Source organism: Netta rufina (assembly GCF_964035555.1).
Source record: "Netta rufina genome assembly, chromosome: 11".
Lineage (NCBI taxonomy): Eukaryota > Metazoa > Chordata > Aves > Anseriformes > Anatidae > Netta > Netta rufina.
The window spans coordinates 3,770,997-4,059,354 of record NC_140134.1 but is presented as its reverse complement, the minus strand read 5'-3'; the positions used below and the strand labels follow the sequence as shown (position 1 = coordinate 4,059,354).

At 35.2% G+C, this 288,358-nt stretch overlaps 1 protein-coding gene across 1 annotated transcript; it reads right to left on the bottom strand.

Annotated features, from left to right (window-relative positions):
- Nucleotides 1-105,513: 105,513 nt before the first annotated feature.
- Nucleotides 105,514-269,506, bottom strand: UNC13C (unc-13 homolog C). Its single transcript, XM_084293339.1, has 31 exons — nucleotides 266,390-269,506; nucleotides 250,107-250,129; nucleotides 249,501-249,565; nucleotides 231,477-231,555; nucleotides 222,120-222,191; nucleotides 215,592-215,811; nucleotides 209,476-209,703; nucleotides 203,119-203,260; nucleotides 192,478-192,647; nucleotides 190,902-191,017; nucleotides 189,946-190,109; nucleotides 182,669-182,819; nucleotides 179,139-179,207; nucleotides 177,677-177,766; nucleotides 176,948-177,076; nucleotides 169,396-169,529; nucleotides 161,058-161,143; nucleotides 148,891-149,017; nucleotides 147,857-147,953; nucleotides 147,285-147,428; nucleotides 146,235-146,312; nucleotides 145,209-145,286; nucleotides 137,013-137,101; nucleotides 134,680-134,829; nucleotides 132,869-132,992; nucleotides 130,106-130,162; nucleotides 129,021-129,101; nucleotides 125,934-126,081; nucleotides 110,804-110,896; nucleotides 109,719-109,878; nucleotides 105,514-106,902 (listed from the first exon to the last, which is right to left on the bottom strand). The coding sequence occupies exons 1-31, from the start codon at nucleotides 269,355-269,357 to the stop codon at nucleotides 106,617-106,619; spliced, it is 6,618 nt and encodes a 2,205-aa protein (XP_084149465.1). The 5' UTR covers nucleotides 269,358-269,506; the 3' UTR covers nucleotides 105,514-106,616.
- Between the last annotated feature and the right edge of the window lie 18,852 nt (nucleotides 269,507-288,358).

Here is a 288,358-nt window from a genome sequence, read left to right as displayed (position 1 = left end):
GAAATTACAGAAGTCCAATTTTGAGTCTGGATTGTGTTTAGCTTCAGAGAACGTAGAAACAAAATCAAGCTCTTCCTTAGCTGGTAGCAGTGTAGGTGTTAGGATTATTCCTGCCAATATTTGGGCTAAAGTCACGTCCATATTCAGTAGTGAATAAGATGCAATTCACATCCTTTGCTGCTGCAAGGCATGCTGGCCATTTGTTCGTTGGATTTTAATAGCCATGGTGTCCCTGTTGTACTCCTTGGTCAGGCTGCTGATCAAAGCTTGCTGTGCTAAGTGTATGGCAAGAAGCTTTTCTTTCTCCCTACGCTTCTCCAATCTCCAGATCAGTCACCAACAGTTTCCTTTGTTCTTCTTGATTTCATCTTTCTTGTATTAGCTACCCTGCTCTTTCCAGTCTGGGCATCTCCCCTTCTATTTAGCCAACTTTATCATATTCGTTCCCTTTCAGGATGATACCATATTCACCTGTTAGCTGGCTCACTACTGGCGTATTTCGTTGGTTGATTTAGGGAGATAACAGAGGAAAGCGAGCTCATTTGAGCAGATGGGAATGTCATATGAGTACTATTGTTTAGACAAAAATAAACTCTTAAACTGTGGCTTGTAATTATTTCAGTTGCATTTGTTGTATTTCTGTATTGTATGTGTATATACACTTATATAAGTTTGAATTTATTTATTTATTTGATTTATATCCCCCTGAGTAAAAATGTGCTTAAAGCTCTGAAGACTGCAGACTGTCCACTGTATCAGACTTGCTGTTATGATTAGGTAAGGGTCACAGCTTCATTCTTGTGGGGGACATTTGTGCAACCTTCTGTGCTCCTGTAGGGTCCTGGTCACAGATCTGAGACCCCACATGTTCAGAGGAGAGCTAATGGATCAGGATGTAGATCGTTTTAAATAAGCTACAAAATGCCAATTCTTTTTAACTTAGTAAAACTTAAAAAGTTTTACTGTTGGCCATTATGGTGGGGGAAAGGATCTCAGAAAATAACTAAATATGTAAGTATATATGACCATGTAAAGGAAAAAAACAAAATTATATGAAATACTTGTGATTGCACAAAACTGCAAGGTAAAAGCTAGGGGAAATATATATTTTTTTCCTTTTAGTCTTTCAGATATTTCTTAAGATACAGCAAAATTGGAGTTAAAAACTAACGCTTGGATATGTGAATTAGATGTGTGTATCTCATTAGCATCAAGACTAAATGCTTGGCTTCTCAAGTCCTATTTAGCATGTTAATTAAACTTATCTAGTACTTGGTAACAGTAACTTCTGCATGATGCACAACTCAATTCCGTGAGTGTCCCTGCAATGTTACAGAACAGTGCCCTAAATAAAAACACTTCCAGCAATTGCCTGCTATGTAATTGGGTTAAATTATGAAGCCACTAAGGAGAGTACAAGCAGCTGTAACTTGAGCCTTTTTAAATCTCAATTATTAAATATTTTTATGGGGTGCATCTACAAACAAATAGATCCGTGGGGAGGCTTTGGATGAAATTGTATAGTTGTGTGTAATGCCCAAATGTAATTCTTGGCAAGGCCATTTGTCACTGTGTGCATTGGGACCTCTTTCTGGCACGCTGCCCTGCTCTGGGTGCTCAGTGCTGGTGGAAAGTCATCTCCCGTGTCCCTGCTGGGAAACACGGTCCACGTGCAAAGCATGGGCCAGGGGAAGCAGAAACAGCTCTGTTGTATACTTAGCAGCTGCACTGAAGTTGTGCATCTCTGTGCTCATCCCATAACAACGGAGAGATCACCAAAGAAGCATATAAAAAATAAATCTGCAGTTCCATTAGAATACTAGATATTCCACTGCTTATTGGGAAGGAAAGTATTAATTTCATTTCCAAATGGGTTTGTGTCTCTTTTCTAACACATGGCTTAATCCTGATGAACTTCTCTACTTGGAACCCAGCTAACAGTAATTTGGAGGCTGCTGCCTGATGACCCGTTTTGGAACACCTCTTGTGACCAGGGACTTGGCTGGCAATATTAATCGGCTGCAGTGGAGAAATTGACTTTGAGCGGTTCACTTGGTAAATTACAGGCTCTGCTCCTAATTACGGACACACGCTTCTGGGAACATAATCATACAATTCCTGAAGGTATATCTGGGTTGTTGTGCCCAGATTTTAAAAGCTAGAGGGTAAGATATTGGGTTTTCTTTAACATTAACGTATAAAGTGGAAGCCTGGGGCCACATGGCTCAATACACGCTGTGCTAACAAAATAATGAAAGCCTGCTCTAAAGTAAAGCAGAAAAATCTGCCTTTCCTATAAACATCAACCTGAGCATCAGAGCAGTTGTTTAATTCTTGAACCTTACTCCTGTCACACAGCAAGAGCCCCTGGAGGATATCTCCCCTGCAGCAGACAGTAATCACTGAAGACAGCTACTCCCCTGAAATAACCTGGGGAAGGCTCCCATTGCCAAGAAGCAGGAATGAAACGCGGACAGGAGACTGAACTCTCTCAGTGCCTCATTCGTGTGATGGACAATCTCCCGCTTAATGAATATTTCAGATCAAAACATGCCATTTTCTATAGTAGGTTTTGGGAGAAATATCACTCACTTTTCCAGTGTAATGCAGTGAGCAAGCCGGCTCTGCACCAGCAGCACTGCAGCCATGTCACTGTAACCTGGCTTTATTTTGCCTTTGGAGCTGAATCCTCTTAGAGTTGCAATCAGGGAGGCAGTCTGTGCTTCAGCCCCCTCTCCAGAGGACACGTCACGTCACTGCTGTGTCCTCACACATGAGCTAACAATTTGCTTCTCATTCCTCTCTTCCTGACATGATTTCGTACAGTGGAACAGTGAGGACCATTCTGTATTTTCTCAGTGTATTCAGTGTATGTGAGCTGGCTTTATGCAGCAGAGTGTTATTTCCCCTCTGATTTAATCTAAGGAGAGAAGCCCTCACTGGACATGGCTTCTATTTGTGCTGCCAGTGGCTGTGTGAGGACAGCCAGCCACACCAGGAACAGTGTTGCTGGTCTCATAACCCACTCTTACATGGTTGTATGTCTGCTCAAAAGACAATGACTAGTCAGATTGCAGATTCTCTGCCAGAGGTCAGCGATACCCTAGTGTATATGTGGCATGGGCATTTTTAGATGTCTATGCTCAGAGCAGTTTGCAGGACCCAGCTGGCGATGAGATCTGCTGGGACAATCCATTCTCTTGCCTTTAAGATTTTTTTGTTTGTTCTCCTTATCATATCAGTAGTAGCAGTGGAGAGAACCCATGGATTTCCAGAGACCCAGGGTTGCAGGGGGTATGTAGCATTCTGTATAAAAGTAGAAAAATCAAAGTTTTTGCTCTCGAGAGAAAATGCCATTGGATATTAGGAAAAAAAATATGGCTAAAATACCAGTGGAATATTGCTTCTGTTGGTGTTGAAAGCCTGTGTGTCGATAACCACAGCATTTCTTTTAAGCTTGCCTGCAAAGCCAGAGTCTGCAGGTATTCTTGTGAGGTTAGAAACAGATTCACTGCTCTTGGAGCACCGCCGCTTGGATTGCTGTCTCCATTTTGCTGTGTGGCTTGTCGAGGTGTCTTCGTTTACTTTGTGCATACACCTGATGAGCTAGCAGATGCTTGCTGTGCTCTTCCTGAGTCATGAAATTCTAGTGAAATGCTTTGGTTGTGTTTCTAGAACTTTCCTTTATTGTAGCCTATTGTAGCATGACCATCCCATGTTTGTTGATTACACACGTAGACACCTGCATAAATCTACATACCCATTTGCTGTGCTTCTGACACAGGGCATGGCTAGCACAATAAACCAGATTTTGTAGCCTTAAAGCTAACTGTTGTTGTGATGTTTCCCCTTGTTCAGCAGTATACTTTAAAAGGGTTTTCATGCCTCTGGATCATACGGTACAAAGGAAGGAAAATGACAACGTTATTAATATTTTTCTTTTTTTTTTTTTCTTTTTTTTTTTCTTTTGTTAATCCCCCCCTTTATTTTTTTATTTTTATTTATTTTATTTTTTTTTTTTTTTAGGTTTTACACATTCAGAAGCAAAGTAACTCCTATCACAGTCATCAAGTCATCAACCCATTTTTCTGGCAAAATTTACTGTGATATATCACTGCAGTGGAGCTCAATTCAATATAAGGACTGAAGTTAGGTAAGCTTTACTTTTGAACTGCATAGAATTTGATGTACTGCTTGTAAATCCCTTAAAATATATTGAATTAACTTCTCATTAATTTTTATATATATATATAAAATTATTGTAATGGACCTAATGGAAAATTATTCACACCTGTGTTTTCATTATGTGGAAAAGTAAGCCAAGGTGTAAGTTTTGTCATACTATATCTGAATTACTCCATGCATTACCACCTCCAAGTTTATGGCAGGGCTTTTATGGCCAAAGTGGCTGCAGCTTTCAACGTTTAACATGCAAGCATCTGGGTGCCAGGGAAGGAAAAAGCTTTGCATGATTTGGTGTGGTGGGGTTTAATCTTTCTGACTTTCTGACAAGTGCAAATTGACTTTGTAATGGTATTTCTTCTTGCTGAAAGTAATAACAATTAAACCAATTGTGGAATTCCTGTAAAAACTGCTGGCAGACTTTTCTTGAGAATACAATACGTATTTTCTATCTTCATTCAATTTCATCACCTAAGTAGCAAATCATTTAAAACTGCATATTATCATTCCAAGTTTGACTCCATTGCTTTTATTTTTAAAGGATCCTATTTCTATTTAACTTATTTCTTATTTCATCTTACAGGACTTACAGTGTTACCTCAAAGATTAGGAGAATATTTTACTTTAAAAGTCGAGTTTGTTTATACATTAAGCTACTTCAATCTACTTTCTGGAGATGTAATATGAGAGGAAAACCTGCAGAGGGCACTATATTGTCTTAGATGAATTTGAAAGATTTCAGAACCAATGTGGATGTAGGCTTTCCTAGATTTCTGTAGCTTGGTAAAATTATAATCAGAAAATGTGTTCATATAGCTAGCTTTCTGGTAGCGATAAGTGGAGTTACTGATTGGTCATCAAGACAAATATCTCTATTTCTTATGTCTTTGAGGTGAAGGGATACAAAATGGAGATGACAATTCTTGTTCTCTGCTTGCTTGCTTCACCAATAATTGTCTGAACATTTCAGCTGTTTAAATGATTGGAAAATTAATGTAGCTTAATAAGGTAGAATCTGAAAATGCCAAGTGTCAGTACAGGAGATCTGAAAAACACTGTTACAAAGTGTGCAAAATTAATTCTCATCAAATAAAGGGAAGGCTCATATTTCAGATATGAGCTCTCCCTCCCCATCAGGAGAATGGTACAGTACAGTTATTCTGGCTGAAATGATTCATGAATGGAAATTTCTGTTGATTTTGTTATTCCAGAGATTAATAGTTGCTCAACTCTATTTATACGGCAAAACATTTTTGGTGGATATTGGAAAGTGATAAAAAATATTGTGTCCCACTGTGTGCTTGCAAAGTGGATTTAACTTAAAATTCAGTGGATTTAAAATATGTACAGCAAGTTACGGCATACCTTTTCCAGTTGTCTTGATATTTTTGTTTAGAGTGAGGGTTTCTGTGAGCCAGCTGGTGCCTCGGCATTGCCACAGTCTGCCTTGTTTTTCTTCTGCAGAATTTTAATAACATTTGCTTTCTAGTTTCATTTCTACTCGTGCTTTGATTTGTCTGAAACAGTCACGTCTTTTAGCTGCTATTACATAGTGAAACTGGTTTTAGTCACTTCAGAACCACTATTTACAAATGTTGCTTGTTGGTTTTTTTTTTTTTTTTTTTTTCTTTTTTAAATTCAGAGAGCTGAAACAGACCTCAAGATCAGCTCTGGTTGCAAGGTGATGCTTTATAGAGAATGGTGAACAATAACAAACTCGCACGGCTTGCAAAGTGCTTGGCTAAAAAAAATACGGGTAGCAATTGCCTAGATTTTTTACCTTGGGTCTCCTAGCTTTTCCTATTTTGAATGTTCTTCTAGCTCTGTAATTGAGGGATTTTGCGAGATTGTGAGTGGTGTTGAGATAGGCATTCGAGAGGCCACTGAGGATTTCCACTGCAGTTTAGCAGTTTTTTCTGCCTGCAAAATCCAGCAGGTGCTGTAGAGGAAGGAGGGAGGGTGGGGGAAAACAGACAGACTGAGAAGAGCTGAGTAATCTTGACTCTGATCTTGCTTTAAAGGGGTTGCAAATGATCTTTACCCTTCAGGCTTTTGGCCAAACTTTCATCATTCACTTCCAAGCCCCAGCCTGAGCAACCTCCTGGTGTGCAGGAGAGAAGCTGATACTACCCGTGTGATCAGACCCCCCTGCAACTCAGCACTGAAAAAATACTCCTGTCCTTCTGCACTTCTGTCAAGGGGACTTGAGACAGGCCAACAGATTCCTGTTTTTTAATAAAGTCAAATTATTCAGACATCAAGGGAAAATATTTGGCAGAGGGATAGCTTCTGTTCAAGTCCTGTAAGGTTCACTGGGCTGGCAACTTGCTGGGGAAGGGGGAGTGTGTTTTTCTGACAGGACCCGCAAGCTACCATCTGTAAATTACCTCTTAAAAATGTTAATCATTGTATGGCAGAGATATGGAAGCTCCTTCTAGTGGGAGATTTTCACAGAGGAACAGGATAACTTGATGCCCTTTCTGTGGTTCTGTTCTCTGCTTCCTTGTCACTGGAAGTTGTATTGGGACTTTTGTGGTTTCCCTGCTACTGCATGGCTAGACCTTTCAGATCATGGGGCAGCTGTCATAAAAAGAAAATTTGAAAAATTGGAAAATGTGATGGAAAATGATCTGTTCATCTTGATCTGTAGATTTAAACTAGAGGAAGGTGAGCTGCAAAGCCATGGAAAAAGCAAGAAGTCCTTTTTTGCATTGTGGCAAGAAAGAGCATGCAAAAAATCCTGCATTTGTTTGTTACTGCCAGTGGAGCCCGTTTCCTTGATGCTTATCTCATGTCCTGGAGTTCCTGCTAGGCATTGTGAGGGGGAAGTTAGCAACAGCTCTGCAGAATGGCCTCTAAGTTAAACTCTGCACAGCTTTGTATTTCTGCTACAAAAGAGCACATTTAATTCACATCCTGTGGAAGGCAACAAAATACTGAAGAACTTGGAGAAGATAGATTTGTTCAGATTGTTGAGAAGATGACTCAGGACTTTTAATAGCCCTTTTCTGAAAGCACCTACTGACTATTGCCTGAAAGTAATTATTCCTTGCGAGATGAATGGCAATATCGTGTATTTGCTTCTGCCTTGTGTTACATCTGACGAGCACAACACCCTGATACAAGGGTGAGTTGGGAGCTGAAAAAAATCTATCAGATAGCTGCTCTGGTTTGCTATCCTAGCTGATGGAGGCAACACAGATATTAAAGGTTAAATTAACGGGATGATCTGTACCACCCTTAGCACTTTCACGTCAAGGTTCAGATGTGGTCCTATTTTTGAACATTCTTTCCCTAGAACTAGGATTTCTGGTTGCACACTATGGTTAAAGTGGAGCTACATGGACAAAGGTTAAGATAATCAAATTCACTCAAAAAAAAGTACTTGCATTTCTTCTAAAACTGCTCCTGCAAAATTTCTAAATAAACTTTCCAACACTGAAAGAACAGGGATATAGGTAGCCTGTGCCAGTGCCCCAGATCTGTCAGCACTTGTGGACTCCAGTAAAGCTCAGCACAAGCCTCTGCCTGCACGCCTCTTCCCTGGGCTTGTACTCCAGGTCGATGGCTGTCAGTGGCTGCACGGCGTGCAGTACTCTTAGCACAACGTAGATACAGGGAAGGACAGAGCTATTTGCCATAGCTTTTTCTATAAAGAAGTGATATATAAAAATACTATAACTTGCTAATGAGCAGCAGCCTCTGGCATGCACCACGGTGGCATATAAATGAAGTCCACAATGCTGTGGATTGGATTACAGTAGAGCAGGAACTCTGCGACCAAATGAAACCGTCCAGAAAGACCACATGTAGTGTATATAATCCCTTTGATCAGAACTAGGGCATGTCACCATCAAAACCACGTCTTAACTGTAATAAAACATGCACAGGGTCTGTAATAATTACAGATACTGGATTGCTGATCTTGTCTGAAACACCAAAGTCCATTAAGCCAGAACACTCCCATCTGTTTCCGTGGTGTTTCTGTTTGGCACCTAATACCTGATATGGAAATGGTATGGGAATTAGGAAGCAAGACTATTTCCCCTTCCTTTATTACTATTATTATTATTATTATTATTATTATTTATTTTTAACCTCTAAAAAACAACCCTGAAACTTTTAAAGCTATATTGTATCTTGAAGACCATTTCTGTTACACATTTATAAACCTCTGTAAATAGGACTCTCTAATGAACTAGCTGGCAGAGCCATAATCGTATTACTGCAAACAGAACCTGCTAATAAGTAGGAGCAGAGCTACTCTGCATCTATCTTTATGTAGACATTGAGGTGAAAAACAGTTGTCGTCCGTTTGGGTGTATTGATTTATGTAGCTGACTACAGGGCAATTTGAAGAAGATTAGAGAGAGGCAAACGTGTTTGTCTCTCTTCTGTGCTGATTCATGTGGGAAACTGCCTCAGCAAACAGTAATTATTGTTTCATTGAAAAAGCTTTTAATTTAGTAAATTTCACCTAGTGACAAAGTAATGTGACTATTTGAAATAGCAAACGGTACAGAAACCTGCTGGGAATATCGATAGCATAGCACCAAATTAGAAGTGTATGCAGTAGTCTGTCAGCTTCTGTTCTGCTAACTGACGTATAGAGAAATGCAGAGAAGCCAAGTGTGCATATTCTTTAAGATTAGTTTTCTGAATTCTGTTTTTATCTTCTTCTGGTTGCCTTTAATCCAGCTAAATGTGTAAACGAGAATCCCATTTTCTTCTAGGAACAGGAAAAAAAAACTTCCCTTTTTAGAATGTTGCATTAAATATATAAATATACATATATGTATGTATATGTACTTATATTTGTCCCTGAGATGTGGATCATTCAGTCTTGTCTGAGGCCCTAATTACAAATTTAAAATCTTTAACTTGAAGTGTGTACTTCTGACTAACTCCTTGTGTGTTTGCTTGTTCTGTCTGATGACTGATAAGCACATCTACAGAGCGTATAAAGAACCTGTATTTATTCAATATGTTTTGATAGTTCAGTCAGGACTGATTCAACAGAAACATTAACAATGTATTTTAGTGAATATTTTCAAATCAATACCATGACAGCTTCCAATCCTTCCATGGATTCTGTGACTTGGAAAGTACTTTATAAAACACCATGTGGAGGCTGGAGATGGTCCTGGGCACCCTGTTCGAGGGGCTCTGCTGGAGCAGGGGCGTTGGACCAGGTGACCTTCAGAGGTCCCTTCCAGTTTAACAATTCTGTGGTGTGCTGTCCCAAATCCTATGCTAGGGAGATGCCAGCTCTTTTGAGAAGGCTAATGTCTGATACTTTATTCAGTATAACTCTCTATTAATTAGCTAATTAGTAATTTGCTCCATACTTTAGCACTAAAGGAATGCATTCAGGGTTGTAGTTTGCTTTAACACTTCTGTTGTGCATCAAAGAAGTGAAAATAAATGAAAGCTTTTTGGTTAGTATGTGTTGCCTGCTGGTATTAGTAAGAAATCTTTCTGCTGTAGAGTGAGTGTGACTTCATGTGGTGGAGGACTGACACTCACTCATATAAAAGCCACACAAAATGTTAGACTCTTTGCTTACCTTTCTTCTCCCTCTCCTTTCTGTGGCTGCATTTTAAGATTGAAGTTGGTTTTGAGGTCTGTGTATTCATCAGTTGGATTTCTACACTGAACCCAGCATTATTCAAGACTGACAGCTTTCATTTGTGTCTCTGGTAGCCCTGTTCCTTTCTTTCCTGGAAAGATTAAGAACACAGCAGAGATTCAGATTCAGTTGGAAAGTTTTCTGAAACCATACAGGTTTGATCTGAAGCTTGTACCACTATGTTACTGAAGAAAAAATAAAGGAGGTGGGAAATTTTCATGGAGAAAGAGTAGGGCAAATATTAAAACCTGGAGTTTTGTGTACAGTAAGATCATCTGACTAAATAACCTTCTGAGATTTTTTTCTTAGTGTTTCTACTACAACATTAGAAGGAAGTTCAGGGGCTTCACTACACATTCTTTGAAGTTCCTGACATTTTCTCAGGTGTGCCTCTATTTTGGCAATTCAATGCTTAGAAAAATCAATAAATACTTTTTCTTTTTTTTTTCTTTTTTTTTTCCTTTTTTTTTTTTTCCTCTAGTATTTGCTTATCTGCTTCTTAGTTCAGCTTGTATCCAGAATAGGGAAGATAACACCATGCAATCAATCATTTCTCAGCAGACATCAGCAATTTCTCTACAGCCTAGCACTTCTCTAACCCAGTGCTTAGGATGCTCAGTTTTGCTTTGCTTTAAGTGTGCATTTAAGAAAAGATCCATATAAAACATAATATAAGCACAGAAAGTAGGCATACCAAACACCTAAATAAGCCTTTATTTTTGTTCACTGACTGGTAAGCTACAATTTCTCCCCATGTAACATTTTTCAGGGACAATTTTTGGCTCAGCTGAAGTTTTCTCTCATTTTTATGTCATAGCGTTACTTCTAACCTTTGGTTACCTCTAAATAATGTCTTCATTCCCCTGTAACTGGAATGGATTGAAGTAACGAGTCATGGCAGAAGGGACTCCAAACTGGTGCTGGAATTCATTTGGCTTGTGAAAAATGGGGATTTGGCCAGTGGGGCAGTAATTATAACATCTCCTTGTGTTTTCAATAGCTGTGGACAGACATTTTTTATACTGCCTGGAAGGCAGTCAGTCAGCGAATTGGTCTTCTCAGAAAAATGACAGAGCATTGCAACTAAATATTGACTAATAAGTCATTTTTGTTAGGTGCTTTGTTTCCAGCTGGCCATTGTATGCATGGAAGTGAGATAGTTTGGTTGGCTAACCAACCTCAGTGACAAAGTGTTTTGCACTGACTTTGCTAATAACAGTTTGTTAGAGCCTGCTTATGCTATGGCAGTCCAACAATTTTACTAAAGGGCAACGATGGAGACAAACCAGTTTATGAAAATTTTCATCTGGTCTTTTATCATTTCAGCATGTTGTAATGTGTTTGTTAGCATTTTATTATATATTGAAGTCTTAAACCTTGATCTCTTTCTAGATCTCTCTCTCCATCCTTCTCTCTTTTCCAATGTTTATGTTGTAAAGGCAAGGAAATATTTATAATTTCCCTCCAAAACATTTTTTGGAAGTTGTCCTTTATTCTGTAGCTATTTTAAGTTCCAATGAAAATAAATCTTCTACTCTGGAAAGGTATCGTATCACAAATACTCTTAGTTCACACTCCAGGGAGTTCCTAATGCTCAGTGACAATACAAATGGCACCCATTAGTTTGCAGTTTTGCCAAATTACTTCAGTTACAAATAATGAGACTTTAAGGAATCCTGTGGGATTCGGTAACCCAAGCAACTGCAACCAGATAGGAATTGAAAATTATTTTTCTGGTGAGGCAAAAGATAAAAAGTACATGGAATCAAAGAGTGTGATATATGTTTTGGTTTTGGATTAATTGAGTGATAGATGAAAGACCTTTTATTTCACCCCAAACACTCCAAATTTAAGTTCGGAAACAATAGTATACAGTATTTTTCAAGCTTATGACTGTCTCTAGTAGGGCTAAAATGTAGCTAGTGACAGTTATAAATAATGCAGGCTGTATTAATGCCATGTGCTGTGGTATGATTTGTGTTTTAAGACAACCAAACTCAGCTTTGTCAGGGGAGTGATTTTGAGTGAAAGGTTCCAGCAAGCCATAACCTCTTAATATTAATTTTCTGACATTATTCTTGTCTGACCATAAAGATCCAGCTCTGACAATTGTAAGCTGATATAAAAACTCACTTGGGGAAAAGTCTGTGTTTGTGACAGGTCCCTGGTCAATATTTTAGTGCCTTTCTTTTTTTTTTTTTTTTTCTGGATGCTCACAGCAGCTGCTGTGGCTGCAGTTCAGAGCCCTAGTTTTCTACTCCCAAAGAGCAGTAATAGGAGACAGGGTGGGTGCTCACAGCAAGTGCCAACTAGCAGAGTGGCTCCAGGCCAGAGTAGCCTTAACAAATCCAATACTCTACTGTGACCTGCTGCAGCACTGAGTTCTCCTTCAGTAATTTTCATTGCTTTCTGACTTCCATCAATACCACCTTTCAGCTGCAAGGCCAATTCCTTTATGTATACCCTATTGGTCTGACTGACATCTTCCATCTAACGTGTTTTCTGTCTGCAAACAGTTTTTACCAGTTTGTAACTGACACGCTGAAAGGGCTATATTATGGGGAGTGAGAGGCTCAGGAAGAAAGGGCTTTGTGAGGACCAAATAATAATAAGCAGCCATAGCAGTGATGCACTTTTTCCTTTCCTGCATTTACTTACAAATACATGTTCAATTGATAATTCCCTGATGTAAGTTTTGGTCTGATGGGGCTCCAGGACAGACAGATCTTTGAAGGGGACGTGCCCAAACAGGCTCCTAACTGAGATGCCCAGAATGCCCCCAAAAGCTTTTACGCATTTTTTTTGTCACTTCTAAAATATTTTATTAGAGTGAAACTCAAAGATTTAATGTTTAAAACAAAAAATCCCAAATGCACAGAGAAGGAGGAACAAGAATTAGAGAATTTGCACATGATTCTCCTGGGATGATTTTTTTTTCCTTTTTAAAAGGTTACAGAGGGTAAAAATCCGGAGAGGACTACATGGTTGTATGGCTTGCAGAAAGTACTTTTTCTGAGTCTCAACATCTCTAAAGATTTTTTTAAAAGATTTTTACATATGTGTATGCTTATCTTCTGATGTACACTCTATGTTGTACATTTGTAGTTGTCCCTGTTTGTATGACATATTAGCTCTTCATCTTCCACTGAAGCTCTGCTATACTACTGAAATGATGTAACCATAAAGAACTGCAACAGACCAAAGCTTAAAAAGTGTTGGAACACTTCTGGAGGTTTCTTCCATTTCTGATAAGGAATGAATTGAATGTTTGGACTGCAGAGCTTGTATGTAGCTGTCTCTTTTTACTGTAAATTCTTGATTGATTTTTATCTGAGAGAAGTTGAAAAATAAAACTCTTGAATATGGATGATATGAAGATAAAGGGCTTGAATTCAGATTCTGATATAAAGTACAGAGAAAGTATTTCAATTTTATTTTCCTTATTTTTTTTTTCATAATTCAGTAGCTTTTAAAATCAGAATTTAAATGATATTTAATTAGGCTTCTCTCTCTTACAGTACTAACAAAACAGGAGAAAAGCCTACTTTTATGTTGAAGCAAAAGTGCTTGCAAATAAACTGGTGTTTAATCAAGTGATCTGGGTTAGACCTCAGTCCTCTCTCTTTGTTGGTACTTCTGATGTTGTGGATGAATTTGTAGCACGTATTTCTGAGATGATAATGAGACTCAACTCATAGAAGCATTGGGAAAATACCGAGCTTTGTAAACTGATTTCTCATCATCAGATGAAAAACTAGCTAAGCGAAAATTTATGCCACAAAACTTCAAGTGGCTGCATTAAGAGAATGTTTAAAATGTATCTGCAATTAAGCTAGGAGATGTTTTCATGAAACTGCTATTAGGTAATTGATGGCTCTTTCAAGAGAGGTAAGATGACAGCACAGCTGCTCTATAAATCACGAAAATTAATGTTTGTCCTGCACTTTTCTAATAGCACTGTTCTTGATTAAATCTTCTGTTCTCTGCTCTTGCTCCTAGAGAAATCTTGGTGCTGATGTCAGTGAGACTGTCAGCATCTCATTCACAGAACAAACAACCTGGCTGCTCTCAAAGGATTTGCAGTTCTTACAATGAAAATAGCCCTTTCAACATAAATCAATATCCCAAAGTCATAGAAAGTCTGTAGCCAGGCAAATAAATAGTTGCACTAGAATATTCTTAGGCTCACTTTATACATTTTGTGCAATCACCGATGTGCTAAAAACATTGACTAGGTCAGAAATAAATGAGATACTAAGTGGATCAATCAAAGCAGTTATCTAATTAGGTTGGGTATAAAAACATGTTTTACAACTTCTTACCTACTGGAGTACGAACGGCTGATAAGCCAGGGAGAGTTTTGCTCAGGAGGAGTACTGGTGCAAGGCCCTCCTTCCGTGGATAAACCTTCCTTGGAAAGAGACTGCTCAGTTGTGTGGCTGATAAACAAACCTGATACACAAAGGGCAGGCTGTGCAAACTGGGATCGTTTCATTTCATCAAATATGGGTGTTTGTGTAGGAACAGAGGACCTTTAGGTATCTTTGGTTTGTTTGTTTTCCCCATTTCTGAAATTTGATGATATTTTACCCTTGTTATACATGTCAGTATGATTTAACGTAAGTTCGTGTCTCATAAAAAAGCATGCGTTAATGTTAACTGTGCTTTGGGAAAGAAAGTGAATTAGGTCTACAGAGCTTCTTTCCAAACTGAATTTTTCTGTAACAAAAACCCATAGATGTCCAAAGGGTTTTCCAGCTGGAATTTAACAGGAACTGAATATTATTATGGCCTGCATTTTGCAGGGGTTGTTCAAATATTTTTCAGTTCTGATTTCCCACAAGATGTGCAGGAAGCCTGAGTATCAGTGGTGAGTGTTGACAAGCAGTACAGCAAGGCTTACACTGAACCTGGAGAACATGGCAAAAACAAGTGTCTGTGTTTGTCATGAACAGGACAACAACAAAAAACAGTGAAATGGGGGGTGGGAGAGGGTGTGGGGGGTCATTGTCAAATGTACACTTTATCTAATTGTAAATGAATTTGGAAATCTTTTTGTTATACATTTTAGATGCTCTTTTTTTTACTCAGACAGCCCGCCCCCAAGACGATGATTAGCTCTGTGAGGTGCAGCAGCCTTTCTGAATACTCTCTTCTGAATGCACTGCATCCTGATTCACAGGGAGCTTCTTAATTTTTTATAGCTTTTCAAAATCTACTGTCACAAGACAGTAATGAAAATAATGAAACATCTTTATGGGGAAAAAGTGCTATTTTCTTTCTGATTTTTTCCCCTGCTCACTTTCTCTACTTTCCTCTCCCTTTCTCTCCTCTCAGTTGTTTCTCCCTGACATCTTACTGGGAAAGATTCTCTTTTCCACGATAGGAAATATTTGGAAGGCATTATACGAAACATCAGCACTTCCAGTTTTCTCTGGTTGCATTTGACAGTGGTTAATGGAGTCCTGACAGAAGCTAATTAAGTTGTAAACAGTCTTCTAGCTGTAAATACATCTAGTGGGGAAATGAGCAGTATTATTGATAGGACTCCTTCCCTTGATTGCTTATATTGGAGCTTTGGGCTTTAATGTTATGCAAAGCAATGGGAGATACAGGCATTATTAAAGACACCTGCATGTTCAGCATGCTATTCATTGCCTCTTTTGAATTTATGTTTCAATTAAAATAAATAAATAAAAAAAAGGTGGATCCCTGCTGCCTGCTCTTGTTGCAGCCTCCAGGGGACCCCTGGGGAAGCTCTGCTCAGGGTGGCACTTGCAGGCTGCCACTTGTTGGGGACAGCAGGGAGGCAGGGCAGCGGGCAGGGAGCCAGCAAAGTTCAGTCAGGAATTGCTGACTCACCTGACTTGTCCTTGCAGAATTTTGCTCATTTGGCATTTCTCTCATGGAAAATTTCTGTCTGTTGAGGAACAGCGCCACATCTGAACTGGCTGGATTTGTCAGCTCCCTTTCCATGCTCCTTGAGGAGGGCTTGCAGGTCTGGAGCAGGGGTTGCAGAGCCAGAGCAAGCTGCTTCAGCAGAGCAATGCAGTGGGCTTGGACACAGACTGCTCAGCACAGGGCACCTGGTACCCTCCACTGAGATCCTGGGGGTCTGCTGGGGGAACTGGTGTAGCTGAAACAGTTCCTGAAATAACCATGAAATCCAGTCAGTTCTTAGCTAGACTGGAATATTTTACTCTAAAGATGCCTGAATTAAATGGACAGATTTCAAAACAGCAAACACAAAAAATCACCCCAAACTTTATGCTGCAGTTTAACAGTATCCTGTGAGATATTTGGGTGTGTGCATTGACAGGCCCTAAAATGCCCGTGTTGGTTTTGTCTTGCAAGTACCCAAGAAGAATGGTATTTACTGTTTCTCTCTATGACATTGTGCCACCGTTGCCCCTTTTTTTAAGCAGAGTTTTTTTTTGTATTTACCTATTTATTTATAGCACATCTTGTTATAGCAGCTGTATTTCTACCTTTACTTTGCCATTTAAGCACAGAATTTCAATTACACCCTTGTCACCTCTGAAGTATTGAAACCATTTACAGTATTGTTGACATGTCAGTTATAACGCCTTCCTCTGTGCTCTTCAGAGAGATGGCCAAAGGGGACTGTATGTGATGAAGATCAATTTAATTATTATTATTTTTTTTAATGTTTGCCTTTAATATAGTCAAATAAATGGAATTTTAAAATAAACTTAGCTGTTTGAATCCAAGGGAAAATATAAAGCAAGCATGAGGACAGAATATAACAAATCTTCATACTCTTGTTATTGTTGTTGACTTTGTCTCTCTCTCCTCTGTTTAACAAGAGCTTTGCATATTTATGTGAAGAAACTTCTTGACAATATATTGGTTTCTGCAAACTCTCTCCTCATTTCTCTGCAGTTTGTGCTCCAACCACAACAGGCTGTACAAACCACAGCCATGGTTTGCTCACCTGTATGGCCCCAGCAGACACAGAGCGTAGCAGCAGCATTGGATTTCCTGCACGTGCACAGCTCTGCTGTGCCACGTGTGCGTGGCAGGTTCCTGGGCCAGGCTGCATTTTAGAGGGCACAGGGAGGAATCCGGACATGCAATTTGGAGATGCAGTTCTGAAGTTTATAGTTTAAGACTTTTCTCCAAGAAAAGATTTTCTGCTCCAGTGTACATGAGGTTTGCTTTATACGTTGGTCATGTCTTAATTGGTCATGTCTGAATCACTGGAGAGGAAATCTGCAATATTTGCTTTCATATATGGTGCAACTGTGTTAGCGCCTGAACTAACAGAAAATGAAATCTTCCAGCTTTAGTAGTAAAATGGAGATTTGGAGAATACTTGGTGCTAATACAAGTAGTATTACAGTAGAATGAGGCATTTGCTTTCTTCCAAATAATAGCAGAAAGTCAAATGAACAGTGATTGCCAATAGACATATTTTTCCTGAATGATCAAAGATAACTTCCAGTAACTTCACACAAATAGCTAACAGAAAACAAGGAAAGAACAGAAAATAAAGTTGCCAGACTTTATGTCCCTTTGGGATCAAGGGTCATTGAGTCATGCAGAGATATTGAAGCAACAGAAAGTAGAAGTTCTCTAGAAGCAAAATAAAAACACAGCTCTTTCCTTTCCTCCCATTCACAAGGTCAACACATGCTCTCCTCTGCTACTTAGCTGTAATTTCTCCCTAAGAGCTGCTCTGTCAGGTAGAGCGGAACTGAGCAGTGTTTGAAAATGTTTGCATTTGCCCTGAATAAATGTAACATTGGCATAGTGGAATGCTACTTGTAACTGAGACTGGGGACTGCATTGCTATCCATGCAGTAATGTCCCTTATGAAACTTGTGTTAGCTCCTGTGTAACTATGCGGCCCGTCCGGGAATGTGTGTCCTCTTTCCTTTCCATCACGGGCTGTTTTCCCAGGGCCGTGCAGCTCTGGCCTCTCCCTGTGCTGCAGCAATGAAAGATGCACACAGTAAGGGTAGCATTTCTACTGCCTTCTTAGCAGGGAGACAGAGCTTCTTCACAAGGTGATTTGGGAATACAAGGGCTGGAGAGCCAGAAGTAATCCTTTCGAGGTGCAGGGGATGACAGAGCTGCATTCCTGGTGCGGCACTTGGATCTGCTTGGGCAGCTGCAGCTGGGTGGTGAGGGAAAGGCTGCCCATGCTATGCTGGGCAGCTGGGCATGCAGAGACAGTCACAGCCCCCTGGAAGCCTGCAGCAGGAAAGCAGACCACGGGCAGTGCCATGGCTGAGAGAGGGGACACCTCTCTAGGAGCTGTTTATGGGCCTGAGGAGTTTGCTGAAAATCACGATGAGCTGAAAAGTGTTGTATTAGAAAGTGAAGAGCAGTAGAAAGAAGCACTGTGCAAGGACACAGTAGGAAGGGAAAACAAAATTTGTTCTGAAGTCATTTAATTTTAATCTGTCCATCCCAGCAGGTCTACTTTTTCTTGCTTTAAAAGGTTACCTTGGTCTAGCTTTCCATATGCTTCATTTTAATGAAACCTGGCTTTACAGATTGGAAACCTTTGGTGCCTTTTGGCTTTGAAGTAGTGAAGCAGCTCCACTTTGAGCTGCTGGCTAGTTCAGGTCTTATAACACATGGCCATCAGGAGAGAAGAATAGATGTCCAGAAATGTAGAAATGTGCTTTTGAAAAAGGAATGATAAAGAAGAAATGCAGCCTCCAGTAAAAGCTCCAAACAGCCAAAATACCCAACATACCCAACACCACTCTTTTTGTCACTGCGTTCAAGAAGATCGCTGCATAGTCACGGTTTGAGTGGCTCTTCTGGCACATGCACTATTGCTTCAGCCTAGGAAAAATAAAGTAGCACCGTGCAGGATATCTCAGCAGGGAAAAATCATAGAAACAGAGCAGAGCTTTGGCATATGTAATTTCCTTTTTTAATTCTCTCTCTCAGTTTATGTTTCGTTCTCCCATTGTAGATTCTTCATTTCCATCTTATATTTGTGGATCACATTGCTAAATATGCAAGGGTATGAATCCAAATTAAGAGGTACTGTTAGCAGAAAATAAATTGTTTTGTTCAAGCTATGGCCATGCTTCTCAGGACATTGTCAATGTCACAGGATTTGGGTTGATGCTAGGATTACTTGGCTGTTTTTTTTTTTTTTTTTTCATGTTCTCATTCCATTTCATGAGAAATTTAAATGTCTTTCAAAATAGTTATCTTCACAGCTGTGTAGATTTAAATGAGAACTGATAAGAACAGCAAGTGTTGGGGGAAATGATGGCATCAAGATTCACCAAATACTTAAATTTTACTTCTCCGCACCCACATTTTAAATTTACAACCTCCTTCCCTTGGATAACAAGCATTAACTTTTTTCTTTTTCTTCTTCTTATTATTTTTTTTTGTATTCTTTTTCTTTCTTCTGGTTAACACCAAACTGAAATTATCTGCTTCATATCAGAATTGTTTTGACTAAATATATTACTCATGACATATATTTAACCTCTTGGTGTGGTATGAAAAAGCATGCCAATGACTTTCTTAATACCTACTTTCTTTTGTTTGAGTGCCTATCAGAGCCTTTAGCTTTGCTTTGCATTTGAATAAATGTTGTAAAAGTGGGAAGAATGTTGATGAGATTGAACGTTTTAGCTTCAGGGTTTGACACTCTAAATCTGGCTAAAATCTAAACTCTTTAATGTTTCTTTATCTGTACTGACAAAAAAAAAGTAGCGTAGGCTGAAATTCTAAATGCTCACTGAAGTGCAGTGGCACATAGTGATTTCCTTGCTTTAGCTATGATTCTTCGTGTTTCCCTGGCTGTTCAACTAAAATAATTTTTGTCTCTCCTATAGCACAGGCTAGTGATTGAGAACTTTTTGGAGAAACTGCACAATATTGCAGGAGGTTATTCAGATCCTATCTTTACTATGAATTTTGTAAGTCCTACTATTACTGTTAATGACAGGTTTGGGGAATGCTGGCAGCTGCTTTGTAGTTTTTCCTTCTAGCAAGACCTGCAGTGTCAGGCACCACATGCCACTATCCTCATCACAGGGGCTCGCTGCTGCAAAGCTGTTCATATCACGTTTTCCTCCTGAGTTCCCGTTCTAACAAGGAAAGTAGCAAGTGCCAGATTTCTTTATTGTAAACTAAGGATTTCCGATTTGACAAGCGGAGATAAAAGTCAAACAATTTTTAGGCAGCAAGGGAAATCAGTACCCTGCTTGTTTGACATTACTGAGGCACTTTGCTGGTGGTGTTTCTGAATATTAACTAACCTAATGTAAAAGGTTTGGTGTCAATCTAGAGAAGCAGTTGTTTCTTTAGAACTGGGTCTTGGGCCAGTCATGGGAGTGTCTGACCCACCTGGAGAATGGGGGAAACAGTGTTATTATGCAGGACTTTTAAAAATGGAAGTTGTCACATGAACCTCTGGTGCTTTGTGGCAACAAATTTGAAGAAATTTATAGTAAAGCAAGTCCTTATACAAACTGAAAGTGCTAGCAGAACTTAATTACGGGCAGAGGCCAGCAGGAAGAGAGCTGAGTGTCAGATGAATAGCTCCCCTAAAGGTTTTAATTTTTAATTATAGATTACAGGAAGATTTTGCTGAGTTCCCTAAGATCAATACGGAGTACAGATCATTCATTCTCACTGCAGTGCACTAGTGGCATAGTTATAAATATTCAAAAAGAAAATGGAAGTAATGTAAACAGGTCCCTGTTCTGAAGACAATTACATTGACGTACAATACCGTTACGCGCTGTGACATACTGCAGCCTGCTCAAAGGCAGTGGCCATGTTCCAAAGGTCTAGGAGTCCACAAGAGAAAAACTATGTAATTAGTGACTGCATATATTCATCATGCCTGATTTTTCCCCAAAGATTCCTGCTGGTGGATTTTTCCCCAGCAGGTGAGCAGGCTGCATTGTCGTACAGTAACGTTTTTCAGAAAGCAGTGTCTGGCACAGCCCTGCAAGCACTGCTCACTTCAGTGCATGAGCATCACACTTTTTTTTTTCCTGAAGTATGGCATTTTATTGTTTTGCTTAATTTTTCCTCAAATTGAGTTGCTAAATTACTGACCTTTACCCACTTGGAGACTGTTATTCTGAGATTATTAGATTAATAATTACTGTATTCAATTATTATGTTTAATATAGTCAGCCAGTAGCTATGCTATTCCCTAAAATAGATTAAAATAAGATTCAAATTTAATTCAACAAACTTTTGATTATTTTTCTGTTGCTGAATAATGCTGAAAAACGTATGGTTATTTCAGTTTCATATTTATGTAGTATTGATTTTTTTAAAATTTATTTTTTTTTGATGAGCAAGGTAGAGTTATCTCTATTGAAAATTTTCTAAGATAAAATGACTCTAATCAAGGCACCCTGGTAAGCTGTCTGCATGGCTGATGTAAGCATGGCTGCTTAACACTTACAAGATTTGATCCTAACTTGTGCTGCTGCAAACTAGCTCACTTTGCTGTTCACAGAGATTGTGGCTTGATGACTGTTTTATGAGGGCCAAAGGGCTGGAAGGTTACACCGAAAGAAATGAGGAATATGTGGTGCAGGAGCTGTTTGCTGCAGATGCCAGAGTTAATTAAGGGGCTTCACTGAGCCTGGTTGTGGATGCTTCTAATGCACTGTGCAATTGATTAGTTGTAATTATGTTTATGAGTTAGATTAACAAGACTACACTGATGTTCTGTTAGTTACCCATCATTATTTCAGTCCTGCTGGTCAGTGTAACAGAAATATTCTCTCTTATTCTGGTTTGTGTGGCAGAATGCAATGCCAGAGACAGACAAACTGCTGACTGAGGTGGGCTCTACCTTTTAAGAGTATTTCAGTTGAAAAAAAATTACCTGTAAATTTTGCAGAAGAAAATAGCTTTTGGAGACAAAGTCTTAGACTGAAACCCTTCAAACATACCAAATGTCTTACGCGTTGATGGGGGAATGGGGATGGATGGTATTGTCTTCAGCTTGTGGAGTTGGCAGAGAACAGGACATGAAATCACACGAGCAGCACACGCGGAACAACTGATGTTCCTGGCAGGTAATTAATTCTCTCAGGTGTACTTTTTTTTTTTTTTTTTTTTTTTTTTTGAACCACCCAAAAGATCTCCTATTAAAGGAGGGAAAATCCAATAGAAATCCAATGAAAGACAACAGCATTGTCCTTTTCAATGTGGCAGCCCATAGAGATTTTTTGAGTAATATTCCGTGTGTTTTCCCATGTTGCAACTTTAGGTGACAAAAATATGAGAACTTTTTATATTTTTACACTCATTGCCAATGTGGAGAGCTGTGAAGAGGAGGATTTGCTCTGCAAAAATGGTTAAAGTCAGCTATTTTGACAGGTTTCCTGATGTTCTAATTTAGTTGTTAATATTCTCTGATGTCCAGAATCCTTCATTTTTCAGCAATAGGGATGAAAACTTTATGCAGTAATTCTGCCTTAGCAGGACACACTGTTTGTGAGATCTTTCCTTCTTGCCTGCGGTTATGAGAAGTAGGGATCTGTGCTGTTACAACTCTGCATGCATTGTTCTTCACTTGATATTGCTGTCTGCGAGCCACAAAGGTGGGGGACTGTGTGACATATTTATCCCAAGTAGAAAGTGCAGTCGCAAGAAATCCCACTTGCAAGAAATCTCAAAGTTATTTCAGTGCTGGATGTCATAGGGAAACGTTCTTTGAGGTTATTGGTACAGGGGAAGAAATGAGGTTAAAAGCTGAAAAGCTGAGGTGCAAATAGTGGATGCAGCAGACAGAAGTGTCCTGGTCATCAGCCAAAGCAGCAGACTGCAGCAGATGCAGACTGGCACTTCAAGGGGAACAGGTTATTCTCTAGCATTAGACAGCCCCAAATTGCATATTCAAGAAGGAATATAAAAATAATTATTTAAGGATTTTTCTTTGTGTATGTCTGAGAAAATAGTACGTCAATGAGAACACTTTAAAAACTAATGTGTGACTTTTGCAATGACTCCTGAGTTGTGTATTCCAAACGTTGACTCTGTGAGTGTGTGTGCACTTCCCTGGCTGCTGGGAGGGCTGCATGGACCCCTGCTGTAATCCCTGTGTGCAATCCTTCTGGAGTTCCCAACCTCTGGTTAAATGGCTTTGCTAGAGCACCCTGGCATTAACTGTGACAGGGAGCTACTTGTTAAAGTGGTAGTGCTTTTGACTCCAGTGCCCCGTATGAATGGACTTTGTCTTCTTGTTTCGACTTGTACTTTGTATGCATACCATTGCACAATATATATTATCCCAAATATTTTAGAAATTAATGTACCATATCAATATTTCAAAGAGCTCTGAAGACTTTGAATGTCACAGTGAGAGGAGGCATAGTTCAAAAATTAAAGCTTAAAAGGATGCAGTTGAAAGAAGTTTGGGCTGTCTGCCCAATTTGGACACAGATGTGCTGTATGACCTTCGTGTAGGACACCTCAAGCTCAGTCTTTCTTGTTTTGTGAGTAGGTCTGAAGACTGCAGCGGAGACTACACGCTGCACAAAGCAGTATTCTTAAATGTTAAGGCTGTTACAGCAAGGTGGGCTGTTACTGCTCTGTGGAAGAGGTGACTTCCAGACTGCAGCAGAAGTGTTATGAAAGTAGAGGGTTTTGCATCAAATCACAGCAACTCCAAATTTACACTCTGCAAATTAAAATCTTACAATGAAACCCAGCAACATGTAAGGATTATCCAGGCCCTGACCAGAGGTCAAAGCAGAAATCCATGGGAATTCCTGGAGTTCTCATTCTTCTCTAATAATAATATTTGTTACTAAAAACCAAGAAGAAGAACAAGACTCTCTACAAGTCTATTGGCAGCATCTTGGAAAAGAACTGGACACAGTCCTCTCTCCCTCTGCTTTGGAACCCATCTTCTCAAATCTTTCTTCCTATGCCTTCCTGCTTTGGGAAATAAACTTCAGAGGCTTTGTTTTCTTACGGCTTCTTTCACCAGCAATTTGGAGTCATACTTCCCTTACTAGGAGCATATTTAACCCATTGCTTTAATAGAAATAATCTGAGTGTGACTGAGAGCAGCTTTTGCTTTCATTGCCACTCTGTGGACCATTCTGTAGTGAGAAAGCAGTGCTGGTTATGCATCTGCACAAGTTATGGCTTTTCCAGTAGAGAGGGGTGCAAAGCAGAGACACCAGGGAAAGAAAAGGAGGTAAGAATTTTGTACAAAGCTTTTTTTTTTTTTTTTTTTTTTTTTTTTTATATATATATATAGGAACATATGGAACATATTTCAAAGTCAAAGGGGAATTTAAGTTGTTGGAGAATAATTACAAAAATTGGAGCTGGGCCAACATGCAAAGTCTGGTGTTCCTGGCTCTTACAGATGGCTCCATGAAATCTTAATGATGAGAAAATGTCAAGGCCTCAGGCTTTACTCTGTGGGCAGAATGTAATCTCTTGTATGTATTCCCTGAGGTCTTTTGGGGCTGCTTACTCAGTCCCTGACAAATCGAACCTTTACTATAAATTACTAGCATAAACCCACGTAACACTTCTGGTTTTGTGGAAGGTCTCCCTTTCAGATTGATTCACTATTACAGGACCTTAAATCAGAGATTTCAAAAACTTGTACACAAAATAAGGACACCTGAATTTAAAAGTGTTCTGAAGTTGAAGAAAAACAGGAGTTGCATTCATTATAAAATAAACTTGGAACAGTTTCACAGTTTAAGAAGCTTAAACCTTGGTGGTTTCTAGAGAGAACTTGGATCTGTAAACTGGCCCCTTGCTATGCCTGTTAATCAGCTGAGTAGGGAAGCCAAACCTGACTTTCCCAGTTTTCTTTCTTCCTGGTCTTCTACCAACAGACTTGATATGCAATATCACTGTAAAAAAAAGAGTGATCCTCCAATAGACTGTGGTCTTAAAGGCAAAAACTTGACGAATGCTAAAGGCAATCTTTAAAGAAGTTCAGAGTGTATAGATTTTTAGTTAGGTCAGGGATTTGGAGATGTAAAATTAAACTACAGAAGTCCTCAAACATTTGCGGTAACTTTTTTCAAGATTAATCTGTCCGTTACAGCTTTGTCCAGAGCTGTCAAAGAAAATGTTATAGATCTTATTTACTTTTTGTAACTCTTTTCCAGTAAGTATGCCAAGTGTGATAACTATATCATATAATCAGTCCTGAAGAGTGCATGTAAATTTAAATAACAGTAATAGGGGTTAGGATCTGGTGGATGTGGTTTGAACTGTTCAGTACATACTGCCAAAGAATCAGGACAATTTCACAAGCAAATTCTGGTCTATTATCTGCTTACATTCTGCAGTCATAATGTTATTGGAAAAAATGTTATATTCTATTTGAAGGACTGTGACCCAATTAATGAGTCTTTCCTGATGTAGCACCGATTTCCAACCTTTTTCCACTGGAGAACAACTGATTTTTTTAAAGTGAAGGTTGGTTTCTTGTATTGCAAGTTTAAACCTACTGAGAATGGGCTTCTGGCTCTTAGTTACATTTTTTATAAATACTGCTGATTCTCTGCCAAGAGTCCACAGACCATAAGGTTAAAACTTCTAGTTTACACAAACAGGATGTTTTTACCTCTGTTGGATGGATGCCATCTTTGGTTGGCTGTATATGGATGTTTAACAGCCATTTGTGTGAGTGTGTGCAGTATTAATGGATGCAGAAAAGAATGTGGGAATCAGTAAGTAAATCCTCGTGCAATTTTTTAAAGTCAAACCTGTTAGCTTCCTCTTCCCTACATCATCTCTGTCCACCCAGTGCAACCTATGGTACGTATTTCTGACTTCTGCTTCCACAGACTTTTCCAAATGGTAAATGGTTAGAAAATTATGTCTCCTTCATGCTGCAAATGTTGAATAAGCTTTTCACTAAAAACTATAATTGTGTAGTATAGTTATAGTAGGTATGTATTTAGATGGTTGAGTTTGCAAAGATGAGTTTTATAGCTGCTGTGTAGAAAGACTTGCAAATAACTTTATTCCTCTGCTTTCAAGCTCTGATTCAGAAATATTCCATCATTACTTTATATTCTGCTGCAGCTGGTAACAAAACAGACAGTGCTTGCAGTGGAAAACACTGGTTAATATTGAAGTTTTTGGTGTTGAACTTTTTAAGTAACGCATTTCTAATTGCAAACTACAGCTTCAAGATCATTTTCTTACTGAAAATCCTGCTGCAACAACTGAAGAGGCAGTGATTTTTGCTAATTTCTCCATGCAATTCAGGTTCTATGTGAAAAGTAGGGGATGTTTTAAACATATGAGTGTACGCTGATAGTGGTTAATGAACAGAAAGATTTAAATGTTATAGAAGAGTCTTGAACTTTTATCTGGCCATATAAAACAAGGTCAGAAAGATACAATAGAAAGAGTGTAGTAGGGCTAAATAAAAGAAAAGATGGATGAACTGTGTGGGTCTGTGTACAGAAGGTGTTTATATAAGCTATAATTTGGAAGCTGCAAGTGCAGCACTAGTTCTTGATTAACAAAAAGAAGGTGTATAATTTAATTGGAAAGTTTTACTGAGTTAGTTTGCACAGCAAAAACAAAGAGTATACATGAGAGAAGAGAATACAACCAAAATACTACTGACAAAATTGTCACTTGTCTGCCCTGGCAGGGAACATTGGCGAGAATGTGAGACAGAAAGGTCAAAGAAAGAATAATTGGAAATGGTTATTTATAGCCTCTTATGTATACCTCCTAGGCATTTCAGCATATAAAAATGCAGACTAAATCAAGAGAAGTTGATGCAGGTAAGAAAGGTCAGGGAGACAGTCATTGCTGAATGACATTAACTATATTTTTGTGGAATTGTTGGGGTAGGAAAACCATTTCTGTATGTGAAGAAAATGGCTGTAGGAAACATACCAGGTTTTCAGTTAAAACATTATTATACTTTTAATAATCTTAGTTTTGGCCCCGACGTTAGTTGCTTTGGACATATAGGAGTTGTAGGTCCACACCCTGTTTGCAGAGCAGAACTACTCAAAACACCCCAGCTCCCCAAATGAGGTTGTTGATGAAAATACAGAACTGCAAAGTTCTGAAGAAATCTCTATTCTGTGCTTCGGATTAAGGACATGGAACCTACAATAATTGTAAATGAAAGGTCTCCATTGAAGGCATTACTAGAAGTTATATGTTAATGATCAGAGAAAATCCAAATTTCAGTTGTTCTCGGAGGCCAAGACAGTTGAATTATGAATGTCAGTAAAACCTGGGCTAAGGTGATCAGACCTGCAGAGATCCAGCACAGCCCCTCCAGGGGAAAGGCTGCTGCCCTGGGTTGCTCTGGGCCACTGGGCAGTGCAGTTATTGCGGCCAGGTGGGTGAGCTGAAACAGGTTCTGGACTGCAGAAGGTTGTGTAGGCATGCTTGAATCAGATCTTCGTTCTTCATTACTGCTGTGATTCCACATCATTTTGGTTGTTCCTCAGTCACTGAACTTTAAAATAACATTGCTTTGCTCAGCTCTTCTGACTAATGAGCTGGTCTGTCTGTAGGAGGTACCGAACTCATTGCTATTCATTGCAACAAAAAGCTTATTTAAGCTCTTCCCACCTGCCCCCATGATACTACAGAGTAGGGCAGTCTTAAAAGTAGAATTAGAGTCCTCGTGCTGAACGTTTCTGTTAGAGCTTTTAGCACCATTAAACACTCAGTGCCAGGTACACTTTGAAAGGTGTAGCACTGTACCTGTTGTGGGCTTTTGATCTCCTAATTACCTGCGAGCAATTTGGGTCCAAGACCTCAGGTCTGAATTTTCTCCTTTCAATTTATCTCTCAGAGTTTAAGAACACTATTAAGAGGTGAACTTGAAATTCTCACTAAAACTTAGAAATAACAGCTGAATGCATTTAGTCTTTTCATGATTGTTCGTAAGGATCTATGTTTGCACCCACACTGCCTGCCTGTCACCACATTACTGACAGAGACTTGAAAAAGAAGCAGTGAAGGGACAAATGTTTGTTCTTTAGTTATTGATTTTGTTGGCATGAGGTTTGAAGAGTCAATGAACAGAACTGTTGAACTGAAATAAATACCTGTTCATTTCATTGATAATACGGCAAATAAGGAGATTTTGTATTGCACATAGAATGCGCACAATCTTTGAACACTCCCCAGACCCAGATTTCTTAGGGGTTTAAGTTTCGTGGGGGCTTTCTATCTGCCTCTCTCTGTCCAGCATCCAGCAGTCCAGGATAACTGCAGTTGCAGCTGAGTTTGCCTATTCAAACATTTGTGTCCTTTTCATGATAATCTTTTCAGGTGGATTGCCTTTTCATATCTTTTAATTTATGGGAGAAGAATAGATCAGTTCATACATTTGTCTTTATATATTTTGTCTTTAACAGACAAAACTAAAAGACTAATTTTGTTAATACAATATTTTCAGGTATACTTCACAATTTGATAGAATATAATAATAGTAATTATTTTTTTTGCTGACAATTAATTTAAAAAATCCAAGATTTTTCTGTCTGGGTATTGCTGTGCACATAAAATCTATTTTATAAACTTAGCAAATCTGTGAATTCAAACGGTCTTTGAATTTGCTTCCACCTGTTTTCATTGGTTGGAGTATGTTATATATTTCTTAATTGGCAGACCTAACCTGTGAGCTGTCATCTTTTGGTCTTTTTTTTTTTATATTATTATTATTATTATTAATAATAATAATAATAATAAAAATAATAATAATTTATTATGTATCCCAAATCACCACACTGTAATTATATTGAATTCTGTCTTTAATAATATTTGGTTTATTTAAAAAGACAAGTCTGAAGTGATAATACCCTGGAGCAAATTCAGATTGGTTTAGCTAATTGACTTCAATGGAGTTGGATTAGCAGCAGATAGAAGGAACTTTTTATTTCATCTACGCCCCTGGCATTACCTTCCATTTATGGAGACATCAAGCAAACTAGAAGTCAAACACACAGTTGATGGTATTTGGTTTATCTGGAGTTTTCAAAATGACATTGGTGGTCTTTCCATCCTCCTAGTCCAGGAATCCTGTGCCTGTAACTAGTGAACCAGAATTTTCTGCTGCATGAAATGTTACCAAGTTGTTGATTCACCAAAACCAATTCAGTATAATTTCTGCTTGTTTTGCTATGATTGGCAAATATGGACATGGATTTTTACACATATCTTGATATCTGACTGCTGTAATAGTTCTCCCCTGGGAATCATGAATAACAATAATGAGAACCTTTGTGTATTTCAAGCGAGAAAAATACATGATGTGTATGCTTTTTGGACTGTTTTCTTCTACAACAACACTCACAAAGTATAAATAGTGTGACATGATGTAGAAAGTGTGGCAAAGGCAGTCTGTGAAATGTGCTGCTTTATACAAAGTTCCTTGCCAAGGCTGCAGTACTACTGAAATAGGTGTTATTTATGTTTCATATTTGGATGTTAGGTTTTCATAGTGAGATTCTGTACAAAAAGCACTTTTCTCCTCTAAATAGATGTTGATTTTTGTACTTTTAAAATGTTTCATTGCATTAACTTTTCTTTCTGTGTTGGAAATGATTGAATAAAATTGTTTTGGTGGAGCAAATGATTTTAAGATACATAAACTGTACTAAAATTACATTGAATTCAAGCTCCATCTGTTGAAACATTGAGAGTTTAGGATATTAGGTGAAGTTGGAATATTTAGGAGGAAAACTGAGGTCCATGTGGGAACCTTGAACACTAGCAGAGAACTTTGACTTACAGACAGGCAACCAAGAGAGAAGGGGCTGGAGGACACAGAATGCTGCAGTGTTTGCCTATATATATATTTAATTTATATGGGTTGAGATACACAAATCTAAATGTCTTCTGGCAAATTGAATTAAATATGAGAATCATCTCAAAAATAAGTGGCAGAAACATCCCAAGGGAAAGATCAGTAGAAAAGATCAGAAAGATCATAGATATTGAACTATGTGATCTTTCCAAAAGTATCTTGCACAGGCTCATAAGAGCTAATGAGGATGCAGGAAAGCATAACTGCAAACAACTGTCATTTCTGTGTGTTAGCACTGTGATCATTTTGAGTGTCTAATTCACACTATGAAAAAGTTGAATTATGGCCTACGAACTTTGAGACGTGTCTTCTAGATAAGAAAGTTGTTTCCTTTGCAGAACCACATGGTATTATTTTTTATCCACTTATGAAGGAAAATATTTTTGATGTCACATTAGCTATGTTCAACACAGATCCAGTTCATTGTTTTGTGTGCTTTTTGATGTGTGAAAATGTTTGTCCTTATGGTATATTCTGTGCATCTCCAAATTTCTTCTTCTGTCTGCTGACCTCCCAACCTTGTAAATGAATCTGTCAGGTAAAACAGCACCAGATGCTTTCCAGAGATTCAGATACTTTTCTCTTGTAGTGTTATACTTACCATTTCGGTAATGAAAAAAAAAAAAAAAAAAAAGGTCATGATTTTCCTTCTGTAAATCCAGGTTTTAATGTTCCTTTCCTCACGCATTTCAACTTAATCTGTAATCTTTTGTTATTTTAGTGCTCCCATATTATTTTTTGCTATTAGGTTTGGCCACTTAGTTGGCCTTCTCCGAGGTTACTATTGCTATTCTGTATTTACCGAATTTCTGCTTTCCCTTATGGGGTTGGCTTACGCACAAATAATGACCTGCATGCTTGAGGGCTTGCTGAATTAATTATACCACATAAATAAGTTTGATCAATACATATCTGTCATAAGACTCTTGATGCTTTGGAGAGCATTAAAAATCTTTTCTCACTCTCCATTGTTGAATAAAACTCCCATCTCTCTCTTCAGTTTAACCTTTAATGTCAGAAGCGAATTAATTGGATAACTGAACTCCATGAAAACAGGGTATATTTTGAGATTGGATGACACTGGCTATGAACATCAAATATTAAATAGGTTCTGAAAAGCACTGAAACAAAGGCAGGAAAGGCCATAATTCATTCTGCTTCAGAGACAATATTTTGGCTCTTGTTTTTCTAAAACTTTGGAGATCTATTGAATTACCAGGATTTAGATAATGAAACAAATGGAAAATTGTCAAATAAGTGAGAGGTATTTTCACTCTCATTCATTGGTATGTGATAACTGATGCAGTTAAAAGGAGAAATCAGCGTTCATCAGCTGAACATCATGTCATATATTGTGTCCTCCTCTACAAATGAAAAACCCAATGGCAGGAAAGTCTCTTCCCTGTTGGGAGCTAAATTTAAATAAGCAAAACAAATTGTTATGGAAGATGTTGTGGTCATGTCAATGTTTGAATATTTAAGGTATTCACAGAAAAGCTATGACAAAACTATAGATTTTCTCTGTTGAAAAATGTCATCATGCTAAAGGAAAAACAATTTGTGGAATGATTGTTGCTGTTAGTGCTTTTTATTAAGGATGGACCTTATTTTTTTCAATTTCTCACCAAGGTGAGAAATTGAAAGAGAGCAGAAAAAAAAAAAGTAATAGCTACATTCAAACTAAATTGTATCTTCATAATGGTTGTAGAATATACAGTCTGCTGGGATTGTCTTTCACTTTTTTCAACACATTTTTAAAGCCTGATTTTTTTTTTTTTCAGTGTAAATCAAAGTTTCTCTATTGCTATGTTCCTGACAGCATCACAGTAGAAAGGTATGTTCCCTCAGTTAGTAAAATAGCCTAATTCATGAGTAATTCTCTTTAATTTAGAATTCTGCCATTTATAGATATTGAAAACCTAAAATGTTTTATATCTTTGTATACAGAAGCAATCAAATTATAAGTAGCTTTTGAGTCCCATAACTCTGCTATAGGCAAAGATATCAGGATACAAGGGTCACCATGCATTTGAGGTAAGTGAAACTTTTTAACAATTTATAATAGGAATTGGAAAATGTTTATTTTTCCTCAATGAAAATTGTTTTGGCAGAAATGATCTCTGGCCTCTTCCTACTTTTTTATTGCTATATGTTTATGCAGCATTAAATCATGTGAATCCTTCAGGGATATCACCACACAGTCTCCTGACTGTGCATGGGCCAGTGCTCTCCATTCCTGTGAGACTGGGAGGTAAAAACACCCACCCTTTGTAGCACTCCTGTGCTCAAAGGGAAAAGCACCACTTGTTGCTTTTTAGTGGAACATGCATGAAGGTTGGTTGGCCACCCAGCCCAGAGTTTATTCTTTGCCAGAAGCAGCAGAAGATGTGGTTTGTGGAGACATCAACAAACTTATTAATATGGAGAGAGAGAGAACCAAAAGCAACAAGGTTGAGAGAATAATGGATATTATGAAATGTGATTCTTGTCAAAACTGATTTAGGGAAAGCAGACAATAATTGAAATAAATGAATACTCTCCATTGCACATCCCCCTTCCACTCCCACCAGCACTAAAGAGACATATGAATGTGCTTTCTGCTTTTTTTAATGTTGGCTCTTTGTCAAGGTTACCTATACTTGACCTTCTGATACTGTGCTATAAAATGCCTTTGATGTTGTGTCTGGAATGCAAGGCACAGACTTCTCTTAGAAACACAAATCCTACTGGAAGCAGTTGCATGTATTTCAATAAATGCAATCATTTGAGTTACTTAGAGTTCATGTGACAGAAATAAGAAATAAATTTATGCAGGAAGCAAACACAGACTGTCTATAGAAAGTGGAAAGCTGGTATCTGTAGCTGGATAGCTATGTATAGATGAGTACCTTTTTTCTTGCATAACTTTTAAGTGGGTTTGTTTTTCATAAAGCATTTCTTCTGATGTCAGCTCATTAATATTGCGAGACTTGGCTTAGAAATGTCTGACAAAACCAGGAGATTGCAACCGCTGTCATCTGAGGAGCTATCCCTTCAGGCTAGTTAAGGAGATCCTTTTGTGCTGCAGGGAGAGTAAGCACAGGTGGGACTGAGCTTCCCATTATGTTGCCTATCTGGAGGAGGATACCCTTGATAGAGGTGAAGTCAGTGTTACAGGAAGCCACCTTCTTCCCCTGGAGTGAGAGAAGTGGCTCTGTGATGGTTTTCAGTGTATGTGTCCAGAATTTCTGAGCACTGGTTTGAATAGCTAGGGAACCTGGAGGTGTCACAGCTAAATTTCAAAAGAGAAACTTCCTAGAGTGTTCCAGAAAAAAGGCTGTAAATGTTCATCTACCAAAATGCCCCAGCTTCTCAACAGTGGGTTCTGACTCAGCAACACAGAATTCCACAGAGCCAGTTACTGAAGTGTGTTTCAAAAGGTGGAGCCTTGGAGATTGGAGTCTATCATTTCGATGCAAAAATAAGGGAATTATATATCTTCTGAAATACCTTAGAAACACGGAGGGTTAGTTTTGACATCTATTACTGGCAGGGCACTGGGACATACTAGGTGTTACCAATTCTTAGCATGCTTAAGAAGTTGGGCCAGTACTGAAGACTTCAGTTAACAGTATAAAGATGGCATATAATAAGATCTTTTGCATTAAAAAAGGTATTTCAGATGAATCATATTGTGAACATTGTAGAGCAAATGCAATAACAAATCATTCAGATTTCAAATGTTATAAATGAACTAAAAAAGAATCTAGCAAAATAACATATTGCTATTGAAAAAGTATGGAATTCTGCAGTTTGAGAATAAATGCTTACAAAAAGGAGCTGTTTTCAAGATGGCCATGTTGTTATAAACCAAAATTTTTGTGCTTTTTCAGTGTATACAACTGATATTCTCTTTCTATGTGTTCCTTTGTGTTAATAAATAAATAAATAAATAACCCTTAATTTTTCCTTCTTTCTAACCTCCTCCACACTTGAATCATGTAAAATTTCCATTGGTGAATTTTCCAATCATATTTACTCTACCTTTCTGTCTTGTCTTGTGTGTGAGTCTGTTAGTTAGTTTGTTGATGTTAGTTAGTTTTTTGCTTTTCAACACGTCAAGGGCAAAAATCTGACTATGGGTCCTCCTGTTTCACGCAGTGCCGCTGTGACTCCTGGGTGTGCAGGGTCCCCTGGCAGGGACCAGGACAGAGAGCAGGGCAGGCCGAGGCTGGGGTGTGCATCCAGTGCAGAAGCAATCCTGGCAGTACTGTGCAATTCCCCTACCTTGAGAAAAGCTGGTTTGCTTTGTTTTCTGTTCCTCCAGGAACAGAATGTTAAGATGAATGTATGGGCATTCATTTGGTGATAACATATGGAAAAGCATACTTGTAGCTGGAAAGTGGTCCTTGCAACTGGGCTCCTTTGAATATGGAGCACAGCTTGCTGGTGCTTCCCCTCATTTTTTCATGATACCATTTTTGTCTTTGTGTATCCAAAATCGACTTCTTCCTGTATGTCCCTACTATACTCTGAACTTCTCCCCCCAACCCATTATCATGTAAGTTGTCTTATACAACTCTCTACACCTTATAAATAAAAGCTGTAATGCTGCCTCCGTAATTTCTCTGCATTGTAACACCATGCTCCTTATTTCCCTTACTTCTGCATTGCCATGTCCTGACCCAGGCTGACCCAGGAGATGTGCCCTCTTCAGGCTAATCCTTTCTGCAATAATCCCCTAACTCACAGCGCTAAGGGCCTTGGTGCTTTTGGGTTCTCTGTCTGGGCTTCCCAAACTTTGTCTCAGCTGTGCCAACTCTAAGCTATGCAGTGCTGCAGAAATGCTAAACAGCTAACAGGTCCTCAGCCTCTCCTTCCTACACAGTGTGATTGCCAGCCAGCAATGTACATGGGATCCCCACGCTGCGGCTGGTGGAGAGAGCAAAGGAGACCTTCCTGGGAGGCTGGAGCTCAATGAGTGCTGTGGAAGGTGAGGGACTGAAGGTGAAGTCTGGTGACTGTTCTGCATCTTATTTCTCCCGGGAACACTTCCTTCTTTGCTGACTATCTCTCATGCTCTGTAAGTCCCACCCTGCAGCCCAGCAGGGCTCCTTCCCTTGGACAGGGGCTGTTCAGTAGCGCTTGGCCTCTCGGGAGGCCCGTGTGGCTTAGGAGCTGCACCTTGGCTACTGTCATGTTGCACCTCATCCCCAGCACGTCACCCAGGGAGGTGACGTCCTTCACGCTTGGTGGTGATACCTGGTTTAGGTACATCATTATTTCTAAGTCACTTTGGCAGGAAAGTTTATTTACATTTCGTAATTATGTTAAAGTCTCATTACTGCAGACACCTGGTACTTGCTGTCACATTTAAGGTTGCAAAACAGTTCCCATAGCAACAGCTGCCTGCACACCGTCATTTTGCAGTGTTTCCCTATTGGCTAAAAAATCCACAATTGCTTTCTGTCCAAGGTTTAATTTTCCCATCAATCAATTCTGAATTAATTAGAGGTACAAGAATATATTATTTCTTATTTGACAAAAACTATCTTACCATTTTCTTTTAGACAAAGCTATTGCAAGATTAGGCAGGCTGAACACTACTAGTATTTTAATCAATATAAATCCCATTTAAAACATTTGAAGGATTTAAATTGTGGCCATGTCTAAAGACCCAAAATGCGTTATGAATCAAGAGATATTTAAATTTCTTTTACCACTATATAAGAAATGAATATTAATCTGGAAATGCATCTCAGATCTACTGACAGTTCTCAGATCTCTTGGCAGTTTCCTGTGCAGCACCTTTGTGTTCACAGCAGCTGCGGCAGAATTACAGGTCTTCCATTGTACTTTCTGGTGCCCAGCAGTCTTGTGCACAGTGTTTCGAATACACAGCTTTCTGCTTGAACCAAATGCCATCCTATCCAACAGATTAGAGCCCACATGTATTTTTTTTTAAATACAGTGCAAGTTAATCACACTTTTATGTCTTGAGAGATCAGAAGAAAATAAGGACATTATGCTTAAATTACTTTTATTCCCTGTGTAAAGGTGTCACAATAATCTTCAGTAATCTGAGGATACCAGTTTTATTCATGAAATAAAATATTTTTCTATTCAAACTAAATATATGTATATCTTTTATAGTAAAACACTTTGTATGATGGAATGAGTGTATGGAAATTACTTAGGCTTAAGTAGAAAATTAAACAAATCAAATTACATACTGAAAATATGTCACAATAAAAACAATGCAGTAAGGTTGAATACTAAAGCTGGTACTATTGGTGTAATTTCACCTTATTTTTCTCATTCAGCATTAATATTTAATAACACTGTAATTTAAATGTATTCAATATAATAGACTGTAGAACTTGGGCTGTGAGTCTGAGATGAGTTCAGTGTACTTTAAAGCTGTTACAATAACAGATTTTTTCAGCAGCAAATATATTTTCTAACATACCTGTGCTCCAGGAAAAAGTTTTGCTCCTGAGGGAATTGAACACATTGACTTTTAAAAAGACAAGTGGTCCCAATCTTATTTGAATAAATATCTCATCAACTTGCCATTAATAAGTTGTAATGGAATTAACCAATGGTATATTTTGGACAGTTAGTTTACAAAGGAAATACCTATTTTCCCATTTGTGTTAAGGAATGTATTTTCTAAAGTATCTGAAACATATAATTAGTTTAATTAAAATTTAATTCTTTTAAAAAATCTGAACTGTACCCCTTTGAATTGGTAGTTCAGCAGCAGATTAGCAGAAAAAGACAGATTAAAATTTACTTATTCACCCTTTGCAGCCTCTTCCAATATATTCAGACCTTCTGGGTTTTTATCACATTTTTGTTGACATGTTAACGTATAATGTGAAAGTGTGGAAAGACTGTAAGAAAATGTGGGAGGAGAAAAATCACAGACATCTTAAATAACATTCAGAGTAAGTGAAATGGATGTATGGATTTTTTGCTGCTTATGTCCAGATACTAGTTTTAGAGGATATTAATTCTAAGCATCCACTGAATGTGTCTCTCAAGTCAGCCTGGTTTTCATTTTTCCATTATAGCTGAGTTCCTGGACTGTTCTATAACAGCGTCATTATTTTTACAGTCTGACACTGCAAATTATGTAGCAATATTAAACTATCTTGTGGTGTTTGAGTAACACAAGCAAGTCAGTAAAGCAGATGAAAGTTGAGGTTTACAAAGACAGCTCTAGCTAGAAAAGCAAAATGGGAACAATTTGTTTTTCATATTCAACAGCAAGCAGAGTATTCCTATGACTATGGAAATCCAGGATGCCATTGTTAATGACAGAGTACCTCAAATTAAATAGCAAGCATTCACTTTTTCCTGGAAAAGAAGTAATTCTCCTGGCTGTGGAGGCAGGTTCTGCAGTTTCCTTTAATATTTTATCATTGCCACGTTTTTGTGTAACGTGTTTCCAAACACTTCTTATGAGATTATGATAATGAATAATAGACACAATGAACGTCTATTAGTGTCTGGGGCTTGAACATGTTTGAGGTTTGTTGTAGCAATACCATCTTCTGACAAAGACTTTTGAGGAATGAGAATTTACATCTTACAACATTGTTTGTTTTTAAATAATATTTCGCATATAGTTAAACAAAACAAAACAAAGCACATCCTTTTGAATTAAAAGCCTGTCAAGCATGCCAAGCTGAGAGTGGACCTCTGGGTGAATATATTATTTGCTATCTACATATAGCTCATACAAACTCTCAACTCAATCCAGCCCTTGTCTGGTGCTAATGACCAGGATAACTGCTGGAGATAGACATATGGAGTCTTTCCCTTTGGGAGGGATGTGTGGCAGGGGCATACTTGGTACCACCAGCTTCAAATACCACCTTCTTTTTTGTTCTTGATAGACTGGGTTTTGCTTTATTTTGATTTTGAGTGCCTGTCATAGTATGGGAGGAGATGTTCTGAAGCTGCTTATATATTGTTTATTTTTGCTGGCAAAGGTCTTTGAAAGAGGGATCTTTGAAAGATAGTATATATGTGAAACAGCCTCGTTCTAATTTACACCAAGACTGGACAAAAGCCAAAGTGGGCTTCTCCAGAAATGAGACGAGTTGGCAACAGCTGTAATAATATTATCTCCAAATCTCTTAGGTCTTCTGATGAGGACCTTGCCTCAGGCTGCTGAGGTGAGTGATTGAATTACAGTGGATTACATTCTGTTGTTGAGTGTGATTTATATCCACAAAAGGAAAACAAACAAACAAACAAACAAACAAAAAAACAGTAGAAGAATAGTAAAAAAGTTTTTATCTTATTAAAAAAGTTGACTCAATGTGCAGAGCACTTCTTTTTTTTTTTTTTTTTTTTGCAGTGGAAGTCACTATGGCAATTGACAAAGTATTATTTTAATTTCACAGTGTTCTATAGGCTGCTTTGGATTAGTACTTTTATCTCTGTGAAAAACAGCGTAGAATCTGGGGCAGTGTTTGGAAACATATCCTTGAATGGAAGTTATCTGAAGAAAGAAGGTAGACCACTTGCTCAATAACTAATGTTAGTGCTAGAATTTACTGTTGGGTTTTATGCTAGCAGGACATGATGTAGGCTGTGCTGTTTAACAAAAAATCCATACTGTGTTGGAGTACTGAACCAAATATCTGTCTGTCTGCTCCTGTTGCTTAAACGTAGCCTTACCAGGCATTAGCCATGAATCTAGGAGCATGTTGAATTTACTGCAGGTGGGAATATAGAAAAATATATTTTCTAGCTTAAAAGTGATTTGGATATCTACTGATTTTCTCTGCTCTTTTTTTTGTGATAAGGGGCTTCCTCTTTCTGGGTACTTTACTACACAGTGTTTGACTTATTAAATAAAAATGTAATAAATATTCATAAAAGTGTACATTTCTTATATCATTGATTTCCTTTCAACAGTTTATAGAAAGTTTCTTTAACATACAATAAGAACAACTTGAAAGATTTACCATGTCAAATATATCTTTTTAGAAACTCAGAACTGTTAATTTCCTTTCCAATTTTTAAATTCTCATAAATTTACAATGACTTAATGATGAAAACCATCCCTTCCTTGTAGTGACAAAGCCTCCATATTCATCTATAACCTCAAGAATATGTAGACTGTGTAATATTTCATGGCAAATGGATTAAAATATATCTTAACAAAAGTATTTAATTAAGTTTCAAAAATTATAAGCAAAGGAGTGTTTACAGCCTTGTTTCTTCCAGTGTCATTAACCTTATACAATGGCATCCTGTCATATTTCAAAGCTGAACTTGCACAATTTCACCTTCTGTCTAGTATTTTTATTCACAATGCAGTCAGCTCTCTGTGCAGTCATATATCTTATTCATGTAGTTGTTCACTGATGCAATGATCAAGTCTCTTGTCAATCTGCTTTTCATTAAGTTGAATAGCTTGAGTTCCTTCATCCTTATTTTTTTTTTTTTTTTCTTCAGTTCTGGGTTATTTTTGTGATCCTCTTTCCAGTTTCTGAGTGGTTATAGGACCATGAATAGCAGGGTCTGATAGTTATGTCAGTGCACTCCTCAGTGGCAAAGCTTTTCTTACAGTCACGTAATATTCTACTGTTCCATATATCCCTTTTCTCAGCATAGCACCAGGGACACACTGAAGCATGAGTTTTCAGTGATCTTTAAGGTCATTCTCATTCTGAGCAACTGTTGTCAAAGGAGATCCCTTATTGATTTATTTTTTTTCCACATGTACCACTTTGCACCTGTGGTATTAAGATTCCTTTGATTAGATTGTGACCACCCAGTTAACTCTAACGATGCAACGACTTCTGTCATAAATAAATGTTAAGCATTTTAAAAATTATTCCTGTGTAGATTTACCAGTCAGTTGTCTGCTCTTACCCATATGCTGGCAGATCTCTTAAGTAAGTTTTAGAAATATTTAATTGACTCTTTGCAATCCCTCACATGCAAATTTTTCGTTCTAAATTAAGTACCTTGAAGACACCAGAGTGGACTGTACTGACACAGCTGTCTCTATCAAACTGCTATGTATCTTTCTAAAAAAGCTGACAGGCTGGGAAAACATCAATTATTTCAGTTTGGCTGCAGACTGGCACCGATGAGCTTTGTCGCCAGCTACAAGATCACTGCTCTGGGCTTCGCATAAGGCTGACCAGTTTTTGATCTAGTTTCCCTGCCACCACTTTTACCAGTTGTAAACACTCCAAATACATGCAAATTCCATGCTTGAGAATTTCATTTGATTTTTTTTTTTTTTGTTAAAAAATTGTTGTCAGTTGATCAGCTAATTATCTGGACCTGTTGATTTGAAATTGTTACATTTCTTCAGATGCTGCTTTGCATCTTGTTTTATTACAGGTTGTGCAGTTCTGCTTTGGTCACAGTCAGGTAGGAGGAATATGCGTTTTAGTGCTATCTTTTAAATTTTAAGTAGAGAAAAAAAGAATTAAGAAGCTTGTATTTTATGAATTGGTATTTGATTTTCCTATCTGTATAAAGTAGAGAGTATATGTCTTGCTGACAAATTGTTTTTTAGAAATTGTTTTTAAGAGCTTGTTCCTAATGTCTATGACCCCACAGGCTATTTCATTGATTCCTTCAGTGTCTGTGATCAGTCATTTGCATTATAGATCTTATTAAATGGCTATTAACTTTTCGCTTTGTGTTTTTCTTTTTCTGCTAGCATGTTTTATAGATGAATAAAATGGAAGTCCATTTCTTTTCCCCCCGTTTTTAAATCTAGCATGTTTTTCGGGTTTGTTAAAGTGTGGGAAGCTGGCATCCAGTAGGATTTTTGCTAGGGTTTTCATTTTGAAATATAATACTCTAAGCAGTGATATTGCTTTTTCTATTACAGCCATACAGGATGTGAAAGAAGGAAGAGTTTCAGGAGATGCATAATTTATAACCCCTTTTCTTTTATTTATTTATTAAAACAAACAAACAAACAAAAAAAAACACAAACATATTTTTCCCCCTAGAGAGAGAACTTAAAAAGTACATTGGATAAAGCAACAAATAAAAATAAGAAGAGGTATGAAACCAGGAAGAAGAAACTTCTATATGAAAGTCTCTGAAAAATGGGATGATTATACAAGAGAAGTTTTATTCAGCATGAAAAGATTAAATCCAGGAATGACATTTTTCTTTTTAAATTTTAACTTCCTCCCACTAAGCACAGAGTCATGCAAATGAGGGAAAGGTGCAGTAATTGAGTCCTTTGAAAGTGAAACATCACTTAGAATCAGGAGGGAATTCAATGAACTATTTAATTTAGAATCTCTTTCAAGCGTATTAAATAGGGTTTCTCGTTTCTGAACTTGCACTGGAAAAAGTTCTAGCTGATGTTAAAATATTTGTTCTATTTAAGAGTATTGTGTTTCAGTTTAGAGGTAGGAAAGGCAATGTCATCAGATTGAGAGCTGACCAGAGTGGATATATTACATGGATTGCTGTCTTGTGTTTTCAGATCTGTGGTGAGCAGGACTTGCTAATTATGTCTGCTGACTTAGATTGGAAGGAAACTTTGATTTGAAGAGATTTAGTGCTTTTTACCAGAATTACTGGCTGAAGTTTTGCAAAAGGAAACTTAGTTTGAATTATAATTATGATTATGTGCTATCAGCAAACTCTCATTGCATATCTGTGGCACAGATGGCAATGCAAGGAACTTATGAGCATGAGGCAGGACCATAAGTAATGTATTAGTCAGACTGAAAGCTCAGTCTGTTGTTTCCAAGAGTAACCAGTTGCTGTTAATTAGGCTTCTGGAAAACAAATTGTTCTTCCTGGGCTGTCAGTTCTGTATGGAGTATTATGTGTAATAGCATCTAACTGACCCATTTCCTGTAAACGTATCTGATTGTTCTTTTTGGCCTTATGTTTCTAGAATGTACCTGGCTTTGTTTAAACTGGCCTACAGTTAAACTGTGAGCTATAAATGTCTGCACTGTATATAACTGTGCACAGTACTACCTGCCTTCTAGCTTGCATTGGCAAGTCATTCCCTGTAAATCTTCTTAGTGCAATGTGTGCAGCTTTCTCTGCACCAGAATGGCTGTTTTTACAATTCCACTCCATTCCTCCTTCCCGTCATTCTGGTCCTATTATTTTTATTTTTATTTATTAATTTCCCCCCCCCCCCCTTTTAACATTGGTTTCCTTTTCTGTGCATTAATTTGGATGACATTTCTCATGTTCTTCCCTTTCAAAGAATAGCACTGTTATAGGAATCCTCCTGATGTTTACTGCACTGAACTGCAATGCAAAGCAGCAGTATTCTCCTCATAAATTATACTATAGGAGAAACTATGAAGAATTATGAGAATAGGAAAATAAAAATGTTAGTGACTAAATTACCTTCTAACTTTACTCTTATGTTGTGTAAAGCTGGATACTTGTTTCTATTTTTTTTTTCTCTGATTTTGGAAACAAGTCACATGCAAAAAACATCTCCAAATTACTAAGTAGTGCAACTGTTTAAAATGTGACAGCAGCACTGCTCAGTCTGCTATCACGAATAGCTGTTTTTGTGTCTCATTGCTGTGGGTTGCCATTTCAAAATATGTTTCCAGAGGCTCAAAGGAATGCAATCCCCTGTGCTAGAAGCCTTCCAGATGTAACATTCTGCAATAACCTCATGCAGTTCAGTAACAGACTGACATGTTTGCAATGGGCTCAGGGAAGGAAATATTTTTCTTTGAAAACTGGGCAACCTCTTCTTCTTGTGGCCCTGTGTGAGCCACAAGTTGGAGCCTGCAGAGGTGCTTTCCAACCTCAACCATTCTGTGGTTCTGTGAAAACTAGTATAGGGTAGCTGGAACAAAGAGAATTTGGGCTGTTTGAAGTAGGTATTATCTCTGAGAAATTAAAGCATAAGGAATGCCATCTGGCCCATGAAAATATGCCACTGCAATGATTACTGTATTAAAGAAAGCAGTCTCCTAGCATTTAGCAGGGTAATGAATATCATTGCTATCACTTGAAACAAGATGGCAAAACTGAGAATTTGTTAGAGCGAAAAAATTCTCCATTGTTTGAGGAACAAAATTGTTCTAAGTCATTTACGTGGCCTCTGGTCACCAATTAGATAAATTCCTCAGCTGATCCAAGTCCCCTTAGCAATGTAAAGCTGGTGCTGAATTAGCTTTACAGCTTCTCTTCTAGTGGAAATGCATATCTGCCACTGCACATGTAGAGCATCCTACAGATTTTCACTGTTCCATTCTTTAAGTAGCTGGTGCTTCTCTTGGCACTTAAAGAACCCGGTATTCATCCTGGGAGATATCAATATCTTGCCTGTGACAGCAATGCATATATCTCAAGCTGTACAAAATGAATTTGTGTCATGTCACCTGTAGAACCTGATAACCACACTGATCATTTTCAGCCATGGGAAAGCTTTTGTGTTTGATTTGAGCAAGGAATGCCTGGATAGTCTGGAAGTGATTAGGAAGTGGTTGTCATTTTACAGTGCAAGGCTGGTAGCTTTTTAATAGCCTGGTGAATGTGTGTCTGCATCTTTCAGAAAAAATGGAATGAGCTTTAACTGAAAGATACACACTACTTAATTCTGCTAGTCCTGCCTGGATGGTGGTGCATCTGCAGCCAGAAAAGAGTATTACTGAATCTTACCATGCCATTTACATTGCTGACAAACTCATATTGCAGCTGTACATATAGAAACTATGGGAAGCAAATAAACCATTTCTCAGTTATTAATTTAATAGTAGACTTTGGGCAAATGAGTGAACTTCCTGTTTCCAAATATGGCCTTCATGTTTAGGTCCTCTGTACTTTATAGGTATTTAATAATATCTGTTTTCTTATCCTGAATTCAAGAGGATTGAACACCTGCTTTTTCTATCAACTACTACTTAAAAGCATACTCTAGATTTCTAGAAACAAACAAACTGAAAAATCAATTTAAGAAATCTGAAGCATTTATGAAATATGGTTTTTAATTTCCTGGACTTTAGCATCCCCATGGTACAATGACTGTCTCAGCTGGATGTTGAGGAAGTTTGTCAACTTAGTGGCAAACTGGAAGGAAGTCACTAGTACTGTTCTTGGATTGCACTATAAAAACTGAGGAGAAGAAAAGTCCATGGTCATTCCCTTTTCCTAGCAGAGCTTTCTCCTTGATGCTCTGTCAGGGGGAAGACTGAATTTCTGTTACCCTTCAATGGACTTGCCTCTAAATCTCACAGATATTGGGGTCCATGTAGAAACTCTGAATCTCCATGCAGTTATGTGCTCCTGGTAACTGTGCAAACCTTGTCAGCACAGCCTTCAGGGATCTGTACTTTCCACCAAGAGATGTGGTATAAAAAATAAAGGTATGCCTGTGAAGGCATACCTTTCACATACCTTTATACCATACTTCTCCATCCTGGTGCACAGCCATCATCATGTCTGCAGTAATTGAGGAAGATGCTTTAGTAGGGTGACTTTTACTCAACTATACATAACTGGGACTATCTATGGGGAACCTTCGTATGTCCATATCTGCCCCCTGCAAGATGGTTGTGATGCTGGTCATGTAGTGTCTACTCTAGGTACAAAAGAGTCCCAGTGTGAACTTGCTGGACTGGTTGTTAAATACATTAAACTCTTCTAAATGGAATCCTTGCATTGAATAGTAAAATTCTGTGTTTATATTTATCTTTGCAGTGTCTAATTAACTCTCTGTGAGATTGGTCATTCATGCCGCAGGTTTCCAGGAGCTATGAACCAATTCTTAATTCTCTGTTAAATGCAGGGAGTTCTCATTTTAGAAGTTTTCTTTTGTATGTTGAAATTTAAATAATTTGAACTTCAAACAGGCATTTAATTTTACATATTTTTTTCCCCTGGCTTTGATAAAATAGTGAGCCCGCACAAAAGGTAAAATTGTTCAGCTGACTAGCTTGAACAAACCTGTTCTTGAATAAAACTTTCTCTTTGCTCACCAGTTAAAGCTTTGTGGAGTTTTTTAGACAGGTATGAAAGGCACCTTGTCTGCACATCGCAGAAGCTCACAATCGTTTTCTGGAAACTGCGGATGGAGGCAGATTGTTGTGCTATACTGGACAACTTCCAACACATTTTCTCCTGTGCTGCAGGTAGCAGTGGCCCATTCTTTGCCAACATTTATATGGAGTTATTTTAATTTATATGAAGCTCTGCTTATAAAATAAATAAATAAATAATAGGTTTTCAAATGCTTCATTGGTTAGTCTCATATCTCAGAAATATTACATTTCAGTAACCTACTTACTCAAGTTTTCACAATAATTATAAAGTTTTCTAACAATAATAATTTCTGATTGGCAACTTTGAATTTTGTTGGCTAAAGTAGCCTAAACATCAAAGTTCTGAACTTTAGAAGATATAGTAGGAAACTACATAAGGAAAATTTCCCATGTCTAAAATAAGATTAAAATAGAAAATGTAAAATAAACCTAAAATAAACCTAAAAATGTTAAGCTACTGATGTATTTTACTCATTTTAATTGGAAGAAGGAAATGTTACTTTGATAAATAGAAAAAACTTAAATTTAAAAGTAAAGGTAGTTATCTTCTTTTATATTAGCTGTTTGACTCTATGGGCTATTGTTTGGAAAAGTCACAGTGATAATATTGTGAAATATATTGAGAACAGTTTTACAAACTTTGGCCTGCATGTACAGTATCGGATACCTTTATGTTTAATATATCTGTCCCTTGGGTTTATACAAAACAAAAATATTCCTACCTTTGCAGGTAACTGGGACAGTTCCTTGCAAAATTCCTTGTTTAGTCATCATCAGTGGGGTTGTTTATTAATTTTGTACTAAACTTCATGAACTTATCTCTACTGAGAACACATCTCGTATTGTAACTGGGCTGCAAGTGGAAAGATTGCATGCTTGCTCTGGCTTACACATGCTGGGGTAAATGAGCTGCAGTGGGGTGGTGGAGCTGAATCCACTAAGGTAGGCTATAATTGGAGATACAGAGCAGATAATTAGAGACATGATAATTATGGATATGAAAACCCCTCCAGCAGAGGGACACAATTATATGGTTGTGCTGTTGGCTTCTCAGTCAGGAAGCTGACAGCTCTCCTCTGCTTGTTGAAGAGGACTGTAGTTTAATGACATGAGATTTCATAAAGCCAAAAAAAGCCTATTTTCTGTCATAGAATAGAATACTATGACTCCAATTCTGGGAAAAACAATGCTGAATTTCATGTATATATATTTATCAAAATCTAACACCATCTATTCCAGCTGAGTTAGGCACATACCTGGAATAGCAGCAGCAAATCTACTGATATTACAGCAGTTATTCATTTTTTATGTTTCCATGATACTAGAGTTATTTCAGGGACAATATAATGTGGAAACACAGACAGTGTAAATGGCCCAAGGTCATAATGGTGGTACCAGTTAGATAAAACATTTTTTTTTGTATCGCATTTTATAGGCATTTCATATGCCCCCAAACAGCTTCACTCATGAATAGTATTTTTTTTTTTTTTTTTTTTTAATAACCTGTGGGCCTCTGTGAAAAGCAATGACAACACTGTGATTGTTTTGCAAGCATGTTTCTAGGGTAAAGTACAATGACACAGTCATACAGCATTTTTGCAACACAGAAACTGCAAGACTATATTCTGACTCACTTGCAGAGTTTCTTTTTCCCCAAATAATTGAATGCATGAAATAGCAACACCACCATTTTTGAAAGATTATTTCTGGTTTGGATGAACAAATATATATATATATATATATATATTAACTCAAAGGTAGTGACTAATTTTAAAAGTTATGATGGGTCATATTTTCTCCATCTGTGATTATCAGAGTGTAGAAAAGTCACTCTGAGTTTAGGCAGGAAATTTTGTATCCACTTGTAAAAGTAAAAACCCAAACAAATCAAAAAACAAACAAACAAACAAAACCACAACAAAACAGAACAAAAGAAAGTGTAGACTAAGAACATCCTCATGCAGGAAATCTGTTCAGAAGAGTTCTGTGTGTTGCAAGGTACAGTGCTGAACAAATGATACCACTGCAACTGAAGTAAATTTTCAAGAAATGTTGCAAATGACGGAACCTATTGAACATGGTGTTTTGCTTAAATTGCAAGTCAAGCTTGTCTGCAAATACTAAAAAAGGCCTGAATTAGAAAGATGGCTTTAAGGAGCAACTGCGGTAGTCAGTTATGAGACAGTGTGGGGAGATAAAGATCTACAACACAGTAGACTTGCAGGCCATTTTAATGCTTTAGAGATATATTTTCTTCTTCTTTTACACATCTTTCTCATCCCAAATCTCACTCATGAAGGTCATTTGCTACGTGATTTTCTTCATTTCTTCCTGGGATGAATCTCTAAACATTTACTTGGATGATAAGTTATGTATGCATATTTAGATGTTAGAGAAAAGATAGACTGAAATGTCTTTACAGTGAGATTCTTTGCAGTTGTAAGGTAAACTTTGTCTCCATTTTGCAGACAAAATTCAAGGAGGTTGTTTGGTCCAGAAGGTTTAGATCTGTACAGAACTCAAAATTATTTGTGTGTAAATAATGGGCTGACTGTGGTGTATCCATTATTGTATGAATAATTTATATAGACCTGGAGACCTGCTGTATGCTTTAATGTCTTTAAGGCAAATGCGCTTGTTTTACAAACAGACAGTTAAAAATCCAATACTGGACAGTTAAAAATCTGTTTTACTTTCTGGTTTAAATTACCCTGTAAGGTGATTAAGTCAAAGCTATGGCCCTTGACTTCACTGTCTTGACGCAAAGGTTGCATTTCATTTCTGCAGCTTTATTGCCTTGACAGTTTGCCTGGCAATTGTAACTTTATAGTGCTGGAGACTAAACCAGGTTACTGATCAGACATAATAAGATAGAAACAGGTTTTCACTCTGTGTGGCACTAGGTCTGTGAGCTGTTGAGAATAACAAGCGCTAATTATTTAGATTATAATACAATAGTGTCTCCATACTAATGACAACCCCAGGGAACTCTCATGGGTTAGTTTGACTCCAAAGCAGCATGGTTCTTACAAACAAGAGTGATTCAAACTTGTTTTGCCTGTCTTACAGTGCTCATTGCTATTGGGAAACCATGTTTTGCCTATTAGTAAAGCAAACAAACCTGGTGGTGGTATAAGGAAGGCAGACCAAGGCATTGGCCAACCCACATGCATTTTTCATCCTGAAGTGGTATGCAGGCACTGGGATCTAAAATACAGACCTTAAACCTGGTGCAGCCTATCTTTGAATGACAATGCAGTGGGCTGTGCTAATTTTATATGACATTGACATCCCCAAGTGCAACCTTTTGAAGTAACTACTCTTTTCCAGAATATTAAAACCACTAAATAAGTGTCAAATAGCATCATTCAGCGTATGAAGAATAGTTAAGGAAGTAGATCCTCATTCACACAACTTTGATTTTTAGATCGTTAGATATAAAACTCATGAATCTTTACCAAACTACTTCATTCACTGAAATCCATAATTGATTTTTTTCACCATGAGACTTGTGCTGAACAAATCAATTTTTAGCATCTGTCTGAAAGCAGAGGCCATAAATCACCTATTTTACTATAAACTCTTGGGATTTCAGTAGCAGATTTTCAAAGCCTGTTGGGCTAAATTTACATGAGGTGTATATTTACTTGTTCTGCTCTAAAATATTCTTTAGTACAATATATATGTGCAAGTAAGAGAGGTTTTACTTGGTCTGTTATTTCATTTTGGTTCAAGACATTTATTGGCTTTGATTAAAATGAAAACAATGGAAAATACATTGAGCTTAATATTTGGTTTAGATTTTTTATTTTTATTTTTTATTTTAAACAGTGTTCTGTAAAGATCTTAATGAAATTTAATGTTTACCATGACTTTGTTTAATCAGTTACTAATTTTGTATTTCATTCACTCCTAAATACCTTGCTTGGAGTCAAAGCCCTACTATTTTAGATGCTATAGAAATGTGAAAGAAGAAGACAATCTGTTTTTACCATCTGCTACTTGTTCTTGCAAATTTGCACTTATATGGCCCATTTTACGCAGCATATGCAGTTTCTGTTATATTAAAAGCAATGTTTGCCATATATTAACTGAGTACATATGAAAGTCCTTGCCTGAAGTTTCAGTGCCAATTAAATGGCAGAGGAGCTCAGTAGAAACTTGCGTGAATGTGTTGGTGTCTGTAAGAAAGAGCTGTAAGTTAAAACACATTTTGGGAAGGAGCAAAAGAAAAATGACAAAGTGTCTGAATATATGCTGGCTTCACATACAGATGGTTGGTTTCTTAATTCCTTTTCAAGGTCATGAACTATAAAGAACAGATTGTACAAGAACTACCTAGTACAGAATTACCTAGTCCCTCTTAGCTGGCTTCCCATAGTTGTTGTGGCACATGGTCTTTCTATACCTGTTCTGTCACTGACTCATTGAGCAACCTTCAGTAGCACTCTTGGAGTTGTGTTTCAAGATATCTGCTAGCACTGCACACCTTTGCCTTGTTTTTTTTTTCTAAATTGAGACAGCAGTATCTTAACTTGATGTAGCATCTGTCAATGAAACAGAAGATTTAAGAGTTTGTGTAATTGAGAAAGATGCATGTTGCCCATGTGCTGGAACTGGGGAGGAGAGATTTCCCTGTCCTCTAGCTCAGCTTCTGTATCTATAAATTAGAGATTATATTTAACTGTCCTTTGTGCAAGATTTGTAATTTCTCAGCTGATGCAATTCTCTAGGATTATCTTCTTTCATTTTAGAGGTTGTTATTTTATCCATAGTTCTAATTAAACAAAGTTTTAATTTCTAGTCAATACACACCAAATCCTTAAAAAGTATGGATATCAAAAGTTGATCATAGAAATAATTGAAGATTTGAAGACTGAGACCTTAGGAGAGTCCCACTCAATGAGTAATAACTGAAGCATTTTAGTGCTTATAGTGTGTGTGCGTTTATTTGGGAAAATAGTTTTTAATGAAAATGACAATTATTTAACATTTTGTTTTCTGAGATTAAGGTTAATAATAGGAAAAACATGTTTTCTGAGTAGAGGATATAACCTATAATTTCAAGGACTATACTGGTTATAGAGAAGTACCTTAAACTGCTTAGAATAGACAACATCAGCTAAAAAGCAGTGCTTTTCTAAAGTATTAAGCACAATTGCTATTTAATACAAACCCTGTATGCACCAGAAAGTGGTTAATGAATGAATCTGACTACAGCTACTAGATACTAGCTAGTGGGTTAGGACCAGGTTTAAAAGTGGAAGAAATTATTTGTAGCTGGATAGAAAGCAACCCGTCAGCAACCCTTGTGTATGTCAAGATGTAAATGTGCCTAAATCCCTTTTGGATGAAGATTTACTCTGTTTCCTTTAAAGCCTTTTTATTTCATATGTGCTTGTCTCTTTTCTGTTCCTCTGTGTGCAGTACTGGTGCTTTCCAGTAAACAAGATGTGAATTCAGTCTCCTATTACAAAATGGCTTCACTGTCCGTATGAATAGCAGTAGCATAAATATTTTGAGGAGGCTTTCAAATTGAGAGTGTGTTCACTCGTATTACAAGTTAATATTTGAGAAGTGCTATATGTTTATTTAGAAAAAAAAATGGAAGAACCGCTGATCGGCAGGACAAGCATTGTGAGTGTTTTCCTCCTGATACCAAACAAATAAACAAAACCAACCAAACAAAAGAATTACCACCACCACCAAAAAAAAGCTACCAAGAAATGTTGTTTCCATAGTCTGTCAAGATGAGAAATGAAATTGAAACTTGCTTGGAAACCACAAAGAAGCACTTGGAGATAAAATCTGATGAAAATCCATCAGAGTGGCAGAGAGTGATTGTATTTCAGGGCAGTTCACCTGTCTGAGATGGAAGGGCTCTGAAGCTGCAGACAGTGACAAAATGCTTGGTTTATTATTTGAATATTTTTGTCAAAGCTAAAGCTTGACAAATTTAAAATATCCTCCTGAAAGATATACCATGACAAGAAACTTTAAATGGGAAACAGTGTAATTTCGCGAGTAGTGTCATTTATAACATTGCTGCTTCCAGAAATCTCTGTTTGGGTATCTCAAAATATGTGTGGATTTTACTTCCACATAGCAGTGGTTACCTTGATCAACTGTTATTGTATCTAAACTTTTATTCTGAATGTGAGAATTTTGTTTGTTTTTAACAGAAAGTATAATCTGGTCTAAATGGAAGGTTAATTGTAGAGTTGTATTCAGTTTGATAGCCACACAGGTACAAAAGATGACAGACTTCTTATACTTCCCAGAGGCTATTCTTTTCTGCATCTCATTTAGAAAATATTCATCCCAACCAGCATGTAGTAAGAAAATCTGAAATTTTGGAGAAAACCAAAGTTTGGACAACCCTAACCAATCACAGTTCTCTTTTATGAGCAGAAGGTGTTCAAATAAATGTGTTTTTCTTGGTAATATTGGTCACTAGAGATGCATTGCACTGTCATTTTCATTTATTTCAATGCCCCTCCCATGTGTTTGCACAGTTGCATTATGTTCCTTATTGCATCTGCAGTTGTGCATAGTGAAAATTATTACTGAAAAGGTATTGATGCACCACGTTTGCTCAGAGATCATGTGATTCCAACAGAGAAGCTGGCAACCTTTTCAGCTGGCGATCTACACAGAGCAAGAACAGGGTAAGCCAAGGAAAGGAAAACACTAAAGGAAGAGTCTTAGAATGTTAACTGTTGGTAAAACCAGAGCTGTGCATGAAAGCAGGTGAAGCAATGGACCGCACTTCAAGAGAAAAGGAAATGGAGAGAGGCTATAGACTCAGCAGTGAAGCTGCTACTATGGCAGGACCCTGCAGAGCTTTCTGTCCATATATCTGAAATCCTGTGCAGAAAATTCAAATGAAGATATTCTCTGCTTAGCTGACTTGCAAAAACCCTTTTACAGCAGTAAAGAGCTGGTTAGATAGACTGTACTTCATTGTTTTTTAACAGCTCTGCCATTAGCAAAGGTGTTAGCATGTGAGTATTCATGTTTTGCTAGTGCTGACTGATACATTATCAATTTGATTAAGCTTTTCTTCCTGTGTCTGTTTTCTAGGTATAGTCAGGATATTGTTTGCTTCAAAGTGCATTATTTAATTTCACTTGTATTTACTTAACATTGTGTTAAAATTTTGTGTAGTTGATCTGTTTTTACATTTTTAACAGTATTTTATTTTTATAGTGGAATATTTGGAACCATTAGAAACATTCTCTTTTGCATATCTGATAGCAGGAGGACCAGCATCTATTTTTGGTTCTCTCTGCTTTTATTTGCAAATTAACACAAAACTCCAGGTGCTGACATGGAAGAAATGCAAGCCAACATTATGGTTTTGCATGACTGTACATAGCTTTATGTGAATTATCTTAGACATTCTCTGGAGTCATGGAATTGCTGCTGGCAAGGAATGTGATAAAAAAAACATTTTATTTTTTATGCCATGATCAAGAGATCTTCATGAAATGATTGCAAAATGTATAAGAAACCCTAGCTATCTTCATCTGATAGGTGCAATAAAATGCTCAGACATAAAAACTGTTTGGCTTCCTTGAAATACCACAAAAGCTTCTGACTCAGTAGCTTAACCTTCTGAACTTGCTGCTGCCCAGAAGAAAGTTGAACTGGAGTCTATGAGTGGTATTTTGTCAACAGTCTTAATGTGATCTAGCAAATGATACAGCAACATTCAGAAAAGAATGTCCGTCAGAGTTTTGCAATCTTTTTCTTAGTCTTGACATGGATTTTGGTCTTCTAGTTTTGGAGAAAACTGACATTTAGATGCAGTATGTGCTACATTTTCAACAGTTTCTACAAAGCTTGGAGGTGTGATGGTTAACTAAACAAAGAGATTGTCTCTTTTCTGTTATTATATTACCATTTGTGAATTTTACATGTTGGAATTTCATGGGACATGAAATGTCACATGAGTGAACCTGAAATTAGAGTGAATGATATAAAATTCTGAATTAGAGTGAATGATATAAAATGACCATTGGTAAAAAAAACTGCATTGACAGATCCTGATTGGGCATATTTGCTCCAGAGGGATCATGCTAAATCAGCTGATGTAACAGGAATAAATTGCAATTTTAATACACTGCTTGTGCAAAATTCAAGGAAGTTACTAATTGTATTTCTCATTGAATACTTCTTTTTCCATTGCGCTTCCTCCTTTACCACTTGCCTTCTACCTCTAGATATTAACATTTTCAAGTTAAGTAATAAAGTAGCAATTAAAATTCAGGACGCAATAAAGCTAGAACAGAAGTGTGTGTTACTGCCCTGTGTAGTTACAGTAATTCAGATTCTTTTGTCAAATCAGGGTTCTCAAGACTTCCCCCCCCCCAGTTCTTTAAAGCTGTTAAATGCTATGAAAGCCAACAATTGATTCCACCTGTTTCTCTCCTACAGGGTGGAAAGAGCATTGAAGCATAGGTGAAAACAATCTGTTTCAACTAATGTTTAAAGCTCCAGTAAATGTGAACTTTTCACCACAAGCCCTCTAAAGATCTGTAACCATGTATTAGTGTGCTCTTACTCAACTTATTCAAGAAATAGCTGCTTGTTTTATTACACACAGATAAATATACACACACTTGCTCATGCAGCTATATCCAGGTGAATGAGTCAAGAATACTAAACCTGAAAGAAGCTGCACATTCTGTAATTTTAATGCAAGTTTCCTCAGGCTTTGCTAATGTTTCTTTTATGCATCCATCAATCCATCCATCTTATCCATCAATGGATATCTTTAAATATTTGTGTTGCAGAGTCCCTTGATAATTATTTTTTCCCCACCCAAGAACAACAAATTGTGTCCAGAATATTTGCAATCAATTCTTTGAAAGCAAGTATTTGAATACTTTAAGATAAAAAGAATTGATGAATTTGCTGTATTCTTGCAGAGAAAATCTCAACTAGCTGAAAAACTTATTCATGATTCGTTGAGCTCTAATGTAAACACACTTTTACAATAAAAAGGATTTATATTGATTAGAATAGAAATTTTGATGAAGTTAAAGCCACACTCAGATTGAAACCCTAAGTATCTGTGATGGACTAGTAAAGGTACATTTAAAAATCTGAGTAGTATTAATATTTAAATATTAAAAAATTGTGTTTATCACACCAGATATCTTTTATTGTAGTTTCAGAATTTCTGTAGAGGTTGTGGGTTTCAAGTATAATCATGGCCTTTAAGAATAATATTCTTAATTTGTGTTTTCTTGGAAAAACTAATATTATAAAAAAAAAAATAGAAAAAGAAATTTAAGGTGTGTCCTGAGGCTCTTTTTCATATTCAGGAGAGTTTCTGATAAGACATCCCTAGATTTGTTATGTCCGTTTTGTATAAAATGTTTGCTGTAATAGAAGTAGCACTAGATTAGATATGCTACTTTGGTTTTACAACACACATGCATTTGAAAATAGCCTTTGATTTGAACTTTGAAAGCTACAAAGAGTATCTAATTTACCTCATTTAAATATATATTTTTTTAATTTCTGGTTTTGCACCCATGCTTTCAGAGGCTTGTCCTTTCCAAAACAAAACAAAACAAAACAAAAACAAACAAACAAAAAAACACTGTTAGGGCCAAATTCTGCATTCACATGTGTCAGTTGAACCACAGAGTTCAGGGCAGGGGCATTACTTTAATCAAGGACACAGTCTGACATCACTTTCTGAGGCCAACCACCTATGAAGACAACACTAGAGTTACTGACACCTGAAAGGTTTAAAACCATTTTTCTTACTCTATTTAATATAACAGTTCCTAGTACTTAGATACTTGAAATACCATCTCTCCCACCAGCATTTGTGTATACAAGTGATCAGGTATAAATAGTTTTTAGTATATTTTCTGTAATTATATCTAATAGATAATGAGCAGTTACAAATTGATCAGGACATCAAATTTTAGTAGCAGACATGCCATATGGCATCAGAGCCATAATTGTTAGGATGTAAGAATTTCTTGAGAAAATAGAAGTTGCTCCCAATCCTATAAATTCTACATGAATGTTCTTTAGGATTTACTTTATTTTAGAAGCAATCCTCTTTCTCTTCTCTGTTCCCAAACATTTTTCAATCTGTCTGAAAAATGTCTGAGATTGTTACTTTTCTCTGCAGGCCTCCAAATTGCCTGATGGGTTTAAGATTGATTTCTGTACCACAGGTGCATTTTGTCATTTATGAACTTTGCCAGCATTTTCAAAAATGAATGCCTAAAAGTCAAGCACTTTTAGTATCCAGGTGGAACTAGTTTGAGTTTCAGATGAGCTGGAATTTCCCAGAATAGCTACATACCCTTTCAAATTAAATTTTATATTAAGTGAAAAATTGAAGATGTTTATTTTCAGTTATCCAGTTAAAAAAATAAAATAAAATAAATATATATATATGTATTTGAAGGGTTAAATTTTTGCAGCATTAGGCAAAAAATGTCTGCCAAAATATTGCCTACCTGGCTACAATTTGGACAGTTTAGAACAGCTGTATTCCAAACTGGTTGCAAGGAACTAACATATGAATTTCAATTAACTTACTCCTTTCTATATTTTTGGGCGATACTCTGTTTTGTTTAGGTCCAGGTTTAAAATTTGGTTGGTATTAGCTTTTAAAATAACTCTTCTCAAAACACAGTAAGTAGCTACCAAAGAACAAGGAATTTGAGACACGAGCTTCAGGTCAAAGCAATGGAGGAGTTACAAAGTCTCACTTGATGACTAAATGCTGGAAGAATTAATCATGTGTCTATCTTGCCTAGTACTGAACTGTGATTAACAGCGGCTGAGCTACATGTCTGAGATCCTGAAATGTTCTTAATTTCCTGATGCCACCCCAAAATACAATAAAAAATGTTTCTTTTCTAGCTTCCGTAGCCCTTTACATCTCTTGAACTGTTTTTGTCTAGAATTCACAGTTTCTAATTGACTAAAAGTAGTTTGTGATTAATTTAACAAACTATTGACCAGTTGTCTCATGTACTAGTTTTTACTACAGTTCTGGTGTGCTACTTCTGCATTCAAATCACACAGATAATGGTGCTGTTTGTTTCATTAAACAAAAGATATATAAACACATACAAGTGCAAACATAATTCGCACAGTAATTCAAGATACATTATGTCACAAAACATGTTAATTTTATGTTATAAAATTTTATTTGCTAAATGAAAGATAAATTGCAATAATGTGAAAGGATGCTGAAAATTATTTTTGATTTAGAGCCAAGTCTGGGACTTCCCTGTGTAACACGGTAGATTTCCATGATAACTACATTAAAATATAAGAGGTAAATGGTTGTGCCATGCTGTGTGAAATCAGTAAGTATTATGATGGTAATCTATCCACCAATTTTATTTTTATAACCTGATACATTTTATTTTAGGTTTCTAGATTTGGAAGTAGTAACATCGATTTTTAAAAAGTTGTTGTTATTATTATTATTTAATTTCTAAAGTATATGATACCTAGACCTAGATCAGGAAAAAAATAATAATTAAAAACAACAACAAGATATGTTGTATGTTGTGAATTTGGCTTCACAGTAAGTAGTTAATTGAATGCTTGCATCTTTGCAAAAGCCCTGGCCATAACAGAAAATTGAAAAGCTTCATATTTGCCTTTTTGATAATAAAGTAAAAAAAAAGGCAGAAGATTTTTTATCTTGCAGAACAATATTTTGTCATTGGTAATCCAACATACTTTGCTTTTCTAATTATTTTTTGTCATTCTCATTTTGACTATAGACTAAGTAATGTAAATTTTTAGAACATAGCATTACTGATATCCATTACCTTGTAAGGCATGAGTAACATAGGGAGGTTCTTCAAGCTATAAAATGTCATCTGTGTCCTTATGCTCTTGTAGCTGCATTCAATGGCACAGAATTTTCCTTCATTATTTTCCTCAAAAGGTAAAACCTCCTACTTTTTTTTTCAATATTTCAGGTAGTGGCTGTATATCTTCTATAGTCTGTAGCAGAAATTAGGTTAGTACTGGTTGGTTTTAGCTTTCTTTCTCGTGTATTTCCCTAAGCTCAGTGTTTAGACTTGGTAATGGTGTTTCAGTCTGCTTCTCTGGGATGCTTAGTACCTTCCTCTACCTTAGGTGCTCAACTTGTGTAAGATCAAGCCCAGGATAAGCACATGAGCTGGGTTTTCCATACAGTCAGATCCCAAAGTTCATCTTGGGAACTGATGATTTACTGCTTTGAGAACACTAGTCTGGAGAGTTGTGTGTCTGCAGTAAATACGGAGTGCAGAACTTGTTAATCAATGAGTATAACCTATTATTTCCTTAAATGAGAAGGATTCTGTGTTTAACAGTTCCCACAAGAATTTTAGGGCAACACTGTCCAGTATCAAAAATTTGTATGCTGGTCAGACTTGATATTAGACCAGAAGTACTCTTTTCTATGATGATTGGGAATCCACAGTTAGGAGACAGAAAGTTGTACTCCTGCTTGTGATGTAAGTTTTTAACCTGGTTTAGGCATGGAGAAGGGAAGTTTTTTTCTTCAAAATGTAAATGCTCAGTTCAAAAGGTAAGTCTGCTCATTTTCTAACTCAAGTATTGCTTTAATGTTAATAAAGTAATGAAAAGGTAATGTTAACATTGATTAAACTGTTGATCATGCCAGCTTGACCACTGGAGCTCTGCGCATCAGAACATGCATTACTGCTTGTCATTCTTTTAAGTTGTTACTCTTTAGACTGAATGATTTTAGAAGAAATATATTCTTCTTCCTCAGTTTTAACCTTAACCTTACATACGAAAAAGAATGCAGACTCAAACTTTTAAAGCACTTATAAAAAGTCTCCTTTTAACTAATTTTACAGTATTAATGACTGAAAAGACTAGATAGTTTTCTCCTGGAAACCATTCATTTAAGAGTATGCCAGCTGCTCTCTAATCATTTTACAATCTGTTTTGCAATATATAGGACACTGAGATTTAAAATAATCTACTTTAGGACACTGAGATTTAATATAATCTAATTTACTGAATATTTCAGCATTTGGAAAGGATTTTCAGACTTTTCTGGGAGTTGTCTAAAATATTTAGCAGTTCCTAAATTGCAGAGTTTTTTTTTTTTTTTTTGTAATTTTGAAAAACAAGAGGAGATGTGAAAATACATTTTTTATTGTTGTTGATAAAGGGACTAAGCTTTTATTCTTCTTATTATTATATTATAATAATTCCCTTATTATTTATATTAAGGGATTAAGCTTTTATTCAAATTCTGTAAATGAAAAGAAATTGTGTCTATAGTTCTACAATATGTGTCATGGAATGATAAAAAGCTAGTTCATGTTTGCATCGTAAAAATGCTTCGTAATTTTTTGATGCAAAATAATAGTGAAGAACATGAAACTCTTCACTGATATTATAAACTCTCATAAAAGGTTTATAATTTTCTTCATCAATCGAATGCAGATAAAGTACAAGGTATATCCTTAATTATGTTATGGTATTTTTCAATAAAATTCCTCACTTTCAAGAAACTAACGTGTAAGGAAGAAATATTCTGTGATTAATTCTGACTCTGTTAAACATAACAGTACATCTGGAGGCTATCTTTAAAAACTCTTGAGTTATGCCATACTTAATGAAATTCTGATTAACAAATTTGCAACGGAAGTTAGAACAAAAAAAAATACTGATGTTGAAAGGGATTGCAGCAACATTTAGTGAAAAGTAGTGATGTGTTGTTCTGAAATATATTTATATATATATATTTGGTTTATTCTGGAATACATTTTATACAGAGTTTTATAATAAAGTATAATATTTTAGAATGACTCTATTCCAACCTTTAAGTATAAGTGTTGGTTCTTTGGCTCTGATTTGTCATCCCAACTCTGGAGGTTAGGTATAAAGGTATCATGATTGAATAAACAGATCACACTTAAAATTATGCAAATATGTATAACTGCTCTATTGATGTAAAAAAATGAGAAATGATGTTTAATATTTAAAAAGCACTGGAGCCATGTCTGGTAGGTTAATCCTCTGCCTCGGTATAGTACATACATAACTCAGCATTTCAAGAAGCAAAATTATTATTTTATTTCCCACCTATATAATGTAGATACAGATAATGTAATGGAAATTCTCTAATTCTAGTCTTCACCATTAAAACAAGAACATGCCCATCAAGTACCGTACAAGTACCGATTCAATCTGGAAAATTCTTATCTTCCTCTCGAGCACAGTTGTTCCTTATCAGACACTTTTAATACATTCTAGTGAGAAGTAATCAGTGTGGCAGTGTTCAAAAAGTTGTGGTGGTGATATGATCTCATTGCTAAGAAGCTTCACTATTATAAAACAAACAAACAAACAAAAACCACAATAAAACTCATTCTTCTCACCTGAATATTTCCTTATCTAAAGCCTACTGTGTGTATCTTGGTTAATTTCCTCAGATTATTTAAACTTTGTCTTCTACCTTACTATGTATCCTAAGTATTAATGATCATTATCTTTTTGGCTAAAACATATAGAGTATTTATTGCTTAATTTCAGCTTTTTAGGCCCTTCAGTATTAGTATATTTACATATAGAAAATATTATGCTGGAACATATGTGGCAAACAATATATAGAATAAAATCAATGTGCGTTTGCCTCTCTGTACATAATAGCAATTTAATTTCAGCCAGCTTCTACCTTGCCAATGCCAATGTCACTATTTGTATCCAAGCCTGGAGCTGTGTTATTAATGGTACGATATTAAAAATAAAAGAAAATACAAGAAATGAAGTCAGGTTTGTTACTTTGTTTTGGACAGAGCCTTTCTCTGCCTTTTATATGTCTTCACGTGTAAAAGAAATAATTTTTAGTTTCTCCTAATTGCAAAGAAATGACCTATAGTTGTATTCAATACTAGGAATATGTAGCATACAGCAAAAATAATGATATTTATTTGTAGCATCTCTGAGTGAATTGAGAACATACTTATGATGCAGATGTGAAATCTGTTGTATCTCTGAAATGAATTCAGAACATATTTATGATGCATATGTAAAACTTCCTGGTGATGAATGTTAATACTGCAGATTAAGACCCCAAATCAGTAAATGGAATATTTTCTTGTACATATAACTCTGGATTTCACGTCTAAGTATGCATCTGAAGAATGTAAATTGATTGCAATGTATAGGTAGACTTTCGGTTAATGTCTTTTTTTCTTTTCAATTTAAAAAATTTTTTTTTTTTTTTTTTTTTTTTAGTGTGTAAGCATGATAGTGTCCAGATGTATGGGACATACAATTCAGGTGAGTATTCTGTTTATAGTTTCCAGTCAACTGTTAGAAATATGTTTGTGCTGATGTCTGATCCTTGATTATTTCTAAATATTTGACCAGAAATAGTCTTTGCAGTGTCTTGTGAAGTGTCTTTCAGCTGTCTGGATTACAGCATAATCGTCATATTGCTCATTGTCTCTTGGGTCAATGTTCAGGCCTCTGAACTTAACCTGTGGAAGAAATGCTGAAGTTGTTTCTAAGAATATAATTTGAGGTAAAACTCTTTCTCTATTTCCATTGAAGTGGATTAGTTACAAACTTTTGCAGACCCGAGAACTACAAAAATTTCAGTGTATTTTCACAGGACAGATTAACAGCAAAAAAGATTATGTGTCTTTCATCTTAAGATAAATACATATTTCTGAAGTACTTTAAAATTTAAAACTGCATTAGAAGCTTTTATTTGTAGGTTATCTCTGATTCAATCTGTCTTAATAGATTTATGTGCACAGTGTAAATTGATTCCTACTGAAAAGAAAGACTAGGAATAGAAAACACATTTTTATACTGATACTCAGTGTAATGGCCAGGAGAATGACTGTTTCATGGGTGACATGCTCTGTTGTATTTTCAGACCCTAAAAAGCAGAAGTGAAAGATGTTGCTAGTCTATCCTTAAATATATTGAAATCCTTGAGGACTGCTTTTGGAAATGGATGATTATGTTTAACTTGTTTTCCACTGATCAGAGGAAACTGAAAATTCAAACTATTATTTGATTTCCATGTTTTTTTTTTTTTTTTTTTTTTTTTTAAATACGCAAATAGTGGGTTTTTATTGTTTTTATAACTAAAGCATTTAAACGCAAGAGTATAGTCTCCCTACATGCTACATGGCATCCCAAAGAGGTGGAAAAGATAGATTCTCAAATGATGTGTTATGGCAGAGCATAGTTGTAGGCAGCAGTTCAGATGAGGCTCTATTTCATTTAAAATATAAATGTAATAAAGGCTTGGGCAGCAGTAGGAAATTGTTATTGATTTCCATGCATGACACACCGCTGGCTTCTGACAAAAAGCTGATTACAGACACCTTCTGTTCAAGAAAGTATCCAAATATTCTGCCTGGGGCAGCCTCATAGATGGTGCTCAGCTGTCAGAGCCTTTGTGTGAGTACCCAGACGAGGCTAATGAATGGTGCACAGGCTGCCACGTCTTGGACAGACTGTGCATTAACTGGAAGCGCTGCAATGGTTTGCAGTTATGGGGTTGTTTTTCTTTGTATTTGTCAGTTGCTTGGGAAGTAATTGGCAACAAGAACTGGTAGGAAATGTTCTGATAAAATAAAATATCCAACAGATCAAGAAAGTTAGGCAGTTCCTCCAGTGGATGAGACTGGTGGGTCAGTTCCATTTATGGACCATGGAAGATCCAGGTCACAGAACACAGGGGTTTCTCATGACAAGTTTGCTCCAGAGGTGTGGACCCTGAATGTACTGAATCCTGTCCTCAGGGAATGAAGGGATCAAGGGGGCTACATCCTGAATCCGGCTGTCATTTGGAGTGAAATTGCATTAAGGTAGGGCTGTGAGGTTCCTGACTGCTTGCCATCCTAGAGTTCAGCTTGTGTGGAACATGGTTTCTCTGTTGAGAGATATGTGTGAGAGGAGCCCTCCTGTGATTCTCTGGTGATTCTCCAGTCCTATAAGCATCATTGTTGAGTTGACTTGACATGGCCCCAAGACCTTTTGTTTTCAGAATACTGTACTTCAGTGTACTCAGGCAAAATTTTCTCAGAATTCCTGATTCACAGAAAGTTAAAAGAGAGACTGAAGCCAAATCAGAATTAAATTGATGTTTTTAAGTAACTCATATACTGCCTTTACAGCCAGGTTTACTGACCACAGGGAAATTTCAGCTCCTAGAATTTTGTAATTTCATGAAAAGACATTTATAATACTTGTAGCATGATGTACAGTTGAAAAACTCAAAAAAAAAAAAAAAAAACAAGAAAAAAGAAAAAAGACTTTTCATCATTTATATTGTCTACCAGATAAGTTTTGTTTTAATTGATTGAGGTGTCACCAGGTGAGCTATTCTGGCAATTTTCTCTGTCCTTACTTATTAGTATTTGATAGTATTTGATGATCTATAAATGCAAGACAAATACTAAAGTCAATTTTCACAATGCATTAGGGTAATTATTGTATCGCGTTATTAGTCTAAAACTCAATTGGCTGAATAAGTAACAGAAAGACTGCCACGTATAGTAGTATAGTATGGAAGAGAACTGTACATTACTTATAAAATCACTGCTAAAGAGGATACATATATATATATATATATATTAACTTGTAACTTACTTTTGTTCAAAGGTGAACTTGGAGTTCTGAAATATATTTAGTAAGCTTCTGTATTTGAAACATTTCAGTGACTCTAATAGCTGCTTTAGATTGAGCTGCTTTTGGTAGTCACAGATATGGCTGGTTGGGATGTTTCATCTGGCTTAGTCTGGGAAATAAAAAATGTCAAAGTTATGTAAGAAAGCTCAGCAGGAGACTGTTAGATCCAGCAAGTGGTATTAAAATGTTATGGCTATGGTTCCAAATGACAAGGGAATGGCCTTGAACAAAGAAATCCGGACAAAACAGGAAAACCTTTCTAAAAAGGCTAATTATTTTATATATATACATAATATGTTATCTCCTGTGATAATTATATATATATATTCAAAAATTAAAAAAAAGAAAAAGAAAAAGAAAGAAAGAAGAGCCAACTCAAACTGTTATAACTGGTGTCAAGAGATGATACAGCTCTTGGTTGGTGGTATTTCTCATGGCAGGGACAAAAGAAGTGATTTCAGTCTCTGTGAAGCTGAGGGCAGAATACAATAGATGAGAAAAAAATTCTGCTAACTTCATTTACACTTGTAGTTTGACCCAGAAGGATTTCAGTACTTTGCTGAATGTGTTCATCCTTTTGTAAAACTGTAACAGAAATCAGAAGAAGTCTGGTGAGTCAAATTTTGTAGCTGTAGACTTGCACATCTATATTTATTCCAGTAAATGTACCCATTTATATTACTTTCAGGATGGTAGAAAAGCCGTTTTAATTTCATATTAGTTTTCCTCTCTAGAGAGAAAGAGATATAAAGCAACACTTTCTCTAAAAGGTAAGATGAAGTATCTTTTATTTAAAACAACACTAACACTTTAAAATAAAGCGATTCTTTGTTCTGTGGAACACATATAGCAATGAGAAGGATGCATCTTCTCTTTTGTAAACATATAGTTATCTATTCATTTGGTTAAAGAACATAGGCATAGAACATAGAATCTGAAAGGACTTATTTTCTATAGGAATGAAGTCAAAACAATTTATTTGTAATTCATGACAGTAAATAAAAACTCATGATAAAGTATACTTTGTAGAGGGTTTCTCACATTTTATTTTGATAGTATTCTTTTTCTGTTGCTCTCTCTTATGGAAGCTATTTGATTTTTTTATTTTTTTTTAATTAATTAATATTTATTTTTAGACTCATAATTGGTATCATGTTTCTGTTAGAAAAATGGGAGGAACTGAGCCTGCCTGGAGAGGAGGCTGTGGTGAGTGTAGTGGCAGCAGGTGGGAAGGCTCCAGCAGGGAGAAGCCAGCCTGGCCTTGGAGGGGGTGGAAGGAACCTCCTAGGGACCGGAGGAGGGCAGATTTGGCAGTGTCTCAGAACAGGAATGTCTACAGGACTCTGTGTGGTTCCTGGATACCACATTACTGTCCTCTCTTTTCCTCCCTTACAGCAGAGGAAACTTTTCCATCTTCAATAAGAAGGATGCAGCAAATTTAACATCTGTAACATAATCCTACTTTAAACTCTCTGGGAAAGCTTGAAATGTTTGGGGTTTTATAGTGCTGAAAGCAATTCTATGCTGAGAAAGCTCATTGCTTTCCTGTACTAACCTGTTTGTGTCTGATGTATTTTGCTGTGTGTTTGTATTGTAATTCCTTTAATGGAAAGGATGTATTTTTATTATTATAAATGCTAGCATTTATTTCTTAGATCCATGAACATAGCTAGATATACGAGGAGGGAGGAAATGATTTTTAAACATTCCAAAAACATCTCCTCCATCTCCTCCATTTCTGCTGTGGTTGGAAAATCCTAGATTTTTGAACATTAATTACTTCTAATGTTTTAAGTAATGGAGAAACAAGTGTTTTAAAGAAAATTAATCTCCCATCTGCAGAGCAGGACAGATGTTGAGTCATGGTTAAATAGGTGTAAGCTGCAAATCAGCATTAATCTTAAGCAGTATTGTTGGTGACATTGAAGGCTATTTTTTTTTTTTTTTTTTTTAATTTTAATTTACTTGTAACCAATGTTAAACACTAGGATATTTTTTTTTTTCCACCAAGAAAATGGTCATTGCTGGTAGAAATAGCTGGATTATTTTGAAAGCTGATCTCACTACCTCTAGCAATGCATGCATATTTAAACAAAATTAACGAACTTTCAAGGGGTTTCCTGAGCATAAAACAAGTAGGATCTTTATTTGTTTGTTTATTTTTCCCTGTTGATTTCTTTTCCACAGGCATAACACAGGGCTATTAGTACATTATCAGCATGTGATATGACTCTCATTACCTCAGAACTTTATGCAGCAGCCTAAGGTGTCCCTGGTATCCTTCACTTTGCCTTTAGCTCCCTCCCATGTCACTTTACACATCTGACCGGGCATGGGACAGAATATTTGCTGTGGCAGATATAGAGCTGTGCACATGCTGTGTGACCAGCTGGCTGCACTTGCTTTTCACCATACTCACCTCTACTTGCCTTTCCGACCGTGGGCAACTGGCCTAGGTCTCTCTTGGTCACTGCTTCTTATAAATCTCTAAAAAGGTCATGCCTTTGAAATACTCACTGCTCTGTCAGTTTTGCTTGGAATTGGCCATAAGTTTAAAAACAAACAAATGTGATGCAGGATATTTGCAGGTTAATAGAGGTTAATGGCTTAATTCTCTCTTTTAAGGAAATCAAGATGGCGTAGGCAACTGATTGCAGGACTATGCTGTAGTTCTTAAAAAATGAGGCACTTGTATTTAGGATAATTGCTGTTCAGTGCAAGTTAAAAAAAAATCTCATTTTTTACATAATGTGTGCTGGAATTAGAGCTCATACTGAATAGACTAGATCTTTCTGGTTTCTGTTAATCTCTAGCTGGTGTATTTGAAGCTCCATAAAAAGAAACTGCAAAGTAATTGAGCCTAAAGTAATGCATTAATAACTAATCTCCTAGAATTCCTCAGCTGGAAAGAAGTAAAATATTTTATTTATTATTTATTTCAGGATGGTTTGGTTATGGCCTGCAAGTGAGAATTATAGAAAAAGACTACAGGGGAGTACAGAAATTTTAAATAAGAATAACTAGTAAGGTGATTATATAGAACAGTACCTAAATCCTTTCCAAAACTGCAAAGAAAAATTTTTGTTGTGAAGCCTGAATTCTTTGTTTATTAACTATTTACTCATTTTTAGAGAAGAATGATTTTATCCCAGAGTCTTGACACAATATTCTAATCAAAAAATGTACTCATTATTTCTCTGAGGAATTAGTTAGCTTATGGAAATTTGAGCATGTATAATGTGTTCTAATATGCTGAATATACTTTTTCTGAGCTCTTTGATGAGCTACAGTAGAGGTGTCACATTAGTAGGAAAAACATGAATACAGAAAAGAAAGTCTTTGTACTGTGAGAAAAGATACTACTGTGTTTGGGGTTAACCAAGCAGGATATTGTACATTCTGTTTTCTGAGTGGTGTTAAAAATGGAAAAAACCCACAGTATGAATTCAGCGTACCGTACATAAACATGGTAATAGTGATAAATTAACTCTAGTATGATATATTCTTAATTACATAATAATCACACAAGTATCACAAAATGCATAATTATATTCTATCACATTATATAACAATATATAATACATTACACAATTAAATGAACTGACAGTTATTATTTACAAGATATAGTTATTATTGTAATATCTGCTAAAATGTTAAAGCTGTGGTTCTAATAGCATTCCCAGTTTTTAGTAAGACAATATGAGTACTAACTGAGGGGGAAGTCCTCAAATGTGCAGGGCAATTTGTTTCAGAAACTGTAGAAAGCTAATGGAGCAGCCATTTTATGTTAGAGTTGGATTAATAGGGGGAAACTAAGAAGCTAAGTTAAAAGCACCAGGTGAAATAAATAAGACAAATTTTTTTTTTTTTTTTTTTTTTTTTTTTTTTTGAGGAAAAGGAGATATTGGAACAGCAAATTTATACTTTTCAGAAAAACAGACTTCCATAAATTCAGGGAACAGGATTTCCTGTGAAGATAGGCTAAGTGATGAGTGCAGCTTTTGAGGGAGACTGAGAATTTGCTTTTGTGCATGTAATTATATACAACATGGAGGTAAAACAGCAATGATAGAAACAAACCATAGTGGCTGTATTGGAAACTTTTCACTGACTTCAAGATCAAATAGAAATCATACAGAACGAGGAAAAAGAACATGTAGCTATGTCAGAATGCAAAGGAAAAGAACAGATCTGTAGGGATCAAATTGGTCGGGAATTTTAATTATCAAGAGGCACAAAAAATAAGTAATGGGGCTAGAACACAGGGGAAACAACAGAGATGTATTACCACTACTAAACAGAAGAAGCATAAATACTCTGGTACAGAGAAGGATAAAATGTCCAATAGTTTTCTGCAAAATTTGTTCAATAAGTTTCTGCAGAAATGCTCAGTGTCTCAGTGCTTGTAAAAAAAATAATTAAAAAAACTAACAAGGAAAAGAAGGTTAGGTCAATTTACATAAAACAAATGTGTTGGCATACTTCAGGGATAAATGTCAAAGCTGGCAGTATCTGACTGAAGTCACCTTACAATACTTGGCAAAAAGTAGCTAAAGTCCTTTTGGAACTCTGTATGGTTATCTTACTGAATGAATGCGGACAGATGCTCTGCAGAAGTGTTAGTACAACTGTGCTAGTTGATCTAGCCTGTTCATACTAGAGAGCAATCTCTTCCCCTTCCTCTGAGGGAGGTCCTAATTCAGTGATTTTTCATAGCAGAGGTTCTGATCCAATCTACAAAGATAGAGGCCAAATACACAGTTCCAGTCTTTAGACTTCACCCTTGTTTCAAGATGGTTTAGGGAGTTTTGATTAAGACCTAAATCTGCTTATGAGAGACAGCTGGTTGATTTGCAACTTGTCTGCCAGATGCACTTGTCTGCCCTCATACTTCTAGGTAATGATGTTTGTTATGTCCCCTTCCGGAAATGTACTTTGATTTTTTTTTTTTTTTTTTTTGATAGTACAGCCATTAGGTACTGTTCCTTCTCCCTCTCTGTTTAAGAAGCTGAAATATTTCTTCTAGTAATCAGCAACATCACAAATGCATTAAGAATTTTTTTTACATTAAGAAGAAAAGTAAAATAAAATCTCCAAGTTCATAATAAGGACAATGGGAGGCATCTTTGGGCATTCCTGAAGATGAGTAAATTCAGTGGCTCCTGAAGCAATAACAAAAATGTACCAACTACAACTAGAATTGATTTGTGTGGCTGAGGCCACAGTGTCCTTCTACACAGGAAAGGCGAAGACAAATTGAAGATTCAATGTAAAGCTGAAGAGTGAGAAGGAAAACAGAACATAGCTCAGCATTGACTTTAAGGTATATATCTGGAATTAGAAAAAAGAAGGAGAATCAAAAGAACAAAGGTACTGAGAGAGAAAGCGGCAGGAGCTGGAGAAAGGGTGGCACAACTAAACATATACCAAGCACCTGCTGATGTCTGATATTGTAAATTGAGTGCACCAATAATTTCTAATTGCATCACAGCAGAACTCGATCTTAGTAAAACTGAAGCACAGAATCACTGAATTGTCTAGGTTGGAAGAGACCTCAAGATCATTGAATCCATCCTCTGACCTAACACTAACAAGTCCTCCACTAAACCATATCGCTAAGTTCAACATCCAAACATCTAAACAGTTCTTTCTGCACCCTGGGATTCATGTCAACAGTAATTTGTTCTACTCCTTACGCAAAAGAAGAGAAGCAAGGTGCATCTTCAGCCCTAATTCCCATGTGTGCTTGTGCTCTGAGTGAAGTATTTCTTCCCCACATCACATCTAATCTAAATCTCCCCTCTATTTGTTCAAAACCATTATCCCTTGTTCCATGGCTACACTCCCTGATAGAGTCCCTCTCCGGCTCTCTTTTAGGCCACTTTTATGGGTTGGGTTAGGTGGCAAAAATGCAGGACCTAGCAAATCACAGTCTTATCTACCTTGGACCACATGTTCCATATGTTCTTTTCCTACTCAGGCTCTAGCCTCTGATCAGTGTAACACGGAGTCATAGAAACATTAAGGTTGGAAAAGACCTCCAGGATCATCTGGTCCAACCATCACCCTGCTTCCAATGTCACCCACTAAACCATGTCCCTATGCACCAAGTCCAACCTTGCCTTGAACACCCTCAGGGATGGTGATGCCACCACTTCCCTGGGCAACCCGTTCCAATGCCTGTCTGCTCCTTCTGAGAAGAAAAGTCTCCTACTTGTTTGAATTGTTGCAGAGCAGTGCTTACACTGAGTCAAGGACTTGTCAGCTTCCCACTCTGTCCTTTTTTTTTTTTTTTTTTTTCTTGCTAAGTTTCTATCCTTCTCCTCAGGATAGAAAGTCATAAAAGACCTACACGAGGAGAGGGATGTAAAGGGCCAGGAAGATACAGATATACTTCTGTAGCCAGAAAGAGCTTATTAGCTGACTAGTTCTGCATGCCACTATGCTGTTAACACATACTGCTACCATAACCACAAGTATAAAAGTACACTGTCATCGATCTCTGTAGCATAGCAGCAGGAAAAAACTTCAAAACTATGTAAGGTAATTTCCAAAGGGTAAAATATAAATCTTATAACTGGTGAAAACAAAGAAACAACAACAAAGGGCTGAGAATCAAGTCTTGAATGCATCTTTTAAAGACTTTTATTAATTCTTTGTGAAAAAGCAGAAAGAACCTATCCATATTTAATTGGAAAGCATATGAAGCACCACAAACTTTTTCCAACATGTTCCTTGTGCTGCCACAAGAAAATCTTCAGACAGCCTCATCTCTTAAATCTAGTCAGGAACAACACTTTTATTTTTAAGATATTAAAGTCTGAAAGTAAAGGCCCTATTTCTTGGCACATCTCGCTTGCAATTCATACTTAAATGATAGCGGTCCTAAATATGACTAATGAAAAACCAACAGGTGGGGAAATAGTGAAAATTATTATTTTCTTTTCCATTTTGTTTTGAGGTGTTTCTGAAATCTGTGTTCTTTATTTAGATTTAAGGACTCCAGCAAAGGATATTTCCTAGGCGTTTTATTATGCTCATATTCTGCTTTTGTCTCAACTAAAGTCAAAGAGTCAGAAATGTTATATACCATTATTATTAAATGTATTTAGGTTTAGAAATAGTGATTAAGGCTTGTGTCACTTAATGCTAAGTCTCTGGAAATGTGCTGCATATGTTTGAGTTCAGCTTAGTGGAATGTTCTCTGACAATAGTATGAGTTACGCTCTCACATTATGTCCTATCATAAGGCCATACTCTTTCCTGTAGATTAATGTCTAGGTGATGAAACCTTAAGAGCACTGTGCTATCTGTCTGAATATCTCACTGTGTTATGTTTACTGCTTAAAAAGCTTGTTGCATAATGACTGACTTTACTGTACTGTTTGAAGTAATCATGTTACAATACAGTGTATGCTCTCAAGAGTGCAGTTTAAATTTCTACTTTATTGGACAGTATGTAGTCTGGCATAATTGTAAATAGAGTAGAAGAGAATGGCTGTGTCCTGAGGTTGCCCCAGTACACAGTGCAGAGATGAACACAGTAAGTAGAGCTGCTGGAAAATGTTTGAAAATTTGTAAGATTTTCTACATTTTTCTGATTCCCTATTAAAAGACACGATTTTGAGATATCCACTAAAACTCAGCCTGTAGGTACAATCCAGTCATCACTGAGGTTTGTCTTTTCTTCTTGTCTCAGTGAAAAGCTTTCCTTCTGCCTTCTCCCTGATCCACGCTCCTTGCTGTTGTTAAAAAGAAAATGAATTTGAGATGTTTATACACATTTTGTTGAAAAGCTTTTGCTTTGGGCTAATTTTTTTCCACTTGGCAGCCAGCTTTTGTCCCGGAATCTCTCTGATAGTTGCTATACTATTTGGCAGCTTGTGGCATTGCAAGGTGTAATGACTGGCTTCAGATTTTCTGTTTCCTTCCAGCACTGTAATATATGGTGGTAGAAATGCTGTGTATGAACCCCTTTTTCTTTACAGAGGGGATGACAGGTTACCATTCATCACATACACTTGTAAACATTTCAACTAGATGTAACCAGAAGAGTGGTGCAATTATTCCTAGTAACTTTCTCTCCAGTATAATTTTTTGACATCATAGGCAAGCCAGCATGAATGTACTTTCATTCTTCATCTGAGGAAAAGCTGATGCAGTTCTGTTAGGACTGTCATCATGACCAATTCCATTTGCAGTCAGTCTAATCTCTCCTTTTTCTTTTATTTCTTAGTGTGCTATTACCAATATTCTTTCAGTGCTGCACATAGCATGAAATCTGTTATGCTTGTAAAATGTGTTAAGTTTCTGTACCTTGAATTTGCACTTATTAAAGTGAATTTGAGCCATTGCATTCCAAATTTTTTATATTTCTATTTGACAAAATATGTGTGGAATTTTCCCCTGACACTGTGACTGTTGTGAACTGGGGTCTTTGAAAAATATTTTCATGCTGAGGAACCAGATGGACAGGCAGCCGATCAGAATACCTCCTTGTTTAAAATGATATGAACTTATTTCCTGTTAATTGAATTCATGAGGTCAGTGAGAACTTGTTTTTAAGAATAATTTTGTCCTTTTCATTCTTATACTCACTTACTATGACTTTAATAACAACATAATCATTCCTTGCTAGTAACTTCAGAGATTTAAATGTTGAAATTAATATTTGTGATGACACAGCAAGTCTTTGTGGAATTCATAGTCTTTCCAAAAATTCAGGTCATTATATAAAGTCACAGAATAAATGAGCATTTTTTAAGAATTTGACTTTTTTTTCTCTGGTGTTATTTAATGCAAAATAAACAAGTAGCATAACTGCCATCCTTAAACCAAAACCCAATTCCTCTTTTCCCTGCTTCAGCAATCCCAAAGTAGGAAGTATGGTACAATTTAGGACTCGAAGTTTGGTTGGCATTTATTCCCATGAACGGGAATTTGGAAAAATGAGTGGGATGATTATAGTTTTTTTTTTTTCTCTTTGCATTTTGTACAGAATGTTGTTTTTTGTCTCCCCTCTGTTGCACCTTATTTTGTATTTACCTTGTATCTTACTCTTGACAAGGGTTTTGGCATTATATGTGCTTAAATAATGATATTTGCCCCCAGAAGACCGTTGTTCTGAGGACAGACTGAAAAAGCAAAAGAAAACCCAGCCCCAAACCTTTTTTAAAGAAACAACTTTTGAGGAATGGTATAAATTATGTTGAGATCTTGAAAATGCTACATGATACTGTAGGAACTTGAACAAATGTCTATGTATAAGAGCTTTTTCTTTTCTTTTTAATATACTGTTTTCTTTTGAGGCAGCTTACCAAATGGAGAATTATGTAGTAATCCAGTGCACTTTTAAGAATAGTTCTTAGTTTTAAGGGTTCGCTTTCAATAAGAGTTGTTATATTCCTCTTAGAAATTACTACAGTTGCCGAAGGAGTATGTCAGAAGTTTTCCACACAGGCAATGTTTCTGCAATGTTTCTAAAATGAACCTGTGAGAATTAAGTGTTGTTCACCTGTTGTCAATGAGCCTCAGGGTCATTCGGGCAGTGCACATGTGTGGCTGGGAAGAAACCCTACAATTCAGAAAGAAAAATAAACTCATTAAAATTATCTGCTTTAAAGTATCCAGACTTTGCTGGAAAACAAGGTGTGGGTAAGATGACTCCATACAGGTCACCTGATGGGATTTCAAGGAAATTAAATCTTAGAGGAATTTGATCCAATCCTCCAATGTGAAAAAGACTGTGTAAAAAGAATGTGTGCATCCAGACCCTTTGGCTCCTCCAGGTACTTACTGCTCTTCTGTGCATTTGCCTTGTTTTTAAAAAATGGCATATCGCATGCTACAAGCCTTCCCTATGGCAGGTGACAATAACTCAAAATGAACCCAAACCTGATTGTAGATTAGTAAACTTGTGATATGATTTGCATTTTGCATGTAGTCTATGCATTTTCTCAGTTGCTTCATTGTACGCGCCTTCTAATGTATCATTTTCTGGTGAAAAATAATCTACGATAGGGAGTTATTTTCACATGGTGGCTATCCTTACAGGTGCCTAAATGGTCCATAGTATTTTTTAAACTTTTAAGTTTCCAGGTGCCAAAAAAGCTTTTGTTTTTAAAAACTGTGCTTTCTAATTCTAAAATATAAACAACATAATTTTGCAAGTTATATGAATAAATCAGTTATTTGATAATATGCATACATAGATTCTTCACAAAAACCTTTCTGCATGATTAAGAGTTTTTGTTTTCAGTGTTTTCCATCTTCTCCACCTTTCCTCTTTCATAAACTAAGCTTTTACCGTAGCATTGTGTTATCTTTCCTTGCTCTACTTTCCATACTTAAAAACAAAACAAAGAAACAAATGAGTAGAGGACTCCCTCATCTAAAGGAGGGGGAGTGAGAGAGCAGTTGTGGGGTTTAGCTGCCCAGCACGGTAAAACCACCACATGTTGCTAAACAGAAACGATGGTTTCCTTGTGATGGGGGAACATAGGAATCAGAACAAGAAGACAGTTTCTACTGGAAACAAGATTTATTGTTTTAGGTTAAAGAAATATAAATGTTTGTCTTTATGATGTTCATGCAGCATAATTACACCACACCAAAGCAGTAAAGAGCATTATCAAGCTTGCTACAGTTTGAGTGTTAACAACAAACAAACAAAAGATCATAATCCTCCCCCAGTGCAGAGCTATCTTGACTTTTTTCTTTTGGCTTCTAGCCCTGAAGTTGTGATAGGTATGTGCAGCTGCAACAGGGACCATGGATGGCCTAATTATTGTTCACTATAATGCTCACTGCACTAACTGGAAAACTAGCTGGAAACACCAGTGCACATTGACTGGGGAAAGGTATCAGGGTGAGCTCAGTGCTGCCAGTCAGAAGCTGTTGTGGGGAGTCCCACTGAGGGGTGCTTGGGTGAGCTGAGGGGGCAGTGAGGTGAAGAGTGCTGAGGTGAGAGGAGTCCTGCTGGGGTGGTGGTGGGGTGAAGGGTGCTGAGGTGAAGTGAGGGGAGTCGTGCTGAAGGGCAGTGGGGCGAGGTGCATTGAGGTGAGGGGAGCCTGGCAGCAAGGTGAGAGGTGACCAGGTGAGAATGGGAGGAGGGCTGGGGGGAGTCCTCTCATGCCAGACAATGCCTGCTGGAAGAAGGTTCTAGAGTTAGCAGGGTGTGGTTGTGGGGTGGAAGCTGGGGTGGGTGGCCGAGAAGGGTGGCTCTTTGGAGTTGTAGGTCAGTCCTTGCATTGGTTTTCAGTAAAACTTTGAGTTTTCTTCACTTAAAGATGGAAAAAATTGTACACTTTCTCAGGAACTTGATGCAGGCCCACCACCAAAAATAGCCTGGCTTGCAGTGTCCCATAAAAAAATTTGTCCAGGAAAACTAGTGGTGGATGGCACCTACCCTGAGAGAGGGGAAAGGATGTCTGGGGAGGAACTGCCAGCCAGAAAATGGTAAGCAGCTGAGGAAAATGGTGGAGAGGAAAAGATGGTCATCTGTTCTGTGACTTTTAGACTCTGGTAAGCCAAAAATACTTTTTTTTTTTTTTTTTTTTTTTTTTTTTTTTTTTTTTTAATCCCTTTCCCTTTCTTTCCCACTTCCTCTCTTAATGAAGAGGATAGCTCTGGGGGGGGGGGGGGAATTTTAGGCGGAAACTTTTTTTTGTTCCCTCTGAATTGTGTCCTCTGTGATTTAGTTTTTTGATTCTTGGAGAGGCAATTCCAAAAAATCCATTTATGTGCGGCTCTAATTGGTAGCTTTAAATGTTCTTTTATTAGTTGGTGTCTGTCAGTGCAGTCAGGAGGCATTCTGAGCTTTGTGAAGGAAAAAATGCACTTACAAATGCATCCGATTCAAATCAGTAGTTAGGCTGTCAAGTGTCTGGCAAGATATAGATGAGTTACCTTGCAAGCATTAACATCATATGAATGATAGTTTACAATGTCATTCTTAAAGGAGTTTGGGACCTCAGCAAGCTGCCTGAGTATAAGGATAAAAAATGTGATACAAAAATATCTTACATTCAGAGCAATCCACTTCCAAAAAAAAAAAAAAGATAATTAAGGCTAAGACACAAAACATGCACACAAATGCTGCAGCTATGTTTAAGCAGTGATAAGTAGTGACGATATTTTGGTGCTTGGATAGTTATGATCACAGTGCAGCCATTATCTGGTAAGTAAAGTTGCAACTTTGAGATCAACACATTAAGTTCACTTTTGAGATGTATATTATGCATCTTAAAGCAAGGCTATACTTCCACTTCTCAGAAATCTTACTTCAGCATTTCTTGATTTTGTTGTAAGAAATCACTCTTTAGAGTAGAAGTGAATAGCTTGAACTTGTCTGGTAGATTTCACATATTTTAATATAAATAAAATGAACATTAAATATTTTGTATTCTTACATTAAGTATAAGCATCTGTCCTGTATTTTTACGTAGTCACTTGATTTGTTTCATCTTTTGTATAATTAAAAATCCGGTGATATAATATATATACCTTATGCCCAATTGGTTCGGTTACTTTTTGAGGCTAAGCTTAATTAGTTTGTCAACAAAATCATATGAAAAGGGAATGAATGGTAACTTTAATTATGACTTACAGCTTAATTTTGTGCCATCTTCTAGCTTCCTTTTATCAAAATTTGGGCTGCTTAATATAAAGCTCTCCAGAGGCAGCATTACTTTCTAACATCCAGTTTTAGAACTGAGCTATCATTTTATAACTATGGGCTAACAGGAAAGCACGATTCCCCTAGAGGCTGTTGCAAGCAACTGGGTAAGAAAAAAGAAATATTTCAGGAAACAGATTATCCCTGACAAATATATACAGCTGTCTAATAGAGCAACCTCCTCAGACCCTGTCCATGTCACAGGATTTTTCAGGTCTCTATAATCTTCTTACTTTTACAGAAGCCTGTTTTGTATCCATTAGTATGCATGTGTATATTCTAATAGACTACAAAAGTGCTGTGTGACCTACTTACTGAGAACCTGGTTTTACATCCCATTAGTGTGCATGTATTTTTACAGTAATAGACTTCTAAAAACACCACATGACCCATTTATTCTGCTTCATCAGTAACTCTCTGTGTATGTGTATGTGTATGTATATATGTATGTTCTTTTTCATTGTTTATGAAAAACTTCCAATGCTGAACAAGAGCTCTGTGCTGTTTGGACTGCTTAGATGCTAATATGATATTTATTCTGTATAAAATAATTCATGACACTTAAAGGCATTTGCAATGAAAGAAAACAGAATGTAGACAAGCAACCTGTATTGAGAGGCAGATTAATATTGCAATGTAAGCTGGCCTGTTTTTTAAAGATATCTTTCTCATTTTACTGATTTCCTGTTGAACTTGCTCACACCTTAATTGATTCATTTTTTTCTGAGATTTACTCAGTGTGTTCAGCATGAAAGAAGTTCTTATAACAGAAGACAGTTTTTTTTTTTTTTTAATTTTCTTTTTAGTGTAATCCCTGAATGTTGTAAAGGACCACGTGTTTTGTTTGAAAGCTGCCATCTGCCTGTGTTGTTTGGTATGCTTTATATTTCAAGCTGATCTTAATTTTATAGATCTCAATCAAAACTCTTCATTGGTCTAAAAGGCTGAGGGGTCCCTGTAGATTCTAATAGAAAATGTTTATAGTTGTGGTCGTCTTTGTCACCCATTTTCTGTACTTCCTATTGCTCAATTTTATTCTTTTTGAGGACAGGGATATGGAAAGTTAATAGCATTTAAGATGCATGTCAACCATGGACCATGTAATAATGTTTTAGTCTCTGTTCTTTTCTCAGTACTGCCTAAGATTCAATTTGCTTTTTTGACTGCCATTGAACAGTAATCTGGCAGCTACAAGAAATCACCTACAGTTACCCCAGATCTGAAATCCAGATGAAGGAACTCAGCTCATTGTATATACAAAGTGATCACTTCCCTTTATATTATTTATATTCAGCCTGATCTGTTAGGGTGTGGGTACTTTGGCAGATGCTTAATCCTTTTGTCCTATACATTTTCAAGGGGATAGTTTTGTGGTACAGTGTCATTCTTGGGGAGTTTAGATGATCTGTGCATTAGCCCCTCTATTTTTGAGCATATGCTGAAATGTATATCTTGCATCAAAAACATATGTGGTAGTGGTTTTATAATATCATTCTTCTTGTAGCACCCATACTGGTAAGGAAACTATTCCCGGTGTGTAGGAGACTTCTTTGAAAACTTCAGAGCCCTTTAGGTTCCTATCTGCATCTCAGGTAGTTGCTTGTTTTAAGTGGCACAGCTGTGCCACTTAAACCTGCACAATGGTCTGACCCTGGAGTGATTTACTTTCTGTCCTTCCCTATGTGTATCTTGTAGTCAGTCACTAGTTTATACCAGACTGCAGCTTGGAGAGCTGGTCTCAGGAGGTGTTGAAACAGATATTCTAGTACCAAGAGTAAATAGGCATAGCAGAGGAGAAGAGGATAGAGTGGTCTAGTCCAAGGGATTTATTTTTTGGGAAAAAAAGTGAATACCAGTAGGAGAGGTTATTACATTTCCCTAGGACCATTAATGTGTCATTTGGTGTGATGTGAACCTGCTTAATTAATTGTATTTAATTTGGGGGATTTTATGCTTCTGAGGAAGAAGCAATTGCATGGGGGTGTTCCACACAAGCAAGTTGATTTATTTTGTACCTCATCTGCACATAGATGCTTCCCTTTCCATTATATTGTTACTTATAATTTACATTGTGCCTAGGTTCATTAATTTCAGTACTGGGATTTCTTAGCGTAACAGGAAAAGTTGATCTATTGAGTATGATCTCATAAGATCAATGTTGTAGTTAACTTGATGCATATGCTGATATTTGATATTTGATCAAATAACTGATATTTGATCTTTAGGTAATCATGCACGAGTAGGGAATGGCACCATATGAAATAGGTTTTTCTACCTATATGTGACCTGCAAGATAACTTTTGTAGATGGCCATCCTGCTTTTCCTGTTTTGACTTTTTCATGTGGAAACTCAGAGTTTGAAGAAATCAAAATAATTCATGTCATTTGGAAGCTTTACATTAAAGTCTTGATGAAGTTCACGTAAGGTGAGTTTTTTTTGGAAAAAGGAAATTGCTAGGAGTTACTGCTTTCCAAAATCCTATTTAGTCTTGCAAAACATGGTGCATTTTCCCTCATGATAATTAATTTGAAGTAGGTATCAATGTTATGTCTGAAACGAATGGACATGTAACCTGGAAAGATACAAGATTGATTTTTAATTTAACAAGGTACATTCAAAAAGGTGGTCAGTCCACTCAATAAATATCACATGAGATAGGTGTAAACGTTAACGTTGGTTCACTTACATGTGTTTTGAACTCCAAACAATAGCTTCTTAGAGTTGTAATGAAGACATGCTCAAAAAGTGAGAGAAGTCTAAAACCAAAATGTATTCAATATACATCGCTGTGCTACATAAGTGTATTTTTATTGCATATTTTTATTTTATATTAGGCAAAGTCCAGCAGTGGTGTGTGGGTGTCTTACTGTATTGAACTTTTCACCGCCATAAAACTCAGTTATCCAGACTGCTCAATGGAAAGTGGAAGTAAACATGGACATATTTATCTAAATATTCTGTATTCCTCTTGAACGTCAGTGATTGCTGCTGTTCAAATATTGTTTCAAAAATACCTTGTAGAACTGTTGTCTTTGATTTTTGCCTAACTGAAGGCTAGAGAAATAAACTATCAAGGCAGTTGACAGCAAGGTCGTGTCTGAACTTAATAAGTAGAGTGTATCGGAAAAAGGACAGTAATTGTACTCCCCTGCAGTTGTTGTTTTTAATAGTTGCTTGTTTTAAATTTTTGTGTGTTTATCTGACTTTTGCTCCCTTCTCTGGAATGAATGTTGTGCCCATTCCTGACTGCGGGTCAGGTAAGTAGGCATGGCTTGAATGGAACTTACTGAAAGTTGTGAACAGACTGATTTTTGTTATATTTTCAACTTTATGAAATGGTTAAAAATAAAAGGAGTAAATTCAGAATATGTTAAACCACTCACTTATGGTTAAAATTACAAGGGCTTATGAATGCTTCTGTGTTGAACTCAGTTTTGGGGGACAGCTATATTTTATGCAAGATTAATAAACTGAAGAAGGGAAACAGCTCTTGACACATAGAAACATGACTACTCAGAGATTACTCATTTAGCTACTCCACAGTAACACAAATACGTGTATAACGTCAATTGTCAACTGCTGCTATTTTTGTAGTCTTTATTACCTGTGTTGAAGCCTTGGGACTTTAGCTGGAGAATCCAGGGTACCTCTAAGCGTGAATGGTCTACTGCTTTGATTTGCTCATAAATTTTAGTATTATGTGTATTAAACTTACGTGTTTTATTTTCTGAAGTGGTTCCATCTATGATGTGGGTTTTAACTAAGTGACATATCCTTCCCAACCTGCCAAAATATTAGACTCTAATTACAGTTTATGATGCTTAGGATGAAACAGTGAAATTGTTGCAGATTGTGATTACAGAAGGGTTTAGAGCCATAAAATGCATACAGATATTGCATATGGGGAAAAATAGACTTAAGCTGTGTTGATAACTGTGTGTAGGTTTCAGCAGAATTTAAGATTTCTTTTTGCACTGAATGCATGAATTTTCCATGGCTATTTTTAATGATCCCCTGGGCCCAAATTGTGTATTGCATAACTCCATTTAGTGTCACAGAAAATTACTTACTGCTTTTATAATATAAATCACAAAACAACATTGTGTTTTGTTTAAAAATAATAGTTGATCTTTAAAGACTTTTTGACAAATAGCAAAATACGACTAAAAAGAAGGACTTGAAAGCTTAATTGTTGCAGTTTGTATTGGTAATTACAGCAGTGAGTATCTGACTATCTCCTAGAACTCTCATGGGATTTTATCTTTTGAGTAAGAAACAATAAAAATAACATTTGTATTGAAATAATTTGCAATTGTAGGAAAAAAATGTTGACTTAAATGATCAGAATAGTTTATTTTAGAGAGACTGTCAGAGAGGACTATAGTAAGGGGAAAAAATGAATGCTGAAAGGAGCCTTAGAAATAAATCAAATTTATGTGAGGCTCAAATTAAAAGGCAAAGCAATGGCATATTTATCTCTTCATTCTGTTTTCTCCATTTTATGGTTTGCTCAGTTAGCTTTTTATTTAGTAGTAATGAGAAGTAACAAGTCTTTTTCTGTTCTCAGTGTGCTTTCATGTGCCTATAACTCACATAGGTGGTTTGTGAGATTGATCTTTCTTAAATAATTGTTCTACTGTACTGTAACAGTGGTAGAGTTACTAACTTCAATTGACATGAAAAACTCAACTAATGCATAGCAGTTGTCAGAAGTAGTGTCACCGCAGTTGTTTGATATTTTTTTTGTAAACTTTTGTGAAGGTAATTCTGTATAGCTCTGCATCTTAAATCTGTAGATTTAAGCAGATCTTGAGGTTCTATGGCTAACCAAACAAGTAGTGTTGAGAAGAGGAATCATGGTTGGAAATTGTATTAAGTATGCAAGTTCTTCAGAAGGCAAATGTTAAAAGTACCACAAAGTGTGAAGCCTAATATTTTCTGAATAAGAAACCAAAGGGTGTGCCCATGTCAGTGGTTTGGATTGGACTAGTTATGCTTAGGAAAGTAATCCCCTGATTGTTCCCATCTACCCTCCTTTTGCATGATCATGAGGTGGTCCTGGTGCTTGCGGCTTTCACCATTTTGGGTGGTGGTACATAGTACAAAACTACAAAATAAATTCCTGTGATGTATAGATCTTGGAATTTAAGTGTCTCTGGATTCACTCTGCGGATCATCTTCTATTAGTCCTGATTGAGTAGACATGGCTAAAGTTGGGGCTGTGGTTTTGTTGGAACTGGTATAAAGTGGAAATCACCATGTGGCATGAGTGGTATTACCATCCAAGATGCTATTCCACAAACAAAATAACCTTTGTGAAGAATGTTATTAAGGTACCATGGCATATTTCACAGGAGTAGGAAATACTATAGCTTTCTGCCTGTTAAAATGCTAGCCTCATCAGGTTTTGAGGAAGGAGAAGGACATAACACTGAGAAATTGTGTGGAAGAATAAATTGTATTTAGGCTACTTTGTTCTCTCCATGTAGCACATATACTGCCTGTATGGCTCTAACTATATCTGGAGGAAACCACTTAAGATGTTTGCATTTGTCTCTTTTTTTGTATTGTTTTTGTGTTGATTTGTACCATCTACTTATTTATGAACATTCTGTTCATTTTGTGATAAAGCTGAATAGTATTACAGTAAGTCTGTATAGATTATAATGGCTTGCTTAATGAAACTTAATTTTTGTTCAGGGCTCTGCCACTTTATATTTTTAGACAGTAAACACAGTAGATTTTCTTCCTTAAAATGATAATGCTGTGTAATCTGGAGACTTCTAAAGGGATTGTCATTAATATTTTAAACACTTGAGATTATTACCCTGTCTACAACAAAGCATTAATTGTGTTTACAAAACTATTGTATTTTATGAAAAAGCAAGCTAATATTACAAATTTTGGCTGAAAGGAACCATTATTACTTGCTCAGTTGGTGAACATCAAGAACTAGAATTTAGTGATTTGTTTTGCGGCTGAGCTAAACTAATTTCATTCTTTGAATCTTCATCCCATTTGAGTTCAAATGATCTCTTAATTTATAGTAGTAAATGTTTCTGTAATTTTTGGAGAATATCCAATTATTTGGCTGTTGACATTGCTCCATCTGAGAGCAGGTTAGAGAATTTTTAGGAATCTATTGCTAATTAATTCATCTGGTACTAAGATTAAGCTAAATGGCCCAGTAGTTACTGAAAAACAATCTTTTTGAAGTGAAGGAGGAGGGCACTTCAGAATTTAAAACTATTTTAAGAGAAGTGTTCTGAATACTGCATACTATAACATAGTTTTGCAAATAAGAACTGTCATTTATTCCAGCAGCAGTGATAGCCTTTTAGTGTTTTGTCTCATTGTTTACTCAAAATACAGAAGAGTGTAAAGTATTTTGGATATATCATTTAAAATTCCCCCATCTGTGAGTGCACTAAAACAGTCTTGTTCTCCATCTGTCCCTTGTTTCTGTCATATGGTTGAATCAGTGACACGTATGGTTGTTTTTACTTTGGAACAGTCTGAGGCAGAAACTGAGTGAACACTGCTAAGTGAACTATGTTTAAACATAGCACCACTATTTTTAATAAAATATATTCCCAATTTTAGTACTAAGGATTTAGATTTAAATAGTTCTGAGTCAAATCCTGAATATAAAGTAAGATATTTTTTAAGGGCTTTTTAAAAATTATTTAATATATCCTATTAAAAAGACATTGCATCGTGTTTTATTTATGTCTCTAGAAGTGCTTTGAATCTAAAGTTGCTGCACAGGTATTGGGGATTTCAGCTAATCACTTTAGCAAAGGGAGGGGGTGATGTGTTCTATGGCAAAGCAAGAAAAAATAGTGCAGTTTAAGATGTAACTTTTTTAAACGTTAACATGGTTTCTCAGTAGACAACTAATCTTTGTATGTGAAGGGAAGGAACTTGCTCTAACACATATCTAGTAAAATCTACAAACTTTGGGTAACTTATTCACAAGGATTTCTGTGTGTTTGTCCTTATTTTAATTTGTGTTTCTTCAGAAACATGAGATGACTGACTCCTTGGCTCATGTAGCATTCATGTTAATGTTCTATCTTTATGTAAATCCCATGGCTGAGATTAGAAACTTGGATTCTCGTTTTATTTAAGTGATGTTACTGATTTTTAGTGCAGGTTTAACTATCAATGGAATGACAAGGAAGATCATTTTTCCTGCACTCCTCTCTAATGTTTTTTGCATGTATTTTTTTCTCCTTTGGAAATATGTTTTCCCTGTCAAATCTTTAAAAATGTATAGGTCAGGAGACTGTTACTCATCCTAATGCCATCCTATTTACCTGTTAGCTCCATAATAAAAGATACTCCTCATTAACACCTGAGGAAATAAGGTTGTGCTGTGCTGAAAAATGCAGTAAAAACATAAATATATACATTAATTGCTTTTCATGGACTACATTTAGTCTCCAGATTATTTTGAACAACTAAACATAACAATTGCATTTAAAATTTGAAATCCAGTTAATGAAGATATAAAAAGATAGTGTCTTAGGTTGTTCCTCCTGTGGGAATGGGCTTGGTCTGTAAATATTTGAGTACAATTCTTGGTGTAATTTCTGCTTTGATGCATCTGTGTGAAAAATATTTTAATGCTTTTTACAATTTTGAAATGAGCATATTATATACTGATTGATGTTATCAGATTAGCAAAGTCTAGAAGCTTTTTTTTTTTTTTCATTTGGGCTCAAATCTTTGGTTAATTGTTTCATGACAAGGATTGCTGTTATTAGTGTAGAGCTCCTGTCTGATGCTTTCCTTTTGCAGAGAAGCAGCAGGTTTTCACAATGTGGCCAGCATTGTTCCTCAACTCTGCTTCTACCTCTGTGGTTGCCTCTTTTCACCTCTTCTCTTGTATTCCTGCTGAGGCTTCAGTTCAGCTACTGGCTGGTGATCTTTGCTATAAATATAAACACCTTCTTTTGACAAGCTCACAATAAATGAGAGAAATAGTAATTTTACACAAGTCTGGAATTCTAACTTGATTGTTGAAAATTAAGGGCTTAGAAACACAAAATTCCACTTCTAAAAATACATCTGAAGAGCTGCTCAATACAAGATTTGCAAAAGTATTCTTATTTTGCTAATCACTGGTAAGGAACTGCTGGTACTTCTGTGTTGTGGATAAACATTTAGAGAGGTTGTCATTGCTGTTATATGTTATATTTGTAGGAAGTCTAGCACAACAAAACCCCAGACTTGTCCTGTAGGTGCTGTCTCTGTAAATGTTCAATAACAGGGCTGTGGTAGGTGTCAGCAGATGGTACTACTACATGCACTACACAAGCAGTGCTCTTATCCTATGAGCATATGTTCAGTCTTGGGAAGACATGCTGTGTTGCTCTTAGCTTTGGTTATGCAAGTCTCAGTACAGTGACAGGTCTTCTGGAGAAGGCATATGAGAGCAGCAGGAGACTTTGCTGCCTATCCTGGTTTCTGATTAAATTTAATTTTTGAGGCAGAGCTGCTTTTTGAGAACTGCCCACTGTTATTAAGTATGTTATTGAAGAAAGAGATTGCCTACAGGCATTTCAATCATCATTTCTGTCCCAAACCCTGAACGGAGGATCTGTATAAATAGAACAAGTTATGTTTAAATTATACACAGACTTGACGTCTGTAGTTTCTCATCCATTAACAACTATCATGCAAGGCTCCACACATCTTCCATCATTTGGAAGATGTGTGGAAGAGTAGCACCAGAGCGGATGCTGCTGTGGGAAGAAAGGGAGACAAGGAGGGAAAAAAAAAAAGTATTTTACAGTATCATATACACCGTGTATGGCTTTTCTTTCAAATGATCTATTTAACAAATTCCATGGATTTTTTTTTTTTAAGGGAGAAAGCAAAGGAAAAAATAACTGTTTTCTGGCAAGTAAATTTAAGTCCATAATTGGCTGTGAATATAGAAGAGCTTTGGTAATACAGGCAAATACATTTCTTGATTAAGAGGTATAGATATTAGAGAAGGAAGAAATATCACATGTTCTTTCACTTTGGGGGGCTTGCTAGGTAAAGCAATGCTCACAAACAGAAGGCATTCTTGGAACTGAAAGTCTGAGACTGTATCAGCAAATCAGCCTTGGGAAGAAAGGAAGGTAGTACACAGTCCTGAGACAAGTATTGGCCATGTTGAATAGTTACAAGTTGATATGTGAATCATTTGACAAATTCTTTCTGAATACAAAATACTCCAATGTGAATGCTTTCCCAAATTTAATTCAGCTTTTCTGTTTTTGTGTGTGTGTGTGTGTGTTTTTTTTTTTTTTTTTTTTCAAATGGCTCAGCAGTGTTAATTGGCTCTCCACCTTTCAAAAATCTATACATCTCACTTTTTGTTGTTCTGATAAATGGCATCTATAGCTTCAAAATCAAAACAGGGTTTAAGTGGCAAAGACTTCTGCATAGAAGACCAGACTGAAAGGGTTGAAGATGGATTCTGCAGTGACTCTTCATGTCTTCAGTTCAGTTTATTCTCCTTTGAAATTTTACTTGGTCTCCTGTGATCTGGAGATCATTGTAGTACCCAAATACTAGGCAAATGAGCACATAACCAGCTCAGCCTATCCACTGGTATCACTACTAGCATTGTAATGTAGACTCAGATACTCTTCGTTACAGTTTTTTTTGGTTATTGTCATATGCTTTAAAGGTAGTTTGTCACTGTTGTGTTTGTCTTCACCATATTTTCTGCATTTTGTGACTATGACACATAAAATACACATGAAGTGGTTCCATTTTGGCCTGCTTTCTTTACTTGTACATCATGGCCCAGAAGAGCTGCTTGTAACTTTTCTTGCTTGTTACATATCTTCAGCTTTACACAGAATATAAAATGTGTGTTGCTATTAGTTATTTGCTAAATGTTGCCGATAAAGGGAAAGTCTTTAATTGCAGTAAGTTGTTTCCATAGTCTGGGAGCCTGTACAGGAAGTTTCTAGTCTTTGTTGTAGAATTGAATTTGTTCTTTATTGCTTTAAAAGTAAGAAATCAATGAGGTATTGTCTGAGCTAGTCAGAAATGATTTCTTCAGCAAGTTTTTCCCAGTTTTCTAGGAATTACATTTGTGTGATGATGTGGCCAATTGATTCATGGTGCTGTACAGTTTTTAGGTGTATTAAAAAAAAAATAAATTTTTGCTAGTTGGCATAAAGTTATGAGTACAGCAACAATTAAATCCCTCTCTGGTGAAGTGCTGCTACCCAGTGCATTGTAAGAGTGTTCTTAATAGGATATTGGAAAATTGCAAGGCAATTCAGAGAGGATAAAGAGAGATGAACAAGAATGTCTGGAAATGGAAATAGAAAGAACAGGGTTTCAAACACCACCTTCTGTGGTTAAAGTATACAAATATGCCTCAAAATACAGGTGCCACCAGATGTTTCAGGAACCATTTGTGTGATATGCAGGTAATGCAAATCTAACATGAAGAAAGAGGAAATAAAGTTGTGCTGCTTTTGATGTACACATGTTTTGAGGATATATTCTGTGCTGAAATAGCTTGCATATCATCATTTGCTTTATATTTCAACTCGTGTTTATATCAATATACTCACATGCTCCAAAACTTATTTTTGTAATGGCCAGTCAGCAAGAGAGCTAAACCATGTGTCTCAGGAATTGCTCGTCAACTGCATAATGAAGATGAATGGCATCTGAAGTTTTGTGATCTGATTATGCAAAAATAGCTTTTTATGGCAGCAATGATTTCACTTTTACAGTCTGTAGAAAGCCATGCACCATGCATTTTATTAATCACACAAAGTAAGATCTAAGGGAGGTGGGTGGGGGAGAAAAGGTGCTGGGTATTCTGGGTCTCTTCCAAGCAGGTGGCTAGCCTGGTGCTAAAAATTTCATTCATTTTGGGTAGACTTAATGGTAGAAAGAGTATCAAATGACAGTGAAATTCTCAAATGACAGTGAGCTTAATTAAGAGTTGATTCTGCTGCTGTGATTTGAAGAACACCTAAGACAATATTGAATGGCAAATATTTGCCAGGATTGGCTAGATCATAAAATGGATGATGGAAATGCCAAGTAGGACTGTCTTGAACTCCTGATCCCTTGTCTTTCCTGTGAGATATAATTATAAAGAAAACTTGTGGATGACATCTTTGATATACTCTTGCATCCAAATGAATTCAGAATTTGTCTTGGTAGGCAAGCATAAACAAACATAAGGTTCGGGAATGTTTCTACTAGAAGCCAATTATGAAGGTGGTGTTTTATTTTTTTGAATTGGAAAACACACAATAAAACTTCTGTCATAAGTTCCCATTGTCCTTAACATCTAGAAAGATTATAATGAGACATTTCAAAAGGCACAGGATGGCTCTTGCTGTGTTGCTAGGCCCTTTGTTTAAATTAGGAGAATCACAAATTTCACGAGCCTTGCAGGTGTCTTTTTCTCAGGAGATTTTCAGATTTATGCAGTTAAACCTTCTGAAAGGTTGTTATTACAGCACATTGAGCCTATGGAGGATAAGGATTGTATGCTGTTACAGCAGCAAATGACAAGTCATTTGTCTGTTCAATAAATGGTTGGAACTGATTTTTTTGGGTGCAAAGTAGTGAGTTCTGTATCAGAAAGGAAGAGGAAACAGAATGAAATGGTATGAGTATGTGACTTCCATTCATCTTCAGACTTTCTGTGAGCACTGGGGCAATTAGAACCCAAAGAATGGTGATGAAAACAGAATGCATTATCATGCAGCATCATAAAACTCCAAACATACAATGTGATTTTTTTCCACTTGTATCCCAGAAGATAGCTCGTGTTTGCTTTGTGTTGTGATGCAATCCCTGCAGTATTTTCTGGGCTTTACTTTTTTCACTAGCACTGCATCTAGTCTCATCACTGATATCCAACTCAGTCATCTCTGCATTACCGTACTGTGTATAACTCTGTACAGTATTTCTGTTGTGTTGCAGGAAAAATGTGACCTAATTTCCCAGAATTTATTTCTATCTATTAATTTCTAATTTCTACCCTGTCTGAGGGTAGAAAGTTAAAATAATGACTGTGCATTCACTTTAAGGCAATTGTTTGAACCTAGAAGTATTTTGCAGCATTCAGGGCTGCTCTGTAGTGATGTGGTAGGGACCAGTTATTAAAGGATAAGACTGGACTGAAAGGGCTTGTGGTGTACGAGAATCACTTATTGGAAAGAAGACACCCATACTTTCTGTCTTTATTCACCCAATCCATCTTTTTCATAAATGGGAATTCATAAAGCAGCATTAACAGTGAAGCATTTGTAACATAAAGCTGTGGTATCAGAATGTGCATTGATCTCAGGGCTGGGATTCAGTGTGTTTCCTAATGGGAAAATTCATCCTAAGAGAGTCGGTATTTGAAGTACTAAGGTCAGATAACAAAGCTGATGATGATAGTAGCAGTGACAATAAAACTGAACTCAAAACAAAGCCAGTAGAAGTAAAGAAAGTGGGTTGTTGTTTTTCTAAATTTACTATGTTCTCCTTCCTGTCTTCCTTTGGTGTGTAGGACAGCATATTCACGGTGTGCTAACAACGCACTGAGAGATTCAAGGAGAGCTACCTGGAGAATGTCTTAGCATTAATTCACTAAAACAAAGAGCATGGGTTTCAAACCTATGTGAGGTTTTTGTCTTTTTGTGGTTTAATTCCTTCATCTCAGGTCTCTATTATGTTTATAACTTTTGTTGTAAGGAAAATATGACACTGGCTTCTGCCAGTATTTAGATTACAGCATGGATTCATCAAGCTTCAGCAGTGTTGTGGATGTGTGGTTTTGGTTCAGCCTACTTAGTTGTTTCTTGGAGAATGCATTGGCTTTCCAAGGTTATGGTGGGTGGAAGTACCACTGGGAAATTCAATAAGGAAGCCACGTCTCTTTGCAAATGTGTAATATGAAAATTCCATTTGCTCAGTGTAGGGTAAGAAGTGTTTGTTCAAAATGATATAATTAAGAAATGTCTTTGACAAGCTGACAGTTACACAGTTATCCATACCAGTGCAGAGTGAAAAGTAGGTGTAAAAAACTGTTGAAGATTCTCTTATAGTTCTTAGTATTGGTGCTAGAGTTCAGAACTGGGAAGAATTAGGCCTTTTAAAGTGATGGATGTTTAAAAGCTGTTTGGCGGTGTGTCAGCAGACAGGAGAGAGCAATTTGTAATAACAGAGACCATAATCTCATTCCAGAGAGAGCGTCTGAATGAAAGGGTTGCGTGGCTGTTTGTTTTTTTTTTTTCCTCCATGTGTCCCAAAACTCAGTGCAAGACACTGATCCACCTTTTGTTATAAACATTTCTTTATAAACGGCTGCCCTTCCCTCTAAGGGTTCCACTATGCAGAACTTTATGGAAGTGCTAAAAGCACAAAGAAGTAGTGCAAAGTCAGCCTCGTGTATTTTTAATTGAATACCATTCACTCCATCTTCTTCAGTCAGGAAATAGAAAGCAGAAAGGGAAAGGTGTCAGTCTTTGTATTTTATGTCTTAACTGCTTCATCTTTCCCTCTTCCACTAACTACAAAGCAGTGGAAGAAAGCATCTGGGAAAAAAAGCATCTTTGTGATTTACAAAAATTGCCCTAATTACATAAATGTGTAGTTTCTTTCCTTGAGAAGTATTTATCAGGGGAAATGTTTTTCCTCCAGTGGAGAATTTCAAGATAAATGAAAAATAACTGAATCTCTTTTCAAGAAGACTTTAAAAAAATATTTGTTTTACTAGCAATAGGTAGGGCCCTCTGTATCTAAAAAAGTAAAAATAAAATCCTAGCTGTATGGCCTTTTCCTTAACCCAATGGAGACTAATATCCAGTCAGACTTCACTAAGCAGTTGTTGAGAACGCTTAATATCTAAGTATGAGAGCTTCTTTGTGCTCCTTGGAGATCTGGCATGCAGTTTCAGAACAACCCCTCAGTGGTATACAATTGCCTTAGTTCTTCAGGTGGTGTCTTTTTCCAAGTGAATTTGATTGTGGCTTGTGAACTTCATACACAGACATTTAATGTTTACTTGTTAAGGTTGAATTTCTAAAATTGGTGTCTTGATTCTGAATATTTTTGCATATTATATGCAGGTTTTTCAGTGAAATCTGTTACAGAAACTGAATTCACAATGTAACTCCATAATAGCACTTCATGTGCTCTCCTTATGGTTGGAAATGCAAAATCTACCCATTGATATCAAAGTCAGCAGAGGAGAAACTGTGTAAGCAAGTAGTGAGATAATTATGAATGAGTTTCCTGGTGTACACAGGGTATTGCTAAGTGTTGCTAAACTCAGTAGATTCCAACTGTTAACAGAAGGATGGCGAGCATAATTACTTAAGAGACAAACAGTTTGTATTGACTCATTTACAGTTCTTAAGTGTACGTAAAGAGCTTTTGTGCAGCAGAGCCAGAACTTAAAACCCTTGTGAAAACATGGGAATGCTGTGTTGTTGTGTTTAAAAGAAACTGGTGCATGACCTAATGGCAGCTTATCTGATAGGAAGAAATGCTGAACCATTTCTTTTTTCTGAAGCTAAGATCCAACAGGAGGAGAAATTCGTGACTAAAGGCTAGGATATTTGGTATGTGTTGTAGTTATTCTCTAAACATACAGAAAAATAAGCATGTGTTGATGAATATTTTGAAAAAGTTAGGGAAATTGAAACACAGTTTTGTACAGTAATATTAAACAATATTTACTGAAGAAAAATCATCTGATTTTTCTGATTTTCTGAAATGGCAGCATCTGTCATTCCATATTTAATTCAGAGAGATTTTTTGCTTCTGGAAGAAGCTCCTGTTAATCATTAGAAATGTTACTGTGATTCCATTGCAAGTTAATTAAACACAAGTTGCTTATTTGGACATTAGACTGATAGAGATGTATATTTTTTATACCTAATATTTATCTATACACTGATATATCATGGTTTGCCATCACATCCACCTCAAAAAATGGCCAGCACTTGCATGTTCAGAAAAAAGACCAAAAAGCAAATGTGGCCATTTAATAACTTCTGCATATGTATATTTTTTCCTTCTGAGCTCACAAACAGTGGTCATTTTTGGAGGTGGATGTGATGACAAACCATACTCTACTAGCGTGTTCCAAGCATTGTTCTCTAGCTAAATTACAAGTCATAGTAGTTCTCTGTATGGGCAGTAACTTCTGAACGAGCAAAATCCCTGAAAACTCATTCCCTAGAAGTGAATGGGCTGTTTTTTCCACTCTGTTCCAAGAAGGACAGATGCTATGCTCAGGCATAGGCTGAATATTAAACAGTACTTCTGGTGGTTCTGCATGACTGTTCTAGACATCTTCACAGTGCATTCATGACTACATTTTACTTATACCCACTAATGGTGCTCTGCTTATCACCACTGAAACAGATAATGATACATTTTCCGTGGTATCTATGGATTTCTTTGTTTTGGTACTGAATGCTCATGAATTTGAGCAGTTTATTTAGCTGGATCAGTTCACTAATCTAACTTGCCATGAGCTATATAAGCACTGCTGCTGTCACAAGGAAGGGGCAGGAATGCATGACTGGGTGCATGCTTCCAGGGGTGGCAGCGAAAACTTCATTTGATGTGAGTTGTGTGAAGCTGTGCTTGAGTAAAAATAATTTCTGTATAAGAAAATGCTGTTGAAAAGACGAGATTTTCTTATTTTGATACTGTTCGTAGTACTATGTTTTTGAGGACTGTTGTATGTGATGAAAAAAGAAACCAAGTATTTCAAAAGGTATCAAGCTCTTTTTTTAAAAAAAATTTTTTTTTTTTTTTATTTTTTTTTCTCAAAATGGCAATGCTTTTTTTCTTTTCCTGTGTCTAATTCCAGTAGTGGTGGAGGAGGAAGTATGATAGTGTAATGCCTTCTAAGATACTGTAGAAGAAGAAGATACAATTAGAAATAATTATTTCAGCCTTTCTCTTGCTGTGGTGGAAAGGTAGTTGGGCAATTAGTTATTTAGGGTAAGTGAAATGGCTTAGAACCTACTATCCTTCCAGCCAGTTTTAGAAGAACCTAGCAGGTATTAAGGGTGTCCTGATGGCTCCCCTGCAAGGTGGAGTAGCTGGGGGTTGAACATTCTCCCAAAAGAGAACTGCATTCTGAATCATTTCCCTTCTGCCTTGTATAGGTTGTGGCATTGCATTTAGGCTGGAGATTTTAGAGCAAGAACACAGATTATTAATGAATTCAGGTTATTTTTACTCATAATTTTTCATTAAATATATGGCAGCTATACCCTTTTAGAATGACTGAAACCCTGGTTTTGAATTTCAGTTAAGTGAATGAGGGATTTATGATGGAAGTTATAATAAAAATGAATGCACGTAAACTAGAAAGACAAGCCTTAAAACTGTGCCTAAAGACCTTATTATAGCTATAAGGATTGTTCGGCGTTCAGATCCTTGAATTATTGTTATATAATAATATGTTAACCTCATAATGCTCATATTAGGGTTTGGTTTGTGTTTCCTTCTCCTCCATTCCTTTCTCTTATATTTGGGCTTAAAGCCACTCAGGAACATGGTAGCCACATAAGCTGATACCGCGAACAATTCAAAAAGCTTATAATCACAGCAAAAGCAAAAACTTTTATTACAAAAACTGTACTAAAACTGCAGAGGTCGTAACAAGTCTTTCATCTAATCCAAATGCAGAATAACATCTGCACCTTTTTCCAAAGGGTCTACAGACAAAAAGGAATTTATTTACAAAAGCCCTGGAGAATTAGTTTTCCTTTTTTTTTTTTTTTTTTTTTTTTTCCCTTCCCTAGTTTACCAGATGCAGGCTGGATTTTTGCAGCTCATGAAAAATGATTCAGTAAAACTAAATATAGGAATTCAAAGTGGAAAGGAGGTTTTCTTTAAGATGTATTTTGAGTTAGGCTAGAAGGTTGGAAAAGTTGCAGTAATGTATTAAATGCTTTTGTGGGTTATTATACTGATATGTTGTGGGCAGGATCTGTGGCTATGTGACCAAGAGCCACACAGTGAGTGGACAGTGGTATAAATAAATAAAATACAGCATATGTAAGACTTTTAATTTAAATGATTATACTGCCTTCATTGTTCAGGAATTGACTGATATGTTAATGAGTTTGATTGAATTATGTCCTGAGGCATGCTAATTTGAGTAATGCATCTTTTATTACATAAGTATATACAGTTTATGCAGAACTGTCTAATTTATTTTGAATTTTAATAAGGTTACAGCTTCTATGTCAGGATCTGCGCTAACAGCCATTGGTTGTAGCGGGTGAGGAACAACAATGTATATGGTAGCTGATAGCAATGGATATTTTGAGGCTCAACGAATGTTGAGCTTCAAATCTCAAGGGAAAAAACAAACTAACAAAAAACCCAACAATATTTATTTACTTATTATTTTTTTTAAAATAATTATCTCCATATATATGGCAATGTAGGTTTAACCATCCTTGGCAGCATGTATAATAAGGGCTGGTGATGAAAATTGGGAACCTTCCTGACATTAATTTTAAGTCAGATTTAGTTTTCTCTTTGATTTTAGGAGTTACTAGTTTTACTGTGATGTAATTCAATATGTGTGAGAGAAACAATTTCTATATCTTCTCTTCTTGGCTGTATTTGATTCAGAAATCATTAGAGCACATACAGTTCAAATTATCCAGCAAGAAGATGACAGATGAGCGGCTTCCCTGGGTCAGACTGAATGCCTGTTTAATCTGGTGTCCTGATTCTAAAGAAGGAAGAGAGTTTTACTTTTTCACAGAAAGCTGTGTGCAGAACTGTAGGGCTGATGGTTTTCATTAGACGATGTTGTATTAGATGTTATTAATACCTAATAATGCAGTTGCATTTTTTGTCAGAGTTCAGGAGTTGACAGTTACAATTTGTAGTCAATTTTGTTATATTCTTTATATTTCTTAAAATGTTTGTGTGATTTTCTTTTAAACTGAGGTTGGTTTTTGGAATATTTTTGTATGCATATGATGGGGATCTTGGCTTTTGAAGTCTGATAGGCATGTGTCCATTTGCATACTCTTTTAATTACCTTTTTTTTTTTTTTTTTTTTTTTTTTGAAATGAACCTGAACCACTTTGTCTGTGTAAAGACTTACAGGTTAAATAGATTTTGCCAGAAAAGTTGATGAGCTTAAATAGCAGTTGTCAGTTTTACAAGTGCAGAAGTTTTTTTGATAATATGAACTAAAGGAAAGATAAAATTCAAATGAAGTTATTTTTAAAACATCTTGTACTTCTTGAACTCTTGCTTGCTGATGGAGTATCCTTGATAGAGTGTAGGTGTTAGCCTTGGCTTCTTTCCTATGCGTAGTTATTCAGCTAAGACAATCCAATAGGAATTAATTACTTCAGCAATGATTGAAGAAATCTTGTTTCTAATCTAAGCCTTTTTTCTATGAAGTTCATAACATAAAAGTGGCTTCTGGCCACTTGAAAATGCTATATTATTACGAAAAAGAATTTCCTTGAATCCACATTGTCCAGCAGAAATGCTTTTGTCTCTTTAACAGTTATAGCAGAATCTTTGCCATATAATGTTTAATCTTTCCTTATCTTTTAATTACTGTGCAAATCTAATAAAAAGCCTGTCTTTGAGCTAAATACTTATATAGATGTAGGGGCAGGCTGGTTTCCAGTTTTGTTCTCTAGCATTAAGAAATATGAAACTGGTTTGGGAAAAACTCAAACTAATAAGATTTAAAGGCCTCATTTAACAGTTTGAACACAGGCAGGCATAGGTTTATCAATAAATAGCAGTGTGATTGTACATGTGGACTTGTAGAAATGTTCATAGTGGTATTTCCAAATAACCCTCACTTCTCTGCCACTCAGTATTTCTGAATAATTTTTAGCAGCATCATGTTTATAGTTGACAAATAGTATAGTTGCATGCCACTGAAGCAAATAAATAAATAAATAAATAAATTTGTGGGGTCCTAGGTTATTTAATCAGAATGCTGCAGAATAACTAATTGTGAGGCATGTAACCTGCAGATAGACTACTATTTTGGCATGCTTGAAGCCTGGCTCTGTTTCTTGTTCTGGCATAGATATGTTATATTATGTTATGTCCATCATATTGTATGATGTTAGTTGACTGTCTCTGCTTCTGTTGTCCTTTCTTATCGTAGTGTGTCTATCTATTTTGATAATCCATTTGCAGCAAGAAATATCTGCTTCTGATTTTATTTTTAGGGATAATAGTTGACATACAAGGGATATATGCACCATATATGCTATAAAACATGGTCTAGTTAAATACAAATATAAGCAGATAACTTTTCCTTTCTATTTTTTCTTAGAGGAAGTTTACATTACTTTCTGTAACTTAATTGTAAATCCAGTATAACTGTAGACCAGACAGCATGCTAAGTCTGAATTAAAAGCTTGTCAGTTTGAATTTTAAATTTGTATCTCAATTTGCACTTCTAGCTTAATGAATAAGTAGTTTAAATTTGAAAAATACTCAGCCTTTTGGGATATTTGGATTTTTGCTTTGGACTTGCATTTGATATCTAGTGATAGCAAATAGAGAGAAATTAGAATTTTACTGAGTGTGGTAATAGTTGAAAATAAACTAAACCTCATAGGTTTTTTGTTGTTCAATATTTTATTTGTGGACTCTGTGAGTTCTGGAAACAAATCCTACTTCGGATGGTATAAGGAGATTTCTGTTTTGGCATGGTACTTTTTCAGATAGGCACCTTATAAAATAGCCAGAGGGAATCCTTATTACTGTAGAACTAAGTGACTTTTTAATTTCCACATAAAGCATACAAAAAGTACTATGGCTCTGTATAGAGTTACACTTTTGTCTTTGAAAAGACGTCCTTTGATAATTTTTTAACCTCTGCCAAAAGCACAAAAGCTACTGCTACTAACTAAAATGTTTCATGCACCAAAGCCCTCAGTAATTCTGCAAGACACTTCGCAATTTAGTGATTTTTTTCTGTTAATCTGTGAATAACAAGATTACACCAGTATTTATTTATTTTACAGTTTGACTAACATCTAAAGTCCTCCACTAAAAACAAATGTTCTCTCTGAGATGAGAAATTCAAATAATTGCAGATGTGATGTATTTTTTTATATGGAATAAAAATGTAGTACTTCAGAAAACATTGCTCTGTTCCTAGAGTAATGTGTGCATTTGTAGAGGAAACTAAGATACAATTATCTCCATGTGGGACTGCACTTGTTCACTGGAGATATCTGCTTTCATTGAAACATGCTTACACCTCATGCTTGGCACATCTTTTTCTGTAGGGAGAAAAGTAAAGTACAGTGAATTCAATAGTTAACAACTACTGTTGTTTTCAGAGGTATTTAAATCATGCCTAAGGCAAAAAAAAAAGTCATAGCAAAGTCCGAAATTTGATGGTTTTCACTGAAGATGGAAACCCCACCCTCCCTTTAATGGTCTGTATAGCAAGGCTGTTGGCTGTTGAGCATCAATTTAATCTTAGTCAAAATTTAAAAGAACTGATGATGCTTCATTATAAAAAACAAACAAAAATGCTTTTTTTGATTGTAAAACTCTTCCTTTGGCAAAATAAAATAGAATTTGCTTTTAATAAAATATATTGACACTGACATACTTTATTATACTATAAATACTTAAAACAATTTGATAAGCTTGCAGCCTAAGAGGTGGCTTTGACTCTTCAAGTTTTACGGATTTGGATTTTTCTTTTTGTATCTTTTTTTGTGTCCTTCAGAATGGAATTTCGCCAAACTTATTCCACTATTGCATAGTTTACAAATCCCATTGAGAATACTTTTTTCTTGTAAATCACATTTGTGGATTAAATTATGCTGGTGAGAAGTACCTTATTCGTAGTTGATTTCATCAAGCTTTTTGATCTGTTCTTTTAAGTGTCCCGATTTTGCAGATAATAAATCTGCTTTACTAGACTTTCAAAAAGTAGATGCTTAATGCAGGCTTTGGTGCCAAGTCAGTTTTGCTACTAATGGTATATCTTTTTTGATGGATCTTTAAATAATACAGAGTTACGTGCAAGCTGGCTTTCAACCACAATGACAAAAAATGAACACGTTTCATTATTAGAGGCATAATCTTGAACAGCTTTCCTAGACTGGTTTTAAATGCTCTAGTATCAAGATTACCTTTTCTGGATGCGAGTTTCTGCATTTATTTATTTGTTCCTTTGGAATATGAATGCTGGTTCAGGTAGTCTTTGTTCACAATGCCTACTGAAACAGTTACCTTATTGCTCCATGTGTACCACTGTAGTAACAGATATTAGCATATACTGAAGCTTTAACACTGGAGAAAATTTGCTGTCTCCCACTTTTCCTTTCTTTAATGTAAAATCTGATGGGATGGGCTACATAAAAAGAGTTAGTTTTCGATGTGGAATACTGAATCTATTGTTCCTTGTGACCAGTGTGGCATGGCAATCCAAGAGATCTCTTCCCAAATCTTTGGGCAGCTACAAAGCTCTGCTGTGCGAAGAATTGTTGTTAGCTTCTAAGCTAGAGCATTTTTCGGAGTGTTGATAATGAGGGAAGGAAAAAAAACAAAACAAAACACAACACTATAAGCTTACCTCAAGCATACATAGAGACAATAGCACAGCCTTTTGGGTTCCCAGGTTGAAAAGTTGCATATTCTCAAAACTTTACTTAAATGGTGATCAAGTACTCTTGCAGTCAGAGTAAAGTATTAAACAATACTGTTTAATACAATAAATACAATATTAAAATTAAAGTAAGTATTAAACATGTTTTATACATGTTTTCCTTGGCTGTGACTAGACAGAGTCCAACCCATATTAATGATTTTGTTTTTGTTTGTGTGCAGTGTATCTTATTTATGTGATACTATGGCATTGGCTGACTAATCTTACATAATAAAACGCTTTGCAGAGTGCTGAATTTGTAACTACTGATTTCAGTAGCTTTTAAAACTTCTGTTTCAAACAATGCTCAGATGACAGACCTTTCACGAGCATGGGGTGTGGACAGAAAGAATAGGAAAATTCTGTTGTACTGCTTCTCTATCATGTGTTAACCAAGGCAGTACTGAAACTATATTTTGTAATTGATTTATATCTAATCAATTTTGTTCCTCTCATGGAATCTCTAAATGCATCTAGAACTGTATTCCTCCTGCTCTTTTTTCTTTCTTATAGTCATGGTCAACTTGGAACAGATATCTGATAATTATCCTCTGTCAGTTAGTTGTCTAAATAATTTACATTGTAAGAGTCTCAAAGGACTCTCCAGCTGACAGGTCTGATTTAGAGTTGTGAAGTTTTTGTTACACAAAAAAGCCTTTCTCATTTACTTCTGCACTTCCTTCTCTGTTCTATTGCAATACATCTTGTTTTGGATTTTGGATTGGTAATACTTTGATACTGGCATACAGATACAACTGTTCCTTGAAATATTGATGTTCATTTCCTGATGTGCTTACTTAACCTCTGCATAAAGATCAATGGAACACTTGGAGAACAGTTAATTGTGTTTACTGACAGAACTGTTGTCTGAAGCAGAGGATCTTAACCCATTTCTCTGTTTCAGTAAGCTGATCCTAGCTGTTGTGTTGAGACAGATAGGACCCTTTCAACTGGAGCTAGCCTAAACAGCTATCTCAGTCATCAACAGAGATTTAATCCCTTCTCACAGATTTAGCTAATGGGTCTAAATAGTAACACTTAACAAAATTGCAAGCTGTTTATAGAGAAAAGATTCAGTTTATGCAATAAATATATGTAAGCTTTGCTTTCGTGTGTATGTGACAGCGAAGAACATGTATTCAGTTATACTCGTCTTTGTTTTCACCTGGTAAAAATACAAAAAGCAAATCCTTTAGTATTTGTGTGCATTTATGTAAACAGTGTTTCTGGTTTCTAATTTTTTCTGCAATGTAATTTCTCCCTGATCAGAAATGAAGTTCTCTGCAGTAGAGAGATGTGCTGCAATTATACAGGCTATTGGACATTATAGAGCGTATCTGATATGAGCTAAGTTCACTGCTGCTCTTGACTTCAGGGGATCCTGCAGTGTTTTTTCTCTAATGACAAACTGAGTAGGGGAGAATGAGGGACTTGATTTAGTTTCATAGCAGTCAGAATGCTGGGGAAGCTCAGTCTGACATGAGCATCTTTTCACAAATTACATAGGAAAAGTTGATATCATTCAAAGGGCATATTGACTTCACATGATCAAGTAGGTGCAAATTAACATGTTGATACATTGATGTATCATTACATGAAAATTTCTATTGTTTCTCAAGCTCCTCAGGAGAATATCCCACTTAGTTAATGCTGTTGTCTTGTCTCGGGGAAATGATCTCCGCAGTCTTCAGCCTGAACTTGTTTGTGATGGCCTCCAGGCTGGGAATCTGGTGTTTTTTTTATTACCTATTATTTATTTGCCCACCTTGTGCACCCATGTATACAGACTTGGTACAAAAGGAGTGCAATCTGAAGCTGGATTACATTCAGCCCTACTCTGAATCTCTTCTTCCTCATCTCCATCCTTTTTTCTGAGCGTTTCTCCATACTACTGGAGACAATTCAGTGAAGGCTACTAAATAAATAAAAACTTCAGTGGCTAATTGCATTTTGAAGATGATCATGTTTCCCTCCTATCTCTCTGTAAAATATCCCCTTACTCATGCCACTTTGCCCATCACCTGTAATGCGTTTTTCTCATCCTCTCTTTCCTGCTGAGATTGCTCTCACATCAGAAATTAACTCCTTGTCTTCAAGGTCCTTTCTTCTACCTGATCAATAATGGTCATAGTTATCTGCACTGTATCATTTCAGCTGTAACGGCAAGGCAAGGCAGTGGCTTGCATTGATTTTTATCTCTTTAAAATCTTAAAACAGTGGTGTCTAATAAATTTACTACATAATAGTGTAGCTATTCTGTGCATTCAGGTTACGTGTATTACTGTTTATGTATGACCACTGTATAATGTGTATAAACTCTGTGGTTTTATGGACAAAGCCCTGCCATCTATTACCAGCTTATGTCAAGGTAGCAGGCATTGTGTATGTACAGTGCCACCTCTACTTGGAGAAGAAATCTGGGAGACTGTTATCTGGAGGAAGGGGAGTCTACTTAGTACATGGTAATTTTCCATTTCTATTGTACTATTTGGTGCGTAATTTGGCAATTCCTTCTCGTTTTTTGATGCTGCTAGTCAGTGTATTACATTTGTTTTCCTAGCGTCATGACCTCAGACCTGGAGGTGTAACCCACATTGGTGCCAACTGTCATCACTCCAGCAACAAAAAGTTTCCTTCTTAAACGGGTAAATGTTGAACAAAATATGTGGGACCTCTTGGACTCTAAAGAATTCCAAGTTAGAGGTGTCTCATTAACTGCAGAAAAAGACTGCGGAAAACCAAGGGCTGTGTCAGCAGACTCATGTGTACTTAGGGTAAGTGAAGATGGTTGTTTTTTTTTTTTCCCCTGACTGTTCCCTTGCAACTTTGATAAAGTCATTTGTGCTACCAATGTGTGTTTTACCCTTCATGCATGTAGTCAAACAACAGCATATATACAGCTTACAGAGCAGAGTTGTGAATGCTTCAGTAAGCTGTTTTCTATAGCCTGTCACTCATTCTGGGTTGTTCTCTTTCCCTGGAACTTGTAAGAGTACTCTGAAAATGTAGAGGAATAGGTACTAAATTATGTGAGACCCCAAGTCAATGCAGAATCATCAGAGTTCCTTTTTTTATTTTCATGCAAACCTTTACTGTCCATTCAGTATGTAGTGTATATCAGCTTCCAGATCGTGAGTTGTTCTTGAATAGAGGCTGGGAAATAAGGCACAGTAAGACTCTTTTGAACAGTCTGTTTTATGGTCAGGGCTCTTTGCTTACAATGGTCTGGCCTACAGTATGCTGCTTGCAGATGGTATATCAAGGACTTATTTCTAAGGTGAACTGAATTTGTTACTATCAGTAGGAAATAGTTTTCTTTCCTTTTTTTTTTTTTTTTTTTTTTTTTTTTTTCTGATAGTTCCGGAGCTTTGAAAATTTTAATTGTAATGTTCAACATTTTATTCTCTCTATACATTTAAATTGTTGAATTAAATCATTAGCTGTACATATTAACATTCCTGAATTTGTGAGATTGTAGTTGTCCTCCTAAGCTGCCTTTCAGAAATTAACATGTAGTAAAGAAATTAAAGACATACTGGTCTAAACATGATTCTTCTGGGTAGCTTCAGAAAGTTGTTAAAATATATATTTTGCCTTCAAACCTTTTAAAGAAACTTCACCAGAAAACAAGGCAGACATAAAATAGTTGGGTACTGGGAGAGCGGGTTGCATCTGTTTTAGCTTACAAGACTGGCAGTGTTCATATTGGTCTCATATTGGCCCCTCACTACAAGAACAACATGGAGGTGCTTGAGAGAGTCCAGAGAAGGGCGACGAAGCTGGTGAGTGGTCTGGAGAACAAGTCTTAAAAGGAGAGGCTGAGGGAGCTGGGCTTCTTCAGCCTGGAGAAAAGGAGGCTCAGGGGCAACCTTATTGCTCTCCACAGGTACCTTAAAGGAGGCTGTAGTGAGGTGGGGATTGGTCTGTTCTCCCACATGCCTGGCGACAGGATGAAGGGGAATGGACTAAAGTTGTGCCAGGGGAGGTTTAGGTTGGATATTAGCAAGAACTTCTTTAAAGAAAGGTTTGTTAGGCATTGGAATGGGCTGCCCAGGGAAGTGGTGAAGTCACCATCCCTGGAGGTCTAACGTTTAGATGTAGAGCTTAGGGATATGGTTTAGTGGAGGACTGGTTAGTGTTAGGTCAGAGGTTGGACTCGATGATCTTGGAGGTCTCTCTTCCAACCTAGACAATTCTGTGATCCTGTATAATGGATGGTAGGACTTGGAGTCAGTACTGTAGTAGACATAACAGAAAAATAGTAAAGAACAGACTTCTGTTTTGTCCTTGGATTATCTTATTTTCCTGACTATCTTGAATAAGTCACTCAGTTGAAAGCTAAACTTTGACATTTTAATGTCTTTTGCTACGAAGTTTACAGTATGTCCACGTGTTATTTCATATTCTGCAGTGATTATTTAATTAAATTCCCATGGAATTGTGAATGGCAGCTTTAATTGCTCTTGTGTTTGAAATATGTTTGCTGAATGGCAAGGTGGTGTTAAACTGTAGCTCATTTTTGGAAAAGTTTGTGTAGATAAGATGATTTTCAGCTATATAATCGGGTTTAAAAGATCCTTTTGTTCATTTTCTTCTTGATTGGGTTTGTCATCAAATTAGATTTTATAGGAGTGTGTAGATTCATCATTTACAAATTAACTCATACTTTGTATGCACAGATAGATTCTCCAGATACATGTTTTAATGGTTCTTTATATCAACAAATACTTGTAGTGCCATCTTTTTGTAATATCCCAGTTCTGCTTATTAGTCACAGTCTAATGCTTGTCTCCAATCTTTTGATTGTCTTCTAAAATCATTTTTTTTTTTCCTGAAAATTTATTTCCGTGAGTTTTTGGTAGCACAGCTCAATCACATAAGTATGATGGCAAAAGGCAAATACAAATGATATGAAAATACCATCAAAATAAGCATGTCTAAACAACTGAATGACACAGCTGGGCAAGTCTTGAAAAATATTCTGTATTTACAAATAACGCTGAATCCATGTATGTTAATCGTGTCTGCTAGTTGAATTTAAAATCTTATAATTATTTGTTTGCCACATATTTGTTCAGCTCTTTTCTTTAGTTTTCAAGGGATTTGTTTGAAATGGGTACTTAGTTCAGAGTAATGTGATAATGGTAAATTTTCCATTTGTTTTCAGTACTTGCCTACAAATTTGATTTCTACCATCACTGTCATGAGAATATCAATGGAAACCAGTGAAATAGATTAGAATAATAAAGCAATAAAAATAATTATTTCATTTCTTCACATTTCTTAAGTCATTTTGTTAATAATCTGTTGGAGTTTTTTCTTATTTGATGCTAGTTGTTGCCCTAATTTTGCACACTAGTTGTCAGGATGGTTTTTCATGTGGAGCTGTCTAGTATGCACAAACCCCTGTGTGGTCCAGAGCCTCTCACTGATGTTAACTCGAAAAGTTCAAGTTGGATTTCTCTTCCTCAGGAAAAACTACTTTTCCTTTCATGTATGTTGGTTTATCATCTCCTGAAATCTGTAGTTTCAAATATCCACATTATTCTCCTGTCATGTATACTTTATATGTAACTTTTTTTCTCAATTTGAATAAGAGGTGAGAACTTAGACATGTGTTTTTCTTTAAAGTATATTGATACATGGTGTAATCAGAATTAAGGTTATTATAAATATTTAATTATAGGGGGCATGCATAAAAAATGTCTCCACAAATTCTGTGCAGTCTCCTTACTGTAAACCAGTAAATGTTAGAAATTAGATGTATTTATTTGCTGCCTTTGGACAGCTGTTGGTTATTGTGGAGTTTTAAACCAAATAATTTTATCCTTGATTAGTAATAACTGTAATGATTAGAATATGACTGTTTATAGATTTAATATTATTATAGATTGTTTTTGCAATGGAAGACTCTACACAGATACTTTGGACAGATTATGTAACTATCACTCTTAAAAGGCAACAATGCTAATTGCATCAATCTCAACTACAAGTTAGCCTTGGAAGCTACTGCTTATAGGTCTGGTTTGCCTTATGTCACAAGTACAGCTGAGCCATTTGTTAAGCTTGTCATAGCCTACCCTTCTAATTACACATCTCTTAAGGTGTGGAACCTGAATATGTCTGCTTTTGTAGTTCTCCATGGTAACAGCATGTTTTTGATGGTCCAACTTTGAGGATGAGGCCGACCAGAAGGTACCTCCAGAGGTACCTTTCAACTTAAGTTATTTTGTGATTCTAGGGTATGCATTTGGTGCCTTAGTACCTTCTGTGTAAGCCTGTGCTAGTGATGCAAGTAACATGCACAAGCATGATATATGAGGAAATGGGTTTATAACGTAACTTTATTATTGGTGTTGTTGATTTCCTTTATGGAAGGGCTCACTAGCTACCTGAATAGAATACAACTTTCCCGTTGCATTTAAAAAAAACAAAAACAAACAACTGATTATGAATCAGAGAGGATTAATGGTGTAGAACTGAGTTGAGTTTGTAAGAACAGTTTCCTACCTTTGGAAACGAAGCTCTGCAAAAAAAAAAAAAAAAAAAAAGATTGCTCCTGTTGTCTAGAAAGCAGGATAGTGTATTGCAGATAATGCATCTCTGTGCTCTGGAGATCATTTATACCTGTTTGTACTACCACAGCTCAGAGGGCTGGCACTCATTTCTGGAGAGCTGGTCTCTCTCTCTGCACCTTGGTGTGCTGCGTGGTTGGTTGGGCCATGGCTGAAAAGGGGCTCCTAGATGCTGCTGGGGAATTTGCAGCTCACATTCACCTCTGGGCTTAGGGACATGTATAGTACGTAAAACCAGACAGAGAATGTATTTACTAGATAATTAAGTAATAGGGGTTGCAAGCATGTTACTTCATAATGCTGGTGGGAGGGTGGATCCTTTATAAATGTCAGTTGTAAGAAAAATCAGCCTGGTTGCCATATTTGTGTAATTTCCCAGTATTCTCCCAACATCTTAGCTAGTCAGTTGTATGTGTTACTAGTGTTTCCATAGCTCTGTATCCAAACCTAGAACTAGAACCTGCTACCCAACTTTTGGCCTACTTCATCTCTGTAGCTAGTTTGAAATCCTTTGCGAGGATAACTACAGCCTGAATGTGGTTTTCAAAACAGTAAAAGGTCATTTGTGCTCTACAATCAGAGATGCAAACTGTGATTCCAAGGTATGATGGCATGATACCGAAATTCCACATTTAAATAAATCATTAAATAAATTGCTGACAAATTTCCTCTTGGAGGGCAAAGAAGATATGAAGGCTCACAGAACGAGAGAAATATTTTCTGAATTCTTCACAAAAGATCTCTTGATTCTTCCAAGACACAGAAAACTTTCCACAATTATTTACAATTCAGTAAAATGTCTCTTGCAATTTTCAATGACTTTCAACATATATGATATAAAAGAAGCCATAATGTAGTTGCCATTCATATATGGCATGAGACAAATCTTTTTTGGTGTCTAGCTAGGTGGAGTTTTAGGGCACCTGGAATTTTTTGGGTGTGTGAAGATTAAAGGTGGTGCTGTGGCCCTACTGATATACTGATATAGTTGTTTTAGACTTAATGTTTGTTTTTTATCTTACACTTATGTATTTAATTCAGGCATTACTAATTCATTTTTTTTGGTCAGATATTAGCTGTGAAGCATGCTGAGGAGAACGTAGTTTGGTTCCCTCTTACATTTCCATCCTGTACAAGTAAACAGAAAAGACAAAATACCCTCCTTTAAGCCTTATTGAACTGAGTTATATGTCAGTTCTAAGTATACTGGTTAATTTGAAGTTCTGTCATATTCCAGGCTTCTCTAAATGTATTTGTTTACCCAGATGCATATCAAATGAGTCCCCATTTAGTAACTGTTCCCTGACAACTTGTTCTCAAATCAAGTTTACTCTACTTCCCTTTCTTTCTTATTTCCTTATGTGTATATACTAATATTCTCAACAAACAGAAATGGAATTTCAACTTGAATTTTGATTACATCGGTTGTCACTGAGAAGTGAAACTGCCAAAAACAGCTGTCAGTTCACTCAGGTTAGTTCACTAGAGTTAAGCAAATGTTCTCATAAACTATTATTTTTTAAGACAATACAAAAAAAAAAAAAAAAGAAAAAAAGAAACAAGTTCTTATTCTTTCATATATTCTGCATTGCATACAAATCAGCAGGGGATTCACTAATACCTTACTAAGATATTGGGGTAGTTATGGTTAACTCTCTAATAAAATGTCCTGGTCTTCTCTAAATATCTATATATACACTTCTTGAAAATCTAATTATTGGTCTTAAGGAGGATAAAGGATGTTGAAAGATGTTCTTAAAATCTCATCTAAATATTTTATGAAAGGATATCCTGGCAAGAATGCTTTACCTACATGGAACTGTGTACTGTATTTCAGAAGCCTGGAATCAACTATACAAGCTTTATATCCTTTGTTTCTTTTATTAGTTTTTGCCCTAAGCTGAAAACGCCAACCTGCGTTAGAGATGCTTGTAACTAAAAACAATGACAAAGAATATTCTATGTGTATTTTAATATTACAGAACATTATATCTGTATTGTGTGCATTAATACAGAATGTTATTCACGTTAATAAAATGTGTACCTCATTTATTATAAATGTGACACATGGGATATTACACTTATAAAAGAGCAAGGTGCTAGACAATGGAAATCATGCTTTGATATAGTAAAATGCTGTATTGTTACCCACTACGTTGGCTTCACATGCAATTATAACCAACAGGAATATAAATATCAAACGGTATAAATAGAGGCAGCTTTTTTTGTATTTTATTTTACAATTTATCACTAAGTATATTTACAGGACACGGAGTTTGCTTTAGTGCAATACATAGTAATGTTGCATAAGTACAAACTGTTGATCTTTTCTAATAAAAAAAAAAACAAAACAAAAACAAAGAAAAAACAATCCAAACAACAAAAAAGCCAAAATCACCCCTCCCAAAACAAAGCACTTAACTGGTGTTACAGCTAAGTATGTAAAGCAACCTTAATAACTGAGTGAAAATGCTAACAGCATTGTTACTTTTCATAAACGTTTCTAGAAACAAATCACAACCCAACTTTATGTATTCCAAACTATTAACCCTTCTACAGTACCATATATTTTTTAAATGACTTTTAAAGCACATATACTGTACTGTATGACAGTATTTTTCTACAGATACTGACTTACCCTTTTAATATAAATATGATATTACCTTGGCAGTTTTGAAGAACAAAGTTATCTCAAGATATCAAACATCAGTAACAAACTCTAGTAAGCACAGCTTCTTGAGAACTTGCTTGAACAGCATTTCTTCACAGTGATATTTATGAAAGGTTGGAAAAAGATTAGCATAAAATATTTCCATCCTTTTTCAGTTTTTATGCAAAAATCATTACTTTTTATTGGTAATTATAAAATTACAAACACTTCTATAAGTAACTGCATCTGTAGTAATGATAGAAAAAGTTATCAGTAGGATGCCTAAAATGAGGTTAGCATAAAATGAGGTTTGAAGAAAATTAGATAAATCTTTTCTTAAATAATAATAAGGGAGATAATTTAGAATAGGCAACGTAGTGGTTTAACAGAGACAACTTAATTATCAATTCAAAAAGCTATTTATTAATAAATGTTAAAGGGATTGTGATGAAGCAAAATCAACATTTTAAGTGATATAGTGTATTATTTACTCTTAATCTTAGTTTTGGCACTTCATTGGAACAATTACTTTAACAAAGACCAAAATATGTAGAAAAGGTATACAGCTCTTTGACATACATTGCAAATGTAGTACATAAGTACTGGCAAACACTGAAAACATAGTTAATTAAACATTCCCACAAATTTTTGCATGCATGCACTATTCAGACAACAGCTTTGGATCTATGGTGTTACAGTGACAGTCTTGAATTATGGGAGTATTTTAGGCTGTTTCTTCAGCAGATCTTGTTTCTGATTTAAGTCTTACAAATTCTTTAGCAACTTCGTCATTGGTTCTCTGAGAAAGTATTCTAAGAATTGTCAATCCAGTCTCATCTACAAAGATATTTCTCAGCAAGGGATACCAAGATGCACAGCTACCCCTCTCTGCTATGTTTTGCAGCTGAATAACTGTCATTCCTATAATGCGATCTTCTCTAGCAAAGCAGTAATCTTTCACTGAGAGGTGAAGCTCGTACGCTCCTGGTTTATCTTCATTACTCAAAATGCTGCAAGGATGAAAAAGATGAATTTAGGACAAGGAGATGAGTTTCATTCCTCTGAGGAATGAGCATGTCTTGTAAATCTTGTTGATATTAAAATGTTAGTGGTAGTTTCATTTTTGTAGTTCATTTTCTATAACAGATTATTGTTTAGTTTTTAGATTTCTACATGTTAGCCTTTTGCATACTACTATTAACATAGTTCCTCTCCTCACTGACCTGAACAGAAATGGAGGGAATTTCATCAGTTCCTTCAGTATCTGAACCACTGCTACTTTTCCCCAGAAAGTACCTAAAATGTCCAACTACTTCCAGAACCATAATAACCATATCTTTTTGGTGAACTACAAAACTACAAAAATGTTTATACGTACATCCGTGAATTAGACAGCTTTCACTTAAGCACAGCATACATCATACGTAGGAATCAAATCTTTTTGATTTACAGATTTTGCTCATTTTTCCAGGCTAAATAACTAGGAAGTCTGTAAGTAGGTAGAAGCAGCTTCTCTGCTTTTAGTTACCTGTTTTTCTAAACCTAACTTCTGTGTCTGCAGTGTAAAATCCTACATCAATATTTGCCACTGCTCTTTTTTTTTTTTTTTTTTTTTTTTTTTTTTTTTTTTTTTTCCCTATGAGCAATCACGTGGATCTGATTAGTCACCTCTAAGCAAGTTTTGCACTGACAAAACGTATCTTGGCTACACTTTTATTTCTGTTCATTCTGCCAGGTCCATATTAGCTTGCAGAATTTTAAGCATCACTTTATTTTTTGAAATGACAGCAAGAACACTATTTTAGCATATTTCATCCAGTAGGTCCAAGATGTTTTAAAAACTTTTGTTTAAAGTTCAAAAAAATAATAAGCTCTGAAACCTCACTTTTAATTTATTCTCTTCCAAGGTATTTGGAGATCCTCTATGCCACTTTAAATACTGGCCCAAAAGCCATATATAGCACACACAAGATGGCTGATATCCCTCCAAGCCTAGAGGATGGTTATATTTAATTAGAATTATACCTACTGACAGGCCAAACCAAACTGGAGAAAGTGTTCCTAGTTATGCAATTTCCCCAGTGGGAATACTAACGCAGCCTGCTTATGTCTTCGTTCTGCCTGAAGTCAATACTCATTTTGCAGGTCACTGCAATCCCTTCAGGAGGGAAACAGCTGTTATGCTCAGTATCATAGATATGAAGGGGGCTTGTTTCCTAAAAATCACAAAGTATTTGATTTTATTCTTCCTGATCCTTTACTCATTTTTCTGGATCACATGGGCATATGTAGGGCAAGATAGCACTCAGAAAACAGATTTACAATATAATTCCATTTAATCTAAAATACACAAGGACCTAATAGGCAACCCTAACCTTAGGGAGGTGCAGTCTGACTTTTACAGTGTCAGGTTGTGTGATGTATGTAAAAAAACAATATTAAAGCTGTAATCATATAAAGGATCTGTGCATTTCTATGAAAGCAACACTTGCAATCATTTGTCAGGCTTCAGGAAGAAGGTATGGCTTTGAAATATCACTTAGTTCCTCTAGAAAATATATTTCATAAATATTTTTGACGTCAACTGATTGAATTCCTTTTTTTTTTTTGAGGATTATTTTCCTACGTTGCTCTAAGTAGAACAACAGAGATGCTGAGAGTGCAGTAACTGACTGCACTATGAATTTACTGATTCATGAAGATGAAAAAGCCTGAGCATACTGATGATTTTCTACCTAATTTAGTGTAATTTCATTTGGATTTTCATAAATTATTCCATTTTACTTTATTTTTAATCTCTTCTATCCATGCAGTTATATGTAAACTCAGCACGTTAAGTTTATTTTCATGTGCTTTTACTAGCTGCAAACAAATAAAGGAGATATTTGATCCATATGCGTTTCAGAGATTGCTACTTTTGTTTACAGCATAATCTCACTGAATTAAATATAATTTTTCTGGGAAAAAAATATTTATGTGTGGAAGGCCCCAGGATGTGATTCCAGGTGATGCCTTCATCCCTCCCAGGCAGCTCTAAGGAGCTGAGGTTCCCAGACTGTGTGGGAAACAGTTCCAAAGAGGGTGTGAGAATTTTCTGACTTGAGAGTTCGGACACGGAGCTTTCTTTGCCTCCGGTTTTCCTACGATGTCCTTTTTCAGCTTGTCCTTTCATGATCATATGTCAGCTTGCTACTCTATATTCTTAGAGGTTATTTGTCATCACAGTTATAGCAGTGGGATAAAGAAAATCACTGGCAACAAGCCTTAAAAGCAACTTCACCGTCAGACACTGAGAAAATGAACTCTGCCCTTCTTTTCTGTCTCTGTGTGTGAAGTGTGGCTGGAAAATGAATTGGTTTCAGTTATGGGAGGAGAAGTGAACAGGTTAAAGAGACGTGCTGTGGGAAATACTATATGTAAAGGTTCAGGTCAGATGAAAAATTACTTATTGCTTTGAGGATTAAACAATAGAGATAATAACATTAATAAACACATGCACAATACTTCAAATACTTAGATATGTCAACAGTCGCAATGGCCTAGAAATCTAGCAGTAAGAAATGAATTGTACATTTTAACCAGCTGAAAGGTGGTTAAAGCTAGAAAGCTAAAAGGCGGCAAGCTTAGTGGTTGTCATTCATGTTTAGATAAAGCAAAGATTCAAGTTTAATAGTTTTGAAGTTATTATCTCATTTATTATGGATTGTGCTTTATATAGCCTTAACTTTAGAATTTTATTACTTTGTTTTGTTTTTACAGGTTAAATTGCAAGGTATTCTGGCAAAATTTGCATAAGATAGGTAATTAACAGCAAATAAAGACTTACAATTGGAAAGTTTCATTGTATTTTGGTGACCAGGTGTTGCTCTTTGTCTTGGTTCCATGTTTTCTTTTCTTGTCACTTAGGTTAGGACCTAATAGACAAACTTCCACAAATGGCCGGAACATAGCTGTTGTTTGCCAATTTAGATTGTTAATTGCTACAACTATAAAGAAACAAAAGAAATGAAGTTAAATAAAATCCTATTAGAAGAGCTCCAATTAATTATCCAGTACGACCAATGAAAGGTGCCCTGAGATCTTTCCTGTAGGATACCTACACCTAAGTTCAGGCTGGATGTTAGGAAAAGGTTCTTCACTGAGAGGGTGGCTGGGCACTGGAACAGGCTCCCCATGGCAGTGGTCACTGCACTGAGCCTGCTGGCATTTGAGAAGTGTTTGGCCAATGCTCTCAGACATAAGGTCTGATTTTGGGGTGGACCTGTGTGGAGCATGTGTCCTTGTGGGTCGCTTCCTTCCAACTTAGTATATTCAATGGTTCTACCTGGCAAGTCTAGGAGGATCTTTGCCTGTTCTGTGCCAAGTAAAACCTCTGACTACTTCCAGTTAGAGCAACAGAAAATATAAATGTATGTTTTATGAATACTTTATGTTAACAGCTGTTTTGTCTGCTACGTTCATTAGAATTAAAATGTTAACCTATACTAATCTGAGTGGTACTGGGTTTCCTTTGGAATTAAAATTTTGCAGAACAAAGGCATTTTATTTGTTAGAAATAGAACATTTAAATTTTGGTGCAGTCATTTACCGCTTACCTCTATTACGGCTTTTGAAAATTAAATTATGTACAAGTAATTCAGAAGTGTGATTTGTCATGTTAGAATAATTCCATAACTACATAAAAAAAAATAAATATATTGACTATGCTGGGAAGCACAAGACAGTACTAACCTGCCTAATCTTAACTTTTGCTGATGTTGAGCAAGGAAGAAGTACAATCCTAATCACCTGAAGCCTTCTTACAGCTTTAACACTTATTTCATTGTTGTTATGTTTTACCTAGGATTTAATGCTTGGACATTTTGGACTTTGTTGTTGTTTTCCTTTTAAAATTAGCTCTTTGGAACTTACCTTTTACAGTAACTTTATGCTCACCAGTTCCAGGATGTGTGGAAACATCCACCTGTATAGATATTTCACCCACTGAATTACTAGTAGTTTGACCTGAAACAATAATTAATAGGTTAACACGCTTTGCTTCTCAATACATCAAGAGAAATAGAAACTGAAAGGTGATTGGTATTCTCTGTAAGAAACACTTAGAAATTGCTGATATGCATTTTATATTCAGAAGGGAATCAGTTATTGGTTTATAAGTGATTTTGCCAAAAAAGCACCTAGCATTTGCAAGTGTTTATATGAAGTGCCTCAGTAAAATGAGAAAAGCTTTTCTTTAGAAACCTTCCATTCTGGTTGTCATCAGGTGTGTGTGCATCCTGAAATACAAAAAACTGGTGCTTTTATCAAACTGCTTACATGCACACCCCAAAACCTTGGGAAGTTATTTGTTTATTGCTATTGATGAATCCCTTGATGGGAGGAAGCTTGTGTTAAGTCTATAAACAAACTCCTAAAGTTCTGCACTGACAGAGGCTTAAAAAAAAAAAAAGTTTCTATGTTTCTAAGCCAATTTGCACATAATGGTTCTCTGAAAGTAACTCTCAGTATGTATTCAAAGGTCCATTAATATGTCGGATTATAATACTACTATATAAACAAACCTGGATATGTTTGCTTGTTCTTTAATTGGGTGGCTGTGAATTTTAACTCTGTGGCCTGTGCATTTACTTTCCATTCTAATCTCCATGAATTTATAGTAAAGCAAATTATTACCCCTGTATAACTGGCAATCATTTATTTGGGCTTACAGAGGAAAGATTCTACCATCTTTCTATTTGCACATAAATTCCCTGTGCATGGGTTCCCCTTAATCTTCATGTGAAGAGAAGCAAATATTCCTTTAGAAGTTCTCTGGCAGCCCGTTCAGGAATTAAGGGAGGGGTACAATGAAATAGGGTGTCATGTATAAATGTAGTGAGGAAAATGATCATAGTCACCAGTGTTTTGGTAAAAACACACAATCTAGTGTCTTAATCTGGTTATAGCTGCTATTTCTGAAGTGCAGGGTACGTGTACAAATTTTACTGCTAGATGTATTCCAGTATCAATCAGATGGTTTGGACCTCTTTCAGTGTGTAAATAGTGTTACACGTCAGGTTTCTAATGGCAAGAAGTTTAGTTTCAGTGGTAACTGAAAACTTAAACTTCATGTTGTATTGGATAATTCTGCAAAGAAAGCTGTACTGTACTGAGCCTCTGATTACATTGCTGAATCACTCTATATCTTGTTCAGAATAATTAACCTATACATTGTTCTTATGAACATGCATAAAAAGACAGGAATTACATGGGTTAGAAAACCTAAAAAAAAAAAAAAAAAAAAAAAGAAAAAAAAAGAGTAGAACTGCCATTTTTTTTAGAAGAGTAATGCAATGTATTTATCTGACTGTCTAGTAGAATTAGCCTTTGTTTAGGAAGTAGAAGGAGATTCTCATTTGTCTAGGCGATGTAGTTACAGATATTTCTTTTTCTTTTCTCTTGCAACCATAGTATCTTCAGAGCTTGTATTTGTGTGTAGCATAGTATAATATAGTTTCTTTTTCCTGAATGAAACTTTATTTCTCTGTTAAAAAAAAAAATATATATATATTTGGAGTTCAAAATGCTTTTATAAAATTATTCTGTCCAGAAAAACAAGATGACTTCTTTCAAATGAAGTCATCATTTTCATTATACACAATGTGGTGTTTTTAATTAGTTTACATTTAACCCAGCTTGCAGACTTATGTGAAACCTGCCAACATCTTCCCTTATAGTTATTTGGATTCATTAACTTGAAGTAATGAAGAAAATATCTTTTTATTTTTTTTTTTGGGATCTAAAATTCAGAAGGCAGTATATTAATGCTGGTACTACAATAGTATATACATACATATATATTTATGACCTATATATAGGTCATTCAGCAGTTATCTGACGCTGTAAAAGAAATCAGAGAGAATAGAGACTAGAGCTTCTTGACCATTGTCTTGTATCATGTTGTGAAATGCCATATTTTTATATTGTTACATGCTGCACACAGTTCAACCTTAACAGGTTCCCTTTTTTGGTGTTGGACTTTTTTATGTACGACACTTTTGATAGCATATGTAGCCATCATCAGCTGTAAAGTCTGAGTTAATCATACTGTACCTGTAAAACATTTTTTTGTTCTTCTGATTAAAAAGCTGTTGTTGCCAAGCTGGGCAGGAGAAGAGAACTGTGAGTTTGCAACATACGTTAAAGCTTGGGAACTTTGAATGGATAGGATTAACCAAACATACAAAGAGGAAGTATGTGAATTTATCAAACACTTTCCCACTCAATAATAATAATAATGTACTTGAGTATATTATAATAATAATATAATATATAATATAATATAATATAATACTAATAATGTAACTTGAGTCAGGCTCATCCTGAGTATCACTGAAAATATCAGTGAGTGTCAATTACTTCATTTAGCCTCTAGCTTAAAAACCAAAAAGCAAAACCCCATTTGGAGAAATCAGGAATGTGTTAAAAGAAAATGATTAACATTTCTATTATGGCTGAAACATAGCAGGATGTTAACCTCTAATAATGACTCCTTAGATGTTACGGAGACAAAACCTGTTAATTTGAGAGAGGTCTTATTCTGTTCCTCAAACTCCTATTTTATTTATTTATTTTTTTAACTGCACAAAGTATTTCCTTGCAAAGGTCTCCTAACTGATCTTATTTCTTTTCTTTTTGTAGCAGTCTGTAATTCACAACAGCACTGTAAGCAATACCACAAACACATAGTGGGATTAGTGCTGTGTGTATAGTGCTGTTTGATATGGTTGTAAGGAAACCTGTGTAAAATGTTGTGCAGATTTATACCGAAAACAGCTGATATTAAAATGACACTACTGCTGAGGAAAACTCCTTCAGCAGAACATCTTAGCTGGTAAAGACACCTTCTAGTGGATTCTACAATTGTTTCCTTCAGTTTACCAGCACATCCATCTTGCATTTGGTTTCTCCCTTTCTCTCACTGACCTGCTGAACACACTGACGGTACAATTCTAGAACATCCAGTATTTGCTTATATCATTTTTTGTTAATGTTCAAGAGCTATACTTCATTCTAAAATCTCAGATCTGTCTCTGCTGTTTTATTTTCTTTCTTGCTACCACTCCCTGTAAAGTCATAGCGTTAATTAGTGATCCTGAGTATGCTATGGAAAGGTCATTTTCGCCTACAAGCAAGTCAATTTAATGGACAAAAAATATCTAGCCCTGTACCGCAGAAGATTGCACTTTTCTTCCTTTAGTACTGTAACTTAACTCATTAGAAATTTAACAAATGTACAAATTAATCTGTTTGTTGGAAATCCTTATGTTTGCTTGTGTACTACTGCTCCAACTCTAAACTATGCTTTAGATTTTATTTACTAGCTAATTTATATGAAGCAAAAGACGGCATCCTCTCCCAGGGGGTCTCTAAGTGATCACCTACATTTAGACTGTGGTCGCTCTGTTACAAACAAAGATCTAAGAGAGAAAAAATACTTCCTCCATCCTAAAATGGTTTCTCCTCAGTGGACCAAAAGTTTAAAGCATTCAGGATTTGATTTCTTCCTCATTTAGCACCTGGAATGTCATGAATGTGATAATGATTATAGTCCTAATGATCTTGACAGAAAAGAGCCATTTTGGAGTCAAATATTTCCAAGTCAAAACAGTCATATTGGCTACAGTGAACGGTGTTAGATTACTGTAGAGAATGTTAATCTGATTGAAGAATACTAATCTGATTTACACTCTACTGATCATAATTCTGTTTTGTGAATACAAACAAGTTCTTTGCATGCTCTGTCCCTCCACTGTACAAGAAAATGGTGAGAGACATATTGGGCTGTAAGAAGCATACTGGAGAGTTTGTGTGTGGCAGATGTAACCATCACAATCCACAGTGAATGCTGGAAGAGCAGTAACAGCAAGTACATTTAAAATCAATTTGCATATTTGATATCCTTACTTTGACAACAGTGTCATTGGCTTATGGTAGAGGAACAGTTTAGGGAAAAAAAAGTGTAAGAAAAGAATTTGAGACTTCAAATAATAAGACTAGTGCCTCTGGTGTATACCATCCATACTGACCTGAAAGCTGGGGCATGGCAATTGAGATGTTTTCATAAATTTTTGGAAAAAAAAAAATAGAGAGAATAGCTTGTTGTAGTAGTTACTAGGAGCATTGGTATGCAGCATGGACCTCTCAACAAGATTGGCAAAACACATCTGAGACACTGAGCTAACATTCAGACTGTTCACAGGTCTTGACTCTGAATCTCCACCTGCTGTGCTTTGAGTATTCAGGATAACAATTGGTGTACGTAATTACTGGAAATAACACTGAAATAGCTATGTCCAAAGTCTGCACCGTTTGCATAAAATTATACTTAGTATTTGAGATATTCTAACATGAACATAAAAGTTTACATAATAAAGGAAATTCCCATAATCAAGTATTTATAGAAGATAAGTGCCATGTCTAAAAAAGTATTGTCTGACCTACCTGTTCACAAAGTTACTTTTTATCTGTTACTTTATTTAGAAAAATGCTGTCATCAAGCTTGGTATCTCTTTATTTACAGTTCAATATGGCAAAATTTGGTAGCTATAAAAGTGAAACTGAGCCATGAAAACTGAGCTGTGAAAAACAATTTGGTGTAAAAAAAAAAAATAATTAAACAACTAGATAGTACTGAACCCAAAGAGAAAAGCTGTCCCTGCACTCAGTCATGCAAGCCTTTTCTTTCAATTCTGCACCTATGGTACAGACTTTAAAAGTAATAGCACAATTCTAGATTTAACACGTTTCATGATATGGAACATCAACTATCTTACGTTCTATCTTATGATAGCAATGTTTTGTTTTGAAACTGCTTCAAGCCTCAAGATCCTTCTATATTCATTATATCTTGATGATGGTAGTTTCATGAAAAATTCTTAAATCTGGAGGAGACTTTGACTGTCTGTTTTTCACAACATGAAGATAAAAGACAGGAGCAAATTGTGTGTGTCTCAGACACGGAGAGAGAGAATCTAAAGGCATGCTTGCAAAACGAGGATTCTTTTTACAGTTCAGAGTCATCAGGGTAGCAAATGAGAGGAAATAATAGAATGCTTTCATTGTTCTTCAACTAGGCACATATCTTTCTTGTTTCATCTATTAACAATTAAAGTTTTCATTAACAACAGATCAAATTATTTTTTTCTTTTTATTTATTTAATTACTCTTTTACGGTTAAACTCCAGAAGCATTAAATGCTAAAGCGTTTGTGGTCTGTGCAGTGTCAATTCTTGTTTAGTGGTGCTTGCAGGAACAATTCTAACCCTACAGTCATATTGTAAAAGCAAAGCTCATGTTTTTGCAGAATGTTCAGGAGAACTACATGCAGTTGATTCTTATGCCTTTTGTTGTCTCTATGAGCCTTTTCCCAAATCTAAATTGCATTGACAAAGGTCATAGGACTTATCAGGAGAAAGGTGACCTTTTTATTTAAAAAAGAAATCTCAGCAGTTAACAAGGTGTATTTCTGTCTTTTTCCTCTACCCAGTGTCCAGCTGATAGATCTGTTCAGCTTTAGGTATGTGATAACTTGTCAGAGTGTGTGTATAAGAGACAGTAGAGATACGAGACAAGGAAATACAGTCAAAACTGTCTTTTTCAAAATTCAGGCACAATTCAGTAGAAAATGAGTTGGACTTTGTCACCAAAAACAGCAGCTGGATATCCAAAACCATAGATCTACATTCATGGTCTTTCCCAGCTCAGGTTCCACAGAACTCTGAAATGTACCCTTCCTAATGTGAGAAGTTATGTATCTCCATGGAGCGAATTGATTTATTTTCTGGAAGCTTGAATCTAATAAGCAATCTGCAGTGTCCAAAAAAGATCAGTGTCTACTGGTCAGTGTCTACTAGGTGTTTGAAAACAGAATATTATTGCTTGAAATGCTTTTATACTATCTGCAGTTATTATAACATAACAATCTATCATTTGCTTTGCTAGGAATGCATTGAATGTCAGAATTTACTGAACATTCAAGAATCTATTGTCAGAAGTCCTGTAATTGAATTTACTACATTTTTTTCTTCACAGACTTATAGTCCAGTTATCCATACATTCATGGCTCCTCACACCTACTGAAGGACTGAAATGACCCCTAGGTTGAGAAGGTAAATGTCAATTAAGAATTTTACCATATAAACGTAGTTCATTAAATAGGAAAGGAATCTGACATTCACCAAACACCTATGTGACCTCAAATGCTAATGCATTTGGTATTGAAGCAATCAGCACATATTTAAAAAAAAATAAATATTGGATTTGACTTTTTCTAAGAATTTCATAATTCTCTCATTTCTCAGATTCATATTACCATGTTGGTATTTGTTATTTCTCTTCATCCAGTTGACATAATTATATACTCAACTTAAGATATTCACTTTGCCCCTCTCTGCTCTACTTGAGCATTCTGGCTCTCTGATTTCCCTAACTTGCTTCCCATATGGAAGTGATTGATTCTTACACAGATTTTTCAGCCTTTCCCTTTACTTTATTTGATCAACGCTTTCTCTGTATGTCTACACTGCCTCCTTTTAGTGTCTAGGTTTTTTATATTTTTACAGTTCCAGGGCTAGATGATCTTTTAAAGATTTCCTGGAGCTTTTTGGCTTCCTGACATGTTTCTCCTCCCATCTGGGCTCTTATAAAGTTGTTCAAGTGGTTACTTTTTGCAGTATTTTTGCCTCAGAGTGGTCAAAGGCAATAAGCTAGGCTCTGAAACCGTCTTTATAGATGTATTAAAAGTTCCTAAATGAATGTTGATTTACATTATTGTTATTATTATTTTACTCTGAATTTTAGGATTCAAGGCCTTCTCTACTTCTCTGAGAATTAGAAATCTGGTTTAAAATAAAACCAACTACCTGTACGCTAGTTGTCATGCATGACATGATTTTAGTACCTGGGACAGAAAAGCTCACTAAGCACTGTAAGCCAGGCAATAAGAACAGCTGAACTGGCAACATTGCTAAGTGGTAACCCTATCCTGTCCCATTAGCTGGCTAGCCTGTTCAGCATAAATCTGACCACTTATTTAAATACCATATTGAGGTTTTCACGTTATTGTCTGTACAAGACATAAGGATGAAATAGTTGGACATATCTTCAAGCTTTCACAGAGCTTAGTGCTCCAGAAATCACATAAGTTATGAAATCAATATTTTATTTCAGACATTCAGATTTAGCATCTTCTGATTAATAATGCCAATAAAGTACATCTGTTTTCCTGGGGTTCTTCTGCTAATTTCTTAGAGAACTTAACTTTAATAGTCACCCTAATCTTTTATTTTTACAGGATCCTGAGGCTCTATAATTTAGAGAAAAGTCTATAGTGTATGTTTTAATATTATTCTGTAATATGGAGATTAAATTAAAGATCAATTATTAAGTGCTGCATGTTGGAAGTTAAATGACTTTTGCACACATGATAGAGAGGAGGAAGGCAACCAGGGAACACTGTTTTTTCTCCCAGCATATTGCAGAAGTTGGCTTACTCCATTACAGAAAAGCATAAGGCCAGGGAAAGAATGTTGAAATGTTGAATTTTGGCTTGGTATTTGAAAATAATTTCCCTTAATTTTTGAGCGTGTAATTTCCTTCCCAGTTTTGGTGCCTTTACAAGAGGAATTATAGTTGTTCATTATAATTAGATAAAAAATATTTTTCATTCTACTTATCATCTTTTCTTGTTCTTGGGTGGTTCCTCCCTTTTCAGCTTTCAATTGTCTAGCATGAGAACAAAGAAACCCAATAAAGATTAGTTGCTGTGAAAGAATACTTTTTTTCTGAAGGCATTTAAATACACGGGTAGGGAATGTAGTATGAGCTTCATGTTGCTAGATGAGTATTGCTTTTTCTGCTTAAGCGATACAAACTCTTTAAAGTCAAGCTAAAAAATATAATGCAGTCCTTCACAGTTTGCTATGTCATAGAGCTTTAAAATAACACTAGCATTCTCTAATGAAGTTTATAAAAACATAACTTGCTGAAAATACATTAAAAATATTTTTCTGGCTATTTCTGATGCGTAACTGTTTTAGATGCAAGAGTGGCGTTTACTTTGAAGAAAGTACTAGTAGTAATAAATGGAAGCGAATTCAGGACACCAATGTTTGAAGTGGTTTTATTTTTTTTAATGTAGTTTGCTAAAACTTAAACCATATTCATCTAAATGTAATTACAGATGATGCTAATCAAATACAAACATTCACTACACTGACTGTAGTTTACAAAATTAATAATGATTTAAGACATTAGTTGCTAAACTAAACCACAGATGTTAACCTGCTTCAGTAGCCTTAAAAGGTGGAGGTATGACTTAACTCAACAAAAAGTTGACTGTCAGGCTGAAATATTATTATATTTATTTTTTTTAGGAACTAATTTTGAGAAGCATTGCCTGGACTGGTCTGAACTTCAAGTAACAGTAAGTCAAATATGCCACAGATTAGAAAAGTTTGTCCAATAAACAGGGATGTAGTTCTACCAGTGTTTTGAGTCTGTTCCTTCTCTTATGAAATACAGTAAAAATTTGTCTTTATGCTTTTATGATTTTGTCTAGATTGTGTAACTGTGCTTGACTTTAGCTCAAGTTTAGTTAAAATTAGCTTGTCCTGCCTGAATTGTAATTTGACCTTTTTCTTTTTTTATGTAAAGTTGATGTAGGTTGACATATTCTGTAAGTATATCATGTGTAAATACATGGTCTTTTGCAGAAACCTAGGAGCTTTTCTTGATGATACATTCTGTTGGCTTGCTGGCTGCTGTGTAGCTGTTAGCAAGCCATGGTGTGTTGAGCAGGGTTTTGTAGCTCAGGCTTGGCAGTTTACTGCAATATAACAACTGATTAATACTTTGCAAAAGTATACTATGTACAGACAATTTGTTTGGTGGCAAAAGATGATGAAAATGATCCATATTTTGTAGTCTGAATTTATGCAGATATGTTATCCTGCAGTCATATGTAGAAGAAGCAAGGAGGAAAAAAAAAACACAACTCAAATCACATTTACATTAAGAGCTAGTGGTGCCCGATCTAAAAGTGACAAGTTCCAGTGGACAAAAGTTCAAAGGAAACAGAATTAATCAGTGATCTGAACATCAGGGGATCTTTTTGTTAATTGTGTATTGACACTATAAGATTCTTACTTGGTTGTGTTTTAAATGCACTTGTGGAGGTATCAATGACCATATAAAATGTACAATAGCAGTCACTCAGGCCTTGAAATGCACACTTCTTCACCAAACTGCTGTCAATTTTTTTGATCTGGGTTCTATATCAACATCCCAATTTTAGAGATTCTGAAAGCTGCCTGCTCCAGGAAATGGCTTCTGGCAGCACTAACACCAGAAGAATGTGTTTGTAACAGGTTCAACAGGGTCTTGTATGGCACTGCTGAGTCACCTGGACACCTTCAGGTTAATACTAAATGTGAGCTTCAGAGACGTGTAACTTTCTTTAGCAGTTCCTAATTTATGGTGTGTAAAATTGTAAAAGTTTTCCTAGAAAACAATGTCAATAATTTATTTGCAAAAGGGCATGCTGCTCTACTAGTTTTATATTTGTGGGTTGAGTTGAAGTAGCTCAATCGCTGGCATGTTTTGCTCATTTTTCTGGAAATAAAATTCTTTTTTTCTTTTTTATACTAAGGGATAAACAGTTATCTCCCTCCTTACTATCATATTAATACAAATGTTAAAATCCATGATGATCAGAATCTCAGCAGTATTTAATTTCCAAACAATCTGAAAGTGTGTGGCAGATTTGGGATAGCAGTGGTGATGTAGTTTGAGAAGAGAAACTGTTCTCTCCTGTGACAGGCAGAAATACAGATGCTCCATATGATAGTATTTGACAGAAATTGTCACTTAGCTAGTCTTGATATCTGTACTGTGTAATACATGATGCTAATATTTTTTTTTCTATTACCTTTCATTTCCACAGTGTGATTGCAGATTTGTTTCCACAACATTGAATGAGGATTGAATTTATGGCATTCATCACTATAACCCTTTAAAATGGCAAATTATTATACGTTTTTTTTTTTTTTTTAAAAAAGCTTGAAACATCATTAGTCATTCAAAAACTATCTTGTTTTGTTCAGCATTGTCATTTATGTATTCAAACACTTGTCTGTTTTTGAATATATTCTTAAGAGTCTGTAGCAGTGCTCTGGAAAGGAAAATCAATCAGATTAAGATTATAACAGTTAACATCATTTGTCCTGACTTTATGATAATTTGCTCTTAAAGCATGGATCTGTACAGTCTCCTGATGTATTTGAAAAGAAGATGTTTAGCTTTCACGTACTTAGGGATCTCAGTTTTTTGTGTGGTGCTTTCAGTTCAGTAAGTAGTTATTTTGAAAATCAGGAATGTCTTGATTAGTATTGCCCATGGAAAGTGCTTTGTTTCCAGGAAGCTCTTTAGGAATGTGTAGCCACAAAGAGTTGGTTCAATAATCACCCCTGTTATTAAATGATGAAAAAGCATGTTCTTTGGTATATTTGGTTATTGCTACTGAACTTGACTCTGCATATATATGAATATAGGTAGTAGCTTAACATAAAAATTTTATGTAGATCTTAAACTTTCTAGGAGAAAAAGGTAACTCTTCCTTCTCACACTGATCCAGCAAATTTTTCCCCTTCTGTTCATTAGAGACGTGGCAGCTTCATCATGGAAAAGGGAGAAAAAAAAAAAAGGAAGAAAAACAACAACAACAACAAATCTTTGCCTGTGATTAAAGGTAAGCCTGATTTTTGTTTACTTCTAGTTTAGTGATATTTCACGGTGAATATTGAGTGGATGCAACAAATGATCAGTGCATAAATTATTGGCTGGTGATATATAGCACTTTGAAAATAATTCATTAGCACTTTGACAAATTAAAATCTTATGTGAAAACATTAATGGATATTTGAGATGGTGACTTCTTTCAAATAATTATGTTCAAAGGGCATTTGTGATTCCCTAATATAATTATTTTGGGTTAGAGATGCTATTTTCATTGCAACAGGTTGCAATTCCTCCTGTTGCCAAGGAATGAGTTGGCATAGTAATATGTTATAGATATGCATATACAAGCATGGCGCGTGTATATGTGCCTTATATCGTGTAGCCTTTTCTATGTGGGTACATATATAACTGCTTTCTGCTAGTATGTTTATGAAGAAAAAAAGGTGCTCCCTTTTGTCTGGTATGCTTGCTGTTCAAGTTTTAGCTTTAGGTTAAGTTTAAACTCTTTAAAATGAAGAGACAAAAACCTGTAAAGAGAAAGGGGCCTGACTGTTTACCTGCTGGCTTTTTTGTTGTGTTACAACTATACTCATTGTATGTATGGAAGAAGCTTGTACAGCCCTGCAATTCCTTATTTAGTTTTGCTATTATTTACCTCAATCACAATGCAGAGTTAGCCTTCCTTGCCCTTTTCTCAGTTGGTTTGATGTATCAATGCCTCTAAAGGAAATTCTGTATGTTCTGCATTGTAACTGAATATAGTGACAAATGGCAACTGCAGCAATTTGGCTTAGCTAGAGTTGCATCATTCCTTATTCTGAAAGCCAAAAGTGCAACACAACAACCCATGTGCTAGCCCTCTATTCCATGTTTTTTCCTGATACAGCAAGGATTTGATGTGGAATGTTCTGCAATGACAACTTCTAAGTAATAAACACTTTGTATTACAAGTAGAGAATCAACAGCGTGGAAAATATACGAAGTAATAAGGAAAAAAGAACAGTAACCTGTATTAGTAACACAACTGGAGAGTGTTAGCTTAGCTGCACTAATGGATACTGCACTATAGTTATTATTTAAAGATTGGGAAGAATTTATTTCCTGACTGAGAGATTAGCTGAACTGTGTAGAGATTTAGGTGGTTGTTTTTTCATCCATCTTCCACAGCATCTTGGTGCTGTGAAGATGTCTGCAAGTTAAAATTCAAGTTGCTTTTGCTTTGTAGTTGGTAGATGTCCAGTAAGTGCATTTGTCCATAAGGGTCTTGTTTCTGTTGAAACAGAGTTTTAAGTGGGCAGGGAAAAGCTGCTGAATGACTTGGGAATGGTGCTCCTAATGGCTGGTTCAGCAAGGACTAGAAAAATAGTTGGCTTTTGTATAGTGAAATGACAGTAGAGTTCTTGTAATCAATTGTTCTCCAGCTGTCAAGGACTGGGTGGCAGATAGTAAAACGCTACAGCAAGAAATGCTTCAGGAAAGGATCACAGATTGCACTGCACATGTTACTGGATAATGTAATTAAAGCACACCTCTTGCATCTTGCTTATCTTGCCATGTGTTCGTAATATATAAAAGGTAGACTGATGGTATGCAAAAGAATAGAGGATAGAATATTTCCTTGATCTCAGACATGAACACAAGTTATTACAGAAAAACTCAGTGTCCACAAGGTAATGAGGAATATTTTCAATTTGCATTGTCATCATGGAACTTGTTTGTGAAAATGTTGATGAACTGGTTGTGCTTTTTATCTCTAATATTTTAAGTTCACCTACAATTTAGGATTCTTTTCAGAATAATATGAAGAAATATATTTCAGAAAAATAAGTACCGTTGACATTAAACAACTTTAGGTCAATGCAACTTTTAAATAGTCACTTCAGACCAAAAGAACTTACCAACAGTGTATAGAAACAGGTTATGCTGCCAGAAAAAATCCTGAAAGACGAGCTTTGAAAATTGTTATGCATTTCTCATTGTGATATGTACAGGTGGCTCATGATTTTTATTTTTTATTTTCAGAATTAGAGTCATGGAGGTTAAATCACAGTAAAAATAAGCTTCTTAAGTTAAAAATTAGTAATGAATAAAAAGGAAAGATGACTTTCAGAGTAATGAAACTTTTATCTACAGTCATACATAGTTATTATTCAATATACTATTTTCTTTAAAACGTTTCATTTCCCACTGCTTCCAGTTTAATTACCTCCAACTGTCTTTATTGATTATGGATTGGTTATATGCACAAGTATGAGGGCAGATATAAATCCAGTTATACTTCAGAGAAAGTTTCTGATTTGCACAAAGTCTCATTCTAACTACATGCTAATGATATAGCTACAGTTGTGAGACTGGAGGTTATAATAGATGAGTTTTTTTTTTTCTTTTAAATGAAGCATTAAAGGATGATGGAAAGTTTTGAGTCACTTTTCCTTAACTTTCATTCCCTGTGGCTACGCTTTTGATAATATTGATGTGCAAATATAGGCATGCTAATGTGTGCACAGAAATGAACGCAGACCTCAGGCTGAAATCATGGTGAAAAATCAGAAAATTCAAGTTTGCATTCAGAGGTAATAAAGGACTTCTGCTTATGGCTACAACCTGGATAATTTTCTCTCCTGAAGGTACAATGAAAGTGTGCATAAGAAAAAGCAAAATGTACTAGTCATTGATAATTTTCAGCCTAAATCCATATTGTTAATCATTTGTGAGAGGGGGAAGAAAAGAATCTATTTTTTATATATTAGAGTTTTACGGCAATTTTCTCGCTTCTAATATATGAATTATTAACAAAGATACTCAGTCTAATATGGAAGTTGCCCAGAAACTCATTCCTTATATTTAATCTTGGGGGCAAGCTGCAAAACAAGTGTTCCATGCTTTTTATAATGTTGAGTAATGTACTGTAACTTCAGAGGTAAAAGCAATTGATTTCCTGCTTAACTGTCCAATTAAAACTTTCCTGATTCTCATGAGAGGAGCAGGGTAATTATTTCTAGATCAAAAAATTGTATTTTTTTTTCTCAAAGATACTTAAAGGCAGATAGGCCACTTAAAAAAAAAAAAATAACAAAAGCCCATTGCATTCAAAAGAAATCTACTATAGTATCCTATTATGCAAACAATGGCAGTTTATAGAATGAAGAAACTGTTCAGTTTGGAGTGTAATGTACATTAGCTATATGAAAAGTTTCTGCATTTGCTATAGAAGTATGAAAAGACTGACCTATATCAAGAAAAATGGTAAGATATAACTTTCCTTTAAAAACAAACAAACAAACAAAAACAAACAAACAAAACAAAACAAACAAACAAACAAAAAAACTTGGCCTAAAAGAATAACTGTAAACATTTACTCTCTTACAGAAACCAAGTCCTCTTCAGAAATACAAAGCTAATGCATTGTATATATAGGACATATGGACAGGACTTTGCATTTCAATTTTTTGGTGCACTGCACCAAATTTCTAGAACAGGAAAAAATGGCTTTAGTGTTGGTGATCAAATTCTAAATACACCTCATATGGCATTCTTGCATGTGGTTTGCCTTAGTTTGCTTTTGAAAAAGCTCCAAAATGTTGAGATTTGATAAGAAGGCACAAAATGATGTGACATATTCAATAGGATGATTTTAAGTCTGAATTCTGAAATACGCAAATCAAAAAAAAAAAATAGGGAGCATAATCACTGTTATTTTAGCCTACTGAAACCTCCTAATGCTTTTGAAGCCACAGATGGCCTACTAGATGGAGAAGCAAAGGTTCTGTAATATAAAATTAGTGTACTACATTAAGAACACATTACTCACAATTTCTTGTTAATCCCAGAAGGAAACCTTAAGGGATATGTCATGATTTTTGCAGTTATCTGTGGTTACTAATTAATAGCCATCATCTCTGAAAGTATCTAAAGCTTCCAAAATTTGTTATGATTTGTTTCTGTTTCTGCAATTATAAAATGCTCTCTGGTATATGACCCATGCAACTCTGTTAGTGTGTGGAGTACTTCTGTAAATATTCCTGATACTAAATATTCATATAGAGCTGTGGGACCTATTGTTCATGTGAAGGGATAGTCTGTTAAATATATTGGCCTCAGATAAGCTCCACCGATTGACAACAGAGATTGATATGGGATAACATCACACAGGCAGATTTGTGACAGTAAACTCTAAAATACCACAGTGTTTAGAGACTGTGATTGGTAACCAGTCATTTAAAACACTTAAAATATAATTTGATACATGTTATAGATGACTTACTTTGAGATGTTTGAGTGTCTATAAATTTCTTTATCAAGGCATCAGTAGTTTGAGTGTAAAGACTAAGAGCGTATCTCAGGGACTGTAGGTCTGGGCTCTTTTCCAGGAAGTTCTTTTTCAGCCCACTTCCTCCAGCGTGGAAGTATTGCTAAAAATATAATCAAATATGGACATTGAGAAAGGTAAAATATCTAACAGATGCCCCAGTTACATACAGATAATTTTAAATAAAATTATTACACAAACTTTTTTACAGATAACATTGACAGTGTGGTTAGATTTGTGATTGTAGCTGTTGAGATAACTCTCATCAGCTCTCCTACAGAGCATCTTTCCAAAGGTGAAAATTTAAGATTTATGAGGGTAAAAATTATATTAAATTTTAATTTTGATCTTCATGATCTCAAGTATTTTTATGTAAAAATGTATGTATATACAAATACACACACGTATATAATACATGCAAGGTTCTTTTAGGTTGTGGGGATTGCTCTGTCTAAAAACTCTAAAACCAAGGCGTGGTTTATAGTACAAGTAAAGAAAATATTCTTTCTGAAGGAAGGTTGCCATTAGAAATTTAAAAGAAATTTAAAAGAGAGGATCCTAGAACATGAAGTTTTGAATTATCATTGCTTTGTAACTGTCTGTACCTGAAATCGTTTCTGCTTTGGGAAATGACTATAAATTCCACAGTAGTTTCCATGCTGGTTATCTTGTTTAATCTCAATTTTGACCGCCTTTCTGTGTTGAGGGTGACTGTGTATTACAGGGAGAAATGTACGTATAGGAGGAAAACAAAGGATTTTATGTAATCTGGCTGAAGCTGTCCAAGTTTGTCAGTGCTGAACAGGACTGGAGCCTGATTCCTAGTTCTTAGTGATGATCCATGGGAATCTTATGGTTTTCTTCTAAATAATAATAATAAAAAATGTGATGTAAGGGCTATACAACATTTGTTCTGTTGATAAACAGCATACATTCTAATGAAAAATTTTAATGTTTTTTTAATCACATGTAAGCAGTGTCAGTTTAAGAGGTTCCGATAAATCACATTTATTTTTTCATCATTGCATACTTATGTGAAATTTGTATCTTTCCAAGTGCATTAATTCATATTGTACTTTCCAAGGACATCTCTATTTTATGAATGGGTAAACAGTGTACTCATGCTTTCATGGAGGATTTTAATCAATTTATAAGCAGGTGTTAAAATCTGTTAATGATATTTCCTGTTATTGTGGCAATTACTGAGATGTATTTTAGTTGTCTCCCAATAAAATCTTATCTACAGAAGCAGCTGGAAAGGACTAAAAGCTCCATGAAAGCCGACAAATATTTAAAAAAAAATCAAGGAAACCTAACTCTAATCTTGTGTCTTATTTATTTATTTTTTTGCCTTTGCCTATAAACGTCAAGTTTTGCATGTAAACAAAAATAACATGACCGTATCATTATTGTATCTCAGTTTGAGATAACTGAGGTCAGAACACCATTTTCCCTTATCTATTTGCTAAGGTTCTTTTTATAACATGCAAAGAAGGATAATATGGATAAGATGAGAGATCATGCCTTCATTTTACACTCTCCCAAGCACTAATACAAAAATCATAAATCAAATTATTTTTAAGTTGTTCATTGAATTAATTTTTGCAATCAAAAATTTGACTAATGAAAGCAAAACCAGAAAAGAATGCGAGTACAGAGATGTTCCTCCCTTCTAATCCCTTCTGTACAATAGGTTATTTTCAAGACACCGTATGTCATTTTTACCATTCTTGTAGGCAGAATTTTTTGACTTTCAAGCTATACTTACTTAGCATTACCCAGAAAGTGTATGTTTTGATCATTAAACTTACAAACTGGATTCCTAAAGCAACATGGTAGTCTTTTTTTCTTGAGTTATTTCTCAAAGTTTGTCTTTTGTTCTCTTTGTAATAGTGTAAGACCAATTTCTGCATGATTATGGCTATTTGTTTACTATTTTGGAAAAAAAAGATTTTGCCGTTTCACGTAACATAGTACAGGGAGCATGTTATAATGCCAAGACACTGACTTACAATTTGAAAATATTTTTTTTTCAGAGTGCATTGTTTCGCTCAGTTTATGAACGTAGCTCACAGGAATACTGAAGAGTGAATTTTCATTGTTTCTAATATTTCTCCCCTAAATTTAGGCTTTAGTTTAGTAAAATTATTAATATCTATAACTCCTTATTACTCTTAAGAGTTTAAGTGCTGGAATCAAGGTTAGAATCCTTTGATCAAAACCAATTAGATTGACATGTTAAACTAAAGAGTCTACAGGGTTTAGTTTGGGAGGACACAATTGTCCTTCACCATTTTGTTCTGTTTCTGGTTCCACAATAGCAGTAATTCCCAAATGTTATATGTAAGAAGTTAAACCAAATACAAAAGATGGCAATTGGGAGCCCTGTTTGATAATTCTTTCTTGTTTTTTGAGACGTTATTTTGTTGCACTAGACTCATCACGAATGTTGCTGTCTTTGCATGTTCAATTTAATACTGAAGTAGCTGCCTCCTTCCCTTTCTTATGTGACAATCAATCCAATTATTTAGAAAAAACAGTAAATCAGATGGTGAATTCTAAACTACAAAAAGTTGAAAAATTCAACTGAACAGTGAAGTTAAAATAATACACCGTAATTCATGGTAGAAAAGGCCTTGTTTTCCGGTGTGCTGTAAACAACATTATATATATTTGCAGGAGAGTGCAGCTAGGAACAACTGAAGTTTTCAGGCTCTGCTCCTTCCTTCTGGGAGAAAGAGAGGCTAAGTGAGGGTTTGGCCTGACTGCACTAACTCTAAACTGTAAAGGAACACAAGAATCAGATTTTGGCCACCCATTACTTTAATGCTGAACATGTTCTGTCTGCAAGTGGTTGAACAATTTTTCTAGTTTATGCTATTATTATTGCTTTCAGGTCACTACAAAGATAGGATCAAATGTTTCTTGTCATATTCAAGGGATCTTAATGATTCTAAGGGACCACTCTATATAAGAATCTGCTGTTTTATGTAATTATATGCTTCATTCCAACACAGAACAGAAAAAAACGTAAAGCTGTACCTTAATAGTAGCTAGTGCTACTTCCATTATTGCACACTGCCTCAGGCTCAGACTTCTGGCATCCTCTCGAATCATGTGGTCCTGCAAGGCAAGTTAAGAAGGCAGTTGATTATGAAAGAGAGTCAGTTCTGAGGCCTGTCTATTCTTGGAAGAGTTTGCTCCCCAAACTCCTGTGTTTAATAGGGATTAATTTAATCTCAGAATTCTAACATATTATATTGTTTCTTGACAACAGGTTCTGGGGAAAAAGAACCAACATTTAATACTCAGCATCTGCATCACTATTTCTTTCTTTTACAGAAAAATTTTATATTCAAATAATTATATTGGATGATACTGAAATATTTTTTTATTAATGAACCTTAAATTTTAACTGATACTTGTTAATGCAGCATGTTTTAAAAAAAAAAAACAAAACAACCTTTCACATTTTAACGTAAGTTAAATAGTCATAAAGTGACTATGTACCTGTGAACTTTTTCTACTATAAGCATCCTGTAACTGATTTAAGCAACATTTTAATGATGCTAGCAAGCTGAGTATTTATAGAAGCATAAATTTGTCTATTTCTCCTCAATTCTGAAATGATATTATCAAAACTGATTGTCAAACAACTGACATTAGTATTAAATGTCTAAGCTCTCCGTGAAGTTATATTATGGACTTCAATAATGCAGTGCTGATGAGTATACTGCAGAGGTTTCAGTAACTATTTTCAGTAATACACTGAACAAATTTACCAGTACTCCCACCCTAGCATTTTTTCAGAACTGGTTCCAGAACAGCACACAAATATAATTCATTTTTGGTGATATTTAATGCTTATAGGACTAGTTGTGCAACATGGGAATGATAACTTCTTGATTACTTTATCATATGAGCATACTGTCTATTTTTTGTTTGGATGAGACTGTAAAATCATTACTGACCTATGAATAGCTACTGCCACATTCAAGCTTATTATAGTAAATAAGAACAAGAATGAGTCATGAAGTCTGTCCTCACAGTCACTGATATTTCATCTGTTTTTCTGTTAGAGCAAGCCATTCACAGATTCATTAGACTATATCATTAGACTACATTACCTTGAGTTTTGACAGTTGTCCAAGATCTTTGGCTGCACTGAATATCATCTGAGGCCCCTGTAATCAAATTGAAAATTCAGGAAACATACTCAATACCGTGTAGTTACTTTCTGTGTCTTAGCAGGAACTAAGACATTAGCCAAAATCACTGTTTGTGATGGTTTTACCGTGCTAGGCAACTGAACCCCACAACTGCTCTCTCACTCCCCCTCCCCAGATGAAGAGGGAAGAAGTAAAGTAAAGAACAACTCACGGGTTGAGATAAGGATAAATTAATTAAAGGGAAAACTAATAATAATAATATTATTATTATTAAGGAAATATTATTAACTAAACAATTTAACTAAAAGGGAAAAAAGGGAAAGGGGAATAGGGAGGGGGAAAGGAAAAAAAAAGGAACAAAAACACAAACAAAGGCTATGTGGAAGCACAGAGGAAAGAAATTACTCTCTACTTCCCACAAAAAGCAGCATGTGCCATCAGTGGGCTCACAAGGTGTTGCACGTCCCGTGCCACATGACTATAATCACACAAATGAGCGATGCTTGACTACGTCCTTGAAGCAGGACCTCAACGCATGTAGCTGGTGTTTGGGAAGAGGACCAGCATTTTTTTGCAGTGAGAGCCCACCCTCTTCTTCCTATTTCCACCTTTTATTGCTGAGTGTGACATCATATGTTATGGAATATTCCTTTGGTCGGTTTAGGTCAGCTGCCCTGGTGATGTTTCTCTTCTCACTTTTTTGCTCACCCCCTAGGAGGTGAGAGTCCTGATGCTGTGCCAGCACTGCTCAGCAGTAGACACAACGCTGGTGTGATACCACTGCTGTTCTAGCTACAAGTGCAGAGCACAGCACTGTATGGGCTGCTGCAGGAAAAGTTAACATCCCAGCCAGACCCAGGACACTGTTTTGCAAAGCTAAGAGAACATTTAAATTACACAAGATACATATTTTAATTTACTTGATAGGGTGAAGTAGCTGAATGCCTGAAGCATGATTCCTTCCAGTTTCCTATATGTGATACTGCCTATTCTGATGGTAGTGGTTTCTTGTGCTTCTAATTTTATGTCTAATATTTTTAAGCTAAGGCTTGGATTGTTGCTGTACAATAAGTCCAAGAGATACTTGTCCATAATCAAGGCTCTCAGATGCTATGCTAATGTAAATAATCACAGTGGGAAGTGAACAGCCCTGAAGAACCTGAAAAAGCTTAACTCATTGTCTATGGTGAAATAATCAGTTGTGTTAACACACTGGATAATGGTCTATTGTTAAGTCAAAACTATTTTTTTTTTAAGGGTACTGACATGTTCTGAATTTAAACCCATATTTTATGATCACTAAATCCTCTACAATCATTCTTGACAACCAGTTAAAAAGAGCAGCAAAAAAACAAACCAAACCGAAAAAAAAAACCAACAACACAAAACAAATCCCTTACCTATGAACCATACTGTTCTATGATTCAAAGCATAACAACTGATCTGCATAAAGCAAATAAATGTTCCTAACCCCTGATGGGAAATGCAGTTGCCATATGTAAGCACTATTTATGCTTTTACAGATAAATTTTGCACCAAAATGTTGAAAAAGCAAATGGAAAACCTTACACATATAAAATTGACACAGCTACTGAAAGAAGAGAACCTGTTTCTAGTTATGCATAGTAAAAAACAGCAATATAATAAATCTGAATAAACTCAGCGAATGGAGTCCTTACTATGGTGATGGGATTAGCTCTACTCTAGAATTACTAAAAGCTCATATTATTTCATTGCTACCTTAGCACCATTTCAATGTGTTCTATTTTCCCTTTTCCCTCCAGCAACTTCCTGTCATACATCTTTAATATGTTATATGCCTTTAACGTATGGATCCTTACAAATATGTTTTTAACAGCTTTATTGGTAACATAGGATGTATACAGTAAAGTTGCCCAGAGGCACGCTATGGCAACTTAGTGATTAGCTTGTCATAAAGATGGTGAATTCATTCTATGCAGGATTGGAAATGGGAAGAATTAACATTTACATTATCCCAGACCAGAAAAGAAGAAAGGAGCTGGGGAGAGGGGGTGGTGCTCCAGGCCATTTTCTTCCATCCTTCTATCCTTAGAAACAGATTTTACCAGTCCCCTCAGTGCTGTCCCCATTCTATATTCATGTCAAGCCATCACCCACAGTGGTCCTGGGTGTAGCAGCACTACTTTGCTTGTTAACATATAGTCTATTTCCCTCTTGTCTGAAATACAGTCCTCCCCAAAGAGAACCTCCGATCAAGTCTGCTATTAAAAAATAATAATAATAAAAAAAATTGTAGTGCTAAAAATTGGCTTCAGTTTCCTGCTCTTAAGTACAGGCAGGGCTGGAGAATGGGATGGAAGCTTCCTCACTTTATGGGAGCTGTGGCAATATCAATGACTGAATTCCTAGGAGGGGCCAGGAACACTCTTGTTACTGTGCATTACAAAAATCACAAGAAATCACACTTAGAAACCCTTATACAAAAGCATGCTGCAGGGTCAGTGATTCTGCTTCTCTTATCCTACAGTCATTAAAAAAAAATCCGTCAAAACTGCTCCAGGGTGGGGCAGGCACTATCACAAAGCAGGCTCTTCCTCACTAGCTACGGAAAAGCAACCTAAATCCTTTCAAACACTGGAGAAAAGGTTAGTATTAGAACCCCCTAATCAGACACCTCTTTAAGCACAATGTTCATTAGAATTCTTTATAATACATGTGACCTGCAGCTGTTACACTTACGGTTTGGTCCGTCAGTGGTGGAAGCACGATTTGTTTTTCTATTTTGTTCAAGACTAACTTCCAAAGCTCTTTTAAAACCCGTTTCAGAACTGTCTTCTCACAGATTTTTGCAGAGAGGCTTAAACTGGAATAAAACCAAACACAAATAGGTCTCCAAAAATAGCATTAGCACATCAGAGGTACTCTATCAGTACATATTCAGATTAACGGGCATAGTAGTTTAGCTTTCTCTATTAATATTGATCTCTCAATAGATTAGTTATTACACATATTTATTTTTTAGCAGATTAGAAAAAAAACATGTAAAACTTCACTACTTCTCTTGTTGCTTAATATATTACTAACATGTATTTATTGAAAATGCTAAATGTTAATATAATAAAATGTTAATATATGTTTATAATTCTATTATCTATAGTTAATTTGTGTAAGAAAGGTACCACCTAAGTGTCTTTTTTTTTTTTTTTTTTTAATTTCACATCTTTATTTTCTGTGCATGGATTAGGCATCTGCTAAAATTTTGTTTAACATTCCAATGGTAAGGAACATTTTCTATTCAGAAAGTAATTTAAAACCACATTTTTTGTTTCCATTATGTCATTATTGTATTAAATCTTGAAGAAGGTATGAAGGCGGTTTAAAAAGCGGCAATCTGGAATTGAACCTGACGGGCAAAAGTCAGCATGCGTATTTTTAAAATATGACTTTAGGATAGCACATGTGAGTGTATAAGAATTTTTGTTTTTTCTTAAAAAACTCGTGCTACGAATAAACATCTTAACAATAATTACAATTGAAAACCACACATAATCCTCTAGTAAATTAGCACACTGGACTAGGTAGATAGGTAGCAATAAAAGGCTGACATAGATACAGCAGCCAAAAATTTTTGCCAGTTTAGGAAGCTGGGTGCTGCACTTGACAGTATTACGCAGTCAGTGCTTATCATAAGTACTTTAAATAAATGCTCGCCCATTGCCAGCTGGCACTGAAATTCTCATAACTGCCAAAGCCCTCAAAAAATGAAGCCTAGAAAAATTAAACTGTAAAAGACAAAGCAAAATCCCTTACAATTCCCTCCCCTGCCCCTTATGTTCCAAGTTTCCTTTAGACTTTGGCTATGTATGTATATATATTCGGAGCTGTGTTTCTAGTCATGTTTCTAAGACAATAGCCTTAGAAACATCAACCCCATGCTTAGAAAAACTAAGCAAGCATATAGAGGAATGACCTGGAGAGTGAAAACTCAATTATAAATGTATCCTTTAAATCAGTTTTTGACTTGGGTATTACTAGTCAGCCCACAAAACTATTTTGGACCTCCAGTCACTGACTTCTGCATAGAGTCTTAACTGATCATAGATGCACAGCAGTTTTTCAAAAGCATAAAAACTATCTTTCGTCGTGTTTTTGATGTCAGGGAAGTGCATGTAAATAAGCAGGGGGTCACTGGGTGTCAGTCTAGACCAAATGCCAAACCATTTCAGCATATGGAATTACTATATTTTGTTCAGTACAATTTTCTTTATACAATATCTCCTGGTGCACAGGCCTTTCCCTAACACTAACTAATAAATACCTCAAAACATGACAAAAAAAAAAAAAAGACAATAGAAAAGGCAAATACGCTGCCTATAAAAATATTGCTTAGTATAAATAAAGTTGGTACTTAAAATATTTGGAACGCCTAAGGCTACTACAAATATTAAAAATACTGCAAAATATTTCTAGTCTGGGTAAGAACAAGTACACATCCTTGACTGTAGCATCAACTTCCTAATGTGTCACACTCGTTAATCTGCCATACTTACGTTTTATCGAGGAAATCCATGAGCGGCCGAAGCACAATCTCTGCATCAATGGCTGCACTGTTCTTATTGGCTGCTGTGGTCCCATTTCCTCTCATTTGATTGAGTTCAGAGCTCATTTGTCTTACACAATCTTCAATAATAAATTGGAAACTGTAGGATAGGGGGAAAACAAGAATGAAAGAATTATGGGGTAGAAGACAGTATTCATCATTTTGCATGAGATTTGTCAACCAGAACTGAATCTTCTCTGCAGTGTTGGAAAGTTCACAAATGCAAGATGCTGCAGACTGAAAATACCCCCTTCTATGCATGATAACTCATAAAATTAATACATTTACTGTTTTGATTTTTTCTTCCTTTTCTTGTTTCAGTTCTGTCATTATGCTTTTCATACATTTGTGGTAATGCCAGTTATTTTCTGAAAGCGATAGATGTACAAAATCTGTAGATCCACAGTTTAGGATATGACTGATGACAAGCTAACAACAGCTCAAGATTTTATTTTTGCTCTGAAGGCACAACAGGAAGAGTGGGCCAGAGATTATTTTTTTCCTTTGTGGTTAATAAAAGAAACAAGCTTTGGTGTTCTCCTTGAGGACAAATAGAAAACTTCTACTGATTTTGCCCCGTTAGGTTCAACTTGTCTTTTTCCTGTGTTTCACAGAGTTAATGCTATTAGAAGCTTTGCCTATTTCTTTGCAACTAGTTGGAAGGGCTAACACATTTGGACTGTTTAAAATAATCTTTCACTAAAAAAAAAAAAAAAGAAACACGTTTAGAGGTTGTTACAGATACTTCCTCCTTGAAGGAATCTTTTTCACCTCAAAGGGAGTGAACAAGCTCTTGCTCCTTGAGTTGTGTCTTGTCAGCTTATGTCCAAATTATTCAGCTTCCTAATTGAACTGGTAGACAAACGTGTGTGACAGTCTTCTGATATCACTGATTCAATACAATCTTCAACAAGTACATTTAAATGATACAGAATGGCAGTTACTCAGCATCAACAGTTTAGAGTCAGAATAAGGCTTCTGTATACATAGTAACTTGGTTTATGAATTGATTTATGATGAATGAAATTATTTTTGTATTAGTTTATGAAAAGAAATGCAAAACACAGTCCATAAATATACCAGGCCTTCTAATGTGAAAAGATAAATAGCAAAGATTAATGCAATGAAAGTGAAAGAAAATTCACTATAAGAGAAAGAAAGAAAACAAACACATTTTCATTATGCATTAAGTTCCAGATACATTGCTCATCAAAAAAATAAAATGCAAGTCTCCATGTGAAAACATTGGAAAATCAGAAGCTTTTCAGTTGACATGGACTTACACACTCTAGAGCCTTGTTTAAAATGACCATAAAGCTGTTATTGAAGCTGCTCATGTAAACACGGTCCCTCAAATAAAAATAATTAACCGTCTTTCTAAGACGTTAACCTCACAAACTCTGGCAAAACTCAGACCCACAAGTAGTCTGTTTTAGTTATCTGAAGCATATTCTAGATTGAAATAATACTGAGTATTCTCTTCCAGAAATCTAGTTGTCTTGTTCAAAAAAGTAACCCTGGAATGAGATAGCATTCATACCCTGTCAACAGAGAAACCAGGGTCTGGTAGCAAAGAGAAAAGTAAGAAACAAAGCACATGCAGGAAAAGTGAACACAGTCCACCCAGATGGTTCACTGCTGGATTAAAGAAGTCACTACAGCCTTTGCTTAATGAGTACCACTAATCCCCCTTTCTTTTCTAAGATTCCTTTCTAATTTGAAGCAAAAATAGCTTGCAGCTTCTCATAGCACAGATTGGCCCAGTGAGTCTGAGTACTTATTCAAGACTTCAGAGTGCGCTCTGATTAATGAAAAATTTTGAGAGTAATGCTCAATTCAAAATTCTTGCAGATCCATAGGTAAGCAAATGACCCAAGAAGATCAATTACAGTGACATTTCAGGCAGGCTTAACTCAGGCAGACATCCTTAGTTGAAGCATGCCACTCAGAAATAAGTTGTCAGTCTCCGGAAGTAACATATACATAGTCAGAGAGAGGTTTAACATAGCATCAAGCAAGAAAAAAACAGCTATTTTTGTTTTCCAGAAAGCATAACAAAAGTCAGCAGCCTCATTTCTGTGACACATTAGTGACTACAAACCATTTTCAGTTTTCTTTGCAGTGAAGTTACTGCTCTATTTTAAACACCAATGCACACCATAATATCAGGGCAGAAGCAAACTGTGCTGCGGGACATCCAAACAACCACCAAGACTTAGGCAATAAATTAGGTTAATGAGCAGGACTATTTCTCTAAGATTTGCAATAAAATAAGTTAGTTACCTTGTGGCATATGTTACACTGAGTTCATCCAGGACATTACCAAGTTTCACTTGGAGTTCTTTTAGAACAACACTAGCTTCAGGATCCAACTGCAAAGAGATAAGTAATGTTATATTTTTCTTATATGCTTTTTTTTTTTTTTTTTGGTTAAATTAACAAATTTGGAATTATATGCAACAATATACTGCGCTATGGGAAATCAAATGTGGAAACACCTGTTACAACACAGGATTGCTTAGTGAGCCTAAAATTCCAATTGCCAATCAAAGGAAAATGTTTGACTGTAATAATGAGGAATTATGTTGTTGGAAATCACAACGTGATTTCCATGTGTGCCACAGAGCAATGGCTTTCTGTGGGACAGTGAAAATTTTGTTAGCAGACACAAGAACAGAATGAATTTCTATTGTTAGGCCAATGATGTTCACAAAGCATACCAAAAGAAGGATGCATGAGGAGTTAGTGCTTATGTTAATAATACTGTCTATGGATTAATTTTTCTTTCTTTCCTTTTTTTTTTTTTTTTTTTTTTTTTGGTTTTTGGTGCATCTTACCACTGCTTATATTTATTTATTTATTTAGTGTTTTTCTTGGAAGATGTTTCCATTTTCCCATTAATGCATCATAAAAGTAGAACAGCCCACTCTGGAAAAGATGGTTTGAAAGCTATCCATGCTGCTTCTACTGATAAAGTATGAGGGAAGTGAATCTACTGAATTTCAGTATTTCTATTTCTAAAAGCCATTAAGACATACATAATTCAAGCACAGTGCAAAACATTTGGATGTACAGGGAGAATGGCTCCTGTATCTTTCATACAGGTTTTCTAAACATAGGAAAAGAGGAAATGCAGGGGAGAAAAGTAATTTTACATTTACAGGGATGGGGATCCATGCACTGATATTTCATCAAAAAGGTACTCTTTTGATATTGGCCAGCAGCTTGCTTTATTTGCTATGCATGTTTTTTCAACAACAACAACAAAAAAAGACTTTTTTCTTTCTCCCTAAGCTGTAACATTCAGGAAAAATAGTTACAGTCCACTGTAGGGTATGATTGATGATCATCAGGACCAACAGCAGAATACAAGTTAATAGCTGATGTTCCAGGTTTTTCAGCTACCTACAAGGTAGCTGCAAAGGTACCTGCAAGTGTTAGGGAGTGAATTTCAGTGATAATCCTCAAATTCTGGGCTCAGTTCTGCAATAAAGATCTTCAGGCAATTTCAAAGGAAATTTTGCATTTGGAATACACAATCAGGTCATGTTCATATCTTTTGACTATATGAGTGGGGTTTAGTTCTTATTCTTCATCTGATGCTTCAGAGAGTATTTCAGAGTACTATGGTGCAGTGGGTCAACTCTTTTAATCATACTTTAGAGAAAGGAGTAAACTATGTCACAGCATATTGGATGGCTTACATAAGACTACACAGGAATTCTAATGCAAAATAAAGGAAAATCTAAGTAAACCCTGAAACACCCCCAAAGATCTACTGTGTTATAGTCTTACGCCATCCTTTCTCTCCTTAAAGATTATGTGTGGTTTAAAACCATAGAAAATCTATGTTCATTACAGTTTGTAAAAAATATGAAATAGGTGAAGAGGGTAATTGCTGTATGTCCTTTAGAATATAGTGATGTGTAGCACTTTTCTAATCTGAGAAGCTACTATTTTAAGACTGTGAATACTTTGTTTTTATTTATTTTGCATTGTGAGAGGTTCTGTTGCTTCTCCACTTCATGTTTTAGTAATTTCCCTGGCAGATAAACTCTGACAGTTCAAACACTTAAAGTGATTGCTTTCCTTCATATGAAAAGCAGAGACTGAAAAACTAATTTTACTGAAATGTCTGTATTAGTTAGCAAAGCTAGAGTTGACTAATGAAGGCAGCAATTTTTCCAGAAGACGTGTTTAACGAGGGAATTATATCACCTCCTTTGGTAGGATGCATACAAAACATAAACTACAGAACTCCACTAGAATATTAACACATTTAACAAAATAAAAAAATAAAAATGAATGCAAATGCATTCACATTGAACATTAAATTGAACATCACATTGAACATCATTTTAAAGAAAACACAGAATACTGGGCAGGCAGAAGACTCTAATTTTCTTACCACATTATGTACAAGCTAGAGAATAATCTTTTTACTAGGTCAATGTAGTTATTTTCTATCAGAGGTTGTTGTGAAAACCCCAAAATACATTTGCTAAATTCACCTGAAATTGGACTTAGTTTGGTCAACAATAGAAGGATCAGTTACTAATATCATATTGTCAACAAAACACACATTATAGAAAGATGCATGCAAGCGCTTAAAGTTTTAGAGGGCTTTGTGCTCACAAATTACACAAACGAGTTTGTGTGCACAGTTGGAGGTAGCTGGAAGGACATCCAGCCTTGTGAATACACGTGTTCATGCTTACTAATGCAGTGTCACAGGGAGCAGTGGAATATAAAGAGGTATGCAGGCTGTTAACAATATTTCTGAGTACCACTGTGTTTTTTTTTTTTAATTTTAATCTAATTTTTATTTTTTTATTATTTAAACACAGGACAACTTGAGTTCTTCACCAAAACTAAAATGTGCACTTTTCATTTACCATGTCTTCTCTGTGTGTCAGTGAGTTCCCAGGGCAAATCAGGGGGTCCTCAGGCATCAGTCCTTGTCTGGCACCATCCAAATATACCTCAGCTATGAGCCACTTTTTGTCTGATATGAAATGACTATGGACTACTAGGTTCTGTACTGTGAAAGTCCTTGGGGAGTATACTATTGGTAAAGATGGCTTTAGAATGGCCTTGGTGCAGTGAAGATAAGACATAGCTTTTGGTACCACTGCACATCACAAACTAATTTTTATGGGTTTTCTTCTGTATGTCTTATCTTTGAAACATAAATTAATCCACTGATTTGTTAATTTAAAAAATAGGTTCAGCTGTGATGCCTGAAAAACAAACAAACAAACAAACAAAAAACCAAAACAATAAGTTTTGGAGAATAAAAAAGGAATTTCAGTGGAAGCAGAAACTGCTACTGTTTCCTTCTTAAGTATTCTATAATGTTGGAATTCACTACACATCTGCATTCTGCAAAAATGACAGAGCTGACAGCATAAAATCACAAAAAGCTCATAAAGGATTTTTTTTTTGTTTGTGCTTTTGAAAGATCTAATGCAATGATGTGAACAACTCCTGCTAAGGCACTTTTTACCAGGTTTGCTTATTCTCACAAAAGTGTGGGAGATGCACTATAGGAATGTGCAAATGGTTTAGCTTAATGAAGTGAGACTTACACAGGTTGACATAACAACACTTACTACTTGAGACAATAACACATAGTTTTCAAAGCCACTATGTAAAGGAAATAAGTTTCCCAGTGAGGCAGATCAGTAATGCAGAGGTGAGTTCATTTATCCAGTGACCAAGAAAAGTCCTGAGCATTGTTGACTAGTATTGCTTCCTAACAAGAGAGTAATAATTAAAACAACCATTTCACAAGCTCATCTGCTGTTGGAAAACTGCAAATATGATAGTGCAGAGTGGGGAAGGGAAATGTATAAGAACTCAGGTAAATGGAATTTTTATTAGTAGCAGTTTAAGAAAATAGATACTAAAATGCTCAGCTGCAGAACTCTCAGCTACCCAGACAGACGATGAATTTTAGGGCTAACCTAGTCCTAATGTTACGCTACTTTGCAATCATCTAGAAGGAAAGGTAGGCAAAAGAGAATGATAATTGGCATTGAAGATCATGTCATATGAGGATATAGATAAAGCATCTACAGTATTGAGGACTTTTTTTCTTCAAGTCTTGCCTGCTCCTATAGAGTGAAAATGAAAAAAAAAATCCAACATGCTGAATAATTTTTTTAGGAAAAGAAAAAAGAAAACTCTAATTGAACAGATTACTGCTGAAGGAAAGAAGACATCATTAAAGTGTCATAACTAATTTAAGAATTGCTAGAGAGGAAAGACCGCTGATCTCAGCTTTTTGTGTTGCATTTACAGTTTATGACATATGTGGGCTAGTCTTCAAATATCATGGTAGGCTGCTAGTTGTCAAAATCTGGATTTTGTTTTTAAGGACACATTTTATTTGAGTAGGTGAAATGCTACTAACCTGTTAATTTGTAGACCATACTTTTCTGTCTTTCTTATATAAATAAAATTTATAAATGTATTTATAAACATTTAAATAAAAATATAAATATATTTATATATTTATAAATACATGTATTTATAAAGATTTGTCTTCACAAATATATATTTTTAAATTATTATTATTATAATTTGTTCCCCATCTTAAATAATAGTTGTTTTTTTTGTTTTTTTTTTTTTTAATTTTACCCACAACAGAACACACAACTTAGTCTGTTGGCACACTTCATACGATCTGTTAATTATGGATTATTTAATTGATATTTAGTACTTCAACTTCTACTTCATGCTAAATAAAAGCAAATAATAGCTTTGTTGAGCAGATGAAAATATTTTTAAAAATGTTTGTACATAATTGCTTCTAAATGCTGCTTAAAGCTATGATTTTTTTTTTTTAATGCTACAAACCTTGGAAATGAGTTAAAGTTCTGATGAATTTGGCTGCTTTTTATGTAACGTGTTAAATGGAGCTGTTCTATGCTGTAATGTAATGCACAGACGTAATCTTGTTAATGGCAAATTTGTTTCCATAGGAAACTACAGAGATGAAAATTACTTTTGCATTAATTATTTGGAACCTCTCTAATCTTAATTCCATTCATCTGCATTTATCTGGAATTTCACAGCATAGTTTGCTTATACTTTCCTAATGGGACTGCCTGGTTACCTCTGTTCAGACAAACAAAAAAGAAAAAGTAAAAAATTTACATCTAGGAAAGAGACAGCTATTTATCAGACCTGTCACTTCAATGAAAGATCCCACCAGTAGGTATGGTGAATACAATTTGGACACTTTAGAAGTATTCTGCCTAAATACGTTATGGGTCTGGGCATTTGTCATCCTATCAAAGTTTCGAGTCCCACATACAGATTTCCATAGGAATTCCTGAGCATTGCTTGTAAAGTTGGAGCTAAAGTTACTGGAGTGGAAATATGATTTGCCTATACTTGATATAATACTGTTGCACATAATCTACTTTGCTTTCAATTTTTTTTTTTTTTTATGTTTTAATAAAAAACAGCTAATTGATATAGCTCATTTTTACTGTATTCTGCCATGTGGAGAAAAGCAAAACAAATATTAGTTCTTTTTTTCTTTCCCTTTTACCAGCTCCCAGTGTGTCAAACACAAAAGTATGAATTAGTGGAGATATAAGCACTCTTTTTTGGACTAAACAAACTGGAGGACAAAACAAAATTCTACATTATGATAGTCTGTTTCCACTATTTTGTCACTGACTTGACCAAAAAGAACAGTGGGTTGTATCCTACTTTAGTACCTTTATTATAGCAAACTGCTCTCATTCATATAATCCTGTAGAATTCTTCCCCGTTAGGCTACAGCAGACGAGAAGAGTTAATGAAGAAACTCATTTTGTTCAGACTATTTTATTTTAATGGCAGGAGAGCAGACAGCCTAGTCTTTTTCTCTGTTTATACAGCTCCCTGTCCTGCAATATGTAGTAAGCCTAATCTGAATATAGGGACTGCCATTTGATTGTGGTATTTCGACTGCATAATTTGAAAGACATACCGCTCATAATGTGGCACTGAGGACATTAACAACATTTAATTTTTCTTAGAATTAGTTTTGTTTTAACTGAGATATAATTTATTCTGCTAAAATTATCTGCCATTTTTTTGCCCTCCACAAGCAAAAAATGTAACTACTTTCTCTTGTAAGGAAGCTGCTTAATTTCTGGCTTTAAATACTAGTTTAACAAGGCAAATTGGCCATTAGCATTTATGGTCTTGGAATGTCTAGGGGATTATCTATTCCAATTGGAGGACAGATACATTCGGGGCACTTGGATATGAATGAAAAAAAAAAGAACATGAATGTACTTCTCTGCAAGAAATTGCCCTAATGAGAAACAAACAAATCCTTGAATGTGGGCTGCAGGGGCCAAGTGTTCTGTGGTTCACTATGCCGCCAGCAGCAACATCCCAGCCACTTTCCCCATTCAGGTCAAAGCCCAGTGCCGATCAGGTTTTGGAATGAAATTCCACCCTAAGATGCATATAAGAGATTAGTGAAGAGACTGAAAGTGCTGTAAATATATTTTTATGAAAATTAAACTTGTTCTTTTTTCATTTTCATTTGTTATAATGTATAAAGATGAGGAAATAAGTTTATTTTGGACTTTTCAATACAGCTGTTTTTCTTAAATATTGCATATTAATTCTGCCCCTCCTTGAGTTTGTTGGAGCAGATTTTAAAGGCCTATTTATTTTTATTAATGTGTTAATGTTACCATAGCACCATGCTCTTTTTAAAAAATATAAGTTAGTCTTTGTTGCTCACTGGGTCTTCAAAAAAAACACACAAACAACACAACAAAAAAAAACAAACAAAAAAATGGTATCCCTTTATTTGGGAGGTTCATCTGGAACCTCCTATTCATTACTGTCCAGTGAGCAGGAAACGGGGGCGTATTTTACCTCTGCAGAGCCCTGCTGTTAATGTTTTAATGCAAAAACTGTGTGTTTTCCAGTTCTCTAACACATAAGTTCTAAGGTTTAAGAAAGTACCAAACTTGTCTCAAGAAAAAGTTGATATATTTTAACTTATTTTCTTCAAGCCAGATAGTGATAATAAGGATACTATATTCATGATGTAAATATTGCTTTTTAACAAGAAGGCAGGTTTCTGTGTCTTGAAAAGATGTTAATTTCTTAATCAGCTTTCAAAACAGGCAGTTAAAAATACAGATAATAGTTACTGTTAGAAGGACTCAGAAACATTTATGACTGTTATCTGCAAGCACATGTACATACCTACAGAAGGTGAGTTCCAGTAGACTGAGATCTTGAGCATTTTAAAATGTTTTCTGATACATTAGTCAAATAAGTGTGTATTTTTTTAAATAAATACATATGGCAATTTTGAAGTATTCATGTAGAAGACTAGCAGTTGGCCAGGCAAGCATTTGCTATCTTGTTTTTTTGTGCTATTTAACTAAAACAAAACAAGTAAACAAACAAAAAACAACAGCCAGGCTTTCAAAATCAATGCTATTTCATCACCAAAATGGTAATAATTCAAAAAAAAAAAAAAAAAAAAAAAAAAGAATATATTAGTATTTATTCTGATTAGCCAAAGAAATTTCTATAAGTGTAGAACTGTAATTCTCATTCATACATTTGGTCATTCAACATGTGAGTTAAAGACTAGAATCAGCAAGTACTCAAACACATATTTATGCCCCTTTCCTGTTGACTGGACTTCAGGCACTTTTAAAGTCTTAATGTATATAGAAGGAGATAAAGCCAAGCATTTTCTGGACTGTTGAATAGCAGCTCTTGCTGAAATAGTGCCTAGTCTTGGACAGAAGTAAGCCCTCAGATATTGAAAAGTGCACTTAAAAATATTTTCATAGCTTTTTAGAAATTCTGAAAGACTTCACAGTATCTGCCTAGTAAAACATCTCAATTTAGAGTGTCAACTGAAAGCCCAAGCATAGCTCTTTTTTATTTTAGTTCATAGGGAATTACACAAATACATCAATGGGGATTAGTAGGAAATGTGACTGTTCTTAGCCTTAGAAAATACATGTATGTTCAGGAATAATAAAAGATGCTTACTATCACAAACCTCATAAGAGAATCTTTCTCCTTCTTTCTTCTGCTCAGTGGATTGCAAGTCAGAGGCATTAGACAAAGACATGACACATTACAGACAAAGCACAAGGCACATATTTTGCAAAATTTTCAGATACAAGCAAAACATACCAATACATAAAAAAGCAAAGTATGGTCCAATACAAATGTTAAAGTAAAGCTGACAGTACAGATTACAACACAAAACACTCAGTGCTGATAGAACTTTACAGATCATTAGCATATTTCTGTGAAATAATGCTAGGTCTTTCTGGCATTGCCAGGGCATTAAATAGTTCTGCATATACTGTTTTTGAAATTCTGATTTTCTTTGCAAGCAGAAGTGAAGGCTGTTACTGGGTTGAAAACATGGTGCTAATGATCTCTAAGGAACTTTGAGTGATCCTGGAAAAAAATACAACTCACCTCCTTCCCTCCCATGGACTCAAACATTTTTTCAAGCTGGACTCGTAACTGTTGAATGTTGTTCATCAAGATACAGGACTACAAAGAAAACACAAAATGTGCAAAATAGGCATATTTCTTTTACGCATGAATATGTGCATTCATAGTCTCTAGGCTAAAGGCAAGTTCTTCAGCAGACCTACGTTCATGCAGTTAGGTTCTTAGACACAAATCTGTGTTTCCTGAGCTCTGCTGCCTCTCCTTCCTTATTTCACACTTCTCTTTGCCCAGCCAGCAAACCCACACAGCCAGTGACTGTCTATTATGCCCTTAAGACAATGTCTCCCCACAGGAGACTGTATACCTTCTCCCAACCAGCTGGGCAGTTTTCAGATCTCAGCGTTTCACATTCTGAACCTTACATGCCATGTAATTGCTAGTCATAATTGATATAATTACATCTTGTGGATTAATCACATACATTATTATCTACTTAAGAACATATATAATAACAACCAAAGTACTTTGAGAGTGAAAATAGATGGGGGAGAGATTGGTTCCTAGACCCAGTCTTTGCAGAAAACTGTGATAGCTTTGTAACTTAGAAAATGGCTGTTGCATAACTATGTGAATAAAACAACACATAATTCTTTTAATAACAGAATATTATTCCAGAAGTGTGTGTGTATATATATATATATATATATATATATATATATTTATATATATATAAAATTATATATTTTTTGTCAAAATGTTTGTGAATAGGCAGGATTTTCTTTTCACTGCTGCATGGAGAAAGCACATAGTGATAGTAGCAGAAACGTCTGCACACACTCCCTTCACAAGGAATAATGATCTTACAAACTCTTCCATGAATATCACTGATAAGAGAAGCAAGACAGTGCAAAATGAAAACTCAAATGGATTTTTTTTCCTTGGAAAATTGGAAAAAAAAGATGAGAATGTATATTCACCACTTTTACTTTTGGAGTATGCCATTGTATAAGGAATCTAGGCAGAAACAGAACACAGATTTTTACTCACCACATTTTCTTTATCACAATATGAGCTGAAGCAATTTGAAATAATTGCAGCATATTGAAGCAGCACCTTGTTGATAGTCTAGGAGAGGAGAAGAAAGTTTTAAATGGTATCATCATGCAAAACAAAAAGTGAACACAAAGAGGTTTGTAGAAGCTACAGATTTTACAGGTGCTTACATATTTTGTATATTTTATTTAATTTCAGATTTAATTTAAACAATCCTGTGAACACATTTTCAAATCCTTGCATGGCAGATGGTATTTTGTTCTTAATCGAATGTAATCCTCAATACCAGAGGGACTATTGTTGTCATACTGATTTTGAGAAGCACTGAAGGCTCTAGTCCTTTGCAGCGTGCTACATACGTAATGGAAGAGTAGCAAACTCAAAAAATCCTCTAGGGTGACAATGCATAGATTAAAAATATAATGGAAAAATAAGACCAAGGGAGCACTTTTCAAAGCTTAGCAATATGAGCTTAGTTTGCAATAACCGTGTAAATAAGAACTTTGCAAATGGAAAAATATTGCAATGAAAACACAGGAATAAAAGTAAATGCAAGCTATTTTAAAGAAATCACAGCTATATTGGAAATACGAAGCTTGTGAGGAAGTGTTGCAATCCAAATAGAAAGCTGGCCTAAGTTAAGTTTATCAAGCAGCAGATGAATAAGAACTACCACCTCAGGGCTCCAACCAACAATGCTTTATTGCCATACCTTGAATTTTACCTTCCCTTGCACTGACTAATTAGTAACATTTCTCTGAGCTGCTCTATTATTTGGATAGTAATCAGTGCTTAGCAAAAATAATAATTGACTATACAAGCAATACATACATATGAAATCTCAGGATATAATTTCATAAACTGGTAAACGATTTTGTGAAAGTAGGTGAAAGTAGTGTTTGAGAACAAACCAGGCAGTATGTATTTCTAGTCACAGCTAGAAGGGATTGCTTCTGAATAACACCGGAATTAGCTTTTAAGTACAATGTCAACACAATGGCACTCTCTCTTAAACTTATGTGAGATGCACTGATTTTAACCTACCTTTGCAAATCTTCTCATTAAATGAGACAGTGCTTCTGGATTAGGACACTCCAGTTTCCTGATAATCTCAAAACTTTGATTGAGCTGCGTGAAGACATCAACCACAGAACAAGAAAAAAGGGCATGATCTGATGTTTGCTGAAACTAGAGAAAGAAGACATTCAAGTGAGTTAATACTTGTTTGAAATGTATAACTGTTTTTGAAATTCCTCCTAGAATCAGAATAAGTAACAAATAAATAAAATCTTACTGGTAATACTGAGAACTGTGATTTTTTACCTTTATGTTACTTTCAGTCCCCTTAGAAGTAAAATCAAAATTCTCTTTCATGACATCAGTATCACATAAGTGTTAGTAAAGCTATAGACTGAAATCTATGAGGAATTTAGGCAGATGGAATTGGAGCAGGAGTTTGTTCATAGGGTTATCTTTTAAGTATTGTTACTGACAGTTTATTTTAGGAGGCCTAGTGAGCATACTGCAGGATCAAGTGTACTTCTGGTTTTGCAGTACTAAATAATTGTGTTGCCTTAGTACATTCTTTTTCTTTGCTTTAGAAAATAAGGACTCACCCCATCTTTTTTGTCTCTTTCTAGTGCTCCATGAAGAAACTCCATTGAGACATCCTCATTTTCATCCAGCCACTGAATGACAAATGGTTCAAACCACCTGAATATTAAAAACAATCTTGTAAAGTACATTCCATAAAGATCCTGAGAGAAGAGGTGCCACCCCACCCAGCAGTTTGGCACTTTATGCCTCCATATTTGTTCTAGTTGCCAAAAAGTCTTTTAATCCTAGAAAAAAAAAAGTCACCAAAGGTACTGTTGCTACCAAAATGTCTTTCAGGCTTCATCTCCACACTATTCTAAATGGTCTACCCCAATGATGTAGAATTTGTAGTTGCCATCAGACAAATGCACCCATATTTTGCAGGGGATCATATTCATATTAATTTTAAAATGTCTCTTTTTTCAGTATTGCGTCTTTTTAAACTTTTAAAATTGTTGTTATTTGCGTGTGAAATAATGTGGAGAAAGGTTTTCTTTAATAAAATGTCAGCTGTTCAATTCTTATTCAATTTACTTAGATTTTTTTTGAAGCAGTGAAAGCTGCCCAATCCTTTTGGCAAACCAGAAAACTTGCTGAAGATTAAAGACTGTAAATAAATATTGCTCATACAAAAGTGGACGGTTGAATATATTAATTTCAGAAGGAAAGGTGAAAATGAAAACAGCAGATAAATATTAATCAATTGCAGTGACAATAATCTCAGTAATGTATCCCATTAGTTTTGTATCTTGATCCAGATTTGTGTATGAAATGAATGCACGGGTCAAGAACTAATATTACTGCTGTTCCCACATTTCCTTCCTTACTCAGGAAGTAAGTAGTTCATTTCCTTACTCAGGAAACTTAACGATTAACAGTTTTAAAAATTAATTTTATAGAATGAAGAATTAAAAAGGATGAAGTGAAAAAAGTATATTTAAAATTATTAGTGCTACACCTTTTGATATCTTGCACAAACTTGAGCATAAATTTTTGAAGAAAATAAATTGCACCAAGCCCAAACTCATGGGATACTTCCCTACACACTACTTACAGAGAGTATTCAGGCACTGCATCCTTGAAAGCATGGAGCTCTCGCACATACTCATTATAAAACCATTTCACTTTGAAGTGCAAATTCATGTAATCCGTGCTCTTGCATAACCGCTGCTTTTCATGTTCTGCAATAGAAGGAGTTGAAACAAAAGTATTTAATAACATTTTGACAGTAAATAACATTCTTGTGTCTCAATGCACTATTGATACAATAACAATACTGTACTTGCATTTTAAAGCCCAACTGGTTTGATTTTTTTTTTATTTTTTTTTTGAGGTAGTAGCAACTGTGGAGTTTCTGAGTACCCTTAAGAAAAAACAAACATACCAAACCAAACCAAAACAAAAACTGACCAAACTACAATTTAGGATTTTCAGCTCTCTTTGCTGCAGTGAGAAAACCTCACAAGTTTACTGACTCTGTTGTTTAGATTCTTCTTTGGTTGTTACAAATTACATAAAAAGCTGTTTTAGGTTTCAAGTTAGAAAAGAAGACCGTAGCTGTATAGTAACGAAATGCAGTAACAGCTGTACGTGCCAGTCCTATCTGCAAATCCTGCATTTGCAAATGGGCTGCATTTATCACATTCAGTTAAGAATGAGAAAGAGGAGAGAACTTTGCATGTGATTTATAGATGGCATAAGTAGAAAAACTGCCTTAATAAAATGGATTTGAAGATTATCAAATGGGCTTCTCCACCTTTTCAATGGCTTCCTATTTTTAACATAATGGATATGAAGATAATTGCAGGAGTAATGAAGCCACCTGCTACTTTAGAGCAATTGTATCTGGAACTTTTTATTCACTAACTTCCTGTTTCATAAGAAACCTGAGAGAAGAAGACCAGGTCAAGGAAGGACTCACACCTTGAAGCTCGTCTAAATTCTCTCCCCTAACCACTTCCACTTCCTGTATTTTTAAAGGCTATTTTTGTAACAAATATCTATATTTCTTCCAGGATTATGACCCTTATTTTAGCCTTTCCACTGTGCTCCACATTCTTTTCTATCCATCCACTTCAGACCTTGAACATCAATTCCATTCTTTCATTTTGTTAGCTAGCAGGCACTTTATCCTTGCTCAAGTCTTTCATTTCCTTTTCCCACAGCAGGAAACTGTGGATTCACAAATCTTGAGCAGAGTAATCTTTCCTTTACTTACTGCACACAGCTGCCTAAAATCTCCAAAGATGGCATGTGTTTGAAGTGTCTTGTCACTTTCACATTCTTCCTTAAACCAAAAATCTCTTATTTCTGCTCACTTAAAAAGTGAATTAGTACAGATGAACACGAGGAATAACATTATTTTGTAAATATTATGCATAAACATTTCACCTCTTTCAAATCATCTTTCTGTGAAACATTCTCTGTTTTTCAGATCTGACCAGGTACATTAACAGGAACTTTTTTTTTTTTTTTTTTTATTATGTTACACCAATACTCCATTAATATCACAGTACTGTAACACCCTCTCTCTGCCCCCCTCCAAAGGGAAAAAAAGAAAAAGTTTTAGAAGCATGTTATACACTGAATTACTAAGGTTTTGTGTGAATCATTTTATGAAATACTCCCAGGGGCTCTTACTGCCTTTTTAACATTGTGTTAGCATTTGCACCTTTATTACCTTTTCATTACTCTAAAGAAAAAACAGTAAATCAGCTTCTGTCTAAACATTGCATTTGAGAGTATTACAAACTCTCCCTAGCATGATTATTGTTTTCTAGCTTTAAACAGAACCACAGAGAAAGATTTATGCCTGCTCTCATGGTTCTTACTTTCTACACACTTGAAGAATCTTATTTTTCTGTTCTGGTAGGAATTTTTCCACAAACTGTTAGTGTAGACAGCTAGATTACCAAACATTTACTCAATAATAGGTAGTTCTTATATGTGAGACCAGTCTTTGAGAACGACTATCTTATCAAATTATTTATACATCTATTTTTTAAATTAAGAAAAATCTCTTATTGCATTCCCAATAAAGTGGAAATTCTGAAACGAATAGTATTTTTTCGTTTGAGTTTTACATGAATGAGTTATTAGTTTACACAATGCAACTTAAGAACGCTGTAGTATCACAAACCATGCAAATGTTTATTTCATTTCTAGTAATCAGATGCTACGAGTGATGGGCAAATTTGTCCAGGAGGGTATAACTTTCTTTTGGAAGTTTAGATCTAACTTATATTAGAAATGGGTACAAAAGTAATTCATGATAAACTGAGTGATTTTTTTCTTCCTTCTCTAGGCTATTATACTGTGGAAAGAATATTTCAACAATCTCATATTACATGTGGCTACATATAGGTGAAAAATACATACTAAAATCTTAATATAAACATATGAGAATATCAGAAAATACTTTGCATGGTCTACAAAGTCATTTGGTATCTATGCATATTATTTCTTCAGCATACAGAAACAAAAGAACAGGTAAGACAGGTGCACATAAGAGTCAGCCCATGACAATTTTAACTGGATCATATTAGATGAGTTCATCCATAATAACCATGAATGTAGGTTAGAAAGCATAGGAACATCACTGTAGCCATTCTGAATTTAGATTAGGACCCATGGATGTTTCCACAATTTCTAAAAAAACTCACACAAGTTAATACAAATATGAAACAACACAGGCCATACATTTTCAGTTTGGAGATCTAGTGCTATAGATTTAATCTCTGTACTACTGAAGTGAACTGAAAGACTATAACTGAATGTAACGTAATGGATCAGGCCACGGATAAAGAAGAAAGCAAACTTAAATTTCATAACTGGTTTAGAAGTTAACATTACATTCTGCTAGACATTTCATCTCAGTGTTTTTATACTTTGCTAAAGGCAATGGAAGTCACTGGTTATTAACTGAAATAGAGAGCAGGACACAACTAATTGATAATTATGGGTAATTTACGTTTGTTTTGATAATGTGAAATACTACCGACCTTTCTGAAAAGGCTCTTAGTTTCAGGGTAAATATAATAAACTGAAAACTAAGACTGAAAAACTTGTTCTGTCATTACCTCCTTTTTTTTTTTTTTAATTGCAATTCCTACAACTGATTTGCAACTGATAAATAATAGTAAAATACTATACTAAAATACTAACATAATAACAAAAAAACCCTCTTTTAATTCTCATTTAAAAAATATGTCTTTTCATAAGAGACTTCTACATACTCAATTTTATCTCTGCATTTGCTCAGAAATTTTCATCAAAATATTCTTGAACACTTCACAGACATAATGGATTCCACCTTGAACATCTTTATGCAATGCACATATGCACAAATTAAGCTGTGTTATTAGTAATGTACAAATGTGGAACTATGAAATTTACTAAGGGGATGTATATAAATTATGAAAGGCAACATGGATGTGCACATATTTCTTAACCACAGAATCATATTTCCTCAGTGAACAGAAACTAAGAAATGAAGGCAGGATTAATTGTAAACTGTGAGGAAAAAATGGATTTACTTTTTTTTTTTTTTTTTTGTCTTGCCTGTAGTCCTGTAGTGGAAGTGAGCTAATCAATCCTTGACTTAATGAAGACTGCTTTAAAAGCTGAATTGACATCGCATTTATATTCAAGTAGGAGTTCTCAGAATGAGTCCATTTGCTCAAAGCCCTCTGCGTTGCTCCATTTTCTCTCTACTATGTTACACTAAACATTACTATACCCTAAAGATTTCAAATTAATTTTGACAAGTAAACTTTGATTTTAATTGAATATTATTGAGTTGTTTTTTACTCTTTATTGAAAAATTATCTTATTAGTCTCATCAATTTATTAATTCCTCAGCATCAAATACTTCCCAAATAGTTCTGAAAGAAGTGGATGGTTATGTTATCAACAGGACAATTCAAAGATGGAAAACAAACTGATTAAGCATAAACTTGCTCCGTCCTGCTTACAACTAAGACAAAGAAAAATGCCATTACTGAAAATAATAAGATCAACCTCAATATAGATTCTGCCCTTCAATATCACATCAGTTAAATTTAATAAACAGATCAATTATATTCAAAGAACAAACAGAAAAAATCTGCCCTTGGGTATACGTGTCTACTATGATTGTGAAAGGAAATAACCACTTGCATCCAAGGACTGAACTAATCTGTGCTTTCTTACTGTTAGTGGAATTCTTCCTTTGTACATAAATTTATCATGGAAAGCCTAAAGAAATACAAGCTATGAATGGATCAGAAGAAATTGTCTATTCTATCTAATAGGAGATCTATGACAATAATTAAAACCCTGATTCTGAAGAATATGAAGAAGAATATAGTGGAAGTTTCAAATGCTTAATACTGGAAATATTTGGACTAGATTTTCTGCTTTTTGGCTTGACAGAAGATTGCAAATTGAGCATAACACCCTACCAAATAGGCATGGTAGCATTTTATAAACAATTAGTAGAACAAATTGCAGAACAGGAAGAATCAGACAGCAAGATAAATGCAAGGCTTTAGTAATTACCTGTGTTTTATCTGGATCAGCCTGTATAGCAGAAGAAGAGGCAAAAGCACAGAGACTTGCTCTAATTGTTACCCCAGAAACTGCACTTAAAGCTGTTAGTTTAAGTTTTTGTAAAAAGATAATGTGGAAACAAGCAGTTTTAATGGATTTATCCCATTCTCCTGAGGAGTACTGGGATAGATATCAAATGTTTAGTTTAGATCTAATGCACTTGCCCATAGGGGGAAATTTAACAGTGCATCTAGTAAAAAACAAAACAAAACAAAACAAACCCACTAGTTAATCTCCATACATGGATAAGTCCTGAAAGTAAAAAATGGAGTCTTCAACATAATAGAACTGGGGCTGGGAGAATAACAGTTTTTTTGCAGACATATGGTCTGATTTTTATGTGGTCCTGTGTGGAGCCAGGATTTGGATTCAATGATCCTTGTGGGTCTCTTCCAACTCAGAATGTTCTATGATTCTGTGAGGAAAGCTTGTATGAAATGGCTTAATTTGAAGTTTAGGATTAAACAAGATTAAAAATATCATGAAGGTTGCTTGTTATATTCAAGTTTCTTTTTCTCTAAGGTTTTATTCCAGTTGATAAAGAAAAATAAGAAAGACGACATTGGTCAATGCTTCTAGAAAGGAAGAAGTACAAAATGCAAGTTGTTTTACAAGGTGATTAATTCACAGAATTCATGAAAAGATGCAACTGGATCCGCACTTTGTGAGCATTATGCAGCTCCACTCTGACAGAAGAAGGAGGAAAAAGCTCTCAAGAAAAAGGAAAGGGAAATTCAAGCCCTAGCTGCTGTACTAAATCCCCGTATTAGGGGAATGTCCTGGAGGAATGAGAAGGATGAGCCTTTTCGCCAACAGATGCTGAAGTGCACAAAAAAAACATAGGTCCCCCCTCAAGTGACTTTTTGGGGGGGCAAAATCACAATTTTTTCTTGATTACCTCTGCCCCCCAGCAATAAAATTACTCTGGAAAAAAAAGGTGTAAGTCTAGTTTTTGTAAAAATATGAGTTGCAGTGAAATTGCATCATCTTACAGGTGTAGAACAATAATCAATCACAAGAAGAAATATGAGGCATAATAGTGTTCCAGGCTAATAAAATATAGAGGAAATCTTGACTGCCCTTTTGTATAAGATGGAGATTTCTTCCTACTCCTAGAGATGACATCACAGAGTAGTTTAGGTTGGAAGGGACCTCTGCAGGGCATCTGGTCCATATCCCTGCTGAAGCAGGGACACCTAGAGTAGGTTTCTCAGGACCATGTCCAGCAGCCTTTTGAAAATTTCCAAGGAGGGAGACTCCACAGTCCCTCTGGGCAACCCGTGCTCGTGCTCCATCACCCACACAGTACAGAAGAGTTTCCTGATGTTCAGATGAATCCTCCCGTATTCCAGTTTGTACCCATTCCCTCTTGTCCTGGCACTGGGCATGGCTGAAGATAGCCTGACTCTCTCATCTTTGCACCCTCCTTTCAGGTATTTATGCACGTTGATAAGATTACTCCCTGAGCCTTCTCTTCTCCAGGCTGAACAGTCCCAGCTCTCTCAGCATCTCATCATAGGAGAGGTGCTCCGGTCCCTTGATCGTTTTGGTAGCCCTCCAATGGACTCTCTCCAGTATGTCTAGGTCTTTATATACAGCCCTTTCAGCTGAACAGAACACATCTCCCTTATTTGCATACTCAACTTACTAGTTTACAGAAAAGACAGGGACATGTGATGTATTATTTCACCCATAATTAATTACCCATAGTTATTAATCACTGTAGGTTTCATTTAAATTATCATATACTGTTTAATTGTCAATGTACTGTGGTAGCACTAGAAAATGGTGACTAGCAAAATTGTCTTGCTCAGAAGTAGGCAGCCTTCAGGAAAAGTTATTACATAAATGATTTACAATCAGTGACTGCCTGGGTAAGAGCTAATAACAATGTTCACAGTAAGATTAATTTTCAGTGGATAAAAGAAGATTAAATGAGGCCAGAGCTTTCATTATCAAATATATGGGGCAATATACACTGCTATTACTGAGTGTCAACTTTAAGACTAAAAAATGACGTCAGACATCCACTGCATTTTCTCCAGCAACATCTGGCACAATGAATACATCTAAAATGAGAAATAAAGAGTGACCGAAAAGCATTTCTAACTCTCTTCTTCTTCCAGTCATATCATATTCAATTTTACCATCTGTCAATGGAAAGTTTATTATTAAACCCAGTTATAACCAGCTTGTCCTTTTCCCTTTCTTCCTCTATTCCCCATGAGGCTACATTTGACTCTTCTCTCAGGTCTCTGGAGAAACCAGGATAAATCCCATTTGTTAAAGTGTGTGAATACAGAATGGGACTCACTAAAATCAAAAAGTTTCATAGTTTGATACCCTCATGAAATCCTGCATTCTGATGGATGCTGCCTTGCTTTCTCTTCCATAACCTGTGCCTCCCCACCCTCCCCACCCCAAATCTGCTCTGTAGTCTTCCTCTAAGCCAAGGCTGCATTCTACCTTAAGAGAAACTTTGTAAATTGTTAAGTTGGAGTGAAAATGGACTTGAAATCTGTCACCAAATGGTGTGACCGTTTTGGACAACAAAAAACTACAAAAACAAATCTATATTAAGTGCCTAAAATGGTATAATGACTTTCATACTCTTTTATTTTTATATGGCGTGACACTTCAGAATACTCCTTCTGCAGGACTGAGGCTGTCTCTCACTGTATCTATACAACAGCTAATTAATTTCTGGCCTGATCCTGATACTGACTTCTGGCCATTACCAGAATTAGATTATCATAATAACAACAATTATAATGTACTATTTCTAAAAAAACTGGATAACTTTGGACATTTGATCTGACCTATTCAAAAATCAGAGAAAAAGTATGAAAAACACACTTCTGAGGACACAGAATAAAAAAGATACTTCTAAAATTGTATGTCTAATTTCCTCTCATTACTCTCTCATCACTTTTTAACCTTTGCATCTTCATGCCTGGAAAGGAAAAGATTTCTCACCATATGAAATCAGTAACAAATTATTTGCACTGCTGTTAGAATTCTCGCTGTTCACATTGGCTTGTACTATAAATACAGAATACTTTATAGACCAAACAGTACAGAAATGTAAACATCCTATGAACTCAGGTATGCTTGTATAAACTGAATGCTAAAAAACAATGTATAATCAATTTTGCATATTACCTTATGAATAACCTGCAGAGAGAAAAGAAAGGGCCAAACCTACCTTAAAGGAGTCTATAGCAAGGTGGGAATCAGTCTCTTCTCCCAAGCACCAAGTGATAAGACAAGAGGAGATGGCCTTAAGTTGCGCCAGGGGAGGCTTAGCTTGGATATTAGGAAAAAATTCTTCACTGAAAGGGTTGTGAAGCATTGGAACAGTCTGCCCAGGGAAGTAGTTGAGTCTTTGTCCCTGGAGGTCTTCAAAATACATGTAGATGTAGAGCTCAGTGACATGGTTTAATGGTGGACTTGGCAGCGCTAGGTTAAAGGTTGGACTAGATCATCTTAGAGGTCTTTTCCAACCTAAATGATTCTATGATTCTAAGTCAGTTCTCAAAGAGAAATGTGTGATACCTTTTCCATGCAGAATCTATACAAGAAAATAATCCTAAACTCCTTAGATCAGAAAGAAAATTAAAACTAGTGTGGAATCAATCTGTTAAAGTTTTCACAGAACTTCTAATATTATCCAAAGGCAAAACATAGTAATTATTTCTGAAACAAAAGAAAATCTAGAATGAAATGAATAATTCAGTACCAGATTTTAGTGCAGTCTATTGTTTGCAAGGCATGTCAACCTGGAACATTGTAGCCCTGATCTCAGCAGCTGGGGAGACCGGATCTCTGTTTTGGGATGCCCCTTTTTCTCCTCACCCATTGAGTGAGCTCTTTGCCCTGACAGCAACCATCTACCCCGTCACATGCAAGCACGCTACGATAGTATTCATACAGATGTGCAGCCACTGTGATTGAGCAAAAGGCCACTGCTGTGGAAACTGCTGTTCCCTCTGTCTTCTACATCTCACAGTAGCAGTCTCCTAGCATCCTGCCATGCCCATCACAGAGGGCTGGACTGTTCCTGGGGAAGAATCAAGGGGGAAGACAAGATGGAGGGGTGTAATGACTGCTGCTGCTTGATTCCTAGCACCTATTGGCTCCTATTACAAAAGGGTCAGACAATACTACTGAAGAGCAGCAGTTCTTCACAGCAGTAGCTGCAGCTCCCTACATCTCCTGATGTAGATGATGAGGCATTCAGCTGGTCAGAGGACATAGCCTGGACAGCCATTCTCACTGCTCCCAGGAAAAAGGGAAAATAAGAGTGTAAACTAGTTGTTCCAGTATTCATTTTCTGTTTGAGGATGAAGTTATGATGTATTCATTCCCTGAATTTATGTTAATGTGAGCAGTGGGTAGGAATTAATAAAGTGGGAGAAAAAACAACACCAACAAACAACAACAACAACAAAAAAACCCACACAAGAAACAGAAGCAGAATCTTGAATAAACTATTTTTTTTTAAATCACATCAGTGATACTTTTTCAAATGATGGACTTTTTCACTGTCTCTTGGTTGGATGCAGAAAGGAATCAATTTTATAACACCAAAATGATGCTTGAGAAGATTAATATTAAATTGGATCAGGTAGAGGTTGTGATAACAGCCCTGAACTGTACATATGAACAGATGGTAGTCTGCATTAATAACTTGGAAGGCTAGACTGGGCATAGCAGAATGTGATGCGTTTTAATGATGAGCTCCATTAAAAACATGAGGATCGAGTGTGACCATATTTAAGGGCTTGCTTCTCCTAATTTTGCAGAATTGAAAGAGAAAGATCTTATTGTCACTATCCATTGCAGAATCAAACTCAGTTTGCAGAAGATTCAGGGAAAGAATTAATGATTTAAAGAACAGTAAAGCTGGAGAGAGGAGCAGAATGCTGATATATATTTTGTGACTACATTTATCAAGATTCCTGTTTAGGAATGAAACCACAGAAAGTGAAAGTATGTACATTTATCAGAATTTATAATGAATTTCAATGTCCTTTACTTATTCTTTTTCCACAGGAACTGTTTCACTGTTGATTCTGAGAGTAACCTGGGATTTTTACTGAGAAAAATGGCATTTGCTCCTCTCAGAGAGACAGTATCAACAGCCAGAGAGAGGCAAGGCCATACAGAGGGTCTCATTTGGAATAGACTTAAATAGTCAAGTGCCTCCTAATGAATCCTCTTTACATCTTTCTAAATAATCAGGTATTACATTAATATTTGTTTTCAAGTCCTTATCCAGCCCAACCTTCCAATTTTGTATGATTAATTCTGCTTTAAGAGCTTCTTGTTCTAGCTTCTGAACCAGAATACAAAACATTGCTTGATCAAGTAAATGATCAAATACACTCCACTTAGCAGTTAGAGTGGTCTTAAGAGAATTGCCTTCTTGCAGTACAGAACATTGATAAGCACAGGAGTGCTCAGGTGTGGCTGTCCGCAGAGTGTAACTATGCATCCAAAGTTATGGAAGCATGACAATATAATGGCAGTTAGAAATTCTTATTAGTCTTTATGCTAGTTACCTGTAAGTATGATCAGAACATTCAGTTACTGTACACTCATCTGTTGATGCCTCCTGATTTACAGCTTGTCTAGATAACAAACTGTTATCACTGATGTTTCCAGGAATATGTCCTAACCCAAAGTAGTGTTTTTCAGTTGGTCTTCATATTTCTCAGCTCTGATCAGCTTTCACTGATCACTCTCAAAGAGATCAGCGATCTTCTGCCTAATGTTATCTTTCTCAGACTAGTTCTTTTGATCCTCTGACATGACTATAGAACATTGAGTTCTAATACTAGTTTGCAAATCTCTTCTTCTACCTATGCCTTAGATTTGGTTTCTTATATCTTATTCTGTCATTATACAGATTATAATCACTACTCATGTAATTTCCTTCTTCCTTTCTTTCTATCTTTAAGTTCTTCTGTTGCGCTTAGTGTGAACATTCCAATATTAAAATAATAAAACTATCAAATTAAAGTAACACAACAGTAGATGAACAAATCAATTCTCCCATTAACAGGTGCTTTAGTAACTTGTCTTTTCTCTCTTTATCATGACAAAAATCTGCAGTATCATCAAAGTACCACATTAACACATTAGACATCGTGGAGTGAATAATACAGAAAATATTCATTGAATACAGGATTTTTTATTTTATTTTATTTTTTTATCCTTTCTGCCTGTTGAGTTGCACTGTAGTTTAAATCCAACTGTGCATTTATTTTTATCCCTGGTAGACACGTTCTGCTGTTAGTTAGGCATGACTGAAGGCAACGTGAGTTTTTCTTTCCTAAAAATCACAATATCTGGCTTATTCTGATTAGCTATTTCTGCAGTAGTGCAAAGAAAAAATTGGATAGCCCTTAAAGTCCTTTATTCTTCTGAATAATTTTTTTTTTTTTTAATATGAAGGATGAGACAAACTTCCTTTGTAAAAACAGTATTCTACATTATAATTCCTTTCCCATCATAATAAGGTTGACCATGAGTTTGTCAGAAAAAAATTCATTGAATTCTTTACAATTGGTTTCTGAGATAGTCATTTTCCTTTTTTTTTTCTTTAGAGAAACTCTGTAAAGGGCCACACACAAGACCACTGGAACACATTTCATTACATAGCTTAGACAGCAAAAATCTTCCAATCAAATTCAGGTTTGATCCATTTAGTTCATTTTAGCTATACTCTTGACATCAGATGGAAGCTAAAATCCTCTTTTGCATTTCTCCCACATTTAAATCTGAACTCTATTTAACAGATAAATAATATTTGTGAAGTTCAGATAAGGCCATATTTTCTTCTTCACAGAAATGTATTAGTTAGGGTTTGACAAATTTCTGTTCAAGGGATGGTTTTAATAATTGTCTAAAATTAGTGTGATTGTATGTGTATGGGCTGGCTTTTTTTATTTTTATTTTTTTTATTTTTTATCATTTATTAAGCCTATTCCCTTAATTCTTAATTTTCAGCATTTTTGATGTAGGTATTTTTACTTGGTTTTCTGCAGTTATCACAATTTCATGAGTGGGTCTGAAACCATTAGTAGGAGATTATCTGTAGCAGAGAAAAATATATTTTGCCCTTGGTTAACCATAGTACTACTCTATAGAACAAAAGGAAACTGCATTTGATTTTGTTGGAAATAGACGACCTGTCTTTAGAACACAAAGGAGGTTTCATTATCTGTATGTGTTTTCTCCATAACTTCATTCTGTAAATGTTTCCTATGGGCATACTAGCAATTTTCAGCTAGTAAAAAAATCTGGAATGCCTGTAATGTGCATAATTGCCTCACTAGCAAGCATAATTGTGATTTTTGGACATAGGTGTTTATGTCAAAACTAGATAATAAGAATTAACATTTTAATTTACAACTCTTTTGTTTCCTTGCTCCACAGATATCTTCATATAGTCACAATACGAGTCTCTTCCTTTACAATGCTTTTTTTTACGAAACTATGCATCATCTTAAACAAGTATATCAGAGAAGTCCTACCACCTGCTGAAATGTGATTCCAGGTGTGATTTGCAATGGAGGTCAGTATGGGTGAACTCTCTAGTGCAATTAATAATTTTTTTATAATTACCTTCAAGAGCATATTTCATGTCCTGGGCAAACAGAGTCCACATGATTTCAGCACTGATTTTCCCCATGTTCAGCTCTTGAGGGAACCTGCAATCAATCACATTACATTAGTTCATCTGCTGCTAGAAATTATGCTTACAGCTGCACAGCAGTAAAGCAAATATTTGTACAAAGAAATTATTTTCCACAAAATAATTCCCCTATTATCTACTCACTGTATTTTCTGTTCTGCACCATCCATCCTTCAAATAAAAACTTAAACTGCCTCTAGTCTAATGTTAGAGGCCTAACAAATTAGTTGAATGTTGCACCAATTTCATCACATAACATGCTTTAAACCAAGGAACATTTATCTATCTTGCAGATAAATCCTCAACTTCAGGCAAATCAAGTAGCCTATGAAGAACCTGAAACTATTGGCTAAAATGTTTAGAACATACAGGTTTGCCTTAATTCCTTCAGCATCACACTGGAAAAGAGTAAAGTTGTTTGTGAAGCTATATTAAGCTTATTAGGCTTATACTAAGGGACCTTGGCTTAAACTAAAGACCCTGTTTAGAGAGTTTCACTTTGAAGAAAGGACAAAATAATAAAGAGTATGAAATGTAGAAAAATACATACCTCTAATAAAACTTTTAGTTTTGGTCTTATGCTTTATTTGTCTTTGAAAAAGAGTCCTTTTGAGATATTTTTTGCTGCTACTAAGTATTTGTCCACATTTCATAGATGCTAGATGTTTCTTGCTCCACGTAAACAAAAAGCTTTAATCTTTCAGTTACTATTTTCACTGCTAGCCGCTATCAAAAGCTTACATTTTAGTGAGAAATTGTATTTTTACATCATATTTGAAAGGAGAGCTTTTTTTTTATATATATATTTTTTTATTTTTTATTTTTAAGTCTGTCCTTACAACAGTTGTGGAATTGATAATAATGTGAACAGTTTCCAGGGCACAGAAGCAGTCCAAAGCAGGCAGCATGCCACACAAATATAGAACAGAAAATACTGCACAGAACCACAGAGTGATAAAGAAATTTATAATACTACAGTGGTGCAATGAGAACCATACTAATATACTTGCAATTCACCATAAGTACATAAAATCATCAAAGACCAAATTCATGAGAAAACATACAGAGCTAGGGCTTTTGTCTTGTGTTTATTACACCACTTTCCACTAGCAGAGAATTTGATACAAAGTATTTTCACCTTTTATTTAATAAATAAAATTATTAACCAAATAACTAACCAAATTCAGAAAATATTCTGCAATAATTCATATAAAAATTTAAGAAGTTTTAAACTTCTCATTGCCAAAGAAGAAATGAGAATGATGGACAACTATATGACAATAGCAATATGATCTAAGCGATGTATTATTTTCAGCGGTAAATAGCATTACATGAATGTTGCTCAAATTCAGATCATTATATCAACCTCTACCAGACTACATAAGAATATATAATATTGAAGTGTGTGTATTTTTTAAGTCGGACATACTTGACCATGATCTTATCAACAGAGAAAAAGTGCATATGCAGTTCATTACCTGTCACTTTACAATGAAGCAGTTGTTAGCATAAATCACTGGTATGCCTTCTTTTATGCAAATGGCTACTTAATTACAGAATTTGATATTAATTCTTTTAAACATGAAGTTATTTTTATTCAAAAGCTCAAATGTATTAACTGTAACTATCTTTAATTTCTTTACCTGCAGTCCAGTCTGAGTGCTTTCTGAGCACCAGACTTGAATTTTGACAATGTGTCACTGAGGAAAGATTTAAAAGTTGTTTTAATATTGAGAATGTCTTTTGTCCATAAAGCAAAGCTGGCCATAATGGAAGTCTGGGTCTGATAAACATGCACTTATTTGATTAGGTCTATATATCTGTGTTTATATATTAACTTTTAAAAACACATACACACACAAACTGCAATTATCCTTTTGTTATGTTAAATGAGTTCTATACATTATCCTCAATTCACCCCACTTGACTTCAGTTAGGTACCTAAAGATGATGGTAAGAGATACCAACTTCTGTGTCCTCGAGAAAGATATACTTATTGCATAATCATCAACTGGACATGCCAATGAAGTTCCATAACCTTAAATAAGGCCTATATAATTTTAGGTTAATAGTTAAAAATTGTTTCATGTCTATGTCACATTTTAAATGAATATATGTGTTTTAAATCTTGACTTTTATTCTACATTTTAAACAATCTATCCCATTGTTACATACCCCATTTATGAATTCTGTATGTGCCCACTTTAGAAGGGCACATACAAAGCTTGACACTGAAATACTGACCAAGACTGTGTGTGTAAGTCCTATATAAAGTGCTAGCCTTTTTTCCTGTGGGCAATTGTGATTGTTATGGCATTGGTATGCACCGCTCCCACCACAATTTATCCTCAGAGATAGCTTTATGCATGAATAATCATATTTACTTCAATTTGGTTACTCATGTAAAAATAATTTACTATTTGCATTACAGTAGCATTTAGAAGCTTCTAAATGATTTAAGAAATTTATATTCAGGAATTTTAAAATATGTAATGAGAAAAATTCGCTGACTTCAGAACTCATATTTGAAAAAGACAAGAAATAGAATGGGGAAAAATAGAATCATAGAATCATAGAATATCCTGAGTTGGAAGGGACCCTTAAGGATCATCAAGTCCAACTCTTGACACCGCACAGGTCTACCCAAAAGTTCAGACCATGTGCCTAAGTTCACAGTCCAATCTCTTCTTAAATTCAGACAGGCTCGGTGCAGTGACCACTTCCCTGGGGAGCCTGTTCCAGTGTGCAACCACCCTCTCTGTGAAGAACCCCCTCCTGACGTCCAGCCTAAATTTCCCCTGCCTCAGCTTAACCCCGTACAAGTACAAGGTAAAAGTGACTCCCTCAAGATCCTGTGATAGGTGATTGTCAGTCGGCAACAGAACTGAGCCCTCTTCCCCATGAAGATGTGATTCTAGTTTGCTTTAATATACATACATACGTTTAAGTATATACACATACAATTACACGAATATTGAGAGAAAATGAAAAATAAGAATAGAAAATTTCAGGTAACCTATTAGCATTCATTTGATATCTATCCCTAAGTAAATGATGCCCCAAAAGCTAACCCTTTTCTTGTTCCTAGCTTTCACTTCATCAAAGAGATGTTCTTAGTATCATCAGCCATATTTCACTGTCCTACTAAACTGATAGGTTGAATTACCAGCATTATGAAAAATGCTCATGTCAAGAATTTATGCAACAAACAGTAATGCAAACTGCCGGGGAGGACATGACTGATATTGTATTATGTCTGTTGGTCTCACAGGCATAATTGCTTCTCAGAATGTTAAGTGCATGTAATATTTTCAACATCCTCTTAATGTCCAATTTCTAACATCTACATATCCATGGGTACAGCAGCAGAAAAACACAGGCTTGACATTTGCAACCACAGTTAAAGCTGCTTGGAGGATCCTAAAAGTAACACTGCAAAAACAAAAACAGCTTCTTATGAATTCCATATTGTATTACATTCCTTCCTGACATAATGTTATAACGCTAAAATGAGTACTTGATAACCCTAGTGTGCAACTTCCAATTTGTTCTATAGATAGTTCTGGTACATCCTGACTTGAGTTCCAAATGTCAGAAACAGCAGTAGTTTTTTAATGTTATATATCTTTCAGGCTAAGAGTAAAGATAGGATAAGCTATATAAATCTGTTACTAGTTATTCTGTTATTACTAATTAGGTGTTTTTTTCCCCTCCTCCCCCACCCCCGAAAGTGACCTGCATATAGTATACTCAGACACTGATTATGAAAGTCATATGTCAGAGTTTGCAGCAGTCTCTGCTGATTTAGCACATGTGGGGCCACAATAGAAGGCAAATTCCAACACGTCCAAAACCATACATAGAATTGAAAGTAAAAATTAGTCAAAGCATTAAGATATAAAGAAAAAATGGCACCCCAAGAAGATTCTTTTAAATTAATCATATTTTTAAAATATGTCACATTTATATAATATGTCATATTTAAAATACATATTCACAGTCAAATTCTTTGCAGACCCTGGTGGTTAGATTAACGTGGAAGTTCTCTGTTTCTCTGACCAAATATGCAACAACTAGAGGTACACTCAGGGCCAATTCTCCCTTTCTTATTAAGGTTTGATATAGGAGGATCTTCACTGAAAGATGAAAGAGCTCAAGTGAGAAACCACCCTTCATTAAGGGACTGAAATTATTATTCAGTTCCAAACAAGTAAGAGAGCTCAATGATTTCTTAGCATGATTTATTGCTGTGCACAAGATGCTAATGGGTGATAAAGCTGCCAGTTTGGATTCAAAAACTAATCCAAATAAAAGCAACAGGTATGCCAAGCACTCAGACAAGCTCAAGAGAAAGGGATCATGTCTCCTCCCACTGTATAAACAGCTGGATTGCGTAAGCTACTCAAAAAGATATTTAGAGCTATGTTAGATAGTCTAGGGCTGATTTTTGAAAATTGAAGGCCAAGGTGCCATCTCTAAGTTGGAGTTGGAGACACACACACACACACACACACACACACACACACGCCTAAACAAATTATAAGAAGGACAGTGATAGGACTGGAAGACACTTCCTTGGTGCTGTAATTCCATGCAATGACTCATCTGGTCATTCTGAGCAAGAAGTCTAGTACTTCTGCTGTGATAAAGGAACTAAGAATCTACACACAACTCTAAGTAAATAAATACTGACATACTATATTTAGTATAAATACTGACTCATACTATATTCTTCTTACTCTAATGAAAATAACATTTCATGTTCCTGGATTTCAGTCTGGGCAAAAAGACTGAAGTTAACTATATCTTACCTAAGTTCTATCTAAACTGTACCCCAGAAATTCAAGTGCTGGAGAAAATACCAAGTCAAACTCTTTGAAGGAAAATCAAATCAATCTCTTTGAAGGAAACTGAGGAAAAGATTTAGGCACCTCATTGTATTTTGCAAAATCTTTCATCCTACTCATAGAGGGAGGAGGTATATTTGAAAGAATTTGAGAATTTGAGAGCCACATTTGTCAAGAAAGAAGTATGCATCCTAGAATTCCTTCATCAAATTGCAGGAAGGACAGTAAACAGCATTTGTATAATGACTAGTTTATACAAACACTGTTTTTCACATCATCTGCTCTAAAAGGGTAATGGTAGCCATGACATGCTCTCAAAAGTAGAGCAGCTGTAACTCTGGAAACTGTAGAGCATCACAGTTTAGAGTTAACAAAATCTGGAGCTAACATTCTAGTCCCTTGTCTTCTGAGTATCTGCCTAATAGTCATTATTAAACTCATTATGATACATTTGATTAATCCCTCATCACCATGGTAATGAAGCACAACTGTACTGGTGCCTGCATGCTATGCTTTTGTGCATTGCTAAGCCTGTGATCAAAAAACTACATATACCAGAATATTTGTTTTTCTTTCCTGTATGTGAATGAAGACAAGGTTTTTGTGGTTTTGTTGCTGCTGCCGTGGAGTCAGTCTTCTCTCTGTCCTCTATGTGTAAGCGTTTAGTAAGATATGTGTGTCCATCATTTATGTACTTTAATTTAGTGTTTATGGGCTCTATGAGCATTTAATTTCAAGTCGTCTCTAAACTTCCTTTCCAAAACTTCCACACTTAAAACTATCTGATGGGCATTATACAACTATCATAGTTAACTGTTGTGGTGTTGCAAATCTGTGAGAAGATAACAAGGCTTAACACACAAAAGAATCATAAGAAAATTTCCATATGTTGAAGATAAAGAGTAACAGCAGCATTTTCCTATTAGAGGGAAATGGTCATCAAACATCAAATTCTAGAGCCCCTGTGTAAATAAATAATTTTATATTACTTATATATTATTTATCTTATCACTGGTTATATAAAAAGACTTTTTTTTTTTTTTTTCCAAACAGTTCCAAAATTTGGTCTCCAAGCAGATTTTCAGAGAAATTTTGCATGCAAAACTCTACACATTAGGTTTTCTAGCCTTTGTAAAAGCCACACATTTTTACGTTTCTCAGGGAAGCAAGAGGATAACCAGGAGTGTGCTCTATGAGTAATTTTCTCTTGCTACAATAATTTCTGTCTCATGGGCCATAGTTTTCCCAATTTTTCTGTCATTCTTGGAACAAAACTATAAAATCTCAGTTTATCCATAACATTGCTCTCAAAATCACTTTCCTAACTTGCATGACAGTCTCTAATCCTCAACTCATAAACTCAAGCATACAATAAAAAGTGGTGAAACTTCTTAATGAGCAGTATGTTAGGTTTTCATGGCAATAACGTAGCCATTCAGTTACTGATATACAATTATCTCCATACGTTTCCCAAAATGCTAAATTACATATAGAAAGTATCCACTTACAAATTTCTTCCCTCTATATGTTTTATACAACTATACATGCTATACAACTAAATTGAATGCCTTTTACTAAAAATGTGCAGAGGCACAGAGTTTAGAACTTGATTTCCAAATGATATTTCAAAGATATTACAAAATATATCTTTATAAGATATAAAATATATTTATAAAATATATCTTACAAAGATATTTCAAAATGATATTACAAAGGTATTTCAAGCAGATTATTTTTTATTGTTGATGTTCCTTTTAATTGAAAAGAAATTTTATTTTGCTAGCATTTTCTGCTGTTTTGCAGCATGTGTCCTAATCCTCTCAGAGGAACTCTATTCTTTATCCCATCCCTTACTCCATAATCTTTGCCTTAGAATACATCTAGAACAAATTTTAGGATCAGCTGTCCCCCAAACAATTTCTTCTACTATGTACTATTCAGCGAAGATACTGGGATGAAGTTCGTATATGTATTTGTTCAGATAGATGTTTTATAAGAAGCATAACTTTTATACAGACGGTCTGACACAAAAATTGAGCTTTAGTCAACAGAGGAACTTCACACTAAACTGCATAAATGTAGTAAACAGAAAAAAAGTTTTCTTTCTTCTTCGGAGTAGAAAGATGTTCTTTAATAAGGCCAGTGCAGGAAATAATTGAACAAAGAGATGCTTATTTGCCAGGACTGAAACAATTATTCATTTATTTAAAATAATGACAGGAATCAGAAGGCAAATATTTTCCAGTATCTGGTTATCACCAGGAAGTTTCTTTGGGGACTAAGTCTAAATCCTGTGCACATAGACAATGTGCTACCTTTTACTTACAGGCAAGCACATCTCCATGTACAGAGTGCCTTTCCGTATTTATCAAATATTGGCTGAAACAAACAGAATTGTTCTCACTCCCCTTAAGACCATTCTATTAAATTTCTTCTTCCACTGCAGACACCTGTATTATTTTTTTTAGCCATCACACAGGTATAAGCTTCAATTCCATTTTTTGTCTAAATCAGCCAGACTACACTGAGATTTTGTAGACTCTGCAAAATATCTCCAAGGAGCTAAGATAGCTGAAACTTTTCTCCAGGTCTTCATCATGTCACATTTCAATTAGCGCAACATCTGTTTCTCTGTATCTCTTATCGGTTTCAGCTTTAATATGTGAAACATGTTTCTTTGCTCTCTTTCTGTATATTTCATTTTTAAAACCCAGCATGCTATCTCCTTTTCTTGCACCAATCAATAAGCTTGCTCTTCTGTACTACTATAACAATGATAAGTTCTTCAACTTGTCTCAGTTATTGATTGGTCCTTCCTCACATGTTATATCTCAGTTCTGAGAAATCAACTTCCATCTGTGGTAAATCCAAGATACCATTCTCCATTTAAAAAATTTTCAAGTCAGCCTACTTAGACTTTCTCTCCACATACCCATAAATTTGGAGAGTATCCTTTTGTGAAGCTTTTTATTATTTCCACTCCCCCCCCCCCCCCCCCAGCACACACACACAAATACATAAATACATTCCTAATGCTCTATTATAATGCTTAAAAGGAGTCTCAGCATGATTTGTACAATTTGTGTGCCATGGATACTATGATAATATTAATACCATCACACTGTTCCACTGAACTTTGCTTTCTGTCTATCTATTTCATTCTCTTGCATAATACTTCGCTACTTGACATTTTGGGATGGTTCATATACTGCTTGTCTTTAGAGTTCCTGAAACAAAATGTTTCTTTCCATTTACAAGAGCACTAAATCCTTATTCAAATAGTTGATTTTATATTCTGTATTTTAAAAAAAATCTATACTTAGATTACATTTAAAATACAATTACTGATTATGATGTATATCCTGTCCTTATTTTAATAAATCTGTGATTCTTAATTTTTATGGGGAAGGTAATTACTTACTGGTTCAAGACAGGTGTATATGCAGTTTTATCTTCATCTATGATGGTGACCATCAGAGTAATAAGCTGTGCCCAGAAGTCTAAGTTCTTTGTTGTTGGTCCCTGTTCTTCTTTAGGAACTTCTTGTTTCTTACCCTGTTAAAACAAGATTTTAATATATTTTATATTAGAGAAATTAGACTAACTATTATGTGATTTTCACCTACAGGTTATTACTCAGTTTCAAAGACTGTCTTCAAAACTAAGACTGTTTCAAAGACTGTCTTAAGTCTACCCAGATTACAGTAGTTTGTATAACAGTCTGTATCTGGTTGTGGACATGTCAAAAACCATACATAGTGCTAAGGCACCCAAATCAGCAGAGAAATTTGAATTATAGTGCATGTCCACAATTCAATGAAATACATTTTTAAAATTCTTGTTGTGCTGAAACTGAGTGTTGGTAAAATGGTCTGCTGAGATGGAACTTTAATATCCTACATAATAAATACTGAACAAATCAATTATAAGGAATATTTCTTCTTTTGTTTTACATTAAGCTATGCTGAAGTTATTGGGCTTGCTATGCTCTTCACTCTAAATGAAGAAGCAGATAAATTTCACTTTATTTTGTAATAAGAAAAAATAGCAAAAGCTATTGCCTGAAGTATTTTGCATGGAGATTTTCCAAGGACTGATAGATTGGCTAGAAGAACCAATATATATGTATTTGTTTAAAACAGGCAGAGGAAAACAGTGCAGAGTAGGAGGGGAAAAAAATCACTGGAGATAGAAATACTGGGAAGAGATACCTAGGAATATTCAAGAGAGGTATTGGCTCTCCAAGGACTTAAAAGCTGTGAGCATAATAAGTGAGTTATTTGGTTTCCTTCTTCTCCTTCTCTCTCTCTCTCTCTCTCTTTTTTTTTTTTTTTTTTTTTTTTTTTTTTTTATTTCAGGGAAATGGGATTTTGTATGCTCTTTGTAAATGAAAAGGACTGCAACCAGTTTCACATCCAAAACAGACAGTCTGAGAAGTCCCATTATATCCTTGTAACCGTCACCAGGAAAGACACGAGACACTGATATGTCAGACGGATTACCGACATGACTGTCCAGTCATTAATGAATATTTAGTAAGTAATGCAGTGTTTTATATTCCCCTGGATGGAAAGCCTACCTTTTGTGCCTTTCTGTGTAGTTATATGTATGTATAATATTCACCCATTAAAAAACTATTAAGAAATTAATACTTTCTTACCTTGTTAAAATGTGTATTTACATTGTACATTCCCTTTGCTTCTCATTTGTAGCCTACATATGACCAATTGAAAGGACCCCATTTCTCTTTGGATAGGCCTATATTACTAGTATAGTGAATTAATTGTTATCTTAACCTCAATTAACTTTTATCTAGAATGGCAGAAAGGGAATTTGAGCAACACTTAATTGAAATTGTTTTTGCTGTCACTGTGGAGAATTTTAGAAAAGTATCATTAATCACCCTGTTGCATACATAGCTGACACACAAATGATACAGCATCAGTGTCTAATGTGACTGAAATAAAGGTGAGGCTCAGAAGCAGTTACAATGGATGGTGTAATTAATATCACCAGCAATTTACAATTGCCCATGCAAACAAAAGAGCTTTTCAAAATGGAAATGATTATTGGAGCGTTAATGTGTAGTAGGTTTAAGTAGCAAGGTTTTGGTAGGAGGGGGCCATAGGGGTGGCTTCTGTGAGAAGAATCTAGAAGCTGCCCCAAGTTAGGTATGGGCCCCACTGCTGAGCAGAGCTGAGCCAGTAAGTGATGTTGTTAGCACCTCTGTGAGAGCATATTAAAGACAGGGGAAAAAAAACAATGCTGAACCACACAGCAGCTGGGAGAGTGAGAGGAGTGAGGAACAGCCTTGCAAGCGTCAAGGTCAGTGAAGAAGGAGGGGGAGAGGTGCTCTAGAAGCTAAAGCAGAAGTCCCCTGCGGCCTGTGGTGAGGACTATGGTGAAGCAGGGTGACCCCGTGCAGCCCATGGCATACCACGGTGGAGCAGGGTTCCATTCTGCAGCCCGTGGAGGAGACCACAGTGGAGCAGGTGGATCTGCACTGACGGAGGCTGTGGCCTGTGGAAGACCCCTGCCAGAGCAGATTCCAGTCAAGACCTGCAGCCCGTGGAGAGGAGCCCATGCAGGAGCAGGTGACCCGGCAGGAGCTGCTGCCCATGGGGGACCCAGGTTGGAGCAGTTTGCTCCTGAGGGATGGACCCCGTGGTACGGACTCATATCTGGAGCTGTTCTTGAAGAGCTGCTGCCTGTGGGAAGCCCATGCCGGATCAGTTCAGCAAGGACTGTATCCCGTGGGAGAGACCCCACAGCACTGGGGATGAGAGTGACCGAGAAGGAGCTGCGGAGAAGAAGCGCTATAGACTGACCACAACCCCTATTCCCCCGTTTTCCTCAGGGGGAGGAGGTGGAAGTGGGTGGATGGAGGGGAAGGTGCTTTTTTTTTTTTTTTTTTTTGTTTTGTTTCTCGCTTCTCTAGCTCATTAGTAATAGGCAATAAATCTTACTATCTCCCTATGCTGAGTCTGTTTTGCCTGTCACAATAATTACTGTGTGATCTCCCTGTCCTTATCTCAAACCTTGAGTCCTTTTCATTGTATTTTCTCCACGTTCCTCTTTGAGGAGGGGGAGTGAGAGCAGTTGTGGTAGAGCTCAGCTGCCAGCTGCCCACCCGAGTAAAACCACCACATAATGTCACTCACATAATGTCACTCACCAGGGCTTTCCCCAGCGTAGATTATATAAGACCTTGTTTCTATAACAAAGACTTTTTCCTACTACTTTTTTTTTTCTTTTTTTTTTTTTTTTTTTTTCTTCTCAGCAGCTAGTGCACGTTTCAGAAAAACTAAGAAAAAGGCAGTTGTAGAGGATAAAGCCAGTTCACATTTAGTTCAACATCTTATCAAGAGCTATATTTCTACAAAACAACAACAACAAAAAGCAAAAAACTACAATGGCAGTAGTTGAAACAACTCTTCATGATTTTCACATGTGGATGTGAATCACAGGAGGTAAAATTCTATTCTTCAATATAGATAACAAAAAGTACTTAGTTTACAAAATTTGAGAAGCACAAGAAGGTGCCCTCCATAAAAACTCTCTTGTACAGAAATCCTGTAAAGATTAAGATGAAAGCAAAAGTAGAAGGTGGTTAACATGAGTTGCACACTCATTGATATAATATGCAGGAGGCTATCACTTCTGGCCAGATGGAAATACTACTGTTTAAGTAAGAGTAACATCATTCACAATATGACTGAGGCAAGAAATCAACCATAGGCCCCAAGCCTGCAGTGGGCCCAAGCAAGACAGCAGCTGCTAGTCTTTCCCTGGAGTGAGAGCAGGTGCTGGCCTACATATAAACCATTCCTTGTTGCTTTGGGGCTCATTTGTTTCAGCTCTCGCTTCTCACAGCTCAAATCTCAGCTGTACAACTAAAACATGAGCCTTCTCTCCTGCAACACCATGTTAGGATGAACTCGGTTTTCTTTCCTCCTGCTGAGCAGAGTAAGCCTCCATTGCGTGGGGAGGCAAGTAAAGATAAGAGAATGGTTAATGAAGAAGGCTAAAGAGTGGAACCTGGGGTAATTGGGTTAAGGGTTTTTGACACAAGGCTAATGAAATATTAATCACAATTTTGGTTTCTACTTCACTGTTCTGTGATACCAGAAATCACTCTGCAATATGGCTGGATTCAATGAAAAACCTTCAGAGCTATATATTCCAAAAAGATACGTATTTAGCTGTTCCATGTACAGATATATTGGTGGTGAACTGTAACAGAAAAATTCAGAAGGTAGTCTCCTGTACAACTCTAGAACTGATGCAGAAGTTAGGTAGTGATTTGAATGATCGTATTCATTGCTTTATTAAAGCTAGTTTAATTAGATTAGTTTGCTCAGAATTACCTCCCACCTGCCATGAAACAGAAACTTTTCCTGTCAGTTATTAAGATATATGTGATTGATGTTTGATTACTGTTAGTGATCAGTTATTTCAAATGGTCTGCTTTTATTCATTTTAATTGTTAATTTTGTATTTTAAATTTTTCTTTCCACACATTTTCACTAAAACTTCTCATACTTGGTACTAATTGTATGTCTATAGTTTGTAAACGCTTGTCTGTTTAAAGTTTCTACATACAAACTCACCTGCTGCAATACTTGTTGAAAGGGAGTAGAAAAGGCATGTAAATACAGTGAAACTGCTGCAGTTAATTCAGTTTTATAGCTGAGTGAATTTTTTTTTTTTTTTTTTAATTACTATTCCAGGACTTCGCACTGCTCTGTCAATAAGTACAGGACTTGAAAATAAGTGAGTAAAAGAGAAGTAATGTAATGACACCTTATCCATCCTTCAGTTCTAAAAAAAAATTGGAGACAGATAACAATTTAAACTTGTTTTACATTCTCTACCAAAAGAAAAATACTATAATATCTCTGCATTTTAAACAATTTACTAAATAGGGAGAAAAAACTATTTTATGAATTCACAAATTAAAAAAAAAAAGGTGGAAATTTAAAAATACAGATTAGCATTTGTAGGTATTGCAGTGCTGTGCAGAACTAAGATTACTTCATATTCCACTTTTAACAGTTTACTAAAATGACTAGCATTTGCTGATAAACTCTGCAGACTTATCAATACCCAGTCTAGCAACAACTCATATTATACTTAACAAACAAAATGAAATTGCAGCAGAGTAAATGCTAGCAAAAAAAAAAAAAAAGAAAAAAAGAAAAAAAAAAAAAGGAACTGTTTATAAGGCAAATAGAAGTAATGTTTGTCGTTGGTGCTGCTACTAATTCATAGTGGTCCTTAGCTTGCAATATAAGCTGTTGGAGAATAAACAAATGAACATTCAGTGTGTTTCTTCATTATTTTAGGGGTAAATTATTATTCTCGTTATTATAACTCGTTATAATATTATTCTCGTTATAATAACTCGTTATTCTGTTATCTATGGTCATTTTGGTAAAATGTCATTTGATAGAATTAAAATCCCTCCCTGACATTCATATTTAAAAGTTTAGTGCTCTCAGACTAAACACTCTCAATCAAGGTTATCACAGAAAGAAGGAACAGACATCCTTTAAAAGATAAGGGGCAACAATAACTTTAAAACAATTCTGCATTGTGAAACTGGAAGCCTAATAATATAAAGACAACAAAAAATGCAATCTCAGGGAGAAGAAATTACATATAAGAAGTTTAACGAGCCGCAAAAATGCATGCAGGGAAGTGGGAAACTTTACTCAGCCCTTTAACTTCTCAAAGATAATGACAACAAATGCTTCATTATTTGCAGCTATTTCAGATTAGTTCAGAAGTGTAATCTTTGCCCACCCTTTTCAGACTATCTCTATAGAATCTGCTCTCTCTCTTTGTAGCTTCAGGAAAATAGAATAAATATAATTTATCTCTGTAAAAAGAAAAAAAGTAATTCTGCAGACTTCCTTCTGCAATTATTCATCAACCCTATGTCGTGGTTTAACCCGGCCGGCAGCTAAACACCACACAGCCGTTCGCTCACCCTCCCCCCTCCCTCTCTGGGACGGGGGAGAGAAATGGAAAGTGAAGCCCGTGAGTTGAGATAAAGACAGTTTAATAAGACAGGAAAATAATATTAACAAAATAATAATAACAATAATAATAATAATAATACAATTGTGATAATAGGAAATAATAATATGTACAAACAAGTGATGCACAATGCAATTGCTCACCACCCGCTGACCGATGCCCAGCCTAACCCCGAGCAGTCCGGCCCCCTCCCCCCAGCTAGCCACCCCTATATATTGTTTAGCATGACGTCAGATGGTATGGAATACCCCTTTGGCTAGTTTGGGTCACCTGTCCTGGGTCTGTCCCCTCCCAGCTCTTACTGCACCCCCAGCCTGCCTGTTGGCAGGACAGAGCGAAAGGCTGAGATGTCCTTGGCTTGGTATAAGCACTGCTCTGCAACAATTAAAACATCGGGGTGTTATCAGCACTCTTCTCATCCTAAGCCAAAACACAGCATTCCACCAGCTACTAGGAAGAAAATTAATTCTGTTCTAACTGAAACCAGGACACCCTATCATGCTTAGATGAAAAAGAAAATAAGGGAAAAAGACAAAGCACTTGTGTACTCAGTTATACTTCATTACAAAGAGGTAATGTGTATATCATTTATACATCATGTTATTTTTTCCATATAATATAACTCTTTTTACAGTAGTATCAATGTATCTGCAGCAAGATACATTTCAGGTATTTTAATAGGAATTCAAATAATTCAAGAATTTCCTATTACTCAACAGCAAAAATCAATGTAAACTTATGACAAATAATCATTGAGAAATTTCTTATTCATTGTGATTTGATGCTCCTGCAGCTTCATATAGACTTAAAGGTTACTGAATTTATTAGACAGTTCTTATGCAGGTCAATACGTTCAATTGATTTTCTAGAAGCGTTCTGCCTACGGGTGTTGGTGAGAGTTTCTTATGTTTGAAGTTTGGGAGCTAGAGGTAAGTTTTCTCATCAGGATTCTCTGTCAGGAGTCCCACATTAGAAAACACACTTGCATTTCAGAAAAGTAGAATAGATCGCATTTATTGCCTTTCTTGGAATGTAGGAATTCATATTTTTTATTCAAGTGAAATATGCTGTCAAATTAATTTTGATATTTCATATCATGTAATATTAATGTTCTTATGATACACTACACTGCAAATGGGTGTTTGCCTAAAACATAACTCATCCCTCTCAAGGCAGTAGTTATCAAAATATCATTTTTCCAATGTACCACTCAGAAGACAAGATGGTGAACAAGAGGTAATGGGATAAAACAATGATGCTCCTTTTAGACAGCTGTTCAATTTTGCAGATACAAATTCTTAATTTTAACATTATTTATAGAATAAACACTGTCTAGGTGAGAGAAAAAAAAAGCATTTTCAAGGCTTTTGCATGACATCTGGGACATGACAAATACTATAATTATTTTGCATTTACAGTTCAGCCTGATGGACCTGATGGACTGTTATTTAGAAATGCTATGTAATTATCCTCTGCTTTCTAGAAGCAGCTACTAAATCCTGGATTGAAGTACACATCACAGGTGATAATATGTAAAACTGGAAGGATAGTATATGATTTTCAGCAAATGCTAGTACTTCTCTCCTACAGTCACTGAAGTGTAATACTGGAGTTTTAAAAATTGTTTTCCAATTACAAATCTTAAATGAACAGTAATCAATCTAATTTCATCTTTCCTAGTCACAGGACAATTTTACAGCCATGCGCACTGCAAATACTAATTTATGAGTTGACATTTTCATTTTGAAACTCATCTTGTTAACCATTTAAGAATTCATAGCCACCTGTGGATGTTCTTATTGTGATGCTCTTTCTCATATAAATAAAATTAAAATAACCCCAGTGCTTTCATGTGAGGGAACACTGGAATGCTTTCTGTTTACTTACTGTAAACTAACACCAATGACTAAGCAAAAGCATGTTTGCCTTACCTGGTCCACTAACTGGAAGTAAAGATCATAGCAGTTGTCAAAAATGTATTTATAAGTTGAGTCCAGGCAGGCTCTTACACAGTCTTTCACCACAGTGCTGGCTCGAGGTGGGCTCTGTAATTCAAGGACCTAATAAAATATTTCATAAGTGGTAGAATTTCAGAATCATGTAGAATAGAATAAATACAAGTGTTGCAATGAATATAGATCTGCAATACAAGATGAAAAGTGTTGAAATATAATAATGGTAAAAATATTAAAAAATATATATGTTGGCTTCAGGTGATCTTAGTTTAAAAATGCATTAAAACATACACTTCAGTTAAGCAATTAAATGGTATCTCTAATCTTTATTAGAATGAGATTATTCACATGATGAAATTAGCATACATGCCCAAGGGTGTACATCTTAAGGTTTTCCTCTTTAAGATATCATTAAACCATATAATTATGTGATTTTCATTGCATATCAAAGAAACAACTCTTCATTTTCTAAAGCAATAGCTGCAGCTTTTTACTCCACTTTAGGGTACATAAGTATGAACTTGAAGTTAATGAATCATTTAATTCTTTTTACGTAGTGCCTACCACAATGACATCACAAGCTGTTGTTACAAGGTGTTTTGTGATTTTATATTCCCATCCAGCTTTATCAATTTACGCCATTTTCATTTTAAAAAATCTTTCAGAACTGAACCACCTAGATGTTTTGCAAATAAAGGACAATACCTTCATTCGAAAAAAAGTAATGCTGGTAAGCAGGTCCACAGTTGATTTCAGATCTTGAAGTCTTTCAGAATTGCTGGCAGGAAAGTTATCCTGTTGAATCAGGAAGAGAGGAATCATGTGAAATGGGAAATAAAGGTATGATCCTTGAAAAACTAGGAAAAAATAATCTGGGAAAAAAAAAAGATGATGTTTCGAAGCATTAGAAAAGTTCATCTGCTGCCTGAATTCTGCTTGTGAGCAAGTCAGTGATAAGTATCCTTTTGATGCAAATAGAAGCACTCCTGATAATGCTACTGGCTTTGTAATATGAATGTTTTAAATTACTATGATATTTTCAGAACATTGATGAAGTAAAGATAGTACAAAAAGTCTTTGGAGGTGTTGCTAATGGAAATCACTTATGGATTTTCCATAGCACATAATTCACTTGTGGGCTTAAACTCTGTAGTAAGGTTACTGAAGGAATCATTCATGAAAATTTTGCTGTGATCTCTAGGTTAACAGGGAGACTGTTGGGAAATGCCATAATTTAAATGGCTTCATACTAATGAAAGTCATCCTCATGCCCTGATAAAATCAGAATAACATTCTTCAGTACTAAAAGAACTTAAAATGAATTTACATGCTCCATGAAGATTTAAGTCTTAAAAAGTGAATATATGCAGCTTCTACTACCTGTAATGCTTTGAGGTTCTTTTAAACATTCCCTTCCCCTCTTTCCACTTTAGAAAGCAAGCCAGATGAACAGAGAAATCCCTGAGCTATATGCAGCCATTCCTAGAAACTGAAAGGAAAGCCATAGCTGATGGAGCCCTTATAACATGTATCACCTAAATGTTTCATCATCCAGTGAAATGGGGAAAGAGAGGGAGTTCAGAATGGTATGATAATTGGTATGATAATTCAGTGCAATACAGACTGGTATTCTTTCCAGTAAAGGCTGGGTTTGGAACACAACTAAGTGGAAGGAGCTTCTATGTAGCATAAATGAAATTGGAATTCCTATTGTCAAGAAAAATGTGGAGTCGGAACCCAACATTCCTAGGATATCAGCTTGGTGACTGTAGAACCTCTCAAAATAAATGCAGCAGTAATTCCAATTTATACTATGTAAGTCTGTGAAGGCAATTCCCAAATGAATTAAGTTAATCATGTTGTGAACTAATTTAAATAAAGTTGTTGAAAGCTACTCTTTCTTGAATGTCTGCTCAGCTCATCCCTTGACTCACTGTTAGCTTTTTGGAAAAAAAAAATAAAAAAAGGGAAAGAAAGAAGAAAAAAAAAACTTTTTTCAAATTGAGAAAATAGTTAGCCAGAAGTCTCCTGTTAGCACTCAGTATATCAGTTTCTATGCCACAAGAGGGATTAATCTCTAAAACTTCTTTAATCGGATAAAGCACACAGGGACCTTTGTGGGAAAACACATTTGAGTTGTCCTCTAGGTAGAATATGGTGCACGTACCCTGTATTTAGATAAGTCAATCCTCAGAGAATTATGCAATTGATCCAGAAGTTTTATGAACTTCTCCCTCTGTAAGATGAAAACAAGAATATTTTGCAATAAGAACTGGCACAACTTTGTAATCAAGGGTAAAATTATAGCTTACACTTCCCGCCGTCCTTTTTTTTTTTCTTAAAAAACAAACAAACAAACAAAAACATTTATCTACTAATTCACATTCTTAATTCATTTGAAATATAGATTGTTTTCCATTGTTTCATACAAAAGTCCTGGTCTGAGATATCTTTTACAACTGTATTTTTACTTTCTAACTTATACTGTAATTTACCTGGTATGCATTCAACTCTGTGCAGCTGTGCAATGCATTAGTGAGGTGATGGACACTCTCCTAAACAGTATTTTCCTTTGTTAATGATTGACACATTCTTAAATAACTCAAGCAAAATATCTAGAAATTGAAAAACATTGCCCAAAGTCCCTGACCAAAAATGCAGTAAGAGCATCAATTCAATTTAAAGTCCATAGTTATGTTATCAGCCCATACTAAAACAGATGAGCTTGTAAAAGTTTTTTATTTGCCTTGTAATTGCTTACACTCTTGAAGAAACAACTTTCTCCTCCCTTTAATATGTAAGAACTTATGTTCATTTATAGCAGAATTTGATGTAAAAGTACGATTTAAAATAACAATTCAGAAAACATTTTGCTGTGAGATAGCCAGCTGATTTGTGCCACTTCCAAGTAATACTAATGAGAGCTTTTAATTAGCAGGCTTCATATTAGAACATACACCATAGTCCACTGCACAAAAATCTGCATACATCCTTGCCAGCCTACGTGAAAGTCGCAGTTTATTGGAAGTAGCAAGACCTGATAGCTCTCAGAATGCTGTCAAATAGTATACACACTAATTTGAAACCAGAGTCCTTCATGCACTGTCACTTGTCGCTCAGCGTAACACTAACCTTTAGCATAGTTCCCATAAGGAATTATTTATTTTATTTTATTTTATTATTTTATTTTATTTTATTTTATTTTATTTTATTTTATTTTATTTTATTTTATTTTATTTTATTTTATTTTATTTTATTTTTCTTGTCATGCTATAAAACTACTGAAATATTCAGTCAGCCAAATCCTTCCCAGCTGTACCCTGAGGACTTGAATTTGAGATGCTCTTTTTTGATGAAGTGGAGCTATTCACTAACAAATGCCTTTTGGCCAAGAGAGAAAAATAATCTAATATTTTGCCTATAAGTCAACTGTTTGAAGAAGTATCTCCAAATGTCTATTAATGATGCTTGCTACTGTCTTTCCATCCATCTGTTGAACTATGAATTGGATTGGAACTTGCATCAAAGGTAAACTGGCATTAACATCAGAGAGAGGATTTAATCTCTCTCCAATCTGAGGATAAAAGAAGGTAGTTCTGATCATTAGCAAAATGGAAGCAAAGAACAGAAAATATATTCAAAACATTCTAAATTTCAAAATCTTGGTAAAACTTGAAAGTCTAATTGGGCTTGAACATGGAAAGAGTTGTCTTGTTTCAACAAAGATGTAGAATCATACCATAGTAAACCATCAATGAGTTTATAAAAAAAAAGGAGAGTAAGTATATAGCAAAATAAGTACATAGTTCACTGTCATGGTAAAACAGTAATTAAACCATAAATATTCTGATTGTGCTATTCATCTATGGAACTTTTTTACTTTCTAGAATGGAGCAGCATTAATACTCTTATTTCAAAGCAAACCTCTAGCATCAGGAGATAAAATTCCATTTCAAGAACATGCTATCTCCAAACTAAAGACACAGACCTGGGTTCATATACATGGGAGTTCTTCCACCAACATTAACATTTAAAATGAATTAACATTTAAAATAAGTATTTTCCTAAAAAAAAAATAAAATTACTGCATGGATTTAAATACAATGATTATTTAATGGAACTTACATACAGACTTCTGATATCCCCCAAATTTAAAAAGATATTATTACATTAGTACTATTAGTGTTATTTTAGGAGTATTTAGGAGTATTAAACTGTTGATTATCTACTGTATTTTACTATAAGCTGTAGCACTGGATCCTAAGAACACTCAAGATACAGCAATAGTAAAAAACAATCTTTGGTATTATTACTACACATTTTTATTTTATTCTATTTTATTTTTAAACACGACTTCTATCTTAAAGATTCTTGTTTTTGCAGACATGTTTTGTTTCAACTGTTCAAAGTATGAAAAAATTATACAGGAATATTGTCCTTAATCCTTGCCAGCCTATGTGAAAGCAGCAGACTGTTGGCAGTAGCAAGATCTAATAGCTCTCAAAATGTGTGACGGTATCCACATCACCCTCAAAAAATGATATTTCCTATATCAAACACTGTTTGCTGCAAATCAAAATATCTTTTACCACTCAGAGCAAATGTTTTTCTTTAAAAAACTAAAAATTTACACTTGTTCCATGTACAGATTGGATTAATATATTGGGCATAATCTCATAATTGTTTGTGACTTCTGATGGGAAGACAAAAGCAAAATTAGAAATAGATCTTCCTTGGTTTATTAGTTCAAATGCGTAATTTCATAAAGTTGTCTTGAAAATCTTGAAAGTCATGTGCTTCTATTATTCTTAGTGATGGAAAAGAGCATTACAACCTCTGACACTACTTCACACTACTATAATTTGTATTTATTAAATTTTAATTGTTATATATTTAATTTAATGTCAATAAACTATTTTAAAGAAAATTTTATAATGTTTTCATACATGCTGTTAAATGAGAAATGATTAGAGAGCATATACAAATTATATACATACATATACAAAGAATTAATGCATTTTTCAACATCAAATTGTGTTTATAAGCTACCTCTGTAAGGTAAGGAAAGAGATTAGACAGTGTATTTTAATTTTGTTGTCATATTTTATCTACATTGTAAAATATATATATCCATAGAAAGAAAATCAACAACAACAAAGTACTACCACATCTTGAGATTCTGGTAGTCTGCCTAAAATTTCTGACATCTAGGCCCCGGGCTTGGACAGTGCACCATATTTTAGCCAAAAAAAAAAAAAAAAAGTCAATTTTTATAGACAAGTTATCTACAAATATTTATGACTAGATTTGTTAGGTTAGTATGAGTTTTCTAATGCCCCAAGAAAGCAATTGTAACCTGTAATTAGTCTAGTACAGTTAGTCTGCAAGACCAATTGCAATAAAGATAAAAACTGGTTGTTAAAGGTTTTAGTTCTATATGTGTGTGCTGTTTTTTTCTACCCTATATTCCTTGCATATAACCTTGTAAGGGTTTTAAAAGGAAATGAATAGTATCTTCTTTAGTTTTTATAGTAGTTGAATGTAGACTGGGTAAAATCTTCAAAAGGTAACTGCAACATGGATTCTTTAAAATGACCAACTTTTTTTTTAATTATTATTTTGAATTTAGAAGTTAACACTGTATCATATATCAGAAAATAAGGATCAGTATTCCATTGAAAAATAAAATCTACTTACCCCAAAGTTAGTAGCTGCAAACCTATCTGAAGCAGATACATTAGTTGTTGCTGTAGTATGAGCATAGAAAGCATTTATATTGGCCAACAATGTACTCATAACTGCTGGAACACCAGGGCACATATATTTAGAAGACAGACAAGAAAAGTGCCTGTAATTCAAACAAACTGACAGTTATTTAAGGTGGCAAGGATTATGCACTTTCTGTCACCACAATTTCTTTTCAGCTGCAATGGTGTAATTTTCAAGCTATTTCATGGACAATTGTATAGACAAAAATGAAAAAAATCCAGATGTTTGATATAATTACCACCTGTTAAATGCTGATATTTTCAAATTGAACACATCAGAGTCACATTTGCTTCTCACTCTGTTAATACAGGGAGAAAAATATAATTTAACTATCTTGATTGCTATTAAGCAAAACATTAATTATTAAACACAAACTTAAAACCAAACATGAACTTTCAATCTTAAAAGGCCACAAGTGATGTATACTCAATTAGAGAAGAATTTAATTGATAATAATACAAAGGCTCAAAACATCATTTTACTGTGGCTTATGTTTTAGGCAACTTTGTTATGAAAGGTGAACATCAACTTTCAGGTTCACCATGATTTGACTTCTACCTAACTGAAATTGCTGCACTTTGGCTCAGGACAGTAAACATAAAGTAATCAGTCTATTAATGCTGAACCAGCTTCATGTTGGAAAATGTAATTTTTAAAGAAAGAGAAATCCATCATTGAGCAGGTTTGGGGCTTTAGGAGAGAAAAGGCTTTATCCCCCAATTTCTGCTGAGTCTGAGGAGATTTGTTCTCCCACAAGCCTGTAGTTGCTCTCCACTTCCCTACATCTGGAATGTTTTGATGCCAGAGAAAAACTACAGCACAGCCAGTCCTGTGGCATGGAGCTTGAGCTAACAAGGGAGTATACTGCACAATATACTGCAAGCACATCACATAGAAATATGGACACACATGTGTCCATACAACAATTTATGGATCATGGACATGCAACATGTATCTTGCTGCATGTCCATACAGCAAGATACACTATTGGAACATGTAAACGAAGCTCAGAGTGATGAACTGTTAACTACTGATGGCTGAAGCTGTCAGTAGAAGGATGAAAGATTTGATGAACCTTATACTCCCATTATGAGCAGTTCAGTTAGAGCTGTTTAAGGTAGTTGTGAGATCTGGCACTCAGCAGTTTCCTACTCCAGTATGTAGAGCTATATAGGTCACAGTACAAATATGAGAGTTCATGCCCATATGATGTTAAATTCTACGGTAACAGAAGGAAGAGTGAAAAGGAAGAAACTGCCACATCAGAGTACGAGTGCAACTGGTTCCCAAGCTCAACACATCCCAACATTTAGCCATACCAATGTTCAGAGTTGATAACCGGATGTTTTTTTTGACGCAGCTCTAGCTTTTATTAAACAGAATTTTGTAAGAATTTGGGATGAGTGCTGATCACAAACATAATAACAATGTGACATGATTCTGTATTAAGTTTTGAATAGTTCTGACTCCCTGACTTGCTAGTAACCTTTTTTTCACTTTTTGTAAAGAAACCAAAGACCATTACTGCTCATAGCACCTTGGACAAACAAGTACAAGAAACCACTAACCCTGACTTCCACCCAGATCTGAGCTCTGTTTTTTATATTTTTTTTTTTCATGGGAAGCTAGAATTCATTAGGCAACATTTTAAACACTGTTGAGCAGTGAGAAAATAATGGCAGGCCTAAATTAGGTCATCCAAGAAAAAAAAAATCTGTTGTAAGTATACAGTATTTGAACTGGAAAGAGGTCTTATATAACTCATTTACTCTAAATGTTAAAAAAAAAAAAAGTCAGAAATACCAGTTTTAAGTTTACCTGTTTACTTGTTCAAAATAAGAAGTATGCATGTTATGTACAAAGAATTTATATATATATACACATATAAAAGCATAAGAGATAGAAGATGTATGAAAGACCTAACACAGGAAGAAAATGAATAACATTATTGCAAAACATAAGATTTCAAGATCTGCAGTTAGGCAGGATTGTGAAGAAGATAAGGGGATAAGGGATAAATGAATACAGATGAATGCAGACACTGAGGGGGATTAGCCAAGGAAGAAGTGGTGAAAATGAGGATGCAGACAAACAGGACAGGGTGAAGAAACTCTAATCACTCTGCAGCTCTGTGCATGTCTTAAGGTCCTGTCTTGGCAGTACACTCCTCCTAACAGGAGTATCTGGCTCCTCTCTACAATTTTTCCTTAAGAGCATAAGCAAAGCAGTGTGTTGGGCCAGTACCATATGGGTCTAGTGCCCATTCAAAAAATTAACTTGAATTTTGACTGAATTTGGTCATACTGAACTTCAGCTAAATTCTGTCACTGCTCAAAGAATCCCCAAAACACATCATTTCAGTTTATTTGAATCTTGTAATTGTTTTCTGTTCCTAAGGATACTAAAACAAACAAACAAGCTCTTTACAATTCTTACAAGCCTACACACACACATTCTACCTACGTTACTTTTTCTGATACCCTCTTATTCTTCCAGGGGTCCTCTGAATTCCTTCACTGTGAGACCTGCCTGATGTTCCTGTGAGTGACCCTCTTCATCATATTCCCACTCTCTGGTGTTCTAAGGGTCCAGAAGTTTGCTTCTGCTAATGAGACAATAATGTCTTTTCCAGGGTCTCTCACATCACTGGCATAGTCTATTTGCAGATGCATTTTTAAATAGTCCTCTAGGTAATCTGTTATTTCACATCTGTCAAACAACTCATTTTTTTTTCAGTTAGCCTATATTTTTTGGTTATGTGTATAATTTAAAATGGAGATCGTGATGTGCTGCAGAAGGCAGCATATGAAAGTGCTTCTTTTGCTTTTCAAGTATTCCCTCTCAGTGCACAGAATCAGACTATGAATGCTCATTTACAGATTCAGAAATGAGCTGAAAATACTACTCTGCCAGTACCTCACATTGCTCCAAAACAAGCCCTCTCCAACACTTTAATTTGCTTCAGAAATGAGACATCTAAATTGCAATGTTTATTTCAGAAATCTGTGTCAGGTCACAGGCACATTTAAAAAGAAGGTAACTCCAAAACTCTCCAGATGTCTAGGCTCAGGAATCAATCTTCATTAATGTGCTTGATCTCTTCTGCTCAGTACCTAGATATCAGACATGGGTTCTCTAAAATTAGTGGCAAAACAATTCTTAACATCCTTAGTTAATGAGACAGGTTACAAAACCTGTACATTTGAAGACAGACAGACATTTGAGATACTACTCACATCAGCTACTCACAGCAAGTTAAAAGTGATCCTAAATACAATCACCTATCATTACAGTTAGGTTATCTACTGTTAATCTATCTACTGTATTATCTATCTAGGTTATACTTGTCAGTATAGGACAAGTCTTGAACTCATCCTAGGTTTGAAGTGTGCTTTAATTATTGATGAGTGCTTAGAGTACGTGTGTGATCCATAAGGTAGTTTAAAGTAAATATGTAACAAACTTGCCCTGAAATTAAAAAGCAATTACCTGGAAAACTTCTAAAATCATAATTTTCTAACACTTTTGCATCTCACTAAAGAAATCCTCTTATAATTTAAGTCAGTTTCCAAGAGAAAGATCAGGTTATTAATTATGCATGTACAAACACCTAAAGAAAATCCCACCACTTATTTGTATTTATATTCTTTTTTTTTTTTTTTTAAATTTATTTTATTTATTAATTATTTTTTTTGCTACTTTAGAACATCACTGCAAGTCTCTGAAGTATTAAGGACATAAGATTAGTAGACAGTGTGATGAAACAAGGTTTTAATCCCCCCAAAAGCTAGGCTAAAGAACTAAATAATTGCTGGATTTTCTAATTTATATAGAATCTGGAAGAGAAGAGATCCAGCTGGGGATGGGAGGCAGGAGAGGCACACTGAAGAGAGTCTAGGGCTTCAATCTTCATATGAGGGGTCCTTTTGTATCTGCAGCCTTTCAAGGCCAAGCCAGGAGACTGACTTCCTGGTCTTTCTCTAGCATTAGACTCTCTTTAAAGTATTTTCTTGCTGGGTTTATATATCACAGTCTTGCATTGATATAGTGGCATATATTGATACTTAAAACTCCTATCATGCTAGTCATGTTCAAAGTGCTTTGCAAACATTTCTCAGCATTCCTAGAAGGTAGATCATTAAATGCTATTATCTAAATTTTATAAAATTGGGAGAAACTGCTCTAGTATACACAGCAAATTTGTGTATAATTTGTGCAATTGCATGGACCTGGACTAGAACTCAGCATTCCCAGTTCATAGTGATAATACCAAACCTTCATTCATTGCCAGTATTTTTCAGAAGTGCTTTTAAATACCACAACATGAATCTGACAAAGATGTGATCAAGCTACCTACTTAAGAAAATGTTTCAACATGCCTCATGTTTTCTACAAACAGGAAAAACAATAATTTCCTTTGTATAAAATAAAATAGTGATATCAGATTATTTTTGCCAGTTTCAGGTAACCTTAAAGTTAATAGAAATCTCATCAGATCTATTTACCACATGCATTTTGAAAAATACATGTAGAGGAGATCAGAACTATCTTTTAAAAATTGACACCAAAATAATTAACAGATAATTGTATTACTGACTTACAATTTCCAAAAATCTTCTAATAGACCTAAAGATCCTTAGTGCGCGAGTAACCCTAAGTTGGAAATAAGAAGGCACTAATAACTCCACTCACTCACAGAGTCATACTTCTGGTGTATGCTCTGCCAAGGGGACCCAGCAGCAGTTGCTATGTGAGAAAACATTAATATTGTATCAACTGCCCTCAGGAAACAAGATGGACTGTGGAAATATAGTTTGGGTCAACATTTTAAGTTCAGGGAGATCTCTTCTGCAGGTTCATCTAATGAGTAAATGTTGCGCTACCATCTTGAAAACAGACCCAAATTGTATTTATTTGTTGTAGGGAAAATTTGAACCTATTGATATAATTTTGTTATGCCCTTACTTAGATCACTGCATTGTTCTACCTGTAATTTGGTTAGTGATGTTGATGACAACATCAGTGTCAAGCAACATTTATGTGAATTTTTGCTTCTCTGTGTCTTTAATAAAATTCTCAAAATTTATAGAACCATGTTTATCACATGCAGTAATATCCATGACTCTGAGAGTGCTGATAACCCATGTAAGAAATTTGAAAGCCAATTGGCTTACTAGTACTTTCTAAAATAAAATAAAAACTTCTGACTACCAATTTCAAATTTACTTTCTTATTATACTGGAAATGTCGGGCTTGAGGTTATAAACAGTAAGTAAACTGGTGGAAAAGGTACAGAAGAAAACAAGAACAGGAAGAGGACAAGCCAAAGTAGGTCACGTAACTTAAAATGACTTAGTTAGATTTTTTGTGCAAGGATTCCTGAAAAGTATGTTGCATTATTTGCCCAGTTCCAAGTTAGATGTTCAGACTAAATTTACTTCCCTTTAATCAAAGTCTGTATGTTATGTTTTATATTAAAATTAAAGTAAAGCATCTTCTTAATATGAAAATGTAACCCATTTCTAACACTGCTAAATGAAAAAACTTTTAAAATTCTTGTATGTCAATTATATTTCTATTTTTACGATGCTGACTTCTGCTACATTTGAATTTTAAAAGTCAGTTTCAAACTTTTTCCAGTACCTTGATATTTTTTTCCTGTAGTTTTTCACACAATCATAATAAAGACATGAAAGAGGAGAACCTTCAAAGTCACCTTTTCAGTTAAGACTGCTCAGTTAAGTACAGCCATGCTGTACTGAAGTAACAAACTACTTGGGCTGTAGGTAAGAGTAAACGCTAATGCTAAATAGAGACCTGCTTTATTTCCCAAGCAAAATGGTAATAATAAACCTCCCTTGGCATCAGTAGCTGTTGAGGATTCATCTTCTACAACCATGAGTTATTTTTTGTATGGATAGCAAGAATAACTTTATCACTTTAGAGATTAAAATTTTGGTAAAACGGGCATATCACTTTAAATCAAGTTATAAAATTATAATACTATGGTAGTTAATAAGTTTCATATATTAATCAAGATGTAAAGGCATACATGGGTGATGGAAATTTAAACATGAAAAAAACAATCACTAGCAAAGAATAGGAAATCAGAAATTCCAACTTCTATTCATGAAAGTAGTTCATGAATTTCTCCGTAGGTAGTAGGGATATACAATACCATGGGGGAACTGTCAAGTATAATTAATTCTTCCATGAAACGTTAAGGTCCTTGGAGGAAGAACATTAAACAATTATATATTACAAATATACCCTCTCCCTTTCTAATAGACATCCAGAACAAGAATTCACAATGAGCTATATGAAGGGAAAGAGATGCTCATTGCAATACCAGATGTTGTCATTACATTCTGCAATAGAAAGAAAACGTTATATATTTATGTGCCCTCATACTATAGAAAAAAATAATAATTCTTTAAGATGTGCTCTAAAGAGATGGAGAAAACACAATTAATGTTCTGATTTAAAATTCCATAATATCAGCTTTCTATAGTGTCAACGAACTCATTTGGAGTCCTCTGTTTTCCTATGCCTGCAGTAGAAGCAGAATATAACCCTTTTCACTGGCAAACTTTTTACTGGACAAGGTAAGAATATATGATAGGGCTCTCATGTCATCAGGCTTCTAAGCTCAGTGGTGTTGTATTCTAAAGTAATCAGACAGCTACTTCAATATAGCCAATGTAGTAATATGTTCTAATACTATTAAAAATGGTTTGCATGAATTATTTATGTTTATAATAGAAGGTTACTATAGCCATTACTGGCATTCTATGATGATTTCCGTATTCCTCGGAATGAGTATGTAGCCTGTGAAACCCTCTTCTAGATAGTACAAATACCCGATCCCATCTAGTACAGTTAAGTCTTTCTGGTCCTTGCCACACATAAATATAATAAGGATTAAGAAATGCATTAGTGATAATACTAGTAACAGTTTATAAAATATTTATAACATATCTTAATGCCATTGCATCTGAGCAGCCCTTCAATGAGAATCAAAGGGACACAAAAGACAGAAAGAATTATGTCAGGAACCGGGGTGAATGGAAAATGAAAGCACAATGGCTTGAAACTCATTAGTTTCCTCACACATTCTCAACAGTAGTGTTAAAAAACAAACAAACCAAAAAACAACAGCAAAAACAAACAAACAAACAAAAAACAACAAACATGGTAATACTTACGTCATAGCTTGATAAATATATTCAATTCCATAACGCATTGCAAATTCATCTACAATTTCTTGTGCAGCATCATCAAAATACACCTTCCAGGCTTCATCACCTCTCACTTCAGGGATTTTTACAACACCATTACCTTTAACTTCCGTCAAGTAATGGAATAGATTCTAAATGAAAGAAATTTTTCAAATAGGAATTTTTAGCTTTTAAGTGGAATTCTAAAAATATGTCCAGTATAATCAGCAATATGCTCATTAACTTAGATTTTATTTATTTATAAAAGGCTGGCACCAACAAAACGTCCATGACACTAAATGCAGTTGTGTGTCTCTGTAAGTGTGGGTAGTGGAACTCCGGTAGTATAGGCCTATGATTCAGCACTGTGATCTATCTCACATAAAGTCACCTCAGTGAACTGGCACAGAGAGACTACAAAATAAAGTTGCACAAAAACTTTCTGTACTTTCCTATACGCCCTTGATAATGGATTAAATCATGAAGTTATACACAAGTATTGAATAAAAATAAAATCTCTGAAAGACATACACCGATTCATCAGTGATTTTATTTTTTTAATTATTGATAGAAGTAATCTATATGATTTCTCTACTATACAGAAACGGTTAGTCTTCTTGATGCTAGCAAGAATGTGTGGAGGATTAAATACTAAAAAAAAACAAACAACATGGGAGAGAACTTTGTTGACTCCACCTCCTCTTTTTTTTTTTTTTTTTTCTGACTTCAGGCAGTAATGATCTATTGATGCTACACTGTTCTGTCTTTGACTATGAACCTTGGTATGCCAACCAAAAATAAGCTCATCCTGAAGTGTCACAGTAGTTTTTTATCAACGTTCTATTTTTTTTATCTTTATTTTTATCTTTATTTTTACTTTATCTGTGCAACAACTGAATAGTAACTGTTATAATAGTTTGCTTTCTTTAACTTCTCCAACATACCTCATGTAAACAGGTGTACTGCACATGGTAGGGAGCAACTTTCTCCTCTCCTTTTATTTCAACGTTGATTTTCAATCTTATAGCACCAGAGACAGCAGATTTATCTGTACGTTTTTCTGAAGGGCAGAAATATAATGTATTAGTGACGATGAAGAACACAAACTGTCATGTGAAAAACTTCCATTTTAGAGCCAGAAAGTCCTGCTGTTGAGAACAAGATAACACCTTTTAAATAGCTCACATACAGTTCAGGCCATGAAGCTAAACAGGCTGCATAGCACTTTAAGCAACACTTTCTCTTTTTCAATAGAAATTATTTAAATTTTCTATCTGGCATCTGCACTAATTATTATTCTCATTATTAACATTTTACTTATGAAAACTATAGCAACAGCCCAGGCTACTATGTCTTAGAGAAATTAAAAATGTTCTTAAAAGAAATCTATTCCAGTTCAGCTAAGCTGAGTCTTACAGATGAAATTATATAAATAACTTTAGTTATTTAGTTGCTGTCATTGCTGTCAATGACAACTGTCAATGAATAAAATTTGGAATTCATAATGACACTTCTTAATTATAAAATATCTTATTTGCAAAAAATATCTAATCTTAAAAAGAAAATTAAGCAAAGCTTTATTTCCATTGTTAAAAAGAAATCAAATACACATCCATACATTTTACTATGCAACAAAACGTTGGCCAGGAAAACAAGGACCATTGATAAGGAAACAAGTGCTTTACAATTTCAGAAAATTATGTCACACAATTCACCTGAAGTGTTTCTGAGAACAGGCAACCTAGATAAAAAAGTTACTGAAAAATTTTTGTTATCAAATGTAGGAGATTAACTTTTAAATGGTTACTTCAGAACACTTATTGCACACTAAGGTTTTCAGAATTAAAGAAGATGCTTAGATTTAGATTAAGGGAAGACATTCTGAGACACACTATCATTGATTTACTTCTGGTTCAAAGAGTGATACTTTTAAGACCTGACCAGACAAGAACTTACAGTCATTAAAGATATCAGACAGCATTTTGAGCTCCAGAAGACTGCCTTGAATTTAAGAGTAAGCATGTAAACACATTTAGCATGTATAAAAGGGAAGAACAAACAAGTTTCATGAATAATGATGGATCTAAACAATGAAAAACAAGGATGATTAGGTATAGAAAAATGGTATATACACAATCTTACAAAATGTAATAAAGTGAATGCACACAAAGAAAATATTCACTAGTAAAACTTTTTACCATATAATAATGCTGCAGATGGACTAGTCTGAAGTGACGGCTTTTCTTGCATTTTTTTAAAAACTTTTATATTAAATTGAAATATTTGTTTTTGTTGTGATTAGTTTGCTCTCTGCAATTATAACTCTGGACTGAAATCCAGAAAATATCTTTTATTTTCAAATTGACCTGTAACATCTAAGATTTTAAAAATTGCATATCAGTACCAAAGCTACATATTTTGAAGCACCAGATCTACAGATGCTGAGATTCTACCTAAAGTTGTTAAAAAACAAAACAAAACAAAACAAACAAACAAAATAACCAACAGTAAGAATCGTACCTAAATTATACCATACATCCATTTCTCCACTCAGTGTTCTTACTTCAATTATTGTTTGCCCAAGGAAGTCATCTGATTCCTTTTTGAAATGTTGTTTTACTCTAGATTTGATGTCATCATCTTCATCCCATACTCTCACTTTTATTCTATCTGTAGAGTTATGGCATTCACTGTAAAAACAGTAATAAAATTAAGCATGTCACATATTAGCTGCGTACATTTGTACTACCATCTAATTCATTGTGCTTGAATTCTGTATACTTGCTTAAATTCTTTATGTAACAGAATACCAATAACTGCAATATTGAATGAAATAGAAGTTCATACCATATTGCCAGGGGAAAGCTAGAATTCAATACATATAGAAAGCAAAGAGAGTAACTTGACTGAATTATGTATACATGTGGATAGCATTTATGAATGTTGTAAACTATTGAACATTGAAACTATTCACTAACTTACAATGAGTACTTCTTGGTGCTATTACTCTACAAATATCTTAGGAAAGATACAGTCAGATCAGTCATATTTTTTCATTCATGAATATTCTGTAGTCCATATAGTAGACCACAGAAATAGTGGCCTAATAATAATAAATAATAATAATAATAAATGTAAGAAAATCTTAGAGACAATTTTCCATATGGGGAACAAAATTTTCGAGTAACTGATTTGTTTTACTCTTCTCCAAGACCTCAGTTTCCCTTGTAAGGAGAAGTAGGGACAGATTGCCATGCACTAAAAAACTGCAAATTTAAGTGGCTTATTAAACCCTCGTGAGTTGAGTTAATTTGAAAAGCTTCTGGAGGCATGAGAGTGATCCCAGTGGATAATATTTTTTTGGTCTCAGCTCCAAGGTCTTAGTTTGAGACTCGATTAAGAATTCTTGCTTGAATTCTATTCTAAGCACCACCACTGCTCAATGATCTATTTCAGCAATTCCAGCATTAAAACAGTAATACTATAACTTATCTCCCAACTGGCACCCCTCAGGGTGTGTTCTAAGAATTAATTAGCAGTGGTAATAGGCTTTGGAAGTATAAAGTGCTTTAAGTGCCATTATTACTGTCAGGGATAATCAGTCACTAAAAATGGCATGCACTTCTACCCTGCCTCACTGTGACATCACTCAATATCACAAAAATATTTGTGCCTGTTCATATTCCAAATTTCAACACTGAAGATATCTCTGGTAATTAAAATATATGTTGTTTTGTGATTAGCAAGACTACTGAAATCTGGTTTCCTTTTGTCTTATGGCCAGCTTCTCTGACATCTAGCAAACTGCAATCATCAATTGCGTCTTGTCTTATAATTGGGATTTTTATAAATTACCCCTTCATATGGACTCCCTGGTGTCTATTACAGGGTGAGCTCATATTGAGGGCACTGTTAGTATCTCTCATCTCTGTTTGTCTGTTTTCAGAGAATGTGACAGATGCAATATTAGGGAATCTGTGAGGTTTCTTTGAGTGACTGCAAAATTCAGAAGTTATTGGCAAAGACATATAAAAAAATAGGAAGACAGATGCAGATGGATCAAAGAAACATCCTTGTCTTAAGAAAATAGGCTATACCCAGAACCAAAGTGTCTAATTTTCCTAATGAGTAGCCCCGAATTACTGATTAACACCGACAGAGTCCTGAATAGCATTTAGTTGTGCACTCAATAGAAATTTTAAACGAGGATTTTCTACTGTGGTATAGGGAGATCCATCACTGGTGAGGCATTTATGTGACCCTCACCACCATATCTGTGTTATTAGTAGAAGTCTTGTTCTTGTTTTGCTTCTCAGGGGGATGCCACCTCAGGGAAATGTACTTCAGTACAAATACCATGTTTTATTCTCCTGAGACAACACATATTTCCCTCTAATGTAGCTGATTAAGCTACATAAGCTGATTAAGCTGATTAATGTAGCTATAGCTGAATATTTGTTCAGATGGTCAGCACCACTGTGCCTTTCCCTGATTCATTCATCTTTCCCACATCTTTTTCTGCTTTAATTTTAGGTTAGTGAGACATGGTGGTGGCACTACCAATGGGTTTATAATCACACATTAATCATCTTGTCTAAACCTTTAGTGATCAGTCAGGTCTGCTTCTATGTGTTTGTAATGTTCCTATTCGAGACCCCATAACTTACATAGACTTGTGATGCTGGAAGGGACAGGGACAGGGTGGATGAATGCATTTTTACTTGCCTGCCCTGCAGCATTGAGGTTGCAAGGAGATTTACTATTAAGCTTACAGAGCTGTCTCTGCATGATTCTGCTTACCTGCCTCGCCTCTCAAAAACAGCACTATGTAAAGAGATACACATCCTGCTTTAGTCTATCTGATAACATCTTTGCAGAACTGTGTGGCTTTACAAAAATGTGGGATTCCTACCTCTGCTTAATCTGTCCAGGAAAACCAGCCCAAAGAATTCAAGAAAATGCAATGTATGTCACTTTCAAAACATTCCATCTTCTAGCCACTCCCTATTACATGCTTAGTAAAAGTGTGCACGAAGGTGAGACACAGGAAATGTGAAAAATGAATTGTTCTTTAACACAGAGACTGAAGGTACTGATACTTTTGAAAGCTGAAAAATTTCCTCTATATTCAGATAAGATAGATAGTAGAGATAGTTTTAATAATTTATCCACAATCTGGTGTTGCTATAACAGAAGAAATTTTGGTTATTTCTGTTACACTGTACAGGTGGTGCTCTTTAAGGGAATTCTAAGGAAAAAAAAACATCCAGCTGGATACCTGCAGTAGATGCCAGAAAGTCTCCATCAGAAACTCTGGACTGAAATATCTGAAATATGAAGCAATGGTCAGCTTCAACATGGAGATTTCAACTATCATAGTGTCTAAATTACATCAATGCTGTTTGGTGCTAGAAGATACCTTTTCTCATCATTATCCGCTAAAATATACAGCAGCAAGAATGATCAGAGACAGTCTAGTTTGTACAAACACATTTTTTCTTTCCTGAGAGTGACTGGAAATCTTCCCAGGCACGCTCAATTGGATTTTATATCTTTATCTTTAATGATATTTTCAGTATACCACCAGGAAATCTTCAACAATATCAGAGATCAGACAAATTCTAACAATTTAATGATGACCCTTATACTGGCCAAGTGGCAATCATTGTCTTCAGAAAAAAACTCTTCATTGATCTAATTTAAGTCACACAGTGTCTGTTTTCATTCACTGAATGGAGTAAAAGATATCCATTGAAGCTATTTGTCAGAACCATATGATGTCCTCATAACAGCCAAAATAGAAGGAATAATATAAAATAATCATCCAGTTATATGAAAGACTTCCGGATTAGACAATTGCAGCTGAGGTGTTAACATAATGAGTGGTTGGAGGAAACATGATCCCTTCAGTCTGCAAGGCAATTTGGAGAGGTATGCTTGCTAAACAACACTGACACAAATAAACAGACAGATTTCCATATTTCAGCAATTTGAGTCAACTGCTGAAAACAGTCAAGAAAATCATGAGAGAAGACTTCTATCATTGTGTTGGATGCTCCTGAAGTACCAATATATTTAGAAGTTTGTACAAAACTGAAAACCATACAGCCAACATATTTTTCTCCCCTGTAACTGAGTTGTCTCTCTTCCCATATCAGACAAGTTCAACTAAAGATGCAAGCAGACAGATGGCAGTAAAAACCTGCCCCTTTGTTATGGGGTTGAAAAAAAATCACCCATCACTGATGCCTTGTTACTCAATAAAACAATTAAAAACTATTCTGATATCTCCTTTCTGATAACATGAATTAAAAAAAAAAAAAAAAAGAAAGCCCTTGCTACCTATAATATATTAGTTAAGGGAACATCTGCTGGCCTATTTACTTCTCTAGCTTTTGTACAAAAAATATACATTTCAAGGAAAGATGTATTCTTCCTGTGGTATTCTTTAGTTGATATTTTACTGAGGTGCATATGGGTGTACAGAAGCTCTCCTGTAGCTTATGAGTTCTCACATTGAAATCTATGCCAGTATCCCAGGTTTCTGTGGCATGGACATTTAACAGAGCATTGCAGGATGTGTTGGTATAAACATTCTGCTAGCCACACAGTCATATTAGGATTATATATGATTCTGCAACCTGAATACTGCCCTCACTCTATCTGCTGTGACAGAACAAATGCACACTGGTGAGCCATTTTTTTCCAAGTCTTTGTTTGAGAACAGATTGGGAAATTTAAATGAATGTCTTGGTAATATGATTAAATACAAGATGTAAGATTTTTTGTTTCCAGTGTTTCCAGTGATTTTATGGTAGCCATGCTCACATCGCGGCAATTTGCGCGGGCAGGGCGAGCGGGGGGCCCGTCGTCGCTCTGTTGCAGCTGCCTCTCCCTTTGGTGCTTGTAACCTGCTTGCATAGAACCTGACCATGGTATCAACCAGGCAGAAAACCATGGCCTCCGCATCTCGTGCGGCATCTCCAGCCACGGTCACCTGTGTGGCTACTCAGACGGAGGGCTCGGGGAAACACGCAGCCATCCAGGTCCTGGGCTGCAGAGTGTGCCCCAGCCTTCTGTTGGTCTCCGACAGCAGTGGTGGGTATGCCTGTGGGAGGTGTGCCCAGGTTGAAGAACTGCTCAGCCAGGTAGCGGAGCTCCGGGAGGAGGTGAACAGGCTCAGGAGCATCAGGGAATCAGAGATGGAAATTGACTGGTGAAGGTGCACTCTACCCTCTCTGAGGCAGGCTCACGAGCCTGCCACAGCACAGGCGTCTCCTGTTATGCAGAAGACGGAGGTTCCCTCCTCCTGCCAGGCAGCGGGAGGAGACCTAGATCAAGGGGGGGAATGGAGGCAGGTGCCTATTCGGGGTGGTAGGCGAGCCCTCTCTCTGCCCACCTCACCTTCTCATCTACCCTTAAATAATCGATATGAAGGACTAGAACAAGACAATCTGAATGACAAAGTAGATAAAAACCCATCCCAGTTGGAGGGGGCGCCTAAGACAAGGTGACCTACACATCACATTGCCACATCATCCTTCAAAAAAGAAAGAAGGGCTATTGTTATGGGGGGCTCCCTTCTGAAAGGGACAGAGGGACCGATATGCTGACTGGACCCAACCCGCAGAGAAGTCTGTTGCCTCCCTGGGGCTCGGGTGAGAGACTTTGCCAAGAAAGTCAAGCGCCTGGTACGGCCCACTGACTACTACCCGCTACTGGTCTTTCAGGCTGGTAGCGATGAAGTAGCAACGAGAAGTCCGAAGGCGATCAAAAGAGACTTTAGGGATTTGGGGCGACTACTTAGAGGATCAGGGGTGCAGGTTGTGTTTGCCTCTGTCCTTCCGATAGGGGGGATTGAAGCTGAAAGGCGTGCTGTTCACATAAACTTGTGGCTTCAAGACTGGTGTGACCGGCAGAATTTTGGGTTCTTTGATCACGGGAAGGTCTATGCTACACCGGGCCTGATGGCACCGGATGGGATGCGCCTCTCTCGGAGAGGGGTAAGGATCTTTGGTCAGGAGTTGGCAGGGCTGACAGATAGGGCTTTAAACTAGAGTCGAAGGGGGAAGGGGCTAAAACCAGGCACGCCGGTGAAGACCTAAGGGATGGTACGCTAGAATCAGAGGGGCTGTGTGCCAGTGAGGTCCTTCGGTCAGATCTACAAGGTGCTGAGTGTAAGGAGATGCACCTGAAGTGCTTCTACACGAATGCATGCAGTATGAGGAATAAAATGGATGAGCTAGAAGTTCTGGCCCAGTCCCGCAACTACGACATCATCGGCATAAGTGAAACCTGGTGGGATGAGTCCTGTGACTGGGGTGTTGCGATAGATGGTTACAGGCTCTTCAGGAGGGACAGGCAGGGTAGGCGAGGTGGTGGGGTGGCGATGTATGTGAAGCAGGGGCTGGACTGTGTGGAACTTCAGGTCAGCAATGGCAAAGTTGAGAGCCTCTGGGTAAGGATCAAGGGACGAACGAATAAAGGGGATGTCGTTGTGGGAGTCTGTTACAGACTGCCTGGCCAGGACGATAGCGCCGATAAATTATTCTTTACAGAACTAAGAGAGGCCTCGAGATTAACTCCCCTTGTCCTTATGGGGGACTTCAACTTGCCAGACGTTAACTGGGAGTGCCACACGGCTGACACGAGCAAGTCCAGGAGGTTCATGAAGCACCTAGATGATAACTTCTTGGTGCAGGTGCTAACGGAGCCAACTAGGAAAGGTGCCCTCCTAGACCTGTTGCTAGAAAACAGAGAGGGTCTGGTGGGAGATGTGGTGATTGGTGGCCGCCTTGGTCATAGCGACCATGAAGTGGTTGAGTTCAAAATTTACGGTGACAAAAGGAAAAGTGCCACCAAAACCTCATCCCTAGATATGGGGAAAGCGGACTTCAGGCTGCTCAGGGAGCTAGTCAGCAAGGTCCCCTGGGAAACTGCTCTTGAAGGCCTCGATGTCCACCAGTGCTGGCCATTCTTTAAGCGATGCCTCCTAGAAGCACAAGATCAGGCAATTCCTAAATATCGCAAGTCAGGCAGGCGGGGCAGGAGGCCGGCGTGGCTGACCAGGAACATTCTAATGGAGATTAGGCGGAAACAGAGAGTGTTTCGCTACTGGAAGGAGGGCCAGGTGTCATGGAAAGAATACAGGGATGCTGTTCGTGTTTGTAGGGAGAAAGTTCGTGTGGCCAAAGCACACCTAGAGTTGAAGCTGGCTGTGTCTGTGAGAGAAAATAAAAAGGGTTTTTTTAGATATGTGAATGGAAAAAGGAGAACTAAAGAATACATAGGGCCGCTCCTTGATAGGGAAGGTCTCCTCACAGACAATGACATAGGCAAAGCAGAGATGCTTAATGCCTTCTTTGCCTCTGTCTTCAATGCCGATGATGGGCTTCGGGACCCAGAGTGCCCTGAGCTGGAGGACCGGGATGGTGGGGATGACAAACTCCCAACCGACCCTGAACGTGTGCGGGATTTGCTACTCCACCTGGATCCCTACAAGTCCATGGGTCCAGATGGGATTCATCCCTGGGTGCTGAAAGAGCTGGCGGACGTCATCGCGGAACCTCTCTCAATTATTTTTCAATGATCCTGGGAATTTGGAGAGGTCCCGGTAGACTGGAAGCTGGCAAATGTTGTGCCGATTTTCAAGAAGGGTCAGAAAGAAGACCCTAGCAATTACAGGCCTGTCAGTCTCATGTCAGTGCCTGGTAAAATGATGGAGAAGATGGTTCTCGAACTTATTGAGGCGCACCTGGGGGACAAAGCAGTCATTGGTCCCAGCCAGCATGGGTTTGTGAAGGGTAGGTCCTGCCTAAGTAACCTGATTTCCTTTTATGATGAGATCATCCGTATGGTGGACCAAGGGAAACCAGCTGATGTGATTTTTTTGGACTTCAGCAAGGCTTTTGACACGGTTTCCCATAGGATCCTACTGGACAAAATGTCCACCATATAGCTAAATAAAAACATCATACGATGGGTGAGCAATTGGCTAACGGGCAGGGCCCAAAGGGTTATGGTAAATGGGGCTGCGTCAGGCTGGCGGGCGGTCACCAGTGGGGTCCCTCAAGGCTCCATTTTAGGGCCGGTACTTTTCAATATTTTTATAAACGATCTGGATGTAGGAATAGAAGGTATTTTGAGCAAGTTTGCTGATGACACCAAACTTGGAGGAGTTGTGGACTCGAATGAGGGTGGAAAGGCCTTGCAGAGGGATCTGGATAGGTTGGAGAGCTGGGCGATCACCAACCGCATGAAGTTCAATAAGAGCAAGTGCCGGGTCCTGCACCTGGGACAGGGAAACCCTGGCTGCAAGTACAGGCTGGGCGATGAGATGCTGGAGAGCAGCCTAGTAGAGAGGGATCTGGGGGTTGTGGTAACAGCAAGTTGAATATGAGCCAGCAGTGTGCCCTGGCAGCCAGGAGGGCCAACCGTGTCCTGGGGTGCATCAAGCACGGCATCGCTAGTAGGTCAAGGGAGGTGATTGTCCTGCTCTACTCTGCGCTGGTGCGGCCTCACCTCGAGTACTGTGTGCAGTTCTGGGCACCACAGTATAAAAAGGACATGAAACTGTTGGAGAGTGTCCAGAGGAGGGCTACGAAGATGGTGAAAGGCCTGGAGGGGAAGACGTACGAAGAACGGCTGAGGTCACTAGGCCTGTTCAGCCTGGAGAAGAGGAGGCTGAGGGGAGACCTCATCACAGTCTACAACTTCCTCGTAAGGGGGTGTCGAGAGGCAGGAGACCTTTTCTCCATTAACACCAGTGACAGGACCCGCGGGAACGGGGTTAAGCTGAGGCAGGGGAAATTTAGGCTTGACATCAGGAGGGGGTTCTTCACAGAGAGGGTGGTTGCACACTGGAACAGGCTCCCCAGGGAAGTGGTCACTGCACCGAGCCTGTCTGAATTTAAGAAGAGATTGGACTGTGCGCTTAGTCACATGGTCTGAACTTTTGGGTAGACCTGTGCGGTGTCAAGAGTTGGACTTGATGATCCTTAAGGGTCCCTTCCAACTCAGGATATTCTATGATTCTATGAAATAAATGTAGAACTTCATACCAAGTTTGCTGAGTTGCTCATCCAACTCTTGATATTATGCAACTCATACAATTAAGTTCAAGAAAGCAGTTCTGCATTTTTTTACTCACAGTCATTCAATAAGATATGACACTTCAACATCTACTGGAGTAATACAATCGAAAAAGAAAACATGATCTACATACAGGTAGCCTGTAAGAAGTTTATGAGTGGTTTTTTTTTGAATTGACTTCATTTCTAGTACTGGCCTTTGAATCTGTGTAAGGAATGGAAATACATTGTTTAGTATAGTTGGGTTACTTAGTACCATTTCTCAGACAAATAGAAGAGGCAATTAGGGTTATACCTCTTTCAAACTCACAACGGGAATGATAACCACTGCAATCAAAAGGCAGCAGATTTCAGTCAAAGAACAGAGAAGTGAAAATCGCCATTGTGCTACATGACAAGGAGATCATTTCTCATGGTACAACATTCCACCTTCTTGAAGAAGACAAAGATAATTTCAAATGACTGAACCCTAAGGAATAATGAGAAATACTGTCTTCCTTGTGAAAGGAAAAAGGAAAAGGAAAGGAATCAATGTTATATCCCGAAGACAACTATTTTGTTTTGTGGTGATTGGCTATTTTTCAAATGTTCTTTTACACATGGTGACTAACCATAGATCCTGAATCCTGGATCCTGAATCCTGGGCAGTCTGCAGGATCCTAAACTGTTCTGTTACTGCTTCATAAATTCATGGATGCTAATAAAAGTGATATATCCCTTTTATCATCACCAATACAAGGTTTCATCAGATAAAGTTGTATCAAATTAACACTCAGTTTTGAGTAACACTGTTAGGCATAAGATTAATAGACATACATAACAAAGTTCCACAGGTTAGACTATTGTAATGTGTTACCAGTTTGCATATATTCTCAGTAAGAATTCAAATAAGGCTGTGTTCTATTGAACCCTGGAATTGTATATCCTTTTAAAATTATTATAATAGCTTTTCACAATTTACTATACTACTGTTTTCACACACCTTCCATATAATGTCTATTGATTTTATCTGATAATACTGTTGAAGGTAGTTTCAGGGTAGACTAGAGCTTTTCTGAAAAATATAAAAAATCTGCCAAAATAAACAGGCACACAAAAAATAATTTCACACAAAATTTTCTAAACAAAATCTAGGGCTTATATTAGCTTTTCAGAATCCTTAATTGACTTTGACAATAGCAGTTAAATGCACATCATATACTGTGACACATAGTAATCAAGCTGAGAAAAGAATACATGCTGAAATACTTATGATACATGTAGGGGAATAACATTAAAAAAAATGACATTATTATCAGATTGGTACCATTCTCAGTCAGGAACGCGTTGTATCCTAAAGCAATATTTAAAGGAAAGGAACATTATAGTATAAGTGAACTGGAATTTCCTGTACCGTAATATCTCTTTCTGAAAGAAGTTCTGAGAGCATTGCCAGAGTTAGAATTGGCATGAAAACATATTCAAACCTTAGTAAACATATTTCAGATTGAAACATCTACTCTGTGGTCAGGGATGAACTTCTGTAATGTGCTGACAAAAAATGATATCATTTTCAGTTCTGGGGCTGTAGCCAAGGAAATGAGACAGAAGGATCCTACAAGACTCTTCAGATCTGACAACACTCAGTCTTGGAACTATTACAAACAACCCAGCCCAGAGTCTAAAGTGTACCAGATATTATGAAGTGCCTCATTTTCACCTATGTTAATCATACTGTTGAATAATTTGTATTTATTTATTTATTTAACTTTCATGGTCAGTGTCTGAGGCACAGGAATGCATTTATAACATCTAAGGTTAAAGTCCAAACAATTTGTTACTGAAGTTCCCTACAAAATTAGAATAGACACCAAAAATAGATTCCTCAACAAATATGAGATCTATGAATACTATTGATACAGTTATAACAAAATTGTATGCTTTCCCCAGTCAGAGCTGTTTTATTAATGCTATATATGTGCATAGTATAGAAAACATGCTTTCAAATTAGGTAAGTTTTTCACTTGATAACATTATATCACCTAAAATATAAGTTAAAAATGCAAGAAACAATGTCATCGTCTATACTCACAAATAGAACTTCTCATCCCATACTGGATTCAAGTTTCCAAAAATAGTCTTTGTTCTCCGCTTATTTTTGCCAACTTGCACGGTAACATAGGGGTCACTTGAGCCAGTTTTGTCCTTAGCTTGTAAGCCTTGAGCACAAAGCACTGCAACAAAAGGAGAAAATGTGCTTTAGCCCTCATAAGTCTTCATTGCCAAGAAATAAATGAGGTGGTGACAGCAGCAACAGGAAACAAAGACCTCAGAATGAGGGCTGCTGAAACAAAGCTTTCTAGGTCAATTTTCCCAGCTTCTGTTGCTCCGGAGATAGATAAGGTTCTTCTAACTACTGTTCTGGACTGAATACAATCTATAAATATTGTTTAATAGGCTAATAATTTTAGATTCAGGACAAAGCACAAAACAAATATTTTTCTTGCCATGTATAATCCAGATACTCTTCTTGAACTTTGATTTCATCATCACAGCAAAATAATACTGATGTGTAATTCGGCTTGAGCCAGATGATATCCTGAATAAAATTTTCTTTCTTTTATTTTTTCTTCCCCAAAATAAACAAATAAAAAAATCACAAAGATCAAAAGAAATTCAAAATGAAAATCCCCAGACCTTCAAAAATCTGCACAATGGATTATGAAACTAGTCATGAGAAACATGGTCCTGACTGTAATTTCTCTTTCTCATGTGAAAGAGAAACTATGAGCATTTTCACAATAGTTTCCATTCTACCATAGACAGGATGACAGTTCAGATCAGTTGTTATCAACTGTTTAAGTACTAAGTATAAATGACAGTTCATGTGTGTATATAGGTAATGTGTATAGGCTATTTGTAGCAAACATAAATACACCTAATTTGATTTTTCATCATAATTAGTAAAAACAAAAATCTCAAGAAAAAGCAAAATTGACAAATAGCAGCCTACCAAACCCAAAGAACTGCCATTAAAACACTTGCTGTGGCCCTAAAATCAGCATAGCTAGGTTTTATTATTTTGCACATATTATTTAATACATCTCAGTGGTAGCATTTAATAAATATTCTCTGTTGTCAATCATTGTGGATGATGAAGCTCCTTCAGCATGCTCTGAAAAACGAATACATAAAAATGGCACCTTCTTACTCAGTGTATCAGCTACACATGTGGTTCCAGTCACATTTGCTGACTTCAGTGAAAAAAATCTGAAGTTTATTACTTTTTACACACCTCATTCTTGAACAGATTAACTCTTAGGAACAAACTAGATCATCTCATCTTCCCCATTCACTGCGAATCTACTCTTCCTTGAAAATTTCTTACAGAATTGCTAGCTATTATACTGGCCTGAACACAAGGCATCCTAGAGGTAGAACTAAAAGCATGAATATGATTTAAATATTTTCCTTCACACACCTCTCCATGTCCTCAAAGTTTGGTGACTGTCACACAATTCAACAACTATGCTTTTGAGCTTCATGCACGGTCCCATCACCTTCAGAGTGGCCTCCATTTTTCACAGTCCATCTGATGAACAATCTCATATTTTCCCAAGGTTTCTCCTGGCACATATCTGTTATTCCTCAGCTCCATTGACAGTTTATGTACTGACTCAAAGACAATTGGACTTTAGTGTGGACAACAGAGCCATGCATAGCTAACAAAACACACAAAAACTCTCACAGAATATTTCATTCACAGTCCGCTTGCCAAATGCTTTTCTCCTTCCCCTCCTGAATGTCAGTTCTCCATTTCAGCAATAGAAATGGGAAGTCCATCTCCCAACAAGTCTTCCTCATATACCAAAAACTGCCATGAAATATAATAGTACTATTGTATAATTTTTTTGAGCACACAACCCCAATCTATATATTTGTTGATTTACTTTTAAAAAGTATAGGCATGTAGCACTGTACAAATAATATTATTTTAATTATAATTTTAATTACATTAAAAAACATGCACAGAAGTAGAAATTAAAAAAAAAAAGATGAAACAATGTTCTAAATAGTTTTTGTTATTAATGGTGCAAAATACTTTTGTTATCTCAGAAATTATCATTAATATTTTTAGTGAGAATAAAGTGATTGAATATGTTTCATTATTAAAGAAAATCTTGATTTAACAGTTTGTGATATAGTGATTTAAGATCTGGTTTTAAGTCAAGTTTATTTTGGTACTTGATTTAATGGCTGCCATAGCTGAAAAACATATCTCATGAAGAAGAAACATAAATCCAAATGGAAGAAGTGCATCATTGACTACACTTACTAAACCATGACATATTTTTTCTGTCCTATCCACCAGTTATGCAAAGGGTTTTGTTGAAATTCAGCCATTCATTTTTCCAGATGTCAATCAGTTCTTGCAAACTAATTAAACTAAATTTTTGCATTTTTGTATTTTTACCAAATAGGTTCAAAGCACATTGGAAACCCTCATTTGGAAATTTTTTTAACAAAGTAGAAAATTCTGCATCCATGTTTTTTAAGAGTACGGATGAGAGTTTTGGTAGGTGACACTTTTAGCAGCAAAGTCTATATGGAAACATTTTCAAATATCTGTTTTCAAAATGTTCTTTCAATAGCACTTTCAAAAAATGTTTCCATTCTAATGAAATATTAAATTGTCACCTTTGTCCAGAGAAGATAGTTTAAATGTGTTTATTTTTTGGGAAGAAAAACAAAACCAAAAAATTCATAATGTCAACAAATTCATAAAGTCAACAAATTTGGAATACTTGTCTTTTTGTAAGAGAAAAATTTCTTACTCATCTTTAAGTTTAAGAACTTGTTTATGTGCTCTGTCATGAAATAACTGGGATTTTTGTGGTCATTGCCATATCATTAATAAGTATTATAAGGAGTCTATTTAAAGGTCTTGCTTTTATAAAATTAACCACACCAATGACAGCCTGTAGCACTTGGTGCATTTCTGGCTCCATAATATTTGCTGCAATAACAGAAGAAGGAGCAATAACAATATATAGTTTGTGCTATTTCTGTAACCTTTCCTCAGAATCCTTTTTTTTTTTTAAATCTAGTTAATATAACCATTCCACCACTGGTTACACTTGCCAATTTTTCCACAAGACTTTGCTTTTTATTAAGGAAGTTTTTTACTGTTGAGAATATACTCATTCCGGTACATCTTTCCTTTAGAGTCTCACAGAGGAAAAAAAAAAAAAAAAAAAAAAAAAAAAAAAAAAAAGTAATTCATTATTTTATTATTGAAATGGATTCTAGCAAGTGTTACACACTGAGACATGTTAGAAGTATCTGTTTTCAGCCAACTCTAAAGCAAACTGCTTACACTGTTTAATTTTTTCTATTTGTTTCTTCAAACCTTCAGCAATGTTTTCTGTGCATCTTCCAACTGTATTTGTTGACAAAGGAATGCATTTTAGTTTGTCTCCATGGTTTTCCATATGTTATTTTAACCATCTTTACTGTGTCAGGAAGAACAAGCATTTCTGTATGTGGATTTTTTATTTTTGCAATTGAGTTAGAAACCTTCAAAGAGGCTTCTAAAAATTCATCATAAAGTTTAATGAAATTTTTAGAGTGCTGGATTCAGTATCACATGACTGTAGACACTGCTGATTAGAACTGATTAGATCATTAGATAAGAAGGCATTTTGTTTTGTTTGTTTGTGCTCATATTATTAGCATTACCTTCAAAATGCAGTTTCTTTGCAGGAAACTTTTTGAGCCACTTTCCATTTTGTGATGATTAGTTTGGTTAAAACTAGATAATATAACCCATAAACCCGTTTATCTGAACACATAAACTACACTATGTCAGAATATGATGAAAGTGAATGAATGAGTGAGGGTGACACTGAGCAGCCCTCTGTGCTGTGGAATCCCCACTCTTTACCCAGTACTCTTTGTGTTTGTACCCTGCCTTACACAGGTGCCTCTCCCACATGGACTGAATCAGCCCAGTGCCAGTGTCAAGCTGTATATTAAATATTAGTAAAATTAAATTTCTTTCTTATCTCTGTCATGGTTTAACCCGGCTGGCAGCTAAATACCACGCAGCCGTTCGCTCACCCTCCCCCCTCCCTCTCTGGGATGGGGGAGAGAAATGGAAAGTGAAGCCCGTGAGTTGAGATAAAGACAGTTTAATAAGACAGGAAAATAATATTAACAAAATAATAATAACAACAATAATAATAATAATACAATGGTGATAATAGGAAATAATAATATGTACAAACAAGTGATGCACAATGCAATTGCTCACCACCCGCTGACCGATGCCCAGCCTAACCCCGAGCAGTCCGGCCCCCTCCCCCCGGCTAGCCACCCCTATATATTGTTTAGCATGATGTCAGATGGTACGGAATACCCCTTTGGCTAGTTTGGGTCACCTGTCCTGGGTCTGTCCCCTCCCAGCTCTTACTGCACCCCCAGCCTGCCTGTTGGCAGGACAGAGCAAAAGGCTGAGATGTCCTTGGCTTGGTATAAGCACTGCTCTGCAACAATTAAAACATCGGGGTGTTATCAGCACTCTTCTCATCCTAAGCCAAAACACAGCATTCCACCAGCTACTAGGAAGAAAATTAATTCTGTTCTAACTGAAACCAGGACAGATTAAAAAAAAATTAGATTAAAAAAATACTAGATTAGATTAAAAAAATACTAGTTCTACTATTTTCTTCAAGCACCCCAATGCACACAAACCCAACTTTGGAGACCCCATGTCTAACCTGTTTCTCCAGTTATTAGCATACTTCCCTTGATAATGTTTGGGGTTTTCTTGCAGCGCATACTGGCACTTCTGGTCCTATTTATTAATGCTTGTGCTGTATACCAAGGAATATGGTGAATATTGTAGTACAACTGTTGGAAAGTATTAAGGGGTATTTTAGAGTAAATGTACAAAAGTTCACTTAAAATGTAATATGAACTACATTTTTGGGACTTGCAATTGTGACAAAGCCATTAGCTTTTTTTCAAAATACTGTATTTTGATCACAGCTTCACCTGTCCAACTCACTTCTGTTCCTGTACCAGCTGTGTGAAAGTGATATGAACAAAGCAAGGTTCAAAACTGAAGACACAAAATCCGTTTTATAATAACAGAAGATATTTGTGTGGCCTGTGGAACACTTATTTCCGATGTCAAGCTTCAAGTCACAAAGACCCCCATCAATTTTTTATTCTTTCAGGTATGGCAGCAAAGGAGAAAGAAAAGAGATGTTTTCTTATTTTCCCTTTTGACTCGGTGGGCCTGATATGAAAGTAGCTGAGCTTTATGAAAGTATAAAACTATGCTTGTGGGATGCTTTCTCAGAGCAGAACCAAATATTCAGGCACAAATGCTGCTTGCAATAGCTGCACTGCAGAAGATGACCTAACAGTAGAAAATACACAGGGGAAATTATACCCTACTTGCTGCTCCTGATGAGAAGCATAGTAAAAATTTCACCTATAAAGTACCCATAAAACTTGACTGCAGCAAATGCCTTGCAGCCTGGCTTAAGAAGTTTGGGGTAAAGGATAAATACAGGGTAAAACATTTTTATTTATTTTTTATTTTTCCCCCTCCTTAAAAGATGGATACATCATTGTGCCAGTGAAGGAAAGAATTAGCGAAGTCTTCTGTAACCCAAAACATTTACCTAGAAGTATACATCTCTGAAACACCAGCAGGGAAAGATTACTACTATTACCTCTCCAGATTATTATCATTTTGTTTATTTGACACCTGTAAAGTCATATCCAGATGAAATACTCTTTCTGCACTTTAAAGCTTTCCAGTAAACAGGACTGACAAACTGGAAAAGGTATTTTTTGTAACAATGTGAATATGTTTGGTCTTACAGAACATATATGGAATATATTTTGTAAAATCCGTTGGGAAAGTTACCTTACATTACAGGTGTGAAACATCAGGCACCAAGAACTGATTTAAACAGATATTTTAGGAAAGTTTCTATAAAGTAGCGAGAAGTTGCTTGACCTTAATTCAGGCAATAAAAATGGATAAATCACAAAACAATGGGGAGTGAAATTGTTGAGCTGTAGTATTTCAATTGTCATGAACTTTAACTCTTATAAGTTGTTATCAGGGGCAAAAAAAAAAAAAAAGAATAAAAATTCTCAAGCACAGGAGATACTAGTAGAAGGTAGAAGAAACAGAACAAGAGCTTTTACTTATCTTCCTTCCTAGAGAAGTGGAACATAAAGTACTTTTGCCAACAACTCTTGCTTAAAACACTTCCAGTTAGGAGGTTACAAATTCAGCCAATTATAGATGCACCCAATTCACAGTTTAACATACAGTTCCAGCCCTAAGTACAATGAATCTTACTCCTGAACCAGGGGACTAGGAAGGAAAGAACTCTTAGATCACACAAATTAGAAGAAAATTTACCTGTAATGGTGATTTTTGCTGACCATTTGGATGTCCCATCTAAAACACTTTGTTTTGCTGCTTTTGTATATTGTACAAAATCTTCTTTGGAAATATCAAACATTTCCTGGATCACTTCAAACACCTCTGGCCTATTTTTTTCTCTGATCTTCATTCTTTCCTTCATAGCACTAATAATGTTCTGTGTTTTATCTTCTGCACCATGTTTGGAACTTTTTTCAGCAGCTCCTGAAATCACAGAAAAGGTCAACACATTTATTAAAATATTGCTTTCTTAGTTATTTTTTTTTTCTCCAGACAATTAGTTCTCCAGACAATTTTTCACACTGCACTACTCAAAGCAGATGTATGTTTCATGTGGATAATACCAAGACTCTTATAGTTATTCTTTGAGATATGATATAAGTTAATATTCAACTTCAACCAGTTACATGTTATATGCAGAAATATTTGTTGAATCAGTACTATCCAGTACTGATCAGTACTGTGAAAACATCAGAACATCTAAATTTTCTTATACGGCTAGGTATGCTGATTCTTTCAGAAAGGTGTACAGAAGTGTTCAGTATCTGACTCTGTTCTGACCTTTGCCTCTCTTACTAGTTAGTTAAATTTAAATAATGCACTTACTAATAATTTTCAAATTTCATATTCTTTTTTCTCTAATTCAGTGCAATATCTTTATTTCTTTCTCTCTCTCCTTTTACAGTAGGATGATACAGGAAACATACTTGTTCCATTAGGACAAATATATTATTAACAAAACCAATGTTTAAACCAGCTAATATTTCCACCTCATTTTTCAGAGACTTTTTAATTTGACAGCAAAGAGATTAACCTGGATTCCTGCTATGCTCTCCCACAGTGGAAATCTAATGAACAATAGCAGGCATAGCAGCTTCAGATAGTTTCTTGACCACTTCCAGATACATCTCAGTATTTACTGACTCTGCCCCCACTCCAGGAAAGATTTTTCATTCCTTACTTGAACAGTGTTCATAAAAAATATATAAATTGCAATTATCACATAAATTCACTTAATGGAAGCATTCAAAATATATTTAAATATTATGATTAATTTGGGACTACCCTAACTGCCAAACAGTTCTGTAACACTGACCTGACTTTCTCACTCCAGATCAGAGTCTATCACACTTTGTTGCTTATTCTTCAAACCTAACGAATGAGCAAAAGTGATTCACAAAAGCTCTGTCCTAACACTGGGATGTTCTGTGTCCTGTCTCTCATAGAGTAGATATGACATTCAGGTTGCAACTGAATAGATTAAAGAAAATGAAGTACTAGCACTGGGACCAGCCAGGGAAAGAATACTCTGTTTCATAAACAATTGTGTTTCTGGAAAGAAATTGATGGGGTTAGAGAATCTTATGAAATCTAGTTTTGCATACTAAGAATTATGTGAATCTGCATTACCCTGCATTACCCTTAATAGCTGCAAGCCATGGGTAGGATTCGAGGGAGAGATCTGTAGTCTCCTTCCTTCCTATTATGAAGTAGAAAGATACAGGCCTATTAGTAGATGCAAACTTCAGGGCAGAAGAAAGCAGAGAACCTCCTAAATAAAATAAATATATTTACAACAAAGAAATGCATTTCTTTGCTGAAAAGGCCAGTCTCAATAGAAACTGAATGATGGAACACAGGTATTTCAGGATCAGTTTTGAGACAGAGCAACATTTGTTTTTGCTGATATGCCAGTAATCATCCATATATCACCTGAAGTGCAACCTGACAGTACACTTTGTTCTCACAGTACTACCAAATGTCAAAAAAACATAAGAAGAAAGCTGAACAGTAGGAATTAAGTTGTGTTATTAAAACTCAATCAACCCAATGCCTGTGCTTGTGTTATTAAATTTCATGGCTTTTTGTAAAATGCTTCTTGAGTAACCACTCAGGTGAATAATATGTATGGAATAGAGAGGTTCTACTCTTCAGTAAAATTTTCATTATTAGTAATTTCAGTAAGTATATGAGGATGATAGAAGAGATTAAAGTATATTATCTATGTGATAATGACTGCTAGACTGTATTAACCTATGATGGTATGTCAGGTCTATGCTATAAAATAATTCTGGAAAACAAATAAAATACTCAAGCAGTGGTGCTGATTTGTCTGGGACTTCAAAACCACTGCAGCTTTTACTGTAAATAAATAAAAGTATAAGGACACCATGCTGCTACAGGTTTTATTCATAATTCTTCCCAGGAGAGTTGTAGAGAGTCTTCTGTCTCCAAAAGTCATAACCAATCTCAGAGGCATTTTACAGTTCTCTTTATAAAGTGCCCCCTGTCTGTGAGGTTAAAGTGTTTCTGATCAATGTCTCTGCAATACACATTGCATTGGAATAACTTACAGAAACATGACCATACTTTTTATCTTGTGTGTGTATGAGGAAAGAAATATCAGACTTTTGTTGTCAGAATGGTATTACAGATATTGGAAGCATAAATTGAAATCCCTGCAGTGTTAAGCACTCTATTCCAATTCTTGATGAGACTAAACTCATCATCATCGCTAGCAGCAATAAGTATATTACCTTTCCATAAGTTGGGAAAATATTATCTAGTTAGTCTTTTTAACACAGCTCATGAAAGGTACAAAGGATTATTCCTCCTTTTAAATGGATGGTTAAAAAAAAAAAATAAAAAATTGTTAAACAACTTGCTCTGCAATTAGAATTCAGATATTTTAGTGCTGTTCTCACTGTAGAGGAAACTCAGTTCCTTCTCTACAATACCATTAAATGTCATCATATTTTTTGACGGCAGCTTTGTGCCATTCCCACATGTCCTGTCATTGATTACAAGGGAGAAGAGACTGACGTCTCTGTCTCCACTTCCCTTCTCAGGAAGCTGTAGGGAGCAATGAGGTCACCCTCTTAGTCTCCTTTTCTCAAGACTAGACAACCCAAGTGTTCTCAGCCTCTCCTCATAAGACATGAGGAGATCAAGGACTCTAAAATTAGGAATTAATACAAAAAGAATTAAATGTAAACATGAAATCAAATACCATCTGGAGAGTTCTCCAGTAATTTTATTTCATGAGTTGATGATCACTGAGCTGCCTGGAAACTGAGACAGGTGGTTCCTGCAAGATGAATGAAAACAACATTTTCCATTTTCTTTTAAAGATATAATATCATAACCTAGGAACAAACCATGGACACATTCTGAATGAAAATTGTGGATTTCTGCAGAAATTCTTACTGATTTTTGAGACAGTATAAAATTGGAATATGCATCAAAATGCAAAATTAAAAAAAAAAAATTATGAAAAATCAGCTTAGCCTTCTATTTCTACTATTTATTTATTTTTTATTACAACTGGTTTTGCATCTTCTACTGCTGACAGTATCAGCAGCTTTCTTCATGCAGTATTGATCAGACTAATTAAGACAATATCGTAACTTACCTTGTGGTATGAATTAACAAGCTCCTTTTACCCTAGGGACTAATACAAACTTAGCAAGATTGGAATCAATTGATTTAATATTATACCTAATACTATAAGGAGGCATCTTGCTGAAGGTGAGAAGTCTAACAAATATACTACTGATTTCTTTTTTAAAAACCTAATTTAAAACAAGCTTAGATATTGACCCTAAATAACTTTAGATGGTAATTTGTTTCTACAATCTACATTAGTAGTCATTACATATAGAAGAATAAAAAAATTACAGAAGCTGAGAGGCCAATATGTCCTAGTGATTATAAGTCAGCCAAAATGATGACTGTGCTAAAAATAACCACAATGAAATGCATTCCTTCACTTTATGGTGTGTTAACATCAGCTGTCTTACAAATAGCCATTTATCGAACTGCACTGGACAATTCTTTTTTTTTCTTTTTTTTGTTCTTGCTTGAACGCTGAAGTCCACATACCTTGTTTCATTTATGTTTAAAATGTTTAAGGTAGCATAATACTCAAACTCATTGCATAATAAATCTGATGAAAAAACATGTCAGGATGCTCAAAAACTTTTGTGTACAAATGTGAATATCAGGAGCCTTTGGATCTGTCAAATACTTTTTTTCCATAGTTTATCTTCTAGAGGTTTACTCTTTCAAAACTAAGCTGTTTAATGTTTCCAACATGATTATAGAACAAATGACTTGCAATCCTATTTATTTTTGCCAGCTCTCTCTCAACCTAATCATTTATATATTTGTAAAAATTCTATGAAGGCAATACAGCTCTCTGAAGTAATTTTATGTATTTTGGAGCTGGCAATAATTCATGAGCCAGGGAAACTCTGGAGTGAGATTTGTTTCAGATAAGTGAAACTGAGGAAAAGATGAAAATTTTACTCTGTGTATTTCAGCTTTAGCCAAACTTCAGCTGTTATAGGGAAAGATGCATCTTGTACGTGTTTATGTTACCTACAAAAACAGCTCATCTCTTACCAATTTGGCTGCAGTTTCTTTGGAAGTGGGAGAAGTGGGATTGACTTGTAATTATCATTTGAAGGTGTTGTACTACATCCAAGGAAAGGTTTGCTAGTTTTGAGTGGTAATAACAGCTCAGCCCCTCTTTGGAAGTGTGGCAATATGAACATTTAAAAACAGTTCCTGTACCCTTGCTTAGGAGGAAGTAAACTGCAATCAAATTAGAGGTAATGCAAACACAGAAAAACAAAATTATTATACTCAGAACTAGCTGAGTTTTAACTAGTTTTCCAGTCCAAAGAAAAAGATAAAGAGGTTGTTTCATCCTAATTCTAGTCCCAAAGTATTTCCTGCTTGATATTTTTTCCCAGTATATATAGATGATTTGGCATTTGCAAAAGATCTGATTTACTCCTCTTATTTTTGTGTTCTTCCCTCTGCCCTGTGGATACCACTATAGTGATTTAACCAATTCTGAAAAGAGGATTACATTTTTAATCGCACTATAATATTCATAAGGTAATCATAAGGTAAATCTGAAAGACCATCTAACAAGTATGTAATATTTATTTTACCTTGCCATCTATATTCTTTAAGATTCCTTTGTTACAATGACTTGAAATAGCAGATATTCTCTCAGCATAATCCTTATTGCTGGTGTACTCAAATGTATTTACAACCACAGAATCACAGAATTTCTAGGTTGGAAGAGACCTCAAGATCATCGAGTCCAACCTCTGACCTAACGCTAACAGTCCCCACTAAACCATATCCCTAAGCTCTACATCTAAACGTCCTTTAAAGACTTCCAGGGACGGTGACTCCACCACTTCCCTGGGCAGCCTGTTCCAATGTCTAACAACCCTTTCGGTAAAGAAGTTCTTCCTAACATCCAACCTAAAACTCCCCTTGCACAACTTAAGCCCATTCCCCCTCGTCCTGTCACCAGGCACGTGGGAGAACAGATCAACCCCCACCTCACTACAGCCTCCTTTAAGGTATCTGTAGAGAGCGATAAGGTTGCCCCTGAGCCTCCTCTTCTCCAGGCTGAACAAGCCCAGCTCCCTCAGCTGCTCCTCGTAGGACTTGTTCTCCAGGCCCCTCACCAGCTTCGTCGCCCTTCTCTGGACTCACTCAAGCACCTCGATGTCCTTCTTATAGTGAGGGGCCCAAAACTGAACACAGTACTCAAGGTGCGGCCTCACCAGAGCCGAGTACAGGGGGACAATCACCTCCCTAGCCCTGCTGGTCACACTGTTTCTTATGCCACTAACATATGAACCGTATGGGTTTACAGAGGTAATTTTAAGAAGGTATTTTGATTGCTGAAAGAATATTACTATGACTACAATGAGTATCCTTAGTATTTTCTTTATCTTTGCTTTGAGATTTCTGTTATTCTGAGTTAAAACAAAGAATGTTAACTTCATGAAAGATATTGCTCTAGATGCTGCCATATGCAATGGAAAGTAAATAATATACTGACGCTACAAAACATTATTTTGCAACTGACTGGCATCATTCACCATGTTCCAAGAACAAAATTAACTTTCTAGTTTCTGGTTAGATCCTGAACCAAAGAAAATCATCATGCCTTCACTAATTTCTGATAATTTGGCCCTTCATTTCAGAAAATGTGTGAGCATACAGACAAAATCAAAAGGTGTTATGTACTGCTAAGTGTTAGATTTACAGAAAATACTCACTCTGCAAACAGTCAGCATTTAGAAGGTCTTGGCACTTCTCATGACATTTAACACCACATTCAGTACATCTCATGCCTTGCCTTGCTATGCCCCAAAGTAGACCTTCACATTCATAACAGTATGTAGGGGTTGTAGCTGTCCAAACTTCAAAGTTGTGAGGTGTAGTTGATGATATTGGATAGATCAAAGCCTGCAATGTCTTCTTGAAAACATGTATTTTCTGTTGAGTGAGAAAAAACATATCAGGACTTCACTTGAAGTACTGCTTCATACAAGTGAGCTTGGAATTAAAGAATGTAATTACACTTCCAATATTAATAATAGTAATATCAGAATATGCATAGAAGTATTAGTTCATCTGTGAAATACTGATTTACTCATTTCTTCTTGCCCTTTGAAAACAAAGGAAGTCTGAATGACCTTTATGACTGATTACAGAAATGGGAGAATTAAGTTGGAAACAGTTCAGTCAATTATTTTATTAACAGAGCCCTACATATGTTATTTTATGTCTTGAGGCAGAAATTAAAAAAATTATTAGCATTGCATTCCCTGATGCTTTTTAGTTATCTAACATTATTTCTCAATATTTAAACACCTCCTGTGGGGACTTAGGCACACTGCACAGAATATACCTTGATTATATACACTGCTATTCCTTAATACTGAATACTGAATAATCTCATCATTGAATTAAACCAGGTTAAATTTTATAGTTCTGTATTCCCATTGTAGCATGTTCTTGGTTTCCTTTTTAGGAACCAAGATGATTTTTACCTAATAAGCAAGAATGATCCATTCTCTTAGAAACAGCCACCAATTTCTTTGAATTTTTTTGACTTATAGCAGCCATGACCAGTTCTAGAAAGAGCGCAATTACCAGCTGTTCACTGATTAGTATTACAAACAACCTGAATCTCAGCTTCTTAGTGCTTAATGAGCTGAAAACTGACAAAGCAGTCACTGGAGTGTTATATAAAACATAGGGTTATATAGCCTCACTGATCTGTTTTGTTTACTCAAACTTTGTTTTTAGGCACCCAGATCTCTCAAGTCCTTCAAGTCCAGTTGATTTACTGAAAATAAGAAACACTCTGCAGTCTGTAAGCAGCAATTGGACTGTATGCCAAACTATGACCTTGCTTCATTTTTTCATTAAATGCACAGGTAGCTGCCATGAATGTATTAGAAGTTCTAGACCTGTTCCCTTGTAAATCGATAGATTGCTTCTGATAGGAAGAAATCACATGAAAAAAGGTAACACTGTCAGAAGTAGGATATTTCTGAAAATCTGTTCTGCCATCACTTGATCTTGTGTGGATATAACACAAAGTAATGTTGGTTGTGTAGCTGTAGCAAACTGGGGAAAAACATTTTGGAATTTGTGTGGTTTGTTCATATGAACTTTATATTTACTGCTACAGTTCTGATTACATATAAAAAAACCAACCATGGCTGGGTTAGAATACCAGTTAAGAGTATGAATATACTCAAAGGATTAATCTTCCTTAAACAACAAGAAATAGCTTAAGAGTGGAGTCAGAGAAACAGAAAAGGAATTTAAACTGGAACCAAGAAAATAAAACCATTATTGTTTGATCTATGTGTTTCTTCCACAAGGGATGTAGCTGCAGTTTTCAACTGATTATACTCATTTATAGTGCTTGTTAAGACTTAACTAATAGGACTAATTATTAGGACTTAATAATTTTAATATTTCTTCACCTGTGGTAAGCACATGTCAAATATGAGATATTATCCTCTCTAATAGTATGTTGACATGTTCTTGTGTTTATGTGCCTGCATCTCCCCTCAAATATATGGGATACTCTACTAATAATTTGTCTAACAAAAATAAAAGATTTATTTTGTACATATTTGCATAACATGGCATACTCAGAACCATCAAATAATTAACATTTGCAACCACATAAAAACCATTACATTGTAGTTACAAATCAACTGGTTCGTAGTTTCAAGCACTAGAAGTAAGGAAAACAAATGGTGCTAAGTAGCTTAGGCTTTAATAGCTGTGATTTAAGGTTGCTAGTTACATTCTAATAACAGCTTCTCTGTGAAATCAGACATTTCATGGACATTTGATCCTAGCACCTCTGTGTACACTGTAAAGATAGGAAAAGAAACTACTACAGCAGGAATGACTAAAAAATATGTGTTGCTCTCAAGTGGTATTTTCTTGGTCTTTTCTAAAAACTCAGCTACCTAGTAACTCTCCTTAAAGAAAGGGAGGTCTATTTTGGTTTAATTTGGAAGTTTAAGAAGGAGTGGGCTAGTCACAACCACCTAACACAGAAAAGTTTGTCTTTGTACATATTTTGGCCCCCTGCTCCTCATATTACAGCTTACTAGCTATGGAGATCAAAAAGAAAACTTCCAAAATAACTGAAAGTGAATTTATGCTGCTTGTTGAGGAACTGTGTTTCTTAGAAAACAGAAACCACCAGGTCTTTGAATATTTCTTTGCAAATGACTCTTACACTCCTGAACTCTGGTAGCATCAGTATAAATCTCACCTTTTCACCCTAATTCAGCCTCACAGATTTTTCATAAGCTATAAATCATTTAGGTATTCTGCCAGTAACTTTTATCTGCTTCTGAAAGAGCAGTAAGTAATGAAATGGCACAGCTCAATAGGCCTTGTAATATACATCCTAGAATAAATGAAGTTTTCAGAAAGACACAATCTAAATATCAGTTTTGCTGCTGAATATGATCTTTCCCTTTCTAGGCTGCTGTCTTGTTAATAAAACAAAACACATTTTTAAAGGAGAATTGTATTTATTTTACTGTTAATAAGCTTTCTTTGCTAGTACTCTGCTTCACTTAAAAGTATCTATTATATGCATGGCAATATTTAATATTGTTAACACATAGGAGGGTTATTTATTTATCTGCCTATCCTTCCAAATGAAGCTTATATCTCTCATATATTACTTCAGATACTTTTTCAATGTCAGCTATATATTATTTTCACAAAGTTGCAGCTCTACATCTTTGCTCAGCAAAGAAATTAAATGGATGCTGAGGAGAAAGCATATGCTTAAGCTTCACTGAAGTTAATACTTTGACAGTGCTTAAAACATCCTTGGATCAGAGTAGAGAACATACATGTACAGAAAAACGTGGCCATGAACATGATATGCCAGAAGGACAGTAGTGTTGAGTGGCAAAGCTCACAGTATTTTAACCTCATAATTTATTTTTTTGAGTAAGTGCCATTGAAATTTTTAATAAAAAGCATTAGTTCAAGTATTTTCCATACTGAAGGCATACTAGTTTCTATAACTAATTTAACCAGTCAAATAACCTGCTACTACCAGATTCACTAATATTCACTCCAGAAAAAGTCGAGGGAAAGTAAAAAGTAAAAAGCAAGAAGCAGAAAACTCTTAATTAGAGGAATAACTTGCTCAAAGTTACTCTTTCTTAACTTTCATCAGTGACTATTATTTCATCTGGTTTTGTGAAGAGTTCTGGTATCTGATATCTGGTATTTGGTATCTGATATCTGGTATCTGGTATCAGATCTGGTATCTGAAGAGTTGTTTTATCCCTGAAAGTCTCTCTTCTTTTTGTTTTCATATCTTGCCCTACTTTTTCTTTTGGTGATGCCTCAGGGTATTAAGTTCTACTGGCCACTTGCTGACTAAGTAGAAAAGTATTGCTTTTCATTGTTTTAAATGTTGCAAGTCAGTTTTACCACCTGTACTGTTGTCGTTGTATCTATCCTAGAAAGAGCACTCACTTGCTTTTTTTTTACTTTAGTACATTTAACAAGGGCTGGCATAAGACAGGTTTCTCTTATTCATCTGTTCTTTGAAGTAAAAATTATATTTTCCTCATCAAACTAACTTTTATATTTCTAAATTATTTTTGTTGTCTGACTTTCCACTGAATACTTTTGTTTAAAGATTTCTAAGAATAATCTATTTCTAGTACTCAGTTCTTCATGTGGTCTGGATTAAATTGAGATTAGAGTACAATGGCATAAAAATAATTTTGGCACATTTTTACCTTTTAGTTTCTCCTGGATCATAGTTCATTAGCTTTTCATCAAAAACAATCAGTGGATAAATGTTTACATCAAGTGTCCCACTGATATTTCTTCCTCTTTTCCTGAATAGTACTTCTTAACTCAGTGGTGCAGTCCATATTATTCTTTCTTATCCTGCATTTTCTAGCAATTAGTACCAACTCCATAAATTATTTGCACCCTTAGTCATCCAAAGTCCCAAACTGGTAGTCCTTACATGAAGGCAGACATATAATTGTTGAACCTGAATTTGTTGTCACAAAAGATAGTAATATTTATGAGTGGAATTTTGTTTGCTTAGTAGACATTTTTCAGTAAAGCGCAATAGTTTAGGGTCTATTCACTAAAACCAGATATTTTTGTATGAGCTATAACATAGCTGAAAAATGTTATTTAGTATCAATTGCATGACATAAGTCTGTTCTCTAGAATTTTCCCTCAGTGTTACAATGTTTCTTAAGATTCCATTGTTCTTTGTCAACCTTTCTTGCTATTTTAAGATTGCAGAAAAAAATAAATGCTGAAAGATCATTTCAAACAACAGCTGTTTCCTATCTCATCAATCCATCCATGAGCATTACCAAATTGTTCCTTTATGATCACCATATAAGCACAAAAAGTTCACAACAAATCAGAGAGGAGTGATAGATGTGTGTACACCTGTGCTGTGGGTTTTATATCCCAGAATGACTGTCAACATTCTGCTTTTCCTTTCTTCTATGGACCGTAACTACCATACAAGAAAAAGTCAACATTCTTTTTTTTTTTTTTTTTTTCCCCCAATGTTGGATATATTCTAGAATACTATGTTTGCACAAGAAATATGAGGAAAACCAAAGGGAAAATTTGAGGGACACAAAATATTTTATACATTCAAATTAATGCTTCTTTTTCAGCCATATAAATCTGCTTGCATCACAATTTAAATCTTACTGAACTAAATAGCACCTGTTTCATTTTTGTTTAAAGTAATTTTCTTTTGCAAAATGTAAGTGAAATCAATAATGGAAAACCACAACATTCAGATTTTATGAGCTATAAGAACAGGATTTTTCATAAGATTATCCTTGTCAATTCTTGTATGAATTAAAATTCTCTTCATCGAAGATCACATACGTAATTAGTAGGAGTTATATCTACAAAATCAAAACGTGTCTCAGTCATCTATGAGAACTGAAAAAGAAAAACAAATCAGCCTTCAGATTCCAGTGTGGGGTGGATTGCAGGATAAGGACAAAATGACATTCAAAAACAAGTCTGGAGAAAACAGCTGGAGTTTAAATAACAATAGAATTATTGTGTTCTCAGACTTCTTAACACTTTTATGATCCTCCTTAATCCTGTGGTGATGAAAATGTAACAGGTTGTGCAAAGACTGCTTTCTTTTTCTTTGTTTTACACCTGCTGCTTCATTGGGTTACTGCTAGCTTCTGTGTTAGGAGAAATAGTGAATAATTTTTCCATATACATTTTCACCACATCATTCACCATGTAGAACAGACCTTATTTGTTTATGTCTTTCTTGCATTGGAGTGATTTTATGCCTTTCATTATTTATTTATTTATTCTTGACATTGTTCAAATTTTCTGAGCTAGTCTGCCTCAAAGCTGAGTATATAATGAGTTAATGCAGTAGCATAATGAATGCCAGTGTTTTCGTATATATTTCTATAAATTCTTGATATTCCATTTGTCATTTTGACTTGCCTTTGTCACTAAGCTATCTTTTCATAGAAGTCTCCATAACCACAAGAAGATTTATTTTTCTAGTGGTATTAATGATATTAATAGACAGTCAGCTAATGACATTTTTTTCCTCATGCATTAATTTTTTTCTAGTGACGCAACATTTATCTGCCATTTTATAGCCTGGCCATTTGAAATTGTGAATTTCCATGCAAACTTTTGCAGTTAGCTTTAGTGTTAAGGATCAAAATTAATGATTCACGTGAAGTTCTGAACAGCAGTTGGAGAAGGCAAAATTCAAATAGCATAGCACCTGGCTGCATTTGCAGAAGATAATGACAAACCAGTCTTGTCACTGTGGATCAGGCAGAAAATTCTACTTAATAGAATGGAATAGTTCAAATGGAAGGGACCTTCAAAGATCATCTAGTTCAACTATCAACCACACTCCAGGGCTAACTAAAAGAGTATGTTATTTGAGGGCATTATCCAAATACCTCTTGAACACTGACTGACAGGCATGGGGTATCAACCACCTTGCTAGGAAGCCTTTTCCAGTGTTTGACCACCCTCATGGTAAAGAATTTTTTTCTGATATCCAGTCTGAACCTCCCTTAGTGCAGCTTTGTACCATTAAAGTCCCTGGAAGTTTACGCACAATGAAAGAAATGCTTATGCACTCGGCTTTATTCCTTTTGGTTTCTCTAATGAAGAAAATTTCTAAAACACCTTAAACAAAGATTTCTCAATTATTTAAATGAATTAAACCTCCCATTGAAAACACTTACCATTTCTTCATTGTTTATGGAGGTCCGGATGAGCATGGCCATGGAAATACCAGATTTTCGAGCTGCAAGTGTCTGTTTAAAGCAAATGAAAAACTGTTAAAAATTACACTACTAATTCAAATTGTTGAATCTGATGTAAGGTAAGATGTACTATATTATGCTAATCTAATTGGATTAAAGCGTAACAGCAGGAGTTACAAAAACTTTCATTTAATGTTTTCAGCACACAACTTTTAAGTTTTCAACACATAATGGAAGCAAACTTTCCATCATCATTACTGTTTCTATCAGCAGTGTCTAGCTGAGCTGCCATTTCTAATATAAAATCTGTTATTCAGGGTTTGTGACTCAGTTTTTTAAATTACAGGCTGTCACTGGTTTTCCGCTTTGCCAACCAAATTCACATGGTAAAAGGATAGACATCCTGCCCTAATTTGGAAGCTCTCTGTGCCTGCAGCAACATGGGAGATCATTTTGCAGCAGTCTTATAGTTCAAGTTGTTGGTTCTGATATTTTTTTTAATTCACTGAGCATTTTTTGAAGTGCAAATATGTATAAAATGCTACTTGCCTTAAATGAAAAAGTCTTTAAGAAGCCTAAAAGTTTTTTCCTCAAAGACACTTAATATTCATTCATATAAGATGCAGTGTGGCCAGCAGGGCTAGGGAAGTGATTGTCCCCCTGTACTCAGCTCTGGTGAGGCCGCACCTTGAGTACTGTGTTCAGTTTTGGGCCCCTCGCTACAAGAAGGACATCGAGGTGCTTGAGCGAGTACAGAGAAGGGCGATGAAGCTGGTGAGGGGCCTGGAGAACAAGTCCTACGAGGAGCAGCTGAGGGAGCTGGAATTGTTCAGCCTGGAGAAGAGGAGGCTCAGGGGCGACCCTATTGCTATCTACAGATACCTTAAAGGAGGCTGTAGTGAGGTGGGGGTTGGTCTGTTCTCCCACGTGCCTGGTGACAAGACGAGGGGGAATGGGCTAAAGTTGCGCCAGGGGAGTTTTAGGTTGGATGTTAGGAAGAACTTCTTTACCGAAAGGGTTGTTAGACATTGGAACGGGCTCCCCAGGGAAGTGGTGGAGTCACCATCCCTGGAAGTCTTTAAAAGACATTTAGATGTAGAGCTTATGGATATGGTTTAGTGGAGGACTGTTAGTGTTAGGTCAGAGGTTGGACTCGATGATCTTGAGGTCTCTTCCAACCTAGAAATTCTGTGATTCTGTGATTTGCTGTAGCACAGTACATACAAAAGGACTCAAAATAAAGTAGTTTTTAATGTACAAGAAACGAGGAAATTATCTCTTCCTATCTGCCATATATGTCTAATTTAAATGGGTCCCTGAGAATTAATTAGAGGGTATAATGATTAAAAGTTAAAAGACTCTAGGAAAACAAGTTCTATGTGCTTCCCAAATAATATCTCTGAATATCACTTTTGCTATCAGTAATCCCTTTTGTCTGACAGAAATAAGTTAAAATTTATTCCAATTTACCAAATATTAACCATAAAAATAATAAGCAAATATTCCTATATTTTACCTGCAAAATTGGGCCCACAAATCCTTCCCCCTTCTCTAAGTCATTCCAAGTCTGTCTTTATACTTGTACTGTATCTGTTATTCCCTAAACCAGCTTCTTTGTCATACATTGCTGCCCTCACAGTCTAGCAGCGTAAGGTTGATCAGTTGTGCCACCACCACCCACTGACCATTAAATCTGTTGTTGCCTTTGTTGTGAGGATATAGATTTTCACCTTGCTGTGAAACCGGGTCTCTGTAGTCCACCATTATACAGCTATTACAGCAGAAGTTTCAATGACATTTTACATATTACAATCTCAACTTTGGTAAATACATATTGGGTCAGAATCAATTTGGGCTCATTTTGGGCAGAGGAGCTGAGTCATTAGTCTTTTGATGGAATGAGAATTCCAATTTCTTCCCACTTAATAATCATAAACAATGACATAATTTAAATAGATTTTTGTATTTACAGATATTAAGGTTGTTCATTTTACTTTTAATTTTTTACTTTCTCCTGAGAGCACACCAATTCAATTTTCATTGTTTCCTGTAATAACTAATAAACTTGCAGACAAACATAAAATTATTAATCTTATGAAACCAAGTACAGGGTAAAAAATCATCCTTGGAACAGAATGATTTGATTTGATTTGTCATTGTCCATTACAGTTAATGTGGGATGCAAAGAACCCCCTTTCTTCTTTTAAACTCTCAACAATTTCCCAAGCCTATGACATTAAATTGCTATCAGTTTTCCTGATTATTTTCTGATTCCCATTATTAGGGATTAAAGATTTTTGTTTGCTTCTCTGTAACCATGAATTGCTTTGATTTCTGTAAATACGGAAAATCCCATTGTTTTATGCCAGTGAGTGGTAAAGTAAAACGGAAGAGAACCCAGCTTTTGCTTTTTGCTTTTGCTTTTTCAAGCTTTCTGTGACAAAACTGTATGCTACTGGAACCACATATCAAAGTGATAAATGGTAAGCAAAATAAGAACATCAAGAAGAAAAGTAAATTTTCATAATCAGTAGAACTATAGGTTAAAAATATTCATATTAAATACACTTATCTTCTGATCCCTCTTGAAGCATATATCTCGAAGTCTTGGAAAGTAGCCATTTATATGCAGTATATTACTTTTATAGTTTTGACCTCTAATCTTCATGTCTGTTATACTTGGAAAGTGGTTTGATCCTTTTAATTCTAAAAAACACAGACCAAGACATTCCAAGCCATAGAGCATGTGTGGACTATTTATCAGGACAGGAGTACAAGGAGGATAAGAACATTAACCTTGATTTTAGTGTAGTGAATGATACCATGTTCTGTCCTCCAGCAATCTATCAGTCAATGCACAGGAGTCTGCAGAAGAACTACAGTTACATGCTACTGGTATAAGTCAATGAACAGATACTATTTCTGGTGAGAAAAAGCAAAGTAGGGAAACAATTTTGACTTTGCCGTGTGTCCTTGAGACACACATCTCCAAGGTTTATGCCTGGAATCACATAATTTGCCATTTTGCTCTTTAATCAGAAATGTGTCTAAAATCACAGTACAGTGTCCTATTTGCAATAACAAAGACTAATAGGAAACAGATAATTAGGCTGTTCTTCATAAACTGTTTTATCATTTTGGGACACAATAGAAAGAAAGTGATATCTAGAGGGATTTGTGAGAAACCAATGAAGTTAACAGCCATTATAGATTAAATTTACTGGACTGTCTCCATTTATATATTACTGTCAGAATAAACTGCATCTTCAAGAGAAAACATAAATAAAATGTTTCTGTTCTGAAATACTGTAGCTGGTAATAATTCAATGCTTGAAGCATTGAATAAACAGATCAATGTCTTTTCTTAAAGATGAAGCAAGAAGGAGAGAGTACATTTCAAGGAGGAGTGGAAAGATACTGCTAGACTCATTTATGGAAAACAAGGTGACTGGTTATGAATGTAGCAAGAAAACATTTTCCCCTACTGTCTTTTTTATTTTATTATTTTATTTCTCCTAAGTACTAGCAAGGATGAAAGGTAATTGCAGCTAACCATTTGAAGCCTGCAGGGAGGAGGTCCAGATTGCCAGAGCATCAGAACAGGGTGAGAAACATTGTTTTCCTTTAACAGGAGACAAAAATTGTCCAGCAGTTTATAGTTGCTTACCCTAACAAATTGACATTTAGATACTATCTCATGTCTATTATTATATGGGAATTTGAGCTGAAGAGTGTAAAAGGCCTCTCTGTAGATATTACTGCATCATGAGCGTATTGCCAAAAGGTTATAAAAAAAACAACATGGAGTGATAAAGCAGAACATAACCTATCTAATTTTTAAATGTTCTTCCAAATCCCTGACATAGGATTTAAAATAGCTTACTGTCCTTTGTTCTCAAGTCTTTTTATACCCCCTAATAACTTGTAACTACACTATCCCATCTATTACCTCCAAATTTGCCTTGACAGCTTAAATAAATTAATTAATATAATTAGAAATCATTCTAGCAAAATCAATGAAATTGTAAGCATAATCACAAAATGATTAAATTCAAGCTACAATTAAGTGAAAAATTTTGTGGGTGAAAAACAAGCCACCTGCTACGATGGAATAAAAGAAAGCTGTGTTTTGAGCAGCTAAAGTGGAAGGCAGTAAGAATCAGGTAAGCTAGCATTCTACAATTGTTCATGAATGCTGACTGTGGCATGCAATACTCATTCCCCTGTTTTATGACAGTTTCAATTTTGTGGATCATCTTTTCCTTCACATTTTTCTTAATATTTTTTTTTAATAATATTTGTTACTGCTTTATAAATACTATTATTTTTAAAAGGTAATTAAAAAGTTTTTCACTGGAGGAGATCCTGATAAAAAATTAATTTTCTACATTTAAAAGCTGCACTATTTCAGAACTATTTCTGTTAGAACAAATATAGGTAATTTGTCACTTTAAGGATCTAGTCTTCAGTATTTAGAAATGGATTTCTACTCTGGTGCTGTGTGGGGCTGGAGGGGGAGGAAAAAAAAATCACTTGAAGGGAAACAAGGTATTGTTTGCCACCCAGGGAATTACTTACCCCCTTTTCCATAATTTTCCTATTAAAAAAATTGATGTCTAATCCTAAAATGTTCAACACAACTGCACTATTAGGCCCAGAAAAATATTTATAAAGGAAATGGCAACTCAGCTGAACTACCAAATGATTACCGGTCAGCAGTGTAATAACATTTCCTTCATATTTGTTTTCATAGCACAGACACAAGAGCATGCCTTGTCCATTCTGTCATATCTTTCTGAATATTAACATTAGTCAGAAATGACATGAAAAGCAATAAAGACAAACAAGTTCATCAAAACCTTCCTAATGTGCCTACAACTAATTTTTAATTCCTGGAACACATCATAAGCATTAAAATAACAGAATGTAATTATATTATTATGATTGCCATTCCGTAGAATTAAAAGAAAAAAAAAAAAAAAAACGCCAAGAAACTCATAGATTCACAACTGTTATTTTTATTATTCATATATTAAATTGATATTATGGATATTAAATATTTAATTCATTTTGACTATTAAAATTAATTAGTTAAGAAAATGTTCTGCAAACACCAGGTTTATTGCAAATAGTTAAAATATTTAATTTTTATCAAATAAGCATTCTGGAAATATACAAACTCCAAGAATTCTGCAGTTACAATTTACACGAGTGCCTTCAATCTTAAAAGAGTATAAACTGCTTTAATTGAGTTTTAGTCTCTGCTTCTGCTTTAGCTTCTGCTGTGGAGACATTTACATAAATAAAAGTATCAGTGGATTATAATTTTAGCTGACATGGGCATTTTCTTCTGGTGTGTTCAACAGCAACCAAGATTCACAAATTCTTGTGCTGTTATGATCAAATGATAGAGCCAAGTAAAAATGCATTCATGAATAATCAGAAAAAGATATTTGCCTAATTACAGTGATTAAACTCTATAAAGTCACCTTTAAATCAAAAGAAACCAGGAATTTTCTAGTTTTCAAAACATTTGAAATGACATTAGAAGCAAAGATTAAAGCATAATGAGATGGAAGAATAGAGTTAGCTACCTTTGTCTATGACTGGAGAGACCACACCCCTATATGGTAATCATGAGTTGGTTCATATAACTTCCACTACAGTTATTATTATTCCTCTGTCTGGTTGAACTGAGATTTATTTATTTATTTATTTATTTATTAAATAGAAGTCAGTGATTACATTAGCAAGTGCACTATTTATTCATTTATTTTATTTATTTATTTTTCCCCTGGTTCACTATTAAATGCAGGTAAATTTTAGCTCTCTGTATTGTTATTCAAACCTGCCTGAATGATTACTTTCATCATCTTTCCATCCTATAAGGTATATTTTACTAGAACTCTAACAATGACTCGTAGTGAAACTTGTGAATTCAATAAAGAGAACTGTTGCTGTAGATGGATTTTGGCTGCCTTATCCTCTTCTAATGACTCAATCCAATAATACACAAGGAAAGTAGAATTTAGTATATTAGGAGAGGGAAAACTGGTAAGGCTGCTAATGTTATTATTAAAAAATATATTTTTGCACTACTCTGGGGCACAAAAGGACATCACAGGATACATAACATGACAATATTAAGGAAATGTCACAACATTATCTTGTTAATATTTAAGGAATACACAAATGTCTAGGCAAGCAGTTACAGTTTTTTAAAATATTAGCCAGCAATATCAGGACACTGGGTAGTCCTAAGACTTAGTGGGAGTCACTGCCTACTCAACAATATCTCATTTGGAGTAGATACTTTAAGTAAAATGTTAGGTCTTAATATTTCTTAGTGTTCATTTTAAATGAAAATTAGATTTTCCAAAATATGAAGTTATGGAAACAAAAGGGAGTCAAAGATACCATCTTAAGAAATTGTATATTATTTTGATAAAACTGAGGTAACATGCTGAAAACATGCAAACTAATGCAGAGAAATGGAAGTACAAAGTGATTGGGAATAAAAGGAGGGACCCTTTACTGACACTAAAATCAATGGAAAGAGAAAATATTTCCATGTGTCATTGATTAGTTATCAGGTAAGATTACACCATAGTACATAGGAGGCTTCAATTGCTTTGGGAAATCTATCTCTTGCAACAGAGATCAAATAATTCAAGCTGGTTGAAATGCTTATTCAAAGCAGGGAACAATTCCAACCCCTCATTATCTAGGTATCTTCTAAGGTTGTTCAATTCCATATGGGAACATCACGATTGAGTCCTAAACAATCTTTTTTTCATCATTAGAAAGAAGAATATTTGGAATACATAAGTTTTTTACATTTTTTTTTCCCTAATGATTTTGGCATATATGATATGAAGGACAAGACATTTACAGAATCCATAACTTAATTTAGGATTAAATTCTTGGTCATAAAACAGTTTTTCTGTTTTGCAATGAAAGGCCAGCATAAATTGGGACATTCATTAAATACCTGAGGCTTATAATAAACATTTTAGAACATTAAGCAATAGAAAAGCACTTACCATAGCCTGAAAAATCCAGCCGCAATATGAAAGAGAGAATGTTAATAATTTGTCAGATTTATTAAAAAGATATCAAACAGTATCTATTTCACTGTCAAAAGAAACTAGCAATCATTTCAACTAGTAGTATTTCTGTTTGTGAAACAGCCATATAAGTAAATATAAAAAACATCATTTTCAGTCTATCGGATCCTAGAAGGACTTGAGAATTAAATTTCTGATTTAAATGAGGTATTTTTGAATCAATCTAATAAAAGCTCAGAGCTCAAAGGAGATTGCTTAGAATGCACAAGCCTTCATATACAAATAATATTTCAAAGATGATGGGGACCTACACCATAAGTCTGAAATAAATTCCTCATATCTTGGTAAAATTGTTTTAGATTTACGGCTGCAGAACTGAGATGTAATATAAGTTACTATTTAAAAAAGCATACAGTTAAAAAGTTATTGTTAAGAGTCAAGCTATATGTTTATAACGATTAAATTCCAGAATAAATTTCAATTGAGATATTCAGATTTACCTAACTTTAATTCCTACTTGTTAAAGCTAGAATTATTTCATGAGGAGTTATCCCTAAATGACTGGATACAAATGTGGTAATCATTACCTTTGACATATTTGAATATTAAAATGCAAGTTTTATTCTATCCTTTCAGAAAGTGAATGTTCTTTTTTGTTTCATTCTGATAATGTATCATGTTTTTTAAAGAAAGGGATTGTTAGGATTCTGATGGTTTTAGCTTATACTAAGAAACATCTATCTGTAAATAACTCCAATGATTAAGGATAAAGCAAAGTTCTATATATTATGTGTAAATGCATAACAATATGGCTGTAAATTATACTTGTGTAATACAATGTACCATAGGTTGGCTGCTGTCAAAAAGTTTGTTTTAATGACTGCAGGCTCTACTACATTATAAATTGCAACTTTCAATTTATTTTAGAAGGAATTCTAACCTAAAACTGCTGTTATGTTTTCTAGTTGTGATGCATTTATAGTGTCATATATATCATGATATAATAACTGAGCAGAGTGGCCAAGAAGACACTGAGTGATAACTTGGTTAAGGCTGATCTTTTGAAGACAACTATATTAATTTACTTGGGCTGACTCCCCTTGACTCACTCTTCAGAGAGAAACTGGTTTGGGGGCTCGCTACCACCAGAGACTAAACATGTATTTTATTGAATTATGACTTCTGCACTTAAATTTTAATATTTAGTTTTACTTTTGAGATTCTACTTAATCTCACTTATAGTGGAAGTCAGAATAAATCTCAAAGGAACTTCCATTCCTTTCAAATTCTGAAATTTATTTGCCCAAATTGTTATTACCCATGACTGCTAAAATATCACACTTTGTAGTGAAAGTATGTTAAAATCTTGGAAACATGCATATTGAAGTCAATGTTATTTTTCTAAAAACATTTTTTCTGGTATCATGATAAATGAATTCAGTCAGTATCCCAAGCACTCAAGAACACCTGTTTTCATAAGCTAGTTCAACATGCACATTATTTGATTTCACAAATAATATCTAAATATTCATTGAGATATTCAGATTTACCTGGTGTATTATAAGAACTGTATCATTGGCTTTTACTGGTCACAAACCATTCTATTGAGATACTTTTTCCTCCCATAAAATAATTAATTGTAGACAAATTATCATTCACATGTACAATTACTTGGCTCTGGTGAGGCCGCACCTCGAGTACTGTGTTCAGTTTTGGGCCCCTCGCTACAAGAAGGACATCGAGGTGCTTGAGCGAGTACAGAGAAGGGTGATGAAGCTGGTGAGGGGTCTGGAGAACAAGTCTTATGAGGAGAGGCTGAGGGAGCTGGAATTGTTCAGCCTGGAGAAGAGGAGGCTCAGGGGCAACCCTATTGCTCTCTACAGGTACCTTAACGGAGGCTGTAGCGAGGTGGGGGTTGGTCTGTTCTCCCACGTGCCTGGTGACAGGACGAGGGGGAATGGGCTAAAGTTGCACCAGGGGATGTTTAGGTTGGATATTAGGAAAAACTTTACCGAAAGGGTTGTTAGGCTCAGGGAAGTGGTGGAGTCGCCATCTCTGGAGGTCTTTAAAAGACATTTAGATTTAGAGCTTAGTGTTACGGTTTAGTGGAGGACTTGTTAGTGTTAGGTCAGAGGTTGGACTAGGTGACCTTGGAGGTCCCTTCCAACCTAGATGATTCTGTGATTCTGTAATTACAATACTAGTTAAAAGAAAGATCCAAACAACTGACTAATGAATCAACACTTTCATGCTGTCAGAAACAACTTACCACATCTCGAACAATTGGAAAAGATTTCTTTCTGCGCAGGTCTGGCATGCTATCAATTCCGTATAGCCCACAGCCAGCTCTGTAGGAGATGAAATGGTAAAGAAAATAAAATAAAAATCTGTGGCTTACAAGCTTGCACTCTTTAGAACTGCTTACAATATCTGTGTTTACAGTTAACATAAAAATTAGCAGTCATCACAATCATCAGCTAAAGAATGTAAGCTCTCTGATTATTATGAAAAAGTAATGAGTGTTCTTGGTTTGCCTGTATGTTTTACCCTGGCATTCTCTCAAAGCAGAGAAAAGTAGCAAAGTAGCTGAAACATTGCCTAATACCTCCTAACACTTTTTTTTTTTTTTTTTTTTTTTTTTTTTAATATATCATGGATTTGAAAGGTGTAATGGTAGCTTTCCATCCAGAAGACTTGTAAATTTGTAGTTGAGATATACAGCAACATTTTACAGGATATGTTGTTGTTTTATGTTTGGCATAAGAGTTATAATTCTAACTAGACACATAATCAGATCCTGCTATATCATTTTTCAAGATCCAGCATTTTCCCTGCCAAAATCCTTTGGTTTGGTACTGTCTCAAATACCTTTTCAGTTGTTCTTTTATTTCTCTCTTTCTCAACACATAAACCAAGAAGTTTTGCAGCAAATATCTTCACATCTTCAAGTTCTCATTCTATTTATATACAGTTATGGATGGAAAGGAAATGTAACTGAAATTAGTGATAGAATTTTCACTTCCTTCAGAAAGGTCAGTACTTCATCCTAAATTTCTTCTCCTGTCTTGAGGATTAAAACCCTCCCAATAGTAGAGTTGACAAATTCTTTATTTCTTCAACTCAAGACTGTGGCCAATGATTCCTGTTGGATATAATAGATGTTACAGTCCCACAGCTGCAGCTAAATAGAGTAGGAATTATGAATCAGAAATATCGGCTGCCAGAATTTAGAGCCTGACATATTGATAAAAACTGAAATCAATGTTGGATTAGTATACTAGTATGATAGACTGTAAACTGTTCAGGGACAGAAATATCTGCTACTCTACTACTATTACCTTCAAACTGCATCAACACAAGCTGACAGAACTCCTAAATTGGAAATCCAAATGATTTTAGTGGAGAAAAATACATTAATAGATGTTAGAAAGAAGAACACTAACTTTGACTTGAGTAATCTCTGAATACAAACTGTTGGGAGACTAGAAGAGTATTCTAAGGAAATATCAGTTTATGCTATGCTTGCTTTTTTTCTTAGAATTTCCAGCTTATCTGCTTTTGACTACTGTCAGGAAGAGCAGGATACTGGGCTAGATGGACCTTTGGTCAGAAGCTGCATTGTTGTTCTTTGTATGGTGTATTTGCTTGTTTGTTTTTAAGTCAAAATATACCATAAATTTTCACTCTCACATAGAATAAAATGGGTTTCTATTTGGTCCCAGTACTATTCCACAGGATTCTGGAAGAAATTGGCACAGCAATAGACTAGCAATATTTATTGATGTGCTTTACTTTCAACAGATAAAATTAAGCACGTTTGCTCCCTTGCAGTTTGCTTAATAGGAGCCTTGAAAAGTTCAGCTTCTGTAAATATTAACTGAACTGAAAGATTAGAGGAAAGACACTGAGAAGAAAAGTAAGATGACATCATTTAATATAAACTTTTGGGGATATTTGCTCACCTTCCATTCAATATTTCCAAAAATGTTAAGTTCTAATCAAACTTCATCTTTATTTTGTGCTTCCTCTGCACCACCCATTCCATGTACTACCACTTTGACAATACAGCCTTATGACAGGACTTCTGGGAAAGCTGGCAGGATCAATGAATATCTATAATCTAATATAAGAGAGAATTGGGACTGTGGTGCCCAGAAAGACTCCACTCAGTTTACATACTGGTCATCCTGCTATTAACTCTTCTGTGTTTGGAGGTTTCTAGAACATGTGTATGTTCTATGACATGTTATTATGGACAGATCCATATTCTGATCTGCAGAGGAATGCGGGTGCCTTCTTTTCAAATTCCTGTCTCGAAGAAATGTTATGCACAAGCACAGCTACACTGTAAAACAGTGATGAAATGAACAGAGAAAATCTACCAGATCCACCAAATCTACATAGTGAACAAAATAGAAATAGAAATAAAAAATGCAAAAGGAGTTAAGAAGATATCCTTAATATTAAAGGGATTATTATTATTAATTATATATATATTTTTAAGAGAACAAAGCTGGAATAAAAAATAAACTTATAAAACACAATGTGTAAACAAATATTTGGGGCAAAACCAATAGGTATCATGACATGGATATAATCTGTGCTGTGGATGTGAGAGATCAATTAGCATCAAGGGAATTGTTAACTGTCAAAACTAATACCAGAAAGTAATGAGTCAGAAAATACTGCTGCACTCTCCAGTCCCTGAGATTGTATTAGTCTGATGAAGCACTCGTCATAGCTGCCAAACACTAAAGCTCAAAAGTTAGATGTTACACATTTGGCTCTGTTGACACACAGGTAAATTCCATAGAGGAAACAAATTCCTTTTCTCATATCCTGTAATAAACAAAGACTCTCTGAGCATTGTTTCACATGTGAATTTTTAAAGACTAAACCTTTTTAAAAGACTGGCAGATAACATTCATGATCATGTATACATTCACTTAATCGCTTTAGTCCAAAATACATGGAAGGTCCTCTATAAAAATTTCCTAATATTAACATTGAGACATGCAAGACCTGATCCCCACAAATCTACGGGCTTAACTCAAAAATCTATGGAGTCAAGAATCTTTCTCCACAAATTCAAATAGGATTGAGATTAAACTCTATAAGCTCCATATATAGCTCTCCCAACACCATCAACCAGTTAGAATTCAAAGATCTTTCCTCTATGAGTATCAATAACTTAGTAATCTATTTCACATGGTGCCAAACTTAGATGATGAAAATACGTCTTTCAAATAAATTCTACATGTATTAAAGTGTCTCCATAAATTATATCATATCATAACATTAGTTTAAAACTAACAAACTAATTTCACAATCATATCACAAAGCAACTAGTTTCACATAGCTGGTAAGAGACTAAATTATATTTCTTAGCAGAAGAACTTTTGGTCTTCAAAAGCATTTCTGTTCTTTAGCAAAATCTTGCTTGACAATGAATTTTTAAATTTTATCTTGCAAAGAAAATAATATATATAGTTTACATATATATAGTTTATAACATGGTTCCAAAATAAAGACGAACTGATGCTTCCATCCTTAAGTTGTATATTGTTACAAACAAACCGACCAACTAGCAGAGACTTGGTAATGGATTAAATTACCTGACCCTAAGCAAGCCAATCAAGCTCAAACCCTTTACATTACACTTATGTGGTGTTCTGTGGGTAATGCTCTGATTACAGATGAGAGTTTCCTATTATAGAGGCTAACTGATGTTTTTCCTAGGGATATGAGCTGCTATTAAGATACATGATGCTTATATATGATCCATACTGATCAAAACAAATTAAAGATAAGTGCCACAAGGCACAAGACAACAGAAAGGTAGAGTTTTAGAGTTTTCTAGAGTTCTACCAAGTTAAGACTTGCCTACTACAGAAATATTATTATTATTTATATTTATTTTTAACTAAACTGGGAGCTGGGGAATTCCTAGGTTCAAAATGTCACCCAAGAGATGGGAGAATAAATGAATTCATTGCCAGTATTCTCCAGCAAGGGAGAATCCAGTCCTGGTAGGGTTTTCTAGAGAGAATTGGAACTGTCTTACACTTACATTTGGTGTCACAAAACATTTTAAGATAATTCAGATCATGCCGGTCTATACTTAAATTATGAAGAAAAATTCTCTCCAGAGATAACTGGATACTTGAGTTGTCAATTAGATTTTAAAATAAGTCACATGAAAAAAACATTAGAATAGATCCTTTCCACTTAATCACAGCAGCAACAATACCCTATTTAGTCTGAAGCTGCCAGTGTTCATCAGGTCCTCACTGTCCAGAGAAGTGAAATTATTCTTTCTTCCTTATTACAGGTAAACATAGGATTTGAAAGCTATAATCAAAACATCTAAAGCAAACCCTTATGAAAACAATAATATCTTCCAATAAAACCTGATTTTTCTTCTAGACTGGCAATCTAGTTTAGTAATTCAGATGCAACTTCCAGTAGTAAAACATGCAATCATTTCTGCTGTGTAACTGGTAGGCAGCCTGCATGGGAAAGAGCGTGATGTGTGTGTATGTATATACACATACCTTTTTTGGTACCTCAAATACATTTTCCTTTCAGCCCATATTTTTACACAAAATAAACAAACACACACACACAAACAAATCAGATCCTTTACTAAGCTATTCAAAACTCTCTATTTGGAAACTATCATTCTTGGCATGATATCCCCTACAGCCTACCTGATAGACTTAATTGTCCAAAAGAAGATATGAGAATATGGGGAGAATGGAACTACACCACACATCTTGACTAGCATTTTGATTCACTTCATATTTACTAATTTGCTCTCAGAGACAGTAATTCTTGCTCATTTCCATTAATATTCATAAGCCATAAAAAAGTGATATGAAGCTGTACTGTACTAAGCAGCATAGACAACATTCAGCTGAGTATCTTGTCTCAGCTGAGACACAGAAATTCCCATTGCAAAAGCTGTATCTGTTGGTGGAGTGGAAATTCAGTGACGGTAAAAATGTAAACTTTAGGATTCAGCTTTCTTAAGTTTTCTTGCTAAGCAACATTTTTAGCAACATGGATAAATTTTCATAATTACAGTTATGAAATAGTAATTTCTAGAGTCACAAGATAAATATAGTTCCTTTTATTTTTTATTTATTTTATTTTTATTTTTAAGAATCTCTGGCTTTGAAAACTATATTGTTAATCTTCACAACCTGTGGAGTTATATTTTGAAATATATTTCATTAATTATAGAGAGCAGGGAAGATTATTTTATTTTTTTGTCACTTTTTCCCAAAATAGTCCTTAATATTCAAATTCAAATTCCAGAGAAGAAACAAGCAAGCTGTTTTCTGTTAGTGCAAAGATATATAGTGCCTTGATAGAGACACAAAAAACTGCAAGCCAACAAATGAATACTAACAAATTACTTTAGACATCTAGTACTTCTATAGTGTTTTCCAAAGTCAGATTAAAAATAATGGCTGTTGTATTAAGGTAAAATTACAGATCAGCAGTTTGATTACTTACGTAATGTAGACCAATGAAAGCAAAATGGCTAGCACTGTTTACAGACCAAAATAACAAAATATATTGCTATTCATTTTCATGAAATACTTTGGCCTTTAATGTTTGGATATAAAATCTTAGTTAGTTCTGCTATGTTCTTAAACAAAAACATATATTTCTATTATAAAACAAAACCATACAATTAAGGGGGGGGGGGGGGAAATCTCATCATTTGAATTATTGTTTGTAACATAAATTTTTACTATATAACTGAATAGGGGAAAAAAAAGAAATTTGAGGATAAATATCATCTATCGTCATCACAAAAAAATGTAAAAATGTGATGTTACTCAGGACACCTTTCACTTTGATTTTTAAGATAGACTGACAAGACAATGCTCTACTTCACAGACTCCTAGGTTGAACAAAACAGAGAATGTAATAAGAAATTAAAATGGTTTAAATCAGTTTCTTTGGTAATTTTTGTATCTGTCTATCTTGATGGATTGCCTCGAGGGAATCAAACACCCACCTTTGAGTAAATGCTAGCTAGCCAGTAAAAGCTATGCTGAAGACAAACAAAAGGGTAATGTTTAAAAGAAAGAGTAGTAGCCTATTAAAAAGGTATAACAAGTAAAGTTATTGCTAGGAACGTAATATTTAGTGCCTGCATAAAACCCCAAAATATTTCAGCTATTTGGAAGAAAATACAATGTCAGTAAACAGAAGATATAGATAATGTGTGAATCTGGTGCTGCATCTGTATGGAAGTAGAGCTTCATTCTCACTTATGCATCTGCAAATGCATCTACAAAAGGCAGAATCCCTGTTTTTTCTTATTCTTTTTTTTGTTTTTCTTGTATTATTATTAATATTTCCTGTATGTACATAAGAGTTCCTAAAAGGAACCAAAAGAGTAAACATAAAGATCACATCTCACATCTGGAAGCCACTTAAATTAAATATTTACAGTATTATCCATCAGTGCTTTCTTCTTATATACTGTACATAATTCTAATGATATTTTAAATAATGTTCATTAAACTAATCACTGCATCATGAAGAATACTAATGCCCATATGTGGTTGTAATGCCTGGTAATGACCTTATCCTTTAGCGATATGGTACCCCAAAATTATTTTATAATTCAGAGCAACCATGGTATTATAAGTAACTCTTAACTGTCAAGCAATCAAAAAATAAAACAAACTAACAAACATAAACAAACAACCCAATATCCAGTTCTCTTTCTTTCTCCAATTTTCTCTTTCATACCCTTGCAGTCAGTTCTGATTCTATTCTGAAAAAAGAGTTTGTCTTTATCAAAATAAATAAATAAATAAATAAATAAACAAATAAATAAATAAATGGTCTCTCTTTCTAAAATATTAAGAAGCCACGAACAACAAATTTTCCTGTTCATGGATATTTTTTTTCTACATTAATTGTAGATAATTGCTCATAGGCTGGAATTAGATTAAAAAAAAGGCAACTGGAGACATGTATCCACTTGGAGATAGTGGAGAAGATCCACTTTCTGACCTTTTTCCCTCTGTCCACTCCTCAGTTTTACAGAACTGGAATACTAGTTGAGAGTTCTGACACAGGACGCATTTACTAGTGATTCTTAAAAAAATTACAGGTCATGGTACATTACAAATAGAAAATTGTAATTTCATGAAAGAAATCTTATTTAACAATTACTCTTTGATCAAAAATATATGTACATATATTTTTGTTCCATCTCTAGGCAGACAAAATCTGGGAAGAATTGCAAACACTCTTTTATGTCTAAGACTAAGCTTATTTGTGTGTAAGACTGAATTTATTTCCAGATCCAAATAATGATAAAAATGAAGAGGTTTTTCTCTCTCTCTTTTAAATCACTCAATATTGAATTTACACTTTAGATTCAAGGATACATTATTTTCTTGAAGTGGTTAGGATTATAGAATATTTGAGATTAAAAGAACTTGTTTTATAGAATAATTAATCTTATGAAGTTAAATGTGATAAATAAAAAATCTAGGCATCTTTAATAAATCATAATATAATATATATAATATAAATATAGAATAACAAATAGAAATTATATTGTAATATAATTATATTACATAGATATATCTATAACAAAAATTATACTTTATTATAAATCTATAACAATATATTATGTAAAATATTGGGTTATAATTATATAATAAATATGCATAATAAAATATAATATAATTCATAATTATTTAATAAATATAATGCTGTTCTGATCTTGAAATTGCAATGAATTTTTCAGAAATTTAACTGGGGGGTGAGGAAGGGAAGTGTGTCATCAATGTGTATTATAATCACAAAATGTAACCAGAGGTTTCTGTAATAGCTTAAAAGCAGTAGCATGGAAGTTAATGAAAAAAATGAGATGGCTATTCTTTAAGGTATCTGAAGACCCACAAATCCACACTTTGGTAGAATTCTATAATTTTTGCTGGAGTGGAAAACCATAATTGGAAATATAAAATATAATATAAATATAATATGTATAACATATATAATATACAATATACAATATATAATATAAATACAAAATATATAAAATATTCATTTTGTATGAATGCTGGGAGAAAATATCAGCATTATAAAAGAGATTAAAAGACTGGATTTACAGCTTCTCCTGGGTCCATGGTATATTAAAATGCCACCAAAGAAATACCTAGCACTTCCTCTGAAAATTAAAGTTGGATTAAAGGAGTCTTTATATGAGCTAAAAATATCACATTTAGAAATGAAAGAAATGAGCCAAATAAGAGAAAAACTGCTCTCCTGGCCAATTCAGAAAGCTGTCAAGAAGATGTAGGGGTACATTTAGATATACTGAAATATTTTATCTCAAATTATCATATTATCAAATATAATTTATATTAATATATTAATATATGTTTATATATATTAACATATATTAATATTAATTTTATTAATATTAATGTATTTATATTAATATATTATATATTGTATTAATATATTACATATAAATATAAATATTAAATATTATTCTCTCAAAATATACTGAATATATTCTCTCAAATTTTGGCAGACTATTCTCAAATGAGTATGAATATTAATTTCATGACAAATTTGAAATTATGTTTGTTAATTAGGTTTCTAGAATAAAAATATGAATTAATGACATGCCAGAATATACCGTCAGCTGCTCTGCTGAAGTCTAAGAAAAAGTCTAAGAAAAACAGAGTCGTTAATGTATATAGTTCTTGTACCTTGCAAAGGAATGGTCCAGCAATTCGTGTCAATAGGGGATTTGAAGGGTTAACATTGAGGCCTGGGGCTAGGGGATAAGAGAACAAAGAGGTTTCAGAATAACCGCTATTATGACTGTTGCATGGGACACTATGCAAGTCTCTGATATCTGGCTGAGAGATTAAGGAGAAGGGGAAAGCTGAAGGACGACTAAAAGACAAAGCTTGCATGGGATGCTGAGCAAGTCTCTGACATCCGGCCAAGATGGACAAAGGAGAAGGACAAGAAAAAAGCCTGGGAGGAAGACTACGAGCCTTCAGCATGAGAGACCCCCAGAGGGACCACTGGAGACTGATATACACGTGCCAGTGGGAGGGTTTGGATTCCGGGAACTAATTATAACAACCCTGCCTTTTCTAGAAGTAGTAATGAATATGTATTAGCCTAGGTACATAAAAACCAGCTGCCTGACATAACTTGTGTGCATCTTGTTGGAGCAGAGGTTCTCGGCGCACCCAGCACTGTTTGCTTATCTCTATTTGTTTAATAAATTGTAAACTTTGTAAAAAAATTTGTAAACTTTGATTGGAATCCTATTTGGGACTCAGTCATTTATTACATAACCTACATGTTTGGGTCTGGTAGTGTTCAAATTAAACTTCTTCAATGAAAGTGAAGACAATTAATTTTTACACCATATGTTGTGTTAGAAAGTCTCTCATAGAACAACCAAATCAACTCTCCAATAAGGAGAGTTAATTTGAAAAATGCAGAAAAAATTTGGAATTTGGGAGGCTGTGACTTCCTTATGGGTGTTTGTAAAAACAAGAGCACAACTCACCTGAGAGTTAAGAGGAAGGGTGAAATGGAAGCAGAAAAACCAGCAATAGATAACATATTTGAAAAGAGACAAACAGGAACAAAAACTTGAAACGAGGAGGAAAAATTTAACTTGATCTGACAGAGGCTAGTACACATGCAAAAAGAGCCTTGAACCTCTCAGAACAAATCTAGGCACATTTTTCTTGATCTGTAAAGAATGTCTAGTGTACATTTCTTTTTAAAAGTACAATTCATTTAACTCTTTTAATGCATCAAGCACATATTGAAATAAAATATTATATATATATATATATTTTCACAGAATATTCACAAATTGCCTTTTGGCTACATGAAAATCCTCAGTGGCATCCCTCTGTTTGTGTTCATAAAGGTTCTCACTACATGAGAAAAAAATAGTCATCCCTTTTGTAAATTTGTTGAGTGGGCAAGGAACTTACCCAGAATATTGGAGAGGTTATTTTAGTCCTAAAAAATACCAAGGCTTTCCAAGCAGTATTCTAATCCCATAAACTTGGGAGATAATGTGTTTCTCCTATGAGAACATCCTCTGGATGTTCCTGCACCATTCTATAAGAAGTGGAAAGGGATGAATAGACAGTTTTTTTTTTTTTTTTTTTTAATATATTTTCACATAGTTATTGTTTACAGGTTTCAGCTTTTCAATTCTTTTCTTCCCCCCTTACTCTCAAGAACATAAAGGTAGATCCAAAATGCAGCTTCCAGACACATCTATAAATCTCATGATACAAATAAAACCATACAAATTGCATGATACAAATAAAATCACATTTTGGAGGATGTGAAAATGTACAGACTGAGACAGGGCTCTGTTACTCAGGAGCAGTTTTGTTAGTGGTGAATAAAATACATCATGTGTATAAAGGATTCTTATGCTAGACCAAGCTACTTCTGACAAGCAATGGTTTTAAAAATTACTCTCTTTTCTTATTCTGCTCTATAACAAAGCAAACAAACAAACAAAACAAACAAACAACAACAACAAAAGATTAAAATTGAGGTCCTTACTGGACTCCCTTTATTGATCACTAAGGATTAGCATATAGCAAACAAAATATGTCAAATTCAAGAATGAATAATAGTCTTTTCCTGGGAGAAAAATTTATGTACGAATTAAGAATGCTGATGATAAGAAAGAAAGAAACAGATGACATGGCCTTTGAAAGAACAAGAATGTCAAGAATGACAATGTGGCACAATCAACACTGGTGGGTACAGAGGAAAAAGTAAGGAGAATTTATTATGACGTGAGTGGTGTAATTTATGTTCAGTCATTAATTTGCCATAACTCATATTTGTCTCTTTAAGTAGCTTATTGGTCTCCCCAATCTGTACTTTCTTCTCTCTCAGCAAGTCTTGTCATTATGATTTTCAAATTGAGTTTAACAAAAAACTCTATATCTGTTTTCTTTTCCATGTATTTGCACATTGAAAATATTTGCTTAAAAGTAACAAATAATCAAGAAATTTGTATAGAGCTATTAAAAAAACAAACAAACAAACACAGAAATATTACTAAAACGGTTTGTCATCTGCAAAATATCAAAATACATGAAACATTTTGGTTTTAAATGATCACCACCATGTCCTTTGAAAACATACAAGCAGTACTGTAGCTATCAAGAAGTGTGCCTATTCTAACAGCTGGTTCTGCAACTCTACAACTCTTATAATTGCTTAAATATGGCAATGTCAGAGAATTGCACATGCATACTTCACAACTAATACTTTTAAGAGATTAAAGAAGCTAACCAGAATTTAGGGAAGTGCAATTTTGAAAGGAAAATAATCTTCTCTCTCTTGTGCATGAATCAACAATGAGATCAGTGACATAAGAATGAATATACAATGACAATACTTGTCTGTTCTTTGCCTAGCATCCAATCATTGCATAGTGAAGACCAAAGTAAAAAGTTGAGACATGAAGGACTTTTTATGCCTCTAACAGCTTTAGTTCCTAGTGTAGAAAAGACGATTGCTTCCTTCATAGCTGTTAATTGTCAGAATGTATGTTAATTTAGATTATACCATGTTTATACTAATTTCACTACAATAACTTCTTTGACTTTAGCAGCTATGAGACATAATGTTATTATAAACAAAGATTAATTTTTATCTCTTTTATGCATTTAATGAAGCTCTACTGCCTACCAAGGAAAGTAAGTGACTTTCACCTCAAACATCACAAAGGGCTAAGTCCTTTGCTGAACCATTCCAGAATGTCACTTCTTTATTTTCACCATTAAAAATATTTGCTTGATTTACCTTGTCAAGACAAAGTACATAAAATGCCTGATCAGGAAATGGGAAGGCAGCCGTGCAAACTACCAGCATGTTATACTGAAAAATTCATTTTGCTGTTTGAAAAAATTAAATCCCAGCTGATATAGACAAAAAAAAAAAAAAAAAGGGAGAAAAAACAAAACAAAACAAAAATGAATACAATACAGAAGCAAGTATATTACCCATTATTTCTAGAAGCATCACCAAAAACAAATATGCAAACTCCAAAATGGTTGCTTCTAGTCTTTAACCACCTTGAAATCAGAATAACACATTAATTAATGTTTTTGCTGAAACAAGTGAGGTTCCAAGTACCGTCCTGTGAACTGGATTGATGCTTGAAGCCAGGCTAGAATTAGCCATTGGCTAATACTTGAATGACACATACAAACAAAAACAACAACAACAAAAAAGAAACACAAAAAATTGGGGAACAAAGTATTATCTGAATGTACTCTCTCCCTTTGATAATTCTGATGCAATACATACACTGTAGAGAAATAAGACCAGCTGTGGAAAAAGCTACTAGTTTTGGTCTAGTGTCTACTTGTCTACTACTTCTCCACTACATCATGTGGACCCTGGATCATCATTAATTGTTCTCATTGTATTCTTGATGTAATTAATATTAATATCTTATCCATTGCTTTTTATTTATTTTACTGGCCATCATTTTATTGAAGCAGAGATACTTCAGAATTCATTCTTTCAGTACTTTTGAAAAGTACATGGAGAATGGCTGAGTTTTTCACCATGCATATGAATCTAGGGTGCTACTCCTTCACTCTGAGTAGGCATTGGTTGTGAACTAAAACCTCAAGAGAACAACCTGGAAGAATGATATTTAATCCTGAAGCTTTTCTTTAGTGTACATCCACCCAACACTATAGCGACAAGTTTAAATTTACCAACCACAATCCAAGTTCTCCAAAATTTAAAAATACCTTAAAACCATAGTTTCAAATTTGTTTACTCTTTAGTTAAATAAGGGTGAGAAACTACAGGAAATTTATCACAGAAAATAAGTGGTCTAAGATAATGTCCCATAAAAGTCATAAATAGGCAGAAGGCAGAACTTCTCCCTCCCTCCCCCCCCCCCCCCCCCCAAAACAAACAAACAAAAAACCACACCACTACACATCTTAAATATTGCATAATGGCAGAAGAACCCCTCTGATGCAAGTCTGCAATATAGCATGATTTATTGCTGAAAGTATCCACCTCTTGTTGTTACATAACGCTGAATGTTATACTACATTAAAGGCTTGATTCTTAGCTTATAAGATGTATGACTACTCTTATGTGTATCTATACATATTTACGTACATAAAACGGTGAAGTAATACGTATTTGTATATGCACAAATATATTCATATAAATAAAATTATAGTTTTGTTAGAGAATAAACCATTGGGAAAATACAATTCCACTAATGACCACGTATGCATGCTGAAAATGCATATTTAAATCTTATTCTTGAAAAACCACCTTTAGTACTGTTTCTTCTGTCATTACTGAAACAGCCATGTCTTTGGGGATGTGAACTAGAAATTTGCTTATGCACAAATTTGCCATATAGGAACAACTTGTATGCTTCTAATAACGTTTAGGAGTGAATATTCAAAGGTTATTGGCTACAAAGTGGAAGTAAAGATCAATACATACTGATCTGGAACACAATATTAAATTTCTTTTTGAAAAGTGGGGAACTATATACATTTACATTTGTTTTCTACAAACAAACCGGGCATTGCTGTTTTGACAGTAAAATGTTGATCTTTATCTGCAGTCTTTGGAACGCTGAACTCTATGGCCATAGGCAATCATCTGATATAAACAGTACATTAAATTCGCTGCTTCTCTTCCCACCTCCAGTAAAAGCAACCCAATGATGTCTAGATGCTTAAATGAATTTGGAGGCACACAGGTTATTACTTAAAGCAAGAGAAAAACTACTGGATAGCTTCAGCTACTTTAAGAAACTCACAGTTCCTGTGGTTGAAATGCAGAATGCCATAAACTATTTTGTGAACTTCTGAAGTTATTCCACATTGCAATCTATTTGGATTTGTCAGAGAATGCAAGCAAAATAAATGTTCTACCACTAAGAACATGTCACTGAAGAAAAGGAGTAATCATCTACATGCAGCTCCATCTGTGCACCATTAGAAAATTTCAGAACAAATTAGGCCACATAGTAAAATGATCAGTCTTGGACGTAACCACCATCAGACAAGCAGTGAATTAACACAGAACAAGTCTCCAGAAAGAGTAAAGGAGTAGCACCCTAGATTCATACACAAGATGAAAAAATCCACTGATCTCTATGTACTTTTCAGAAGTACTGAAAGAATGAATTCTGAAGCTTCAATAAAATAATGGCCAATAAAATAAATAAAAAAGCAAAGGAAAACATATTATTTCATACTGGCATGGAAAGAACAGTAAAAATTGAGCTTTTGCCTTTTAAGAAGGAAGTAGAATGTGATTCCCTAGGCAAAATGTACTTGGTCTTTGCCTTTTCTCTCTCTGCTTTCTTATTTCATGCAGACAGGTGAAGACCATAGCAGAGAATGAAGAGATATAATCCATGCCTTGGACTTGAGATGTTTTGGTGCACGTAAATTGGGTTCAGAGTGCTGTATCTATGAGAGAGATGGGAGAGTAAAGGCAGAAAAGAGGTAACATTTATAATTAGATAAAGCAAGATATCAAAGGTTTTGAGGGAAGTCCTACGAGGAGCGGCTGAGGGAGCTGGAATTGTTCAGCCTGGAGAAAAGGAGGCTCAGGGGCGACCTTATTGCTCTCTACAGGTACCTTAAAGGAGGCTGTAGCGAGGTGGGGGTTGGTCTATTCTCCCACGTGCCTGGTGACAAGACGAGGGGGAATGGGCTTAAGTTGCGCCAGGGGAGTTTTAGGTTGGATGTTAGGAAGAACTTCTTTACCGAAAGGGTTGTTAGACATTGGAACGGGCTCCCCAGGGAAGTGGTGGAGTCACCATCCCTGGAGGTCTTTAAAAGACGTTTAGATGTAGAGCTTAGGGATATGGTTTAGTGGAGGACTGTTAGTGTTAGGTCAGAGGTTGGACTCGATGATCTTGAGGTCTCTTCCAACCTAGAAATTCTGTGATTCTGTGAAAGAGTCTCTCCTTTCTTCAAATACCTTTGGTATAGAGTGAGTGAGAAGATGAAAAGGGAGTCATAGATAAGGCTGCAGCCAGCTATGCTGGCAGAGAAGAGACTGAGGGATGCCATCATTTGGGATTAGTATCTGAATGCAGGAATAGATTGGAAAGCATAATTAAAACAGAGCCACAACAATCTTTGAGATGTCAGGGTTCTTCTGCTGAATGAAAAGTTAAATGAAAATTGTATCATTGTGTTCAGGGGTCCTGGTGAAACAGACTCTTTCAAAGAGAGTAGGGGCCCAGTCTAAACAGTGTCAGTAAAAGAAGTAAGGTTTAATCTAAAAACATGAGCTAGTATTGAATTACTGTCAGTCATTTGATGCAGTCCTATGCACTTGTTACAGGATGTCTGTAAATGGGATTGACTTACTCTATCCTCAGAGGTTTCATAATTTCAACTTTTTCATCTATGAATGTAAGAGATGGCATAAGAAGAGCAATTTCTGTCTGAAAAGTCCTTGTCAGTAGCAAAAAGGTATCCTTACATGCAAGATGGATTTCTGTCCTTTCATCTGCTTTCCACATGTGCTGCACACCGAAAAATATGAATTCTACACACTCATACAACGTTTTTCTAAGTCCTATGCTTATTTAATCCAGGCAACTGTAAATGTTTGACTATTAAAAGTAGTGCATACAGCAAAATCATATGATCATAGAGCTTTCTGCAGGTGTGGAAATCAACATTTCATTTTCAGAACCTACAGTGACAGAGTCTGCTTACAAAATGCTATTTCTAAATAGCATTCTAAATAGTTTCTACACAGTAACTAGGCGTTAAACTGCTTCTTTAAAGCAATCAAGAGCATGAAAACTCTTTTTGCAAGGAACAAGAGTAAATGAGCTAATTCTTATTAAGCTTACTCATGTAGGGGGACAATCAATAAAAGACAATAGAGAAACTAGAAGTGAATTATACAACAAAAAAATGTAAAATGAAAAACCATATGAAACTGACAATTTTCTCCTCTATTTCGGTTATATTAAGAAACAAGTCTCTAACTTAAGCAGTGAAAGCCTGACCAAATGTAATGATCAAACTGGGTCATTAAAATGAATAGAAGAAATCTCCAAGACAGTTCTGGAATAGCTTTGTTTTCTCTGTTTTCTATTTTTTTCTACAGAAAACCAATCTGAGAGAAAACCATTTCTTCTTATTCTTGGATTACAGCATTGAATGTAACAAAAAATTCTGCACTGAACAACACCTATAAAAGTACCTAAGAGTGTTGATTTCTATACTGTATTTCATTAATTTCAACTGCTTTTGATGGCAAATATTCTTTTCTTACTAGTTCTGAAAACTGCCATGATCTACACACCAAACATCTTAAAAATAATTGTGTCAAGGTATGAGCAACATTTTTTAAATTTATTTTTTAGATGAAAACTATTTTTGTTACTACTACTCACTAATGATTATGAGTATTTTTCTTAGTTGTTCTACAGCTTATTCTACAGTAGTCAAGATGTAAGATTCCTGCTTCTCACTGGTGACGTACATTATTATTTGTGGCGCTTCATGTCCTAAATTCACTAATCAGTGGCCTATAAGTAAAAGTGAATTGACATGGCATAGCACAAATGAAAAGAAGGATGTATCTTCTTCTGAAGATGTGATGAAGATAAGATTTTGTAACAAATATTAGAAGCTGCCTCTGTGATGTCTCCTAGTTCTGATGTACATTAATTTTTTTCAGCAAAGAAGCCACCAAATACACATTTTCATAATTAGCTGTCACAATTGTGATGTCTTATGAAAGCTATGCAAGACTCTATTACAAGAATTATATGAATAACAACTTAGTGAGTTTTAGTAAATGTTTTTGTTGCTAATGCATTGCTGAATAAGTCTTTAAATCAGTAATCTAATCAAGAGAAAGAAAATTGCTTCAGATGATGCTAGTTTCTTTTTGATGAAAAATATAATTTGAATACAAATACCAATGTTTTACATTTAGAAGTCAGGAATAAAAGTTTACAGCACTTGTACTATTCTATTTTTGAAATGTAGAGATATAGGAGGATAAAGAATAGTATAGTACTCAGAAAATCCCACTGAGGCAGGAGCAGTAGTTTTAGCATAATGATATATAGTGTTGGTCAATATATGAAGCAAAAGTTGCTATAATTTTAGTTTCAAGAGTTTAGTTTCCAACCTTATGAGAAAACTGCAACTGAGCAAAGTTAAAACAATCCATCTGTGTGGTTTGCAAGCCAAGAGACTATACCATATTATACTATAATTTTATCTTAATGTCAAAAACTAGCTAATAAAACAAGTCAGCAATTATCTATCACAATATTTAATTGGTGGGGGGGAGGTTCATTTAACAACTAATCCTGCATAATGTCACCTATGCCATTCGCATGTTTTTACAGGCTGGAAAAAGTAAAAATACAACAGTTTGAGGTATGACAAACTATACAGAAACTACCTAAGCCACTAAGGAACTGGATAGTGCTCCTAAACTTGTCCAAGACTGCCTAGCAATAACTACAAATGTTATCATAACTATAGTTCCCACAACAACTTGTGAATAATAAGCCAATAAAGTACTGGAGGCTGGTGGGGCTGGGGGGAGGTATTTGAAAGCCATAGGAATCTAAGTGGATAAACTTCACAGTATCTCAATTTGTCTCTGTAACAAAAAATCCCTACAGCTAACAGTGATTATAATAGCACACCAAGAAGATAATATACCTTTTAAATAGTTATATAAATGACAGAAATTTTACCAACAGTTTTTACTTTTTTCCTCCTTCCAAATTAAATAATAAAAGGGTTTTCAAAATAGGAAGGAGATATATTCTTCAAAGGAAGGAGTCCCTAAAAACTTGATGCAAGATCTTTTGGAGACAATCAAAGTGTGCGAGTTTCAGCCACATTCATTCCCTTTCAGAAAATGGAAGATCTTTTTCCTCTTGGCATTTTAGATTTCAAATATTTGACTGATATTGTTACATGACTACCCATTTACTAAAATGAAAACATAAAATCAAACTGCAGCTCCAAGTATAATTTAATTTGCATGTAAAGATGTAAAAACTTTTGTCCTCCTGTAGACTTGTGGAACTTAACTGTTTCATTAATTTCTTTTGGTTTTAAATGACTTAAAAAAGCCTCTAATTTTTCTTATAAGAACAAACCTTAGAAAAACATTACGGAACTAATTTGCAGATATAAATCACAAAATTCACAGTCATATTAGTACTTACCCACTAAATGCCTGGATTGCATACAGCTTGGAAGCATCCAAAGAACTTCCACTTACTATCTGAGCCTTTGAAGGGAAAAAAAAAGGGGGAAAAAAAAAAAAAAAGAAAAAAAGAAAAAAAAAAAAAAGAAAAAGTACAGTTACTTGTAAGTTACAGTTACAAGTAAGTCTTGGACAAAGTTTAACTGCATCAAACATGTAACACCTAATATGAAAAATGCTTAGAAGGGTCAGCTCCAGGCCAAAGCTATTGTAACCATTGCTTTGGAATAAATTTTAGTAGCATTCAGTGAAAACCAGGGGAAGAATGCATGGGAAGGTGTAAGATATTGCTTCCCAAATATTGTAGCCCTTTAAGTCTTGTGTTTTATGCAATGTAGATGACCAAAAAAAAAAAAAAGGTATAATGTTTGACAGTAGCAGACCCCTGTGCTTGCAGTTATGATCCTGTTTATAAATGCAACACACTCAAAGGAGAACAAAAGAGCGAAAAGCTGGAAAAAATCATGCAAATTTCACAACCAAAATGAAGGAACAAAAGAGGTCAAATCACAAACAAACAACAACAAAATGCACAATGTATTTGTGACAATACATAATTTTAAACCTTTTCATCCACAGAACTGCTATCTGAAAGAGAATTGGGAAGAAGGGGAATATAGGTTAGACAAAACAACTTCGGAGAAAATACCTTAAGCTGTGAAAAAATGTTACTTTTTAAATCTGCTAATGCAGAAACAAAATGAGGAGCAGAAGCCAATTAACCCCTGTGCTTAAGTGTTTCATAGTAGCAGGATCACTGTCTTTACTTTTTAAAAAAGCGCACAGATGTTTTCAGTAGGTAAAAATCCATGATACTTATGCAAGACTGTATGGACACCACATAATTTATATATTCTATCCCCTCTCCACAGCATTATTTATTAATTTATTATGATTTTTTTCAATACCGATAACAAAATACTGGTGAAGTGTTCAAAAATAATGCTCCATTTTCAAAAAGGAGAATTTCTCCTAAAGGCTAAAATAAAGCAAAACAAAAACTTCCTGAATTCTAACTATTCTGCTCTAACAAAACTACTCATGCAATGACAGAAAATACCCTCAAAAAGTCAGTACCTACTATATAAGAATTACAATTATGCAAGTTTTATATAGGATATATATCATCATAAATTGTTTAATACAATTTGTGGTGCATTCACATTTACTATCAGACCAATAATATTTTCTGACAGGAAAATATAGCCTTATTTTATTGTCTTGCCAATTTTAAAATACAAGTAAATTAATAATTGTTTTTATATACACTATAGCATCAATAAAACTTTCTTCTGTTTGGATACTTTATAGTAGAGTGCATATAAAACTTCATTGTTTTAATTGTCACCTTACTGATCTTCTCTTTTTTTCCTCTCCAAACAGAGTACACAGTTCCTACAGGTCCTCTTTACAGTTCAGATCTTTTGAGATGTTTAGAGCTACCCTGCATTATATATATACACACATATATCATAATCATTTTTGGGTGTTAAACACGTGGCATCTTTTATATTTTAAACAAGCTAATTGCAAGAAAATATCGCATTAATATATATATATAAGAAAAACAAAAACAAAACTATATCAACAAATTTAAAAGAGTATACCCTGTAGTACTGACAATCAAGTAGAATCAAAGGACACTGCTGTGCTATAAGCATTGGCTATTGTTGTGCCACTAATTTTAGAGCCTACTTACGTAATCAAAGATAGTACATGCACAAGAACAGATGGAATAGAACCTGGAGATGAGTTGTTTGAAACATGTTTTTACCAGTTAGATTATATCTGATTTTGTATTACTCAACAAAGTAAGAGTGGATCAGGGTACTAGGTATTGGCAACATGGCCACATCAAACTTGAACCTACAGAAAATCCAGCTATGCAGCGGACACTCCTCTTTGTGAGTCCACATAAATTGCCCTTTTCTTATTTTTGTCTACAAATCTTTTCTTTAAAATATGCTGTGAACAATCCATTTAGAAACAGTGTGCCTAAAAGAATGAACTAAGGTTTATTGTTCCAAAGAAAACTTATGAGTTATACAGAATACTAAACTAAAACTATTACTAGTAGCAAAATCTTCCATGATTGAGTAAAAATAGAATAAGTACATCTCTGCGCAATAAAAATATCTGCTTGCCATGAATCCATTCCTTCTGCAGTTTCCTCCTGAATATAAATGGGGACACTGTATTGTTTCTTAATTTTATTTTTTAGATTTTTTTTTTCTGTTGGGATGTAAATTATCTTAGCATTTTCTTGCTTCAAATCTTCTCCCCTTCCCTTCACAAATACTAGATTTTTTATTTTGCCTCAGAAATTAATCCTTGACTAAATTAAGTCATAGCCATATATATGTCAAATGACCCTTATTTGATTTAGTAGATTAGTAGAAATGAGTTTAGTCTCTACATTTGCATTTTTTTGCATATATTTGTGAAATTTGTCTAACAATATCAGATGTGATTAACTACTCTTTCTCCACGAGCTTATAGAGAACAGGTTAACAAACCATTGTCAACTTGATTTGGATAGCCAATAGATCCCACTCTCCAAAACTACTATAGTTTTTCATAAGCAGGGTGAGAACACAGTCTGGAATAAGTAGATGACTGTAAGCCTAGCCAGCCATGGAAGCAAAAGGGGATATGCAGTTATGGGATATGCTAAAGGAAATATGAAGAATAGTTAAAAATGAAGTGCCGGAACAAATCTGGACAGGTGAAAGAGAAGAAAGGAAAGATAGGATACACCAACAGGGCATTAAACTGGGGGACCAGCTACTGAAGTAATTCTTAAATTCATAAAGGGTAGAGTTCAAAAAGTGAAGAGAAATTTGGGGACGAAGGGAAGTTTTAAGCAGGAAAGCACTTGGAAGACATTAAGTTTTACCATTATCTGTTCATGCAACCTGTAACTTCTGCCTAGAATGTCTAACTGTAACTAAATATTCATATTTAAAAACTCACAATAAATCTCAGTATTATGTATGTGAAAGGGAATTTTTGAATATTATACAGTTATCAGACATTTTGTTACCAGATGACTAAGGAATCACATGAATTATATGCTTAATTCAGTTGTTTTTTGTTCAGAAATTTATATTAAAAATAAAAAAATGTTGAGACTTGCATTCCACATTAAATGGAATTTTGTATTTTGGAACATGAGATGGACATAAGAAATTTTCTTTACCTCTCCTGGGTTTCAGCCAGCTTCATCTAAATCCACTACACTTCATTTACTGGAACCTAATTTTGCTTTTTCCTAAAACTAGGAAGGAGAGTGACAATCAACAATTAGAAAGGGAAACAAGGCACTGCATTTTTGTTTTAACTTGTTTTATCTTTGCACTTGGTACTTAGAAAAAATTTGTTTTTCATTTTAAACACATTCCTATTTCCTTTCTCAATAGCAATTTTATAAAGCAGACAATTGGCACATATTTCCCCCAAACATACATATATATATATAGAATTTTTTGTTTTGTAAGAAATGACTACATCTTCAGAGACAAAATTAGTCTAAAAACGTCAGCATTTATTACTTTTTCTAAACACACTTTGAATGAAATAATCTGAACTAAGGAAGTATTCTTTGTGTGTCTGAGAGCACCAGATTGGGAAATTGTACAGTCACCAAGCAATTCACTTTGGTAGTCATTGGGCTGCCAGAATAGACAGCAACATTCTTTGATGTAGATAAGAAGTGAATTGTGATTATGTAAGAGACTACTGAATGTACTTTCATATCAGGGATTTAAGAGTAGACATCTCTGATTATACTGCTGAAAGACAATGATTTACTTAAAAGAACTTATATTCATATAACTCATTTTTGCAATTCATCCATTCTGTGGTGAACAAGAAATGTTAAAAAAAAAAAAAAAGTTGTGAATGTACTAAGAACACTGTTATCACTGATTCAGTTAGCTAACATTTTTGGATGCTCATGATTTTATTTATTTTTTTTCAAATAGCTTGTCTCTTCTTAGATTATATTTTATGTGAAAAATCACTATATTCCCAAAAAACAGTATAACCTGCTTGTTGTACCTCTGTACCATATTCAATTTTAGATAATTGGAAGGTGCTCTGCCAGTTTTATAGGGAAAATACAGGGAGTGATATTGCGCCATAGTTGTTACTATTTCAGCCTGATGCACGCAATATACATACATACTCAATATACCTGGACGACAAGAGTAGGATGGTCATCTAGCTACTTACTATTGAAAACTATATTTACAAACGTCAAACACAAAAGGCAAAAGAAAAATCCTTTTATACTTCTGTTGGTCAGTCTGAGAGTTTCAAACTCAATAATAATTAACTAGGTAAATAAGGCAAAAAGAGAAAAGCTGTTTTAACTTAGCTATGCTTACTGTAGTGGTACAATGGACCTGCTGTCCATTTAAGTTTATCTAATTATAACAAGTTAATTAATTAATTAATGCAAAGAAGGAGAAAAGATGAAACATCACTAACTGAAGTAGGGAATACACGATAGTTAGTTATATCACATTTCTTCAAATAACGTCATTTTCTATGCAGTATTCCTAATAGCTGTTGATAGAACACAAATGCATTTAAGGAAGGAGAGGACAACCTTAAGGAATATTTAGCAAAATGTATTTTCAAGTGTTCTTGCTTAGCTAGAATATTTTTACAGCTCTCTACCAATCTTTACCACTTAATCTCTAACTCCTTTCTGTCTCTACACTTTCCTTTTTCTATCTATACCACTCCATAAGCTTCCCACAAGCAGACACAAAGTTCTGAGTAAACAAAAAATTCAAAATAATCATAAGGTAAAATTATTAGTCTTTAAGGTTCCTGTTAATAAAAAGTTCCAGACATTGAAAGGCTGTATAACTTTTAACACACCCACTAAATCCTGGCTTCTGTTAAAAAATGTATCTGCTGCATTAAGTTAGACCTTGGATGGGGACTAACCATCCCAGATTTGCTTTCTTTCAGTCCCCTCAAATAAGACCACAAGTGATTTTCCATCCATATATCAGCATACCTGCTTTGAAGAAGGCTAAATAAAACTTCCAACAGGTGTTTCTGTTGCATAACTACTACTCAATCTTAGTCTGAAAACTAACAGATCTTGAAAAATCTGAACTTTACACTGTTACCAACTGTTTTCAAATTAACATGTGGTCTGTTTTTTCTGATTCTAAGCATTATGTCACCACCTTTAACTTATCATAATTAACACGAATTCTTCATACAACATAATTAGATTCTGTACCTAAAATTCATAAAAGAAATTTCTAAATGATGCTGAAATGACGTCTTCCAACATGAAAGATAAAGTAGGCAAGGAAGATATAGAAGTGAATTGTAGAATGATTTGGGTTGAAAGGGACCTTAAAGATCTAGTTCCAACACACCTGATATGCACTGGGACACCTTTCACTAGATCAGGTTGCTCAAACTCCCATCCAACCTGACCTTGAACACTTCCTCAATAGGGCATCCACAACTTTTCTAGGAAACATTCCAGTATCTAACCACATTCATAATAAAGACTTTTTTCCTTATATCTGATCTAAATTTACTTTTTTTTTTTTTTTTTTTTGATACCATTAGAAAATCAGAAATACAGCTAGACAATAGCCTCACTGGTAACCTTTAGAAATATTTATACAAAAGAGGTTTAGAAGACTTTTTTTTTTTTTCATCAGTCATAGTGACCCTTCAAGCCTTTTGTCATTATTATACTTTTAGCATTTTTCTGAACAGCAGAACATCATCATAATACAATTTCTTTCATGACTGCAAAAATTTAGTTCACCCTCCTCCCAGTAGTACAAGAACTGGATTAAGGTAATAAAAAATCTAAACTATTCACAATGATTATGAAGCTATTGTGAATACATAACCCTAAATTTCTACTCTTGTAAGTATGCATAATTGTATAACACCAAATCGGAAGAAGACAAAGTTCATTATTCTCTCAAAGTATAATTTTAATCTTTAATTCTACAAAACTCTTCCAAGAATGTCAAACTGACTGATAATTACATCATTCCTGAAAGGAAACCCTTTAGACATAATACTTGCTGGAATTAGATAAAAAATACAACTGTTCAATAGAAATAGCATGTGTAAAAGCAGCCAGTCAGTAGTGAATAGTCTAAGCTGGACAATTCTAATTAGTATGAAATTGCTAAGAAAGGGAAAAAAAAAAAAAAGAAAACCAAGTCCAAACAAAAGCACTTTAGATTGTCCAAAATAACAACACAAATTAAGACAAGCAAAAATAATAAATGCTGTACCCAGGAGCTGATATTATCCATAAAGAACAGAATATTACAGTATATAGATGCCTAGATAATGTTGTGTTGCTGAAGCGTATTCCTGGAAGAGATACTATATAATGCCTGAAAGACAATATTAAAGCTAAGACATCAAAAGGGATGAGTGCTTGTTTGACAAAGAGAATGTCAAACTTGACTAAACCTTGGTTGACAGGAGAAATGGAAGAATTGCTGCTAGCGCTTTACTAGCAACGATGTAGAAAAATTACTAGTGGATACACAGAGAACCAAAAGAACCAAAGCAGGAGGTCAGCTTCGTGGAGATAAAAGCTGCAACTGTCTTTACTAACAAACTGGTTGGCAAATCTGAAAGAAGAAGACATGATTTAAAAACATCTCTGGTGCTTAGAAATTGAGTCCCATTAAACTTATAATAGTTTTTGTTTTCTGTTATCTTCCAACAGCTACTAAATACATCTACCTGCTTCTTAAATTTACCTCTGAAAGAATAAATCATTGGTATGATGTTAACTTTTCTAAATTTTTGGTGGTCTCAAACTAAAATCCACTTAAAGACTGGGCTTTCTTGACACTCTCGTACTTGTCACAGTGATGTTAGAGTAAAATGCAAAGTGCATTTTAAGCACACTATTCCAAATCCAAAACCCAGGGGAATGGTAAAACAAACTTTATCTATAAAGGATTTCACTGAGATGTGCAGCTTGTTTTGCAGTAGCAGCATAGACAGAGGTGACGGTAGGTCAGGGCAGGAAAAATATATGGCTTCTTGGGAAACAGATTGCTGGCATCTTGGGCAACAAAGACTATGCATGCAGTAGCAAATAGGAGCAGACCAGAAGGTCAAAGAAGTAGGTGCTGAATACCAAAGTGTCCACATAACAAATGTTCTAGGGGCATTTAGTTCAGACTCATTCATCTTGGTATTGTGGGAAATGTTTGTTCTGGACCCACTGTTAAAAAAAATAAAATCCAAATCACACTCAGACCATCCAGTCAAACCAAATCTCCAATTGGAGATTTGCTTCCAAAGTGTAATCCTGTTGTAAAATAAAATGCTAATGGTGACACACCTACAGATCATGTAATTATCCTACTGTTAAAGATAAAGAACTGTATGCACATCTATGTTTGAGAACAAAGTAGCAGAACATAAGGCCTGGGAAAGCCACATTCCATAGACTATGATGTTGTTCACAGCTGCTGTTGGTAGCTCTCCTGTGGAATTGCATTCACCTCCTAGCTAGGGTGCAAGGAACTATCTAGAATATTTTTAAGCTCTTTAAGTATGACTTTCAAAAGTTCAAAACCAGATGTACTGGAAAACTTTATGACTGATTTCAAGACTGGCATTAGTGGAAGAAAATGTGAGTCAATGTATAATAATCAATAGAATAAAATCCTGAGATTCACCACATTGTTTACTGAGATAAGAAAAACCTGATTTTCTTCTGTTGATATGGAAACTGGTTTAACTAGTATGATCGAAGGAAAAGACTTGAAATATTTCAAGGCTAATATGATTTTTGAAATTTCTTTTAAAATTACATTCTCTTATGTATACAAGATAAATGGATTAAAGATAAAATTGGTAGAAAACAACATACAGTTGTATTGTGATATTTGGGAGTAATTCCATCCAATTCATGAGGTAGAAACATCACGTGGGTTATTACACAGTATCATATAGGTTAATTTTAGACAATGTTCTCATTGGCAATTTGGTTGAAAAGAATTTCATATAGCTTGCAGAAAACATTGAATTGGAATGGGTTGCAAGTATTTGAAAGGATGGAGTTAGAATTCAAAACATTCCTTACATACTATTGCACTGCTTTGGCACTAGTCCTATGAAAAGTTAGGCTTAATTTAGAACAATGGTGATTTAGGCCAAATATTAAGAAAACAGCAACTGCAGCTATATGTTATAAATCACTAAAACAAGATATCCAGATGTGTTGTAGAGACTTCCAAAAAGTTAAAAGAATGTATGAAACAGACTTGACTCACAGAATGGATTAAAACTCCATTGTGTCTATCCTTCCACTCCTTCAGTTTACAGTTCAAAGAAATCAAGAACATGACACTGACAGAAATATGTGAGATATAAGTAGGTATAAAAAGTAGTTAGAAGCTTTTCAAATATACTTTTTGTTTTTGTTTTTCCCATGATCTGGAAACTCGATCTGCTATGTTTTAGCCAGAAAATATTTGAAATAGCCTTAATTTTTTTTTATTATAAAAAAGACCAACATGGCAGCATATATTTCTCCCAATACATGAGAAAAATATCTACAATTTCCCATTATTTTTAACAAAAATAAATCATACCGCTAAACACTTCTGGCATTGCTCACTTTCATCTGGTCCATTTACTCTCCAATTATTCCTTCATACCTGCTGTGACAAAAAGTGCACAACACAAGGGAATGAACTGCTGTTGAATTGTAGTTGAACTGCCTTCTTTTCTTATGAACAGTTACTACTGTATGATTTCTATTGACAAGCCTATACATGAGGATCACAAGAATACACTGTCTATGGTAGCTTTTAAAAAAAAAAAAAAAAGAATAAAAAAAATGTTATTTATATATTGCTCAGATCACTGTTAATAGCAAATTGCCTGAACATAAATAAGTGGTGTTGAAAATTCACACAGGGATGTCAACAACTACTGCAAACTACTAAACGTTTCTCTGCATACAGTGCACTATAAAAAAGATGGAAGAAAAATATCACAAGAAAAAGGTATGGATGTGAAAGTGTAAAATAGGAAACAGTGTTATGTACTCTTGTCTATAAAAAAAAAACGTTAACATTATGTTATGATCATGTTTTATTTTTATTTGTATTTTCTAGGAATGATGAGTGCTGCAGCAAGAGCACAAAAGAACTATCACGTCTCTCTTCTCATTCCCTCTTGGTAGATGTGCAGCTGATGGACAACAATTTCTTTGGTGAGGCTGCAATTGCATTGGTGATACTTTGACCCATTCAGTAGTTATGAATCTGCGATGGCACTGGTGAATCTTTTGCTGCTGTTTGGTCTCTGTGATCAAGAGAACTCAACTCTCAAAGACAAGAAGAATCAAAATCATGTTCTGCCACATCACATGTCCAAGATTCTGGTGTAACATAAAGAAGTCCAACTAGTTTCATAAGTCAACTGCAGAGAAGTTACCAGCTTATCAGTCAGCAGCATGCTATCTACTACTATTTGCTTAGTAGTTTCAGTGTTCAACAATTTTTTGTTTTTAATGTTTAACTTATACACCACACACTTCCATACACCATAGTATCAAGGACATTCGTGAACAGCTGTATCAGCAAAACAACTAGAAGACATGGACCTGAAAACCTGAAAAGCTTTCTCTTGATGTGGTTATTAATATGAAAATTAGTTTATTTTCATCAGAATGTATAAGAATTTAACATAAGGCAAGTATAAGGGAAAAAAAACACTCTTAAAAATGCTGTTTATTCACAATATAAAAGTGTAAGTGCCTGTATGTGTTTTTTTTTTTGTTGTTTTTGTTTTTGTTTTTTTTTTTTGTTTTTTTTTTTTCTCTAGAGATACATATTTATCAATAAACTCTGTCTTTATTTTCAGATTTACCAAAACTTCTGCTCATGCAAACCATCTTGAGAATACTCTCTACACATCAAGGAGGCACATACCACAGGTAACGAAGTTTCATCACTTTTGGCAATAATTTTACATCAGATGAAAGTGGAAAAGCTTCAGATTTTTTCTACTATTCCTAGGCACAAGGAGAAACAACCGTGTAGGTGCTCTACTGATCACCTGGCTCATGTGCATAATGGGAAAATTTGTCCCATGAAAGTAGTTAGAATGACTCTTTAGCAGCAAAACAGAAAATCTCTTTATCTTTGCACTTTACTGTAATATTTTGCCTTCCCCAATAGATCAGAGACAGATTTGAGCATATTTTCTAACTCGTGTTTTCCAAGACATTACATTTTTCAAAATGCACATCTAGGTATTTTTCAACCAGTTGTTTTAACAAGATTTTTCTTATCCTGAAGCTGGTCTATAAAATGACGCAGTGATATTTTGCTTCTAAAATGCGGTGATTGACATAAAATGTTTAAATATTTTAAACAAAATAAAAACTATTTCTTAATCTTGGTTATAAAATCTTAATTTGTGCTCATTTCCACAGCAGAATCAGAGTAAATAAGTAATTGGAAATGACATTTATCCTCAGGTTCTCTCAGCTCTAGAAAATTTATTTTAAATCTGTTCTCAAATACAAAAATTCTAAAGTTGATAAAAATAATGTTAAATAGTTTTCTGTACTTGCAAGAATTGGGGTAGCAGACACTTCTTTGGTGAAAGAAGTTAGCAGTTCTAATGAATTACCTACATTTCCAAAAAAAACAACAAAAAAAAAAATTAAAAAATTTATCCTCTAAAAAGACTTTATTGAAGAAGAAAATTCAGATATTTATATTAAACTTTACTGATTGAGAATGTGTGTTTGTGTTTTTTGTTTGTTTGTTCTATGTGTTTTATTGATGGTAAAAGAACAGATACAGATATCCCAGAGAAAGTTAGCAAAACTAAGTGTAATTGCAACACATATTTTCCTTACATATTGCACACTGATTTAGTAGGGGTTATGACGCTAAACTACATTTTTCAACCTCAGTTTGGTTACTATCCTTTATTTCAAAGAGATGCATTATTACAATCCAAAGATTTCAGTTAAACATAAAGCCTGAATTACAGAAGTAAAATTCAGTCTGCCATAAGAACACTATGATATTTTCTGAAAGAGATATTAAACAGGTTTTTAAAGAATAGATTCCATAACTTGCTATAAATCTTGTTTCCTCAGTGCAACTAATCTATTCAAATCAAAAGCAAGTGTAATAATTTCTTACCAAGCCTGTTTACATAATACATCTGTTCCACTGTCACCACCTTTTGAAGTGAGTGTGAAAGGGTATTTACACTGCTGAAAAGTCTCTGTAATCTACCAGCTTATATTGTTTACATATGAAGAGAACAACAGATTGTTATGTTGAAGTATGTTATGATGAATTATGTTATGTTGAGTTACATCCCCAAATACAGCTCTGTATACTTCATACTTTTGGTTACTTCTTTTCAGATCAACTATATCAGCCACAGACAACACAAAATCAGCCCTTATGCTAATTCAGTTTTTCATCATTCCAGGTAAAAGGAATAAATCTATTAGGCATATAGTAGAAAATAAAAACAAAACATTTTCTTTTCTTCACTAATTACTTTTTTTTTAACATTTTGAGACAAAATAGAAAACCTGAGTTTGGTATTGCTATTAGCTTTTATTAATATTAACTGAAAATATTCCTGTGTGGGCTATTATTTCTTGATGATACAAAGACTACTTGCATTCATTCACGAAGATTTTTTTCCCACTTATTCTATGCCTGAAAGCTGAGAAGAGGATATATTAAAAAAAAATAAATCACTGTTAATACACTGTTTAGTACAAAGTTGATGCTAAACTTGAAGGAAACTTGTAGTCATCTACAACTATGCTTTGTGCCTTCTAGAGGGGCTTCTCAGAGGACTACAATACAATCTATTACTTTTGTTGTGACAACAGAAGACTAAGTAAAATGGGGAGAAACCACCATTACTGACAACCCTTTTTATACTGCGGTAAGAAAAAGATTGTCTCACGTTAAGTTGTTCTTGCTAAGTTGGTAAATCAATGAATTAACAGCTTCTTTTGGCATAATACATTCTGATAAACAAAATCTATTATCATTAATTACTGTATTATTTTATATACCAAATCAGAATTCTGCCATCTCACTAGACAACCATCCCCTACCCAATCTACACCAGCTTCCTAAGATATTCTTTTTCTATAAGAATAGCATACAAAAACTGCAAATAATTAGCTATATTTTAATCAGTCAACAGTCACCTCAAGCAGTCAAGAAATAAGACAGGTCTGTAGGAAAATTCTTCAATATTTTAAAAAAAAAAACACCTCATCTTTCAACAGGTTTCTATTTCCTTCCTTACAATCGCTACCAACAAATATGCAGTGCTGTGACCAAGGCAACTGTTTTATTTATTGTTTCCACCTGAATGGGTATAAAATGACTAAACAATTGTAGATCAATTGATTTTCATCTGGAGCACAGCACTGATGTTTTCAAATCCAAATTTAAGATTCGTATTCATACAACAAAACTGGTACAATACAATTAAGTATAGTTAGATATAGTTAACTGATAAATATATGTACCTACACAATATATGTACCTACACAAATATATTAAAAATACATGATGGAGGTAAGATTCAAAAGAAACAAAAGACTGAGTACTTTGAGACAAGGCTAGACTATTTTCTAAAGCTAATACTATTTAAGAAAATAACCTGATGCGTACAGTTCCAGAAAACAGTTGCCAGAAAAAGGGGAGGGGGACTAGAAATGCTATCAAAGTAAGAAAGCATACCCTTGTTTCAAAACAGCATAGTGGGACTAGACAGAGTTTAAAATATATGTAAGTAATATATTGCTGAAAACTTTCCTTAATCTGGAACACAATGACCACACTGCAAGGGGAGTAAAGTAATGCATTACTGGTTGGTTTGGTTTCAAAAGTTAGCATCACATTTTCCTCCTTCACACTTATTAAAAAAAAAAAAAAAAAAAAAAAAAAAGATGCTTTTACTGACTCTGAGAGTTCTGTTCTCCAGTCAGACACCACAAAATATAATACAAATCTCTTCCTATAGAACAAGAAGTAAAGCAACTTTCACCCATTGTTTAACACAGATCCCATACCTGGCCCCTGTAATCTGACTTGCCAGTGAGTGTGTGTATTCATAGAGTAAGATGAGTTCAGCTATCTTGAAACCATAGACAATCAAACGGGTTACTCTGTAGCAGAAACTCCAGACCAAAAGATTTTTCAGTCACCAAATGATCAGCAAAATCTTCATCAACAAGATCATTAAGCTATTGATTGTAAACTATCCTTCACAGATGGAAGTCTTTATTATCATTAGAAGCAACTCACAAGAGTGCATGCAACTCTGGAAGCTTACCCAGAGTGATAGTTTCATCAGGAGAGAAACTTATTTGCACCTGCAAAAGATAAGGAGAACAAGATGGGCATGGAATGAAAGAAGCCAATAGGGCAAAATCTAGAAAGAGAGAAAGTAACAAGTGAGGACTGGAACAATAAATAAGAGGGTAAAAGTTTTTCTTGCTTATGAAACAAACCACTGACTAAAATTTCTCTACTTTTTTCTATAAAAGCCATCACTCTTTCCATTAATATACTTGAATCATTACAATGCCTCTATATCCTTACAGAATTTTAAATCCAAGGATTACTTGTATATTGGTCATATCTCCACTCATCCACATATTCTATCACTCTCAATCCAGTGTGTCTCCAAAAACCTGATGTAATCAGCAATCAGCCCATAGCATATTTTTTCTTTCTAGCTAGAGAATAAGGTTATCCAACAAGACTCTTTCACACTGATGCATTATTTATGTACCAAGGATTCAAGAACTTTACTTAATGCATTACTAGAATGAAAACAGCAGCATTCGATACTTTTCTTTTACACTAGATTGGAGAAACAACACTACTATATTATCTGGCCATATCTCTGGTTGGCCAAATTGCTTACTACTCTTTCCTGACTACACGGACAAATGAAACAATTCACTAAAAAATAGGTGATGCTCTGGTTATATAATTAAGATGAATTCAGGGAATTGATCTGCAGCAAGCACTGTTCCATACACAGATAATAAACCAGAAAATGACTATGAATCAAAGCAGTAAGTGTCAGAAAGCCTTTCATAAAGAGTAATATAACATCTAAATCAGCTGTTTGTCACTTTTCCTTAGAGGTATTATTGCTCCTGCAAATTACAAAGATATAATACCCCAAACTATTATTTGCTTAATTAATTTAGTATTCTCCAGACATGCATGAATCCACATGTAAAGAAAGGGGCCATAGTGTGAAAACTGAAAGGCTACAAAGTGTACAGTTTGTGTGTTTCATAAAACTTCCTTAAGATCTTGCAAAATGTTTTATATAACAAAACAAAATTTCTTTACAATTCAAGTAATAAACTAAAGTTAAACATGTTTTCTTCTAGAGGACAAACTGACATTAAGAGGTACTTCTTCAAAGACTTCATACAAAGTGTTCCAAAAATGTATTATTATTATTATTTAAATCACAAAATAGTTGAGGTTGTAAGGGACCTCTGAAGGTCAACTTGTCTAATAAACCTGCTCAAAGAGATCACAAAAAATAGGTTGCCCAGGACCATGTCCAGAGGGCTTTTGAGATTTGATTTGTGGATCCCATCATTTGTGAATAGACAGTCTATAAGTTATCCTGCTCACTGAAGGAAGAATCAAGATTTTAATGTAATAATACTGCATGTCACTCAGCAGAAGGCAGAGTTCAAGTAATGTATTCTTTTAATAGATTACTACAATTTTGAGAAATATTTTGAGTGTTTTAAACATTTTAGTTTAAAGACTTCTTAGGTGTTCTGCAGACAGTAAAAGGTAAAATATCACATTCATCCACTGGACGTAATACATGAAAACTATGCTGTTAATAACCGTAGCCAAATATACTATAGGACCTGAAGGTACTTTTAACAAACCAGTGACTAATGAGGCAGAGTATCTATGTGGAACACATCTCCTCCTTCTTTGAGTGGAAAAAAAAAAAATGTGAAGAGAAAACAGAACTGCTACTCAAAAATTAATGAATGCCATTGTCAGGATAATCTGAGAAGTACCATTGTAGAAATTTGTATGTAAATTCCCTTTAACCTTTTAGTATACACCCTTCTCTATTTCATTGAAAATGAATGTGGATGTCCTAGTACGACACCATCTAACCATGAAAACAATTTATGACCCATAATCTACAATGCACTTTCATAAACTAGATTTTGGTTGGCTTATCTGTAATTATACTATAAGAAATGTGTTAGCAGTTCAGAAAAAAAAAAGAATGTCTATAGACTAAAAGACTGAAAGATTTTTTTTTTAACTGCTGGATTAAAGGAATTAAAAAGGACTGATCACATGAGATGTAACTTCAAAATTTTCATTTTCTAGTTACAGTATGTTATCTGATCACATATACTAAGACATAGACTTCAAATATTTGAAGCAACATGCACTAGCTTGCATTTTTCCTGTGTGCTTTCTTTGATTAGATCCTCAGACATTTATGTTCCTATTGTAGAACAGTGACTACATACAAAGGCTGTTCCCCCTACCCCACAATACCTCATAAAAATCATGAAAAATTATAGAAAATACTAGCTATTTTTAGCTGATTTTTCATATATACATCATCTAGTGTCTAACACAGCACTGTAGGAATGTATCTGCAAAACACAAATTTACAACCTAGTGTCATTATCTGAATACAAAAATAAAATTTAATACAGACTATCATATTAACAATTGTTTGTGGAACACACTTTCAATTTGACTATAAGTTTATTATAAAAGTGCTTTTCCATGTACAAAAGAAACCTTATAGTAGCTCAAGATTTGGACACTAATTACTGCTAATACATTCTTTGGCTAAAGGCACAATTCTTCATCTTTAAAATGAATGTATCTGATGATTATTTTTGCAATGTAGATAAAGAAAGCAAAGATTCAGTCAAGGTGACAATTACCATCTGCAAGGTGACAATTACCATCTGGCTAGCTATGGTAGTTATGTGATCCCAATTAAAAACACAAACAATGTTATTACTTTAAAATTACAGTGTAAATTAATATTGAAAATCACTATTTTTGTGTATTACTAGAGATTTTAAGATATATATATATGATTGCCTGCTTTGAAGTCTGCTAATACAGGAGTCCTTTCTGCCCCCACCTCCTTATACATAGACGTTACCCCTTACACTACCTTCTTATTTCCCCTGCCCCATTTATTTATTTATTTATTGAGGACAGACCATTCATTTAAAGGCTTATTGTCAGTACAACTAAGGACAGAATTTAAATCAGTTTAGACTTGCACTCTTACAAGTCTGTAATAAGTTATGGGGTGCATACAGGATGCAGAACACAGCTTATCAGGATGAATATAGAATCAATCATGCCTTGGAAACTGTTAAAGGAAACACTAGTATCTGAACATTCTGCATTGCTCGTGTGATTACAAGTATACCAAGGAAACTAAGAATAACTCACTGTTTAGTTCTTTAATAAGTGTTTAAGTCTTGCAAAATTTAATTTTCAAGTAATAAATTCAAAGCACTACTATTGCTTGTAAACTTCTATTTAGACATATCCAGAAAATTCCTTCAAAACACTTGTAAAATTTTAGCTTTTTGATTTCCATGGGACTATTTCACCCTATGAACAAACCCAGAAACAGACAGACTTTCTGTCACCAAATTCAAAGGAAGCAGGAGCAGTAAGAAAGTAAGGTATTGTTTCTGATCCTGAGAACAATGTTTTGCTTAAAAGACAATATTAAAAAATAAAATAAAATTACCTCCAGAAAGGATCTGCTCTTCCAAGTCATTCATTCGTTTCTTGTATGCTTTTAAAGCAGCTTCTTTGAATGATGGTCGTATTATTTTCTTCTTCGGAGTTTCAGTAAACATCTCTGGGACATTCTGATTTTCATCTTCCTTTACTTCTATATGAGCAGCCATGCCAGTTTCAACTTCCAATATCTCTTCACTGACTAAACTGTCAAACTGTCCATCATACTCCTCCTCTGGAAGTACTGCATAAGGAGTTCCACATGAAGACTGTCCCAGTTCATATTCTTGTACCTGCTCACTCGTTTCACTACTATTAGTTCTATTTTCTAGTTTAGCAAGGACTTGTTCCATTACTTCAACGTAGTCTGTTTCATTCTCACCGGGTGGTTCAGTTAAGTCTTCCTCATACTCTGCTTTATAGTAATAAGGCTCAGCATAAACATCAGAATCAAGTGTTGTGCTTGATTCATTTGCAGTAGACTGAGATAAAGTCCTAAACCTTCCCATGAAAGATGATCCACTGTCTTCATACCCACTTAAACTTTGTGTACTTTTATTCCAAACTACTTCTAATGCTGACTTAGCACGTTGAAGTGTAGATCCAAATTTAGGAAAGCTGAAAGTCTTATCAGAAAGGTCTATGCTTAATCGGCTATGCCATGATTTAGGAGGTGCTTCTTCTGAGTCATCACTTGGTAGCTCACTCTGACTTCGGTACATCATAGGCAATCTGTTTTGATTCTGATAAGATGAGTTAGAATTTGTTTCCTGATAATCATCATACTGACCAGTCCACTGACTTTGTGATTCACTGTCAAGACCCAGACATGATGGAGAAGTTCCATCAAGGGTAAAATCATAGCTTTCAGTATCATACTGGAGATCAGAACTTTGACACTTTCCAAAATCTGTCTGTTGATCTGAAGGACTGCTCATGTCATACACAAAACCTTCCTGGGTGGATGAGTCTAGGCCCAAATCTGCCCCTTGTTCCAACTGATTCCAGTCTTTCCATGGTGAAAGATCATCATGTAAAGAAAGCTGAGAACCGCTATAGTGGCTTCTGTCTCTAGATGCACACATTATTCCATTGTCCATTACTCCATTGTCAATGTTTTCTGTGTTCTCTACTTCATTTTGCTCTGAGTCCTGTTGGTTATCTTGGACAAAAGTCTGTTCCTGGGAACTGCCATACCAGTTGGCAGAATCTTCTTGCCTTCGCTGCCAAAGTTCTCGATCTGAGGAAGACAACAGTGAACTGCCATTTGTTCTGTTAAAATACTGATTTTCTGAAAAATCCTCAGAGTAGGACTGACACAGTTTTGAGAAATCGGACTCTGAGCGGCTAAGTTTTGGTGTTGCAAAGTCATTCTGCAAATGCCATAGAGGAGTCATGTCTGAATAATAGGTCTTTGGTTGCTTTTCCACGTTGTCAAATTCCGCTGACTGATTATCATATTTTTTTCTGTTTGCAAAGGTATTATTATCACCAGTTCTATTAAGGTCTTTAGTATTTGGGGACTCAGCATTCCCCTTTGTCATGCCTGCTTTTATTTGAAGTGCTGATTTAGATAATTTTGCATAACTGTTCTTGTTTATATCTGATTCCAAGTCTTTATCACTGTCAGGTGACTCCCAATCATGCATTTTAGTTTTTGTCTCCATTGTTAAAAGCTTCATATCCATACTCTCATATGTCTGTGAAGAAGGCATTCCTTTTTCTTTTTTGTCTTTTATGTCATGGGAAAAAATGTCTGTAGAAATTCCAATGCCACTTCCCTTAAGTTTATAAGACTTTTTTAAAATCAAGTCTCTCTGTTGTGATGACTCAAAGTAAACAAGAACAGGTCTTGGCTTTGCATTTGGACAGTCTCTTTGTTGCCCCAGTCTTTGGGCAAACTCAATTTTAATAGTGCTTTGTGCCTCTGAGAACCCCATTTTATCTATTAATATTTTGTAAACTATGTTTTCAGTTTTTTCAAGCCTTTCTTCAGGCACATTTAGAAACCTAAGACTTGCTTTGTTTCCCGGATGGCCTATCTGCTTAATGTAGTCATGTATGTCTCGAGTTTCTCTTCTGGACTGTACAAATCCAGTTCTCAATTGTTCAATTTCATTTTGTACTACTTCCACACTACTAGAAATTTCATCAATTGATTGTTTCAGGGCATTTACATGCCCTCTTAATTCAGAAAGTTCAGTTTCAATTTGACTTATTCCCTGAAGTTCTTTAAAGATCATTTCCATAACATCATGGGTTTGACTAATACAACCTGTTGAACTGAAGCCGGGTTCAAGAGTATTTGATTTCTGGTGATGACCAGTTCTGTCTAGAGATTTACTTCTTAAACCCCATGTTTTCTTCCATGTACTTAGTTCTGAGTCTGATGAGACGCATTCTTGGCTCTTCTTCCATTTCCTTAGTTTTCGCAAAGCTCCCAGCTTCAGTGTGTGTAAAGTGCGTTCTCCATCAGAACTGCCATCAGATGGTGCAAGGCTACTTAAACTCTTTCTGTTGCGTCTCACAGGCATTGTGTATGATAAATACTTGTTTTTCTTGCTATTAGTTCTTACTTCACTTAATGATTCAGAATATGAACTATCATTTGAAGACAGATCTTGAACTATATCTTCATTGTTATCGTTTGTTACAAAAATTGGCTTTTGCAGTCCATTGGCAATAGCAACTCTGTAACTGAATGTTGGAGAAAGTGAAAATTCTCTGTTACTTTCCTCTTCTTCAGTTGATAAGTTGCGAGCAGATGGACACTTGGCAATCTTTTTAACAGTGCTTTTTAAAGCATTTGAAAATTTTGGATTCTTTGTTTGTCCAATCTGAGTTAAGTCTTGATCCTTTTTAGTCTGACAACTCTGTTTCCTTTTTGTACTATTTCCCAATTTCTTTGTAAACATTCCTTTGCAAATCTTATATATGTAAGATGAGATCAGGCTCTTTAGATGGGCAGAAACCATGGAGTGTAATTTATATTAACCTGTTTCCAGAAAACACAATTTTTGCTCCAGACAAATATTTGTATCTCCAAGAGGATCATCAGCCAGTATTTAATGAACAGAGACTCTAGATATGTAAACTAGTGATGTTCTGGTAGCATTTGACAGGAAAAAACAACCAACCAACCAGACAACAACAAAAATACAACTAAAAAGCCACATCTGCTTGTTAGAAACCAAATCCTGAAGGTCTTTTGTATGTCTTGTAAAATCTCACTCTCTTGCGCATGGCTTCTTGAAGTGTCTAAAAAGGAGGGAATGATGTTACTATTGCTGCCAACATTAGTACTGTTAAACACTGTTTATGTTAGTTGCGTTACAAGAGATGTATTTATTTATACTTTCCTTATACTTGTCCGGACGGAACTTTTTAAAATTATTGAAGCTGAAAGTAGTTCTTAACAAGTACTTTTACAAATAAAAGAATTAGATACATTTACAAACATTAACATTGTACAGTGATTCCCTGAAACTTGGTATTAAAGTTTTTGCTTTCTTTCAGAGTAATGATAATTCAATTTAGATCCATACAATGTACAGTAGTAGGCAACAATTTTCAGGTTAACAAGTTGTTCCTAGCTAGTAAAATAGAAAGTACAAAGGTCTCTCTTGGTTTATCTTTTGTAACAAGGTGGAATTCGGTGCAAACTAGCATTGTATGAATGAATTACTGTTTTTTATTCTTATATGGGAGAATACACATGACATATCTTGAGAAATAAATTTCTTGTCTTTATACCAGACTAATACGTGCTATGGTAAGCCAGGACTTGAAGTGTGCATGCCTTCAAGGGTTTTGTTCTTTAAAAAAGTGAGGGGGAAAAAAGCAAACAGTAAATCCTTCTCCCCCCAAATCCTCCCTCCCCTCCACCCCCCAAAACAAAACAAAACAAAACAAAACAAAACAAAACAAAACAAAACACACACACACACACAAAACACTACAGAAAATAAATAGATAATGATAAAGGCAAGTGATAAAACAATGTCACCCAAATTAAGTTTTACATTGTGCTGGACACAGGGAAAAAATACACATAACATGTAAGAGAAATAAACATGATTTACAAGTCTTAGGAGAAAAGCAGATGGCATTACAACAGTAAAACAATTTCATCTAAAGAAATGTAAGAATAGATTCCAGGAGGTAGCTGGAAGGTTATTTTCAGTAACAGAAATATTTATTCCATATGAAACATAATTAATACATTCTAAAGACAAATAGATGTCTTTTTTTTTTTTTTTGACAGCATATCATTCAGTCTCATAACTAAAGGGTAGAAACAAGACAAATAGCTCAGAAAAATCCAACAAATTAGTTCTTAAAATGACCAATTCAGTTTGTAACCCATCTAAAAATTCTTTGGCAGAATAAGAAGTTTATTTAGATACAGGCTACACGAACATTAAAACTTACTCTGAGGTAACATAAGAGGGCTAAGGGATATGAATTGTTCTCCTGGCCTGCAAACAGCATGGTAATGCATGAAACATTATCATCTCCTTACACACCTCAAAATATGGTATTTTCATGATGAGACTTGTCGTCCTCGAGCTTACTATTACTTATGTTACAGTTGATATCAGCAAACAAATAACATTCATACAGGAAAAGCAAAAGGCACCACGTTTAACAGAGCCCAAGAAAAGCTGGCAAAAGCCTGGTTGGCTGCTGGAGTTCTAGAACAGATGATGTAAGCAGACATTTCTTTTCCAGTTTATAACAAAACCGTGCAGACCAAGAACAAACACAAGAATATATTTTTCGTCCTTCCCAAAGTTGCTGCCTGTTTTATTAGAGAAATATTATTTGTGGAAAATAAACTGGAAAGAAAAAAAATATTACCAATTCTGTGCTGAACCATGCATGCTAAAAATATGCTTTATGTCTGAATTCAGAGTATGAGAAGTCAATTAAGAGCAAGCAATGTGCTCAATGCGGCTGCATGCAATTTTCAAGGCATGCAAATAGAAACTCAATATTACAAAGCTCTCACTCACTAGAGTCAATGCTGACTAGTTTTCATGTTGTTAGCAGAGGATGGATCCACCCTGGGATACTTTTCTATATCAACGGCAAGTTTCAAGATGACACACTTGATAAACATTTAGCTATAAAACTGAATTTCTGTAACCATTTATTGAACAAAAATTTGAAGAGACTGCCTGCCTTCTCTGCCCAGAAAACCCATAGTTTTTAAGTGGCCTTTTATATCAACTTCATTCAGGTGACTTGGACATACTTCTCATTGAAAAGATTTCAAACCAACAATGTACAAACAAGCTAGAAGTCTTTTTTATTCTCTTGGGCTAGAAAACATCTAGAAATAATAAAGTTATCATTGGAATCTGGAATATTTTATTCATTTTAAATAAGGTTTAATAACTCCTTTGTAGAAGAATCTTGATTTCATAGCCACCAATAGTGGTTTTTTTTTTTTTTTTTTTTTTAATCCAATGCCTGACCTATGCTTTTTCAGAGATAATTGAAAATACTATAAATAGCTACAAATTCATTACTCCATTTAAACCCGGTTTCTGACAACACTGTAGGAAATTAAAAATTGTACTGTCAAACATGCAGATCTGCTAAATAGAGCATATTTATCTTCTCTCATGCAAGTTACATTTGATCTCAGCTACACGTATATTAGTCATATGACCTGTTAATCAGTTTACAACTTATCATTGCTCTGTCAACTACTGGTTTTCCAAAACTGTTTTCCTCAGGTTGAATCAAATTTGAGTCATTATAGCTTGTTGTTTTTTTCTTTGTTTTGGGTAAAGATTAATACACTAATTTAAAACGAAAGCATACTAGTGTAGGTTAAAGATCTAAGAAATAAGGAAGCATGTGTATATAGCTGCAAATCTGAACACCAGATAGATTATCATTATGGATTATAACTCTATAGATTATAGGTTCTAATTCTTCCCATTTTATGAAATCTAGCCCTCTACTCTTATAAAGGAAAAACAAAACATAAAAAAACAGAACCACTATCTTACAAAAATAATTTCAGTATTTACAATGAATAGGTAGATCACTGCTGACCCATCTGCTGGATTCCAACAAACAAAGCTGTAGAACAGCATCCCTTTTCAGAGGTAACCCTCTAAATTTTTGGATTCAGAATGTCACCCTCCCGCACCGCCAAAAGGCAAGAAATATGCAGAACCATAGCTCTGCTTAATCTTTACACTATTAGTCAGCCACAAGGGGCCTGTGCATATTGGAAGGGAGCAGGGAAGAAGATGATGTTAAAGCTCATTTTCCATCTTTAAAGATACATGTGGCAGTTTGTTTTCACAATACCAAGACAGTAGGGGAAACCAAAACAAAACCAAAAAGCCCTCGTCTACAGTAATACCACTCTGCAATACTGCCAAAGCAGTCAGTACTACCTGTAGGCAGCAACATCTATTTGATATATGCAAAATGCTTCACAGATATGAATTAATTACACACATTACACAAACAAAACAATTATTTGTATCCACATAAAGTGAGATAAGTCAGATAAGATAGTCAGATAAGTTAAGATAGTCAGTTACTACCAGGAACACGAGGATTCAATAACAGAATAACTGCAATTCAGATCTACAGATTTTTCAAGTATGGTCTTTTACTAGTCTTAGTCACCTGTGAGTAAAGCTATCCTCACATAACTGTACTTCCATCACTGTATTTATGTCTGTTAGGTGAAAGTTACACAAACATTTTTATACTTGGGATTATTTAATTAATCTACTCTAACCATGACATTAAACAGATAATTGTCTCAGATGACAATTTGTAAGACATTAATTTGAAACATTTGTTGCTTTATATTTTTTAATTATTTTTGTATTCTTCTTAAATACTGACATTTTTGATTGGTGTTATTGGTGAATCTCTCAAGATAATATTATACTGATGTTAATACTGCACATTATATAACTGACCTGCCTGCAGACCCTGGAAGAGAAGCACAACAACAGCAAAGTAGTTCTGCTTCCTCTGTGGATAATTACTTTTTGTTCCAGAAAATTCTCAGATAAAACAGCAAACTTCTGCCTGGACCCCCCCACCCCCCATCAGTCATTCATATGAACATTAAATCATTCATCAGAACACTAAATCTATGCTTCAGCTATGCCTCAGATGGATGCAGATTTGATTCTCTTATACTAATACTGAAAAAAATAGACTCTTGGACAATATCAATCTTAATGGCAACATCAGTCTTAATGGGGCAGAAAGGAAAGTAGAAGAAAGCAGCCACAGGAGTCATGACATATGCCATATATCTTGGCTTGAAGCTTTACAGCATCCTTCTATGAACATTACTTGTAATCTAGGAAATTTACTTTTTAATGTTCTAATACCATTATCAGCCAAGAGTGGCACTTTCTCCATTTGGCTGAAAAGCTAGCCCTGTTGTCCTTTAATACTATTTGGAAAGTTCACTATACTTGCTTATTTATCAAGTGATATTTCTTTATGGATCCTGGTATTAATGTATCTAACCACCATTAAATGTTACTTTTCTATTTATAGAGCATGTTACCAATATAACTAACACCAAACTGCTATTTCAAGCTCCCATCCAAAAAGCACACCACCTACTTATTTTTAAACCTACAAGGCCTTCTGAAGAACTCATACATATGGTCAAGTAGACTAAGGAATCCCTTTTAAGTATTTAAAAGCCACACAATGAGACACTGGTCACCCTAGCTATTACTTCTTTCAGTATATAACATAATAGATTTTAAGGATAACAACAGATGCAAGTGTGGCATATGTTTAAAACTGACTTTGTCTTACTGTGATTACAACAGTTTCTAAAAAAGAAATAAATATAGCTTTGCATATTAGTGAATTATATCAGCAGTTTAACAGTTATTTGGCAATTAAACTACTTCATAATATGTAGTAGCATAGCAGAAGAATTTAGAAGAAAATGTAAATTCCCAGCTTGGCAGGATGAGCAATTTTTTTGGAGACAGATGTCTCCTCTGGTGCTTCCCTACTGCTATGATAACAATGGGAAAAGAGGATTTTTATGCAAATTCAAATATGTTTTTGCTTAATTATTACTGAAGACATAAGCTGATAAAAAAAAAGACACTAAATTTTCAATATATAAACGTATATTGTTACACTGTTCTCCACACCTTGTGTAAATTCATAATATTTGCATTTCTCTGAGAAGTCATCTTACAGTAACTGTGAAGTTAAAGTTGCCAACAAATCATTAATGAACTGCTAACGTAATTGTTGAATACATTTAGAACACTATTTCTTTCTACAGAAACAAATTTGTGGTATAGTATTTATATTTCAAACATAAAAATCACATTTGAAGCAATTCATTCTTAAAGGACAAGTAAATGACCTCAACTGCAAACAAACAAGTCTGCAAACAAAAAGAGGGAATTAATGCAATATGGTAAGTAATATTTAAATGTAAAAAGTTAATGAACAGATTCCTAAAGTTAAAATGTGCTCTTCATTTGGAGAGCAGAAGATAGTTTAGAATGTTGTAGTTGAGTATTTATATCTAATGCACACAAGGGTTAAGAAGTAGACTGCATGTGATTTGGAACACAGCTTCAATATTATCTGGTTAATTATACAAACTTTTCTTTTATGCTTCTAGTTGTTTCTCAAAAAAAAAAAAAAAAAGATAATGTAGTATAAAAAGATGAAAAACAATAGTGACCCTGAAAATCTTTTTTCCCCTTTTCACAGCTGTATGTACATTATGCTGTCCTACATGAGCCTACATAAACTTACATTTAGTCAATACTCACCTCAAAAGGTGAGGTCTACAGACAATTCCACTTAATAGCTTGTTCCTATTTAAATGCAATCTACAGAAGGAATGGAAAAACTTGAAGATAAAGATGTTATTTAGTAAGAATATGAGGATAACTGTATTACCAAGTCAATACAAAGCATATTAGCTTCGGTGAGTTAGAATATCACATGAATGTTATTTCACGTTACCTCAAATATACAAAAGATTTACTATAAAGCATTCGGAATAATCAGAACAACTTAATATTTTTGAAAAAGAGAAAGCATCAACATGGATTTCACCAAGTGTCAGGTCTGTCATTAGATTTGCCTGTATTTTTTATTAGAAGCTTTCTTTGCAGCATTATACCCTGAAAGCCAAAGAGATTTAAGTTATGGTAAAGCTTAACACATATGAAGTTATGTACATACATACATATATATATATATATGCTTACAGTATACTGAATGTACATTCAAAGTCTCGTACAATACTAACAATCTGTAATTATTACATCAAAATAATAATAATAAAAATATCCCTCCACTTCTTCACCGTTATAGAATTTTAATCCTCTAATTGTTCTGTCTGGCCTGAGCCCTGGGATGGGCAATTCTCTACCCTGAATTAGATCCCTTCTGGACAGAGACAGCCATGGAGATTTGGACCATGTTTGGACTAAATCAATATATGTAAGAGATTGTTTTAGACAGCCTTGATGTTTTTTTGTTTGATTGTTTGGTTTTTGTTTCGTAGTTTTGGGGAAAATTTTCCTTTTTTTTTTTTTTTTTTTTTTTTTTTAAAGATGCTTACAAAAATGATCTGTGAACTAACATCACTGTTAAAACCATGTACCTTCCATTTGTCATCAAACAGGCTTTCTTTATTTTCTGAAATGTACTAATAATATAATTATTTTTATAACACAAAACTATGAAATGGATAGTTTTTAATAAAGAATCTTTCATTTGGTGAACAGTAGCAATAATCTGTGTGTTTTACATTTGAGAATTGCCATAAGCACAAACCACCACAACTACTGTTGATAGTAACATACAGTAACCCCTACAGTATACACACAGACAGGAGCCATGCTTGCCAACACCTGAGCTGACCTTCACTGACAAGCACAGCAGACATTAAATATGCTTTTAAATATGCTGCAAAAACTGTATAACATTTTTTTTCTTGGCTTCAACTGACAACTATAGAGTTACACTTAGATTTCCACAAAAAGTAAGAACTTCTGCCTTAGAGCTATGAACTTAATTGAATGATACATGACAATAAAAACAGAACCTTCACAAGAACCTTCTTATGTGCCAAAGAATTTTTATAATTCAAAATTTCTGTTTTACTGTAATTATATACTAGATTCTTTCTCATGAGATCATTTCATTCTTCCTGCATTTTTACAACACTACACTTAAAAATGAAATTGGAGCTTTCAGACTTCCTTGATACTTTTACAAATTAGGAAATACTCTGAGCTATCAATCAGCCTCCTCCTCCAGCTTGGCAATACTCTGGAGTCCCAGTACTTCACCTGTGACTTCCCAAGTATTTCCACAGTCATATATAGGCATTATGATAATGCTGTTCTGGCATCAGTGCAGGATCAAGCAGATGGTATAGTGACAGAAGACCTTAAAACAAGTCTGAGGTTTGTGAAAATTCCACCAAAAACAATATTTATTTTGTATCATTGCTTTTTTACATATGAAATGTCTTTGAGATGACAGTTAACGACAATCTCTATCATAAGACCCTTAACCAAATAACATACAGTGAATAGATATTTTAACCTTAAACTACTTTTCTCTGACACTTTCAGTCTCAACAGCGTTCTCTCAACACTTTTCTCAGTATATTGAAGGCTAATATGGTAAGAATTAGCCCTAATTTTAGAACAGCCAAATATGTCAAGTAACCTCCAATTTTCATTGTACTTGCTAGCTATAGATTACTAAATCATAGCTGTGTATTGCACTAAATATAAGCTTTTTTTTTTTTTTTTTTTTTTTTTTTTTAATGATGTAATCACTGGCAGATTCATTCAGAATACAAGCATTGTACCACCTCTACTGTGGAAAAAGTTACATCTTCATGATCAACAGAGTTTATTTGCACATAAGAAAGCAATTAAGTAGTGCAATACCAGCAAATCCTTTCAAGGCACAAGAAATCCTGTCAGCTAAGGGTTAACTTCAGTATTCAGATGCTGGAACTGATATTAACCCTTTCTCTATCAACACATTATAAAAAATCCTACTGAAAAGTGGCCTGCAGCCAAATTAAAAATGCAACAGAATATTTTAAGAAGAAAATGTTTTAAGAGACTTCAGGACTACTAACCAATCAGGTGAACATTATTTTTCCTCTTTTTACCACTAGACATGCCCATTAAAAGACAAAAATTAGTGTCCTTAGTACAATCTTTACATTTTATTTCAGTTTTATTACATAAAAATGGTTGTTAATAGAAAGAAAATACTATTAGAAAAAAATGCATGGGACTAAAAAAGTTGGGGGTTAATTAATATAATTGCATTTTTATATTTGCCTATTTCTTCCTTTTAATACAAAATGAACCATCAATCTCCTAGTAAGAAAATAGTTTCAGCTACTATTACCTGGTCTCTGGAACTGCAGAAGACAGAACACTAATGTGTAATTAAAGGATGTACAAAAAACTATTAAATACCTTTGTGCTTTCTTAGGCTATGGATTGGGGGGGGGAGTGGGGGGAGGCTATATAAGAGAAGGTATTCTAACAAATCAGTTTAGCTTTGAAACAGAATCAAGCATTTATTCTAAGCAAGCCATTTCTTCAAAGCAAAGCTGCAGGGTGTTCATCTTCAAGATTAATCAAGACCCAGAAATAAATAAGCATCCATAAAGCTCAATTTATTACTAATGTTATGATCAACTAGGAAGAAAATACTGACTGATAAGTAAAACATATTATATTTTCACCATGTATCCATATCTGAATTATTTAATTTACCTTTTTATATAACTTTAAATGTTCCAACTCATTGTGAAATTGAATACTATACTGCCTTACTCAACACTGTGAACTTACCAACATTACAAAATACATCCCCCCTCCCCCCTCCACACACACACTTTTTAAGAAAGAAGCGTTGATTCTTAAGTCTGTTTGATCTGGCAGTTTCATCAACATTGCAGCATTAGAAAGAAAATCAGTTACAAATCATTGCACTGCGTTAGCTAGAACAGTGGGAGGTACACTCAGAATGAAAATAAGGAAAGGAAACAAAGGAAACAGAAAAATGTATGCAGACTAGATACAAAAATACGAAGAAGATACATACCTGGATTAAATTCTTCTTTAAAAAAAAAAAAAAAAAAAAAAAAAAGCAGATTACATACCACCATCTTTATATTATTTTCCTTTTATGAAGAAATACTGTGCACAACTCCATTGCTATTTTCTCATTCTTCCTTCAGCCTTAAAAACGGTGCAATACAACATGAGGCTGCTTCTCAGTGATTCAACTCAAGTGCAATCAGGCATGCTGTCAGTCCGCAACAATATCTGTTCAAAATTCCATCATATTCCCTAGGCAGCATTAAATGCTTTCTCCACCAGCCTCCTTTCCTGGTGTTTTTTTTTTGTTGTTGTTTTTTTTCCACCCTCCTACAACTTGTGGTTACAGCTAAGAGTAATTGTATTCATTCTGCATCTCAGATTTATTTCTTCACTATAATAGCAAAATGGGAGTCAGCATCTTACTCCTGGTCAAGTACAACATCAACAGGAGAGAACAGCAATCTTCCTTGTGTTTTATGTGCTGGTAACTTCACCCATTGCTGTTTTCTTCTGACACTGTTTCTGAATGCAGTGTTCGCTGCAATAGCCACGGCCCTCCAGCGTGGAAGGCAGCCCCTCTGCTTCACAGATGGAGTAAAATAGGCTTATTGAGAGCCCTTGCTCATAGAAACAACACATGCAGTGCTTCGTGAGAGCTAGCAGGTGCACCACTGTCCACCAGGGTAACAGGGAGATAGTATCTCTTGGTTGGTAGGGACGTGTTTCACCTAGCCTTTTATTTATCAGTTTGACATGACACGAAGAGAAACAATTGTATATATATTTTTTTCTTTCAGTGGGGATTTCACCAGCAGCCGATTATTGTTTTTAATTAATTAATTTTTTTAATGAATCTGCTAAACTGGTTCCTAACAATTAATATTCCATGTTTATTTAAGGTTGCTCCAGATAGCGAGCAGTATATCACTTCTTTCTTTTCCATACAGTGTATTTTGTATGCTCTCAGTTAATACCCAGAGAGTAGGATTCAGTCATTTGTTTATTTGGATTCAAATAGCGGATCAGATTATTATTGTGCATGCAGTAAGTAAATCATTACCCTGTACAGAATATATTGGGTGTTCTTTCGAATGTTATCTGACTTAATAGCATGTGTGTAAGGCCACATTCAACATATTAAAGATGTATGCAAAACTCTGGCACATGAAGAACTACAGAAATACATTCAGAATGATTCTATATAAAACCGTTCATGCAAAGATGCATACCTACATGTATAATGCAAGTGTAAAAGTTTTACAAAACATATGTACATGCATACAATTGCAGCTATACTATTACCACTTAAATCTTAGAGATAGCAACACTGAAATTCCACATAAAATACAAAGTTTTCTAGCAGAAAACTATGTAAAATTCCTGCATAAAGATAAAACTTCAGAATTTCTGGTCATATTTGTACCAAAGAAACTAGTAATTCAGTTATTTACATCTAAATTACATTGATACATTGAGTAAAAGATAGTGGTTAAAAGTATTTAACAATTTCTAGTAATAGTTATTTAAAGCTCTATTGGTTGTAGCTTTCACTTTCTGCAATCGTATTATTATAGCAATGGGATTTTGGAACACAATGCTTTTTAAGTACAATTTACAGATGGAACAATTCTAGAACACAAAGCCCAATTACTGGATATAAGTTATTTGTTTGGGTATATCATTATAAAAATAATTATGCACCATTATTATCTTTTATTGAAATTAATGGAACCTTAAATCCTCCTTTTAATTAGACTTATAGTTAAGAAGTAGATGAATGTTTTATTATTCATGTCTTATTGTAAGTTTTGGCCTATAGGAATTAGTATTCTACCTAAACTTATACAAAATGATGTTTCAAATCTACCACGTTGCATGCCAACAAAAGTGCAATAAAACTTATAAATGCACAATATAAAATATTCCACTGATATAAATATTCAGTAATATATGCCTAATTACCTGAGATGTAACAATAATGCCTCTCAAAATCAACAAGGCTGCTCATTAAGGATGCAAAGTATATAAAAATAAAAAATAAAAGAATCAGGCAGCCTAATCAGTCATGGCTACCCACAGTACATACATACTTATGACAAATTAACTGTGTTTCTGTGAAGATTAAGCAAATGGCTTTGAGACTACAGACAGTAAAAATGGTAAATACTGGGAAAGCTTTGCAAAAATAGCTTTTTTATTTAATAAAAATTGTTTACAAATAGTGTAACTCATAACATTTAGTGTTGTTGTTTTCAAGCAAGTTGCTATGTATTGACCCTTTTTATACTAAACTGGTATGTTTTCAGGTGTTGAATGGTTTAATTTGAAGCCACTTCTTTGAGAGCAAGGAATTTTGTTTTGCAAAATTTATCTTTCCATTGTTTTTATATTGATATATATATAAATATCAGGTGAAGTGTACATATACAAAGGAAAAAATGAAGAAAAAAACAAAGGCCGTCAGATCTAAATTACGATTTATCTACCCTGGAAATAAAATTCCATATAGAACTTGCAAAAACCAGCAAAATGCTGATTCTTATTGCAAAGATCTGGACCAATTAAGAAAGTAATTTTAGTTATAAATACATCTTATTTACCTGCAACCAGATTTACCCAAATTGATCTTCACAAGAAAGCTATTTTGTGTCTGTTCACATGATCTACACACAGATATGATTTTAAGAACTTTTTGAAATAAATATACAAGCAAAGATTTTCATTCTGTATAGTACCTAAAATAAGTGTATGTATGTTCTCACAGTTCTGGTTGTGCAGATACTTCCATGTTAATGACTGGAATGAAGCTACTGTTCTTAAAAGAACATCCATACCACCCTCAGTAAACTAATACAAAGGAGCAGTTCAGGCACATGGGTGATTTGCAGTTTTGTGGTTACTTGCCATGATCCCCATGTGTTGATGAAGTCATCTTTATTAAACACACCTTTAAGGGCTGACACTGTTTTAATGTACTTCATGGACAGCATAAAAAACATAATTGCCACTTGTATAACAGTAGAAATACAGACCATATACACATGCTGTGATTCCTCTTACACAATTCTAGCCAATCCCAGTATCTTAATAGTACCAGCAACTACTTCATCCAGCCAATTCACATGTGAAGAAAATCTGTAACGCACTAAAACCAAACACAACCCCCATCCAAAACCAAAACCACAAACAAAAAATAAATCCCAGTAGCATCTAACAGCCTTCACATACATCTATTCTGTACGCCTATTTCAAGTATTAGGTGACCATGACATTCAGCAACAATTCTTTGAGGCAGCCATCTGTCAGTGGTCAAGTGTTCTTGGTATAAAGCAAATGGTGCCAATGAAGTTGTATTTGAATCAAATGAACATAATGAAGCTCCAGGCACATGTACTTGGGGGAGAGAGGTCATCAAAAACACTAGCTCATATAGAACAGAACAGAATACCCTGAGCTGGAAGGAATCTGCAAAAAAACGCAGAGTTCCTGGCTCCACACAGAAATACCTAAAAATTAAAACATATGTCTAAGAGCATTGTCCAAATGTTTATTGAACTACAGACTTGGTGCCAAGACCATTAACCCCGAGAACCCTGTATCTCATAGTATCACTGTACATGCAAGATAAAGTTGTACAATCTGAAGATGTAAAAGAAAGGTAATTTTAGCTCTGTTCCAGGATAATTATAGTATGGACAACAACTACTAACATACCTTAAACAAATGACTACTACTTTAGTCACTGCTAACTTGCATGGAACTCAGGAGTTCAGGAGGAATACTTCCATGCACCTTCACATCTCCAAGGCAAAACAAATCACCCCAACAAGCTTCAGGACAGAGAGTGACTATAATCTTTCTCATCTTTTCTAAAAAGAGTCAGACTTTTCCTTCTGTTTTTTGTTTGTTTGTTTGTTTGTTTTCTGTTTTGTTTTGTTTTGTTTTTGACTGAATAGCTTTGAAATAAATAAATAACAAAACTATAGAAATGAATAATAATAAATAACAAAACTATTAGAAATGAATAATTAGAAATGAATAAAAAGCTGAAACCACAGCTGCAATGCATCTAATAATTTCTCTCACTTAAGGATTATTATTCAGAGAAATATTGTTGCAAGTGAGAACACATGTAGTAGTACCCTTTGATCCTGATTAAGTAGTTTAAACTCTGAAGCTCTTCTGTAGGGGAAAAACGAATTCTGTAATTTCAAAGTAGTTAAAACTTTCCCAAATTTACTTATCTTTTCAATCTTATACTCAGCTTATAAAATTTTGAGTCCATCTGCACCCAAACTATACTGGTATGTATTTCATTCTTTAGGCTAAAATACACCTTAGGATATCAAGCTCAATGTGGAAAACAAAACCATCTGAAATATAGTGTAATAATCTTATAAAAAGCAATTTTATATTTAGAAACCAATTACATTCTGAAAATGGGACAACGGCTTTGCCGTACAGATGCATTTTACACACATACATACAAATATTATTATTATTAAGTTTCAGCATCTGTAGGAAGAAAACAATTGTATATATTGCTTAGGAATAATAGTCTGTCAAGTGAAAATATTTAAGAGATTTCCATTACTAATTCTAGGTAATATAACCAGTGGTAAATAACTCCTTTAGGATATTAATTGACTGTTTCTATTGATGAATACTTATACAGAAATGGTGATTTTTATAAACTGATTAGAAGCAATTTAAATTTCATGATGGATCTCAGCCTGAAATTTGGGAAAGCTGCCACAGAATTAAGCTCTCTCTATGCCATCTTCCACCTCTCTGGTCTTATTAGAGGACCAATATTCCTTCCCTTTCATTACAAAAAGGCAGTAAGTGTGTCAGTTCTTAAATTGACCAATTAAAAATAAATAAAACCAATCAATCAGTTCTTAAATCATGTATTCTAAACCTAGTCAGAGATTGGATTATTTCTTCCAGATCAGAAGGAAAAAAAAAACAACTGGGAAGAACAGAAAGGCAGTTTCTGCAGTCAGTTGGAATGAAATCACGCGGTCTGCCTGCAGCCGCAGGGATGCGCAGCAACTGCTCCCCCGGGGTGTGTGTGTGCCTAGTCTCTGCAAGCAGCCGCCGCGGCCCCGGCTGCGGCAGGCGGGGCGACGACAGCGGCCGTGCGCTCCCAGCGCCCCCCCTGCTGGCGGCTCGACGGCCCCGCGCCCGCAGAGCGGGGCGCGCTGCTGCCCGCAGCTGTCGGGACGCTGTCGACTTCAAATCGCCTGCGGAGGAGGCGATTTGAAGTCGACCACACAACTACCAGAGGTGATCACGCTCTGCCTGCAATGCTTAGCAGAATTTCTAATTTATTAAAAACGTGAAGGAATGTATAGAGCACTCCCACACCTTTTTTTTTTTTTTTTTTTGGAAGCACATACAGAGTTTTAGAGACATGCTTCTCTCACACCATGATTATTTTCTTTACAGTATACATCACCTTTTTTATCTAGAAAGAAGCCTTTATACCAAGAAGGGAAAAAAGAAAATAACTATTCATGACATGCAAATTTTGACATTTCATAAGTGCATAGGATCCATCTGTAAATTGTTTTTATATTTACACTTCAAGATGATTAGGAAGTATTTTGGATATATATTTTTTGAAGTTATGGAGGTTCAGACCATTTCTTATTTCCACTATACTTTCTCCAAACACAACCTCTTTAAACTTATTTTTAGATTCATAAAATTATGCGTTTTAATTTCCATAAAGTGAGGTAAAAGCAGCTAGAAGGTTTTAAAATCAATAGAGAACACACAATTTTCAAAACATAACAGCTTTTGGACAATTTAAGTAGAAGTTGGCTCTGATTTCAGAAAGGAAAAAAAATATTATCTAATGCATTGTGCAAATATTTATTTTTGCTCTCTTAAAATTGCATATAAACTTATTATTGGTGCTACAGACAGAAAAGCATAATTAACTCAGAGAAATAAACTTGTCTGCTTTTTCTCATTGTCCTATTATACAAGTCAATTTTTATTATTTCCCCTTACAAATAATTTATTTCTATTGATTCTTCACAACTTTATTCCAGATAAAACAACCTGTATTATAAGCAAACACTGACACAGAGCAAACTACATGCATTAGACTTTCCATTTCTCTGCTCTATCAGTGCACGCATCCTGGTCCCAGCTGAGGAACTGATTGTTGCCTTCAGCCAAGGAGTTTGAGTTTCTTTGATGGAAGATCTCATACATGCTAATGCTCTTGGTTGAGTTTTACTGAGAAAGCTGTAATTAAAGTGTGAGCAAGATGAGAAGAGAAGGGAAGTTGTGGGATGACTCAAATAAAAAGGAGGAAAGCAAATCTGAAGATGGCAATTCAATATCAACAATGATCAGTCCATTGCAAGGAGCAGCAGAGAGATCCTTCCCCACTTTGCTGGCCCAGTGGAACACGAAAACAGAACAGAAACACCCAGTCTTATTGGGATGATGCACATATTTGTGATTAGCCTAGTAAGTTATTGATCCTAGCTTTCTCTTGTTCATGTTAAGAAACAAATAGTTGCTTTGCACTCAAGTTTATCCTGCCTGTAGAGTCCCTTTACACAGGGAAAAGCTCTTTGGAACAAAAGTAACCTAGAGGGAGGAATTTACATTACCGCCATTCCACACAGCCTTCAGTCATATACTTAAAGTCAAGTATATACTTAACAGCCATACTAATGGCACTAAATAAGAGTCTGAACCACCAAACTATCAAAGAAAAAATTATTTGGTAGTGAATTGAAAACAAATGGCCAGTCTCACTAATTTGAAAATAGGTAAGGTGGGTAGATGGCAAAAGGGCAGATCACCAGAAAATTCTGTAAGGGTGAGACAGGAACTCTAAAGCAGGTGCTGAAATGACTCTAAAAGCTGAATACTTCAAAAATCCTTCTCACAGTGCTAGGACTGACAGAGCAACGGGATATATCATTTATAACAAACCTGGAAGCATAGTAATTTGCTCCCCTGGATGTTTTTCCCCAAGCCTTCACTCTCTAGCCCCTGCTTAGATTCCATCAATATCTTTTATTAGCTTTCCATTAGTATCATTCCTTCTGCCAGGTCTTCATAAGTGTTCTTTTCTCAACTGGACAGTGCTTTTTTCTATCTCCTGCCACCAGGGGAGATCCCAATTCGTGCCCAGTTGCTGGCCATCCCAGTACCTCTTCCCTCTCACAGTGTGACTTTTCCTTTCTTGCTATTACAAGAAGTACTCTATCAATTTATCATTAACTCCAACTCTCTACAACGTAATAGATTCTTGCCTTTAACCATCCTACCTATTCATCTTTATTACCTTTACTGCATTCAAAAAAAATCTTTTGCTTCCACAGAATATTATTCTGGAATGACAGTTGATTGATACCAACTGGCTTATTTTGCCTGTTTTATGTGAAGTACACATTCTCACTTCTAAATTTTCTCTAAGAACCCTGTTGCATTTCATAATCTTTCAAGCATCACCTCAAATTTTCACAAAATCCTCTTTAATTCAGTTACAAATATGCTGTAGGAGCTATATAATTCTGTAGCATATTGATTAAGCCATAGACTATCAACAAAACCAGTAATAAATAATTTAACATGGGTCCAAAGACACTGCACATCACTGTAACAGGTTGATGGAAATAGATATTGAACTGGGGGAAGGTAAAGAATGTTACAAGTGTCTCTCTGAACTTTGAAGCAAAAGGGAAAATTGAAGTTTAATTCTGGAATAGAGTATGTTACAGGATGGTTACAAACCATCTTGTTTGTTGATGTTCTTTTATGACAGTCAAGAGAGAAATATTAGCTTTCTAACTCTCTTTCTAACTCTAACTCTCTATATTATTATTTGTATTTCAATTTTTGAAGAAGAAAGCAAAATAATAGTTCCTTTTCTGTCTTTGTCCAACAGATTTCTTAAATGATGGTGCAGCAGCTCATAAAGATTCTTCCCTGGAGTCTATAATTCTTAATACCTTAATTTAACTCAGGAAGGCAATTTTTACATTTCATGTCATTTTAAGGGGAAAAAGAAAATCATAAAAGTGTTTTGTTGTTGTTGTTTTGTTTTGTTTTTAGTAGCATATATCTTGGCACAGAAGTCATGAGACATTGAAGACAAAATAACGGAATAATTTTTCTCTTGAAACAGTCCAATTAGGACATCACTAGTAACATGTTAAACAATCTACCAACAGAGCAGCACAAAACTTACAGTTACTTCCATGCATCTAGCTGCTATGTTCATTTTTTACCACGACCTTCCTTTACACCTCATTGATATGAGATTTTGGCCTACTAACTGAATTTCTAACCCATCAACTCTACTTAGACCTACATCTTGCAGGGTGCAGTCATGTATGATTTTTCTTTTGTTTTACTACCAAACACAAGAGGCTTGTGCAATCTTTACTTTCATTCCTTGAGAGTTAACACTGGGCACTGAAGGCCAGATTTCCTTACTTTTATGCACTTGCATGCATTTGTCAATGAGGTCTTATCAACAGGCCAAAAGGTACCAGTTTGATAAATATCATACAGCTTTTCTGTGCTGATTGAATTTATCTTGGAATAAAGATTAATCAATTTCACACGAACTCTTAGAGGAAATAATTGTTATCTGCAAACATTGTACTCCTTGTTGTGGGTTCAGTAGCTAAACCTAAATGACTCGGTTTTGTACTGCTGATTCACTGATCAGTGAATGGCCTTTTGTCAAAGTAAGTTTTCCAAACAACACTTCTTGAAAGACTAAAGGACAGCCATTAAGTGATCTCAGAACTGTTAGTCCAATCTTTTCCTGTTGCCCCTTTTACCTTCTTCAAGTACAGTCAAAAAGTTTAGACAAGATAGATATTCAAGATATTTTTTTTCAGAAGTCAAACTACTTGATATAGCCATTCAATAATGGCCTATTAATTCAGATAATTAATAATAAAATGATTCAGGAAGGGAATACATCCCAGAAAGTCCTTCAACTACTCTGATATTTTGAACTGCCTCATAATGTCAATTAATATTCTAAACCATTGTCAAAATATCTTTAAATGGGCAAACTTGCACTGATACTAAATTCACTTGATTGAAGAGAAACTGCAGTTAAATATTTCTTTGTATTCATATTGTCAGTTCATTTGTCCCTGTTTAAATATTTCATTTAAATATTTAATCAATATGCTGATTGTCACTTGAACACTATAATTATGTTTTAATTGAGTAGGGATACAGATATTTATTATTATCAATTTAAAAAAGGAAATATTTGTTTATTTACACTTGAAGACACTTGCACGTCAGTCACTACTTGGAATACAGGGACACAAAATTGTTCAACTGAAAGATTTTTGAAAACTTTGAAGTTTCTTTGGACATGCTGAAATCTTTTAAAGGGAATCTTTTCATTAATCTCACAGCAGCATAGCTCCTAAGCAGGGAAAGGATTTCTGCTTACCCAGTCCAAAAATCCCATTGCTGTCACAGTGCAGTACTCGCCTTAGTATTAGTTTATCAAGTTTTTGTTGTTGTTGTTGTTTTTTTTTTTTTTTTTTTCCTGAACAAGACAGTAAATCAATACCGCTGACAAAACTAAGCTACAGATAACTTCTGTTAGTGAGCATTCACATACTGAACATCACTGCATCTGTCATGTGGATAACCTTGAATCACAAAGAACAGCATAAAAGCAATGCACAGTGAATACTTAATTATCATCTTTTGTTAGTATTGGAACACACACCAAATATTTTTAATGGTATAAACATTGACATTTAGATATACTATGCTCATTCTACAAACTAAGAAATAAGACATGTAAGGAAGATCCGTGCTAG

What these genes read in the sequence shown, in the direction of transcription:
- UNC13C (XM_084293339.1), bottom strand. Translation starts at nt 269,357, where the DNA reads ATGGTTTCTGCCCATCTAAAGAGCCTGATCTCATCTTACATATATAAG. An exon ending in TTCCAATTGTTCGAGATGTG is followed by an intron (nt 222,192 to 231,476) that starts GTAAGTTGTTTC and finishes TGCTTTAAACAG; the next exon opens with ACACTTGCAGCTCGAAAATC. An exon ending in TTGCAGCTACTAACTTTGGG is followed by an intron (nt 179,208 to 182,668) that starts GTAAGTAGATTT and finishes TTCATCTTACAG; the next exon opens with AGGGAGAAGTTCATAAAACT.